Source organism: Parambassis ranga, chromosome 12, assembly GCF_900634625.1.
Source record: "Parambassis ranga chromosome 12, fParRan2.1, whole genome shotgun sequence".
In the NCBI taxonomy this organism is placed as follows: Eukaryota; Metazoa; Chordata; class Actinopteri; family Ambassidae; genus Parambassis; species Parambassis ranga.
Window position 1 is genome coordinate 10,171,337 of NC_041032.1, and position 226,929 is coordinate 10,398,265.

General features: G+C 41.1%; 10 protein-coding genes across 24 annotated transcripts; 4 read left to right on the top strand and 6 right to left on the bottom strand.

The window, feature by feature from the left end:
* Positions 1-6,910: 6,910 nt before the first annotated feature.
* Positions 6,911-26,269, bottom strand: ass1 (argininosuccinate synthase 1). The gene is made up of 15 exons (XM_028417927.1): positions 26,139-26,269; positions 25,419-25,553; positions 24,245-24,313; positions 23,920-24,108; positions 22,368-22,424; positions 22,199-22,273; positions 21,474-21,544; positions 21,359-21,389; positions 17,002-17,092; positions 14,566-14,650; positions 13,661-13,725; positions 10,999-11,130; positions 9,747-9,903; positions 7,361-7,426; positions 6,911-7,270 (listed from the first exon to the last, which is right to left on the bottom strand). Exons 2-15 carry the CDS (start codon positions 25,518-25,520, stop codon positions 7,222-7,224), a joined length of 1,239 nt encoding a protein of 412 aa, XP_028273728.1. The 5' UTR covers positions 25,521-25,553; positions 26,139-26,269; the 3' UTR covers positions 6,911-7,221.
* A 1,227-nt stretch (positions 26,270-27,496) lies between these two features.
* Positions 27,497-32,727, bottom strand: surf4 (surfeit 4). Its single transcript, XM_028418379.1, has 6 exons — positions 32,426-32,727; positions 30,368-30,554; positions 29,516-29,592; positions 29,378-29,421; positions 28,720-28,906; positions 27,497-28,221 (listed from the first exon to the last, which is right to left on the bottom strand). Exons 1-6 carry the CDS (start codon positions 32,471-32,473, stop codon positions 27,955-27,957), a joined length of 810 nt encoding a protein of 269 aa, XP_028274180.1. The 5' UTR covers positions 32,474-32,727; the 3' UTR covers positions 27,497-27,954.
* A 1,283-nt stretch (positions 32,728-34,010) lies between these two features.
* On the bottom strand, positions 34,011-35,885 carry surf2 (surfeit 2). The gene is made up of 6 exons (XM_028418202.1): positions 35,723-35,885; positions 35,375-35,526; positions 35,135-35,238; positions 34,704-34,889; positions 34,472-34,614; positions 34,011-34,382 (listed from the first exon to the last, which is right to left on the bottom strand). Exons 1-6 carry the CDS (start codon positions 35,795-35,797, stop codon positions 34,293-34,295), a joined length of 750 nt encoding a protein of 249 aa, XP_028274003.1. The 5' UTR covers positions 35,798-35,885; the 3' UTR covers positions 34,011-34,292.
* A 619-nt stretch (positions 35,886-36,504) lies between these two features.
* On the top strand, positions 36,505-37,914 carry bbln (bublin coiled coil protein). Its single transcript, XM_028418184.1, has 2 exons — positions 36,505-36,859; positions 37,081-37,914. The coding sequence occupies exons 1-2, from the start codon at positions 36,781-36,783 to the stop codon at positions 37,335-37,337; spliced, it is 336 nt and encodes a 111-aa protein (XP_028273985.1). The 5' UTR covers positions 36,505-36,780; the 3' UTR covers positions 37,338-37,914.
* Positions 37,915-38,011: 97 nt separating this feature from the next.
* On the bottom strand, positions 38,012-44,501 carry ciz1a (cdkn1a interacting zinc finger protein 1a). Its single transcript, XM_028418500.1, has 16 exons — positions 44,367-44,501; positions 43,638-43,886; positions 43,221-43,348; positions 42,919-43,133; positions 42,642-42,759; positions 42,367-42,454; positions 42,114-42,220; positions 41,902-41,981; positions 41,564-41,785; positions 41,331-41,461; positions 41,164-41,254; positions 40,982-41,086; positions 40,771-40,902; positions 40,582-40,660; positions 40,382-40,503; positions 38,012-40,293 (listed from the first exon to the last, which is right to left on the bottom strand). Exons 2-16 carry the CDS (start codon positions 43,793-43,795, stop codon positions 39,766-39,768), a joined length of 2,304 nt encoding a protein of 767 aa, XP_028274301.1. The 5' UTR covers positions 43,796-43,886; positions 44,367-44,501; the 3' UTR covers positions 38,012-39,765.
* A 758-nt stretch (positions 44,502-45,259) lies between these two features.
* On the top strand, positions 45,260-80,329 carry dnm1a (dynamin 1a). 8 transcript variants are annotated; one of them, XM_028417721.1, is made up of 24 exons: positions 45,260-45,606; positions 52,078-52,151; positions 52,787-52,936; positions 53,781-53,984; positions 54,155-54,253; positions 55,257-55,417; positions 55,502-55,644; positions 55,713-55,848; positions 56,389-56,456; positions 57,050-57,188; positions 60,930-61,016; positions 61,468-61,538; positions 61,631-61,682; positions 62,307-62,318; positions 63,330-63,359; positions 63,606-63,719; positions 74,473-74,582; positions 74,697-74,808; positions 75,002-75,016; positions 75,171-75,341; positions 75,432-75,673; positions 75,758-75,961; positions 76,774-76,811; positions 77,877-80,329. In XM_028417721.1, exons 1-23 carry the CDS (start codon positions 45,446-45,448, stop codon positions 76,793-76,795), a joined length of 2,577 nt encoding a protein of 858 aa, XP_028273522.1. In that variant the 5' UTR covers positions 45,260-45,445; the 3' UTR covers positions 76,796-76,811; positions 77,877-80,329. The 8 variants fall into 8 exon arrangements, with proteins under 8 accessions (XP_028273522.1, XP_028273521.1, XP_028273523.1 ...); XM_028417720.1 differs by lacking the exon at positions 76,774-76,811; XM_028417722.1 differs by lacking the exon at positions 76,774-76,811 and having other exon boundaries at positions 79,683-80,329.
* Positions 80,330-81,329: 1,000 nt separating this feature from the next.
* On the bottom strand, positions 81,330-95,321 carry golga2 (golgin A2). Of its 4 annotated transcripts, XM_028417752.1 has the most exons (28): positions 95,236-95,321; positions 93,749-93,898; positions 92,788-92,856; positions 92,231-92,383; positions 91,917-91,963; positions 91,640-91,703; positions 91,012-91,071; positions 90,119-90,199; positions 89,559-89,597; positions 89,355-89,417; positions 89,021-89,114; positions 88,813-88,919; positions 88,633-88,691; positions 88,360-88,501; positions 88,183-88,272; positions 87,956-88,063; positions 87,761-87,848; positions 87,340-87,482; positions 86,981-87,199; positions 86,541-86,654; positions 86,235-86,459; positions 85,931-86,030; positions 85,426-85,517; positions 85,053-85,293; positions 84,793-84,951; positions 84,595-84,701; positions 84,312-84,504; positions 81,330-84,194 (listed from the first exon to the last, which is right to left on the bottom strand). In XM_028417752.1, the coding sequence occupies exons 1-28, from the start codon at positions 95,281-95,283 to the stop codon at positions 83,926-83,928; spliced, it is 3,324 nt and encodes a 1,107-aa protein (XP_028273553.1). In that variant the 5' UTR covers positions 95,284-95,321; the 3' UTR covers positions 81,330-83,925. The 4 variants fall into 4 exon arrangements, with proteins under 4 accessions (XP_028273553.1, XP_028273554.1, XP_028273556.1 ...); XM_028417753.1 differs by lacking the exon at positions 92,788-92,856; XM_028417755.1 differs by lacking the exon at positions 92,231-92,383.
* A 2,649-nt stretch (positions 95,322-97,970) lies between these two features.
* hspa5 (heat shock protein 5) lies at positions 97,971-101,671 on the top strand. Its single transcript, XM_028417576.1, has 8 exons — positions 97,971-98,128; positions 98,661-98,811; positions 98,902-99,133; positions 99,235-99,485; positions 99,571-99,961; positions 100,054-100,291; positions 100,379-100,546; positions 100,652-101,671. The coding sequence occupies exons 2-8, from the start codon at positions 98,696-98,698 to the stop codon at positions 101,218-101,220; spliced, it is 1,965 nt and encodes a 654-aa protein (XP_028273377.1). The 5' UTR covers positions 97,971-98,128; positions 98,661-98,695; the 3' UTR covers positions 101,221-101,671.
* A 65-nt stretch (positions 101,672-101,736) lies between these two features.
* rabepk (Rab9 effector protein with kelch motifs) lies at positions 101,737-104,102 on the bottom strand. Its single transcript, XM_028417578.1, has 7 exons — positions 103,758-104,102; positions 103,524-103,678; positions 103,157-103,312; positions 102,843-103,007; positions 102,438-102,587; positions 102,112-102,261; positions 101,737-102,026 (listed from the first exon to the last, which is right to left on the bottom strand). Exons 1-7 carry the CDS (start codon positions 103,808-103,810, stop codon positions 101,809-101,811), a joined length of 1,047 nt encoding a protein of 348 aa, XP_028273379.1. The 5' UTR covers positions 103,811-104,102; the 3' UTR covers positions 101,737-101,808.
* A 366-nt stretch (positions 104,103-104,468) lies between these two features.
* On the top strand, positions 104,469-208,390 carry rgs3a (regulator of G protein signaling 3a). Of its 5 annotated transcripts, XM_028417575.1 has the most exons (26): positions 104,469-104,591; positions 106,750-107,257; positions 108,990-109,117; positions 115,372-115,422; positions 116,246-116,304; positions 116,381-116,475; positions 116,635-116,703; positions 118,978-119,038; positions 121,512-121,602; positions 131,069-131,136; positions 140,149-140,230; positions 140,811-140,916; positions 141,024-141,456; positions 143,065-143,113; positions 143,330-143,434; positions 143,483-143,703; positions 144,816-144,893; positions 147,524-147,635; positions 150,887-150,930; positions 161,785-161,919; positions 181,453-182,445; positions 196,449-196,519; positions 204,061-204,162; positions 205,029-205,090; positions 206,004-206,170; positions 206,259-208,390. In XM_028417575.1, the coding sequence occupies exons 3-26, from the start codon at positions 109,039-109,041 to the stop codon at positions 206,457-206,459; spliced, it is 3,534 nt and encodes a 1,177-aa protein (XP_028273376.1). In that variant the 5' UTR covers positions 104,469-104,591; positions 106,750-107,257; positions 108,990-109,038; the 3' UTR covers positions 206,460-208,390. The 5 variants fall into 5 exon arrangements, with proteins under 5 accessions (XP_028273376.1, XP_028273372.1, XP_028273374.1 ...); XM_028417571.1 differs by lacking the exons at positions 104,469-104,591; positions 106,750-107,257; positions 108,990-109,117; ... (11 more) ...; positions 143,330-143,434; positions 143,483-143,703 and adding an exon at positions 144,607-144,680; XM_028417573.1 differs by lacking the exons at positions 104,469-104,591; positions 106,750-107,257; positions 108,990-109,117; ... (14 more) ...; positions 147,524-147,635; positions 150,887-150,930 and adding an exon at positions 154,749-154,817.
* The last annotated feature ends 18,539 nt before the right edge of the window (positions 208,391-226,929 follow it).

A 226,929-nucleotide genomic window follows, 5' to 3' on the forward strand; every position in this document is an offset into this window, starting at 1 on the left:
TGAATGATTGACCCATTCTAATTTCAATGAAAATGTGATGTTTTTTGTGGCCAGGCAAAGGGGAACGCATGCCCAGTATTTAAAAAAGGAACATCGATATCGACACACATACTCAGAGCGTTTCACCTCCTCCTCCTTTCTCCTTTCTCCTCCTCCACCTCAAAAGAACAGGCAATATGAAACTGTAATTGCTTTATAATTGCCACAGTTCTGCTTTGGGCATGAAGGCTTTATACAAGAAACGGTTAGTGTTTCATTCAGAGACCTCCAAGGTATCCCAGCAAAAGCTTTCTGTCAGCACCACATTGTTCATACAGCAGGAAGCAGTGAATAAAAACCTGGCTCAGAAACATGAATAATTTTTATATTTGAAAAACAGTGAAAAGCCTCATATCAGTATCCTCATGTTTATTTCTGAAAACCTTGATTTTCTGGCACCTGATCCACAAAAGATTAATGAATAACACAACTTGCATATTACCACAGAGCTGAGTGTCTCCCAGGAGCGTGTCCATGCAGTTATCCATAACACAACACAAGTCCACATGACCAAGCTGTCAGCTCACTGTGTACTGAAACTCCTGTTTCTGGATGAGAAGCAGATACAGCACAAGAAATCAAGGAACAATCATCCAGGTTTGAGCAATTTGAGATTTGGATCCACCAACCAGGGATTAGAGATGTTTTGAAACACTTGTCTGACACTAAAGAAAGCATAAAATCAGGGGGCCGGCAAGCTGATCCGCTGATAGTCTCTGTTATATGGGATGCAAATGCAAACTACCTGGGAAAGGATCACACTACAGACGCCTTCTACTCAACACACAGACTCTATGACAACTACAACTGAGAGTTTAAACACAAGATGGAACCAGATAAATGTACCAGGTTTCATCATGTTCATCATTTGTTAATCTTAACCTCTATGGTAACCTGTGTTGTCTGCCCATAATGTGACTGTGGAAACACGAGTAATACATATTAACCCTGTACATAATGGTGTCATTGTTTTCTTTGTAGTTGCCCTTAAACTACACTTTCTATAGTTGTGTTTGCACGTCTAGAAATGTCTGGCTCACATTTCAAAAACTACATAATCACCTCCACTCCTTGGCTGTGGAATGAGGTATATACCACGTATAAAACAAATTATAGGAGCTCTACTTGAGGGAAATCACAAAGAGAAACTAAAATATATCAAATAAAAATCAAAATACACACTTTCTCTTTCTCTCACATACACATTCAGGACAGGAAGTGCAGTATCATGAAAGAGTACAGCATAAAGGACAAACAAAAGAAAATGTCTGACAGGTAACATCCTGCCTTCAAAGAGAAGATTGACACATGAAAAGGATAAACAGGACCGGCTTTGCCCAGTAATAGGAGCGGCACACTTCTACCTCCTTGTTTTTACCTCTGTTCCATTTTACTTTGCAGCCTCCTCCTCCTCCTCCTCCTCCTCCTCCTCCTCCTCCTCCACCACCACGAGCCACTTTGCTTTGATTCAGCTCTGTATCTGTATTTTAAATGACTCAATTACATGGGATCCTGTGGTGAAAATTACGGATGTTTTCCACCATTTCTCTCCGCTGGGACACCATGACCCCTCCCTGGCTCCAATAACCCCCCCACCACCCTTTTTCTCCTCCTACTCCTCCTTCTTCTCTTTTCCTGGCTATTCTCTCTCTCTCTCTCTCTCTCCACCTGTCCTATTTTCCTTCTCTCCCACAGTCGCCCATTTTTCCTGATAAACATTCGCTTTGCTGTGCGTATCGGAGACTGAGAGGAAATAATAGCTAAATGGTCTTGTTTGTGAGCTCTCTGCACAGCAAGCTGACAAAAGAGTGTTTTTCCAGGTAATTCTTCTGCTGTCACCACAAAACAAGCCGTCGAAAAGACTTTCTTAAGGGTGACACAGAGGCTCTATTCAAATCCAAACAGCAGGCATGACAGAAATAAAAGCACATCAGCAGGCAGAGCAGCAGAGATGGACAGAATGTTTTTTTTTTTTTTTATTCATCCAAAGTAAAGCAGAGTTGTGATTCTTTTCAGCACTTTAAAGTCGCAGCTTATGGGGCCCTGAGACATTTTAAATGTGGAACCGTGCCCCGTTGGTGTTTGAATCTACTTTCAAGATAAAACCCTCACCTACTGCTGTGTTGCTCATACTCACCGGGGTGCAAAGTAGCAAGTAATACTCAGCCAAAGTGTGCACTGGCAGCACCGGCTTTAAGGTGGCAGCACGAGTCTCAGGAGGAGGAAAAACAAGCCTTTCTTTTCTTCATGCATACAAAAAGCACAAATCATCAAACATACATACAAAATCAGTGCTGCTGTAAGTTTCGTTTTTTCCCCTAAATTACATACAGACACACTAAAATAAGTCAACAAGCACACAAACAATATAAAAACAGTTAATTCCAATGATGTGGTCACTCTTCTTTCTTAAAATAATGAAAAGAAATCTGCTGCTACGTCAAGATTGACTGAATCTGAAGAAAAGTGAACTCGAGAGACATAATAAAAAGCTGTTGAGTCACTGAACTTACAAGACTACTGAAACAGAAACAGAATTTTCTAGGCTCAGTAATGAAGGCCGGTTAAACACCCAAACAGCCTGCATACCCTGTGGTGTAATTCAGGAAAACATTGCATTAGCATCCATCATAACACACACACACGCCATAACAGCCAAATAACCAGCGCCATTAAACATTTAGATCATCTAAGGGATTTACTGAGGATGCTGGCAGCATACAGCCACCTTGAACCTGATAGGCCCCCTCGTCCATTCATCACCTCGCAGAGCAACAGATCGAAGACCATAAAGAGTGTGTGTGGACAAACAAACCCCAGCAGCAGAAGACCCCAGGGAGAGGAGGGGAAGGGAAATCTATTGATTTGAGATCAGCATGCATGCGTTGATGCTGCCCCAGGAGGCGGCAGAGGGAGGTGGAGTGCTGCTGTTACTACAGGCGTTGATTCAGTTAGAGTATGACAGAAATTAATGCACAGCATATATATGACAATAACATTAATTTTTTTAGGGCCAATGTGGAAAGTTTTGCTGAAAGAAAAAAAGAATTTGATGAGAAGTTTGCAGCTACAGTTGGCGCTTACAGATGCTGTGTGGCTTGATTTAAGCTTTAGAATAGACTTGGTTACATTCAGAAACAGATCAGATGGTTGTGGTCTTGGTTGCCACAGTAACAAGTGATAACACCTGACCGAGACGTTTGTTGGACTTCACTGCATGTTGAAAACGCACCTGTAAATCAACTGTAGATCCACGTGTTTTTTTAAAGTTTTAGACAGAGCTGTCTGACTCTCAGCAAGGAGTACGTAAGCAAACTGTTCTCCTAAACTTTTTTTCATTACTTTAAAGAAAAATAGAGTTCAACACCTTCATGATTTCAGCTACTTAAGCAATCATACCAGAGAAACATTATCCAGTATTGAAAAAGGTTATCGATTCTCATCAGCCCCATTCAGCCTCCAGACTCCAGTCCAGTCAATGTCGGTGGGTGGTTCAGCTACATTTTGTTGTAATAGGAGACAAGGAAGTCTTTACACTCATTAACCCTTTTAGGTGGGCAACACTGAGCAGCAGGCAAAATATTTCTATTTTTCCATCAATATTTCATCACCGGCTCAGGACAAACAAAGCCAGGGGCTTTGACCGTAATGGTCCCATCTGTCTATAGATCTCCAGGACATCACTGTATGGGTGTCCTTTGACACCAGAAAATAGGCTTCTACATGAAGGTAAAACCACCACACACACATGCACACAGGAGGAACTACGGATGTCAGATAGAGCCTGGAAGGCAAAGTGTACCCTGCTTTATTTTGATGGTTCCTCACAGATGGCCTCTTGATGTTGCAGCAGGAGATCAAGTTTCAGGAGTATGAATGAGGAGCACAACTGAGGACACATCGGCTCTGTTAGAACACATCAGTCTCAATTATAGCCTCCAGGTTATATAAGAATTCACTGCTTAACATTGATTCTCTGCTAATTCACAACATTTAGCATCACTTTAAAGTTCTGCCATCCTCACATTAAGGTTCTATCTAAAGCTATTTATATAAAAATATAAATAATGTATAAAGAGTAAGCCAACAGAACTGGCCTGGCATCCTGGCCTGTAAACCGCTCATTGTTTCTTAGCAGTAAATGAGTGACCTCATCATCTTTGCCAGCCCCATTAGCCTTCTACACAAACCTACAGGGAGCCGTCCATTAACCCCTTACCTGCTAAGTAAAGTAGCATAAAGTGAAAACACAAGAAGCAATTGGCTTATTTATTGAGTTAAAAGTGAACGTGCTATAAAATATAGTGTAAATTTAAAGTTACAGAAAAAAAATGTGTTGAATTAAGTGCAAATATTTGTGTAATGGTTCTGCTACCCTGCAGGCAGGTAAAGACAGTGGAGTAGGTAGCCTCCATGCAGCCACCTTGGTTTGGGTTACACAGAAAACCATAGATGGAGGAAAACCACTATGGCCTCTAATCGGTGGTAATTAACCCTCTGTAATGGTCATTGTTCCTGTCTCATTGTGTTTTAAGAGGAGAGGTCAGCGAACATGGGACCCTTTTCCACAGTGACAGGTATGAGATGAGGAGCACAGATTGAATAACCACACAAAAATATTCTGATGGGTAACAGGCAGCAAACATTCACATGTGCGTTGTTCAGTTAAGTATTTCTGTTGTCTCCCACAAATGAAAATCACTGCACACAAATGAGAATAAACTAGGAGTGAAGCATCAGTCATCCTTTTTATGTTTAAATTATTAAAAGTAGATTTTCCTTTTCATGGTTATCTATGTGGAGGAGAAGGACAGCCAGGGCTTCAGGTCAGCTAATAAGTCAAACACAGGAAACAAAGTTAAGGATACTTCAACATCCATCAACCCCAATCATCATCCATTAATGGATTAATGGACATTAACTTTGGAATAATATTTTAGACACCATCCACACAGCTCTGTGCACTTCATCTCAAGAGGTCACGGACCCTGATCACGAACAATAGCTTTCTTTGTACATACGCTGTTGGAGAGTGACAAGGACTTGAAGGTTACTCGACCTGGACTCCTGAGGAGACACAGCTTCACAGAAGTGTCCATTAGGGCTCGGCCCTTGTGACGCCGCCGACTTTCATGTTGTGCTATTGTTGCACAGCTCTCCCCAGAGAGGTAGACCCAGAGTGGGTAATGAGGGGTAATTGGTCCAGGGTCAAGGATGATTAATTCCCTTGGTCAGGTGTCAGCCAGTTTTCATACCTGGCTGGCTGGGCAGGCAGGTAGGAGGGAGAAGGTGGATGCAATATGAGACGTGTAAATGGACATGCACACATATACACAACCATGACTGAAGATTAAGTCTGCGGGGAAAAGAGTGGAGCTCATGCACAAAACCCACCTAAAACAAACACATATCACACATGACAGCTATTACGTCAGTAAAAATTCCACAGGATCATATCTTTCTACATATAAAGTTGAAAGGTCACCACAATCCTCCCCCTCCATCCACTGAAGCCAGATTGAGATTGATAGCTGTCCCCGTCCCTCCTGCTTTGCCTTCAGCTTGACTGACTAATCTGAATACCTCTCCATCCATCCCTTCATTCTAGCCGGGCAATTTTGGACACTGATTATTTCGCAACCTGTGTGTGCACGACAGTAAATGCAGGGGCTGGCTGGTAATTGACCAGGCAAAGACTGAGACGCCTGCCGTGTAATTGAGCGGGGGCTGAGGGGCTTTCGCAGGACTGAAAGGGTCCGAGGATCCCTCATTGCCCATTAGACCCGGCAGGGGGTCTCTTGTGCCTGTGGACTTTAACATGAGGCCCACACTGTGCCCAGCACTTTGACATGGGACTGACACCTTTCATTGGTTGGGTGCAGAGGAGAGGCAGTGAAACAGCTGTGAACAAGCACATTTAGGTATAGGATTATGGAGGTGGAAACTGCCTTCAAAACTTTCCATAAGGGAGGTCTAACTTAACAGAATTTGATGGGAACAAAATAAAAATTATCAAGGTTTTGCTGGAAGTGAATTGTCCAGGGTAATGGGTAATACACATCCAATTTGAGTATGTGCATCCATACTGTATTGTAATTCAAAGCTGCTATATTTTGTAAGCCAACTTCTTTCTAACACCACACTAATACAATTATTCTAAGTATTCTCTGTGCAGACTCTGATATAAACTCAGTTAAGGTTTTTTTTTTATTTATTTTATTTCAAAACAGATATACAATTATTTTTTTGTGTTTTTTTGTGATGGTTAAATGTCCAATTTCTGAATTTCTGAATTTGGTATTTTCTTCTCTTTCCACACTGTTGGTTAATTTAGAAACATTTATTTATTGAGTTACCTTTCTAGAAGCCTTATAAATTGTAAGTTTGTATTTTAATAAAGTCACGTGTTCCATATTGTGTGTCTTACTTTTGCATGGTGCATGGAAAGCCCCCAGTGTTTCAAAAAAGGTAAAAAAAAAAAAAAAAAAAAAAATCATACAATACGACTTTGTCTTTCAAATGCTTCCTCTGTTCTCTAAGCGTGGGGACCCCATGCTGAGCAGTGAAATATACATACGTGGCCAATTGGTTTTCCTTCCATCTGACTTGTGCCATTTGAGCTCAGAAATGGCCTCATTATTTCTGCTTCAGTGGCTATCAGTAAGCCACAACGTTCACATCGGCCTGCGCCAGCGTCTCTGCAATGCTCCTGCTTCATCTGCATATTGTAAATATGATACAGGGCCCCTGGAGTAGCCAGAGTTAAACAGTCAGGCATTAATAAATAGGCTGTTTGCCAAGAAGATGAACTATTAACATTGAATTTTTTTTGCATATTCTAAAAAAAAAACAATAAAAAAGAAGAGGGACAGACTGTTCATCTTTTTTAATTCTATAACAATCAATATATAGTATTGACTTAACTAATTGAGGAGATAAAACACTACAAAACACGTAATTCCAAGTTTATATCAGTACCTGATTCCACCTTTCTGTGATGATGTTTTCATCCTCATCTGTTCACTAAACAGTTAAACATTAAAGGAGTCTTCTGTGCTTACTACTCTAATGCTAACACGTGTAACACTAGACACTAAGGCAAAAGGTTGAGAAAGGAGGCACAAAGTCTAAACTATTACAGTTTAAGACACAGAGGAAAGATGGCTGACTGGATTGCCATGATTACTGCTTAATGCTGGACAAACCCTGCAAGCGGTGATGCTCCCTTAACCTGTGGCGGACAAACAATCAATTAGAATAAGATAGGTGCTGTTTTGTATGCCGGTTGCAAACTGTTGTCAGAAATATAGGCATGCGTTACCTAACAGCGTTAATCCTGATGAATCCAGAGGCATCACATGGGTCGTAGTTGCCCTGCACATCCATGCTGGAGAGGAAAAGAGAAAGAGGCAGGTGAGCCAAAGAGACCAACCAACGAAGGATATTTTTGTTAAAGACCGAGATGTTTGGCATCATTGCAGAACATGAAAGAGACTTGGAGCCTTTGCCACAAGAGGGATAACTGGATCACTGATAATTTACTCTTTTGAAATAATGCTGTGATCGATTTTCCTCTGAATGCTCTTCTTTAGTACTGTTTGTCCTGAATCAAGCAGAATCAATACTGAGGAATCAAAACACGCTCATGTACACAAACACACAAAAGATGCACATAACCCATTTAAAAACAGTCCCATCATATCAGCTGTGGGATAAGTGTCGAGATGATTTTGTAATTCTGATGTTTGCTTTCTTGTTTGCTTTGTATCATAAAAAAGTAATAAATCTATAACTTGAGCCAGTATGAGCCTCGTGTTGCTGAGGCAGATTTTAGTACAGTACATCTTGCCTCAGTGTGCGCACAAAGAGTGTTCGTGTGCTGTGTAATTACAGCTGTTTCTACCTGCCGTGTTTAATACACTCCCTTACTGAGTCCTCTCCTCCCAGTGACACCCCCAACTCCCAATGTACAGCTTGCACTCATTCTTCAAAAGCACTTAGCAAAAGAGGAAATTGCTAACAAATGATAGGATAAACACTATAAAAAGAAAGGCCGCCAACTAAATCATCAACTCTCAATACAAGGCTCCCTACCCAGCACCTGAACACCATTATGAGTGAGTGGCCACAAAGAATATGGCACTTTTGTGTGCGTGTGTATGTGCAAGCATGTGATTGTGTGTTCCTTCAAGAAACCCTGCAGTCTAATTGAGAGCAAAGCCAGGCGAGAGCAAGGAAGGTGACATTTCTGTCTCAGATGGGTGCAGTGACGGGCTGTATTACCACTGTGTTAATGACGCCGTTTACTGTTGCCCATGGAGAGCCAACAGGATGTCGGTGGGGGTTTCACGCCTGATCTGGTCTGTGCGTGTATGTGTGTGCTATTGTGGCAGGTTTTCATGTAGTAGGAAATAAAAGCGTTTGCTGCCTCTGGGTGTATCAGTATCAGGTACACGTATGTCAACAGCATCGCAGAAGTCACAACAATAATATTAAAAAAAGGGACTGACAATGGATTTTGCCACTTATACCGCTGGTATTTAACAGGTATCTATTGAAGTATTTTGTTAAGTAGCCTTCTTTATATAATATATCTGTATTTTTTAAAGAATGACTGATACAATATATATATATATATATATAATACAAATATTGCTGTTTCACAGATATATTAATGGTGATGTGCATTTTTTTTGTGTTGCAATTTCTGCATTTTATTCAAAGCAAAAAAGTCATTATTACTAAACAATCACCACTGCAATCTGAGCTGAGGACTCTCTGTGGGCACGGGATACAGTTGTGTGTCACTGTGTGTGATTAAGACTGAGGCATGAAGGCTTCTCTTTCTAGTGATGTTTCAAATGAGCCCCTTTATGTGAGGAGACTGAGCCCATCTGTCAGTGGCCCCGAGGACTTTGTGATGCTGCAACACAACTCTCTGTCACACAGACGTGTCTATAAAATGTGACATGTTGAAATCAGAGCCTAAGGCCTTGATAAGTTTTTTTAAGTAATTGAAATTTTGTTGAGATTTGATTTGTCCTGAAAGAGGGACTCAGCAGTTAAAAGACAGCACAGTCTGAATACAGTACAGTCTCCCCATTTTCCTTGCGGGACAAAATATACACTCACTGTATCGATTTCAAACTGAGGAGGTAAATGGCCGACTGTGTGAAGCACGTTTTTGTCCCCCTCTTTCTGACCTGCTTAACTAGCATGACACCCTGGTACTTTCCTCTTAAAAGCCCAGTGAATCACCTCTCTCCTCTGGCTGAAAACACCATTAGCTCCCTGACTCTAGGGTACAACTGGAGTGTGTGTGACTGAAGTGGAGATGGAGAGCCATATGGAGGGGTTTTACTTTGGTCAGTGCTGAGCCTGCCCAGAGGGCATCAGGGGTCAGCCTCCTGAACAAACCCACTGTTACCACAGCTAAGAGGCCAAGGAGGGGGTTGCGTGGTGATGGGGTCGGGGTCTGGAGCTGCCCTGCAGGAACTGAGTTTGACACTTCTCTGATGTCTTTGTGATGCAGGGTCGTTTTAGTGTGCCAAAGTGGAGGTCATCACACAACTTGGGCAAGCTGACCTAACAACATGTGGAATGGCTGCACTGTGCCCAGAGCAGCCACACATACAGCTGTCGAGTCAGAACAAGCGCACACTTTGATGTACTGACAGTGACACTTTTATACTATATCCTCTTCATACCTGACCAACTCTTCATTGTACAGGGATTTGGATGACTCTCGGCCCAGGATGTAGACATGGCCTTTGAAGACAGACAGCTGTACTTTGCCCTCGACGTTCTCTTGAGACTTGGCAATGCAGTGCTGCACAAATTCACACTCTGGACTGTACCAGAAACCTGTGGCAAAAAAAATAAAGTTAATATAAACAAAGAGAGGAAACCAAATCTAAACTGCAACGCAAATGATGGCAAGAGCATTACATACAGAAAAAAAGGGAGAAATTGGGAAGGATGTTCCTCCTAAACAACAATGCATTCATCTGTCTGATAACCACAGTTCCCTCGTTGTGCTTTGGTGTTGTTTGGGTTGCAGGTGAAGTTCATGCACCCCTTTCTTTTCTCGCATTTTCATCGTCAGTCTTTGAGACAGATGGGCGAGAGATGTGTCTATATATGTTCAGAGGTCAGGCACGCCCCACTCAGCAGGGGTCCTACTCTCATCAGCAGCTGACCTCCACCTCATCGTCTGGCCATGTTCAAAGACACAATCCTTCCCCCGGCTTTCATTCCCTCTCAATTGGCACAATTGCATACAGGCCACAGTTCACCTCAGAGAATCTGCTATTATGTCATGTCATTTTAAGAGTAAAGTTATATTTTTGAATCAATTATTAAATACGTTTTTATTTAAGATGCTGAAATATACAATACTTTTCCAAATCAGATCAACAAAGCAATTATTTGACCACTAATCTGTTAACTGTTTGGATAAATAGCACTGTAAACAAATGCAGGATTGTTAACATAAGCCCTGCTGGCAGCTGTCTGCTATCTGCAGAGTTATTAATGATTTAAACCCACAATGGGTTTAATCTCTACCCCTGCTTCTGAAGTTATCACCTTTATGTGTGTGGGTGTGTGCTTGTTTCCTGTCTCTGGAGGGTATAACAGAAGCGGCCTGGTAGTCAGTCTGTAATGGCACTGATCCTATTATGTGGATGAAGGTACAGGGGACTAGAGACCGAGCAGCAGGGAGGATTAAGACACCTGAGCCAAGAAAAGCTCACGCGCACGCACGCACGCACGCACGCGCGCGCGCACGCACGCGCGCACGCACACACACACACACACACACACACACACACACACACACACACACACACACACACACACACACACACACACACACACACACACACACACACCTGTCTTTGTCTTACATTATAAGGGTAATAAAAGAATAAGTGAAGATCAAGTGTTTCAGGCTTTTACCATTGTAGATAAGTTCGGAGAACTTGATCCCAAGTCCTTGTTTGATCCTCCGCACCTCTTTGTCCATGGTAAAAGTCTCGATGTCTAAATGGGCCTTCAACAGAACTGTGCCTCCGGGTGTTTCATATATCCCTGATGAACATACAAAAAAACAACAACATACATTAATATCTGCAGCAAACACAGCATGACTTTATATTTTATACACTCTACTGCCGATTGTCTTTTTTATTTTTGTCAAACATCAAAAATATCAAATATATCGGAAGTAACTACAAGCCGACAGCTCTATTAGCCATGAGCCGTCTGACAGACAGGCCTTCATGGTGCTCACAAAACATAGATGAGCCTGTCCTGGGTAAATGACAGGGTAGGCGGCCCCTGCCAGCCTGGAGTCTGGACCAAGGCTCTGACTACCCTGCAATTTACCCCCTCTGGACAAGGAGGGAGGGGTGAGGGGAGAAAAGATGAGGTACATGACAGGAGAAATGAAGCTGTCACTTAAACGTCAGCTAAAACAAAAGAGGGGCAGGCGAAATTCTACAAGACAGGTCTGACAATAGGAAAAGGGGAGCTTTATCATTGACATCCATTTTTGAGAGGGAAACAGTGTGTGCTCTTTCCCTTCCAATACGTGGTTTCTCACATCACCTGTCAATCTGAATGACAGTCCCACTTTTTCAAGCCATGCTACCAAACTACAGCCAGCACTACCAAATTTCCCAATTTATCTGGTTTTGCTCCTGACTCCAGAACTCTTTTCCTGAGATTTAACATATAAATGCTGTTTAATCCCTTCCAATCTAGTGCGCAGCTAAATCTGTACAACCCAAAGTACTTCTAGTCCTGATCTGAAAATGGAGAAGCATTTACTTGTGCCAGCAGCAATAAAAAAAAGAGCTTAGTGATGCTGCTAATTGTCTAAAGCCTCAAAAAGGTTGCTACCTGAGCTGGAAGGGCTTGTGGCTTTTTGGTGACCCAGGGCCACAGAGGCACAGAGGGCACGTAGAGACATTTCCGTTGCCTCTATCAGATAAATGAGTTAAAACTGCCCTCCAACACAACTTGGCTTAGGAGGACTGGCTCAGCAGAGAGGAGCAAACAATGAAACGCTATCTGGTTAAGCTCCAACAGTGGCAGTTTAGTTGGGCTTAAAGTGACAAAACACTTAGTGGGTTTAATCTTTTATTCACTTGCTGCAGGTATGCTAACCGCAGGCCTGCAGGCGTTCAGGACAGGAATTGAGCTGATCCCCTCTGATACTTTGGGGTAATTGTTAGTTTAGCATAAACAGGTAATACATGTAAATAAATACAGTTAAATGAGTTAAAAACAACACTTTATACCTATAGGACTCACTCAAATTAGGAGCCACTCTGTGGTCATTAGAGGAACTGTAGATTCTGACACTCATGAGTGCTTTTATTTTTTAGCCCCACATATTTGCTGATAAATAATGGATCATCAAAATGGACCAATCATTTTAACTATGTAAATAATCCAAGATATTAGACAAAAAAATGCCTTTGTCAACTGTTTTTAGTGTCCTGTTGTGGACATGAGACAGCCTGTTCATCCAAAGGACACTTCCACCTGCTTTTGATCGACGCCCCTTCTGATTGAGGCCATCACCAGTGCACAGGTCAGAGGTCTGACTGCTGGAAATGTTTGGTGAACAGACCTGGAAATGTTTTGTAGCACAGTGACAACATTTTTGACAAACCTTTTCAATCCCCTCCACCTCCCTGACCCCACACAAATAAATATGACCCACCACAAATAAGTATGACATGTCACCATTCGGTCCCTCCCATCTTCTATTGTGCTAACATAACTGCCATACCAGAGGAGACCAACATGTACACTCGATGGTAGTTATTCAACCACTTGGGCACCTTGTGCTCCACCTCTTCCTATTGCTTCAGAGGAGGAAACACTTGGAAGCTTTGATCTTTTGTTCAGCCGAGGGGAGAGAAAAGTGGGATTCCCATTTTCCAATTTCTACCTGCCAAGTTGCGCCACAGCCACAGTCTGCTGGCCAGTCAATTTGCCAATCACAGCACATAGTGTTGTGGGGGAAGAAGAGTAAGTAGAGTGTGTGCATGTGTCATGCAAAGCCAGGACTGCTTGCTGGCCTTGTATATTTGCTTTGGTAACACATGTAGAGACCCAACAAAGAAGCTTTTCAATTCGCCTGTTGATGCTAAAAGATGTAGAGACAAAAACACCCCTGTATGTGACTGCATGTGCAGATATGTGATCGACTGTGTATTTGTGTGTATCCAGTGGAGCATGTGCACCTTCATTTTGTTCACAGTGTGTGTGTTTTCTGTATGTGTGGAGTGGAAGTAACTTCAGTGTGAATGATTCCAGGTAAACCAGAGGAAAACATTTCTGCTGAGGAGAGTGTGTTTGCCATCCAGCAGTCTTTTATGGAAGCAGAATAGCAAGTGTGACACTTAAAGCACTCATGTAAAATAACTGAAAATTGCATGAAAGCACTGGATAGAAAGGCCGGCTTTTGAAATTAAATTATTGAGAGGTATTTCAGCGTAAGTGTATCTATCTCACTGCATTTACAGGGAACATAATAAGTGAAGGTGCTTGTCAGAGTATAACAGACAAAATGTCATAACGAAGTACACAGTTTTTAATTTCTTACCTCGAGATTTCATGCCGATGAAACGGTTCTCTACGATGTCAATCCTACCCACTCCATGCTTTCCCCTGTAAGACAAAGAGAGGTAAAGTGGACACACTCAGACCGTGCAGAAATTCCACCCTGAATTTGTTTATTTGCTCACAGGAGGAGTCTTCAAGATTAAAGGACCTATTTAGGTGGCAGCTAGAAACCTGTGCAAGCAGTGCTTCACACAGTTTGGCCATTTCTTGACCTTGAAATTCACTTTGCATATCTGTGTGATGTTTCGGTGCCCAGCACAGAGCGCAGAGGGCACAGGTGGGAGAGGTGGAAGGAACAGGTGGGAGTTCACACGAATTGAGGCAACGCAAAGTGACTTGTTGGTGGAAAATGTGTCAGACTTTGTGTGAATAGATGTCTGAGAACCACGTCAATCTGCTGCTACTTTGGTGATTTTATCAACAACAACTTGCTTTATGCTTAGGGAAAATGTGCAGCAATTATGGAAAAAAACATCTAAACAAAAAACTTAACCACAGATATGTCCAGCATACATAAAATTACCTCTGTATATGTTTTTTTCCACATCACAGTGCAGCGCCATTATACCCGACAGTCCATCGTGTTTATCTTATTCAATTACAAATGACAAAAGGCTGCACCAGAGATACCCCATTTAATACTAAACGTACGACCAGGTTCATCCTCATCATCATTTATGAGGAAGATGGCACATCCATTCTGTGTATCAGGGCTTCGTCTCCAAACATGAAGTGAGTTGAGGATAAAAAGGTGGTGGTATTCGACAGAGGTGGTGAACCTAATCTCTGCTATACCTCTGGGGACACTAATACACAGTCTGAGAAGCTAACTTTCACTAAAACAAGTCACACATGGATCATACAGGCACAGAAAAATATACTTACCCAATCTCATTGAGGTATGAGAAGATGTCCAGTGGTGTGTCTTTTGACATGCCATCCTTCACATTGATCACCTTGACAGGAACACCTTAAGGAATAAAATACAGATTAGAAAACTGATACAAATAGAATTTGTACACAGTACAATATGATATGGAAAGATATCAAACAAACAAAAACACATTCATTCATCAACTGACTAATTTGACAAATAAAACAGCAGAGTTGATAAAAATCTGCTGACAAGTGCCAATCATCTCTGTTGGTGAAATCAATAGTCGTCAGCTAAAAGTGAAAACCATTACAAAGGAAGATGGTGAGAAGGGCTAATAAATTCAAAGGCCCAGCTCATTTGAAAGCTGTGAAATTGTGGGCAGGCCTTTACCTAATTCAATTACACACGCAGCTTTGTTACCCCTATGCTGAGGTTTTTTTTTTGTGCCACTGGGTGTTTGTGTGTCTATGGGCATGTGCAGGAGACAAAACCACCTGCACATCCATCTTCCTATTACCACATCCCTGTGAGAATTTCTCCTTAAGTGACACCCATGTTCGCTCCACACACTTCCTCTTCAAAGCCACTTAAACCAAGTGCACATCAATCATTGTCACAGACCTGCTTATTCATGGCCTTCTATGAGCAACACAGGGCCAAAGGTGGAGGCAAGGAAACAAACAGAGACATGGCTGAAAAGGAGCGTGTGTGTGTGTGTGTGTGAGGGCATGAGAGGGAGATATAACCTTTTAAAATGGGACAAAATGAGGAATCTTCTGCATTCTCTGTCCTTCCATCCAGAGCTCTACACATACTTGAGCACACTTGCAGTTGTCAGTCATTACAGCCTTGAAGGGAAGACCAGCACTTCTGGATGCCTTTCAGCCAGCGTTTACAAAGCCCTACTAGGAAGGACATGTGAGGGACCTGACTAATTTTTTTAGACAAGGGCTTTGTTGATGGCCCATTCTCATATCGCGGGAATCACGGTGGCTCCCATGGAGGAAGAAAAAAGTACCTCCCGTTGCACTCCCAGTGTGGACGGTGTATTCTTAGAACTGCGCCGCCTCCCTGATATCTAATAATTAGATTAAAAGTTCAAATAAATTAACTGAAGTGTCTGGACGTGGGAGTGCAGGGGATGGCCTTTCGTCCCTGCACTCTTTTTCTTCCTCCATGTTTCGGGTTCGATCATTCACAGAAGGCTCTTTTTCTGCTCGTGATCCCTTTCTTCAGGTTTTTTGCAGCCTAACAGTGCAAACAATGGGAGCGCAGACACAGTTGTAGGAAAAATTACTGCTTTACATTTTTCCTCTCTGTCTCTTTTTCCTCCTCTCTTCTTTGGCATGAAAGGAGGGAGGGATGATTTTTTTTTCTTAAAAAAAAAAGAAGGGAGAGGAATGGCGAATAGACCGTTTGACGGGGGAAAAGGTTCCTGTCGTTAAATATTCTTTTTTAATCAGTGAGAAAACTTTGGTGAGAAAGGCAGGGATGAAAAGGTGGGAGGGGGAAAGAAATGAAACATTCTTGTGCTGATCTTGTGCTCAGAGGGAGGAGTAGGCTTGGGCCTTTGTGTGGACAACTAAAACAGCTTTTGTCATAGGGTGCTCAATAAAAGGCAAAGAGAATATGTGTGAAAATGCAGCGGAGGGCCGCAAAGAACCCGCGAAAGCACACTAGGCTTTACTAGTGCATCACTGTTTTACAAAAGCACCTCTCATCTCCATCTGAACTGACAGCAACCAGCTTGTTTCACAGTTAAACATTTTCTTTATGAAACTGGTAAAGTCAGATCTGAACAGCAGTTAGTATTCATTTAAAACTGATAGCTAAAGGCATTTTATATTTTCCTTTAAGTTTTACTGACTGCAACTATTCCCACACATCTTCTGACAAATTTCTGAACTTAACTAAAATTACAACTCTACTGCTCATAAAGCTGCCTATAAGACCCATGTGATCAGAGGAGCTAGTGCCTTTCACCCCATTGATGTTCTTGCACTTCAGCACAGGCTTAAAGGGACATCTGTGCCATTTGCCTCGGGCCTGGATGTGTCTTGTCATTTTGTCTTTGCACAAACATGTGACACTTTCTACTATTCGCCCTTGTGAATATATCTAATGAGCGTTTTCTCTGGGCCCTCAGGGCTCGGTGTATTAGCTGGAGTTAATGCTTCCGGCCTGTGTGTATGTGTGTGTTTGTGTGTGCCCTCAGGCCAGACATGGCAGCTTTGGACCAAGCACTGCTGTGACGGGTTAAGGATAAGTCTGGGTGGTCAGAAAATGGTGATAAAGTGCAGCCGGGTCAGCCTGAAAGCTGTAGCCCTACGGCTATGTTAAGTAATAAGAAGAGGGGCTGACAGTGAGTGACGATGGACACCCACCCTGACTGACGTCATTCAGTAAATTTTTCCAACAGTGACACATGTTGCAAACACACCAACCATTTCTGAACTCTATCTCCAGCTCATCTGGGACATTGGGAGAATCCTCCGGGTTCTTGGTCATCAGGTACAGGTCAGCCGGAGCATGGCTCTGAAAAACACACACATACACAAAATCACACACACTCCAATTCACACACTTTATTCCCTTTAAAGAATAACCTGGACCTTTGGAGACCTCATCAGTCTACAGTAGCATGAATGTGGAGCCTATTGTGTGAGGAGATAACAGGTGACTCAATGAGTCGAAGAATGAAGAGAGCGATTCATGAAAAGAAAACATCTGAAAACAATATCAGGTGGTGAAGACAAAAAAAAAAAAATCAATGTTCCTATTTTCTCCTCTATTTGGTCTCATTTTCCCCATGTGGCCTTTCACCACAGGGACAGGTGGAGAAACGCAGCAAAAAAAGTGAGAAAGGGCCGAAGAAAGAAAAGACTTACATCCCTGAGAATAATGAACAAGTCAAAAAAACACACCTGATACAATGACAGAATCTGAGCAGTAAGTCTTCAGTATTACCCTGCCTCTGTGTCGACTTGTGTGTCTGCACTTCTTCTAATCTTCCAGTTTTCCAGTTCTGATTTTCTGAGTGACGTTTCTCTTCTGATTTATTTTCAAATAAAGAATTTTCCTACACACAACAAAGCCTTTTAAGCCCACACCTTAAAATCCACTAAAGTTGTCCTGGGTGACAGACGTTTGTCGTTTCGTTTCCAGTTGGCGGGAGCCGGGAGCGATTTCAGTAAGTCACAGTTGGGACCTAAAAGAGCGTGGCAGTCCGACGTATCCGCCCAGTGATGTGCCCCCTCCAACAATTACACAGCATTAGGCCAAGACGATGGCCAATGTCTCCTGAGCTGAGGCAAATTGCAGGGGGACTATGCAAAATAACTACTGGGTGCATTTAAATGGAAAGCTTTACCAGACTCTAAATCATCATACAATAACTAATCGGCATCCGCTCGCCGCCTGTCAGTGAGGAGAAAACGAGCAGCGCAATCACTTTCCTTCCTTTTAACTAAACACCAAAATTGACTGGGAAGGCGGCCGTCTCCCTCTCCTTTATTTTCTGCCTCGGCGCTCTGAAAGATGCCAAATGAGAGCGAACAGGAGAGGGACAAAATGACTGCCCTAAAAAGCCTTTTGATGTTTACTCTTTGAGGGGGGGAGAAAGATGGAATGAATCTTTTTGGTTGTCTTTTTCAACCTTCAAATAAAACGGAGTACAGGTCATAAGGGCCTTTAGCTGAACTAATATTTGTGATGGTGGTATTAAGATATTACCTACAGGTTGTATACAATTAATCAAGGCATTGTATTTTATTATATCTTAGCAGGAATTAATAATTAAATTACACGATTAAACTCTGAGATTAAAATGTGTTTCAAATTTGTTCTTGTCAAATTCCTGCCATAATGTGTACAAATCTTAACTACTCAAGCTTGCTCCAACGATAGGAGTGCAAACTTATAAGCTGGATACACACAAAAAAAAGAAACGTGAGGGAATAGGGTTGTTTCCAGTGAGCGAGAGATCAATGCATTTCAATTCAAACCCCCTGCAGGTGGACCTGTCCCAAAGCCGTGGCCCTGAAAGAGAGGAAAAGGTAGAGATGGAGAAGGCGGGGGGGCGTGGGGTATTGGTGGGAAATGGGCCGTGAAGCACACCATCATGTAGCACAGAGCAGCTCCTTTGGCAGTCTTTGCTTCTGTGATATTGTTGTGCTAAACGTGGCCCATACTGCAAAAGAGAAGGCTGACGCATGAACCTAAAGCAAGTAAATTTCTATCTTTCCACTTATTAGTTGCCTCATTGGTTTTCAATCAAAGCCAGAAGGGCCAAAAGAGGCAGAGGTGGCAGGAGGGGAGGAAGGGGGGTATAGAATGGAGAGTAGAACAGAAGAGGATAGTAAAAACATCTTTGGCGCAACAGATTGGAAATGATGCTTAAATCACCACGTTTCAAGTCTGTCCTTCTCTTTAAAATGCAAACATTGCAAATTGAGCCAAGAATAAAACAATACACACGATGTGCTGGAGACAAATTTCTATTTTAACACACAAAATGTTCTTGTTAATGTTGGACCCTCCGCTGAATTTAATGAGGACAACAGGCCCTGCTCTGGTGACGGACTCAGAGAGGCGAGCACTTGCTAAGTATCACAGGTCAGGCCAATCAGACCCGAGGGGGGCCACAACACATGACCTCTTTGCTTCAAAGCACACATTCACATGTATACATACACCTACAAGCCCACTTCCTACCCCTACAGGCAGTCCTCCGACCATCCATCTTTGCAGCAAGCCATGCGACCAGCAGCAAACAAGTTTTCATTTCCTCCAGGTGAGCACAAGCTTGGTGTTTTGCTCCTTTACTCCTGGTCAACATGGGCAGTGGCCCCCGTCAGCTCCCTGATCAAAGAACAAAGCGGGCCCAAGGAAACTCACTGACAGGGACTATAATTAAGACAGAGGTGATGTTTTAATGACTCAGGACGAGTGTCAGGCTGCCTCAGGGTGGGCTCTGACTGCTCATGTGTGGAGGGACGAAGAGAGGGGAAACCGAAGGATGTAAAGACATCCAACAATCGGCATATTGATAATCCCATCTGATGAATGCTACAACATAAGAACTATACCATCAATGCCAACTAGAGGTGGCTGATATCTTTTTATTAAGATCTTTTTAAATCTACAATTTGTGCTGTCTTTATCTTAGCTGCACCTTGCTGCAGTTCCCTTTACTGCATGCCTTTACACAGGTTAATGCTACCAGATGGAGATGAGTAAATTAAAAAAAAAAAAAGTCTCCAGGCCATTGAGGTAGAAGAGGCAACAAGAGGTTTCGGGGGTTATCAGGAAGGATACAATGTTAATCACAGAGTAACCTGACCTCTGCCGAATCTTATCTGCAGGAGAACATATGAGCGACCATTTGGACATTTCCTAATCTGACAGCGCTGAGCTGAGAGGGACCATTGTAATGCAGGTGGGGGGAGTTGGGCCATTTGAATAGTTGAGGTCCGGCTTCAGCCTTAAGGGCTGTAACTGGAGGAGAGACAGCGGCTGATATAGAGAGGATACTTAGAAGAAGGTGACCTCTTTAAGATGACCTTCTAGGGGGATCACAATCTGACATGTTGGTCTGAGATTTACTGATTTGCTTTGGCATTTGATTTGTATTCATTTACACACACACAGTAATTTATACAGGTCTTAAACCTATGTTTGCTATGACCTTAATTAGCCAACATCCTTGGGAAAAGTCCAAATCCCAGAGGGGTGAGAAGTTGTGGGTATTGCCAATTACTAAATTATTACAGCTTTTACAAAAGTTCAAAATATAATTTCATGCCTGGGCTAATGTATTCAAATCCCTTCACCATAAATATTTCATTGTATTTAATGCCATTAATCGATTCAATATTGGAGCAAATGGTCCTGCACAAAACCACCAAATGAAATCAGTTATACAATACCATCATCATCATACATCGCTATGCCATTGAACTGGTTCGTCTCATTCTTTTCAAAACATTTCTCCACAGGACGACCACTGAAGAGGCAGCGGAGGGGTGGGAAAGGGACAGAGAAAGAGAGTGAGAGATAGAGGTCTGTGAGTTACAGTGGCCCTGCCCCTGCACCTCCACTCCACCAGAGCGGGACCCCTCGCCTCCCTGTGACACCCCATCCATTGGGGACTCATCTGTCTGGCGCACTGTCTTTGTACTTTACTGTTACTGGTGACATTTTGGTGTCACGGTGTCATGATGAAATGGCTCCCCTCCCACGTTGCAGCCTGCGGCGGCGCAACTAGTGGAACAATGAGGTCCCGAGGAGTTGGGGTTGAAACTCAGGAGGCCCCAGCTGGGCGCAACGCCCTAACCCTTCCCCCTCCTTGGCTCCCATGAAATCGGGAATTAGTCGAAGCGTTGCTGACGACAAGTCAGTGTCTGTGTGTCCCAGGCTCTTCCCAGGGCCTGGCGAGGACCCAGGGTGAGGAGAGACACAGACACAGACACAGCCACCAAGGGATGAGAGCTTTGGGGGTCACAGGGGCCAACCTGTACGTACCGCAGTGGCCTCCGGCTTCAGCAAAGATCAAACTCATGTCTCACCCTTGGCACTGTGGGAGAGTCGTGTTTGTGACGGGTAGGGCTGGCATGGGTTAGCATAAAAGGAGAGTGGCGTCTCACTACAACATTAACTGCGTGTTTGAGCGGAGGGCAAAGGAGATGATTCAGAGAAATAACAGCGCATGCTGTCAAAACTTTGTGTAAATGTCTTTTTGATGATGGATGAGGATAAAAACATGTATTGCCATTTTGCCAGACAGCAAGCTTAGAAACTTACCTTTGGATTCTCCAGGATGCCAGACTCATAGCTGCAAAATAAATACAAATAGAGAATTACAAACTGTTTAAACGGACTGATTCTGAAGGAGTTCCATCACACCTGTTTTACCCACCTTATGTGCATGAGGTTGGCGTCCATGCTCCAGGGTGCCCGAGGAGTGACAGGCACTGGGATGCCATGTTTCTAGTGTTTGACAGAGAAGGCAGATGCTATGTTACACACTATCTGTCCGAAACATAACTCCAACTTAAGGTTAAAAGATAAGACTTTAACACACAAACAGAGAGATCTGAACACAAGGAGGCAAAAAAGAATTTCAAGCAGCTGTTTTTGACCTGCTGTGCGAGGAAAGTACATTCATTTCACCACAATGCTTTTGCTCTTCAAAGAAAGAGGCAAAAACAACCAAGAAAGAAATACATTTGAGTATGTTTAAAGGAAAAGTCAACATATCAGTGTTTTAAGACTGCATCATTTCAATACACAAGCCATCAAACATCATGACCACCCTCTAGTGGAGAAAACTTGACAAGATCACTATCAGATGGGAACCTGTGGGTAAACAGTCTGCAATCCAAATAATTTATTCTGAGAATCTGAATCTGAGGTTAAATATGTTAATGAGTATATATTCAATTCCAGATAAAGTGTACTTATGTTTTTAGTCATTTTATTGTCCAAATGGTGAATCAAATGGTGAATCTGATGAAGCTGCTTGGATGAGCAGCGAAATGTCTTCAAGACAACTCTACAAGTCCAGACGCCTTGCTTCAATCTTCTCTACGTATGATGACCTGGATGACTGAGAATCTTCATCAACAAATGGTGAATATTTACCTTTGCATATTCCATCAAGTCAGTCCTCCCCCGGAAGCGGTTGTAAAATTCTGGAACCCTCCATGGTGCAATGATCTGAAAACAAAAACAGAGAGAGTCACTTCTGTTGCAGCAGCACTATGTCACAGTACAGACTGCTACACAGCATACAGACAAACGGAACACTCACCTTGACCTCAGGGTAGAGAGCGTAGCATGTGAGCTCAAAGCGTATCTGGTCATTTCCCTAGAACACACAAATCAATAACAAAAAGTGAAAAGTGCTTTTTTTTGGTTTATATTTAGTCAACAGGAAACCAATGGACAATTTCTTAAAGTAAATTCTCTGCATTCCCATTACAACCAAAGAAGTTCATACTTTATAAATTCAATACTTAGCTTAAACAAATCATTATTATTGATCAGAAATTTATAATTTAATTTATGCCCAGTTGGGAATCAATAATGATGTTAGTAATTAAATTACATATATAAATTCAATAATATATATATATAACAGATGGAAGGAGGTTTTCTCATAAACCCAACCATTTAAAAAAGTGTGTACTTCAACTTTATGATGTGATGTTTGTCTCCATCTACAGGTGATATTTGGTCACTGCATTTCCAAGAATAATCAATTAGGATTAATAAAAGAAACATTTGCAAAGATATAGAATGATGAAATATGTATACATGAACTCTTTTTTAAACTTTTTTAAACTTTTCCTCTAAATTTAATTTAAAAAAGAAAAAATTATGCATTCAGTCTAATGGTTTTCACTTATGTTCATCAGGCAGTCAGCTGGAGTGCCTCTGAAAATATATTAATTTGATGTGTTATTGATTATTATTGATTAATTTAATATGTTAATTTGAAGTACAGGACTCACAGGAAACCTCTTTTAGGCTTTTTAACTTTGCCGACAAGATGCAAGAAGCGTTTTCTCTCTTCTCTTCTTTTGTGTTTTATTTCATTAAAGGTAGGGTAGGAGATTTCATTCTGATGCACTTTTTGTTAAATTAGTGTAACTTCTCTTTACAATCCGATAGCAACCGATTAGTTCGGCAGTTTCGCTTTAAAACGAAGAATATTAATCATCTGTGGAAGCTATAAAACGCTAAAAACATCAGCCAATCCTGTGAGACGCCCCTGCGCGGATTATTGGCTGGTTGTCACTCTCTTCCTGCTCTGTGCGCACCAGAGAGGTACGTGCATGATGGCCGAAGTCACAGACTGGTTGGGAGGCGTGGCTTCGGGGTGAGCTCCGAGAGAAAGGGGCGTGTGTTTACTTTCAAAATCTGGCTGACTCTCAATGAGTTTTCAAAATCTCCTACCCTAAAGATGGCTAAAGACCAGCCTTATTCACGAGCAGGTAAGCAAGTGGTACGTTTATGTCTGTTATTTTATTCTATCTGTATGTAGACTAATATTTGTATGTTTTGCATCTTTTATTAGTTCTACAGTGTTTGTTTGTTGATCCTCGATCGCAGTAAACATCAGTTCAAGGAGCAATTGCCTTTGTGTGACTTTGCTGGCATACTAACTGTTATAGTTTAATGTTGAATGTTTTTATAAGTTTAATATTTAACCCTGTTCTTAAGTTTAGTTAATTCTTAAGTAGGACCTAGCTTATGTTTAAAAAGGCTGGATGGGATCAGATGTGTTTAAAGCTCATTTTTAAAGCAGAAACCTGTCTTTGATGAATGATATTTGTCTGCTTTTCTTCTGTCTGAAGTACCTTTCCAGTAGCACCATGAGAGACAAACTGGGCTCCCTCCTTGCGTGCGATCTCGACCTGCCGGCGGGCAATGCAGGGCCGTGCTACTGCAGTGCCCAGCAGGTATCTGTCCTCATACACGGCATTGGCCTGAACTGCGGGCCAGATGAAGTCCTCCACAAACTCTGTGCGCAGGTCTTCAATGTAAACCTATAGAGAGAGAGAGAGTGGCAGTGACACAGACGAGCTTTTCTATATGTAAAGTGTGTGAAATACAAAAGAAATGATCAAAAGAATTATAAAAGTAAACATTTACTTAGATCAAATTATTTCAACAGTCTCTCACCTTCTTGGCACCAAGGCTTACTGCCTTTTCCCGAGCAGCTTCAAAATCTTCATCTTGCCCAATGTTGGCCTGAAATTAGAGCGTTGCAATTGTATAAACGTGAGAAGACATGAGCAGCTATTTGTTTTTTGTTTGGTGGAATCCAAACACACATGACTGTGCATGTGTTAATTCTGATATTCCACCAAGTTGTAATTCAGATCACGTCTCTTGAGGACATGTAACAACCTTGTTGCAGCTGAAATCGAGCATGAGCCCCACTTAAAGGCATGAGGGGACTGTCAGATCCACTGAGCTGAGGAAAGGAGAATTTTGCATTTATAACATAAATCAAAACAGAACTAACAGATCTGCTGCACAAATATTCAAGAATGCCTTTGGTTATTTTTTTAAATAATGTGCAGGTGCAACAGAACTGTTTTTTCTGACACGAAATTAGTTTTAGTTTTAGATCTCCTGGCATTCTTCGGCAAAATCAGGGTGTGGCTGCTAAACAATCATAATAATTGTGTTTGGAGTCTCATGATCAAGCAATAAGACTGTAGAACACCTCATCTCTGTGCCATACATAAGACTGACAGTTTTTTGCACACAAAACTGCACACTTCTGTATTGTGTTATTATTTTATATTCTATTTTCTGTAAACAATGTCTAGTGTTTACTTTTACCATTAGAGGTATACGTTTAGTATACTGTGTGTCTGTATATTGCTGCTGTAATAGTGAAACTCCCCAGCTTGGGATGAATAAAGTGTTTGTATCCTATGATTAAACTGGCACACCTTGTATGAACTTGGTGTCATTTTGTAATTCGTGGACTGGATCATGGTCAGCCAAAGCCAAAAAGATCTGCACCTCAGCCCCTTGTACAGACTGACAAAACCACTGAATGAGGTTGGATGACAAAAAAATCTGCCCACTGTGCAGTTCTTGGCCGCCTCGGGGGCAAAAAGTAAATCCAGCTGGATTTGTGCGTGCATTCAGCTGCCAAATTCGGTGACTGCTGTGAGATAACCGGTACTGTTGCTCCGACAGGTTTCTTTAGAACAGCCCATAAAGAACAGGGAACAGTTCAAATTCAGTGTGCTGTTGACGTGCAAAAGCAGCTGTGTGTGAAACCACCCGTTGTGCACACACACACACACACACAAGCATGCACACACTTGAAACATACCAAAAATGTGATGACATCGTAACCCTGCTCCTTGAGCCACACTAGAATACAGGACGTGTCCAATCCACCACTGTAGGCCAGAACCACTGTTCCTTTAGACATGGTGTCACCCTTCAGTGTCAGCAGACAGAGAAGCTGTGGAGTGAGAGTCAGTTACTACATTAATATATAACCAGAGTGATATATATTGTCAGTATGTGACAACAGCCTGACTAAGAAACAGCTGGTCTAAGGGGTTTTTGTGACAATTAATTAACTTTGTGGATTCACCCTCTCTAATATGATGTCATCAAAAATAAATCAAAAAACAGGATGTTTCGAGCTGGATGATGACAGCTCCACAGGTCGTTTCTTCACACAGGAGTGTTGTAGAAAAAAGTGTACTCTGCAATTTTTCCAACAAAAATCATTTAACTCGCCAATAAGCGTCGTTAAACAGTGACTTTTTACGACACTTTAATGAAAATGTGATTATTTAAAACCATTCGCGGTTCATTTTGAACCTGCTGTGTATCAATAACAAGCTGTCAAGTTGTCAAAAACATTATTGGCTAACACAAGTTAGCACCAGTTTGCTTATTTTGCCACGGCATCGCCTTCGCGTGTCACCTAAAATAGAAACAGCTGGCAACAACTGGTTGTACTCCATTAAAAATCACATCCTTATATGCTTTCAAACCTTACACTGACATATAACACATGGACGTAGGCGTTACTTACATAAAATGAGCGGAATGTCGCCGTGTGTCGGTGCGCAGGCAGCGGGGTGAAAGCAGCAGCGTGCTGTGTTCACTGCCTGGATCTAAATCTGGTCAACCTCACTCACGTTGCGTCATCCACAACAACCCCAGCGTGCAGCGGTTCGTCCATACGAATGGATCGATATAACGTTCCTGCCCAATACCGCTATTACAACCGAATTATCGACCTATAATGATTAGATGAAAACTTACATTGAAATCATCACTTTTTTTAAAGTCTATTTATGATTTTCAATACAGCAGACGTATTACAAACTTTTTCCTTTTCTCTTGATGGTATATAAATAAACAAATAAATAAAATATCACATTATTTTGGGCTGTAGATAGGCCTAATATCGATGCTAAATATACACACAACTGTCTAATCTGTCTCTTATAAGTCAATGTACAGAAGCAATACAGTCTGCAGAGCAGCCATAAAGCAGGGAAACAAGTACTGAACTCCACAACAGACAAATGGTGCATGTCACGTCATCTGTAGTTCGCCTTGCTGTACTGGTCACATTTCATAAACTTTAAGAGGTTTAAAGTATTATTGTGCCAAACACATGCAGTAAACTTTTGCATTCATCCATTAGAGGTCAGCGCTTACTCAAAGTCTGCGGCAGCTGTCTTCTTGATTATACATATTTAATAAACATTTAATATGCAAAAAAATGTCTTGTGCCTCATTGAAAATCCACATCATCCTAGTTCACCACTCTCTTTAAGTTTTTGAAACCAGTTACAAATGTTGACGGAGCCAGTGACTTTTATTTTTGAATATTTATTTCTTCGCCATGAACTCAAAAAAAAGATCAAAAATACAATATAAACTTCTGAAAATCAATACACTGATTTTTTTTTCAGATTTTGTTACACAGGGCAAAACACTGAGCAAAGACATTGTCCAGATGGCTAGTGACTCTGCTTAGTCCTCTTTGCTTTTCTAGATCGAAGAATATGGTGTTTCACAAACGCTGAACCTCCCTCCCTCCCCTTAGTATCCCCCGATCATATACAGTTCACTAGTTAGGCATTTGCCAAAGACGTACAGTACAAAGTGCCCAATAACAAGTCCTGGAGCTAACGACTGTGTCGAAACTTTCAATCAACCATGACGGCAACCCACCACTATACAATGTACACGTCCCATGAACAAGAGGTGTCAGTCAACTGAGACAGAAGGTGTACACATAGTAAGACAGACTACCGCGCTGGAGTAAATAAACAAAGGAGATGAAATCTGGAAGATGAGTTGTCAAGATTGAGTCTCAGACACTCCCAAGATCCAATGGTCGAAAACGATCAACATCCACGGGTAAACACAAACGGCTTAACTCCATCCTGTTTGCCAGTTTTATTAAGAAAATATGAAAGATTATGTATGATAACTTATGGCATAACATTCGTAAAATACAATGAATTATTTTCATTTTTCTTCTGAACACAAAACAAGTAGATTTTTCACATCTGTAAATTGTTTTCCTTGCACTTACAAATACATGGACATTATTCTTGTCGTCATGAAAAAGATGACACAAGAAAGATTTTGGAAAAAAAGAAAAAGTGTCATTATCATGAACAACTAAAAAGAGAAAATGGACAACGTTTGTCCATTGATGGCTAAGGTTGTGTCTCTGGATCTGACCAAATAAAAAATAATCTAGAAAAAAACACAACTGTGTACCCTGGAGGGGGTGGGCTAGAGGAGAGGGAGGGTCTTTGTGTCCCAGGTGGTGGGGGATAGTTAGTGGTGCTGTGCGATCCTCTCACCTTAACCCCTCTTTTAGCCTACCACTCTTTCTTTTTCTCATCCATGGACACTCCACCAGGCCCAAGTGCCACAACCAACAGCAGGCCGCCGATAACCGAGGTGGTCTGGAAGAAGTCATACTTGAGGAAGTCGTGCATGGGCTTGTAGGCGGGGATGGTCCAGAAAGCATTGAAGTAGACATTGATAGCCAGAAGCCACACGACCAGGGTCAAAGCTGCTAGCTTTGTTTTGAAGCCAATTGCCACCAGGATGATAAGAGCTGTTCCCACCATGTTCTGCAGGATCTGTGTGAAAAGTTAAAGGAATGAAGTGTGTGCTTTAAATTTAATCAACAGCACATTTGTATTTGGACGTATATCTGTGATATTAATGCAAACACCACAAAAAAATTGTACAGCAGTATGAAGCAGCTACACTAAATTCCCCGGGCAATTACCTGCTCTATGTACACATCGGCTCAACTGGACATTACATGGACTTTGTACCAAAGAGCTCGCAGGATCTGTTTAATGTCCCGTAAGAGTGAATCAGACAGATGGGTACTCCTCTGGATAATATCCATAAACATCAGGGCTGTGGTGCATGTCAGAGGGGCTTACATGTGCATTTAAAACATTATTAAATGTCTCTACAGTGTCTTATGAACATTGTACTAAATAAATACTGCCAGGTGAAACATTTTAGAAAATAAGAGGCAGTAGTGGCATCTGATTTTCTAGTTCAGTGGATAATAGATCAAATTTCTAGGATCTTAAAAAGTGTTTGGTGGTGTCAGAACTCACAGAGAAGAAGCTGGAGTCAAAGTGTAACAGGGTCATGAACATGAGCACGAGCAGTACTCGACCACCCAGCTGCATGTACTGCTTTGGTGAACTCTCTCCCATGGAGGGGACTCCAGCAAACATGCTCTTTCCTTCTGAACGGGACTCAGCCAGCAGCAAGAGCAGACCACCTCCAAGGGCCAGGTTTCTACAGTGAGAAGAGAGGGGGAGGTTATTTTTGCACAGTGCAATGAGAGGAGCAGAAATCTTTACCTGTGTTAGCTGAACAGTAAGGTTGAAACTTCTGTGTTAGCAATTAATCAGTTGACTTCTTCAGCCACATACTCAAACCAGTAAATTCACATATGCTAATCATGTCATCTAATTGTTTATTATAAAACAGCTACACCCAGATGCAGCACTACATTTAAGACTTCTAAAGGAGGTGATGATTCACACAGCCTGCTGAGGTTTAAACAAATCACTGGTTTCGTCCACAGTAATTAGAGTAAGAGCATATTTTGGATTTCTGATACACTGCCATTACAAGCAAGTAAAAGACTCACTGAGACTGAAATTATAATAGGATGATGACAACTGGCCCTTTATGTTTGGGTGTTGATCAGTTTATGCAGTAATAAGCATAATCTTCCTATAAATACAGAATAGAGACACCTACCTCATCAAAAATTTAAGGTCCCATAAAATGCTGTATGCAACAGTCTGATTGGAGGAAAAAAAAAACATTCCAGATTAGACACAATGATGTATTGTTTCAGTACATAAGAACTGTGAGTAAGATACAGTTGATTCTTACCTGTAATGCTATGATGCCAAATAATCCAAAGCAGGCATACTGTACAAAATTTCTACTGAGGATGAGGACGCAGCCACCTGTTAAGACAAAGATAGTATAGTTTCAGCTATTTTGACAGCTTTAACAAGCTATGATGTGCCACAGAAAACAGTAAATTATGATCTGCTTTATCTCCTGTCAGAGCTGACCATTTCATGTTGGCAGGCAAAATATGTGGCACGATAGGTCCATGGATTTCTGCCAAGTCTGACTGTTATTTCAAGCATGCCTCCACATAATTCCAGGAAAAGTTTCAAACATCACAAGTCTGGCTTCAGTGATTAAAGTGTGTGGTCACTGAAGCTTCATATTCTGGTCTTTACATGATAACAATGGAACCTGACATCTTGTGCTCTGGAAGCCAAGGCTCAGTGTAGATGACACCAATAAATATGTTAAGGCACAAATAAGCAAAATCTGCAGATGCCTTCTGTAACTTTATTTATTGGTCACATTTACTGATCACAATTGTACTGCAGAATTGATCAGGAGGTGACTTAACACCTCTATGAATCATTATATAACTTTTACTAGCAAAGAATTACCTCAGGTCTAATGAGTTAATAAATCTAAATGTTCACAGCAACAGCTGCAGAAGAAAAATGGGAAGCGACTGCATTTGGACTCTAAACTTCAAACATAAAGTGCCTTTAAAACATTTATCATCTCATAAAACTGTTAGTTCTGCTAGAACTTCCTTCTCTAATTGTTATGTTTGTCACACATGACAGAATAATGTGAAACCAACCTATAGATTTGTAAAGTGGTAACACATAATATCCTGATTATAAATCTGACAACTCATTTGCTTACCCAGCTGTCCAATAAGATTAAGCAGCACAAAGCATGTAGCCAGGAAGTAGCCACAGCTCCAGGTAGCCTCAATGTAATCTCTCTGCTCATTCCACTGGAACCACATGCGAATCCCATCTTCAAGGAAGGTGCTGATGAGACACAGGCGTGCCAGGTGGGGCAGGTACTGTTTGGTTACCCGCAAGAACTGGGAAACACAGGAGAGAATTGACTGTTAGTGTTTATAGAAGCTGTATATATGGTATATAATGATTAGTAGTAGAATTGCACAATTGCACACATCACAGATCACGTCGCACAGATCTCAGGGTCCAAGCTTTATAGAAAATAATATAATATTTCCAGTATTCCTGTTGCCACTGCCACATATGGTTCCCCTCATAAAGTAGAACACAAGTTCCAGAAGCTATATTAGTTATTCTGGCAACCTGTGGAGCAAGTTTTTTTTCAGTGCTTCAACACATAACTGCAGTAAAGTCAGGGCAAAATGTACATTTGGTCTTGTTTTTTTTCTCTATAATATGTTTATAAACCAGAAAAGTCTGTCATGACATCAAAAGAGTAAAAAGGCAAAACATGGAGGAAGTACAGTTATAATCTACATATTTCAAGACAATAAAACAGCTGTTGTTCTTGTGAAAAGCCCTTAAAGGTATTTTCTTAAAACAAACTAATATGTTTATTTAAAAAAAACTGCTGCAGGCTTTTCTTTTTGAAATGCATGAACAGACCTTCAGATACTACAGTGACACAGTAGAGGAGCAATGACCTGCCCCCTGCCCCGCCTACTCAGCGGTCCACATCAGCACAGTCAGACTAAGGCAGCCTATCAGCGAACACCAACTCCCACTATGTCTGCTGTGTGGGACATGAATGGACCAAGTTGGAGCCAATCCGGACAAGCCCAAGGTTGCTGCAACAGCCTAGAAATAGACCATTCTGAAGTGTTACCTCCAAGTAAAATGCTGGCTCAGTAATCATTAGTAAGGGATGTTCCTTTATATTCAGAGAATCTTGAAAAGCAAAACATCTTGAGTAATTTATAAACAGGTCTTGTGATGTGAGTGTATAATGAATCAGGTGTAATTAGATTAGGAAAGTGGTTGATTTGCTGGGGCTACATAACAGCTGTATACTTGGAGCTAAATGCATGACTTCATGTTCAAACTTAATCTAGCACACAACACTGCAGTCAACTATGAAGCAGTAACTTTCAGAAAACAGATGGCACTAGATAAAAAACTCAAATCTCTGGAGAGTGTGTCCCAGTCTGTGCTCCAACATAGGTCACACAGGCAGCCCTGAAATCTGATCTTAATGTCTCAACTCACTTGGTGGACACTGGCGAAATGGCTACAGTCAAAAACTAGTTAAAAAACATAGACAAAAACAATACACAGGCAACTACAGACAGACAAGCTGCTGTGTAAGGTTCACAACTAGTTTTTTTTTTTTGGCTGAGCTGGTTGGTAGGGCAGCTCTGACAAGGCCACATGCAGATGCTCATTTGTTAAGAAAACAACATGTTGCTCAAATATAAAGAACCATATGCGGTGCTAAGCTAATTAGCGTGCTAATATACACAATTTACTCCTGACTATTGTGTGTCAGCCACTTACTTGGTTGCTAATCTCAGTGATTTCACAACTACAGACTGGCACTGTCTGGCTTGGCTGACAGTTGATCACCCGAGTGGCTAAGAACAGAATCACTAGCTGGCAAGATAACCAGGAAAATGTGTTTATTTCAACCAAGGAAAATGAGCCACTGCCACTTTCACTTTATCGGTGAGAGTCAATAATGCCATTAAATTCATCTGTAGACACATGACAGGCATCTCAAACCTGTATCATTCGCATTACAACACGAGTTATTCAAACATTGTCAAGTTAATGTCGTTACGAAGCTACAGTGGACCCACAGCATACAAAGCTAGATAGGTCTACATGTTAGCAGGAATCGTTAAAAAGCTTTACTTCATTCTCTACAAACTAGTTAGCGGCTAACATGCTAGCAGCGGCTAGCGTTACCAACTGCCGTGCTAAAAAATGAAGTTACCTGGTCTGCCACGTCTTCGGCTGTGTTCATAAGATCCTCCTGCCCCATAGCTTTCGTTATTTGTGATATTAAAATGTTAGCGCAACACAATAAGGATGTGTTGTGTGTTTTTTTTAAGCACGGCTGCTCTCACGACTGTTCCTCCCCCCGTTAACGTTATTTACTTGAAGATTTCCCGACGATCGCCTGTGTGGACGCAGAGAGAAAAGGCCGCCTCCGCCCCACAATGCCCCGCGATTTGACGAGTGAGACAGTGCCCCCCTACACGGTACTGCAACCGCTGTATGCCACGTATACTGATCCGTCCAGAGACCTGACACAACTATCCAGCATTGTTGACGGGCGCCACACATGTAAACAAGCAGTGATTCACCCCCTGCACCTAATCAGCCACACTTTGCGAGACGGTTCCACTGGTTGTGACAGATGTGGGTTAATTTTCTCTAGTAAAACCAATTAGTGACAAAATTTATAATAATTATGTATTAAAGAACAAAAGAATGTCAGCCAGGATTTTTTTAATACTTCGATTTTTTTAACATGGCACTGGAATGATTAAAATGTTAAAAAAAACTTAGTGATTTTTTTAACCCTTTGCTATCATCTAACTATTAATAGTACTCTTTTGATACTCTTGAATGCATGAGTACACTTGACCATATAAGCCACCTGCTGTCTCTTGAGTCACAAAGGCACACACACCCTCTTGTCCATTATACTTGATGCAAAGACACGACAAAGGCTTATAGACACCTTGCCTCAAGGAAGGGCCGTCTGCTGGTGGCCCTGGACTTTTGAGGTGGCAGGAAACTGCAATATACTCTGGACAAGTTCTCAAACTTTAGCGGTATAGTAAAGACGTTACAGTTTGAATGGGAGTGAAGTCTGCTTCCTAGCAGATGAAGCTGATGGGCCATCAACTAGTCCTGCACATGACCCAGAAAGTTTCTGGTCGTTAACTGACCATTAACCAACTATAGGGATCATAGTCATGTGAGTTCCTGCAAGATCCACCCACAGAGGTCCCGAACACATAAAACTCAGACCAACCAGAATAGTTGCAGAACTGAATAAGCCACTTGGGGGAGTGGCGAAACACCTTTTCCAAACAATCCTTGAGTCCAGTTGCCTCGATTTAAACACTTGGAAATGACTATGACCTGGATGAATAAGAGCATCCACAGATACATGAGGTACAGGTCAAAGCTTGTGAGGATCGACACATTTGTTAAACTGGATGATGCTGTAAAGCAGACAAGAAAAAGGAATCCTCTATAACATTAGGCTGCTGTCACTCTAAATAATTCACGAGTAAACAGCACAATCAATTATAACAGCTATAACCGTTGCTTTGCAGATTGTTGGAACACTCTCACAACAGAGTCACCAGAGAAATGGTTCTTTACAGATTTAAGCATGATTTTTTATGTATTTCATATTTAGACCTGGTCCATTTCATTTTTTTAGATGATATATTATATTTAAACAATATTCTGGTAAATCATGGTAGCATCATGATGTGTAGTGGTGTAGTATGCTGTGCAATCAAGTGATAATTGCAATAAGTTTTAATGAAAAAAGACAGTTACGCAAACTGAGCTGTATTTCATACTAGTGAACTTGGTTGCAAACTAGAAAACTCAGCATTCCAAATGATTTGTGAACTTCCAACACAAACATTTTGTGTTGTGTAAACCAGCCTTGTTGGAACTGTGCAACATCACAACTCGGCAACATTCAGAGACACCCTCATTAATGGATGTTCAAAGATCAGGCTGTGTTAGACACAAAAGAAAGACTTGATGTCAGTGATGCATCCTGACGAATAACCAGGTATAAAAATACTGTACAGATATGGTTTTGGATTTTATTTTCCATTTTGCACTTTCCCAGGTTTCTTGCGTCCTGATTTCCAGTGGTTATTTCTGAATTTCTTCTGAAAACCTCCACCCTGTGCCTGGAACGCAAACATGAAATCTGTAAAACTGGCAGCTATAGACACAGATATCAAACATACATGTTACTTAAGATGAATATTCTACAGACCTTTTTGCGCTTCTGCACTGCCTGCTTATCAACCTCCATTTCCTCTTCCTCTTCCTCATCTGTTTGGAAGTCATCTTCCTCCCCCTCCTCCTTCTCTCCCTCCATAGTTTCTTCTACATTGTTTTTCAGGGTGAACATAGTGGCTGTGGCAACATATGATAATTAACTAATGCAGTTGGGAAGGACTAAAAAATGTGGAAAAATCTACAGTGTGTGCATGAGGCATACTGACAAGGATAGAGGTCACTCATGCTGTCTTCTGAGTCACTGTGACCGTCGTCACTGGATGAGGGTTCCCACATGCTGTTTCCACGTTTTGAAGGCATCCCTTGGCCGCCCTCCTCTCGGATGTGTTTGGGCCTTTTCTGTTTCAGTCTGGCGGGAACAAACTCGATTCCCTGGTGCACACATTCTTCATCTAGAGCAAACATTAGTCAGTCAGGACACTCTCTTTTGTTATAAAAGTAAAAAGCTCCTGAAAAAAGCAAAGGTTTTGTTATTTAAAGCATTTCTGGGAATATGTCTAAGTACATTGCAGCTGAAGAATGACAGCTCAGCAGAAAATAGACACCACAAAAACTATTTTTTATCAACATATATATCAGAGTGCTTGACTTCCTTCCTGGATGATATGCAATCAGAACAAAAGATTGTTGCACTGACATTTAGAGAGAGCCTTCTTGAAGCGTTTCCCATTGACATGGCGTAAGACATGGTGTGGCTGCCGGTTGAGGTGTCTGAGTGTCAGCTTACAGAAGAGCTGATTGCTAGAAAACAAGACATGAGAAAACTGAGATTTCACTGACATCCATTTTTGTAGGAACAATTATGACAGCGTGGCCTTTCTTTTGCAAAATAAAGAGAATACGGTAGCAGAGGTGGGTGAGCTGAAGGTCTCCTTACGGTTGCTTTGTGCTTGGCACAATGTGTGGTTCATATTGGCTGTAACTGAACTCTGCTGTTGACCTCAGTTTCTCATATTTCTTCCCTTGTGTGAACTTCTGAAGCTCCGTCAGGTTGCAAGGCAACTCGTGGCCGTTCAGTGTGCATTTAATCTGAAAAACAAAAAACGGATGGTGCACTTTAACTTAGTGAGGCAATGAAAGAGGACACATTTTATTGCTTTTTAAACTGGGTCAACACATCTAATCCCAGCATCACAGTACCTTACTTGTAAATTAGCATACAGCTAGCATCACAGTGTACGACTACATGCGTATTTACAGTGACGTGATGCAATGGCTCGCTAACCTTGTTTCCATCTGTAAGCTGAAGACAGGGGTGCTTAAGAAGAAACTCTTTGAGGTCCGCTGGTAATTCGTCCATACTTTAGGACCAGTTCAGAGAGCAGAGAGCTAATAGTGTGCTGTTCGGGTCAACCCCTCTAACAGGAAGTTGACTACACGTGGGCTGACTGCGCAGACTCAGTTGCATGCATTAGCCGCCATGTAGTGTTTAAAGCGAGGGCCAGTTTAAAGGTTAAGATTCGCTTTTCAGCTGTCATTGTGACATTCATCACGTATTGATTAAATCACTAGGTAAAAACCAATTAATTATTAAAGTTCTAGTTTAAAACTTGATTAGATTGAAGTAAAACGGTCATTTGCACTGATAATTTATAGATTTGCCATGATAATATAACACAGACCTGTTAGTGTTTAGTAATAAATGCAGAAATTATGTCGATAAATCGAATCACTTCAATTTACAGTAGATTCTGTAACATGTAAAAACAAGTTAATTGGCTCATGTCACGTGCAGTACGTCCAGTCAGCTGACTGGCATCTTAGATGCATAATAATGAAGAGAGCTCACTCTGTTCGAATTTTGTAAAACCAGAAATTTAATCGAGAACCAAGTGAAACATTAGTAAAAAATCGACATTAGCACCATTGTCATAAAACCATTAGATAAATGTTTTCTTGTGTTAAATTGAACATTTTTTTCATGTGTAGTTTTAGGAGAACATCACAGAGTGAACCATCCTGCTTTTCACTTCACTTAAACCCCTCTCACTATTTTCCCAGAATTCATTGGTGCAGTAAACAAAGTTGACGTTCGCAAAGACGCTAAATGTCAAGCAAGTTAATTATCCCTGTGTCTTTTGTAGTTTTGTCTATAGTGTGTGAAGATAACGAAATAGAAGCCTTTAGAAAGCTTATCTTTTACTTTTGCCAAATTTAAAACGGTGTTAGTTGGCATACCTTTACTTATGCTAGTTAGCTAGCTGGCTAGCTGCAGGATATAGCGGATACGCTAGCTGACAGAGCTGTGTTTTGTAACAAAACGTATAGACGAAAATTTAAATTATGTCTGGACCAAACGGAGATCCTAACATCTCTATCGACGAGGGTATTATCAACGACGAAGATGAATTTGGCGACGAAGGTAATGAGGCGCTGTTCATTCATTCATTCTAATCAATGCTAAACAAAACCGAGGTAGTTAATACATCCAACTCTCAAATGTTCATACAAACATGCTTGTTTCAATGTATGTGACAATTATACATTTGGCAGAGTAAAATCATCAGCTCACATAGTCTAACACAGATTAAGACTTGTTAAATCGCGTAACAGAAGAGACTAATCCCTGCTACCTTTCCACAGAGTATGCCTCCATCAACAACATGCTAGATCAGATCAACTCTTATCTTGATGATCTGGAGGAGCGGAATGATGCACTTAATGGCAAACTGCATGAACTGATGGAGTCAAATCGGCAGGCTCGGATGGAGTTCAGGGCCCAGTTGTTAGGCTCTCAAGCTCAAGAAGAGCAGTGTCCTGCAGAAGGGGACTCGTCCTCGTCTAGAAAGGAAGACCCGAACGAGGATGAAGGCTCACAAATGAATGACAAGAGTGCATAAATCTAGAGCTTCTCTGTTGGACTAGTGACCGTCATGCATGCAATCCTCTGTGAAGTTACCTCCTGACGTGTGTATGGAAGTGATATTCTGCAGCTTCTCACACACCTTGGACATAAGTTTCTTTGCAATATATTGCAAACTTGTGAAATAATAAAAGTCAAGTGTATTGCAATGTAGAAGCTGTAGCCCCACTCAACAGCGATTTGTTCAGGATTATGTAGAAATATACTGCAGAATATTTTAGGGGAAAAAAGAAAATGCAGCATTATTTATTAAGCAATACCTGGACTACTGATTTGTCCAGATCCTGGTATTAGCTGCGAGGTGTAACTTGTTGGCAAAAAAGACTAAATGCAAAAACTGAACTCCTGCTTTACGTATTTACCAACATTTTAATGTGGTCATATTACTGTTCTGCACCACTGTTGTCTCCATACGTGTTATTAAATCAGTCTATGTTTTGTGTCTGTGGGTGGAGATCCAGGATCTCTTTAAATGTTGACATCCGCTTTGTAATGATTGTTGTGTCTATAATTATTATAATATCCCAAAAAGTAAACATTCCAAATGTCTACAAGTGTGTTGTAATGTTTAATCTTCAGCATGACTTTAAATCTACCTGTACACTCACTATGCTATTCATTTTAGGACAAGCAAAGTCAACCAAGTGTGGGAATTGTTGGACATTTTAATATAAATTAAGATGACTCCCTAACGGAAAACAAACATCCAAAAATACATTAAATTTCCAGCAGTTAGAAAACAGCTGTTTGTTCATCTTGTCAGTAGCTGAATAAAAATACAATTTAGAAACATACAGCTGTTTTGAAATAACAAAGGAAGAGAAACATTCTGATTGCCACAGTCAATTAAAAAACTACTGTATGTTACCGGGGGTTTCAAAGATGAAAGTATTCTTTGCTACATTAAGACACTTGAACACATACATTTTCATGTTTCCTTCTGTCCAGTGTATAGCAGCGACAAAAAACTGAAATGAGAAGGAAAAAACAAAGCAATAGTAAACAGGAGTCAAAACATCAACTGCCACTAACGATATTGCTGTGAATGCGTGAATTAAATAAAAGAATTTCCTATCATCCCTAAGAATGAGACACCACATGTGATTTTGCATAAATCCCTCTGTGGTGCTGATCCATTCTCAGAAAATACTTACATCTTTACAGATTCTGAGCTTGAGGCAGCCTAGCCTGCTTCGACTGGCAAGAATTTCAAAATAGTCAAAATGTGGCTGCAGTGCAAACAGACGAGAAGAGTACTAGCAAGTAAGGAAACAGTGCTACATTCAATCTCTAGATTGCATTAGGATTTTTTTCCTTATTGCAAATAGTCAGCCAATACAAATGTATGTACAGCTGCTTCAGTAAGAAGTCTACAGCTGCTGACTTCTGCAAATTTTTCCTCTCCAAACCACAACATCAACCTAAAATGTTCAACAAATAAGAGGGGATAAAATGCTCTAAATCAAGCAACTCTCAGATTCAACATTCAGCGTTTCTCAATACTCAAGGCGCAGTACCGTTTAACACTTGTTTTCACAAAGTTGCCACCTGGTCAAACACTAATTCAGTTACATTCTATGCTTCAGTTTGCTAAAAGCGTGCACTACGTGGTTAGCGATGTGCAACATGTCTCCACGTTACCATCAGTACAGTCTTCTACACTTGTGGCTTATATTGAACAGTCAATTATCTTAGCTGAAAAAGATTAGCAAAAGCTGACAAGCACTTCATTGAACTCCTGATTCTTGAGGACAACAAGGTGGAAAATTAACTTTGGCGAAACAGCTCTGTGGCTGGTTCTTAAACACCTAGATTGTGTTAATGTAGAGACAGAGACACCAATTGAAAATATATTCAAACTGTGGCTGAAACTTTATCAAAAGCTTTTAGTTGAGAGAATTGATGCCACACCTCATCTGTAAGTTTACTATATCTTTAAACTGCTGCTTTTATTAGGTCCTAATTTCACACTACTTATATACAGCATTACTGTATACAAGGGTAGTCCAGGCTGGCCTACACAGAACAAAGTACATATTTTTGAGGTGGGAGCCAAATCACACACATTAACCTGTATTTGATACCTGTTGATTTCCCACCCTGGGAGAATAATTCACATCAAATCCTGTTCCAGCCTGTGGCTGCAGTTGAATAGTCTTAGGAAGGGTCTTAATTGAGTGAAATGACACAGCAGCAGTCATACCAGCTAAACAGGAACAGACTTATTAGGTCATATTTTTGTCTATTTTCTAAATCCCGACTTTCCAGTTTTCCATCCTTGTAGAGACTGGCTGGACTGTTAACATCTTGGTCTCTGTTTCATGACAGCACTTTTACATACTCTCGCATCCTGTCCTATGGCTGTGGTTGTACCAGACCTCTTCTCTTAAAATTGACGATCTTTATCAGCGTCTGTTTGAAACCCTGCCTGACCTGCGTTTGGTTTTTGCCTTCCCTGTGCTATTCTTTTTCTCTGGACCAGCAGGAGCTTCCTTCTCCTCCTCGTCTTCATTAGTTTCCTCAGCAACAGCTGAAGGCTCTGAGTCTGCCTCCTCTCCTCCAGCAGGCAGCTCAGCAGGACTCTCCTGAGCCAAGGACGTCTGGAATGGGTCCTCTTCCTCCTGCTGGTGGAGGCTGAAGTCTTTGTTTGTGTTGCCTGTGCTGGTTGCTGAGACAGTGGTGAAGTCCTGTGAGGTTGGATCAGGTTCTGCTTTATCCTCCTGTTGCTGGTTTGTCATTTTTAGCCGAGTGAGTGTGATAATAGGCTGCCTGGAGTTCAAGTTTGTCGATAAACCAGGGTCATTGGAAAGCCAGCTTTCATCGGAACAGTCTGTGGAGGTTTCTGTTTGGGGTCTGAGGCTGTCTGGAACTCCAAGGGATTCTCTGAAGGATTCAGCATCTTCACCTTTTTGGCTCGCCAACGCTTGGTACGTCTAAGCAACAAAAGCATAAAAATACTGCAATGAGTCTAAATGGGATCCCTCAAGAATCCCCTGTATTGACAAGTGAAGTGAAACTTACCTTGAGGTTGTTAAAGTGCTTCAGTGATTTGCAGTGGGTGTGCAGGGCAGAAGACTCAAGGTGGTAAAACGTGTTGCAGAGTCTGCAGATAAAACCTGCAACTGGAACTAAAAAACTGGACCCTATGACGAAAGAAATCTGAGATCTATTATCAATAGATACAAACTGCAAAAGAAGGTAAGTTATCAGGTGTCACTGACCATAGACTGTGTCAGGGTTATACTGCTCATCACTGGTTATGTTGTTTAGGGTCGCTTCATTAGGAGAGGACCGGCCATCCTGTTTCAGTAAAAGCATTACTTCAAAATTATGTCAAAGTGACACTGAGCTTGGGGTGCAAATATAAATGCAAATATTGTAAAGTTAAAAACAAACTAGATGCAAATTACCTGTTTGTCTCCTGTATCACTCAGATTTTCCTCCCTTTCTTCCACCTCACCTCCCTCCTCCTCTTCTAGTGAAAAGCCATCTGTGTCCAGGTCAGCCAGCTTGGCCAAGGCTTCACAGCCCTTTTCTTGGAGCTAGTAAAATCACAACAACCAAATTGATGAGGTGGGTTATTTTACTTAAAGTACTTTAGATTCAGATAATTTGAGTCACCTTCTGTCGATGCTCCTGTGACTGCAAGTGCTCTAAAAAACTCTGGGAGCTCTTGAAGTGTTTCTTGCAGACTGCACAAGAGGACAGGTCTGTTCTACTGGCAAGCTGAGAAGAGACAGAGAATTAAAAAAAAAACATTTTCAACAGTTTTATAAAGATCTATAACCAGAGGAAATGATTACTTTGTGCTCTTCTGTGCGATGGTGCTCCGTGATGCTACTGGTGAAGTAGACCTGACAGGTTGAACACCAACGTTTCATATCTTTTTTCTCTCTGCAGGGACCAACATCATCATCAGAATCTCTGTAAAACTTTTTTATGAAAGGCACATGTGTGTTTTTGAACAGACCCATCTTTGCTTGCTCCCTGTAGGGACTCCTGCACTCGTGGCAACAGGGAGACCAGACAAGCGTTGCTCATATGTTGGATCTCCATCATCCTTTGCTGGTGAGAAATGCTGTTCATATGACTCCTGAAGTTCTGCAACAAACACGCAAAGTAGAGAAAAACAATTTTACATGTGTTTTTTAAAAAAACCTTTTCCCCCACAAGGCTGCATGCTGGTGTGTACATTCAACCTACTTGCTGGTTGTGGCAAGTAATGCTGCAGAGGTAGCAGTAAAACTTGTTGGAACTCTCTGCTACACTTTCTTCTTCTTCTTCTTCTTCTTCTTCTTCCTCCTCCTGTGTTTCTGTTGAAGCCAACGCAGCACCCTGTAAAGTCTCCTCAGCTGGTAAATTAACCTGCTGGTCATCTTCACTCAACCTGCCCGAGGGTGACAGGGCTGACAAACAGCTGTCCACCTACAGAGAATATAATACAGAGAGATCTATGCTGTGCTTTTATTTTTACCAAACTTTAAAGATTTTACAAATATTTCTAATGGATTACATCAAAATCAGGTAGGGGTTCATTTTACCTCATTAGTTTTGGCCCCTTTCAGATCCTCAACACCACCTGGTGCCTCTGTAGATCCTCCGCCCTGTCCAGTGTGCGGATCTAAGAAAAAGGGCAGAAGAATAGAGAAGTTCACTTCTCATGTGACCTAAAGAACATTACTTATAAATGAAGAGAGTGTTTACAGTTTTAGGTATCTAATTTCAATAAGCAGTTGCTAGGTATGCATTATACCTTCAGACTGAGTGTCCTCTGCCTTCCAGTTATGCACCGAAGAAAGACCTTCGTCATGTGCAGCAGTGACAGTCTCAACACCACATGGTCCACAGGGTCTCTCTGACCTGAGAGGAGGAATAAAGGCATGGAACGTGTTATCATGCACCAGGTAAGAATACTTCACTAACTTTCATTTTTGTCTTTTCTAAACAGACAGAAAAAAAATCCACTGTATGTATAAGATGTCTACCAATAAAAACAGTTTCCCCACCCTTCTGTCCTCAGCTTCTTTGCTACAGGTTCTTCAAGTTGCTCCTCTGTGACATGTGCGGGCCCATCGGCTCCTCCTAAAGCACCATCTGTAGGTGGAAAATAAAAACAAACCAAAACCAAAGGTGGAAGCAAAATGCAATTAAAAACTAATCTTTTAAGACAACATAATAAGTTAAGACTGTATCACTGCAAGTTAAAAAAATCTCACTACATTCCTATAAGCTCCCATTCTGAAAACATTTAAAAAGTATTCCAGCTGAAATCCAGCGTTACCTGTTTGAGTTCTGTCTTCTTCATTGGTGCTGCTAGCGGCTGCTGTTTGGTCATCTGTGCCTCCTCCTGCCATTTGCTCAATGTCTCTCTTCCTGTCAGGCTGGCGAGCTGCAGTGTCCTGCAAACAAATAATATGACAATATTAAAGCATTTCCTTGATTAGGACATACTGTGCCTGAAAAACTCAAAAGAAGACAAAACAAACATGCTGCTATGTATTCACTGTGTAGTTTATCTGAAATAAACCCACACAAAGAAAAATGCCATGTTTAATTACTGTGGTGCAGATGGTAGAGGACGAAGAGGCAGAAGTTGTGGTAGTATTGTTGTAGAAGCGAGCATGTGGATGGAAGGGTCTAGCAGCTGGGAAACCCATGATGGGGGACTTGATGGCCATGCCCATGGGAACTGGCCCAAGCAGGGATGATCTGGTCCCTCCAGCGAAGAACTGTCGGAACTGCTGCCCACCCATCCCAAAACCCCGCATGTTACCTGTATTGACAGCAATGCATTAATCACAATAATTATGCATTTATTTTTCCAGATGCTTCTAAATTTTTACTACAATCCAAACTGCACCCTGCATCTGCTGCATCAGAATAGCACCCTGTAGCATGGGGTTGGGGGCGATGATGGTTGTCTGGGTTGCCTGACACAGGTTGACCATCCTGGGAGGAGGAGCTGTCTGAGGTGGGACAGGAATGGGTCTGGACCACAAATACAAAAAAATAAAATCAAAACGCATTCTTACATATACTTTTCTAGGAGGATCATTATTTTTGATCATAGCACACACAATACTGTATTTCACCTATGTCCTATTATAAAGTATGTCTAAGAACAGGGTTAGATGACATGGCGTGACAACAGTCCAACTTATAATAAACATTTAAGCCCTTTTGCGTGAAATATCTAAATCCAAAAAAACTCAGCCACCTCTATCTAACACATCTGGAGGGCCTTGCGCAATCCCCGGTGTCGCGTTCGCACTCTTACCGCGGCGTCTGGTGGTGATGGGCGACATGGTGTCCCGGTGGAGGCTGCGGTGGAGGAGGCGGGGGCTGCTGCTGGAAAAGTTGCCGTATCTGACGCAGGTGCTGGTGAAACTGCTGCTGTTGCTGCTGCTGCTGCTGATGGATGTGCGGATTGAACATCACGGGCTATAATTTACTCTGACACGTTACACTGAGTTTAGTCGCAGGTGTGCAGTGCCACTGCCTGGCACCTCTATAAGGATGAGGACCCCTGAATCGGAGAAAGAAAACGTTTAGGTGATTATGGGCCTTGTTGTCAGAATAACTTAGTTGTTGTAGTAGTAGTAGTTGTAGTTGTAAAGACACACTACTTAATTGGAGTGCGCAGCTGCTGAGACAACAGGTAGCTCTCCTATTTCATGATGACAACAAGCTACTGTTAGCAAGTAAGCTAGCAATAATTTGCTTTCTGGTTAGCTGAGTTTATATTATTTTTGTCTCTCAGACAACTTTATGAAGGCAGGAGCATGTTAAACATTTGCTTTAGGAGCAGAGCAGAACTGTTACTCCTAACAAGCACAACTAAGTCAGCAAAATGAACTATAGCTACACCTGTGATGAAATGAACGGAGCTAATGTTACATTAGCCAACGCTCAGTTACTGAGCTACAGTTAGCTTAGCCTAGCCGTCAACTGACTAGCTAACTCAGACAAAACAAACGCGCCTTCTCAGAAACTTTCTACATTTTACCTTAAGCTTCCTTCAGATGTGAAAACCAAATTCTCAAAGATGCAGTGGTGACGAAAGTTGATTATCTAAATAAATTCGTAGAGTGAAACAGTAGCTGTCAGACCTGCGATGCAACTTGCATAAAGCAGCAACACAAGCAGACAGTAAAATTAGTGGACCCTGACGCCCCCTAGTGGCTGTCTGGACAACCATTAAAGCTTGAAGCTGCGTTTGTTAAACTCCTGCAAGAAAATTCTTGAATATATTTTTCTTTTTTTCTTTACGTTTTTAACGTTCCCAGCACCATTTCGACTTTTTTATTTCCAGTCACAAAGTTGCTGGGAATAAAGTAAAACAGAAAAACACAAATAAAACGTTCTCCCTGTGCTTTTCCCCCCTTCTACACACCCCATACATACAAAACTTGTGTTATTTTGATTTAATTGTATGATTTAATTGCTGGTTATGTGTAATATAAATGTTTTTTGGTTAGAAAAATGTACGTTGGATTAGATATATTCATGGTAGCAATGTTCTTTTATTCTTAAACATGCAGACCAACTGTGCAGTTTCCACGGACTGAGTGAATATTCTTCATGTCATCACTTAATCTGACTCTTATCTCAGACACAAATGGCATGGCAGAACCAAACAAATGTTTTTTTTTTACTGAAAAGAAAATACATAAAACACTTTTTAAAACACAGTTTTCTTGATGAAATATTTTTTTGTTTGCAGTAAAATTTCCTTTCTAACTAGATCTAAGGGGACAATTTGTATTTTGCCTTTATCTTGACAGGTAACACAAGGAAACCACGTCAGTCACCACCTAGCGGTGCGTTTGGAGTACTGCAGGAATCTCCTTGGAAAATACAAGAGATCATCCTCCTCCTCCTCCCTGCGGAGCTTGGAGAGGAGTGTGGTGGAGCGAGTCAGTGGCTGATCTGACACACTGAGGAGGCGCCGTGAATGAGGGAGCAAACCGAGAAGTGAACCGGTGTGTGCGCGCAGAGTTAAAAAAAAAGCACCCTCTGAACGCGAGGGTGCAGAAAGAGGTACGAGGACACAAGTGAGGCAGTCCCTGCGTTTGCACCGCAAAGATGGGGAACCGGGGAATGGAGGATTTGATCCCTCTGGTGAATCGCATGCAGGATGCTTTCTCTTCCATCGGACAAAACGCGAACCTGGACCTGCCGCAGATCGCCGTGGTGGGCGGTCAGAGCGCAGGGAAGAGCTCGGTGCTGGAGAACTTCGTCGGGAAGTAAGTAGCTTTTCCCCAGGCTGCGGTGTGATGTCGGTGCACCTCGGCGCATCACGCAGGCGGCGTTCATTTACCATCCCATCCCCCTTTCAGGCAGGTTTAAATCAACCACACAGGCTTCACCGAGGCTGGAAGCCATCAAATGGACATACCTTTAACCGGTTTTACCGTATTATATTCCTGCTATCATCCCCCTAACACAACACCACGACAGGCAGATTATTTTGTTAGGCCTCTATAAATCCCTAGTGAAGTTTATCTACTGCATGATGCGCACAGGAACCAAGAATTCCTGTTCAGCAACTTAATATTTAAGGTGACAACCCAGCACAGCTTGTGAGGGATACATAGAAGTTTCAAAACATCCAGAAATGAGTATGAAAAATACATCATTATAAATCCCATGACATCTCTGAGAGAGAGGCAGAGGCTGACTTCCTGTACAGCAGATACAATTACAGGCTGCTCCATGGTGGATGTGTTGTTTCTGTGGCAAGGGCCATTTTGTTTCCTACAGGCTGTTTAAACCCAAGGTGCAAAAAAAATGATGCTTGTTGTGTTTGTATAAGTTTTTGTCAGGCAAGTACTTTCTGCCAGAGCTGCTGACGACAACAACGATGATGCAAAAGGGAACAAATCTGATCTGTTATGCTGCAGCATGACCTTGCAGAGAGGGAGAGAGAGAGAGAGAACAGGAGTCCACCTGAGCTTTGAGCCCTTCCAGCTCAGCTCATCCATCTGTCTGCCAGTGCTTATAATGCTGAAGCTTACTCCATGCAGGCTGCCACAGACTATGTTGTGTTTGTCAGCCCTGCTTTCTTGTATTTCACCTCATTTGAAGATGTGTGTGTGTGTGTGTGTGGTTTCACAGATGTGGATACAGTGTGTGAATCAGCAGTATTTCCTGCTAAAGCAAGGTCAGCATGTGGGGCTCTGAGCCAGCTCACCCCCCACAGTAAAACAAGGCCTGGGTACAGTCAGTCATCTCACCGGACAGTTAAAGGACCCGTCAGTCCAGATACTGTTTTCACACAGTGTAGCTGACCCATCACTCTCAGGTAGATCTGCTGGTGGACTGCAGCTCGCCACATGGCCACTAATCCCCATCTTAACTGGTAGTACATGAGGCTATTGTTTACATGTCAGAGTAATCTATCCATCCATCCAATCGGGTTAGTTACATTGCTAGCATAGCAAGCATCATCACTAAACTACCCTGAGCAGAAATGACAGGCTTTATAGCACATGCTATGCTAAACAGTTCCTATCCAATCACTTTGCAATTATACTTTATTGCCACTCCGAGCGGGAAAATTGCATCTTCGAGCATCCTGTTATTACTTTAGTCACTTGTTGCATGCCTCTGTGTTAAACGCCTTCGACCAATTAGTGCTATTAAAACAGTCTCTTTGCACTCATTATTGTACCATGCTGTGCTGCACTCACTCAGCTGTTGTCATAGAAACAGCTCGCCTCATTATGTGCTCATACTCGTGAGGCCGCTAGTTTATATGAAGGGAAATCATCATTAGAAGTTAGATTGACGTGTCCAGCAGATGATTGGTTGTGTGTGTGTGTCATTGTATGCGCTGTCTCCGTCCCGCAGCTGTGACGTCGCTCACCCCCCCCCCATCCCTCTAACTCGCTGTGTTTGTGTTATCAGGCTGAACCAACACACCAACAATACACTGTGTGTTTACATGTGACAGCCTTTCTTTTTAGCTCTCCTCTTAGCCTCCATTGCCACTTATTCCTCTCTGACATCTGCTGCTCCTGTTTTGTCATTATGACTATTACTATTATTGCAACTTATGGTTCACATAGAGAATCAATAGCAAAGTATAATAGCAGTTAGATTGCGGATGTTTTAGGAATATTAGGTGGGTATAGCTTGTTTAGATTGACTCAGCTACAGTCATGGACCATGTAATGGAGACAAATAAGTGTGTGTTTTATATAAGTAAGGTGGAGATTAGTAAAATTTAGTTTAACGGACACCTTTCCACTCAGGTGGATTAGATTTTAATTGCGTACGCTCAAATGTCTGACAGGTGTGACTCAGGGATGAGAACAACCCAAAGCTGTCGAGATGGCAAGAGAGAGAACATTTGACGACACTAATCAAATCTGTCTGTTCCTCCTTCGTCATCTGTCCTTTTCATAATGTGTCCTTCATGCCCGGGGGTGTTGGGTTTTTTTTTTCGCTGCTTGGTTTAATGTTTGTCATCTCAGTTTGACCTTTGTTTCTCAGCCTTTTGTGTCTCCGTATTTAGATTCAGCTCAGGTTTGGTGGTATTGTCGTAAAATGTAAAAAAGCGCTCAGCTCCAAGGTTCTAACTAAAGTCTCAGTGTCATAGAGAAGTAAGTTGTTTCTTATACTTGTTGCAAATCTTTACAGATTAACGGCTAAATCCATGAAATGTCTAATGTTTCAGATTCATTTTTAGGTCAAAAATCACTTTGTCTGTTCATCTTCGTCTCTTGGCTTCTCTGATTGTGGCAGGAAAAAAGAATGAATGTGAAATTGATCACCATCGTTTGTATTTTAGACTCCCACGGGTCTAATTATCACAGAGAAAGCAGTGACATTTACTGGTCTCCAGTGCTGAATTTGTGCAAAGCCAGCTGGGTTAAAACTGTTAATTGTGGAGGTGGGGCTAAATGTGATATATTACAGTGCAGTGATGGAAAAGGAATTTATTTAATAAATAATGGAATGAAGATCTTTCTTTTGGAGGCACTAAGAGGCTATTGACTAGCATGCAGATGTGATAGAAAAGTAATGAATTCATCGTGCAGCCACAATAATTTGGAAAAGCTCAGAAACTAGTTTCAGCACCACGGACAGCTCCTTTAAAAACTGCTGACATCTTGAATAGGGAACAGACTGATTTTCCATAAATGCAACGACACATTGACTTTTAGAGGATTGCTTTATATTTATAATATTCATAGCATTACAGAAGATTAAAGAGCAACCCAAACTGATGGAGAGTGATGGATTATTGATTCAGTGCCAGGAATTAGATTCCAGTATTTGCAGTTCTCCTTTTTTGGCACAAAAAGTGTGCTGTGGTTTTATTAAGTACGATTTAGTGAGAGCGTTTAATGCACAAAAGCTCTTTCAGCGAATGCTTTAATGAGCTAAATTGTCACAATAATAGCTGCTTGTGTGACAAAGCAAATGAAAAAATGAGAAAAACCTTATTATGTTCTCCCGGTGTGCAATTAAACCCAGTGGAAGGGTGCTGCCATGTCGTCTGTCAGTGAAGGCAGCTGGCTCTATAGCACTATTCCAGGAACATACAACTACAGCATATTCCTCTTACTGCTGCCAACCCCCACCCAGAGATTAAGCTTATGATATATAGCTGGTTTGTATCATGTTATATAAGACAGAGAGGGCTGGAGGTGCTCTGACAAGCAGCAGCAGGAGTGAATACTGGAGCTCCATTATTATATTTCAGATGCTCTCTCAAGAAAAATCCACAGGAACTGTTTCTAAACTGCACAATTCTCTGAATCTTTCTTCGAACAAATACAACTAATGATTGTTTTATTGGTCTGTGAATGCCAGAAAATCCACATAAAGCCAATGAAAGTGTCAAAATCATCACAATTGAAACTTAATGTATTATTCTGCGGAAAGTGACTTACACCTCCAAACAGGAAATCATTAGGAATTTATAGGCCCTGTAAAATACAGTGTTAGTGGTTACAGTTAATAAAATCCAGACTGAAGTGAAACAGGAGAAAGTGTGGACGCAGTAAGAGTGAGAGACCACGAACGGGAGGACATCATTTGTTCTGCTACAGAGACAGGATTAACACTAATCTCTGTATGGGCTGCGGCTCGCCTACAACACATTCTACTATTGGCTCTGGTCTAATCTCAAAAACACCACCATCCACCAATCAGCTGTTTCATTGGCTCTGTCCTTCACTGTGGTTTACAGGAATACGTCTGTATGTGTGTGGGTGTCATTCACTTAAACCTCAATCTTAGACCCAAACGCTGCCGGTTTAGTGTATTGTCTGGTCGTGCTGGTTGTTAAAGGCTTGTAATGCTTGACGCATTAGCGTGGGATTAGATCAGGCTCTGTGTCTGACAGTGTCTGGGAATCGGAAGTGAGGTGAAGCACACGTTGAGACCATGTTTAATACAATTATTAACAACATTAACATTGTCAAACGGCTGCAAACATGACAAAAAAGAGAGGCAAACACACTGAAGTCACATAAAGAAAAACAACAAAAGTAGTTAGAAGTCTGATCCCCTCCACTCTTATCTACACAATGCATTTATAGTTGAGCTGTGAGCACTGTTTGTACACCGCTGAATGTGTAGAGTTTATGACAAAGCAGTAATGAGCCACTACTCCACAGCAGCTGGCACTTACTAGATGTGTGTGTGTAGGTGTGTGTGTGTGTGTGCAATATAAGCAAATGACAGAGAATGAATCAATCAATGACCAAATAAAGACCTTTTGTTCAAAGCTGATCTCTCTGGGCCTAAAAAGAGACATCAATCACATTAATCAGCTGAAGCTCAGCTGGGACTCCGCACTATCATTGATTAATGTTTGCGTATGTGAGACCTCCCCCGACCCTGCGACCTGTGTGAGGGCACCCCCCCCCCACACACACACACACAATTTGTTCTTTGATTATTGATTATTTTCTGATGGATGTTTACTAAGGTGAAAATCTAAGCGAGAATAAGGGTCATTTTCTCACTGGCTTTTATACAATCGGACGTCTTTTTGTTTGGTGGTTACACTATAAAATCCACCAATTTGTTGAGGTGAAGATGTTTTTTATATGTTACTGCATACACTGACAGGACTGAAAATGCTTTCAGTTGTGTTTTAGTGTCCTCATTCCCCCAGTCCTTACTGGCAGATATACTGAGGAAGGTGGGGGTCGGAGAGGCTGTCATCTAGTGAAATGATCAGAGAGTCAGTCACACTGTCACAGCTTCCTCACTGCAGTCAAATATAAAGATGGAGTCCTCATTAATGTGGCAATACGATACAGAAAATGTTTGTGAAAAGTGGCTCTGTCTGTGGCATTTGGAGTATCCTTGTGGTGGCAGTTTGAAGGGAGGATGAGGAGGAGGAGGATGAGTGTAGTGAGAGGAAGACCTGCAGTTAAGACCATCTGTTCTCACTAAAAGTCGTCCAAGTGGGAGACGAGGACAGCCACACACACACAAACACAGTGAAACGTGGACGCTGGCAGGCGGTCCAGCAGGTAGACTTGCAGATAGCCACAGATGAAGAGAGAACAGATTTGCTTTTGTTGTACAGTTGAAGCTCCCTGTTGCTGCTGTATCCAGAGGAGCAGCTGTTGCTAAGACACAGTCATTTACAGGCTCTTGTTGATTATGTTCCTCTTCTCACAAAGAAAGGATTAAGGAAGACTGCAGAGGTCAGGGTGCAGCAGTTTCACGAGATTATCACACAACTATCAATCTTTTCAAAGATTTGCTCTAATGGACGTTATTAATTCTTCACCAGCTCAATTAATTATGTCATCTTTGGCTGATGAGATGATGTATAGAACCCATTTCTGCTGTAAAAGCGGACTGCTAGAACTTTTACTGTGATATGGCAATAACAATTCAGCAAATAAATAATGTTTCCCTCTCAGATAGCGCAAAGTGGGACAATAAAAAAGCAGAATTTTGTATAAATGATTATTACAATATTCAGCATCTTAAGTTTTAGGTTAAGATCTAATGCTGCTTATCTCACCAGAGACATTATATTTGACTTTAACTGTAAAGAGCAGTAACAGGAGGTGTTTGTGTTTCCATCATCAACATCATGCCATGAACACATATCTCCTTGGATTCAGGCTGTTGGATAGAGAACTACAGCACACGTGCTGTTAACAGCCCTTTGTGTTCATGCCTCGCTGAATGACTGAACTATCCCATCAGCTGCTCGAGGAGCACACAGTGCCAGTGGCCAGTTGACGCTGATGTTGTTGCATAAGCAGCTGAACGCCTCCACAGAAAACAGCGTGGTAATAAAACTGTGGCAGGCGGTCATCTGCATGAACACATGCTCATCTTCACAGACCCACACCTCGCACACCACAGCAGCGTTTTAGTCAATGACACAAAACATATTTTTTTCCATTGCTAACAAGAAGAATGTTGTTTTTTCCTCAGTTTCACCATTATCCTTCTGTATTTAATGTACTTTTTATGATTTGTTATTGTTCAGCTCTGCAATACACAGCATGTCCCTTCCCCTTTGCACAGATTTCTTGATGGAACCATAATGAAATCTACACAAAGCTGCAAGATGTTGATTGGTACTTCTGTCCCATCCTTTTTTTCTGACACACATTATTAATGAGTCTTTACATTAGTTTAAAGGTGTTTATTTGGATTATATGCATGAAGGTGCGATAAAGCTATAGAGGAGGAGTCCTGACTGTCGTCCTGTCTCTGTGTTACAGGGATTTCCTTCCCCGTGGTTCTGGCATCGTGACTCGTCGTCCTTTGGTTCTTCAACTGATGAACTGCCCCACAGGTAAAAGCATCTTCTCAAGGTTTTGTCTTCCACATAATTTAATATGTTAAAATTAAACTCTTAAAAGAGGCTTTAATTCTGGTTCTTTATTGATCTGGTTCATATTATTTACAAATTTTAACACCCTGTCTGGTGTTGTATCATGTTCTAAAAAGGTCTTCATTCTTACATTAAACAAACTTTGACCAACTTCCATTGTTCAACCTGCATTCAGATACACAGCCTTCCATCCGTCTTCCCCTCTTGTATCGTTTTATTTATTCATGTAGCTGATATAACTACACCATGCATTTCATGCCTCTTGGGGGGAAACAGCATGACACGGCTTTTAGCTCACCAGCCCCCTCCATCCTCTCTGGAGTCTTCTTCCCTTTCTCCCAGGAGAAAATAATCCCCTCACATCTTTTCCACTCTGTTCATCTCTATACTTGGTGACTTGGTGATGACAACATGTTACCATAGCGACCCTTTATAATGTCTTTTCAGCATCATCTCACAGCTAAGTCATGGTGTAAAACAGAAATGAACGTGCCTCACATACATATTAGTGATTGTTTAATACAGTAACTTTTAATTTAATCTAATTTTTATCAGTTTTTTCCTCTTTCCACTGATTTTTTCATTTTCTCTGCCAGAGTATGCTGAGTTCCTCCACTGTAAGGGCAAAAAGTTCATAGATTTTGATGAGGTCCGGCAGGAGATTGAGGCTGAGACTGACCGCGTCACCGGGGCCAATAAAGGCATCTCCCCAGTGCCCATCAACCTGCGTGTCTACTCTCCTCATGGTGAGGCTGATAAAGTTTTTTTTTCCACATGATTTGAGGTCCTATATTTGTTTCTTTTTATATGCAGTGCTTTGACCACAAACTTAAAAGTATTTTATTAATATTTTATGTGATATGATGAACACAATGTAGCATGTAATTGTAAGGTGGAATGAATGGTTTTTAATTAATTTTAAGCAAATAAATATCTGAAAAATGTAGCGTGCACTTGTGTTCAGCCCCCTGTACTCTTGATACCCTGAAATAAAATCCAGTGCAATCAATGACCTTCAGAAGTCACCTAATTAGTTAATAGAGTCCACCTGTGTGTAGAGTACAGCTGTTCTGTGAAGGCCTCAGTGGTGTGTTAGAGGACACTAGTCACCTTCCAGCATGACAACAACCTAAAACATACAGCCAGAGCTACAATGGAGTGGTTTCCATCAAAGAATATTCATGTGTTAGAATGGCCCAGTTAAAGTCCAGACCTGAATCCCATTGAGCATCTGTGGCAAGAGTTGAAAAATTGCTCTTCACAAATGCTGCCCATCCAGTCTGGCTGAGCATGAGCTATTTTGCAAAGAACAATGGGCAAAAATTATAGTCTGTAAATGTGCAAAGCTGGTACAGAGATACCCCAAAATGCCCCAAAAGCAGCTGTAATTGCAGCGAAAGGTGGCTCTACAAAGTATTGATGCATTGATCCATGGTCTATTACATAAAATATCAATAACATAGGATTCATTTTGTGGTAGTAAGGTGACAAAATGTGAAAAAGTTGAAAGGTTATGATGCTTTTTCAAGGCACTGTATGGTACATTTGAACCAGCTCTTAGTGTATTTCTGTTCCCTCCCCTCCTCACAGTGCTGAACCTGACACTGGTGGACCTGCCGGGGATGACCAAGGTGCCGGTGGGTGACCAGCCAGCAGATATCGAGTCTCAGATCAAAGACATGCTGTTGCAGTTCGTCACCAAAGACAACTGTCTGATGCTGGCTGTCTCCCCGGCTAACTCTGATCTGGCCAACTCTGACGCTTTAAAGATTGCCAAAGAGGTCGACCCTCAGGGTGAGTGTAGATACACAAGCACACATACACACAGTCGCTCCTGAGTTAACTTTGCAAACGATTCCCAGCAGAGGCAACAAGGATACCTTTATTTTGGCAAATTTTGATTCATGGATGGTTTTTCAGTTGAGTTTATGTGATGAGTTTATGCACAAATATGTGTACTGTAGGTTTGAGGACCATTGGTGTGATCACCAAACTGGACCTGATGGATGAGGGGACTGATGCTAAAGACATCCTGGAGAACAAGCTGCTTCCACTCAGGAGGGGTGAGTGCACACACACACACACACACACACACACACACACACTTCTCCTTACTTTTTGAAGACGCACTGTTTCCCTCTTGTGGTAATAAGGCAGGCAAACTCAAAAATACTCCAACCACTGAAAAAAAAGGGGGGGGTGTAATAAAGCAGCTCTGAGTAAGAAATCAAACTCAGACAAAAAGGTGGAGGAGAAGAAGAGTTGGAAAGGAGAAGTAGAGGGGAAGGGGGCAAAGAGAAAAAACACAGACTTGGAAAAGAGCTTGCATGCATCTTGTGGGCTGCCCTTTGCTGCAATGTGCTGATGTGGTGATTTTCTTTTCCATTTGCACTTGGTTAAAACCCAGGCATGTGCTTTTGAATATTTTCCATGTACTTTGGCTTTTTTTCAGTGCTTTTCCCTCTCATTTCTGTTTCTCTCTGTCTAACGCCATAGACGCTCACATTTACAAGACTGCTGGCTCACGGTTGCCTTAGTTATAGGGCATGAAACAGCTTTTAACTGAGTGATGCATGAGGAAACTTAACTAGTGGTGAAACGAGATCTTTGTGACCTGACCTCTCCTACTTTATTTCTGACTGTAGAATTACATCCAGTTTTTTCTTTCTTTTTTTTTTGTTTCACGTAATCCTCTCCTCTTTTTTCTGGCGCTCTTAAAATGTGGTTTTACACAGCAAAATGTTATTAAACACATCTGAAGCGGTCTGGTCCTGGAGGAATTGTTCATTCTCGGTTTGGCTGTTCAAACTAAGTTCAGATGTAAAAAACAAAAAGAAAAATGAGCCCAGAGCAATCCAGGGTTGTTCTTAATTCTTTATTTTTATTTTTTTTTTTATTTTAGATACTGTATTAATCCCAGAGGGAAATTCGTTAATTCAAGACTACATTCTCTCCCAGACAGTTTTCCAGCCTGCTCTCAAACTTTTCAGGATGTGATTAAAAAAGCAGTTGGATCTAGTTTTCTGTAAATCTTGCAGTGACTGCATTGTAAATTGCTGTCTTCAGGTTACATCGGTGTGGTGAACAGGAGCCAAAAGGATATCGATGGAAAGAAAGACATTAATGCTGCTATGGCTGCTGAGAGGAAGTTCTTTCTCTCCCACCCTGCATATAGACACCTAGCTGACCGTATGGGCACTCCTTACCTCCAGAAAACCCTTAACCAGGTGTGTAAAAGAGCTCAGATGTTTGTTGTGCATTCTTGTACAATTACCCATATTTTAACCATGCTGGCCTTCGCCTCTTTCCAGCAACTGACGAACCACATCCGGGACACCCTGCCGGGTCTGCGGGCCAAGCTGCAGAGTCAGCTTCTCTCTATAGAAAAGGAGGTGGAGGAGTACAAGAACTTCAGACCTGATGACCCGTCTCGCAAAACCAAGGCTCTCCTGCAGTGAGTAAACAGACAGACAGACAGACAGACAGACAGACAGACAGATGTTGATATCTGTGTCTCTGCAGGATGGTGCAGCAGTTCTCTGTGGACTTTGAGAAGTGTATAGAGGGCTCCGGGGACCAGATCGACACAGCTGAGCTGTCCGGTGGTGCTAGGATCAATCGAATTTTCCATGAACGCTTCCCATTTGAACTGGTCAAGGTGTGTATGTGACTCACACCGTATGCTGTTATACACACATGTAAACAGTTTTTGTGTAATTACACTCACTGCCAAAAGGGGGAGACAGAGGTTCTGCCCTGTGTCTTTAAGACAAACAGCCTACCTCCCACCTCACTTCGCTCACTGTTTTATTCTGTCACCATGTCCGTCTACATTTCATCCCTCCCCCACATACTTACAATCCTCCTTTTATATCATCTTTATCCCGAGCTTGTCCTCCTCTCATCCACCTTCCTCTGACCTCCATCTCTCTAAGCCATTTAACCTCTCTCCCTCACTCTCTGTTTTACACGTCTCGTCCTTCCCTGTCCTTGGTCCTCTCCTCTCCCTCACCGTCTGTGACTGAGGTGGCAGAAAATTGCTTTGTTGTTTCCCACTTAGCAGGTTGCTTCCTAACCAGCACAGCGCCTGCCAAACACATTAGAAGTCAATTCACCATCATGTTACACAAGCTCCATAGAGGATATATGCAGATGGTGAAGTGTGTGTTTATGTTTAATTATTGTCTTTATTTTCCAGATGGAGTTTGATGAGAAGGAACTCCGCAAGGAAATCAGCTACGCTATCAAGAATATTCACGGCATCAGGCACGTCCAACTCACCACTTCATCCTTCCTCTTCTCCTCCTCTGCTTCACCTCCCTCCATCTTTCTGTCTGTGTCACCATTACTGCATCTCTAATCCCAGTCATAGACTGAGTTCTCTGCATGCTGAAATCAGAAATCAGATAGTTGGATAAGGAATATTCTGGCCTGTCCATGTGCTTTGTGTTTGTTTGTGCATCCATGCTGGTGTGAGGCCTGTTTGTCTGTCACCTGTCAGGGTCCTGCACCTTTTATTTGGACTGTGTAGTGTAGCTCACTTTCTGTCCTTGTCCTCTCTTTCTGTTTGTATATGGATGATGTCTACATAAGGCCAAAAAATCTATAGTAGTTTATAGTTTTGAAGATATTTTTTCTGTGCTGGATAACATCTTAGAAGTGTTTCTATCACTCCATTCCCTTTCCTTCTCTGTTTACATTTGTGTTTGTTTAGGGAGAAAGCTCAGAAATGGAGCATAATTCTTTACAATTAACACTTTTCTCTCTACCCAACCCTCCTCTCTCCTCCTATCTGTCTCTCCACCACCCCTCTCTCATCTTTTTTTGGCCCTGTGGCTGATTCTCTCTGTGTCGGGCAGAACTGGCCTCTTCACCCCGGACATGGCCTTTGAGACCATTGTGAAAAGGCAGATTGGGAAGATTAAAGAGCCTTGCACCAAATGTGTGGACATGGTCATTTCTGAGCTAGTCAATACGGTTAGGCAGTGTACCAAGAAGGTAAAAAAAAAACATAACCAGAGGATAGAACTCTAGTTGTTGCTTTCAACCCTCATCCACAAAGTCCCTCTGCTGTTCACTCCTTTCCTACTGTGGCCACCTGGCTCTCTCCAGCCCTCGTTGTTGTTGTTGTCCCACAGCGAGGGGACACCTGGAGTGGCAGGGTGGGCTGTAGTACACTTGCCTGCCTGCTTGCCTGCCTGCTGTACCGCTTCAGACGGGTTTGGCTGGACAGGCTGGCTGTGTTAGATATCTGTGCAGAAGAAATTGAGAATGGACGCTGAGCAGTCGTCAAAATATGGTTGCCTGAGATGCTCACTTATTTTTCAGACCTTCAAATTTATGTCCTTTGGACTGTGTACAACTCAAGAATGTTCTCTTTCCATCTTTGCTTCTAGCCTAAGACAGACACATGTTTCTAAAATCTATGTGTCTGTCATTCAAAATACCTGGCAGCCATATTGGGTGACCTCAGTGTCCAGACTTTTCACGTGTGTGAGATCGCAGCCTTGCACCTGCAGCTGACAGGAGCCATGATGGTTACGGCTTCACAACACGCCTCAGGGGCCATAATTTTAAGAGCAAGTGTGGCCAAAAGAAGGAGCAGGAGTCTTTATCCAAATAGATCCTCTGTGACCAAACAATTTTAACAGCAGCTGGGCCGCAAAAACATGGAGGCCTTGGGATAATAAAGGTTATGACTGAGCTCCCACAGTGGAAAAGAAGGAATGGGGAGAGAAGGGGTCGACACCTGGATAGATGAGAGTGTCTTTGGCGGGGGTGCATGGCTGCTGTCTCGTGGTTCGTCTCTTGGAGGTTTTTGGCTGGCGGAGCTGTGCAGACTGGGAGCTCTCTCTGTTTCTTTCTGTCTCTCTGCTCTGACTCTTTCTGTTTGCTCTTCATTCATAGAGAGAGAGAGTCCAGCTCTGTCCTGTTTTAGAATGGCTTCAGGGGAAACCAAATGTCTCACTTGCACTTTCTTCCTTCTGTGCTGTTTATCCTTCCAACCCCATCCACACCTCTTCTTGTCTTCTTTATCCTCAATCTGTTGTTTCTTCCGTTCCATCTCCATTTTTTTTACCTGCCTCGTCTCTTCACTGTCTCTCTCCCTCACCATCTGTCATTCTTTTACTTTGTTTGTCCTCACTTTTTTCCCTTTATATTCTTTTCTTTTCTCTCCTTCCTTCCTTTCTTTTCTTTTCTTTTTTTTTTTTTTTTACTCCTCTTTCTCGTGCCACCTGCCTATCCCCACAGGACGGGGCTATTCACCCCTGACCTAGCCTTTGAGGCCATAGTGAAAAAGCAGATCCAAAAGCTGAAGGAGCCCACACTGAAGTGTATAGATATGGTAGTGAGTGAACTCACCTTCACCATACAGAAGTGTAGTCAAAAGGTAAAATGCTAAAGAGAACCAAGCCACTTTCACTGTCCCTGTTTACATTGCAGGTAGGGGTGGACTGAGGGCTGGAGATTTCATTTATACCTGAGAACAGTAGATTTGGTGTTGATTTCATTCAGAACAGGCACAGCTGTCTTGCTTATAGCTAGTCACCAGTGAGCTCTTAACCTATGTGGAACTGCAAAGTTTTATTAATTTGGAGTAAATTAGTGTTCTCCATAAATTATTGTTCCAGATTTAACTATCCTCTAATGGGCAATGCTAACTGTTATATCTAAACAACACTTAGTGCTAATGCTAATATTTAAAGACTGAACCCCAGGATAATAAATATATGTGAGAATATGCTTTAAAATGATGTATTATGACTTTATTAACCCTCACTGATAAATTACAACATGACTCCAAAGGAAGGACAGGTGAAATAAATTCATCATTACAAGAAAATCTGCACACATTGACTTCAGCCTGCATTTTTCAGTCTATCCTTACCTCTGATGTAACCATGTAGCTTGCTTTTTAATTACACTTTATTTGTCATTTGTCTTTTTGTCAATTATTGGCCTCATATTGACAATGTAACAAACTGCATGTTAGATAATTTTCCTTTCCTAAAAGTAATTTGATTTGATTTAATTAATAAGTCATATTTTTCTGTCTTTGTCAGTATGCTTTAATACACTGGAGTGACTGGTTGTGTAGTTCCACTCACTGACTAACTGACATACTCCGAGCGTCTCTCTTTATTTCTCTTTTCATGTCTCTTTTTTTCCCTCCCTTCATCCTGTCACCTTGTAAACCTGCTGCTTCCTCGCTATAAAAAAAGTGTGACCTCCTTTGGATTTCTCTTCTCTGTCACACTTTTATCTCGATTTCACTTTCAGAGACATTCTGTATTTAAAGATACTGTATTCTAATATACAGTGGTTGGGAAAATCCACAAAGGGGTCAGTTTGAAGTCTTCCTGCACCTCCCTGTCTACCCCCCACCCCCAACCTTCTGCCATCCCTGCCTCTTTGCATTGCATGTCTGAATCAAGTGCCTCTGCCTGATGCCTTTCTATATATGTATTTGTGTTTTTTTTTAATCAAATTAAATAATGTTTCTACGCCGTCAGTCAGTGTTTCTGATGCTTATTAATAAGACACGGCTGATTTTTTTTATTTTTTCGGTTGTTTTGTCTTCAAGTTGCAATGCACCTTTCTGAATGAAAAACACATTTTTTTCAATGAGGATAACAATATGGTAAATGACCATTCTAGCTGGAAAAGGCTGATTTTTAATGGAATATCTACATAGGTGTACAGAAGCCAACCATCACTCCTGTGTTCTAATGGTACATTATGTTAGCAAATCATGTTAAAAGGCTAATTGATGATTAGAAAACCCCTGTGAAAATATGTTAGCACAGCTGAAAACTGTGACCCCAAACCTTTAGACAGTAGTGTAGCTGCTATGTTTAATTTTTGACTAGCTTTAGAGCAGTGTGCACTCTCTGTCCTGGCTTGATTTGGGGGAAAAAAATGTTGTATAACCCTTAAATTATTGTCAGAAATAAGACTCAAACTCTGCAACATGTGCAGAGCTGCAAGCGTTGCAGGCCTGCCGTGCAGATTGCTCACTTATTATCTGACAATACGCTTAGACATCCATCTGACCCTTCATTTTTTGAGCATCTATTCTTTATGGGTTGTCATCTGCTCTGTAATTGGCTCATACCCAGGAAGCAGTAAATCAAAACCAGAAAGAAGCCTATTGATACCCACACGCCCCCCCCTCCCCATTCCCAAACCATCCGGCAGACAGCAGTGAAAGATGCATTGTAACTTGCACGCTCATATTTTTTTTTCTTTCTTTTGCTGTAATTTTTGTTTTTTCTTCTTTCCTCACACTTCTCCAAATGTGTTTGTGTCACATTGGAGGCCCACCAATGTCTGCATTCGTGGGTTTGCAATGAGCTCATGGAAAAAAAGACCCACACAGTGTGCTGGGAAAAGAACGATTTTCTGCCAGGAACATTGTTTATTCTGTGTTTGTGTGGTAATATCACAGACTTTGCTCTATTCTTTTTGTATTTTGTTCCATATTGGCAGCAAATGGACACTTTGCACTTAACATGCACACGCCCACCCGCTGAGACTAGAGCTGAGTCTGTGATGAATCCAGACCCCTCAAGACATCATCTTTAATTGTGTTTCTGTATTTTGTTGTGTTGGTGGAACTGTGTGTTGTGGTTCAGTGAGATGAGTAGCTCTGGTGTGATGTGTGTGTGTGTGTACATGTGAGACAGTGTGTGTCTGTGTTTTCTTTTGCCACCTACCTACTATTTTCTGTGCTCACAGCTGGCTCAGTATCCCATGCTGAGAGAGGAGATGGAGAGAATCGTTACTCAGCACATCAGAGACAGAGAAAGTCGCACTAAGAATCAGGTAATGCACAAAAACTAGACAAAAACCACGCAGAGCGGTTGGGCTGGTGGACTACACACATGCTAGTTTGTGTATAATAATGTGGAGAATGTTGTTTTAATTTTTATTTTTATAAAAAAAAATCTTCTTCTTGTGCACCAACATAACGTCTGTTCAATTACTGTTACTGCCAGGAGGGGGAGACAAAAGTCCTGCACTGTATCTTTAAATAGGTGTCCTTACCACCATTTTTAGGACAGAGTTTTAAGATAAAAACAGTATTTAAGGTATTTAAGTACCATTTCAGAATAATTTCAGTTTGTTTTCCTGTTGTTGCATTTCCTCTGTAGAATGTATACTGCATAATGGCTGCCGTCATCAGCAAGTCAATCAAAACTCCACAAAGATGACCCAAAGAGACACAAAATAACTTTAGAGACGTCTCTTTAATGACATTTCTGTCTCTTTCCAGGTGTTGCTGTTGATAGACATTGAGTTATCCTACATGAACACCAACCATGAGGACTTCATTGGATTTGCCAAGTGAGTTGTTTTTTAATTTATTTAAATATAATCTGGAGACTGTAGTGTTAAGGTCGAAGGAAAGCGTCTCCTGATGTGTTTTGTTTGTGCAGTGCTCAGCAGAGGATCAACCAAATGAGCAAGAAGAAGGCTGCTGGCAATCAGGTACACTGATCAGAAACACACACATATGTTCACGGTTGTTTTACAGGTTATAAAGAGCCGTGCCATCTCCTCAGGCTACGCTGAGCTGCGGGAACATCATGATTCCAGATTTGTATGTTGGCCAGCAGCTTGACATCTGAACTTCATGCAGCCCTCCCCCCTCAGGCTTGATTCTGTTAGCACTCAGCTCTCTTTGTTTTCCTTATGTTAAACCTTGCGCTGCTATAGAGTGTTTTGTTACCGCGGGCAACAGTCCATATCCCACACAATGCAGCTCTTGTACATGGACAACAGATGCATGATCACAAAACAGCTCGACCTTTTGATGAAGGCCATAGTGATGTTTGTATAAACTCTTGGAAAATATCAGGGAAACATACGTGTTCATCGGGTATAAAAATAACACTTTTACATCTTAACATGAAAAAAAATCACATAAACATCTATCAGGATACAGTGCATGCTACATAATCTTACAATAACATCTTTTGCATGATTTCCACTTTGCTTCTTCTACTTTTTACACATTTTAATCCTATCTTTTATTTATCTATGTTTTCTGAGTGTTTCCTCTTTTCTTCTTTTCTTCTCTTCCTCCTTCGCTCTGTGGCTTCTCCTGTTCAGGATGAAATCATGGTGAGTAGTGTGTGTGTGTGTGTGTGAGTCTGTGCATGTCTGCAGGTAGGCTTCCATACGTATCAGCTCTGTATATATCTTTTATGTGTGCATATGTGATTGGGTGTGTGTGAGAGAGAGATAAGTTCCATAGCAAGTGCTAGTACTGTCAATGGGCAGGTGGCTGTAGCAGGAGATGCTTGGCTGCTTCCCTTTCCTGTCTTTTTCAGCTCCGTCCTCCCTGCAGGCGCACACACACACACACACACACACACACACACACACATAGATATTCTACACCATTCAGCCTGCACAGAACATACAAAGAGTTCAACCAGGATGCACTTCCATGTTACATAATTTTCTTGTGTCACATTTCAGCCGTGTAGAAAGCTCAGTTTGTGTCTCAGGCACCTTGGCAGTGATGAGATGCCCCGCAGCAGGAGTTTGAACTACATAAAGAGAAAACAAAAGAAAGAGAGAGAGGAGGAGAGCTTATCCCTGCAGAGGGCCAGGGAAGATCAAGACCTGCAGTGTGGCAGACATATGGCACCTCCATATTTGTTAGTTGTCATAACAACCACCCAGATGGGTGTCAAAGGTTAGGGGCACATAGTAAACACAGCGGTGAACTTTACTTCCTGTTTAAAGATGGACGTCGCTGGCCCTTTAAGACACCACAGCTTCTGTTCTCCTCATTCAGCGCTTCCATAGCTGTTACATTGGCTTAACATTCAATATGCCGATGAGGAAGATGAATTCCAATCCTGCTGAAGATTTGTTCAAGTTGCACATGCAGTATAAACCAGTCAAGCCCCTGCATCGCACTGCATGAAGGTTTGACATGGGCCACATCCTTCTTGTAGCTTCCTATCGTCCCTCTTCCCCCTCCCCGCTTGCTGACCCCCTCCGCTGCCACCCCAGCAGCCAGCTGTAATGTGCTGGTAACTGACCAACCCTGTGTATTTGGCCTTTAATGAAATGCCATGCGCTGGTGTAGCTTTATAATATTCTCTCCACGTTCTCATTCAGCCGGAGAGAGGAGTTAACGATCGGTTCAAGGTAAATAACTTGCACAGCACATACTGATTGTGTTTGTAGTGTCTGAGAGAGTGAAATACAACAAGAGGAGAGAAGAGTTGTGTGTTTAGTCCTGTAGGTGAGTGTGTTTGTGTCAGTTGTATCTCCACTAGCAAGAACGTAGGTATACACAGTATGAATTATGTGAGGGGGAAACGGGCGACTGTGACTGTATTATTATTTATGGTGCTTTTCCTTTCTGTCTGCATGTGTATGTCTGGTTCTCAGGTGATCAGGAAGGGCTGGCTGACCATCAACAACATCGGCATCATGAAGGGAGGAGCCAAGGAGTACTGGTTTGTCCTCACCGCCGAGTCTCTGTCCTGGTACAAGGATGATGAGGTGGGTACAGAGAAAATACTCATAAACACTAGAGTGAGGATGCTGTTTGAGGCATTCTGATCTTTAAAGCTACTCTGTAGTGTCGTCCAAAGAACAATAGTGCACAAAATGATTTAAGTATGCACACAAAAGCTTGTCTTTGGTTTCCACACCAACACACTACGGTTGTACAATAAGAACATTTTACAAATGCTCAAGCAGAAATCTACCTCACATGTCTTGATGTACTCATGCTATTTGCATATCTCACGCAATATAAATGAAAAATGTATATGAAGATGTGTTCAGTGTGACAGTTTAGTGCCCCCTGATGGATAAACTACATACTACTATTAAGTATATAACTATATATTTACTGTGACAAAGTGTTTACTGTGTCTGTTTAGTGTAAATTTGACAAATCTGAATTATTGTGATTTTAAAGTTTTGTAGGAAGCAGCAGAAACACGTATATTAAGAAAACATACTTTGGCACATTTGGGCTTAAACAAACTGATTTAGCATGTTCCCTGTGGCATCCTGCTGCGGTTACAGTCTGAAACATCATCGCTGTGCCATCTCATTTTTAACAACAGCGCTATTATAATATTTTCCAACAAATTACAAAACCAGGGGAGTCATTTCATCTGGATCCTTTCCACTGTATGATCCAAACTTCATTCCATCTCATCCTACTGGAAGATATGACTGTCGGTCGGGTCCAGTGGTCCTTGTAATCGGCTCACTGAGACAATTTAACCCCATGTGCTTTGTTACTGGACCTGACTGGTCAAAGCGGTGTCCCATGATGCTTTGCAGAACTATTAGGAGCTTGCCACAGTCTCGCTGTCTCCAGGCCTCAGCCGCAGCCGCTGTGCACACTGACATAAGGGTGTGTGTGTGTGTGTGTAGGACTGAGAAGACCCTTTCTAAAAAGTCAAGACCCCCCAGCATGTCAGACATTGAAGCTGGCACACACATGTGCATACCAGAGCCCCCTGCCCTGCCCTATTCCCAATTACACACACACACACACAGATATATACACACACAAGCTGCTTCTAATAAAGTTACTTCATTTCAAAGGGGGGCACAGAGCAGGAGTGGGACTGGATTTTAGGGGAGGAGGCAGGAGTGTCTCTTGTTGGTTAGCAGCAGGAGTAACAAGGACCATGTGAAGTGAAAGGAGAAAGTGGGAAGAAGAGGTAGCATCGGGGGGTGAGAGGGAAAGAGCAGCTTTTACTGTATATCCACCCGTTCTACATTTTTCGTCCCTTCTTTTCCCATCACTGCCTCGCCTCAAAAGTAGAAGAAACGCTTCGTCATTCTCTCCTCCTCTCATCCATCTCTCCATTCTTTCTCGGTCTCAAACTTTCCTCGTCACCCTCTCCTTCTCGTCTGCCCCCTCCCTCCATCTTTTCCTTCCCTTCTTGTACTGTATATTTATTTGAACATGGAACTGGCGAAGGCGCATGGAGACCTAAAACCAACAGCACGCTGAAGGGCACTGCGGCACCAGTACAAAAAAAGAAAAGGAAGAAAACTTTCCATTATGTTTTCTATCCAACCTGAACATTTAATATAGGCCACACACACACACACTCCAAGAGGGCCTACACTCTGCACCATGGCGGACATGTTCCAAAATACACACTATTTATGTTTAGATTTTTATCAGTGTATGTAGAGAAATTCAACTTTTTGCTGTTGTGTTCCACACACATTCATTTTTTTTACACCTACTCACAAAACAGCCCACTGCTGGTTTATTGGCAGCCTCTTGTCATGGGGAAAACCCTCACACATGGACACACACACCAACACCACCCTCAAATACTAATAATAACTCTCAGCCCAACTAGTGGTGCCAGGATGTTTTGGTTAGTGTGCGTGTGTGTGCGTGTGTGTGTACTCTTAGAAACCTGGTCTGGTCTGTATTACCACAGGACATGCCAGTTCTTTGAATCAGGCTGCTCTGTATAGCTTAAAGCTTTCCAGCATGAGGGAGGGAGAGAAGTGTTTGAATGCAGAAGAAAAAAAGCACAAATGTGCATTAAAACATGTACAAATGGAAAATTTATAGAACTGTATATGAGTGTGGTATCTGTGTTTTCTCATAATTCAAATCAGGGTTTATCTTTTTATAGATACACAGACACATTTTGATCTTGGCACTGGCACACAGACACATTATTATTTACTGTCCCCTATAATAGGGTATTTTCTTTGGGTGCCCTTTTGTATGTGTGCGTGTGTGTCTGCCAGGGTTTCCCTGCTCACTGCTGTAAAGCTGCCAGAAAGCCAGACTTGCCTGGTGATCCCAGCTGTAAACATCCTGGGGGGGAGGAGGGGGCAGCAGTTACTCACTAGTAACATGCTTGCTATACGTGTGTATGGGCGTGTGCTGGTGTGCATATATAGATGTATATATTTAAAAGACGAGCTGTGCGCGTGGTGGCAGGGCTCTAAATGGAAACAGGTTGGTTTGTGGTTTTCATTCCTGCAGACGATGCTCTGTGATGGGACACCGTGTGAATGTTTTCCGCCTTTGTGTGTTTGACTCAGAGACGGGGGTTCAAAAACGCTGCTGCGCCACGGTTTTTGCCTTATCAAAGACAGACGCAGAAGAGAAGGCACAGAAAAGAAAACAACGAAGCAGGGGGTCTCGCTAAAGTTGTAACGTTTCACATGACGTCACCTACAAAAGCCACAACTGTCTTTTTTTAGTGGGGAAGCGAGAGCTATACAAAGACTGTTTTTTTTAAAAAAAAAAACTGTGTATAGACAATGACAGAGTGGCTGCTCTTTCAACATTTTTGTATGGTGGCTTCCTGCCTCCCTACACATTACATGGTCATTTGAGGTAAAGTAGCCACAGGCTGATGCAGGAAAAGCAGAGACATAATTGTAGATGTTCATCAAGAGTGCGAGACTGTGACGCTCAGGACTTTCTGTGTGCTTTAGTTATCTTTTATTTTTTTTGTGGTGTGGTTTTTGGTTCCAGCTTGATCTTTTTGGTTTTGTCGAAAAATAAACAACACATTGAGAGTGTCATGCAACCGTCACTTATACCTATATGAGTGTGGCGCTTGTTCTATAAAGGAAAAAAAAAAACACACACGTGTAATGTGACTGAGAAATCCAAGCATCTTTATTTTTCACAAGTTCACAACTAGAAACAAATTTATCACAGCAATTATAATGACTCCCTATATTTTTCTTCTGTCAGTTGTAAATCCATCCTGGGCAAGGGCTAGGCCACTGTGGTGGAGCCTTTGGGTGCTTTATTTAGGCTCATGCCCAGGCTGGTCCAGATGGACCAGGGGGTGGTGCAGCGGGTTCCCACAGCCTGATGTGTTCGGCTGCTCTTAATCTCATCCCTTTTTTCTGTGTCTCTTTGAGTTATCCCGTGCTTCCCCGAACCAGCCTAACCAATGTGCAGACTACTGTACAACCACTACTTCCTGAACAGGTAGTCTGAACACTGGGCAGGCGGGCCGGGCGGCTGGGGGAGCCTGCAGAGAAGAGTTTTCGCTCACACACACACACACACACACACACACACACACACACACACACACACACACACACACACACTGAACGGTACTCACTGCGATTCCAGTGTTATTGTATACTCTGGAGTCCAGCTCCTCCTGCTCTGACAGTCTGGACAAAGTGCTGATCAAGCTGATTGAGCTGGAGGAGAAACAACATGGAGAGGGATGGATGAAGTGGGGCCGGCGGGGAGGTAAAAGAGGAGGAGGAGGAGGAGGAGGAGGAGAGGTTAGACAGAGGTGATAGCCACTGATTGGCAGTCTCAATGACATTCCCTCCTGTTTCCCGCTGTGAGAGGCAACATTCCACTCCTTAAGATGGAGAAAGACTGTTTAAAATATCCAAAAGCCAAAAACAAACAAATAGCTAAAGAATCTAAATTTAGTTCAGGGTATTATTTTTACACCCAAAAGTTATTTTTTAAGGGAAAATGAACTAATGCCTGGTTAAGGATGGACCCTTAGGCTCAGAAAAAGAAAACTTTTACAGCACATAAACAAGCATGCTCTTTCTGTTCCAGGGTCTAGAATATTTGCGGTCGGCTGAGTCCGATTTAACACCTCCCACTAACACCTTTCAATTCCTCGGTACATGCCAAAGAGAAGTGAGTAAATACCTGCAGCTCAGTGGTCTTGCAGTCTTGAGTGATGTTGCTTCTCCCTCATCTCTCCCTCATTCTTTATTCCTGAGCCGCCACTTCATCTCCCGATTTCAACTCAACCTGATGGATAATGGCGTTCAAATGCTACTTCCCAGAGCAAAAAAAAGAAAAGTAAAGTAAGGTGGACCAGTTGGAGGTTCGACGTGGCAAAGGACTGGCCACCAAGTTCCCCCTTGAAGAGACAGAAGGAGAAAAGGAGCAAGAGAGAGAGAGAGGAGATATGGAGAGAGAAAGAGGAGGAGCTCGCCGGCCCCCCATTTTTCCTTTCTCCTCTTTTCTTTCTCCCCTCCCTCTGTCTGGCTTCCTCCCCCCTCTCTCTCTCTCTCTCTCTCTCTCTCTGTCCCGCTCACTGTTTTTTTTCTGTCTCTGGCTTATGAGGAGAAAGTGTAAGGTCAAAGGTGAACAGGAAGTGAGACGCATTCATTTTGCGTGTGTTGTAAAGTTTGTGTGAAGGATTGGCTACAGCGGGACGTTTTTCTTTTTTTTAAGTCGCACACTTAGGCAGATGGGAGGGTGTCTGTGTTGATCTCACATGGAGCCATGTATGTGTTGCAGAAAGCATCTGCGTGTTCCCCCATTTTTTTTTCTGCGATCCAGTACATGCGTGCATCCCGAGATTTGGTACATGTGAGCGCTATACGTGGTTTTTGAGTGATGGATGTGTGTGTGTGTGTCTCTGTGTGTGTAGGAGTGGGGCTGGATACGAGCAGAGGCTCCGTGGTCTTTGTAGCAAGGGCAGGAATGTCGGCGTTTTCTTGGCAAGCTGGAGGAAGCCTTGTAATAACTCCAGATGTGCAGCCCTGTGGTCTCCATCTCTCTCTTGCTCCCTCTGTTTTTACTTCTAAAGCTGATTTCCTCTCCCTGTCCAACTCGAATAAAGAGCCCTTTATGCAGCTCTGCAGCCCTCCCAACACACACATGGGGTGGTGACAAGGGGGGCAGGAGGTGTGTTGGGTACTGGTTGGAAGGGTGACATACTACTGGTAAATCAGAACCAGAGTGAAAGTGTGTGTGTGTGTGTGTGTGTGTGTGTGTGTGTGTGTGTGTGAAGAAGGAGAGGTTTCGCCTCCTCACACACTCATTTTAGGTTTCATTCTTACCTCTGGCAGACAGCAGTAATCAATGCTAGTGTTTCCAGGTGTATATATGTGTGTGTGTGTGCAGTGGCAGCCAGCGTGTTTGTTTTAGCTATGGTTTCTGAGCCCCGACCTGAGCTCGAAATCAAAGCAAGCAGAATCCCAGGAGAGGCGAGTCAGCAGTCCTGGTAGAGACAGAGGGAGAGCGAGCGGAATGGAAATGGAAGGAGGAGGAAGAGAGTGAAGAGGAGGCGAAATGATGCCCATATGAGCAGAGAGCTTCCACAAAAAAAATAAAAAAATGTGTGTGTGTTTGCTCTTAGAAACCTTCTGGTCTGTATTACCACAGGACACGCCAGTTCTTTGGATCGGGCTGCACCGTAGCTCCTCTGTAGCTGAGAAAACAAGCCAGAAAGCAGAAATGACAGAAATCAATCCTCATGGGAGATAAAATGGATCATTGTTGCAGTCGAGTTTTGGGTTTGGAAAGAGTCAATGTTAATGGATGGGTGGGGGGGTTGGGGGGGGGGGTGCTGCGGTCGCACCAACATTGTTTCCACTGTTTGGAGGCAGCTTCCTTTTTTTACTCAGTAAAGCCAGAAATACTGAGAAAGTATGCACACACACACACACACACACACACACACACACACACACACACATCCAGTATAATCTATGATTCCTAATTTATGAAATACAAGCGCACAAAAAAGAATCCTTTCTGCCCTAAACTTTTGGGATATTATATTAAAGTGAACAGTTTGTGTGGCTGTATCCTGAGTGGCTGAGTTTGCATCAGTGCGTTGAAGGTATTGATTGTGTATACAGACAGTGTACCCATTCGTACATTAAACAGATGTGTTCTGAAGTTCTGCAGCTAGTTTTACAACACTAACATCCATTAGCATTGAGGAATAGCATGCACATGAACCACACTACAGCTTTCTAATATCATATCATGCCCTTATTATTTGTTTCTTCACAGTAGAAACTGAAGAACAGCACATTTTCAAAAGTCTGCTGTCTGCATCTTAGCTTAGCTAGACTAGGAACAGAGAACCAATTAGCTGACCAGAACCCACTGGGGTTCACTGGTTAATAGCCAATGCTAACCATCTTGTGCAGTAATACTATTAACCTCTAGATGGACTACTAGAGGAAGGGGATGTTGCACTAGAAGCGTATTCTGATGCATATTAGATATAGATATCAGAGCATTAAGCATTGAAACCATCCAACAACCAACCTGTGTGACCATCTGCTTTAAAAGCTGGTGTTTTAAAGCTGTATGAAGAAGACGTATTTAATTATAGAAGGAAGTGTTGTTGGACAATATACGGTGGAAAAATGAAAACCAAAACCAGTAATGAATAAATTACTGAGTGCTGTAAAAGAAAACATTGAAGAAGGAGGCTGGAGTTTGTGAAAGGGAAACGAGATGAGATGAGACCGCAGCTTGTTAAAGGGAGCTGAGGAGGTACACAGGCTAGTTTGTCCTTTATATCCCGCGTGACTGATGAGATGATGAATAACGTATGATCACTTTTCCACTGCATATCCATAATAACATCATGTCAAGTACAAAAAAATCATTACAGAAACAAAGTCTGGGAGTCGACCCAAAGAGATAGAGGACAGATAAAAAGAAACCACAGGCGAGTGTGTGTGTGTGTGTAATTGTAACTCATGTTTTAGGAGCATCAATCTGTTTACACATTGTGGTAACTGGCTTTCCTGTTGGAGAGCACATGGTCATAATGTATATCATACATAATAAATATGAATTTTTGGAATGAAGATGAGGAACTTTGGACTCAATACAATGAATTAACAGTAAAAACAAGCTTTATGTTTTACAAGTGAACTTTTAGCTTAATGTATTTCTCAGTTTTAGGTGTATTACATAAAACAACTGCCATTACAAAACCTTTAAAAAAATATTTTATATGAAATCCACATTTTGGTTTTGCCTCTCTGACACTGAACACACCAGTTACCTCTCATCTAACTGACAAGCGGCTAGACGTCTGTGGATTTTTACATGTTTATATGGTTAGTTGGCTGGTCCTTCCCCCCCTCCAATCCTTCCTTTACTCTTTGGTGGTCACCGGTGATTGATCACTTGCCCTGGCTAGCCCCAAGGTTGTAACACTGACCTGCAGAAGCAAATGCAGAGCAGACAATTAAGTTCTTAGCAATTAGCTGCTAAACAGGAAGGCATCTCTGAACTGCCAGCCTTACGTTCAAATCCTCTTTCAACATCTTCCCACAGAAAGAGCCAAGCAAATAAAAACACAAGCCAAAAATCTGCTGTCATAGTAAGAAAATGCGAGAATTCATGAGAACCTAGACGCTTCTGATCCTGCAACATTTGTGTGTAGCTGACAGCTAGACGACCCTTCCTGTCTGTGAGGTTATCTAGCACCACTTTGCTTTATAAATGAGGAGCGCGGACACACTGGCTTACCCAAGGTGATTTGTTATGAACATTATTTCACAACCATAGGAGCTCGATGAGTCACGGACAGCTGTGTGTTTTTACACATTGTCTCAGAATAGCTCCGATCGAGGCCGTTCCCATTGGTTTTTTTAAATCTTGGCAACATGTAGCCTTACTTTAAATAAAGGCCAAACAGCATTAAGTCACATTAAGTTTCCTCACATGCTCAAACACATGGTACCTACAAACCAAACATAGGCTCTGGATGCCTCCGAATTTTATTATATTATGTATTTGTTTATTTTTTTTATTAGTTTTTGTGATTAACTTTAGAAGTATGTATTCTCAAAGTGCGCCACTCCATGCAGCTTTCACCCATCTCCATCCACTACACTCCAGTAACTCTTCTATGTGTTCAATATTTTTTCTTTTTATATAAAAAAAAAGACAGAACTCAATAGGGAAATGGCAAAAGAATGGAGGGAAAGAAAATCGGAGGGAGGTGAGGAGGAGGGTTGTGAAAATTGCCGTTGGCTGCCACCCAGGGCCCAGTCTTTGTGGTAATGAAGGGTTAGAGGCAGCGTTATTGCTCCCAGATGCCGTGCGGCTTCTCCGCAGCCCTTTGATGCATGGCCCAAGTCACCAGGACTTTTCTATCAGACTCCCATCAATGTACACACACTACTACTACTACTACACACACACACACACACACACAGATGTGTGCACCCTCTTAAACCTACATGGACGCTGTAAACCAGTGTCTTCTTGGTTTTACCAACCAAATTACTCATATTTGTTTCAAAGTGTTAATTGGGTAAGGCTTTTGGTAAGGACCCAAGTATGTGTGTTTTGGTGTTTAGCTTCTCCATATGTGTGTGAGGTCATATTTCGTCCACATTTTCATACTGAGTCTGTGATGTTTTTTTGGATGGTGAAGAACCTTTTTATGAATGCAGAAGTGAACTTCCTCTGGCTGCTCATAATGAGCCTGCTATTACTCACTAGCAAAACAAAAACCATGAAAAGTACATTGTTCACACACTAACTACCAAGTGCACTGCCTCAGCCGCTGTGTGTGTGTAGGTTCAGAAAAAAGGAGGATCACACCTGTATAAATGGAAAAAAAAAACTAATAAAACTAAACTTAACTGGTCTGATTGCTGGATTATGAGGTTGCTGCATCCAAAGTGGACTTAAAATGTCAACTTTTCAGAACTCATACACACTCGTGCATACACACAGACATTAACACAAGTGCATTAACAAATGGCCATGGACCCACACATAGTTTTATGTTACCCTGCTTCCTGGGTCATTATTTGTAAGTCTCATGACAGCCACTGCTCTGCTCATTCCTTGCTGCTCGTGTGTTTGTGTTGCAGAGTAAAAGGTGAACTAAGTGTGTGTAGTGTGTGAATGTTGTATTTATTTTACACAGGTCGTGTGTGCATCTGCGTGTGTACACGTTTGTTGTCTCATGTGTCCCTGTGAGTGTGTTCTGAAATCTGCACAGTTGCCCGCTCATGCTGACTAGATTTTGTTGGAACATATGGGAAAGCACTCAGCTCCCAAGTTCCCCAAACACACACACACACACACACACACGTAAAAACACACACTTTATACAAAGAGATGGGAAGAAATCAGATGATTTGTATAATAATGTAAAACATAGACACTCATCCTGCACATAGTTGGTGTTGTTGATGTGGTTTTTGTCTCTGCTTAAGTTCATTTTCACTTCACTTTCTCCACATCATGTACACACACACACACACTAGCCCCCCTCCTCTTCCTCCTTTTCCAACTCTCCTGACTGGATTTACTGGCCAGAGGAGAGGAAAATATATGAATCAGTCCAAGGTTGCTCACTCCCAGAGAGAGAGAAAGCCAGAGAGCGAGGGGGAACAAGGAAAAGGAGGGAAAAAAGATGGAGAGGAGGAAGATGTAGAAATAAGGAACAAATAAAAGAAAGAGAGAGAGAGAGAGAGAGAGAGAGAGAGGGAGCGAGCGATGGAGGACAGGGACTCAGCAGTGTTATAAATGATGATGTCAGCAGTCTGAGGCGACTGCTTGTTTTTTTGTATCGGGGACACCCAGGTCTGCCGGCGCTGCCAAATGTGTCTGTGTTTATATGTGTGTGTGTGTGTGGATTTTTACATGCATTTAGGGGATATGACCATTTGGCTGCACAGGCTATAAATCCTTTGATGAAGGAGTTTGGTCACACACTCTTTCTCTCTCACTTACACACACACACACACACACACGGTGGGTTGGGCAGGGCAGGCCTGTGTGGTTAGCCATCCAGATGGTTTTAAGGTTAGTTAGAGACTATGCTCAAAGGTGCTGTTTGCAACCGAAGAATTTCTGTGTGTGTGTGTGTTTGTGAGTTTAGTGTATGTTTATAGAAACTCATTCACCCTTTGCTATTTTTAGAATTTGGTTTTGTTTGTTCTTATTTAACAAAAGGTGACACACACACACACACATGAATAATGCACCTCCATGTTGATAATTGTGTATCTTTACAGAGTGTAACCACAACAGTGTGTGTCTGAGAGAGAGTGAGAGATAAAGGAGGAGAGTTCTGGTATATGTCAGACTGATTTCACTCACTTTGAGGTTCCCTGATTCATAAATAGTTGCACGTCTGTATGTCATATGTTGAGGGCAGATTTACAGCTACAAGAGATTTCTACTCTCTCTCTCTTGCTCTGTGTCTGTGTGTGTGTTTCTCATTTGTTGCTAGCCCCCTTTTTTCAACTCTGCACAACTCTAATCAAAACCACAGACTCACAGACTGTGCACGACTTTCCCTGCTGTAAAAGTGATGTGTGAGCGTTCCTTTGTCCTTTGTGTTTGTTCCAGATTTTTCTCCATAATTGCTGCTCAAACTGATGTTCAATTTATAATTCTGTTTAACTCTACATTTCTTATCCCACAATTATCATAAACTAGCTACTTTTGCTGTAACACACACACTTAACTCTCTGATCATTTATTCCTTGCTTTGTGTTTCTCTTCCGCCCCCTGCAGGAGAAAGAGAAGAAGTACATGCTGCAGGTGGACAACCTGAAGCTGCGTGATGTGGAGAAAGGCTTCATGTCCAGCAAGCATATTTTTGCTCTCTTCAACACTGAACAGAGGTGACAACACACACAGCAGATACAGATGTTAGAATGAAAGAAGAAGAAGAAGAAAACTCATTCTATGTATTATTCCATCCTTGACATTTTTATTGTTTTGCTGTGTGTTCATAGAAATGTGTACAAAGACTACCGTCAGCTGGAGCTGGCCTGTGAGAGTCAGGAAGATGTTGATGCGTGGAAGGCCTCCTTCCTCAGAGCCGGAGTCTATCCTGAACGGGTCACGGTGAGATTCAGTCAAAATCCAATGCTTTTTTTCCAAATTCTGTAAACATTATACACTGTCATTAGCATACTGTTCTTGTCTGTTAGCTGTTAATGTTGTTGTGATGTTTATTTATAGTCCATTTTAATGTTGTGAGGTCTCTCATGTGGTATCTGTCCTTTTCTATGTCTTCTGTATTTCATTATCCTTGTAGGAGAAGGAAGGAAAGGTACGTTACATCATGATTTTTCATCACATGTTGTATTAAAGTGTTTGATTACAAAACAAATTTTACTGTAAATGGTGTTTTCATTGATTTAGCTTACAGTGGTTAGTGATTGTCAGTGTTACCAGCAGAAGCTGATGATGTTTTGTCTCCACAGAGTGAGGGCAGTGATGAAAATGGCTCTGACAACCTAATGCACAGCATGGATCCCCAGCTGGAGCGGCAGGTGGAGACCATCCGCAACCTGGTAGACTCCTACATGGCCATTGTTAACAAGACAGTCCGTGACTTGATGCCAAAGACCATCATGCATCTCATGATTAACAATGTGAGTCATCACCCAGGGACAGTAAGACCACTGAGCTTTGACCTCTTTGCGTCTATAATTTCGATGCATTTCTTTTCTCTCTGTGTTCAGACTAAAGAGTTCATTAATGCCGAGCTGCTGGCCCAGCTGTACTCATGTGGTGACCAGAACACTCTGATGGAGGAGTCTCAGGAGCAGGCTCATCACCGCGACGAGATGCTGCGTATGTACTATGCCCTGCGGGAGGCCCTCAGCATCATCGGTGACATCAGCACGACGACTGTGACCACTGCCATGCCGCCGCCTGTGGACGACTCCTGGCTGCAGGTGCAGCGTGGCGGTTCCGGTGGAAGGTGAGGCACACACTGAGCGTGGACTTGGTTCGGATGCAGCACCGGATTTATGCATCGCCTAACCACGTATGTGTTCTCCTCCAGGTCTCCAGCCACCAGTCCAACCCCGAACCGCAGGGCTCCACCGGGACCCCCAGCCCGCCCGGGCTCTCGTGGACCTCCACCTGGGCCTCCTCCTGCAGGTGGACCCCCTGTCCCGTCTCGACCAGGAGCTTCTCCTGACCCTTACAGTGGGCCACCACCCACTGTGCCCTCCCGGCCTAACCGCGCACCCCCAAGTGTGCCCAGGTGAGTGAAAACATGAGGGGTCTTTCCATCTCAACAGCCCTTCTCCAGCTCCATCCAGGACACCCAACCTGTAGTTTATATTATAATATTACCCAAGCTGAAGTGTGGATACTTACTCTCTGTTACCAAGGGGGATGTGAAGACACCTGGATGAGGGGATAAAGGAGGTAAATGGCAAATTGAGGATAGACGGATAGATTACTAGTGATCCCTGACTAGATAGGTAGACTGTGACATGATCATAATACATGGATTTTTCCCCTCTCTTGGGTAAACGTCTTCCCTTCACCCAGACCTTTTGGTATCATTCTACTGCCAGTGAACTGTCAACACGCTGTCACTACAAACAGCTCATAATCACTGCTTACACCCACCTCACCACAGTCTTTGTCTGAAATATGTCTGTGCTTTAAAGCGCCTCCACTACGAGGGTTAAAACGTGATTTAAAAAAAAGTGTTGGTTTTTCTTTTTGGTCTCCGTTAGCTTTGCACCTGCTAATTTGCCCTGAGCTTGCTTGTGTTTGTGAACTAGCGAACTAACTTATTTTAAACCTGGACTGAGCTATTGTCCTTATAGCAGCTTGTTACCGCACTGACGTCACTGAGTAAAGCTCTCACTGGACAATGCAGCAATAATAATAAAAAAAATCCGATAAAGGAACGCCTCTGTGTGTTTGAGCAGTCTGGTCTGAGAGCTGAGCACATGCGACGTTGGTCCTTTCCTGCACTGTAACTGTCTGCGCTCCTTTTCTCTCTTCTTCATCCCTCTCTTCCTCACCACACCTCCGTCCCACACATTGTTCCTCCTACAGAATAACTATCACTGACCAATGAGGACTAACGTTTTCTGGTATGTTGGGTAATGTCCTCTCCAGCCTCCCTCCCTCCCTCTCACACTGCATGACATTTCCTTTTTTTTTTTAATTTCCTCACTTTTCTGTTCTCTTATCTCAGAGCGCTGCATGGGCAAACACACACTTCACAGGGTGTTTGTGTGTTTGCATAAATGTCTGGGCTGATGATCATTTATACTTTAACAGGAATGACACCAGAACTGGAAAGGATTCAAATGAAATATCCAAACACTGTGTTGGTTTTATGTTGTATATGGTGTGTCATGACATTCCACTCATGATTATCTCTGTGTCTGATCTTGTATCACCTTTCAGTGCAGTGTGTCTAAATCGGTCTAATTTTATAGTGTTTCATATGAAACAATCTGAAAGGGGATCATCACTGTAATGCTTGCAAGTTATGGTTAGCTTAGCTTAGCATAAAGACAAAGAGATGCCTGCTGCATGTTTCTGGACATTGTCTGAAAACAGTGAGCTACAGTAAAGTCCAGTCAGGGTAGCAGTGTCTTGTCCATGTAGGGTTATGTAGCTGAGATTGCTGGTGATAAATGGGAGCGGTAGCAATCTTGTCATCTACCTCTCAGTAAGATAGCAAATAACCACAAGTTCAGTTTTTGCTTATTTATCTAATATCGGCTATTGGCCTTTTTTTAAATGAATACCTGTTTATCTTCTTGCCAACAGCCTGTTCACACAGTTTTAACCCCTCTAACTTTAACACTATATCTTGCTTATTTATAGAAATTACATGACAGACCATCAGCTGTGTAACTGCATGTCAGATATGCAGTCGAACAGCCGACATTTGCCTTCAATTGCAAGCATATTTTACATGCTTTGTGGCCTTGTAACCGAGCCTGACATCATTGTGGTGTTGGTTGCGTTTGTGGGTTTCCTCCATGTTTTTCTGTGAACGTTCAGTATTTCTGTGCATGAATTTGCACATGGAGGAACCACATCCTTAACTTGGGAGTGCTAATGACGACAAAACACACACACACACACAAACAAAAACTAACCCTTCCTCTCTTCTCCTGTTTATATCTTTTCCTGTGTGGCAGTCGGAGACCCCCACCTTCTCCAACCCACTAGACCTCCTCCTTCCCTTCTTCCTCCTCCTCCTTCCTCGGGATGAGAGGCCACAGACAACAGCGCCGCCTACCTGTCGTTTTTCTGCCTCCTCTGACCGGCATCGGCTCCCTTTCTCCTGCTTCTCCCTTACGACAAGCCACGTCTCTTTCTCCCTCACCCCTCTGTTTAACACAGAGATGCAGAATACTTGAACAATACCTGCATGACTCACATCTCCCTCAGCTGAATAAACTACAGATGAAATCAATCATAAGAAACATACACATGCTTACGTAAATACACATACAATATATATATATATAGCATAGACAAGCAAACACATGCAGAATATTTTCCTGTTTTTAACTTAAGGGGTAGACATTTAGCATGAATTATGCCTGAGGACTTTTTTCTCATGTTTTATTCCGGGTTTGTTTTCCATTTCCGTAAAGAAATACTTCACCAACAATAGGTTTTGTATCACAGAATCACCCTGTATTGCATGTCATGCTGGAAGAAAAAAATAATTTTTTTTTTGACAAATGTTTCAGGTCTGGTTTTTGGTTTGTTCTTGCAACATACTGATTCTGCATACTGAGTGGTTTGATGCATGTTTTGGAAGTTCATCAGTGCATCTCTGCTCACTTTGATGAAATGCGTCGCTTACCTGTGCAGCATTTCAGCTTCCGCGTTAGTGCCCGATACAAACCACAGGTGAAGTGTTTCTTAAAGGGATGTGATTTAAGCTGAACCACGTGCTTCAGAATCACAGGCGGCGGACGCACGTGAATCACATCTTACAGTTGGACTTGAAATATCCAAAGAGATGAACTATACCACACACTCCACACTACATCTAGCTTGGTTTCCCTGTTGTCACCTTCACCTTTTGATGATTTCAGGGATTTTCTGTGTTTTCTGAATCTTTAAAATCTTTTATTTTCTCTCCATTTTTGCTCTAATAACAGCCGACCAAGCAAGGGCGGGTCCTCTCGGCCTGAGAGCCCCCTGCCTCCATTTGACTCATAGAAGAAAACACCCCCACCCATTCTCCTGTTTACCTCCACTCATCTAAAACTCTCGGTCCACCCCTTATTTAAAACAGACTGCAACATCCATCTATCACTCACTCACTCACTCACTCACTCACTCACTCACTCACTCACATGAGGGAGGAGGGCTTGAATGAAATGAGGAATAGATCACCCTCCGATAGCTCCGACTGCTGCTGCTGCTTCATCCTTCCTATCCACCTCCTCTTCCTCCCTTAGCATAGGACAGGAAGAGGGATCATCCATGGGACCCTCTGCTTGTTGCAGTCTCCAGAAGGCCTCTCTATGTTATTAAACCCATTTCTCTTTCTCACACGAGCACCGCTGTTGTCTGTGCTTCAACAAAACCTATGCAACACAGTAAATGGTTTCTCAGACGTACAAACGGGTGCCTCCCAGGCCACTTTTCCTTCCTCCCCTTTTGACAGAAATGCTGTTACTGCATTACTTTATTGAGGCGGGATTTAAATAGAAATGTGCAATAAATACAGTAGGATGCCCTTCTGCAGTCTCAGGAGGAGGAGGAAATCTTTGGCCAGGATTGCACCATGAGACTGTTACGTAGCTCCTTACACATCCTGTTCATTCAGGGAGACTGAGGTCCGTTAAGTATTTTTACCATGTGAAGTCAATCACGTTCAAATTTTACATGTACTGACAGCAAAATAATTTCATCCAGGTTGATGATCTGCCATTTCCTTTTCTGTTTCTTTTTCTCTTTTGTTCTCTTCTTCCTCCTCTCAGTGGTCACGGGGGTGAGTGAGAACATGAAAACAGCCACAGTCTATGCATATTACAAAACTAGCTCCCTCTGTTTCATCGTCACATCGCTGTCCCACACCCCGTTGTTTCACCCCAGTTTTCTGTCACAGCTGTGATGTGTTGTATTTGACCTAAATAAAAATAATTGATATCATTCTAGCCATTTTAAAACCTCACTGTCACTTTACTGACACCCCCCCCCCCCTTGGTGCATCTCAGTACTGCAAAGCAAACACAGCTACTTATTATTTAACAATACATAGTTTATTATGGGCATATTTTAACGTGTTATTATATATATATGTATGGTGCATCTTATTGGACTTGTACTTCCACTGTTTAGATGAATTTAGTCTGCAATGTATGAATATTTAAATTATTATAGGGAAATGAGTATGAGGAAATAATGTCAGAAAATAAAAACGTAAAAAAATCTGTATATGTAATACAGTGGCGTACTGTATATGGACAGGTTGTTTGATACTTTTGCTTGTAGCGGAGAGGGTGTGTTTGTTGTTCTTGTCCGCTCTCTGTGTGTAGACGAGCAGAGAGGGACGGTGTGAATGTGTGCAGGTCCTGCTGAGGGGAACCTGCTGAGCTCTGTCAACACATTAAAAACGTCAGTGTGATCTTGTCTTTGTCCTTTTTTTCCCATAGGTAAACATTAACCCATTAAAGTACATGGTTCAATGTTATAAAGTCCTGCAGTGAGGTGAATAGTCTTTTGTTCAGTGGTGGAAAGTAACTAAGTATTTGTACTTTGTTACTGTACTTAAGTAATTTTTTATTTATTTATACTTTACTTAAGTACAAATAATAGTGCATGCTTTATAATTTTAAGCAGCTGTTATCCACTACATTTCTACAGTGTTTGTAGTTACTTGTTACATGTTATGAACACAGTGATGGACTGATGTGAGGTCAGACTCTGCATGGAGCTGGTGTCACGCTGCCAGCTGTGTTTCTATAATGAGTCTCAATCATGATGCCGGTGCTCTGGCTCAGTTAGCTACTGTCTGCTAACACAAGTCCATCCATTAATGTCTGATTAACATCAATCATAACATTAATCTACAGCAGAAATACTTGCACAGTAAAAATGGTGAATGCCTGTTTTTTTATTAGCAGCCTCTCTGTTCACTTGATGCCCACAGCCTGCCTCATGACACACAGACCTGAAAATGTAAATTAACTACACATGGTCCATTTTAATTTTAAGATGATTTCTTTGATTATTTTAACCTGTTCAGATCCTTTGCAATAGAAATCAATAATATACATTCGGAGCGTGAGTACTTTTACTTTTAATATTTTAAGTACATTTAAAAGTAAGACTTTAGACTTTTACTTAAGTAGGATTGTTGATGTAGCACCTCTACTTTTACTTACTCTAAGTATATATATTTTGCTGGGTAATTGTACTTTTCCTCAAGTACCACGCTTCAGTACTTCCTCCACCACTGCTTTTGTTTGGATCCTCGTAGTATTTAAAGTAATGTAATGCCCGTTTACTCCAATAAATATTCAGACTTTTGCAGTTTGTTATTAATGTAAATGGCAATAACAATAAGAAAAGTTTGCCGTCTTTACAGCAGAATAATATATATATAAAAAAATAAAGATGCACTGTTTAAGTTGCTCAATCAGTTTTATTCAGGAGAAAGGGAGAAAATATTACTCAAGAAAAAAAAAAGCTTCTGTCAGAAGCAGCACTCAAACCAATCAGTCCTCTCAATGATCCTTCATTACCATCCTACGCTCACTTCTAGTTCACATTAAAACTGATTAGGTTGAGATTCTAACTTTTTCAAATAATAAATAGAATATTTTCTCTTTTCTTATGTCAATCTTTGTATTAAATCACAGCCAGTCAGTAACCGCCATGTGCCCAATTCTCTTCCAACAGACACACAATCCACACTGCCAATACACATGGCAGAGCAGCTTCCCCTGCACACACACACACACACACACCAGGCATAATGAATATACAATATGTTACACAGTTACAGTATATACACCAACCTCTTTTTACCGGTAAAGACAATAGATGCTTTCTTCCATTAAACAGTGAATTAGAAAGTATGGAAAATCATTATATCCACATTGTTTTGTTATCTTACAAGCCCCCAAAACAGCACTAAAAAAGGTTTTAATGTTTATTTACGTCTTGTTAAGACCACTCACCAAAGAAAGTTAAAAAAAAAGAAAGAATGATGAAGCGGTTGGCAACTGCTTTGTATAAGATTTGAATAGCAAACTCTGCACAAACGCTTGCTGTCCTATGTTTGGATTAGTGATAAATATATGTGTGCAATGTAATGATTTAATACACGTCCTCAACTAAGCACAGGGGATTCCAAATAAGTGGGCAAATATGAGTGTGTGTGTGTGTTTTTAAATATAAATGACCTTACAGTGAGGCTCAGGTTCTTGCATATTAAAACCATGGATAAACACAGAATCAATTAGGAATGGGGAAAAAGATTAACCATTCTCCAATCTACATTTGTGAACACGAGCATCACTCTTAAAGCTCGACACCTGCCATTCAAAGAACAGGTCTTGTTTTTAATGCCCCAAAGCAGTTTGCAGAACATAAGAATGACAAATGTGACTTTTTTTTCTCTACTTTTGTAAAAGAGAGTTGTTCATTTTCTCAAAATCGGACTGGTCCCTCAACTTTTAGAAACAACTTCCTGAAACAATCACTCTCACTCGTATCAATTTCTATTCATATGCCCAAACTATGTCCATCCTCTAAGTGCAACACCACACAAACACACACACCGACCACAAAATGGATGGAATCCTCAGCGTGACACTTCATAGGACTCCCTTTCCTCAGAGAAGCTAAGAGGCTTTGTGGTAGAAACATCACTGTCCGCCCAGCCAGAGAGGACAGCGCTGAATGAGAAGCTTTCAACAGTTTTAGTGCAATCATACTTATATAATCTGATAGAACTCTACAAACAAAACAAAAACAACAAAAACAACAAATGCAATTTTGGCTGAGGAGGAAACAGCTTGGATTCCACACACACAAACTTTCACACATTCCAGTTAAAGATGTGCGTCAACTCACCTTTGATATTGGATATGTAAAACTAAAAGTAAACGTAACAGAACTTATTAATAGTGTCAGTTTGTTTATAGACCCCATGAAACTGCAGGTACCTTAACCTGTACCTTAACACCTAACAACCTAAGAGCAAAGACATGAATACAGTTTGAGGAAAGATATCATGGAAAGCTACCCAAGCGATTCATCTGAACAACAGATATTTCTCTAAGCCTTCATAGCTTTGACTAAATGTGTTTTTTTCTTCATGGGGTCTTTAAATTGCAGCTATACCTTCAATGAATGTGACTAACCACCTGTTTGTAAGGGTGGTGACTTCTCTCAGTCTGACAGGATCAAAAAACAAAAAACATTTCACTATTTTGTACAAACGTATGACTGATTTTCAGTGTTTGGAGGACAAAGACATAGAAGAAAAGGTTGTTTTTTAGGAACAGTACTAATCAGCGACTCCCGCCTCCTCCTTCCTGATCTTGATTATGTTACTTAGCAAGCTCTCCACTTCAAACCAGAACAGCGCCTACAGTTGATGTGCACTAAGTCCTTTGTACTTGACTTAACCTTTCTCTCTCACTCGGCTTTCATTAATTAGACTATCGTTCCGTTATCCTCTTGCTGCGCCCTTTCCTCACATCACACCAACACACTGGGAAATAACAGGGTTACTACATTCAAACGCAATGCTCTTTTTTGGCATGTGTACAGTGAACTAAAACAAAGACTTGCACTTGAATAAAGTTGCACACAAACAAGCTGCTAACCTCTGACAGCTCTTTAAGTACTGTATCAGCTCGAGGACAGAATACACGCCCCCTTTATTGCACATTATGTGAGATGGGAATTCAAAACTGCGAAAAGGAGAATAATCGAATTGCATTCAGGAAAACCGATTATCTCCTCTCTGGGAAGAGCATCATAGACATAAAAACAACATCTGGAAAATGCTCTTTCACTTTAACCACGCACACATTAGTGCCAAGACACACAACAAAGATGGGGCATTAAGGAAACTGGGTCCTTCTTACATCTGTGACCAGTTTTATAAGGTGTCCAATGTCTGTGATCAATTACCTACAAACATGTCAAATACCTCTTTTACGCACGCACACGCAAACACACACGGGTCTCTGCCAGACCCACACCTCACACCACCAGGATCTTGACTTCATCCTGTTCATCTGGTCGGTAAAAGAAGGGGATACAGGGGTTGTCCCCGAGGAAGTGGGGTGATCTCAGAGCTCCCTGAGGGTTCTGGATCTCCTGGAGCAGCTGCATGATTTGCTGGGCTGTACCATCCTCACTGGGCACCAAGGGTTTGGTGTCAGTCTGAACAGACCCAGATTGTAGTGTCTGGGATGAGGTGGCTTCAAGACCTGTGGTGGGCTCAGACAGAGGGATGACCTCCATGGCTTCTGGAGAAGTGAAAGAACAAAGGTGAAAAAGGTCAAACAGTTACACTTCTGAACATCTTCTGGACCCAAGACCATTGTGAAATTGTTATTGAACAGCTTGGTGTTGGTTGTGCGTACCTGCTCCACTGACACCATTGGGCTCTGTGTGTGCATATGCTTGGTGTTCTGAGTGAGAATGATCCTCCCCAACAGGAAGCAGGTCGGGATTCCTGTTGCCTGTGCTGGCTACAGCTCCAGTGTAGCGATTGTACCAGTCATTCCTCTCAGCCACCAGCCTCATAACGAGATCCTGCAGCTCAGCCAGCTTTGCCTGAAGCAGAGGTGCAACAGGAGAGACACAGGTTGACAGGTGAGCTGTAGCTGCTGTGAAACAGGTTTGGAGGTTTTGTTCAGAAAGTACCTTCATCTCCTCCTTGTCCTGAGCCAGCATGCTGATATATTGCTCTTTCTCTTGGTGTTTCTGTTTCATGATGGCCCGCTGACTCTGGTAAAGGGCTATGTATTCCCCTGGAAAGACATAACAACATAACAGCAATGAGTCATGAAGTACCAACCCTCCTAAACAGTTAACTCTCACTGTGTTATTGTTCAGTCTCACCTATGGTGTCAGTCTCTCCTGACAGCTGGATGCAGCGGTGCTCCAGTTCCTCCACCCTCTCCTTTAGGTCAGCTTTCTCCTGCATAAGGGAGGTGAATCGTTGTTGGAGCTTCTCCATTGCAGCTTGCAAAGCCTGATGAACTTCCACTGGTACTCCACCTTATGGTCAACAGCAAACACAGGGTAGAATGAAGGTTAATATATCAGTCCACAGTATAGTTACTGCAGTATAGTAACATAAACAGTCTCCTTTTTCTAACCTGAATGTTCATGACTGTGTTCACAGTGACCAAGCTGGTCATGACTGTGATCATGTTCATGATCATGTTCGTGATCATGGCTGTGAACTGAATTGTGGCTGTGGTGTTGCTGCTCTAGACTGAGGGCCAAAGCGGTCTGGTGCCGGGCTGCCATGTGGAGCCTGTGCTCCTCCTCCAGTTGCCTTCTAGCCTCGTCTCTTTCTGCTTCCAACTGGGCCAAAGCTCCATGGATGAAATCCTCCTGTGGGAAGACAGGAAGTGGAAATGAGATAAGTGAGAGAGAGAGAAAGCAATGAAACTGTTGAACACGCGTATTTCTTGTGAAGACATTTGCATTAAAATTGGCCATGGCGATATCATTCATCACCCTTACCATCTCTTTCTTGCTCTCAAAGTCTTCTGGGATGACTATAGAGGAGGACTTCTTTGGGCTCTCCTGAAGGGACTGGCTTTCCACTCCATCTCCTATGTCGCATAATTTTAATAATAATTCAATTTTTTTTCACACTTTCTCAAGTGGGTATCACATTTATGCTAATCTGCCACATCTGTATTTTGACTCAGGCACTGTTACTATCCTGGCCTTGTGGCTGCTGCTACCATCATGTCTAAATTTAAAGGTGAAACAACTGCTTTGACTTTCCTCGCCTGTAGGTGGCACACACTGCTGTTGTCACTGCTGCTCTGCCAGTTGCTTTGCATCAATGACACTGTCTAACTGTAAAGACTACAGTTTCTTTTTCTTTTAATTGCAACAAAGACATTGTGCTGCAAACAGCATTGTTATATAATGTCATGTAAGTGCATGCATAAAAAATATATCAGAAAGAGAAGGTCATATAAATAAATGGGCAAAAATAGTAATGGAGGAGACTTACCTTGGTCTCTGGATGATGTCACAAAAGCTGAACTGCTCAGCAGCTCCTTCACCTCGGCCTTCAGCTGCTCATTGTCTCTGACTAACAGTTCCAAACGCTCCTGTGAGAGGAAACATAGTTATTCAGAACAAAATCAGAAATAATTCATGTGTATTTTAGGGGAAGCGACAGCACATTTTTTATTACATGTTACAACTTTAACTACTCAGAATGTAGCACACAGACTACAGAACTACTAAAGCAGTCTATACAATGCTGGTTGTTGTTTACAGACTTGCCATTAACAGCCATGTGAAACACACACCTGGGCCTCTTTTAGTTGACTGTGACTCATCTCTAGCTGCACACGACCGTGACTTTCATCATGCTGCAGCCGGTCCATGAGCTGGCTCTGCTGCAGATATTGCTGGTGAAGCTGTTCCCTCTCTGATGCCAGAGCCTGGTAGCCAGCGCAGTACTGCTGCAGGTGGGCCACCACCTGGTCCCGCTGCTCCATCAGACCCAGAATCTCTTTAGATTTTAGCTCCAGCTGGAGGAGAAGAATAAAGAGGGAGATTAATTGCCCTTAGCTGTGACATAAGCACCATAGAACCACACTGAAAATACATACATGCTCTTTGACATTGTGCAGCTCCTCTTGTAATTCACCCATTCTGCGAGCCAGCTCTTTTTTCACATGTTGCTCTGACTGGATGGCCGTGGTCAGCTCCATGTTCTCATTAGTCTGTCAGAAGGAAGGAGGAATAAGAATTTTGGCCTTAAGACAAGAGCCTTACACCCGCAGAGGTAACAGTGAGGTTAGGAACACACTTGAAAGCTTTTTTTAGAACTATAAAACTATAAAACAAAGACATGAGAAAGATAAATTCAGACAAAACTATTTTAAAAAATGTAGGTAGCAGGATGCAGGAAGATGAGATACAATCACTGCAATATTCCCACAAGCTGGGAGAGAAAGATTGGACTATATATAGATAATAGAAGATGTTTAAATAACAGTAAATGTGTCGTCTAAAAAAGACAGATGGACAGTTAAGATTTCAGCCTCACCAGTTTGACAAAACCGTTCTGTAGTTCTGCCAGCTGGTCCTTCAGTGTACGGTTCTGGGTGAGAGCACGGCTAATAGTGGCCTTGTCTGACTGAACATCCTCCAACATGCGCCGGCGGTCCTCTGCCTCCTGATCCTGACTCTCTACCTGCCGCTCCAGCTCCCCCAGACGTGTCTCCTGTTCTGCACACAGGCGGCTCAGCTGCTCATTATCTCGCAGCTGGGGGAGATAATACAGAGGATTTACAAAAGTGGTTCAGTTCAGATTTACTAATGATCTTTCAAACATTCAGTGAAAAAGCAGACAAATATGTGTCACGTTAAATTATTTTATACTAAAGAAAAGAATCCAATGCATACCTGTGCCTGGTACTGTGCAGTAACAGTGTCTTTCTCCTGTTTTAGACTGGTGAGGGCCTCTTTCAGAGCCACCTCCTGCTCTGATGGTCCTGAGGGTTGAGGCTCTGCATTCTCCTGAGCTTCTCGCTCTTGGGACAATAGTGCTGGACAGGAAAAATGAAAAATCATTTTTTAGAGAAATACAGCAGACATAGTCATTAACTATTAAGTACTAGTAAACAAAAATGTCAGTAAGCATGCATTAGGGTTGCATATAAATAAGCGTGCTCCAGTTTCCTTCTGAAGTTTACTGCCTTGATCTTAGCAGCAGTGTAATCAGGTGTACTTTGCAGCAATAGAATCTGCTCTGGTAATGGTATCACTTATTTGCCAAAAGTACTGAGTATGAGAAGCACTGAAGGAGCGATGAATGTCCTCTCACCTGCTGCGTTTTGCAGCTCTGCGATGCTGGCTTCCAGTTCTTGGACTCTGTTGATATTTCTGTCCCTCTCCTCTGCCACCAAGGACACCTTGAGAATGAACACAAACATTGACAAACATCAATAAGCCACATTAGAAATGATACCTCTGCTTTCAACGCTGCACTCAAACATAATCCATGCTCCTGTTCCAATACCTGTGTGAGCAGCTGTTCTGTTTTGTCCTTCCATACACGTCCTTCTTCTTGGATCTGCTCTGCGTAACAATCCCTCTCTGTCTTAAGCTGGGCAATGGACTCCATCAGCTGCAATGTTACAGAGGGGGACCACAATGTCAGTTTACAAGATTTTATAGTCTTAATCAGTCAGGGTTTTAGACATCACTTTCAAATGCAAACAATTGTAACAAAAGGGCCTTGCACACTTGGTGACTGTGTGCTTCCAGCTGCTGCTTCTCTTCCAGCAGTAACTGGACCTGCTGGTTGGCGCTGTTGGGATCTGACTGACTGGAGCACTGGAGAGAAATTAGAAGGAAATGTTAAATGTTTCACCTCACATAACTACTGTTCAGCTGTGGGTCTTTGCCTGTATTTTAATATACCTGTTGTAACATGAGGTCAGCTATCTCCAGCCTCTTGCGCAGATCTTCTACCTCCAGCCTCATTGCACCATTTTCCTGTGTGCCGAGTTTTAACTGCTCTGACAGCTCTGAGCTCTGCTGCTTCGACTCCTCACTCAAATTGCTGTAAACACACATATGCAGAGATTATTTGTGACCCAAAAGATGGGACCCGGGAATTCTGCTCATGCCTTAAATATCGAAGCAATTCTTAGCAAATCCTGTGCTTATTTATATAAGAATAATGTGACTTACTTTAGTCGAAACACCTCTAGTCTCAGACTGTCTCTTTCCTTTTCAAGCTCTTTGTTGTACTGGAGACAAAAATGAAAACACTCAAATCAAAACATAAAGACACTGAAGAAGAAACATACAGCTGACTGTATTGTAATTTAATTTGTAAACGTAGATACAACATCTGCACTTGGAAGTTACCTTCTCAAACTGTTTCTGCTGTATCGACACAGATGAGAGAGTTCTCTCCAGCTCTGATACTCTCTGCTTTGTAGCTTGCAGACGGTTATTTATCTCCTCTGCCTCAGCTACACACACAGATACAAACAGTGAGAGACATGCACGCGCTGTCAAGTGACTGCGGTATGAGTAAGAGCTTGCCAAGTTCATTATGTACACACACACGCACCTGTTTTCTGCCGTGCAGCCTGTTGTGTGTATTGCAGTGCTGTTTGTAACTCAGACTTCTCCGACACCAGTATGCCGATGGTCTGGATATGAACCTTAGGACAGGACAAAATGGACACAGCTCTTCATGAGACTAGTTGTCAGGTGATGTTACTACAACCCCTTAATTAAATCAAAACAGAACACAACTCAGTGCTTCAGCCTGTTTACTTTTGCCTGGGTGAACAGTCACAGCAGGGTGGTTCGAAATTCATTCGATCTTGGGTTACATTTTTCAGAGTGATTTTTTTTTAATCATTTGTACGGATACGCTTGATAAAATCACTATGATGTACCTGTAACTGCTCGCGCATGGCTCCCTGCTCTTTTGAAAATCTCTGATCAAATTCTTTCCGCTCCTGAAGGAAGAGAAAAACAGAGAAAAACAGAGTTCATGTGTGACCATAAAGGAAATGAACCAAGCAGAGCAGAGAAAAATGTTGAGACAGGAATAAACAGAGTCAAGCTGAGGGGAGACACTGAGGGAAGACACTGCCTACCTTTTGTAGTTGATCTGTGAGCTCCTGAGACTGCTTTGCCTGCCAGACCAACAGGATACAAATATATGTTTAGGAAAGAGTATTTATTTATTTTTGAAATAACTTTTTAAAGCAGTGTTGCATGATTTTAGCCAACAAACATAACCAACATTCTGGCAAAGAACTCATGCCAGACAGGACACCAACAGTATAAACTGTTATGAAGATAAGTTTTATGCTTGTCAGATGATTGAAGCTTATTGAAGTTAGTGTTCTAAACAGGGTTGAAAAGGCCTCATTATGCACTGCTGCTAACAGCTGTGGCCACAATGTGCACCAACAAGGCTCCTAATGCTGAGGTTATACTTAGTAGACATATATTCAATTTAGCCTAAGTAAAAGATCCATAAACATGAACACCATGCATGACCTCATTCCTGGTAATAGTTACTAAAGATGACAGGCAGGATGCATTACAATACATGCACTGATGTAATCAAACATGGAGGTGCAGCAAAAAGGGCTACTCCAATCACACGAAAGTAAACACACCACCAGCATGCATACACACAGCTTCTTACCAGCTGGTCTAGCTTGGTATTGAGCTGAGAGTTTGTTAGCTTGCTGGATTCCAGGGCGGCTGCCAGCTCCTGGTTCCGACTCTATCACGTGCACACATGCATCCGGAGGAAAAAAAAATAAAATAAATAAGAGCGGGATAAAGTGCAGTGGTAAAAGTCAAATAAAGAACATATGGGAGGAGGAGAAAAAATATAAATGTGAATTATTAACATGGAGGCAAACAATAGCACCATTACAAGTGGTGTAAAATGTGCTTTCAATGAGAAGTGAAGCAAAAACATTTTGATACATGATGACTGTTAAACTGATAAATGGAGCCGGTTGTGAAGAAGGGACTTATCACCACCTGTCTGAGTTAATGCTAGATGTGCACTGGATTCCTATAACACACACGTCATATAAAATGCCCTTACATGGGCCAAATAGATATGGTATGGTATTTGATTTTTGGGCAATAATGTGCATCCTAAAACCCTCACCCCTACAAAGATCACTATGTAAAATGTATACTGCTATTAAACTGGGAAACTCCACTTGTTCCACTCCATCTATTTACAAGAAGCCTTACATACAGGCTCACTTGAGGAAGTATGTGATGCACTGTTGTTGGTTAATTAAATTACACAGACTGGGAGAGGTCACCCTCACACACAGAGGCTCAGTAAGGGCTGTATAGATCACACTGGCATTATGAAACCATGAGGCTAGCACAGCTAGCTAGCAGGTGAAGAAAACATACTGGCATAGTTTGATAAAATGATACCGCCCACAAGGACCTGATTATACTGTGAATAAAATATGCCACATACTAGGTGGTATTGAATGACTTGATGGAGTTCCAACTCAGTACTGAGAGCATCAGTATACAAAACATATTAGATTTCCATCATACCTCAAGTTCTCGGTCACTGACAGGAGGTGCACTGTCACCATTCACATAAGCAGCAGACGACTGTAATGACAAATCAACATCTAAATTCATCTATTTCATACACAGAAGATTTACATGTATTCACATGTAGATTTTACATGCAGCCAAATGAAGAAAGGATTGTGAAGTGCATAAAGAAAAAACATGTTGCTACAAGCACACACTGTGGATGCACTGCAGATGGACAATTTTTTAGTCAGCAGTAGCTACACTTATATTCTGCCACAATGTGGGGCGGTAACACTTAAGTAATGATGTTAAGATAATAAGAACTCAGAAATAACCACATATGAGAACGTTGAAAACAAAAGCGCACTTTGTGATTTGCTTTTTGTAAAAGATATATTAAACGGGTTCAGTGGATCAGTTGATGTGAACAGCGTGTTTGAGGCCATTAGGGATTAGAGATGGCTGATGGTGAAAATGCTTCTAGTCAATTCCTTCTAAGAATAGATCCAACACACCCTGTTTGAAAGTGCCCAACACTGGTGGTGCGTTATTGTTAAAAGCTTAACACTGTGTGACAAAGAAGAGCATGTGTGGTTGTGTGAGACAGATGTGATGAAATTGGTGGCTTCTGACACTGTACCTCAGAGACCAGGCCGTTCAGTTGTTGCGAGAGCTGCCGCAAGCTCTCAGTGGAAGACAGGGGTCTGTGGGACAACATAGAAGCACATATTAACACTGGTTTCTCTATTTCCTCCTGTAAGCAATCTTAATTTTCACACTAAACGCAAAAATATGAAAATAGTTACAAAAACTGACTGAACTTTCAATGAATTCTTACATCCAAACTAATGCAAAAATAACAACTCCGTGCAGTTTTGTTCAGGATTTCAGTAAAAAGCCTAAGTCAGACAGCCCACCTGTTTTCCTCCATTGAACTCTCATTGCCATTGGTATCAGGGTAGTCCTGCAAAAAAAGAGAGAAGGTTAAAAACCAGAGGAAATGGAAAGCTAGACAGACATACATAAAAAGAAAACAGTGAGCACATTTGATCAAAAGGGAATTTATGTGATGCCAGGGCATCTTAAATATTGAAGTTTTTTATTTTCATCAAAATGCATATTTTAGAAAAAAATGCAGCACAGCAAAAAGGCACTTCAGGAATGTCTGGCCAGACACGGTAAGAAGGGACAAAACAGAGACAGACAAGCAAAGAGAAAATGAGAGACACACCTGCAGGTCAGCGGTGTGACCGACAGACTCAGAGTTAGTAGCAGTGTTAGCACTAGCAGGGTTAGACACAGGTGAGCCACGACCAGGCTCGCTGTTTGGCTCTTCCCGTAGCGGGGGACCTGAGGACCCCACAGCCTCCATATCAGCAAAGGTCTGAGGTGACACACATACACACAAGGGTACACACAAGTTTAATGTCCACACAAACGGTATTTACAAGCATGAATGAAAATAATGTTCTGCACTGGATAAATTCTCTTGAAGATCACTTAGATGAACTAAAAAATAATGCATATTCCACATTTCTTAACCACAAATGCACTCTCTGGGCATCATGAGTTTAAAAAGAACAGCATGAAGCAAGAATTTCCACTCAGATTGTTCCTATGCTTTCTGCTCTGTGTGACAAAAAGTATAAACACTTCATGGAAGAGGGAGGTATGCATGAGAAAGCAGGGTACAACATAAAATCCTGCAGGAGGAAAGAGACAAGTGTAGAGTAAGAAGCATCAAGCGGGGAAACAACAAAGGGAAGAAAGACTGAGACAGCGGCTCACCTGGAAACTGCCATAAGGAGGGAGGACTACTCCATTGCTTTGACTAAGTGCTTTCAGAATACTGTCAAACTACAGAAACAAGAAACAAAGATGGAGAAAGAGGTTCGAAATGGAAGAGGTTAGAAATTTAGAAAAGGACAGGTAAACAAACAAGAGTGCAGAGACACAGCTACAATGAGAATGAGGTCTAGAAGTGAGAAAATAAGGAGACTATGCCAAGTCCAGGAGGTCAGTAAACACCGGCTAAGCCAGAAGAAGTCCACCAATTCCTAAACATGACCGCAACTCTAATTTACGCAACTAATCAACAGATCCACATGTGAGCATCAAGAGGAAGGGAGCATGAGATTAAGCAAAAATGTAACTTCTGTTGGTAATAATATGATGTAAATTATTGCAATTGTCAGGATTAGCAGTGAAATTATTCTGCAGCCTGGAGTCTGTTTAAACAGAGAGAGAAGCAGGATGACAGCTGTCTCATGAACCGGTCCAAATCCAGGTCAAATGCCATTGAGTAGGCGCGTGTCATATGTGCATCTGCTGTCAGAATATGTCTACATGTGCTCTCTAGCTCTTTTAATTTGATTAAAGAGCTTTAATACAGGCTAAACCGATGGGGACAATGCTCCTATTAATATTTAACAATATGTATGACAGAAAAAAACAAATTAAGGGCCTATCAGTACCCTTTTCTAAGTTTAATAGCACAAAAAATAAACAACATCACTGCATGATCTGGGAAAAAAGCAATAACTTATGGAGACACTACATTAGTTTTTGCTATGCATAACATGTAACGCTTCTGTGAGAAGCCAGCATGACTTGACAAAAAAACTGCCATGACAGAGTTTCTCGAGTGTAGAGAACAGTTACATGTTCACGATTAGATCAAGTGATGAGACATAACCAGGCCATCAAACATTCAAAGGGCAAATGACCTGAAAGCATCTGAATGGCTTACATTATCTGGAGAGTTTCTGTCTGATGAAGGTGCATCGTGCTGGCTCGGTCCCTTCACCTTTCTCTTCTTCTTTGCCCCTGCTCCACCAGCTCCTCCTCCTCCTCCTCCTCCTCCAGTAGCAGGGGAGCTCTTCTGCTGGAACTCTTTCAGCTAAGAAGCACAGAAGGGAAGGAAACAACAGATAAGTGAGCAAGGATGTACACTAGTGAGTAGTTCTAGGCTGTCACAATGAAAGCTACTTCTTAATTTTTAGAACTTTCTGATATGCACAGACAGAGCAAAGGATCTCCAATGAATCACTTTTATCATTCTCTCTGAATTGGGGATGTGGATTTGGTCTGAGATGAGGCTCGGATTCTATGATAATACACCGGAGGGGCCACACAACGATCCAGCTCCAAATGCAGACAGGAATAAACAGCTACAGCTAACAACTTATTGACAGCCACATTGACTGGCTTGTTTAACTGCTTACTATTCTAAACCGAAAGAGAGAAAAAAGCTGATGACTTTGGGCGAATTATGAGCATCGCTTAAATAAATAAAATATACATGAATAAAACATGCATTGTAATGCATTCATGTGTTTAAACATGGGCCCTTTCCACAACTGTACAGGGGACCAGAGGTGGGAAATCACCGTAGCAAGTGTAAAATACTAGAGGTGGATAGCAGCAGATGTTAAGATAAATTTGATCACCACGACCACTTCTGCACTTAGACTGTGGGACAGAGAAAAAATGCTGACGAGTCGTTTCCTGAAGCTAACATTTCACAACTGATAAGGCCATCTTTCTGGCTAGCCACACAACATACCTAGCTAAAGCGCACAGCAGAACAGAGAAGAGGGGTGTCAGCTGTCAAAACAGCCCCCGTCTATGTAGCTAACTGTGCTACAGTGCTAGCTTGTTAGCTGGGTGTTTGTTTTGTTTTAACTGTTTCTTAATGATCATTTTCTTCGATCGTTGATTTTTTTGCAGAAAAGACTAAATGCTTTCCGGCTGCTGCTGCTGCTAGCATTCTATAAAGTCACACGTAACTATTCATTTGCTAGTGCAACTAGCTCGCTAACGTTAACTTGTCTGTTAGCTTTGTCAATTACTACAAATAACATTAGCTAGAAGGACAAGTGGAAGCGATGTACACCGAGAGTACGTGAAGTTAATCACTGACTAACTAAACGACATGGGATGCTACAAATACTTCTACGAACTAAAAATAGTCTACATAATCTGGGAAAGTTAATGCTATCTGTTTGCGGGCCAGGAGAAGCATCGGTCTTTCCTACGCGCTAAAGCCCCGACGGGTGCGAGAGAAGCGGAACAAGCGAAAGCGCATAGGTCGGACAACGTGTAATGACAACACCCCTGCTCCGTAAAGAAATGTGTAACAAGCGATCAAAAAAGCCGGAAACACAGACACGCACGCTAGAAACGAAATCAGCATTTATTGACACATGTACCCTAGTCAGTTGTTAAATACTTTACCTTTTTCTTAGCTGCAGCGAGTTTTATTTGCCTACTCTGGTCGGCCATCCTGCTGCTCTGGTCAACCGACCGAACCACGTCATCAGTTTGGTACCAGTGGGTGTCTTTGCCGGTAGGGGGCGCACAGCTCAGACTGCCATGATCACAGAGACATACATCCAGAAGTTATTGCCACAAATGTCATCCTTTACATTTACATACAATGCAATTAAATCCAGTTGTAAAATCAATTAATCTTCACCCTTCACCCTTTCTACTTCTTCTTCTTCCGTACTTTTTTGGGCGCAGCGTATCTTCAGCATAGATTGGCCGATTTCAGCCATTCAACTATCAAAATGTTCATCTCACAGAGGACATTCAGGGTCAACTTCAAGTTTTTTTTAAAAAAATATAATTTTTCAAATGTTAAGCAGTTTCGGTGTCATTTATTTTAACATGGGAGTCTATGAGAGAGCCCTTTAACGAGGGTCATCTGCCAAATGTATCTCCTCCTACAAATTTCAAGCTACAGACTCCATTTTAGTCTTAAAACGCTCATTAGATGCTGCTCTATCAAATTTGTATTCAGAATGTTCTAATTCCGAATCATTTCTGCACGCCAGGCTCTCAAATTTGGAGTGGTTTTTGAGGTCTCCTCTGCTGTTACCATGGTGACAGGCTGACACACAGAGGCATGCAAAGCTCTGAATTGCTCTGATTCTCCAGCTATTCAGAGCAATCCTTCACATCAGCATTCAAAGCAATGCTTCAGCTGCAGCAATCAAACTTGCCCTTTTCTAGTTATAAATAAGTTAATATTTTAAATGATAAAAAAGTAATTTTTAAATGATTTTATTGTATTTTGTTTAATACAACTATACCAAGCTGTTAGTTATCATAAGTATACCAGGACAGTTTTGCTGATTATGGGTAATACAATTGGCAAACACAAGAAAGAATATATTTATGTGTGGAAACATGTCTAGTTATATTGGACATGTGCTGTGTATCTCCTCATCTGTTCAACTTCCTCAATCTTTCAGCTGACAGTATAGCTCCCCCTAGCGTTTAAGTCAGGTTTTAGTCAGTACAATATGTTAAAATGTAGAAAAGGGCACAAATTGGAGGAAAAGCAACTGCTACATTTCTAGAGCAACCTTAAGTGTTGTGCTCCTCTTTTTCTTTTGTGTCGTTCAAACATTTTCTACATCACAATCAGAAAATCGACAGACAACAAAAACACGCATAAGGAAGTGTACAAGGAAGAGGCATCCAGGAAGGAAGATGTAAAAATAAAGCGCATGATTGTTCTGAAATGATACCTCTGTTGATTTTATGCAAAACAATTTGTCTTTTTTGTCATTTAGAAAGTGTGTTTTTATTAAATAAAAATGTGCTGATGTGAATTATTTTTTAGTTTGTCTGTGCAACAGAATCCTAATATGGCTATTGTATGTAAACAGTGTCAAATCTAATCTCTAATCCACAGTTTAACCGTTTAAATAATGGTCCCATTCATAGAACTAGGCATATGTCAAACATTGAAATCTGTGGTTGTTGAAACTCTTTAATCAAACAATCATTCATTTGCAGAGCTGTCAACATTGCCTAGGTTAAAAAAAAAAAAAAAAAATCTTACGGGCTAACAGATTCATAGAGACTCAACTAAGACTCTTTGATATTGTGTATTTTTTCCAGAAAGAAAACAGGAATGTTATGAATATGAGTGTGTATCTTTTGGATTCTAGAAAATTCCAGAAACAAAAAATCTATAACAAATTGAAATTTGAAAGAAGCCATGGATGGAAAGTATGGATATGATAACCAGTTACCTACGCTTCACCTATTTCAGAATCAGAATCAGAAATTTACTTTATTTATCCCCAAGGGGAAATTCTCGTTTGTTACAGACAAATAGAAGAAAAGATAAAATGTAAATATGAAATAGAAATATATAATAAATATCTAAATACCTAGACAGCATTTAAATCCCTGAGTTGTATCTAAAGAACATATTTACTATTGTATAAAAACCTTTACATAGTAAAGAGCATGAAATTAATGTACCAGTATGAATGTACAGTGTCTGAGTGATTGTTACAGTTCAGGGTTCAGTTTAGGCTTTTGACATTGTTTTATTACGATGCAAGTGTTGTTTTGTGACTGTAACCTATTCATTGATAGGTATGCAGTGTGCAAATCATTCAGAAGTTCAATAAACATTGAATTAGCAACCAGGTGAATGCTAATAACATTATTTACAGGCCCCATTTGAAGATTGACCTGTGTATTCACTGATGTAAGACCCAGACAAGCCTGTTCATGTGATGAAACATACTGACAGATTACTAGGTCACATTATTCATAGTTTAGGCATTTGTTTCTTATAACACTGTAGTGAGTCATTAGCACTGAGCATGATATAAACACAATCAAACAACAATAACATAACAGTGTCTGTCCAGTCCATAGAGGACCAATTATAAAAAGAAATGCAGGACAAACTTCAAAATGTATGAAATGTGAAAACGCTCCTATCTGCGGACATTAGAGTGGCGTGTCGTTGCACCAACTGTATGCATGATTTCCTTTGACTCACACCCAATCAGCGTCCGCATTGTGGACCCAGGCGGTGACGTTGCCTCAGTTCGATGTGTGCAAATCAGCGGCGGCCAGCGTGCTAGATGTAACCAATCCGCGTGTTCCAACGAGCAGCTGCTCAGCCAATGGCGGACCTCCACGACGGGAAAGAAGTGACGGCTTATATATGGACAGAGCTCACTTCATTCAACATCACTTCACTAAAGCAAGAATTCTGAATAGACAAAAGACGAGAAACAGCGTGCTGCAGGAGTCTAGTACCGGTTGAGGCACTCTCAAGGCCTTTAATTCACAAATAAATACTTCACTTAAGGTATGTATAAACATTGGTTTGAATATGAGAATGCTGTTATGATATATTTTGTATTTTCTTTGTCGCTAAAGCTATTTAAATCGGTTTTATTCCAAGCTAGCATTTGACATTTAGCTCCCCGCAGTTAAAAGGTAATACGACTCTTTAGACCAAAGGTAAGGTCACTGTAATGTAAACCCAAGTAGGGTGTACTTTTGACAGTTCATTATAGTGTTTCCCTCGCTACGTCTGCTACGTATGCTAACGTTGTTGGCTAGTTAGCAGCCAGCAAATGGAAAAATACTATTAATTGGCGTCAATAGTATTAAAAAGTTGTTCAATCTACACAGTTTACCGATATGCTTCCAACGATTCACAATTTATTTTGCCAAGGAGTTATTGGCCGACGCCACGTTTTCCGTCTACCGGCCCTCAAGCTCATTGAATGACATCCTGTCTTACCGTTAGCTGCTAGGTACATAACTTGGGGAGGGAGAAGCCACGTTATGAAACAAGTGCCACACCGGTTTAACATCGTATTTCTTCTTTTCAGATTTTCTTATAGATTTGAGTACAAACACGCTAAACATGAAGCTGATGTGGGTTGTGATGCTCGTGGCCGGCACCGTGTTGGCTGACGATGAAGACAAGAAGGAGAATGTGGGGACTGTGGTTGGAATAGACCTGGGGACCACCTACTCCTGGTAAGTGATGGGTTGTTTTAGAAAAATGAATAATTTTTTTTGTAAGTGGAATTAAATGTAAAACTAATAATCTTTCATGTTTTCATGCAGTGTTGGAGTCTTCAAGAATGGCCGTGTGGAAATCATTGCCAATGACCAGGGTAACCGCATCACCCCTTCATATGTGGCCTTCACCAGTGAAGGTGAGCGTCTGATTGGTGATGCTGCCAAGAATCAGCTGACCTCTAACCCCGAGAACACCATCTTTGATGCCAAGAGACTGATTGGCCGCACTTGGGGTGACTCCTCTGTGCAGCAGGACATCAAGTACTTTCCCTTCAAGGTGAGTTACTTCTTCCGCTAGGTAAAAGTTTCCTTGTTGGCTCTTTGGATAATATTAGAGTGAATTGGTGTATTAATATTGCTTTTTACCATTCTTTTAAGGTCACTGAAAAGAAAAGCAAGCCCCATATTCAGGTTGACATTGGTGGTGGCCAGATGAAGACTTTTGCTCCTGAGGAGGTCTCTGCCATGGTGCTGACTAAGATGAAGGAGACTGCTGAGGCTTACCTGGGCAAGAAGGTCACACATGCTGTTGTCACCGTGCCTGCCTACTTCAATGATGCCCAGCGCCAGGCCACCAAGGATGCTGGAACCATCGCTGGTTTGAATGTGATGAGAATCATCAATGAGCCGTAAGTGTCAGACAAAATAATAATTTTTTTATTTAAAATTGTGAAAATAGTTAACTGGCTTATGTTCTCTCAATTTGTCCTTTAGAACTGCAGCTGCCATTGCTTACGGTCTGGATAAGAGGGATGGTGAGAAGAACATCCTTGTGTTCGACCTGGGCGGTGGCACCTTCGACGTCTCCCTCCTAACCATTGACAACGGTGTGTTTGAAGTTGTGGCCACCAATGGTGACACTCACCTGGGAGGTGAGGACTTTGACCAGCGTGTCATGGAGCACTTCATCAAGCTGTACAAGAAGAAGACTGGCAAAGATGTGCGCAAAGACAACCGTGCTGTGCAGAAGCTGCGTCGTGAGGTTGAGAAGGCAAAGAGAGCACTGTCTGCCCAGCACCAGGCCCGCATTGAGATCGAGTCCTTCTTTGAGGGAGAAGACTTCTCTGAGACCCTGACCCGTGCCAAGTTTGAGGAGCTGAACATGGTAAATTATCAGTACAGTACTATAATAGCATCTTGACCTAACCTACTGTAAAAACTTGTTGTTTAATCTTTGTTTTTTTGTGGCTTTTCCAGGACCTGTTCCGTTCCACGATGAAGCCTGTACAGAAGGTTCTAGAAGATTCTGACCTGAAGAAGTCTGAAATTAATGAAATTGTCCTGGTTGGTGGCTCAACTCGCATCCCCAAAATCCAGCAGCTGGTGAAGGAGTTTTTCAATGGTAAAGAGCCCTCCAGAGGCATCAACCCTGACGAGGCTGTGGCCTATGGAGCTGCTGTGCAGGCTGGAGTCCTTTCTGGAGAGGAAGACACCGGTAAGTTACCAGTTTATAAAATTTATTATACTGGATTTAATTTGTAGTTTTTTTTCCACGTTTTGTTGAACATCTTTTCTCTTTTAGGAGATGTGGTTCTGCTGGATGTGTGCCCCCTGACTCTTGGCATTGAGACTGTTGGAGGAGTAATGACAAAACTGATCCCCAGGAACACTGTGGTACCTACAAAGAAATCCCAGATCTTCTCTACAGCTTCTGACAACCAGCCTACTGTCACCATTAAAGTGTATGAAGGTAAGAGATTGAGCTTAAAGTACAGGCTTGCCAAAATAAAACTTTCCTCTTTGAATAGATGGTGAAATCAAATGTTGTCTAAACCTAATTATTGTCTATCTTAAGGTGAGCGTCCTCTGACAAAAGACAACCATCTGCTGGGTACCTTTGACCTGACTGGCATCCCCCCTGCACCTCGTGGTGTACCACAAATTGAAGTCACCTTTGAGATCGATGTCAACGGTATCCTGCGTGTCACTGCTGAAGACAAGGGAACAGGCAACAAGAACAAGATCACAATCACGAATGACCAGAACCGGCTGACACCTGAGGATATTGAAAGAATGGTGAATGACGCCGAGCGCTTTGCTGATGAAGACAAGAAGCTGAAAGAGAGGATCGACGCCCGCAATGAGCTGGAGAGCTATGCCTATTCTCTGAAGAACCAGATCGGTGACAAGGAGAAGCTCGGTGGCAAGCTGTCAGATGATGATAAGGAGGCCATCGAGAAGGCAGTGGAGGAGAAGATTGAGTGGATGGAGTCACACCAAGATGCTGAGCTGGAAGATTTCCAGGCCAAGAAGAAGGAGCTTGAGGAGGTGGTTCAGCCCATCATCAGCAAGCTTTATGGTAGTGCAGGTGGACCGCCACCTGAGGGCGCTGAGGGTGACCAAGAGGAAAAGGATGAGTTGTAAGCAGTTCAGAAGTCTTCTGTCACCCCTTGCCTCTATTGTAGTGGCATCCATATGTACATATTGAACTGATGGGACTCAAACGGTGAGAGGAGTGGCAGGGGAGGGGGTGGCCATAACAAACAACCAACCGTACTAAATCTTCTGAAAGACTATAATTTTCAGTGTGTGAGAGGTGTTCTCTTCGTTGCAAGGCGGAGATATTCGTCAGCCCAGATATGAGGCTTGTTGCTGCTGTTCTCAGGCAGACCTAGTGGGGTTCTGTGATGGGGAGGGATTAGTGGGGTGGGGTGGGAGGGGTTGGGGCTGGTCAGATATTTGTGGGTACATTAAGTAGGGTGTCTGTGGGACTAAGGGCTCTTCATGTTCACAGGCAATGCTAAAAATTATTTATTGAATCTGGTCACTGTATTTCTGAAAAGGCATTGAAATAAATGTTTGATACAAACTGTTACTTGATTTGTGTTATATTGATTTCTATTAGGGCACATGATGCTTTCCAAGACAGTCACTACAACATTTTAAACATTGTCTTTTAGTGTATCAAAATAGTCCACTGTAGTAATTTTAATTGTATTACAATATTAAGGGTTAAGACAGTACAGTCACAACACAGTCATTATGTATGACACCCTGTGTGTCCATCCCTCCAAATACAAAAGCCAGATTTATTGTCTCTAAACTGTTTGCCTCCTCCTGATCTCCATACCCCTCACTACACACCTTCCACGGCAGTACACACATGGAATGGTCAAGGCGGTTAGGTGGCATATCTCCTTCAAATTTCATCATGATCCATCTGCTTTTATCTGCAAACAGAAAAATATATTCATTAAAATACAGTTCAGCACTAAACAAGGAACAAACAGCAAAACAAAATAGCAGCATACATACCAGTGTTGAATTTGTACATGGAGTTGGTGGCTCCATCTGCAGTCATCCCTCCAAATATGTAGATGTTCTTGCCCAGCACTACAGCAGAGTGGGCTGCTATTCCTGGTGGGATATCTCCTTTAGCCTGCACTTTCTCCCATATCATGCTCCCTAAAACACATTTTAGATGAGCCAAAATTACAATATAATAATTAGAGTACAAGAATAAGATGTGTTTAGCATCTAAATGCTTATCTTAGTGTCAGCGGAATGTAAGGCAGTAAGCTAACAGCAGGTCCACACAAGGTTTCTTCCAACAATAATTCAAGATATTTAGAGAGGCTTACTTGTGTCCAGAGAGAACATATCATTGTTGAATTTGTCTCCAGCCATGCCGCCATGAATGTAGATCTTTAAATCCACTGCCACAATAATGTGGCCATGTCTGGCTGGAGGGTGCCTGCCTTGTGTTTCTGGTTGGGACCACGTGGAAGACACTGGAATGTGTTTTCATACATGTTATATAACACAGGTTATCAATGTTACTTAAGCATTTGTCCAGTTACAGCATTTGTCAACACTAAAAAAAAGTGTTATTGTTTTCAAATTATTAGTTCCCGGCAAGTTGGCCTTAGCAGGTAAAACACAGAGATATATAAGATATGAACCAAATTCAGCCACACACATGTTCAAACACTATTGCCTGTCAGCTAGTCAAAGCTATATAAGCAATATCTTAATCTGACACAAACCTGCATTAAAGACATGAAGCTTGGGGTCAGAGACAGGTGAAGCACCTTCCTCCCCACCAGAAAAGACATAGAGGTGGTCTCCAAGACAGGCTGAATTGGTGTGGTAGGTCCGGGGACTGGGGGGTTTCCCATTTACCGCAACATTCTTCCACCGAGGCACACTGTCTGGACATGTAAACATATGTTAGATGTAAAGGAGGGATTTTATGTTAATTACTTACGACTGAAAACACAACTTGCACGCTCTGTATTTTAGTATTTGAGGGCAAAAAAGTGAACTAGAACACAACTGGAGGAATTAAAGTGGAATGTACCTTTTAGCTGCATACTCTGGATGCTGTTGTGATTGCCACTTTGCTGTGCCCCACCGAACACCCACAGGCTCTGAGGATAACTCTCTGGCACAAAGCTACAGTGTTCATACCGTGCCTCCAAACCTTCAAACTCTGGAATGTTCCATTCATGGTTATCTGGTTAAACACACAATCTGGAGTTAACAAGCTGCAGACCGGCCTATAAAACAAATGCCAAATGCATTGTATAATATAGGATACAGTACAAAACGCTTCATCCTGATATTATGTAGATCATGTTTAATTTATTCACGTATGCAAATATCCTTGAATCTTTATTCTGCCTTAAAAAAAGCGTTGTGAAAATAATTATCTTTGTGGTTCCTACCTAGATTTATAATGTGGCAATGTGAGAAACTGCCACAGGGATCAGCTCCTCCAACAATAAGTATTTTCCCTTTGCCTCCATCTTCAGAATGGGTAAATGTGCAGGTGTGACCCACACTGGAGCCTGGAGCATCTCCGTTTGGTATCAAAGAATACCTATTGAGAGCAAACGTTTTTTTAAAGAAAAACAAATAACACTTACAAAGTTATTAGTGCAATAAATTCATATACTTACCATACTCCTCCTTTAGGTTTATTTAGAGGGTCAAGTACTGGGAGAAACTCCATAGTTGTCAGTATAAATACGCTGTGGTTATTATTTCTTCATAGCTTCTTTGAGTTGATATTACACTTCGAGTGATAATGAAACAGTCCTATTCACTGTCAAAATGTGGCTACGCTCTTGATGACATGATTTTAGTATGATTGTACTACGTCGCTAAAAAAATCTGTTGGTTTCGACAAATGCTCGCTTAAACTGTAAAATATAACGGAATTTAGCTAAAGTAACCTATCGCTGAGTTTGGAAGACGAACTGATCACATTTGGAGCATTGAATCGGAAGAATAAATAGCTTCCTCCCCAGAAACCTTTACTTCCGGGTGGCACGACAAAAGGCGTCAAGGATCCGTGCGCGCTCCCGCGACAGAAATCAGTTTTTGGCAGAAGATCACTTTTTGGCACCTGAACACCTGAATGGACTACTTAATCAAATCCCAGTATTTTCTTCTCCACTTTTCAACGTTTATACACGGCAGCGCTAATTATCGTTGAATATATCGATAAGCACATATGTCCAAACAGCGGGTAGTATTGAGCTCAGGTCGTACATAACGCACGCGTCTGTTGGTATGGCACGTTCTGAACGTAGTTACCATGGTTGCCTGGCGCGCATGCCCACTTTACCATCCCATCCCGAATGAATGTAAAAATAAAGTTCCGCCACAAAGTTATTTCATTAAGCCAGAAACATGACATGACAGCAGTCGCATTGCCTGGTGAGCAAAGATTCTTCTGAAGTTCGCTTCAGTTTCGGTGTCGTGTCTTTAAGTCTCCCAAGCAAAAAAAGGTAGGCTCTGAGGAATGTAAGCACCACACACACACACACACACACACACACACACACACACACACACAATTTCTAAAGTCACAAAGTTAATTCTCCTTTTCCCACAAAAACATCCAGTCGTGTACTTGACGCTCACTTATAGTCTTATTAAAGATGTTTGTGTTCTGGGCTCTAGCTGCTCGTACAATAGTATTGTAGAAGTACAATACAATGGTCTGAGCACCTGGTGGCTCCTCGTGGCTGTAGGCTAGCTTAACCAAACAAAGGTGATAGCAGAAGCAAACATACCTTTACTGACAAAACCTTATTGTTGTTATTTGTTTGTATTGTCATTGGGTATATATTTTGCAACTTCCATTAGTAATGTTTGAACAGATACCATTTATGTAGAGGAGGGGGAAATTAATCTCTGAAGCATCTATAGATAATATGAATACTATTACAAAGAACAGTATTGCAAAGACTGATAGCAGGCATTTATGAAATTAGGTGTCTTGTCACAAAATGGCCACTAGGTTGTGCCGTTGTATTACTAAACAGACCAGCTAGACCTGCTTGATATGAACATGCATTTTTGTTGTCTTCTTTAGTTTGTGTGGCTTTTTATGTGATCCAAAGAAAATGTGTAGATGTTTAGAATGAACAGCATGTAACACAACTACATGTTTTCTCCAACTGCTACAGTGAATATGTGAATGTATTCAGAAGCAGACACATTAAGTGGGACATGGAGTGAGAGTTCTTTCATTTCAAAAAGGATTATGCATTATGACAAAATAACATAATGAAGATATGTCTCTCTGAAACCTGAAAAAAATTTATCTTATTTTAAAAAAGGTAAATATTGCCATTCTGTGTGCCATGTTGTTTATTCCCAAATGATGAACATTCAGTAAAGCAGAGCGTCTCTTAAGCTTGCATTTAAAATGGCAATGATATGCTCCCTTGAGAGTAATAAAATTCAAAACTTTCTGAAGCCTATTTTTTGAATTCCAGTCAAACAACCTAAATTTTAAAGATGGAAAATTAGGTTTTAAGTGTAGTGTTGCTTGTTTTGGTTAATGTTTTCCCATTAGTGTTTTGGTATAACACATAATACGACATAAAAATGGGTAAGCAGCACTTTCCAAATGTTTAATATGCTACTTTGCGCAACAACATCCCTATTAGAGGTGCTTAAAAACAACTAATTAGCAAACAGAAACGTTTTCTGAATTCACTGAGGAGTGTGCTGCGCTACTACAATGAATAATTAGGGGTGCGAACTGACAGGCTAGGCAGAGGTTTTGTCAAGACTATGGAGATTTACAGCATCATTGTATAGCTGTCTGCATGTCTGGGCCTTTCAAATCAATCCACAGCCTCATAAAAGCAATATGTCATCCTGAAATGGATAACAGATTCATGAAGGTACTTGGAGAAAGAATAGGCACATCTAAAAACAAGACCAGGTGGAGGCGAAACTTGATTAGCTCCTGGCACTATAACTCATTGCAGCATCAGGCATCTTTTTTTATTTTTCTGTCATTAAGCTTTTTGTTTTTGCCTCTTTTGTGTTCAGTATACCTGTTGAGTCATGTCACTGACTGAATTCCGTGTATATTCATGCTCTCAAGCCTGTTCCCAGCAGGTGATTGGCTGGGAACAGGTCGTGGCATCACGATTTGGCAGTCTGGACATCTCTGCACGCCGTCTTCTCAATGACAGGATTCACCACCAGTAAAAGCTGCCGTCATCTGCAATCTCCCAGCTGAAATTGAAAATTCAGCTCTTCAGGGAACATGTTCCACTATCACCTCTTCCATCTTAATTAAGTCTTCCTCGCCTTTACCTTCCTCTTCCGGTTGCACCTGATATTGCACTTTCTTCAAATTTCTCAGCCTTGCTCTGCGTATAGTACTTAACTTCATCATGACTAAACCTATCAGAAGCCAAGGGATATTTTGATAGCATGCCCTTTATCTCACTTCATCAGAGCACTGTGTTTTGACCCTCAACCTATAGCTTGTGAAACTGGCCATCCAGGGATGATGAAGTGGTCTTGGTACATGCATATGCAGTTCTTCTTTGATTAATTATTCAGGACATTTGAAGTTATATCTTTTGTAGTCTTTCAGGTAATTATTGTCTAAAGAAATTGACATTATTCTTTTTGCAGTACTCTGCTACAAGGTTTATCACCAAAGAAGACCCAGGAGGACATGGAGACAACAATAGAGGAGCTGTCACTACACAGCAGAAGAAGTGGAAGTAATCTTGGCCCCTTGCCTATGTGGATCGTTTTGTGGAGGTCCAAGAGAGTGACTTCTACGAAGAGAATAGGTATGCTCCACCACACACTGCAAGAAAGACATGAAAACACAAGAGTAGTAAGTTCTCGGGGCCATGCAGCTGACCGCATAAGGTGGAGAAGTACCCTGATCCAATGCCTCTAGACATCTGGAGAAACTGATGAATGCAGCAGCAGGCAAGTGAGCACGCAGAAGAGAAGAAGAGCACAGCAGTTTGAAACTTACGAGGAAAGTACACAAATGTGACCTTTGCAACAAAGACCATCTTTTCCTCATTGGCCACTGCAGACACAGGATGTGATCCTCCAGTCGAGCCGTCAGGACAGCTGGGATGCATTAACTTCAACTGTGTCCAACCCTAAAGGCCCTGAAGAGGTACACACAGTTTGAATGTACATGCTAAAAAGGGAATATGTGAATGAAATGAGCAAAACTTTTGGTGTTTGTCTGTGAGATTATTCATGTCTCAAAATGCTTTTGTATTTATTTCGAGCAAAATGACGTGCGGAAGTCCTGTTCTGTCCCTCAGCTCAGACCATGCCTTTCCACTATTCCATTATCTGCCCAGCTTCCCCTTCAGGGAAGCAAAGCATGAGTTTCAGAGAACTCCTTTGTGTTCGCTTCACTGTAACTGATAAGGACTAAATGAATCAGGGGTTTTTTCTGAAGGGACAGAATGAGAGGAAAACGGAAAATGATTATGACTTTTCAAAGTCCTGCAGAAGGAACAAGAGACAGCAGAAAGAGATAATTGGAGATATGAGTTTTGTCAGCCTAAAATAGCTTCTCAGAGCACATGTCATTGTTACAACAATGCTGTGTGTAAACTTGCTGGGTTTAGTTTACAGGAGGCAGTAGGAAATCTGCCAAGCCAGTTTTTTTTAAAGGTTAATTTAGGTGTCTTCTTGGTGGGCGGGAACTTCGTAATCAGGATTAATATGGAAAGTTCACGTGTGGGTTACTGGTACACTGCCACTGGGTAAGATGTCAAAACAATGAGCTATAGCTGTTGGTGTTGTGTCACATTTCACCCAAAGGTGTGTTAAGTCATGCTGTAAAATAATCTGGATTATCTAATCGACAGTGCACACTCACTGATTATTTAAAATGGGTGTTCAAAACATGTTTTTGTCTTTAGCTCCCAGGCAGAGGCAGCTGTTGGTTGCTTTTGTTTGTGTCATCTGTTCCTTGTTGGCTGTAATTATTATGGAATCTGTAATGTCCGACATGACAAGTTCTGACAGAATACATATATATATATATATATATATATATATATATATATATATATGTATATATATATATATATATATATGTATATGTATATATATATATATATATATATATATATGTATATGTATATATATATATATATGTATATATATATATATGTATATGTATATATATATATATATATGTATATGTATATATATATATATATATATATATATATATATATGTATATATATATATATATATATATATATATGTATATATATGTATATATATATATATATGTATATATATATATATATATGTATATATACATATATATATATATATATATATATTCTGTCAGAACTTGTCATGTCGGACATTACAGATTCCATAATAATTTATATTATTTATATATTATATTTTGGCCTGTGGCACTGCATGGAAGGCAGAATTTAGTGGTGCTTTTGACAGTGTTACTACATGTAAACATTAATGCCATCTTCCTCAGACAGCAATCTGAGAAACCATCGGAGCAGATTATTGGAATTAAGGAAATTAATTTGTCTTGTCATATTTTATATTGTCTTTTTGGTCCAGTGACAATTTTCTTAAACTTAAAAAATGGAAATTGTACATGTGTAGCTTCTGGATTATGTAAGAGTCTCCAAATCAGTTGGTTTCCTTCTTAATTCAAATATTCAGATTAATCATGCAAAATAGATTTTATCATGCATGACAGAAGTATCATATACATATGATAGACAATAGTGACATTTGAGGGTGTTTGGCTCCCCTTTCCTTTCTTTATCTTGTCTTTAACTGCATGCATGTTGCACACGCACAGACACACACCATCAGGCATCATGTTTCTTTCTTCTCTTCTTTATAGCTGCTGGAGCTGTTCTGTTAGCCTCAACAGCCAGCATGCTCTCTCCAAGATGACGTGTCTCAGAGTTCACCTGCGCAAACCCCCTGCCAACCTTCCCGAGACTTCATCCTTCCTCCTCAGTACCCATGGTAAGGGACGTCTGTTTTCTTATATTTATTTATTTTTTTGGAATATATCAGTTTTATCATGGAGTGTAAAAAGCATTATTTTCTATCACCAGTGACAGTAAAAGAATGTGTCTATGTTATATGAAGGATTGTGACATGTATGTCTGACACAACAGAAATCCAATCCTGCAGTGTGTCTGAGATGAGAAGCATTAGGCACAGCAACAAGTGGTCTCAGATGTAGCAACATGTCCTTTGGTCTGCTAATGAGGCTTCCCCTCCTCATCTGGTGACACCCTGAATCATTTATAGAGGGTATTATCCAAACTGGAGGAGGGTGCATCTGCACTGTTTGCTGAGACTAAAACCTCATCCATTATCCAGTATTTTCAGCCAGCACTGATGAATATGGATAAGGTATTACTGGGGTGTGGTTACAATGTACTTATGTATTTTATTCCTGAAATGTTTTTGTGGATGTGTCAGGAGGAGACCAGGGGATAAAGATTGCAGCTCTAAAAATGAACTTGTTAGTATGTAACCTGCTGATTATTGAAGGATAATGATCAACCACTGAAACAAAATATAATATTTAAGTTGTCACATTGTGAGCAAAAACTAAGAGCTAATTAGAGAAGAATCTGTGCCCCTTGTAAATAAATACTAAACTGCCTATATTTAAAATATCTTTCACTGCACTGGCTTCATCTTCATTTCATGGCACGCATAAGTCATTTGAGTTCTACTCCAAAGTTTGAGCCCTCCTTGCTTCTCATACAGTGACCATAGTAATATGCGTGACCTTTGCAGATTTCACAGGTGATATTTAGATCTTGGAGTCTAGTCCAAACAAGATATCGCAAGCTAATCTACAATGGAAAGGTTTATATGATTTCTGATATGTGTACGCATGATCTTTCTACTTTTCTGACAGCTTGCCCTTTCAGAACTGGGTCAAATTTGGCTATGAGCATGACTTTTCTTTTTTGTTTTTTTTTTTAGAAAGCTCTCATTGTTTGGTAGAGTGTGTTTGTGAACCCCTCAGGGGCAGATTTTTCACTGCCAAAGAGTGGATTACAGCCATGAACCAGGTGAGGACCTAATGCTTTCTTTTGCCCTGGGGAACTGTAGCTTTTGTACAGTTTAGTTTTACCGTCTGTTTTGACCATATATTTATTTCTAAAAAATGTAGAAAAAGCCCAACAAAAACACCTAGTTTTGCTGCTATTAAACCCCTTAATGAACAGAGACATAAAACTCAGGTTATGTCTCTTGTCACTTGCGCTGTAGAGTAGACAACTGCAGCTCGAGGTGATTCCTGATAGAGAGAGACAGAGACAGGAGGTGTCATTGTAGGGAAAATTTATAGATTAATGATGAGAGAGGCTGGTGTTCACAGTGATATTAATTTGAAACCCTGGTCATGCTTTTATATACCATGACTTGAGCTGATACATGGTATGTCGTGCAATTAGGGGTGGCAAATATTGAATGTTAAGATAACCTTTGACCCCCCCGGCCTCACATCTTTTATGCCGTTTTTAACAACTCCTGTTGTGACAAGCAGAAACCCATTTGTTAGAGCAATACAGACAGTGTAAATGATTGTAAAACTTGCAGATGTGAATTCATCATTTCTGGATCCTGGACTCAGATGGTGCTCACTTACTTGAATGAATATTGCTGGTCTGGCATATGATCAAAAAAAAAATCATGGTTGCTTCCCCTTTGTGTGACCCACTTCACATACTCTGGCATGGCTCAAGGGAACATTTATCTTTTGTCCCTCTCGGATTGGATTGTCTGCCAATTATTGTGTGTAATTGATGGACGTTCTTGTCGTCATGATTAAAGTGCACAATGTATTTCAGAATGTAAAATATTAAACACATGCCAAGGTCTTTTAGAAATATGAAATGTGCAGCCTTCCGATACTGGATTCCCCCAGACCTGAATCTTTGAAGCCATCAAGGGATGCTCTGCTCTCCTGCCTGTCAAACCTTATTGGCATTTGACATACAGGTGTCTTCCTTATGGATTTAATGGAAATTTGATCTGCTCCACTGATTACAAAGTGCTCTGTTTCACTGGTTTTGGCAGCTAAAGCGGAAGATGATGAGTTTTGGGAAGTTATATACCAAGTCTGTTAAAAGAAATTCACTGGAGAAAGGAGAGGACACCTTGTGTGTGTCTCATCAAATCTGTTCTTTGTTCCCCCAAAGGATCAGATGGGATGAATTGGCGCTCTCCCCAGATGAAAACTTTAAATCCTTATACACAGCAGTTTCCCAACTTTTGAAAATGGCTCTCGTTCTCACAGCAAATGTTACAGAACAGGGATTAACTCTTCTCTTTTCTTGTTTCTTTTTCCCCGATAATGGGAACATAAAGGCTGACAGTGTCCCGTGGCCTGGCCTTACTGAATGCTACTGGGGTGCAGGTTTTTCAAATGTAAATGTAACAAATAAGCAGCAAACCCTATTAAGGGAGAGAAAAAGAAGCAGTGGGATATAGAGGATAACAAACTGCCTCACACACACATACCGATATATGCACATATGCACACTATAACTTCTCAGCAGCTGGAGTAAGGCCTTTTCTCCCATTTTTGGTGTTTTGATTTAAAGAGTTTTTGAGGTTCTGTTTTTCTTCATTCATTAATCATGTCTGAGAATGTTCTCTTATTCCTGCATTGATTGGAGTGATAAAATTCAAGGGCACTTAAAGAAAGACATGACCTTTACTGGTATAAAAGTTTAGGCATATTGTTGCTTTTTTCGGCTGTTGAAGTGTAAGGAGCACCAGTAGAAATCAGCACGGAGGCCAGCGGATGTAAGGTTTACTTCAGTCAAATTAGCTTGGGTGTCATGTTCACATCACTGCCAATCAGAGCTCGGGACAACTAACACCCGTCATTCTTGCAGACACATTTGGTCTGAGAGTGAATGCTGATTATACCCCTTTCCAAGAGCCAGACATCGGTAGATTTAAGTGGGATTTTTTTTGTTCTTTAAAGGCTCTTAAAACTTGCATATTCCTGAAATGCCACCAAGATATAGCAGATAAAACTGCTTGTCTACATGTGAATCAGCATGTCCATAACACTGTGCTGGAGCAAGCTTTGTTTCTTATAGGAGTGGTGGTGAACCATTCCACTGTTTGCATTGATGCCAAGCGAACCTGTAACCTTATCAAAGCAACACGTCCAAACCATTTTGGGAACAAGTGCTGTACAGAGATAAAGTTTAAACTGAGCTAAGGTGAAAGGAACACCTTGCCAGCTATTCAGCTTTGTGGTTGTGTGCAAGCTAGCGAGAGAAAGGAATGGATTCCACCAGGTATCAGCAAATTCTCAGTGCACATGTAATTCCTTTATGGCCATCGTCATCCCTGCACCTGAGAATCAGTGATGTCTCAAATGTGCTGCATGTGCAGGCCAGCCATGGAGCAGGAAGACACAATTTATTTAAGAAGCACTGCATCTTTTTGCATGTGATATTGTTGTATGCACCAATATTATATGTAGTTGTTAACGTGTGCTGCAAATCTGGTAGTAAAACAAAAATCATCCATCCATATAATCCATAGCCACTTAATAAAACCCATATGTCATGAAACACATTGTTGAAAGTAGACTCAAAAACAGAAACAAACAAAATATGATTCACCTGCTCAGAACAGGAAGAAGAAAAACAGTGTGTGACAGCAGCTCACGGTGACATTTGACATTTTATCCACATCAAAAAACATGGGTGAGACCAGCCACACTGACAGTGAGACAGGCCAGTGACTGTTCCTACTTTTCTTTTCTTTTTAATTGAATAACAGAAATGTAGTAATAAATTTGATTGTTACAGCACAGAGTCTAAGTTTAATGCAAACACAAGGGAACTGAAACTCTACTTTGTAGTCAAAGTGATAAATATTTTAGAAAACACAATGGTTGAGTTTAGCATTTTTATTCCTTTCTGTTTAATTTGTCTCTTTTACTATAACATCCTCTGCTGCCCTAATGTGCAGAATAAGTTTATTGTTAGGGGGACTCATTATTTTTTACTGCTGCTATAAAAAGTCTTGCTCTGGATCTTTTATGATGCTGACTTATTTTAATTGAATACCCTCTCCCCTTTCTTTCTGTAGAAGTTGTAAGGTTGGCATCTCTCTAACACTGAAGGCTTGTTTTCCCTTGACCTTCCTTCACCTGAACCAGTCTGGCATTTTAAATTCTCTCCTGCTCCAAATCCTTCCACACACATCAGCTGCACAGCTGAGGATGGCATCTTTGCTACCTGAGGGGGCATTCAGTGCATTTCTTTCATAACTATGGAACAACAAGAAGAAGAACATACACATATATAAAATCTGTATATGAGTCATTTTGGATATGTACAAGTTTAAACTCATCAGACATTAAGATACAGTGAGCACGAGGAACATTTAATAGTTTCTGAAGTTCTTGTGTGAGCTGAACTTTACTCCTTGATCGAAATGTCTCTGATTATAGTAGATTGGGTAGTCATGCATAAATCCCAGTAATTTATTCAAAAGTGGAGCATTTCAGTCTTTCTGAAAATTGAACTTCAGATAATAGTCCCCCATTTTCCACCTATTTCAGGCCCATCCTGACTTATTTTGAGCTGAATGTCTGTTAAATTGGTTGACTTCTGGATTGGGGAGGGTAAAAACAGCAGATAAACTGCATTAAATGGCCAATGATTTGGCTTGTAGATGATTTCTGGCTGAGTATCTGGCATGTCAAAATGTTGGTGGGTTGTTTTACAGTTTCTGCAGTTCAATTTACCACATGGCTGCTGAGAAATGATCTGAGGTCTAATGAGCTGTAGTATTAAAAGTCGTGACTGCAACACCAAACTGAACTTTAGCAGAACAGTGTGTACAAACCTACCTACATACCTTGTATGTACAAACATTATTGGAGCTGCCAATGGACAAAACTGAATTGATTTAACTCGTTTTCACACAGAAATACCTGGCAATGCATGCATGTGTGTTTATTTCACCTGGGTATCTTTGTTGTGCATGTACTGACTCACAGTGCTGTCTCGCCTGTCATGCTCTGTTAAAGTCACTTACAAGCTACAATCTCTGCTTCCAAAATGTTGATGATCGGTCGCTACAGGCCAGCTGTTTTCTAAAAAGAGACAGCTCTCGCTTTTCTCTTCCTTTCTCTTGGGTCATTGAAAATCTATATTTGTCACACAGTAATTAGCTTTTTCTTTTGTGTGAGATGATGTTACAGTTGATCTATTGAAGCAAAGTATTGATTTTACATACATTGTTCCGTGGTAGCACCTGCAGTGTTTAGAGAACGGAAGAAAATCCCATTATAGGATCAATACTCCCCAGCTCCCCACATGAATTCCCTTAAACTACATTGTAAGCATGACTAGATTTCCCAGCAGTGCAGGACAAGGAAGAGGAACTGATTCTTGACTTTGATAACACATACTGGGCCTATTCTTTTTACTGATGCAAATTATACCAAACTTTGTGACGGAATTTCAAAAATACTGTATTTACAGATATCATTTGTTTGTTTCCTGAATCCATTTGGTTTGGCTTATATCAGACATAGCTTGAGTCATGACTGCCTTTGTATGAGGTATGTTTAATCCAGGAAGATATTTCAAACAGTGTTTTTACTTTGTCCTTAAAACCACGGCCAGGAGCACAAAAGCATGCCAAGTGCAGTGTGGGAACGACAAACATCCCTTGTACCCAAGCTCAGAAGTGCCAGCAGCATTATCACACAACGAGGCTCCCTCATTTTAGCTTTAGACTGTTCTTATGGGCAGGATTAATTTAGAATAGCACAAAGCCAATGTTAGCCGTGGCCATGTCAACATGGGTAACAGGTCTTCTGGAATTGCTAGGAGTGCTTTAAGGAGAGAGGAAAAAAGAAATGGGCAGAGAGAAAGAGGCAGAAAAAGTGACAGATGATAGACAGGCACGCACAGTCTTTGTATGGACGCTTGTTGACACTTCATGCCCCCTTAGACCTGATCGGCATCATTTCTGGTTTCTGCAGTAAAAATTTCATTCTTTTCTCAAATAGACCATTTTAAACTATTTTTTTGGATCATCATTCCAGTTAAAAAATGCATTACAAAATATCAGAACATTTATAGTTGATGGTACAATTCACATGAAGGTACAACTGACATGACTTTTGACAAAAAAAAGATCCACAGAGATAAAAAAAAATCTGTCATGTGAGATGACCTTTATAATTCTATTCCTTGTGTTTTCAATAGGTCAGCTGAAGCTGTCCATCATCCATGAGCATGAGGTACTTGTTGTCAGTGGTGAGTCCTGTTAAAGAAATGATTATACAATCTGTTGTTTCAGTTCAACTTCATATTGCACACATTTATTGAATATTAAATGGCACGATGCTGCAGACCACTTCAAGTCATGACAGGTAACCATTAATGAGAAGAGCGTGGGCTGGCGGGTGCTCTACTCCAGCAAAAAGTGGCTGTGTATACTCGGTTTCCCAGCAACCAAAACCGCACACTCTATTACTTTTGTTTCTCCGTCTCTCCCATCAGCATCTTTTGTGCCCATGTCATTTCTCAGATTGAGTGGCCATTAAGTCTCCAGATTTCAAACAAATGTTTTTCGCAGTGTTTGTTACTGTACAATTACAACATTACCTGTCTAACTACAGAAAAATGGATCAACAGACCAAATATTCTGCAGAAAATGTTTGTGATTATGTGTGTTATTATGTATTGATCTATTAAAATACAAGTAAGAGTTCAAGCCTTACAGAAACACCAGCAAAGAGAAACCTGTCTCAGTACTAAGAAGATAACCACAAGATGTATTTGCTGGAAATGATAAAGATTGAGCATAGTGCATCAAATGTTGATTACTCACTCACCTTTGCAGCTGTTTTTATATATATGCATGCATATTTCCTTTGTGAGTTCCCAGCTCTTCGACATTTATGATGGATTCTTGCAGATCATTCTCTCTGCATGTTATTATTCCTTCACTTCAATGAGAAGCAAAAATATGGCAGAATGAATCAGACTGCAGTAACAGTGCTTTTTAGTGCAGGAACAACAGTGTGGTCATTACAAAATTAAAAATAAAATGCATTGTATTTCTTTCTATTCACAGTTTTGGAGGCGAGGGGCATGCTGACTGAGAGCCAGGGGCCATGTGACTCTTATGTCAAGGTACGTGCTCCGCATTGTTGAGTCAGTAAGACAGTTGTCAGTAAATGTACTTTTCGTTTTTTGCTCTGTTCTCCAGGTTGGCATGTTTCCAGACTCTGATCCTACAGGAAGTCACAAGACTCAGATGGTCCCTCACTGTAGGAACCCCATCTTTCTACAAACCTTCGACTTGTAGGCAGTCAGGATATGGTTTAACAATTTTTTTTAACATATTTTTGTGCAATTTCATTTGAAGACCACTTTATATGTAATTGTTCAATGGTTTAATCCACGTGTCTAACCACAAAATTTTAAGCTTAATGTTTGTTTGTTTTTTGTTGTTTTTTTTAGTGTTGTCAGTGAGGAGGACCATCATAAGAGACTGCTCTTCACAATGTGGAACTCCAACTCGACAACAAGGTATACCCTGTGGTGATTGAGGCCTCATGAAAACTTTGTTATATTCTGTAATCTAATATAGTCACATTAGCAGAGTTACCACGTATGCAGAGACACAAAGCTTCTTACTAGGGCAGCAAAATACCATTTCATAATTTATGCTGTTTTATGCACCATGTGGATGTCTGTATGTGAATGTTTTTTTGTTGTTGTTTGTGAATCTGGCAGAGTGAATGTGTTACTCTCGCCTCCCTGCCTCAGCCGACTTACCGTAAGCTAAAACAGGGTCATTGCTGAAGATGGGGGACATATGGTTGAATGAGTAAAAATTTATGTGCGCTATGTTGTATTGAGATGGCAGATGAAAAGCCTTACCATGTACTACAAACACTGAAAACTCTATTTTGATCATTTTGTTTACAGTTTGTTCCTTAAATTATTCTTGTCTTTAGTTGAACGATCAGCATCTAGTCAAAGGATGCATACAGTGGTACTGTACATGGACAGGCTTAAACAAGCGGTTGAGTTAGATCATGGAATGATTATGAAGATAAAGACGTTTTTGGGACAGTTTCTGGGGCACAGATTAAGAGCGATTTTCTCATCTTTGGTAAGCAATTAAGCCTCATTCACACCAAATGTCTGCATGGCATTAATTGGGAAAAGCCTGTGGGAACAAATGTTTCCAAGAGAATTAAACATTTGGTATATTGTTCTGTGTTGACTGGATACCGTCTGATTCTTTTGACTATTTGTTTGGACTTGGTGCAAGTGTTAATTTCTGCATATACACATAAAGCCCAAGTTGAAGCATGTAGACTTGTATCTGATTATTTTCTTTGTGCAGGACTGATGATAATCAGGGACCCTGTACTTATATATTGCAGTGTTTAGCAGGATTTTTCCCCACACATCACTGTTGACTCTCCATATGCTCTGTCAAGCAAAGACAACATTGTAGTCCTGCATAATAAACCAGGACAACATCTGTTCAGCGTGGGCAATCTGTCAGTTCACATAAACAGAAATTATCTGACCAACTTCAACAACAGCTGTATTCTAGGTTTAGAATATTGACCTTGAGATGAACTTGCTGTGTCCACTCTCATTGCACAAGGACATGGGCACAGCACACATTCATAGAATTCAGTAATTGCACAAGAGAGCATTTGTTTGGATGTTCAACAGAGAATTATGTGTTCCTTGTCAGCTTTGTCATCCTCAAACATTGCCAATTACAGTGTTGTGGTTATTGGAACACAGTACAACAAACAGCTTCTGCAGGGATAATCTTCACCCCTATGCCACCAATTTTTAAATGAGGTCCAGCTGAAATGTCATGAAATGTGCTTATTGGACTCCCCCTTCCTGTTCCTGTTGAGCTGTGCAGGAAAAACGTAGCGGGGAAGCAGTGCCTCTTCAGCAAATCCTCTTAAACACCACAGAATGTTAGCCAAAGTGCTGCTGTAGCTAAACTCATGAGCAAAAGCAGCCTATGACTATCACTGTCGTCTGTTGACGGTGTGATGGACTGGTGACCTGTCCTGGTTGTACGCCACCTCTGATTGGTAATAGGCTGCTGGCCAAAGATGCCCTAAAGAAACTGCTAGAGAGCTGTTATGGCACCCAGCTGTCAATCAACACCAGGAAATAAGCTACAAGACCCTTCATTTGGAAGCAGACTCTATTTGAGTAACCTTTATTTTTTGGGATTTGTGCATTGTGCAACTTTATTTATTGTGATGGCTGACTGCTCTGGTGAAAAAGTTTCAAGAACCTGAGCTGGGATTCACTGGAAGTTGCAGTGGTTTTGGGTCACTGGTTCATTGTACTGAGCATAGGCACACATTTCATGTGGCTATTTGTGCTGACGGCCAGTTTACCACCATGAACAGCATTAGCAGCTGCATTACTTTTGCACAGCTGTGAGGTTGTCGAGAACTATTTTTCTCATGGATGCATAATTAAACATTCCCCACCCCCTTCACCACCAACACTATAAATAACATATCTGTCCAATGTCAGTTTGTTGTTACTAGGAAAATGTTGCCCTAGCGTCACATTTTACCCTTTTTTGCTTTTAATTACTTTTTGTTTGTTGGCAGTTTTGCAAGAGATCAATGCAACATTACTGTCTCTGTCTGTGTGGGTGTTTATGGCACCACGGGACAAGATAAAGAACACTAAAATTTGTTCTTACGTCCATTTTGCTTGTGTGCACATGAGTTAAATAACTTTAATCAGTAGCTGTATGTGATTTTTATTCTCCTCATTCTTCTCTCTGTGTATCGACAGGATGAGCGTGCTGCTTGGTTGCATGAGCTTTGGTGTGTGCTCCCTTTTGGATCCAGACAAGGTAAGTTTGAACACAAAGATTACGGGCATAAAGACATTCTGTAAACAGTGTCCTTTTCAACTTTCGCTTCGGGTTTGTGTCTCTGTGTGTGTCTACCTATTAGACCATGAATGTAAGAGTTTAATTCAGTGTGAATGAATTCCAGTGACCTCAATAGTTGGGATGAAACACTTTGGGGTTACCAGTGTTACAGCACAGCAGCGTTGCCTCCAAATACCGAAGTGAAACACAGTTTGAGTCACTCTCGCCACCGAAATGCTATGGGTCACACACAGGCCAACACACAGAGACATATTCTTTATTTAGAGCTCATGTGATTTAATGCATGTGCTTCAGTGAATGCAAAAAAAAAAGTATGTGCAGAGTTCATGGTCACATACAACATTCCCAACCGGGTCCAAAAGCAACATTTCTCATGGCTCCTCAATGAGATGAGCCTCTCCTAGATTTCACTTACCTCTCTCAGAGCCGTGTGGATTCATAATCCTCATTTGTCTAGATTTGAATTCTCCTGGAATAATCCCACAAAGCATACAGAGGACCTATGCAAGTCCAAGGGGTTTACCCGAAATTGAGGAATAGCCACATCACTATTCCTAAAAGCACATACAAGACCACTCACACGGAAACAAACTAAGAGTAAACATTCTTCAAGAATCAAGAATCTTTATTGTCACTATGCAAGGCACAATGAAACAGTTGGACACATAATGACACATAATAAAAGAGAGACATGCTTAAAATATACCTAGATAAATATAAAATAGAATTTAGAATAAAAAGAGTAAAACTAACAATGCAAAATACATTGACCAGTATGATATATTGTACAAATTGCAGTGTATTAATGGTTTAAAGACAAATTGCAGTGTATTAATGGTTTGGATGAGCCATTCCAGACCATTACTGACTGCTTGCCAGCATGTAATACTTAAAATTACACAACAGACACACAAATGGTGCCATCATCATAACACAGTGTCCCTTAGTCTTTCTACCCAAAAAGTCCCAGGTGATAGCAGATAAATGTGAGGGCCAAAAGTTCAGTGGTGCTCTTTGGCTGAGTTAGAAGTAAGAGGTTGTCCTCCACAATACTGTATATTTCCATAACTGCTTTTCTTAGCTCTCTTTCCCTTCACTGTTTTAATTATTCAACTCTGATTTATCCGTCTGTCTGTCCTCTGCCTTTGCAGATGTGCATATTTTCTTCCTGAGGCTCACCACATATTCCCATTTTAAAAAGGAAATCCATGTTTTAGTGGTTAATGCAGTAGCAAACATTTGGAATGTAACTGTTCTCTCTCTCTCAAACTACTTTTAATTAGCGTCCACATTAATGAGGGAAGCCAACACACAAATAAATTACATTTTACTCAGGCTCATAGCTTCCTTCCTGTAACATTTACCTCAATGAATATTTCATTGGCTTAATATGCTAATGATGGAGATTTAGCTTTGTGTCATAGGGAGTTATGACTCTTCATCCGCCCGACACATCCGTTATTTTCTTCTGTTGTTGTTTTTCATTCATCCCTCCCTACAAGCCCGTCCCTGTCTGTTTCCTGCTCTGTGTTTATGGGCTGTTATTTTTGTTAACCTGCTTTACTTGTCTGTCAGATCTTGTCATTTGTTTGCATCCTTTTTTACCATGTTGTGCTTTTTTTGCTCATCTTTTATTCCCTGCTTTCTCTTTTCATCTCTCTCGTATGTCTCCCTACTGACCAGCAGCTCTTTTTTCCTTACTCTTTTCCCCCCTTTGTCACATGTGCAGAGTAATATTGAACGACAGCATAAATCCCTCCCTGACTTTCAGGACATACACCCTCCCCTCCCCCTTCTTCTGTACAAGTTCACTGCCCGTCCTCCCCCCCTTGTCCCATAGCCTGCAGAAATCTGTCCACTCAGATGAGATGCTTTCATAATGGAGATTATTGTAACTGACCATAGCGTCACATTATTTAGTACAAAAGAGGAGGATTGTGTGTGTGTGTCTGTGTGTGCTGTAATAAATGTGACAGCAAAAAGATGGCATACGGTAACAGTGCCCTTGTTTGCAAGACTGTCCACATCATAAGGATTATGAGACAGACCTTCTGCTGCAGCCGGCGTGGTTTTATTTAACACACACAAAATAGATACATAACACACATGTACACACACACACCATCTGGTTCACAATGCGGAAGTGCAGAAGTAGGGGCATCAGCTGCTGGAATAAGCTAAAGCATTGTGAGTGATGAGTGTGTGTTCAGTGTTTGCAGCCCTCAAGGAGCAACTAAATTGAGTCTGTGTGTGTGTGTGTCCTCCTCTGTGTATGTTTGAGTGTGTGTGCAGGTTTATGCTGTCACTTAGATGATTCATGTTTATGGTAGTTGTCTTTAGGTTAAATCCCCAAGCTCAAAGTCACCACTTATGCAAATGTGTGACACACACACAAAATGACAATGTGTATTTGTGTGTGTGTGTGCTCCAGGAGGTTCAAGGATGGTACTACCTTCTTGAGGAAGAGCTGGGGAGAAAGAAGCATCTGAAAGTGCCCACACAACACAGCTGCCTAACTACTGGTAAGTTGATCATTAATCAAGCCGAGTACAAACCTAACAGCTTCTTGAATGTTTGTTCAGTTTCTTATAGCTGTTTGCATTTTTTCAACCAATTATGCTTATTCAAATTAGAAGGTGAAGCCCCTCCACATCCAGCGGACCACATGAGATTGTATTTCAGGAAAGAAAATTATAGTTTACTTATTGGTGAGACAAATAATAAAATGATTATAAATCATGCCACAGACATGTGTAAAGTAAGGGAAAATGAAGTGAAACTGCCAAGGGAATTATCTGTCAGCAATTTCTTGTCTCATATAATATGTGTCACCAACACTAACATTCACTTTACTTTAACTTCAACAACTTTAAGACTAATGATTGATCACACAATCCTGACTTTATCAGATTGTTTCATGTCAGATTATTTCTTAAACAGAAACATCTGAGTGGTCATTCTTAGAAGCTATTTGAAAGCACAGACATATAGGTTTATACCAGGCTGAGGTCACTAAACCTATGATGTGCCTGTGGCTGCTGGTACGGTGATTGATCTGAATGACTGTTAGGCTACAAGCACATAGCATGAAGATGACAAGATTAATAATCATGTGAGGCTGTGGTCTTATTACAAATATTGCAAAATGATTTCCAAAACAATGTCACATGGTGGCCCACTATGTATTCTGGGACTTTACTTCTCTCTATCTATTTTAAAGTTATAGTGTTGATAATATGAGCCATATGCAATTATATTGTAGAGTCTAGCAGCTCTAAATCTTTAGTCTTCAGATTGGAGGCAGGGCAAATGGGGAAACAAGGGATTAAGAGAGGGAAAGAGAGAGGGATTGGGAGAGTGTATCAGGGAAAGACAGAGAGAGCTGGATAGAGGGAGGGGTCTGAACGAAACCCTGACGCGTCACAGTTGCCAGTGAGAGAGGGAGAGAGTAAGAGTGAGAGAGAGAGAGAGAGAGACTGAGCTCCCATACCATTCGCTCCTGGAGTGGATCTTCCCCCTACACACAGACACACACACACTCACAGACATACACATTTGTTTGGACATTTCCTTTTTTCTCTTCTAACCACCTTTGAGTGCTCCTACTCTTCTTACTTATGTTTGCACTCACTCGTAGTTGGTGGTGGTGGTGTGTGTGTGTGTTGGAGTTATGCTTCTCTGTGCCACCCATAAGGGCAGCCTAGACTAGGTGAGTACTGTGTTTATGTTTCGTACCTGACTGAACGCAGCGCACATGTTTGGGAAGTTGCATGTTGTGTTGCAAAGCAACAAATTGCCACGTGGTTTGTTTTCAGAGTGCTAAAATGTGTTCTTCCCATCTCCCTCTGCTTATTTACTGTTGTTTCCTTACCTCTCTCTTGCTCTGCGCTCTCTCTGTTTCTCATCAGTGTGCGTTTATTGATGCTGATATTACTTTAAATCCTTCTTTGTAACCCTGTGCTTGCATGGCTAATCTGTCAATTCTGATCTAATTTTCTCTTGCTGGGATAAATTGGTTACAATTGCTTTTGAATGAAGGACCCCATAAGAGGCTTAGTGCACCCATTCAATGGATTATTATGTACCTAGGATGAGTATGATGCTATATATTGGTACACACATACTCTTTCACCAGCAACCCCTCTGTCTGTTCTCAGTGACACCGACATTCCTTTGCATATTCACGTTGATCCATTCTGGGTTAAGAGCATGACTGTGATATTATAGGACGTCAGCTAACCCATCCTAATTTCAACTGCTTGGCTGAACTGGGCTAATCTGCCTCATGCAACTTTAAAATTAGTTTTATGCTTGTGTGGATGGAACTGGGACGGAGGTATCAAATTGGACAAGACTCAGCCACCATGAAACAAAGCTTGCATGAGGGAATCCCAACTCATTCTCAGGGGTTATAGTACAAGTCTGTTTGTTATTTGTGCTGTAAGTCTAACTATGCAGAGAACTATGCACAGAATACCACAAACAGTCTTTGAGAATAAGTTTAATGATTATACATTTTGCAGGACATCGCAGCAGACAAAATACTGCTTAATGAACGTGTCTTTCCCAGTGGCAGTACTGCCCCACTACTGTCTCATCTGATCCGTGTTGGTGTGGGTGTGTTTGTGAGAGTGGAGGCAGCACACTCATGCATGCAGTTGTGCGTTGCCAGCTGGCAGAATGTGCAGAATGTAGGCCATGGAGGCACTGCTGCAGCATGACATGCACTAACATGGTAATGACCAAACCTCTTTCACTACAGCATCACTCAATGTGTGTTCAAGCGCTCTCTCTCTCTCTCTCTCTTTCTGTCTCTCTCCCCTCCTGTCTGTGTCCATTTATATTTGCCGTCTTTCAAACTGAATATCCTTGAGCCTTGTCTCCTGTCATTTTCATTTCACACTTCTCCATCTTACCTGTACTTTTGTTCTTACCCCTCTGTTATTTCAGATATCTCGGTTTCTGATGACAAAATGTGTTCTATCTATCTATTTAATGTATCACTAACAGTGATGTGCTATTCATACAGTAAAGTTTACCATTAATAAAACCACAGGAATGAGTAGGAGCCCTTAGAGAGGTTGAATCATCTTGTAATGCTTTCGGAAGGCCAATAAATCATTGAAAAAAATAAACCATGTATTCTAAAACTTTGGGGGATGGAGGAAAATTTGTGTCAGCACAAGTGGTACTATTAAAAAGACCCCAAGACCGACAAGTAGTATATTAAAACTATTTACATGTCTGCAGTGCCTGCAGATGCCCCTATGTGGGACTGTAAAGGAGTATAAAATTGAACTATGCAAAGGCAGTGTAGGAAGAGTTACAGAAAGTTGACACAAAGCAAGAATTTTTGACCAAAACCAGGTTAAAATTAAAATGTAGCAGAGCAGAAGTTGAGAAAAAATACTAACAGCAGCAGTGCTGTAGTGCTACAATACTGCTCCCACTTTAAAAGAGTGTCTGTCGTTATTAGCAAACATCATCTGTTGAAACAGGTCTTTTACTGGTCTGCCATTTAATCCATGTTAATTTGCACAGACTCACACCAGAGGTGCACTGTTTGGAGCTGTGTGTCTGACTAATCCCTCACTCAGAGACCTGTGCCATGTCAGAGTTTTGGGTTGTGCCAGGCCAAATCCCTGAGGACAGAATTACGTTGGACTGTGAAGCTGGCATGATGCAGCATCAACCTGACCTAATGAGAAGGAAGCACTGCTGGCTTTATGTGTGGAAATATGTTGGATATTGAAGGTCAACAAATAAATAAAAATAATAAAAAAGGGCAAATTGTATGATACATTTTTTTACCTATGCTGCCGCAGTGTATAGAATGCTTCTTATAAACATTTGACATCAGAATGTCTTAAGCCTCTTTTTACTTCTGTGGCTCAGGCAGAATTTTCTCTTCCATAGTATTAGGCTGTCTGTTTTTACAAAAACCTTACCCACCTAGCGCTGACAGCTAATTACACTGTAGGTCTACAGTAAAAAGGCTGCCATCTTAACTTTGCTTAACATGAGTTGAGAGGCTGTAGAAAGGCTCGATGTGAGTGGCAGATAAACAACATTTTCTGTGATAAGGCATGACAAGGCAATTAGTGTTAATTTTCAGGACACATTTTGTCTTGTCGCAGAAGGAGCCACAGAGATATTGTATGCAGCACTTCCAATGCTCTCTGAGCAGAGAAGAGTGTTTGAGGAACTCCCTTGTCTCTGCTTTTTTTTTGGTTTAGTGTGTCAGTAGTGACAACTGACCCACAGTGACATGTACGTGTGTGTTTTTTCGACCATGGCTAATGCACTTCCCTCAAACGAGCTTACGATGTGGGTCAGGTGGTCTGTATGTGTGTGAAAGCAAAAATAGCAGAACACCCACTGGGTCTGTGCTTAAAAAGTGTGTCATCTGCATCATGAACACATTTGTTTCACTTTTCATAATGGACCAATAGCAACCCAGACACACTGTACAAGCTCACATAAACACAAGCCAGCTTTTCCAGATGGCAAGCTGTGCCTTTAAATCAGCAGATTAAAATGTACACGATGTGATTAACTTATATTGGACACGACGTGGGGGAGGGGGGAGTGTTTTTATAGTATAAATATTCTCTGACACTGGCTGTGATTGGTGTGTGTATGTGAGAAAAAGAGGAAGAGAGTATGCGATGGTGTGAGATAATGTTTTGGCCAGTGTATGTATATCTGGCATGTCATGCATCTAATGTTTTCTCTGAAGGGTAACATTGACCCAAGGCTTACGTCCTCTTGTGTGATGTGAAGAGTTTGACCCTCTGGGTTACGCTCTTTGCTGCTATGTTACACATTGTTCTCTTGACAGCTTTTGTTATGTAATATGACAAAATATAATATTTGAAATAATAGTTTACCGGTAATTTGAAGGTGGTTTAAACCACAACAACATCATTAATATTATTAGTGTAACATCTAGATTTTTGCTTTTATGACAAGTCCAAATGCCTGAGAGAAAAAACCTTGTAGTCTCACACTCGCTATGCCCCCTCGCAGGTCAGCGAAGCTGATAAGAGGGTCAGACAGCTGTTAACCAGGCAGAGTCTGACTGTGGGTGTGTTTAGCCATGAATGTGTACAGACTTTAAATCTCCAAACAGCATGGTCTTTAATCTAAAGGTGGCGGACCCTTGCATGTGTTGGGGTCTGAGGCAGGAAATTGAGACGGCTCAAGGTGTCCTGAACGCGGGGCAAAACTACATTATGTAAATGGAATATAATATGAAATGGAATATTCCGGCTTGTCACATATCACTTGCTACTTTTGGTCAAAATCAGTATAACCATAGTTAATCAAATCCCCTTAAAATACAGTGCATATAATTTAGAAGTAGTGTAGAAATAATAGAGGCTGCTCATGGGTTGATGTGCTGGCTGTTGAAAACCAAAATGTCATTTAATGGAGAAATAGACTTGTGTACCTCAGCAACAGTTTTTATATATCACATTCAGCACAGCTGTTACTGCATGGAACAAAGGCAGAATTAATGTGCTTTCCAGTAATATTGATGATCTTATTATTAATTTCTTCCTCTGCTGCACCAGAGGAAATGCAGAATATTTCTGTTGAACACAATGAACCGATGCCGGTTGAACTTTATGATTTAGTGAATTTGAGGGGCATTATTCAGGCTGGATTTGAAATTTTCATCTCAATCTCTGAACATTTCTATGCTTATTCTCTTCAAATCCTTTTTACCAATCTGTATCAGGGACAATCATGCAACACTTTGAGTCAATGGACAGCTGACATAATCCTTCCTGACTGCTCTCCCTCGCTCGGAACAGAAACAGGAAATGAAATGCGTCAGTTACCACTGTCCGGCTAACCAAAATGCCCAAAAGTCATCACACCGTCTTGTTCCGTGTGGTATCATGCAAAAAAAATGACTCAGTTTAGTTGTTGCTCAGGAGTTTGTGGAGGCAGGCAGAATCAGGGCACAGACATCTCTCATACTCACTCTGTTTTAAATTTAAATGATATTCTTGTGTCATGTTTGATATGTATTCAGCCCTTGGCTGGTAGTGTGCAGATAACTCAGGCATAAATAGAATTCATTCCCCTTAAGTATCAAAGTATGTGGTGAACACATGCAGTGCATTACCTGTGCATCCACTTACAGGCTGGATGCTGGTTTTACAATATGCATGTATGTCCTACTTTGTGCTGTTGTTTGCATGACTTAAAACAGGATTGCAAAATATCTTAAGAACTATGATATATGAAGAGACTGTGTAGTAAACCCTATCAAATTAAAGACACTTTTCTGTGATGCTTTAAAATAAGTTTCTGTGTTGTTTTGGAGAACCGTTGTTTGTAAAATATTTTACTTGTGCCTTATTGTAGCCTACTTATTGCCCAAGCATTGTTCTTACAGCATAAAAAGCAGGTCAGTTGCACATCTGTCAGATTTAAATTGCACACGTAAAGTCGTCCTGCATCCTCTGGATTGACCTAACAGAGTTATGTAAATAGCAGCAGCAGCAGCAGCATTGTTATCTAAGTCTGTGAACTGGTGTCTGTTTTGGTGCCTACATCCAACCAGCCAGTAACCACCTTTTCAGAGTGTGTACAGTAAAAGCTATTTCCTAATCCACCTAGTTTTGCAGAAGAATGTAACTTCTAATGTGGTAAAGCCAATGTGGAGATGAGCCTTATAGGCTTGCATATAAGGACACAACCCCCCCCCCCCCCCCACGCCGCCGTCTACTTAAATCTGTAGTCAACCACCTGAGAGAACTGCACTGCATCTAGCATTTGCTGTACTACCCTTCCCATATCTTTTTTTCCCCTTGAACATCAATTTGTACATTGATGATCAAAAACAGCCTCGGGCACATCACTGTATTCAGTCTCTCAGCCGAGGGGTGAGTCACATTTATTCACCAAAAACACTTATCACTCAAAGGCTGCAGAGACCCTGAAATACAAAATGTGAGACTCCATATGTGAAAATGTAAATATTAACCCAAAGCAGTATTTCTTAGTCAGATACTTTCACAAACATCAACAAAGAAAAGTTTGCAGAGGTCATCTATGTTGATGTTACCGGGTTTGAAGTTTGAATTTCATTGTGTTTGTCATGTTCCTTCTTGTAGCTCTGTGTACTGGAAGCTGTCCTGCACAAAATGTCAGTCATGCTGCACTATAAAGTATATATGTGTGTCATAGCTTTGCCTCTGTGATCTATCTATCAGCTCTTCTGCTGTGTAATAGATGTCTGTGTGTAGAGACTGACTTGTTCACTGAGTCCCACCTTTAAACATTCACTCTAGTTGTTCAATAAATTGAAGCGTCTGTGCAGCCATCGCTGTAAATCACTTTCTAAACAACCATGTCTGTGTAATAGAGGTTTACAGCAACGATAGCAGCCGCGGTTGTAGAGTGCACTCACATATTGTGCTTCTCCAAGTACTGATATCATCAGACTAAAATGTGCTGATTGAAATGTGAGTTTAAAGATTAGCAAGCAAAAGCTTACTTTTGCTAGTCCTTGTTGTGTAATGTCTTTATGAACGGTGCTGTTTAAATGATCCCATCCATAAAGCTGTAGTTGATTCTAAGAAACCCACGAAGTGGAGCCAGTCTCCTCCTTTCTTGGCTTTTCCTCTCTCCATCAAGTGTTTACTTGTTTGTGGGGGTGACAGCAGTCAAAAAGAGGGACCGAGTGTCAAGTGAGTGAGTGGCGCAATGAGGGACTTGAGCAAAGTCAAGAGCTTTTCATGTTCTGGCAGTTTTGAGACTGGCAGACTCAACAGCAATAGACTTCCAACACCTTTTGATTTCTTTATGCTTGCCTTTTTTTCACTGTTTTCCTCGTTAGTGTCATCATCTGTCCCTAAATCTTCTTCTGCTCTCCTCTTCTCCCTTTGTTCATATTTTTTTAATTTATCTAAAGTATACTTTTCCCACTGTCCACTGATCCATCTGTTATTGTTCCTCCATCTTTTTTGTGTCAGTCATGCTGGATGCTTCCCGTTGCCAGCTCCTCCATCTCTGCATGTGTGCCCTCTCTGCTACTTATGTCTTACCCAGACAAAGGGCTCCTCTTCTGGGCTTGATTCCAGCCAGGTTTGCTGTTCTTTCCTTCTGAAACCCTGGATGATTCAAATTCACAAGTGACAGAATCCCTTCTTAAAAAAAAGTCCCTGGGTAACCATGGCAACTAAGACTACTTGAGTTAAACGATAGGGTTGCAGAAGAAAGTATAAACTGTGTCTAGAATTTTGAGAGACACTTACCTTTAGTAGTTAGACTGCAGATAAAATTTAAAGTTTCCTTCCACCCAATAGTGCTTTTCTTCTTACAGTTAGTAAATGTGCAATGATGTTTTGTTTATAGTTAAAAAAGTTAAAAAAAACATTGTTTTAGATGCGGTGTGTTTTTGAGTGGTATACTTTATGTACACGTTTGAGTAAAATTGGCATTCTTGAGCTGGTAGATCTCAGTTGACCTCTTATATCCTGCACCACACACTGAGACTCATCATTATAAATTATCCTCAGATTCCCCAAACTGACTGACTCACAGGTTAGAAAAAGATAACATGTCCTCACACGTACCGTAATAGATGGATTGCTAGTGACTTCCAAATTGTTTTCTTTGAAACGCTCCCTGCACTTTGTTGTTTGTTTTGTTTGTGGTTAGGGTTTAGGTAAGAAAACAATGTGGTTAGGTTTAGCAAAAGATCATTGTTTGGGCTTGTGATGGATTCTCTGTCAACATTACTAGCCAAACTTCATCTGCAACAAGCTTCTCTGCCATTTTCTTGAGTCCCATTAGCTGATTTTACATGTGCTCCATACACACAATCAAAGGAAGGTGCTAGCTACACAAATACCACATCACATACCTTAGAAACTGATTGTTTTGTTAGTGTGATTATGTGTTTAAAAAGGTATTCTTTCGGATGTTATTAATTGTTAATATTATTGAGTGATCATTGTTAGAAGTATGTTAAAAGTTGACTGCTGATGGTGTGATGGTACTAAGATAATTGTGTATACTTTTTAGCATTTGATTGTTACTTATTCAAACTAACGTCTAAATGTTTTACTCCCATGAAGTATTTAAAGGCAGAATTTAACTGATGTGGGTGCATAATATAATTACTGCAACTCTTCCCAAGGTGAACAGAACACTACACTATTTACACGGTTGGGCTCGTGCTGTTTGGGCAGAGCTGGCATAGTTTCACAGAGCGGGGATAATGTCTCCTATGGTGATGGAGGTCGGAGTGTGACAGAAGAGTATAGAAAAAGGGGGATAAGGGGGAGGATAGACACATCAAACAGAGGGGTGGTGGTAGTGGGAGATGGCCGGGTAGCTCTGTGCGAAGTTTTAGAGAAAGGGAGAAAACTGAAATAAAAGGTGAGCAAAGGATATAGATGCATGTAAACAGAGGGAAAGGCAGAAGGAAAGAGAAAAACAGAGAGAGGCCGATTTGCATTGTGGCCAAAAGCTGAATGCTGCCTTTATGAGCAATAGTTAAAAGGACACTGAGGCGTGAGTCCCAGTAACCATAGCAACTTCCCAGGAGCCCTGTGACGGACGGATAATAGAGTGAGAGAGGAGTTCCTTTTCTCTTCCTCACCCCTCCCTCCCTCCTTTCTTTCCTCCCTCTCACTTGTTCTCACTTCCATTCCTCTCTTGGGCAGTTTGTTGGATCCTTGCATCTTACGGGATTTTCCTAGACGTGGCTGGCCAGTTTAGATTTTTTTCTCATTCGGTCTTTTATGCTCGTTCTGAAGTTTGAATCTCAGCCCAGCGAAGGCTGCTCCAGACAACTGTTGCCGTAATTACTTGTTGTTATCTGTCCGAGTCACTTTTATGGACTCTCAGAACTATTTGAGGACTTTATTTTTGTGCATCCAAAAGGCTATTTTGCATTGGCTTAGGGAAAAATGTGCTCCAAAGGCACTGTCTCAGCCCGTGATTCTTTTGTCTACATTTCAGAAGCTGTGCTGTCAAACCATGGTGCTGCCCCCGAGACCAATCGGCCGGAGAATATGCAATGCTTAACAGTAAGTGTCTTAAACCTTTCTTACTTTAAGTGTATGAGTGTATGTAAACTGTAAAGAGTGTGCATGTATGTGAACTTAAGCAGCAGATTTTTTTGGGAAGTTTAATAAGTGTGAGGCCATGTGTGTGTATGTGTGTAATAATGCTGTTGCTTGTCAGTGTTTATTGGGAATATTTCTTCATACAGGACAGGTACACAACTTTTGTCTTTAATGATTGGAAGCTGCATGTGTCCTGTGTCTTTTGATTGTCAGCATGTGCGTGCACAGTGAATGCATAGCCCCATTTAATGTATAAAGTAGATGACCCGTGACATTGCACCATGTCCAACAAACTCATCATGCATAAACATGCCTTAAGTGAGATATTTACTGCATGGATTCCATGCTACACATCCTCAGCAGCCATAGCAACTAATTGAATTATGCGTTTGAGCTTCGAGCAGTCAATGGAGCAACATGTCATTTCTTGAAAAGGCAATATTTATCAAAAGGCTCACTTGCATGTGAGTCACATGTGGAGCAAAATGATGGTTTGTCATGAGGAAAAAAAAGGGGGGAAAGAAAATTGTGCAGTCAATGTGAAGCCTGTCTCTTTCTTATGTGCTCATGAGATCACAGATCTCTCTGCATCTTTTCAGTTTTGTCAAAATATTTCATGTTAAACAATTAAATAAATATATATTTTTTTCAATTTCCACATTGATAGCAGGTGCAGTATTAAATAGGATTGAGGATCACTTAAAGTATTTGCACAGACAAAGGGGCATGACCGGTCATACTATTTTACTGAGCCAAATAGGAAGCACTGGAACAGATTTACATGTGAGGACCTCAGTGGTTTACTGCATTACACCATTGTGTGGGTCTCATTAGGGACATCGTTCGAGGATTTCCTGTTTTCTCCCTATTTGGAGTGCTTGCTGCTTGCTCTGGTCTTGGAGTTGTGCTCCATGATATGTGCCCTGGTCTGGTTTGCATATGGCTGGCATATGGTTTTGCCCGTAGCTTCCTTGCTTTAGCTAGTGAAGAGGTTCATTCAATAAGCTTGAAAAGAATGAAATGTGATCATAGCTGTCAGTCTATATACTTTTTTTTGTTTGCATTTGTAGTGTCATTAGTCCATCATAAAAACATCTTAAGACTAATGACTGCCAGTTTTGCATTCATGTTTTCGATCAGCCTATGTCTGAAGCAGTTACTGTGCACTCAAGGTTTCTCTTTGTGCTAGGAAAGCACATACCCCCAAAGCAGAAAACCTCAAATCCTTATCCTGCCTCCTAGTTTTGTGGATCCAAAGGCATCTTAATAGAAAACAAATCCCTCCCAGCTGTACACTGGTCATGGCAATATTTTTGTGGAAGTTTTTTCTTTTTAAAGACAAAGAATCAATAATCACCATATTCATTAACAGAACAGGGCCTCTCACATTTCACCCTTCCACTATCACACCACAGATAGGATTTCCTTATTGCCTGTGAATGCTGTATCTTTTGTCCACACTTAAGTGGTGGGGAAAGATTTACTCCCCCTTCTTGTTGATCTTACTAACACCTAGTGTGACAAACTTCCTGAGTGATATTCATGCAAAATTGTGTCAGCATGTTATTAAATTTAATTCTGCCTGAAAGGATGCAAGGAGGACAGTGGCTTTATTAAGATATGGCATGGTACAAATTGTCTGAGAAGTTTAGGTCTGTTAATGATTGTTGGTTAGGTTTACACATAAAAATGACTTAGCTTACTGGAAACATTATGGTTTAATGTTAAAATCACTTCTTTGTTGAGACTAGGGGGGAGCTATGTTGACATAGTTAAAATATTATACACAGTTCAGAGAGAATTGTGGTCATGGTCAAGAAACACCATTGTTGACTTGTGGTTGCAAATGAGAAAACAAACTGCAGTCTCCCATGTTAAAATGTGATGCCTACGTGGAAGCACACCATCTAAGTAATTACAATGGTGCCTTTGAAATAGCATGTGCAATGGTTGACATTACTCTTCTTCTATGGTGTCCTTACTTTTTAGATGGATTTTGCTTGAAGTGGTGTTTGAACACACAGCTTAAGAGATACATAGAGGACTACGTTTTTAAAATAACTAATGAATCTGAGCTTTACTGTTAGTGGAGATTCTACTAAACTACTTAAGGGTTTTTGTATTACTGAATGTGATTATTTACTTGAGAAAGAGAATATTATTCCTTTGGATGCCTGGAGCGACTGAAAGTTAAGCTTATTCAGCAGATCAGTGTGATACTAAAACATATCCGTGTTGCTTTAGAAACACTCTAGGATGTCATCTCTGTGGAGAGCAGAGCTCATATGGAGCTTATGTACCTAATAAGCTAACTGTACAGGATTGGACAGAGGAGATCACTTTCACTTTTCACACACTCTTGCTTTCTCTGGATAACACAGCTTAGACACACATAAAACACACACAGCTGGGGACGACTGGCCATCGCTAAGTACTAGTGCTGCATAGGACCCTGTGTTTTCACAAAAACGTTAAATTTCAGAATAATGTGCCACAGTCAGTTTTTTAAGAGCATTGTGTAGCTTTTAAAGTCATGGAAGGAGGGCAGCAATCATGTGGAAAAGTTTTACATCCGTATTTGTGAATGGTCTCTTCCTCTCTCCTTCCCAGCGCCTCCCTCCCTCCTTCTCGTTCTCCCTCTCTTCTTCTTTATCTCTGGGTGAATCAGAGTAACCTATGATTGTGCGGTTTGTGTGGGACCGTCTCAGGGGAGAGTCTAGGGAGGGGGTAAAGCACATTCAGAGACTAAATTAGGGGAGAATGGAAAACCTTTTAGACTTTCTCTTTTTTTCTGTATCTGTGCTCGGTAGCCTTGTCCTCGCTCCCTTCCAGACCGCTGCGTATTTCCTCTCTCACTGTTGTGTCCTCCACCACCTCCCTCTCTCTCTCTTTTCCCTCTCTTTCTTTTTCTGTCACCCCATGGCCATCACCCTTCCTAGACAAAACGCTCTGTGGTATCATTAACTGCCCACTCATTTACCGACTCAAACATGTTTCAGTGTTTGATGATGGCCTTACACATGAATACTCTCGGTAATTTACACAGGGCTCATTAAAGGCTTTAAGATGTTGGTGGAGATAATACTTGATATCCACAAAGGAATGTCCCACAGAAAACCACAAGGCTATTTCCAGAACATTTTCGTGTCCACTAACTACAGTTTTACAACTTTCCTCCACATTTTGCTTAAATTATTGTTCTTGTACTAGTTACTTAATACATTTAAAGAGCAGCTTTATGCTGTGCAAATCCTTTTTTTGCAGTGATATTCTTATTGAAAAATTGTTGACCATTTAAAAACACTTGATTTTTTTAGCTTTCGCAGTAATCAGGAAATGTACCTAATAATAAGAATCTGAATATACTTTATGTCAGTGATCCTCCAAAGCAGGGATTAAAGGGCTGACATGAAACATAAGAGGAGTTGCCAGTGTCAGTGTTTACAAATTATATTTACAGGCATTAAAAAAAAGATCTGCTCATATCATTGGCGAGCAGCAGAAAGTAAAATATTAACAATAGTTACGCCCTGGACAACGTGTCCCCCCCCGCATCCCTTTGCTTGTCAGCTAGCATTAGCTCTTAGACCGTTTCTGTGTAACTGGGTCTGACACCTGTGTCTGACGGGACAAGATGGGAAGGAGGGGCGAGGTGAGCTGAATACAGGACAGAGACGTTGAATTTTCTCATAATAAACTTAGCATGGTTGGTTTTATTGCTGAAATGTATGAGAGTGTTTTGGGATCTGGCGTCTGTTAAATCCTTCTCTTTTCTCTGCGAGATGTAGAATGAAGAAGCAGTTGTTATTGGTCTTTTGTGTTGAAACCTGTTGCATCATGTTTTATTTTTAACAATACATAGAAGTCAACATGAGAGGATTTGGTCTTTGGTCTTCACCTTGTGAAGAAGTTCAGCCTTGTCTAGGCCATGGCTAAGATATAAGAATGGGCTGCATGAAACACTTTGTAACTTGTGTCCCACTCAGGCTGTAAATACAGTTTTGTTTAATTTAACATACATTAGGCAAATTTCTTAAATGAAATTTAAGTTTAGACTTATCTGTCTTGATGTTGAAGCCATGCGCTTGTAGTATTCACTCTGCCTCAGGAGGTTTGTTGTCATCTCATATTATGCACAATGTCACCTCTAAAATCTTGTACCTGCTATGTAGTTATGAATCTATATGCTGAGCTTCCACTGTTTGAATTTTAAGCACAACTTGAGCTGTGACCCTGAACTTGGCCTTAGACCCATCTTGTGTGTTCACTGGCCTGGAAGACGCCTCCTCCTTTGATAGCTGTTTATTCAGGTCAGAAAGAGAGGGAGAGATCCCACACTACTAAAAAACCAGATTGGCCTCGTCTGGCTCCTAGACAAGCTTTTCAAACCCTTCTTTCACTCCTCACACTAAGACATGCTTTCTTCTCTCCTTTTCTTCTCTCCATCTAATCCGTCCTTCTGCCTATTTAGAGGTGAACAGCGCTGCGTGAAAGAGAGAGAAAGTGTTTTTGTGTGCTTGACGGGTAACCCTCGTCCTCTTGAAAAGGCAAACAGGGAAAAGCTGCCATTACTACTAGAATGAAGGGATCTTAAAACAACGGCCTTTTCTGCCACTTTATTAACATTGTAGAGACTAGTGCAGCAGTGCTCCTCTTTCACCCCGCTCTTTCTCTGTCACTTCTCTGTTCATGTTGCAGTCCGTGAGCCAGACATCCAAGCGATTAAAAGAATAAGAGGCAAGCTGGGAATTAATGGGGCTGCTAGGGGTTAGACTGGCCACTGTTATAGTCGTCATTTAACAAGCTTTTTCCTGAGCCTCCGCTGAAGTGTTTGTTGTTATTATTTTTGCAGTATTACCACCTTTTTTCCCAGACATACGGATATTGAAAACAAAAACAAATGTAATGTTTGGATAACTGGAAGAGGAGGGGGGGATTGTTCAGAGTGCGCAGACCTGTGAATTTCCGTGCTGTGCTGTTGGAGGTGAGGGGGAGCAGCTGAAAGGAAAAGCAGAGGAAATATGGAAGTTGAAAACATAACAAACAAGCTTAATGTCTGGATGGAGAGTGGGGAGTGTGGGAGCTGCGGTGGAAAGAGTCTGATGAGGTGCGAGGTTTGATTGAGGTGTACATGTGTGTGTGCCCCACTGAACAATGCCTCTGTCTTTGGTTGGGAAATGTGGTCATTAGAATTTGTTCGAAGTCGTAAGCAATCAGAAACATTTCCGTTTCGAGTGCGCATGGCGGAGGGTACAATCCTCATTCAGACCCTCCCTACAACTTCTTTCAAAAGACCTGCCTTTCACACTCCTATTCATACATGTCTCATCCAGTACTACAGTACAGAGTATATTTGCAAAAGACTGCAGGCCGTAGCACCTCTCACAACCTCATAGTGTGGAGTCAGGAAGTAAACTGGTCTTATCGGGGGCAGACACACAAAGCCATCCTGACTGTAGAGTGGTGAGGTATGTGTAAGTGCGTGTGTATGTGTGCATGTGGAGGGGGTGGCGGTGGTGGGAGCCACTTCCTCCTATTCTTCTGCTGTTGAAGAGTTCCCATGAGCGCCCCTGCCAGGAGCTACAGTGTGGCCTGAGCAGGCCGAGCCAGCGCCAGTCTCGCCTACATGACGCCGCCACACACTCACACAGCTGATCTCTGGCACAACTGCAGCTTCTGTTGATCAGGACACAGAACACGGAGGTGGACGCTGGAATACAGGAGACAACAAATGAAAGAAGAAAAGAAGATTGAACTGAAGTTTTAAGACATGGTGATGCTGATGAAACAATTGGTACAGACTGAACACAGTATTCTGCATTGATGTGTGGAGTCATTACTAACAAACCTTGAATGGCAAAAAGTGCAGCTGGAGTTCAGTGGCAAGAGAAGTGTATCTTTTGGAGGACAATTGATGCAGAGTAAAGGCCAGTTTGGCTAAAAAGAAAACGTCAAGGACTGTTTTTGTTATATTTTGGTTTTCCAAAATAGTTGAGTCACCTCAACTGGACTGTCTCCAGGATACAGCAGGTCTAAGCCACCTCAGCCACTCTTTGGGCAGCTGTCACTGCTGTGATGATCCACAACACGCTAAAGTCCAACCAGCTGCCGGAGTATAACCCCAGGAGAACACACTCAGCCGCGCAGAGAAAGCTGTGGCGATACTCAGGATGCAGAGGGGCCAGCCAGGTGGAAAGTCAGCGTCGCAGTGTATGTGTGTTGTCTGCAGACTTGAACACTGGAGAAGGAGGAGGAAGAGGAGGAGGTGGTAGTGTGATACATACGATCCACGGCCTGTGCCACCTTTGCATCGGATGTAGGCTGCCTCAGGTGTGTGTTAAATACAGCGAAAGGGAGTGCACCAAGAGTGACACTGCGAACGAAAGCTCTCTAAATTGTTCTTCTATAATTTATTTGCAAAAGATAATAATGATGTTATGTTCAATTACAACATCCTGCTCTTACTGTACAGAACAAAATGCACAGGACACTGGGATGTGTGTTTCTGAAGAGGTGGATCCAGCTCTCTGTCCTTTACATTATTTATTCCTCACATAGTGAAGATCTGATGGAGGAGAGAGTAGGATGAGAGGGGGCACACTTGCAATGATATGAGCTGACACCACTTTATGCACATCGCACATTTGACACACACAAAAACAAGAACCCATTTGTGAATTGACTGAGAGGGAACCAAATATACCAAAGACAAAAAAATGACTTTGTAAAACTGAGTGTTCGTGACAATAATACAGCGCGACGCGTGTGTGTTTTGTTGTCTTAGTCAGTGAACATACTGACCCAGATAACGCAGACTGCAGATATGTTAGTGTGTGGTTGTACGGTTTTATTTAGTGCATGTGTACCTGTCAGCTGTTAGCTTTTCCTTGCACTGTTTGAGTAGACATAATGATCGGATAGGGATTGGCAGGATTTCTCCTTCTGCCTTCATGCAGTTGCGCTTGAAGTGATGTTGGAGCACTGAGGCACAAGAAGGGAAAGGCTGTGTCACACATGCATGAACACATACTGTACACACACGAGCTTCATTTTGATGATACAATTTAAATATTTAATGCATGCTGGTAGTTTTTCCCAAGTCAGTTTGTATCTTCCTTTTTATGCACTGATAAAAAGGAAAATCCCACTGATATCAATTGTTCTGACTCTAGTCTCCTCATCTCTTATCCTCTCTTTGTTAGAAAATAATCCCTCTGCTGTCAGAACTTTAGAAGTTGAAAAGTGGTATCAGACTGCTTTCTCCAGACAGGCCAGAGGTCATCCAAGTGCTTGGACTCAACTATGCTTAGAAATTGAATTACTGCTCCAAAAAGACGCACAGCCTGAGGACAGATGGATAGATGAGGCTTGGTACTGTATAGGTTTCCCCCTTACATTTCATTTTCATTCATTTTTTTTTCTCATTCTCATTTTTCAAAGTGTTTGTTTGTCCTACTTAATACCAGTGAAATGTTTTGTTTCATACCATCTGTTCATTTGTTTGTCTTTGTCATCTGCTCCATCTCCGCCACTTTTGAAGTCCCACTGCCCTCCGTTTCTAATGTTTAATCTGTCTTTTATCTCTTTGATCCCTGCTTATCATCTTTTCATCTGTCTTTAGTTTCTATGTTCTTCATTCTTTTCGTTCTGTATTTCTGGTTTTCTCCATGTTTTGTCACATAGCCAGACTTCTGGACGATTATCTATTTGTTCTTATGCAAAAATACACACAAAGAGCACTGAAACAGTTTCAGCTATGTATAACAAAGGCTGCACTTTTCCTCCCATCGTCACAAATGAAGATGAGGAGCCACACAATCTGTTCACTCGTGTGTGTGTGTTTCTTCAGCCTCAGAGGAAGAAGATCTTTCCATAGAGGTTGTCCTGACATGCTGCATCTCATTTCTCTCCTATGGCCAGCTGTCATCTTAACCACACATTTTAGACACATTGAGCTGTGTCGCCTATCTGTAGCTCAGATATTTTGGTAGTGGGTAAAGGTTGGAGGCAGATGGAAACAGAGACTCATTCATAGACCTGAATGTTCAAGAAATATAGCAGAAGAACTGTTACACAGGGCACATGGAATCAGTGGACTATAAGAAACCGCGATTGTATCCGACATTTTAGGGTCATCACAAGCTTCAGGCCCCTGAATAATCACCGTATTCTCCAAGTTGCCGCATGTTGCTCATGGGCAGACTTTGTATTTCAGCAGCATTATACATGCAGTTTTGCTGTACTATGGAAATGTAGAGAGAGAGAGAGAGAGAGAGAGAGAGAGAGAGAGTAGGCGAGGGGATGTCTGTGTGTTTTAGGCCCCTGGTTGTCAGCAGATGAGATGGAAAGTGAGATGTTTTGGATGAAACTTTGTTGACTTTGGCTCGGACGTTCGGGTTCAGGTACTGAATGTTTGACGACAGAAGAGAAAAAGAGACAATAGCAAGGGCCATCGCAAATGTCTGTGTGTGTCTGTGTCTGTGTCTATGTCTGTTTAGATTTGATAAGTTTGATCAGATGGATTCCGTGTCTTTATGTTGTTCTTTTTAATTATAATGCTGAGATTTCTTTTGCTAGGAAACTACACAAGGTTTCCTAAAAAGTGATTATTTCTTTTTTTGTGATATCATGGACATACCAACTGTACACAATTTATGTCTAGTCAATAATGTGAATTTATAGACTGTGTGCTTCTGGTAGATTGAAGTGGTTTTATTTTTCCCACCACTGAACAAAGAGACTCTGTCTTATCTGTTGTGTTTCCCACAAACTCAGCTAATTGGGTTCACCGGGAAACTGCTGTCAGGACAGTTTTAATAGGAAGTAGAAACAGAATACAAATCTACTCAATCTGTAGGAAGGAAGTTGATTATTTTGCCAGCACGCTACTTTTGATTCCTCAGGCAGCGGTGGAGAGAATGAGTTCCTATCTTTGTATCACTAAATGACTCTGTGTGTGTGTGTTTTCTGCAGGTGACCATCCTTCGAGGAAAGGATGGATATGGATTCACCATCTGCTCAGACTCCCCTGTGAGGGTGCAGGCTGTTGATCCAGGCAAGTTTTGCATGCACATGTCAGTGTACATGAAGCTCAGCTGTCCAGTGTCCGGTGGGGTCGTTATTTAATTAAATTAAATAACTTCTTGGTCATAATATTTTTTTATTTTAGGTTTTTTACATTAGTATTTTCTAACTGTTCCATCCACTGAACAAAAGCAGAGATTTACTAATTGAACTTGCGTGCATACTGTGCAGTGTTCTCTGACATACTGTAGGGTAAGTTGCTGTTATAGTTGGTCTTGTTTCATATTGATTGACCCGAGTTTGACATTTCTTGTTCATCAAAACTTTCATGATTTATTTTGTTAGTACAATGTTTGTAGCTAGGCGATTACCATGAGCACTTTCTCAGACAGCAGGGTGTTGGCAGCCCTTGTGTTGGCAGGTCCCAGTTGTCATGTCTTTGACTCGGGCTGCTAATATACTGTTATCACTGTTCTTGCAGAGTGATCAAAAGAAAAAACACAAAAATATTTGGAAACATTTTTTCTGAAGAGTACAGGGACATTCTTATTACATAAAAAAGCCTTGAATAGCATGAAAGATGTTCACATTTTCTGTCTTCACTCTGGCAGGGGGCCCAGCAGATCAGGCTGGTCTTCAGCAGCTGGACACTCTCCTGCAGCTAAATGGTCAGCCAGTGGAGCAGTGGAAATGTGTGGACCTGGCCCATGCTATAAGGTAATAGTTCCACCACACCACAGGATTTATTTATTAAGAACGACTGATAGGTTTGCAGTGGTTGTTTTGCTGCTGATTTTGTCAACTATTTCTTTGTGTTGTTATAGAAACAGCGCCAATGAAATCACAGTGGTAGTGTGGCGTACTGGCCCCTCAGCTAAACCTAATTTTGAAGGCCTCATCCACCGGCCCACCTACAAGCCCTCCACTTCAAACTACGATGCCCCCTCCCCACCTATTCGCAGACGTGCACCAGATGTTGGCACAAGTAAAACCCCCCCAGCCGTGCCACCTCTTCCAGCCCACCACCGTGCCACTGCCGCCCGGCGGCTGCTCGTCAATGGCTCTGAAACTGGAAACAGCAGCGGCATGGGCATGGGGACCCTGGCATGGGGGGCCCAAGGAGGATCAGCCGAGGAACTAGACGGGAAACCACGACTCCTCCACCACCCTCATACTGCCACACTGAAAGGAACGAGGGTGAAGGCATCTAATGGCGACAACTACATCATCCTGGCGCCCATCAACCCTGGAAGCCAGGTACCACAGACTGGTGGTGGGCTGCACCTTCATCATCTTCTCCGTCCTCCTCATCCTCACCATGGTCATATGGTGGCTCATCCTAGATATGTCTCCTTACCTTTCATCCCCGGTGCTGATAGATAGAAGGACTGTGTGTACAGTATGTCCACAGACAGTTTGAGTCACTGCTGTCTCAGTGATTTGTGCTTTACAAGATGTTTTCTACACATTACATACTGTGCATATAGTTCAGAGTCATGTTAATGAAAGGATAGACTGAAAAGTAAGAGGGGATTGTAGCTTCTAAAATATAGCTGTACGTTATTATGTAAAGCTTTGGCAATATTTGTTTTATTAAAATTTACTGAAAGACTCTTATAATAGGAAAAAAGCACATTTAGAGTATCCTACACAAGTCATATAATTATTGTGAGCCATCAGTACTTAAAAAAAACAATTATTTCTGGCATTTAACAAAAAAAACAACATATTTCAAGACTAGACCTTTGCATATGTATAACATGCATGTACATGACATGTATATGGCATTTTATACAGCATTTATCGATGTTTGCATTCATTGATCTTGTGTATGAGGTAAACACTTTCATCATAAAACAAAATAAAGCAAAGTCCTTAAATCAAAAAAGACTGAATGATGATCTGAATTCCTCAGCTAACCCCCCCTCTCAATACTAACCTATTAACCACGTCAGTTTAACAAATCAAAAGATTCACGATGTGTGTGTTACTTGAACTAAATCCTTCTAAAGTCCTTTGGACACCTAAATGTCTGTCTCTCTGTGTGTCTTCTGTGTGTGTGTGTGTATGTTTGTGTGCCTCATGCACTGTCCATCATCTGTGCAAGTCTCAGGTTTGGGGTCAGCTAGAGGACATGGCCGTGTTTGACAAAGGAGCCGAGTCTGAAACATGACATCAGATTGATTTTAGAAGAAGCAGAAGTGTATTTAAAGAGTGCATAGCTTCAAAAAGATACATCCCTTTACAACCTCCCACTTCAAATAGCTACAACCTCTATCTCAAACAAAAAGGAGAGACAGGCAGGAGTTTGTTGAGGGTTTGTTGTTGGCCAGGCTAAACTCAGCCCTGTGGAAATAGGTCATGTTGGTGGCTTGTCACACAGACACAATACCCATACACAAAGGCCTTTGAAAGCACACACAACAGATACAGATAATATTTGTCCCAATAAACTGGCAGAAGCATCCACCTAGTAATAGCAAAAACTAGTAATATATATGTTAACTTCACTACTACTACTCCACCTGCTGTATTATCCTGAACGTCATGTGGCAGGGTGCCAGCTTTGCATCTTCACTCCCTCAGTAGATTGTAATATGTTATGACAAGTAGAAACCATCACCGCCTCGCTCGAAACCAGTGCAGTTCAAAAAATATGAGTCCTAGAAACTAAATTGAATGTCATGCACAGAACTGCAGATTGAATGCTTCATGGCCAAACCATTCATGTCCATATTTCTTCCACATTACATCATCAGTCTCATCACTGAAAGCTCCATATCATTGTTTGTATGTTTAGGGGGACCTTTATTTCAATCTGCCTGTATTTTTGCATTTTTCTGAAACAATGCTTTCTGCTTTCAGATCTTGAGGCCTGTTTATCAAGATAACCAGGGGACTTTGGGTAAGACATGCATTTTAACAGTGGTTGCAAAATATTTTAATAATGTATCTGTCCTGCTTTGGGCTGGTAACTGGGTTTTATTGACTTTTATGTAAGCTATACTAACTATTTTATTCTGTACTATTTTTGTTAATCTGGATATTTTTATATGTTTGAGACTGGTATGTGACTCCAGAGCTTAGAAACTGCGTCTCTACCCTCACCTTGTGTCTCCTTGTTTTTCAGCTGCCAGATTATACCCACGACAGTCTTCTGGTCCACAGCCACAGAGTGGTGGTGGGAGTGCTTTTTCTGGAGGTTCAAGTGGAGGAGGAGGAGGAGGAGGTGGAGGTGGGGGTGTTGGTGGCGGCGGCGGCGGAGGTGGAGGTGGGGGTGGAGGGCTCTCCAGCCGCAGTGGCTTCCTGCGTCGCTCCAACAACTCCAAGATATCAAAGGGGTCGTCCACATCCACTAACACAGGCGTGCCCAATTACCAGCAGCACAATGCTAATTTTGCCAACTATCAAAACTGCACTATCGTCCGATCCCACACTCCCCACGGCAATTACGGATATGTCAAAGTGGCACCCAAGATTCTCATCTTCCCCATCTTTGTGCAGGTCAGACAGTTTTTATGTATTGTACAGTTGTTTAATCATGCTACAAGTGTTCTTTTTTGTGATTTATAGTAGTAAATTATATGTGTATAAAAAGCCAGAGGATGTCAAATACCAAAAAGAATGTGGATTTGCAAACATGTGTGAATGGCTCATCAGCATTTGTTTGTCACAAATTAATATCGATTATTTTTGTTTGCAAAAACCCAGAAATCACTTGATAAACCCCAGCGATCTCTGTAAATCCTACACACCAGCCTTTTAATCAGTTAGCTGAGGATGAGCGAGGATTTGTTGGAGGTTTTCTGTAACCTTTGCCTATCAGGCTGCTGTTTTCTGTTCCATATTTAACAGACAAATATAAGCTGGTACTGAGCTGATCCAAACCCTCAACAGAACCTAAACCAGCATACTTCATATCGCAGGAAGTACTGCAGATGTAACGTGGCCTGTGACACAGTTTTCACAGGGTTTGCAGTTAGGAAGTATTTTGACATATTTGAGGTTTTTGTTATGTTGCAAGCCACGATCATGCATTTTCACACACAGTATGTGTTACACTGTTACATGGAGGTTTGGTATTTACTGAAAACAAATTAGGAAGTTATGTTATCTGTCTGGCAAATCGCTCAGTTCTGCATTGTGCATTAAACATTATTAAATAACCAACACAAACATGATCTGTGGCACCGACACTAGTGTTATTTTGGCCTCATCTTTAAGACTGATGCTCTTATAGAAACGTTATCTCACATAGAAAGCATTGTTATTTATACACTTACCGGTATATAGAATTGGCCCTGTGTGATACCCTGGGCTTAACAGGAAGTCCCCTCCTCCCACAGAGGCGTCCTAGTTCACTTTAAATGCGAGTGTCTTGTCACTCACAGTCTCTTTCTTAGTAGAAACAGTTTCAGTTGTGTCTCTCACCGACATATACACGTGCTAATCTGCTGGTTTAGGGAGACTCAATGGATTTGGTACCACAGCTTTTTACAAATAATGCAATTTTATGTTTGTATTTTATAATTAAAAAAAATACTTAAATGCTTATGGTAATACTGAAGCTACATCACCTGATTAAAATAGTAAAAACCTCTGTGTTCTTTGTGCAGCCTCTTGACCTGTGCAGCCGAACTCTCATCATATCTGAGGAGATGATACTACATGAGAGCAAGCACCACTCTCTAAAGGTAAGTCTATGATTTGTGTGTGTACTTAAATAAACAAAATTATTAAATTAATTAATTAATTAAATTATTATTAATATTCATAATATCTATGTATACAGTTTGAAAACGTAGTCTCATGTTGAACTTCATATCTAAATCTTGATATAAGAAGAAGTAATTGTCTGCTCAGATTACAGGACTAGTGGCAGTTTGTTGCTTTGTCACAACCATTTCTGTGGCTTGTTTATTTGGCTTAACTAAAAGTGACAGCCCATTACCCCGACACACATCTTCAGTCAAAATATGTACATTTTTTAGAGGAAAACTGAACCGAATATGAAAAGGGAGAACAAGTGTAAAACATCAATATGAGAAGAAGAACGTCTCCAATGAATTTGTAACTATTAAGTCCAAATGAGTCAAGGAAAATGAATAATGGAGGACGGAGGAGAGAGAGCAGAAGATCTTAGAGAGAAATTCTGTTCTATGCATCAAAAGAAAGTGCTTCGATATATATTAATGATCTTTTATCATACAACATTAGTCAGCATAATATGGTGTCTTATAAAGTAAGTGAAAAATACAGTGTCTAATACGTTCTACATTTTAAAAAAAATGACTTTTATTCTGTCAGAAAAAGAACAGTGGTTGTTCGGTGCTTTTGTGAAATGGTTTCTGCACAGAAACATTTAAAGATATACATTTTTGTATATTGTGTGCTGTCTAAAAAAATCTTGATGGATGAATTGTACTGCAAGCCAACAGAAACATAGTATGAATGGTTACATCTTAGTTTAAATGTCTCTTTTAGCACTGTACAACACATGTAATGTTGCAGTGTAATGTATAATAGCGGCTACAATGCCACTTCCCATAGAGATGTTACACTGATAACTTCACAGGAGGATGCAGGGTAACAGTCTGAGTGTGAGTTTCAATCCAATGCTCTGCATCACCACATTTGAGGAGAAGTGTCTTAATCCTAATTTAGCATGGACTGAATGTTGCAAGTGAATACAGAGTTCTTTAAACTCTCTTGTTAGTGCTATGCAGTGCACTGGATTGCAGCGCCTGCTGCCATGGAGGTGTCATTCTGGACTCTCTGGGGCTGGTCACAAAATAAATATTTCTCAGCTACTGTTTATCAGGAGGGACTTTCTCTCCACTGTGCCAGGCTGTTTTTAATGATCTGTGTGTTGTTCCAGCTTTTACTTAGCAAAAGTGTGTGTGTAACATGTAACAGCTCACACAAACACATGCCACAATCATTATTATGGCCCAACATGGATTTGAAAATGACATATTTGGATTTTATCAATTATATAACAGAGCTAAAGTCACATTTGACTTAAAATCACGTGTTTTATTGTGCGTAATTACAAAACAAGTTTTTTGTGGATTAATAGAAAACAATCAAAAGATTCTGACTTTAGGTAATCCACATATTGGCCTTATATGCATTATATATTACAGGTCTGCATGTTTCTCTGTGTGAAAACTGTTTGCCACTTGCCTTTTCATGTGCTTTGTCCTTTACGTCTCTTGCATTTTCTTCCACCCACTCACTCAGACAAACACACACAAACACTCTAACCACATGCTGGCTACATCTGAAATACCCCCTCTGCTTTTGCACCCCTTAGAGGAAGCCACTAAAGCAAAAAAGCAGGGTCTTGAATACATGATTTATTCAGTGTGTGTGTTATGTTGCATGAAGGCATGACTCACATAAGCAGCCATTATGCATACATTCTGTCCTTTTTTTTATCCTTCTCTGTCACGATTTGTTACTGTCGTTCATTTCAGTACTTCACTGGCATGATTCTTCTGACCTCACCACAGCACAGCACAGAGCTGCAAGTCAAATTTTCAGGGTAGCAATGACGTGTGTGAAGAGTTCTGTGTCAAGTGCGTTAAAGATGCTTAAAGATGCTTTTTTTATGCATGCATTCATAACATTTAGTATTATAGTATTTATAGTTTACTTTTCTCAGACTGACGAAGATGTTTGGAGTACAGTAAGATAAATGTTATCAGTTTGAACGGGTTGCGGAAAGTACAGAATGTACAGTCAACTTGATACGGTCAGAATGCATAGTTGGACCTTCCTGTAAACAAACTGTCTGTGTGCTTAAGATAAATAAGTCCATGCATTAGTTCCATGGGGAAGGCTTTACCATTGTAAGAGTATTTTTGTATCACATGTGGAGGTTTGAAGGTTAGTGGGAGGTGATGGCCAATCATTCACAGAACAGAACATTTGACAACAAGACATATTTTTTAAGCTTCATTCTAATGATAAACTGGTTCAGTTGTACTAAAAAGGTCTTGGTTTGGGTTGAAATAAGTTCCATTTTCGTGGCTGCCTTGCTCCTGAGCTCTGCCACAACAATAGTCCCAAAAAATGTTGGCATGTCACATGTTTTTATGCCTTTATTGTGAAAGTATTACATTTGACATTGTGTACTGATTGTTCTCAGAGTGAACGCAGCTTTGTCTTTGATATCATGTCCTGTGCTAGGACATGAGTTTGTGGGGAACTTGTCAAAGTAACAGGTCATGTATTGTGCACCACTGTGTTGCAAATATCTCTGCAAGGTGTAAAGCCACATCTAGACACACATATGAACCTCCTGTGCTTCTCTTTATAGGTTACGATCTTTATCTACAATGACCTGCTGCTGGTGACAAGAGAAAATGAGCCAGGCAGGTGTAATGTCCTGCAGAGTCCCCTGTACCTCCGACAGCTGCGGCTCCAGGATGGTAAGTATCATAAAGCATCTAAAAGTATCAGTCATCTGTTTACATGTAATGTTTTTAAGAGTAAATTGATATAACTCCAACAGTAGTCTTAAGTACAGCTAATGTTCCATTATGTAATCACATCTCCACATAATCTCCCCTGAACGTTCTCATTAAACCATGCTTGACCTTCTAAGACACACAAAGCAGAAATAAACATTACATTTCTATGGTTGCAGTGGTATTTTCAGTTGAGCTTAACTAAAGGATATTTAGGGAAAGACTGCCCAAATTCCTGTTGCTTTGTCTTTTTATTTCACCTTAGTGTAAACAGTGTAAGTGTAGTGTAGTTAGTGTAAACAGCCACCTCCTCTCCCCGATGCAGAGAGAATAGTTTGGCCAACAGAGCCACGCTGACCCAAGGCAAATTAAATAAATAAGGCTCACTGTAAATATCTGTGTTTAGAGTGGTGGGCAGAGATATGGGGGGGTCTGGAGGCATTAGAGGGTATGCTGATTGTTTTGTATGATTGTGATAGAGGTAGGGTGATGAAGACAGACATGGAGACTGATTCAGGTGCAAATCAGGGATGTTTTGAGGGACGATTTTCATTCACTGCCTGTGAAGGCTGTCAACACAACTTTGTGCTGCTAAAATGAAGTAACACAATCCAATAAGTTTGGATTGTGCTTTTCTTAAACTTTAAAGTGGTTTTGGTTCTTAAACCTAATCCTAAAGAGACTGAAAAGAAAAGTAATGGTCCAACATGGGACAAAAGGGGGGGCTATGATCCGGGACCACCTTTTTAGACTTTGTTGTGACAATGGCCAAAAAACTATATTTGAAATCAACCAACCTGTTCTCCGGTTTGTGTGTCAGGATGTGTTGACAAAGCTAATAATAGCTGCACCCTTCACCTCACCTGTGTGTAACAGTGTCCTATATGTTCCTTTGCTGAACTTTGACTGTGTTATGCCTCAGTGGCTTTTATTCGACTGGTTAAGGTGCAGACTGAGGCACATTGTTAGGATCTCTGGGAAGCGTGGTTAAAAAAAACACACTCACAGTTATCCGAGATGCCTGAGGTGGCCACTTCAAGTAGCTGCTGTTGTTTCTATTGACTGACAGCTTATTTCTGTTATTATTAAATATAATGATGATGATTACAGAACCGACAGAGTTGGGTTGATTAGAATAAGTGCTGACATGACTATTTTTGTTGCTGTGTTGGAGTCTTGCGTTTACTTTTTGACTCTGGATGTATATGCACAGATCTGTTATTTTCTCCCTCCAAGACAAATACAGCGAACTGCTTATTAGCACAATAGGTCATGCAGTAAAAATCAACTTCTTAAAAAAAAAAAACATGCTGCTGTATGCACACCTATAAATAAGGCTGCATTAAAACATTGATTAATTCACACTGTAGTCCATCTTTTATCTTTTTTTTAAAGTTCAGCAAAATTTGTTATGTAGCCTGTAAACATAACTGCTGAGTCACAGTGTAGCATTGTCAGTTTGGCCAGTTCCATGCTTTTGTACTAATTAGGCTAATCTTGCCACAGTGAAGGACTGTGCTAAGACAAACATCCCACCAGGGTAATATTTCTGAATTTAAAGCACACAGATGCAGCCTGACCTCCATAGAGACACTGCTGGTCTCCTCTGGGCTACTTCTGACCTCCATCCTGCACCCAAACAATCAGCGATCTCCAGGGTGGAGAATCAGTTAGGGTTTGCGTGTCTGTGAGACTCACACACACTCACAGACACAAATCTCCACCCTTGCTGCCTGTCATTGTTATTTTGCTTCGGCAGCGTCACTCAGGAAAGAGGCGCCGGGGGATTGTGTTTGTTTCAGCGAGGGTGTGTTTGACGTGTGTGTGTGTGTGTAAATGTAATGACACAGTGCAAGTTCAATAAAGGGGCTTTCCTGTATTCCTGCTAACATGATACTAGGGAGAGGAGCGTGGGAAACAATGAGTGGTGTAAAACTAAAATGATCACGTGTCAGGACAAACACAATCAGTTTTCTAAGCAAACTTACCAGACTTGTTTTAACTTTTGACCTACATGATGTAAACCTCATGGCAGCTTCTACACCAATTAACAGATTAAAGATATGTTATGGCTATCTGGAAAATCTGAGGGAAAGGGCAGAAGAAGCGTGTGTGTGTTTTAAATGGTCATAGGGTTTATCCACCTGTAAAACATTTTACAACATTGATTAATTTCAATAATAAAATGGCATAATAAAGTATTTCAGTGTTGTTTTCACTACAGCCCTTTTCTTGTCTGAAAATTAGAAAAGATAATCCAACAGTGACCTCTGCTGTTGGTTGTAAAAAATAATTACATGCCGCCATGCTGCACAGTCTATAATGTATACACTGTGCTACTTTACTGCCCTGTGTTTTATATATATATTTAAGTGTACACATGTATAATCTGCACTCAACAGTTTGTTTTTTCAAAATTTGCTATATTCAGATCAGGGTAAAAAAGCTGATCGATTGTCTTTGTTTTTACTGTAAAAACTATTTAAAATTTAAAATTTTAAGCCCAGGCTACTTGACCTATACCTCAACCATCACTGTGTGAAGCAGATGTGTCATATGGTCAGTTTCATTTGCACACATTGTGTGGGTTAACCTGCCCTATTTTTAAAAGTGTTTAAGCTAACTAACCACCTGATGAAGCAAATGATGTGACACAATGATTGGACTAAGTTAGTATCTGTTTTTTGTAATTTTTATGACAAAGCAGTCACAAAGTCCTGACAAAACAGATAACTAAACGACTCAGTGTTTACATGCCTTTATTGTTGCTTGTTTAGTCATAAATACTTAATGCGATAGAAAATAGAACATCAGACACAGTTGCCAGTCATAGTAGAATATTTGCTCTTGTGTGTGTGTGTGTGTGTGTGTGTGCTTATGTGACGTAAAGTACAGTGGTAAGCATCACCACAGCGTATAGATTATGTGGGTCTATGTTTGTGTGTGTGTGTGTGTGTGTTCACTCGATTAAAACCATTTATCTTGACTCCAGACCCACAGGCCTGTCTCGCAGAGCACTTCTCCAGTGAATTATGAGGAGATGTCTGTAAGGCTGACCAACAGTAAAAGCTTTCCATCAAAAAAACGTATTTTGGCAAAGTGGAGATTAACAATGCTGCTTTATGTAGCAGATGGAATGAAATGAGTGAAAAAGACACGAGGAAGAAGGATGAATAATTTAAAGTTACACTCTTCCTCTCTTTGTTTTGCAGATTATGCTGAAGAACTGCGATTCTACCTTATTCACATGACAGAGGTAAGAGGAAAAAAAACATGTGCATGTTTGTGTGTGTGTTTTAAAGACGAAGACTTGGAAAGAAAGAATGAAAAGGAGGGTCTAATGTGAACAGCCTATTTGGTCTGTGAGCCGGAGGGGCAATTGACTCTGGTGGAAATCACATTATATGGAAGACGCACAGATTAGCAGAAAGCTCTAATGAAAATGTCTTTTCCTTGTGTGTCTTTCTGCAATCTGACTCCACCTCAGACCCTTCATGCATGAAGCAAAAGTCGTCCAACATATGATATAAATGTGTCAAATATGATGCATCTGTTTGTTTTGCTTCTTAGATCAGTCAAGGTAAAATGATCACACCCCTCTCCATCTGGCTCTCTAGAGGCTAAGATTGTCCATCACTGTAGTGCTCTAAAAATAACTGGCCACAACACAATCTGTATATAAATGCACTCAGAGTGTTATCCACACCCAGGTGCATAGCATGGCTCGAGAAAGTAGCCAACAGTGCTATGTACACCAGTCAGAAAGACATCAAAACAAAAAGTCAACATGGCGGTGCTGATCCTTGGCAAGCTTCCAGGATTCATTGGCCTTGATGCTGTTTTAAATACCTCACCTAAAGATTCCTAAAGATTTTCTGCTGCAGTGGGTGGAAGGTGAGGTGACACTATCCCAGCCTTGGTTTAAAATAGCCTGATAGCTGTCAAGTAACTATTCTCACCCCGATGCAAATAGGCTTAGGACATGACATAATGGATAAATCACAACTCTTTTTTTCTGCACTGTAAATTGCAACTATGTGGATTTCTTTCTTCAGTGGTGCGCTGCATAATTTAAATGATTGGAAGCTTCTTTACACAGGCAGCTGCTGAGAAGAGAAAGGCAGTATGATCTGACAGTATTCTGACCAATACTTTGATGGTTTTGTTGTTTGTTTGTCCTGCCAGCTGTGCTCTAGTTAAAGCATGTGTTCGCAGCTAACGAATGGTAGCTGCCAGTCGTTCTCTCTCCTCCCTTTCTACATTCTTTGTGTCTATTTGCATGTTTTTCAGGTAATAAGGTCCACAGAAAGGAAATGAAATTTTCCTGTACATTATATTTTCACCATTTCATATCCTCTCCTTCTATATCTTCCACGTGGTGTTTATATCAAGCTATAACAACCCCACAAGCTTGCATCATATTATGTAAATGTGTAGAAAGCTGGCTGCACATCCTGCAGATTAAAACATGATGCATCTCCTTTATAGTGTAAGGATGTGTAGCTGGTTGGCAAAGGGTCAGATCAGGATGTGAAGTTGTTTTATCATATAAATATCCATTTTTCACAAATGATTTTAAAATTCAAACCTGCCCCCCCCCCAGAAGTGGCTTAAATTCCAAACTGAAGAGACAGCTGAACTATTTCCTTTTTTTTTTTTTAAATCCACCCAGCCACTGTGACTTGCTGCAATTTGTTTCGGCTGCAAATGTCTGCTCATATGGTTAATCTTTTCACTGAGGAAATGAGTAAACCTCAACCCCTTCTGCTCCACACACACTCACACACACACATATTGTCACACCATGCTTTGAAATGTGCTGCGTAACCTCATTAGCAGCTTATGAATCTTTAAAAAGGCCTTTTTTTTCTGAAATTCCAGACAGAATGAGAGGGGCCTGATATCGAGTCCCACAGGCTGCAAAAGAAGAAGGAAAAGGCTCCAATATTATTCAGACTATCCAATTAGGCAACATATATAAATAGAAACTCTTACATAAGACAGCATGGGAGAGGTAGCGAGAGAGTTGGAGAAAGTTAAAGACAGATTTTGGATTTTATGCAACGCAGTGAAAAAAGGGTCTATAGCTGTGTCAGATCTGTGATTGTGCAGTGCTTTGTTATCGGATTTCAGTGGAGGCTATCAGTTCTGAAAATACCTTTAATTTATGTGTCAACAAATTAATTTCACAGTAGAAGTCAGCTGAGACCTCACAACAATCCTCCCAAACTAATGCAGAATACATGACAGATGTCAAACAGCCCAGAGATTCAGTGTCTGCTTCTTTTCACTCAAACTTTACTCGGCCCACCTTCTCTCTCTATCCCTGTGTCAGACACCTCGACACAATCACACAGACACACACACACACACACACACTCATGCACAAAATCTGTAGCCATCTGTTTTAGTTGATACACCTGTCAGCAGTTAATTTCATACCTCAGGGAGTAAACAGTAGCCACAATGAAATGGCATACAGCTCTGGTAATGTAGCTCTTATAAGTCACAGGTGCTGGTAGAGATAGGGTAAGGAAGGTTCTTTAAGATTTATTATGTAATTTATCTGAAGCTACTTTCCATTCATGTTTATTGCTTAAAGCTACGACAGCTGTCTTAGTCTCCTCTCCTCTCTCCTCTCTCCCATCTCTCCTCTCCTCTCCTCTCCTCTCCTCTCCTCTCCTCTCCTCTCATCTCCTCTCCTCTCCTCTCCTCTCCTCTCCGCTCTCCTTTGGAATTCAAGTACACTCCAAGACAAACATGAGCAGCTGCTAACTATACAAGTACTGCTCATTCATCTTAAAGTGATGACAGCCTTTAGTGAGAATGGTTGACCTTCTGGTCCCTTTGGTAGAGCTCACCAGTGTGTGAAGTGAAGGAAGAACATGTGAGGTGGATGGAGACGGTGTGGATGAAAGAGAAGTAGGATAAAAGATATCAAAGGGGAGGCTAGAAGAAAACGTCTGTGGATGACTTTGACTGTTGAGCTCTGCTGATCAAAGGAGGAGACATGTTTAAGTGACCCTGGTCCTCATTGCCGTTGTGTGTGTGTGTGTCTGTGTGTGTTTACTCAAATGAATGTGTGTAATGTGACGGTCTCTAATCTAATTGCTCTCTCTGGCCTGTCTGTGCAAAGGTCACATATGCACACACGCACTAATGAGAGCAGAGAAATGAAGAGGGAGACTTTGTGGACACCTTTTAGTTAAACATTGTGTTCGCCTCGAGTACCTCTTCTTTAATATACACCATTTCTGGCCTTGTTACAACTACGAAAGAATCTACAGATTAATTTGAAAGTAACATGATGAGGAATTTCACAACCAGGCTTAAAACCTTTCTCTTTGACCAGGTGTATAACTAGTCTAAACTATAGTGTTGAGAAGTCACTTGTCGATGTCGATGGCTTCAGCCACAGGTAGCATAGGGCTGATAAATTCTTTACTTTATTATAGCTATGCTGTTATAGGCCTACACTGTCAGGGACACAAACATGACCCACTGAGCAGTTCCCCCTCAACCCCTCTTACCTCTTATATTCTCATCAGCTAAGTTCATACTAGAGATTCATGTCATTAACTGTAGTTTTGTATGTCTCTCTTTCACTCTCTGCCTCCAGACCTGGCTCTGGGTTTCTGTAAAGCGCCTTGAGACAATTCTGCAAACTTCCTTGCTTTTTTGGCTCCAGTTCTAGAAGTATGTTGCAAACAATAACACAATTTCCGTCTTCCTCCTCTTTAGCTCTGTGTCTCTGACACCGTCATAGTCCGCTCTCCTCCTTTTGTCTGCTCCTTCATAGCTGGAGGTCATCCTATTTTAGCACTTGCTCAAAACGGGACTGATGTAACCTAGATTTAAACGTGTGTGTGCGAGTGTGTGTGTGTGTGTTGTGAGGGACAGTTGTGTCTCTGGAAAGTGAAGTGTCTGTTGGGTGTGTGTAAGTGTGTCAGTGACGCAGAAGGAGAGGAGGCAAGACAGCGGTGTGTAGGTAAATGGAAAAAAGACATAAAGGAGAGACGGTGTGTAAGATTATTGAACAGGAGCGTGAACATGGGCAACCTGGCTGACAGAGTCGGGCCTAAGAAGAGGTTTGTGAGGGAGGCGAGCTCTCTTCAGCAGCACCTGCTATCTGACAATGGTGAAGTAAGTCTAAGAGCAAAGTCCCGATGTAGACTTTTTCACTTTGTACCTCATCTGCATGAAACAGGAAGAACAGAAATCCAAGTGGGATTTAATTTATCATAAAGACGATTTTATGGTCGTTAGTGCTGCTCATTCTTATCCAAATGTAACTTTTCACAGCCTTAAGTGAGCTAAGTATAAGAACAGTTATCTTATTAAATGTAATTTATAATACAAAACCTTGTATATGATTGTAGTTGTAATTCATCAGTGGGCTATGCAAGAATGATTGTGTCTCATAGTTACAGTAGTGGTGTTATTTTGTACCAATACAGGCCTTCTATATATGGCTGTAAGATGCTAATGTGTGTAAAAAAAAATTACAGTTATGCTGACCCATTCCACTATTTCTCAGAAATGTCCATTAGTGTCTAATTGGCACAATGTAGTCTTCACTGATCACAGTAAAATAATGAATAATCTCCACGTACCAAATCCCAATGTAGCTACTTATAGTCGGCATACTTTAAAATTTCACTTGACAGCTGTTTAAAAAATCATTTCACTCTTGAACCATGCATGCAAATCATATTTCATAGTTAGTCAGAAATATCTTTTATAGGAGTATAGAGATAGGGGTGATTGGGAGGAGATAGGATAAGCAGGTACTCTGTTAAACTGGGTGAAATCACAGTGTGATGTTGTGCATACAGGCTGTAGAACAGCAAGCCAGCTCAACAGCGTGGTGCATACAAATAGTGTTTTTTATGAGAGATATTTGTACAGTAAAATGTCAGAGTGTTCCTGGGTTGTTATCCACATGGTGACGTCCATGTGACGTTTGTTGACATTGTCAACAACGGTGCAATTTGGATAGAATTCCCTTGAGTGACGATTCACAATTTGATGCTTTGTAAGATGAATATTTCAAATATACATGCTCGTTTGCAGCTGTGTATATATACACAGTGTTTTTTGCTTTCAGGTGCATCTTTTGACAAATGTGACGTACAGGCTGTCACTTGCAGTCCGAAGGCAGGGAGTGAATGATATGCACCCAGGGGCTCTTGTCAGCAAAACACCTACTTAATGGTAGCTATCCATAACAGGGCCAGGGCAGCACCAGTCTCACAGGGGTCTAATTGAGCAGAGATATACCCTCTTTCCCTCAAGCTGGGCCACAACTTAAAGCGCACTTTGCTTTTAATATCCCAGGCCAGATTAGATCAGCAGGACTGTGCAGCTATACATCTAAATATAATCACTTAAAGACCTCCATCTTAGTAAAATGATTGCATTGAGATCTATGACAAGGACAAAGTGTTCTCCTGAGCGACACTAAGCGGTGGTTTATCGTCCTATTCCATCAGGTGCAGGCCAAATGGTAATCAGTCTCCTGAAATATTCATAGTCTTTTATGGGAGCGAGTGCAGAAGTAATCTCCAAATAAATAATTTACTTGTCATTGTTACAGGTATGTATGTACTTAGTGTTTAACAATAAAAGGTTTTCACAACAGCTGTCAAAACACAATGATATTCATGCAGATGTCTAAGTTTAAATGGAGAACTGCTGTTCATGCTGACGAAATAAAAACACTGCTGTTGCAGTCATGTGAGAAAAATAAAAATATCAATGAAGCCACCGACTGTGTAATAATGACGGAAGGAAATATGCAACCATACTGACTGGAAAAGTAAACTTTTGGAAACAGAGATTAACTTGAGAAGATGTCCTGCAGGCTCTGTCATGTGCTGATCATCCTCCCCTGGTATGCTATAGGAAGCGCCCCAGGCCAACGTCTCCACTTTATTTGCCCTATTCATGGCAGCTCTGTCAAGACAACCTACAGAGGAGCTCTGTGCTGAAAAGCAGACAAACAAACTAGAAATAGATGAAAGAATGTGGGAAAGCCACTGTGTCAAGAGGAAATAGCATTTGTTTGTGCAGCTTGTTGACTGATAGCTGGGAGCCCATGTTTAATTAACAATACTAGGTTAACTAGGTTTTTGTCTTCTTTTGCACTGTACAGGTGTTTTTAATATACCCAGCCGCTGGATTGTGTGGACACAAAGGTTAGCATATTAGCCATTTTTAGCATTCTAGTCATGAGACAGTCATGCATGAGAACCAGACTTGACCTTTTTCTGACCTCATGAGGCCTTCTGATCCAGTTACAATACAAATCATATAGTTATAGTAGTGATGTAATGTGCATTCCTGCCGAGAAAACACTGGTGATTTAGGACTAGCTGTGCTTTTGAGCTATGGGAACATGTGCATGTGAGCACAATCGTGTTAGCATCCTTATATGTGCTATATGAACATTGAGCCCAGCCAGTTGCAGCAACAAATAGCAAATCTGAAACTCATGATGGAGTGAAAAAGTCACAGGATGACTAAAATTAGCAGTTGGACCATCCTCTGTGAACCATGAACATTGGTCTATATTTGTCTTCCAGTCCATGACTTTATGGCCATGAGTAGAGTTGCTCTAACATGAGGGGAAATCCAAGTAGCCAAAGGAAACAAAATGGTAAAAAGAAAGGATAAAGAGAGGATAAACACAGTTTCCAAATCCAGAGAGGACAGTCTATATTAACAGTCCTCTATAGTCTCTTAAGCATGATGCTGCATGGAGTAACAGTGTGCATATTATCCTGGAAATAAGAGTGTAACAAGTTTTATTTGTCAAGTTTTTTAAAAGCTCCTTTAGATTCATAACATTATCAAAACAGAATGCTCATTTATGTACTCCCATTAACATTATCATTATCATGGAATAGTAGGCTGTGACATTATGCCTTCATTTTATTGCCTTATAGAGATTTCCCCAGCCATATTCAGGATATGTGCTCTCATTTCAGTGCACTGATCTTCTCTGGCGTGCACATTACATGGGAAACATTCCTTTGTCTCTCTTGCTATCTGTTTTTTTTTTTTTTTTTTCAAAATTAGCCATATCTGCTTTCATTCTGCACATTTTTACTCATAAATGATAGAACAGTGTGTTTATTGACTCCAAAATCAATATATATAACCTGGCTTTCACACAGGGTACTGGGTCAGATTGTTTTTCACATCATTGACTCTTGATTGATTGTTGTTTTTATTTTTGGTAAAGGTTTGGCTTAGGTTTAGGCAACAACTCCCATTTGTGACAAGTTTGTCCACCATTTTATTTGACCTGTCTTGGACAGTAGATTTTACATACAGCTGGTTATAGCATAAAGATTTGATAGAGGTCTTCTGCCCTGAGAGGGATGTCAACTTGTCATTTAACCCACACAGCAAGGTAAATAAGTGTGTTCTACAAGCTACAGCAATACATTTGCATCATTAGAATTTTTACCAGCTGGTGTGGGAGGGAGGGAAGCTGTCATCAAAACCATGCTAACCTGTTCTGAGAGTTTAGGTGAGCTGTGTTGACAGCAGTCCAGTGACACACTGAAAACTCGTCTGCCAGATGGCTCAGGGGGGAGGGCTTCAACCAGGGAGCACTTTAATCAATCTGATTAAGGGGAAATGTTGCCTGTATTTTTAGCCACTTCATGGCAGGCCAGTGGCCATTCATTGAATTTTGTTTCATTAGCGCTTATGTTTATCTCTTGAAGGGGTGGATTTATAAAAGGGGGTGGGCTAATGTAGGACCTAGAGTAGCCATTTTAGCTAATATGGCTTTTTATGTGATCATTTCATGAATAACATGCTCCATTATTCCATGAATAAGAGTGTTATTTATGACCCGACTCTGCTGCTGACACTGATGGATTACAGTTTGTGTTGGAAAAGGGCAGCTTGTTGTTTGTGGAGCTGCAGCCTGGCCCTCTGACTGGATGCTGTTTAGGGCCAAAGGGCCACATGAACATCCCTAAGGACCTGCTTCCACAGTGTCAGGGAGATTCCAGGGAATGTCCTTCAGCATCAAGTACAGACAGTCCAGATGTCCAGGGTGATTTACACGATTTTAAACTTGCATGTTTTTCAAAACTGGAAAAAAATGTAGACTTATATTATTTACACTCAGACGGCGGTTCTGTGAAGTAAATTGCAGTGACAACATAATGGAAAGCTCCAGCTGGTTCCACAGGACTCCTGCCTAAAAAACATGTGATCTGTGACCAGCTGTCAACACTTTACTGTTGACAGCTGATGTAATGCAATGATGTGTACGGCACTGTCACTGAAAACGACCCCAGATAGATGCTGTGATGCACGGTTAACAGTTCAGCGCACCAGTCTGTAATGATGGCATACAGAATAAACAACAGAAATGGAAATTGATTGCTGAAATTGATAGCTGGAGACAAATAGATCATCGTTAGTGCTGCACAAGCAGAGCATTGTGCATTGTTAAGACGTGATGTCAAAAGGAAGCGGTGCGTTCTGTATTAGTCACAATAACAGTGACACAATGTGCATGATGCCAGTGAGTGGTTTACATTAGAACATGCATCGTGTGCCTCGTATTTACACAGAGAAGACTGTGTAAACACACACACTTCCTCTCTTTGACAGATTAGGGATAAGCCTTCCTGCAGCTCTGAGACTTGTGCCTAACCATGACTCACGGCACCAGCTGCTTGTCTTTTTAATTTTTATATTTGAATCATTATATCCTTCAAATATGTAGCTACAATAGGGATGCACTGTATTTATAGTTCAAACTGGCACTGTGCACACTGTGTAAAGCTGGGTGGTGTGTGTGTGAGTGTGTGTGGATGGATGCAGGTGCGTGTCTGCCTCTGGGACCCTGAACGCAGATGTGCTTTCTCTGATGTGGGACAGAGAGGAGTTGCATGGAAAGACCGGGCCATATGAGGCAATGTTTTGTGTAAACCTGCCGAGGCTTTGCATTGTTTCTTTTGTTTATCCCAAATAACTGTCTGAGACAATGAGAAGACTGGTGCATCACATATTACACAGTTACAGATGCAGTGGGAAATGCTGGCTTTTAATTTCAGGCATGAAAGCTACAGTTTATCCAAAAGAGGTGCAAGCAACAGGGAAGATGCAAAGACAAAGATTTTACTCCTTTTCTTCCTGCCTACCTCTGTTTTGTCAGCTTTACATCCAACAAAGCAACATCCTCTGAATGTTCAAGAATACATGGATACAGGATTATTTCCCTTCACCCCCTGGCTTTTGAATATCTTTTGCTGACCTTTCCTGACATATAGAAAATCCTGCAATGTTACTGGAGAACTCAAAGAATACTCAAAAATAGTAATATGAGTTTCGCACTGAGAGATTTACTATATCAGTTTAGCCAGAGGCTAGTTGCTTATGTGCATTCCAAGTATTTTACCTTTATGTTGCAGCATTATACACTTAGATTCAGTCCAAATGATGGATATCAAAGAACATCGACATTGATTTCTGTCTGCTCTGAAAGAGCCCCTATTTCATCATCTTGTGGTGCAATTAAACACAGTGAGACTCGATATCATAAATGTTTTGCTATCTAACCTGAGTAATTTCTGAGTGATAGCATGACATTCCAAAGCTCCTACAGCCAGGAAACAGGCAAATGAACTAGCATCATGATTCACCACTGACCAGGGTATGTAGCGAACGTCAAGAAAAGCCCTGAGGACTTCACTCTTCTCTAAGGAATTGCACAAAATGGAAAAAATTCTATTTATAGTCTGACTCGTGTCTAAAAATGTAAGGACACAAATTTTTTTTTCCTGACAATGGCAGAGAGAGCACACAAGGTAGATGGAAGTGATCAGACAGGGCAGAAAATGTGTGTGAGCACAATAGGTTCCTTTCACGCACATCAGAAAGATAAGGAGGACTAGTCTTCAACAGTACTGTGTGAGCAAAGGTTGATGAGACAGGTGCTGATGTGCATGGCTCTTAGAGTGCACAAATGTCACAGTGCTTTGGTACCTGGGGGATCCATTCATAATGTTCTTCCATAGGAGAATGTGACTAAGGTAATTATAGATATGAGAAATGTGCTCTGCCATACACACAGCACATTAATAAAGCTTGTGTATGAAGAGGTGAAACAATGAGGCAGGACTGGATGGAGACATCCTGATCATATGAAGGATATAAAATTGATGAGAGAAGAAACATGTTGGTCTGCAGCACCAAACGTTTCACAATAAGGACTATTCCCTCTTTGATTCAACCTAGAAACATCTCCAGACTTGAAGTGCCACTCACTGGCACAAACTGTTCTCACCCTAGATGTATCATACCCCCATTAACCCACCTCTTTTTGTAATAGGATCTGTTTTTTATCAAATGTACATTGCTGGAATCATGGCCAAAAACAAATGGGGCCATTTATTCATTAACGATGGAATCTGGTCATTGCCTAGATCAGACACAGATCAATGATTTTGACCATCTCGGAGAAAGCTGAGGGGTATTTATGTCTTTTGTCAGCTCTTAACCAATTAAGCACTGGCTGTAAAATATTCATTATCACATGTTTTCCCTGGGATACATTGATTTGTACTCTTCTAGGTGTGCCATCTTGACACTGGTTGCCTAATCATCTCATCAGCATATCAAATTCTGCTTGAAGAGGCTGCTGGGCATTATTTAATTTCACTAAAGCCAGCATTTTCCTCGCTGAGGGGGCTGAGTGGCTTCACACTGGGGTTCAGAGGATGCAACGACAACTTTAGATGCTTTAACTGCGTTTGGTTTGAAGTGTGCTGGGCATGGGGACATGCTGTTACATAACAAACTTTGTTTGTCATTATCCCCTCTGAATGGCACCGGCCATACTTTCATCTCAGCTTCACTGCTAGCTCTAAGATCTCAGGTCAAAAAAAAAAGAGTCATCCCTCACAGTATAACCCTCCATTTTGCGATCTTCCCCGTATTGTGCTCTACTACTAAGTATCAAGAGACACTGCTTCTTCTCCGTTTCTCTGACAGTTGATGCCTAATTGCCCGCTCTCTTTTCCTCCACCCCCTTTTGCTCCTCTCTCCTCTCCCCTCTCTCTCTTTTATCTGTCTCTAGAAGTGTGACTGCTTGCTCAGCCTGGAAGCGTATTCAGCAGACCAGAAGCGCCGCGTGTGTCAGTGCCTGAAGGACAACATAGACAAGCAACTCCAGCTTCACAGGAGGGAGCCTCCCATTCCACATTTTGAACAGGTATGACACATGGACACGCATATCTAGGAGCATTTCCAATTTCACATAAGGCCTAAGATGAATCAGTAAACACATGAACACATGGGAATGCATATATTTGTGCATATACCCCCACCACAGATGCCCCGTGAACACCACATGCTTCCATAATTATGATTTACAGTAGCTCCTTGGTTTCTTTGGGGAAGTTGATGGTTGATCTGCTTTAGCTGCTGTCAGCTCAACCTGCCTCTGTTCAGATTGTAAAGGAGGAAGAAACGCAGGTGTTGTTACTGTGCTTTAAAAATAAGGTGTGTATGCATGTGTGTATATTTCTCACCTGTGGTGGAAACAGGAAGTCTGATAAAAACCTTCTCTGCTGTGGTTCTGCTTTGTGTTTTCATTAACCTGTGTGCATGTCCAAGGCTGACCTGTTAGAAAAAGACATTGTGTGGGGCAACAATGGCATTTATTTTGACATATGAGACTAGACATGTATTTTACTGAGTTATTTTAAGAACTTTAATCACATTCTTAGCTTACATAATATTTGTTGCATGTCTTATAAAAACAGTGAAACTTTCTGAAATGAATTTTTAGTGAATGTACCTATTTCTAATTCATCATAAGGAAACACCATAACTGTGCTCAGTGGGCTTCAACTGCCCTGATTACGAGGGCGGCTGATGGAAAGCTTTGACCGAGACTACTGTGGCCCAGTTTGGTCATTGCACGTCCTACCGAGGGAAATCTACTCAGAATTATTTTTTCCTGTTCCTGTCAGGTTCTCTAATTGCTTTTTGGCTGAATTCATGTGAAGATGGAGCATAGAGTATTGGTCTGAAGTAGACCGAATAGAAAGATGTGTGTCCAGAGAAGCATTTGTCGTCCTCTGTGTTTCTGTCAGTAGTATACATTTTTTCTTTATTTAGAGTTGAATCACAAGATTTTTTTAACACCTTTCCTAATTCTTGTTGTTTTGATTCAATATTCTTTTAATTTTTTATGGAGAGCACAGACTGCCCTTTCACTTCATCAGTTTAAAAGGAGTGCAAACCAGTTTAGCTGAAGGGTGATTAAAAGGGGAGAAATAGCCTTTGTGTGTAGATGGCACACCTGTTGTTGTACAGCTTTATTCCACCAGCTCATAAAAGAGAAAAAGAAAGAAGGACAAGCCGACAGTCTTTCATCCCCTCCTCTCTCATGTTTGTGTGTGTGTCTGTGTGTTTGGCCTTTCGGTTGATCTGAAAAGATTTAGGATGAGACCTGATTACCCAAAATATTCTCCCCTGTTTAAACTAGTTTGGAGTGGACTTCATGAACTTTGCCCACACTTTGGCAGATATTACCACTGAGTTTCAAAAAAGAAGTTTTCAAACATATTTTTACCCCTGAAAATGTTTCCTTGCATTCCAAAGAAGCATAGCAACAAAGAAGCATGTTGTGTTATGTCCTTTGATGATTGGTGTCAATTTAGTGCAGCCAGCTGAATTGATAAACACATTACAGTGTTCTATGTGTTCAATAACTAAACATCTTGGCACGCATGCTGAATCATGTCAGTCAATGCCATTTACACAAAGAGTATCGACAAACCAGTATAAACAAACGGGTTGCAGAAACCATCCCATTACTTTCCCAATAAGATGTGCATTTAAATACTTATAAAACAAAGCAATTATATAAATGTGTATATATATATATATATATATGTCAAGGCCCACAAGGAGAAGTGGAGACCTGTTGGTCTCGCTCTCAGTATGGACAGACATTATTTATTTACTATATCATGCTAAAAAGCCATAAGGGATGCATGATATTTTCATATATAAACAGCATTGTCTATCATTCTGATGATGCCGTCTCTGACATCTCCTGCCCAGTGGAATTCTCTCAGTTCTTTGTACAGTTATTTGAACCTTTTTTTTATTGTGTTATTAAATGGAAATCTGAAAGCTGTCCTGAAGGCAGGGGGGATACACACTTAATCATAACATCTTACCATCTAGACAAATTAGTTCACTTTTGATTGCATTTCTCCAGAGCCCCTTAGAGGCAAATAGTTTGTATTCAGTCCCCTCCAAATGTATTTAATTACATGCAGATTAGCTTTGTCAAGTGTGGGAGACAGGAGGGGAAAGTCGTGGTATCCTCACAGTTGCACGTGGCAAAAGAAACGTAACTTAACGATGGCAGAAGAAGCGAGGACACTTTTCTGGGTCATTCACAAAGTTCCGAGCTTCCATTGCTTGTAAACCTTGTTTCCATGAGTGAATCCTCCTTTAGTGGTACATAGATTACTCCATCTCTGCTTTATTGGTGAGTATGAAATGAATAGACTATATAGATGATGCACAGTGTATATTCCTGCCACTAAGCGGCTCTAGAAAATTGCTCAGTGATTTACTCATTTCCCCTGTGTCAGAAACTGTATTTCTCTTCTCTCGCACAAAGTGGAGTAAATCCACTCTTAGCTGAAGCATGCACCTTTCTTTAGAACTGTACGTTCAGGTGTGCAGAGACAGCGGAATCCATTCCAAAGGGAAAATAAAACACACACACAGAAGCCACATCCTTTCTAACCAACACCATGCAGTGCTTTTCATTCATGTTTCTCCAGTAAAAGGGTTTATTTCGTCACAGTGTTGATGTCAGCAGCTGCCCTACTTCCAGCAGTCTCTAAACACTTAGAAATGTGCTTTGGACTTGATGAGGCCCTTTTTTCCCCGGACTTTCGCTAATCTTCTACAGTATTAGCGTCGGACATGCTGAGCACTTGCTTCTGTTTTGTTCTGAGCTGTTATTATAGCTGCCTATATTATTATTTATTGTCTGTATTTGTGATGCCTGCCTGTTTTTTGATTGCTTCTCTCTGTCATCCTGGTGTCACACAGTCCAACATGAAGCTGTGGTCCATACTGAAGGTGTTCAAAAGATGTTAGATTGTCTTGGAGATGGGTGACAGGATTTTATAGAGCAGATGATTAACCTTTAGGTGTTACAATAGAGAATGAAGACTGAGACCGACCATCAAAACTCAAAGCACAGCAGTCAGTCAGATTTTCTCTTAATTGTTCAATCTGCTGAATTTTAACATATTTTTATTAATCTTTTTTTGCAAAGCATGTCTGTGAGGGGGTGGAATAAATAGCCACTGATTAAGGGTGGGTTCTTTATCAGTGATCCATAAGACAAGGACACATTTCTGGGCACAGTGCAGAAAAATGTGCAAGAGGTCTATATTGCAAAAGTCAGCAGGTAACTCACCCCGTAAGGATCCTGACAGTAAGCAGTACATAAACATATTTGTCTTTGTTTTCATGCATGTAAATACACATTTACCCGCATGCTGTGCCATTAAAAGCCTCTGAGCTGCTTCACTGGAAAGCGTCCGGTACTTTCTTGTCTGGGCAGCATTAACCACCAAGCTGCTCGGGAAAAATAAATTTACACAGCTGCGCACACACAAACTCGAATGGGAATTTAAACAGGACTGGCCATTTTCAAAATGACAACTGCAGTCACATTACATGAGCAATGTTGGCACTCCGTTGAGTCAGAAAGGAAAGCAAACTCTCTGCAGAATAAATTTTCTACACGGGCTGACATGAAAAGTGAAAAAGATGGCTGCTGCTAATGAACTGTGTGTCTGTGTGGTTTGGAGGCAGCTTGTTCTCCTCATTCACTGTCTCATTTCACATTTATGAGAATCTGTTTTAGCTTCTATAATCCAGCGCCTCCTTCCATGTCGGTCAAACATGTATGCACTCAGTCAGAGCAACATGAAGTTCAGGGGACAGGGTGTAATTTAGCAGCTATTGAGCAGTGTATCTCACCACTGGGGCACACACACAAATAACAAACCAAAAATAAGCTGATTGCTCCACTTCAGTTTTATATTTGTTACAGATATATTTGTTTCCTGTTGCTGTACCAGTTTTTTTTTTTTTCATAAAAGAGAACCGCACTGACAGCACCTACTCGTCAGGCACTACCCTGACATATTTCTCAATAAAGCAGTTATATCATGTGAAACATTCCATACAGTGCCAAATTATAGCCATGCTACAAGGGTTATAAAAGTCTCTCTGCATATTTAAAATGAGACATATCAGTTTTCAGACGCTGTTCACAGGTATTATAAAAATCTACAATTATGTTGTGGTACTTAACCATTGAATTAGTACTTTTACTGCGTGGCTTTAAACAAAAGTGAGTCCTACTTCAGCAGTGCTGCAGCCTTGGGTCATGCTGGCATCCTCATCAATGGTGACCACTGAGCTCCTTCATAATGATAAGGAGTTAGAAGGATCTTGTGAATAGACGACTTCAAATCTTCACGCTTAGATGCTGTTTTGCACAAGTTTTATTTATTCATGACATGAAAGTAAAGAGATGAAAGTCCTGATTTTCTCTGGTAGAACTCAGGTGATGGACAGTAGTCTGAGCACCCAGGATGGGTTTTCTAGCTTGGAGAGTTGGTTTGAGCAGAAGAAGACATTGTCGCCGACAGTGACTGATGCAGGACAAAGCTAACAAGCAGCTGTGTGTTTTTTTGACAGGTTATTTTCACTGGCTGTCCAGTGAGGATAGGAGTAAACCCTGAGAAGTGGCTGTGCACCTGTCAGCTCGGTGGGGAATTAAAAACACATTAAAGACCCCCTCCAAAGAAAATCAAACCTTGTTAGCATGTCCATGTGGTGGGTTTATGTACTAGAAGCTGACACATCATGAGTGGAAGAAGACGGCGGAACATTACCACTTTGGAGTTACAAAAACCACACGTACATACATAATATATGTCAGTGATCGTATCCTGTCAGCTTGTGGGATGTGCTGGAGTGTCCCCAGAGCCCTGTGTGACATTTAAACACTTGTTCTTAGCAGCACATCTTGGTATTCATCTTTACAAGGTAGCTAATGTGTCAGGGGTGACAGGCATTATTAGCGGTTTCATTACATTTTTACGTCATGCACATAAATTTAAGGAAGTTCAGCCAGATCAGAATGGTTAAACCTCTAATTATAGAGTAAGATAGGATAAACATCTGTAACGGCACATGTTCATGTGATTAACATTTCTCTTGCTCTTGTTGTTTCTCTGCGGCAGGAGCAGTCTTTTCCCCTTCATTGTGTCTAATTAGACATGGATGAATTCCATTTGTCTTCTCTTCGCTTGTCGCTTTTCTTCACACACGCACGTGCTCAGATGCAGACAAAAGCACATTGCATGCTGTCTCTGGCATGTGTTGTCTTTAGCCATCATTCCAATGGTGCAGATGTGAGAAACATTTCTGAATCATAGTAAGTCTAAAGGACTATAGGCTGATTCTGCGACGGAGCACTTTACAGGGTGGTGATGGAGGCTGACATTCATACCTCGTTGGGAGTCACAGTAAGTCTGTGGTGGAATTTGAGATGTATTTTTTGCATACACCTTTATTTACTTTTATATAAAATGTAGCAGAATTCCTCCCTCTTAACTTCGATCTTGCCTTTGAAAAGAGCTGACACTGTGAAAAAACATCTTCCTCTCAGTGTTACTGCAACTGAGGTTTTGCTGTCCTAGAACATCCAAAACAACAGTCTGATGGCTATCCCAGACTTCCCTTTACATTCTTTAGTAAACTTTGAAATGCACTGAGAAAAGTATGTCTTTATATGGTGTATGTTCCTCTGCCTGCTGGAAATTCACATGGAGCCTGTATTAGGCAATGATTAACTTTAAAAGTTCAAAGGGTCTAAATGTAAGGTGATTATAATTAATTATTATTACCAGCAGAACAAGCATTAGTTTCATTTTCCTTTAGAATCTGCCATATAGACAATTTCTTTCATTTCTTTAGAGTCTTTCAGGTGAAATCAGGCTGTTTTTGTGGAGGCAACAATACAGATAGTAAATTCATTCAGATTCTCCTCTTACACTTTTTTTTCTCTCTTAATTTTTTCCTCCCTCATCTTTGCTTTGAGTTCTTATCTTTTCACATTTTATTGCAGCCATCGATTGCATATCTGCCCTCTCTCACCTTCACTCCATATCTGTCTATCTGTTTCACTATCTTAGTTCCCAGTCTATCAGTCTCACACACACACACATATGGCTCAGTAATGTTAATCATTGTAGATTAATTCCCTCTGCCTTGTTTAAAAATGAATGATTTTCCTTTGATGGAGTGGTGTTTGGCTTTATTTTAGCTCACCTTTAACTATTCATAACTGTGTTATATAATGGAAATGCATCAGCACAGAGGGAAGTATAGATAAGAGCCCTGTGGGTTCTGTCCTAAGAAGGTAGTGCTGAGCATGAAATCCATTCGCTGTTTTAATTATGCACATTCTTTACCCTGAAAAATGACGTTTGCTCCACTGAGTGTGTAATGGGCCTCAGATAATAGTTTAATTTGCAAATTACGATGCTCTTTCTGACATAAGGACATATTTGACAACAGCAGTGATATTGAGAACTTTAAACATCCTGCCTCTAAATAAGAGGAGGGAGCCAAGAAATGAGCAAAGTGCCAGGTAAACATCCAAACAGTGAGGTCGATCTACTATTAAAAATGTCCCTCATTACTTTATGCATCATCTGGATCTGTTTTCCTGAAGAAGACCTTCAGCCTGAGACGCTGAGTGAGACAGCCGTCTGTGCAGTGTAACTGCCAGTGTTTAAAATAGCTGTTTGTGAAGACCATTATATATTAGCACATGATGTGATTAGATAAGGCCTGATGAATTGTTTACATGCCTCCCTTCATGTCTGATGCAGACACATGGTCTCACTGTAACACACCAGGTTGCTGTGTGTGTGTGTCTTATTAGGTGTGAAAGACATGGCCCTTAACATCCTGCTGTTTGATATATTTTGATTCAGTGCTTTGATTTGCAGCGGAGCAACTTCTAAAAATAGCATATAGAGGAAGAGAGAGAGAGAGAGGGAGAGAGAGAGGATAGAGGACCTAGGCTGCCGTGGTCTCCAGCCAGTTAGTTGTATTTTATCTTTTCATAGCCATCACCTCCTCTATGTTTTCAATGCATCCCATTTTACTATTTCTGCTTCCACTCTCACACCTCTGCTTCTCCCTGAAATCCATCTGTCTTCCTTTTTTCACCCCCTCCTTCACCAAATCCCTTTTTAACTCCCCCCTCCTATCCTCTCTCCCCACCTTCCCTACTCACTGTCTTTCGCATACACGTTGACATGCACGTTATTACTGAGCTGGGACTGCAGCAACAACACAGGAGAAAGCAAGAAAGAGAACAAGCAGGAGGGGAAAAGAAGCACTGACACATCCAAAAAACGGACAGGGGGGAATTAAAATCTCATATGGTCACACCGGATTAGGAGTCTGTATCTGTTTGTGCTGCACTGTGTGTGCATGAACTGTGCCGTACACTGGGACACATACAAGTAAGACCCTCCTACAAAAAAAGAGACTGCACACTACCCGTCCAGATGCCGGTGTCTAAGGTAATGCATGTTATCTTGTTTTTCAATGAGGTCTTAGTGTCTGAGCGTATATGGGCTTTTGACTGGACTGACCACATGTGTGTGTAAATAAATCTGCTGCAGATAGAACTGTCCTGCAAATGCTGTCTGAGGTGAAACCAGGGATTTTGTTGTGCAGTAAATCTTTCATCTGAGATTACTTTGGGGAGATTTGTGGTATTTTCTGATTAGTTAAAAGAAGAAGCACAGATTGTTGTCTTATAGATGTTAAAGTTTGTTTTTTTTTGAAGTGTGAAAAGCAGAGGTGGCTGAGAGAAACTGAGAATGACAACAGACACATGATTTGTTGATCCCTGTTAGTACAAGTACAGTTTGTATGTCACCAACATGGCTGCCACCTTGGCATGTGTTATTGTTTAAGAGTCTATGGTGTCTACAGAGGATTATAATCCTCACATTTGTCAGTTGAGTGTAAATCTGGAAAAGGACAGTCTCTACAAAGCTTCACACACACAAGTTTTAGGTGTGTGTAGTGTTTTGATACCTTCTTGGTTTTATTCTTAAACCATTTTATGACAAACTGTAACTTTCTTTGTGTGACAGTCATCATGGTACAAATGAAACAGTGTGTGTCCAAACAACCTCCCATGGGGAGGATGGGACTTCTTACTGTCTCTTCTGAATATTTGCCTCTTAAAAAAAAAAGCTTTTGACAGTGATTGATAGTTGTTGACCGGAGCGGTCGTGTGTCAGACAGCAGGTGTCAAATGTTCCTTGTCGCTGAGCAGATTAAAAAAAAAACCTTTCTCCTGAGAGGCTTTGAAAGGCTCTTGAGATAACGGTGACGGAAAGATGAGGGAATAGAGAAAGAGAGTGAGGTACGACGGAGAGAGTGTGAATGAGTGGGAAAGGCAGAAAGAGTATCATGTGGTTTAATATGCTACAACCTCCCTGTCCAAAAGACACAGTCAGAGCATCTTGTACCTGGCTGTGCTACAAGGAATCAAGTATTAAAATCTGTGGAGTAGCCAAAGTTGTCCTTAAACGTTCAGTTACTGTCAGTCAACCAAGCATTTTCTTTTATAATCTATGACTTTCGAAACACGTAATCTAAGTTCTAGTACAGTCCATCAGCCCTTAATTTTGCAGATTTATTACATTTTATTGGTTAAATATGTGTAGTTGTCATAACTTTTATAAATATACTTTTACAAATACATAAACAAACAACATCTCATTCTTTAAACTGGAGTTAGACATGGCCTAGTTAAAAGGTCCGTGGCTGACATGAAATCCCTTCTTATATTCCTTGACCTCAGTGAGGCTTTATTGAATAGAAGAAGAGCGTTCATGTCATCCAGGTCGAGGATATTCTGCCAGGCTATCTCTGCATGGCAATTACAGAGCACACACATATCTTAAAATAGCCATTCAGCACATGTTCGCAGTAACCCCAGACAACAACATTAAAAAAATCTATTATGTCTGATTGAGGATTCAATTCCTTGAAAATGAAATACACACAAAGGAGTGTGTTGGATGTGTGGCATTGTGTATGTTGATGTTAGGTAGGATTTACTCAGAGGGGGGTGCTGTGGTGTCTCCTCGGATCTTGTTGACTTCATAGTATCTACCATCAGAAACCTGCAGTGCTTAAAACGAACACTAGAGGGCCACCTCCCATCCTGTCTCTCTTACTGTCCCATCTTGTGGTGCAGAGTGGTATTACATGGTGGTATATTTTTAAAAATATATTTAATACAAAGACATCTCTTTCATTTTGCCAGAAAATAAATGAAATTATTACAACTGATAGCTCATTTGTGTTATCAGCTAACCTCGTTAAGCTGCTTAATTGGGTCAGCTCAATAGCTATTGTCTGACTAGTGATTGTTTGAACTTTAATGTTTCCTTTAAAAAGTTTTTAAAATATAATCTTGTTTCCTGTTTCATATGTGGCGACTCAGTAGCTGCATTGTGTGCTGTCAGATATATGTATGTGTTTTTTTCAGTACATTATAGTATTTATGTTTGCAGTGATCATGTGTCCATTGTGTTCTTTGAGCATCGTGTGGGACCTGCTGGTATAGAGCCTTAATGTTTTCACAATGAAATGGAGGGCGGGGGGTGTCACAGAGGCACAAATGGACACAATATATGTACACATATGTCAGACAATATTTGTGGACACACACACATCTGCAATCATGGGGGTCATTATGGCAGTATGTTTGGTGGACATGCACACAGCACATGCTTCTCTCTGAGCTCTCACTGCTCATTTGTCTCTTCTCATTATCTCCTCCCTCTCTCTCTTTCATTCGCTCTCCCTCTTTCCTTCTCACTTGTTTGTGCAGCTTGGGAGCCTACCTTCTCAGCCTCTTGGGCATTTTCTCTCTCTTTCTCTCTCTCTCTCTCTCTCTCTCTCTCCCTCCCTTTCTCTCTCTCTCTCTCGCTCTCTCTCGTTCCGTATCTGCACAGTTCAGCTGGCCTAGCCCACACTGACAGAATCACACACACCAGCCCAGCTATCTAGCCACAAACACTCACACACCAGTTTGACAGAGGAAGTAGGCCACTTTAATGGGGATGTGTGGAGTGCCTGTATCAGCCTTTAGTGGATTATAACCTGGAACTGCTTCCTCTTGCCAGGTAGGATTTATGTACCATCACTTTTTTTGTGAGTAATCAACAAAGAGGTTTTATGCAAATGGCTTTAATGGTGCTTTTCTTTGGCTCAGGAGGAAAGATTGCTGTGTTTATGCAGTTATGTTGATATTTTTGTGCTGCTGAGGGATGAGGAGTGGTGTCTTCGTATGGGGAGAGGATGGAAAGAACCCTGAGAGATGAGAGGAAAGATAGGAGAAAGCAATAAAGGCATATTATCACTGGGCATCTTTATGACAGGCTCATATAAAGAGTTGTGTGTCAGTGCTGTGTGTGATTCAATTCATTTAACTTTTTTGTTTGCTTCTCATTTTCTTTTTTACTCTGTGTTTATTCTTCTTCTTCTCATGGCTTTAATCACTGTCTTTAATATGATTGTACCTTTAATATTACCCCCCTCTTACTAAACCAGTTGTTTATGAATCAGACTACATCCTCCCTCATTTGCTGGTGTTATTTTAGTAGTTTCTGCTCTGGCTGTGTGCCACTGATGTGATTTAGCCATCCACATGGCTGGGGATGTGTTGGGTTGAGAAAGAGGGTGGAACGGTAGTAAGATAGCCATTAAGAAGATACACTCTAAACAATGTTAAAGCCAAGCTGAAAGTGATAGAGATACAAGAAGAGAGAGAGCAAACCGAGGGACCAGAGGGGAAAAAAAACAACAGGAAGCACACTGGGGAAAATTGCAGAAGTGAAAAGAACACCAGAGAGAAATTAGATGCAGGGCGTGGAGTTTGTGTTGGTGCCTGTTGATACACCGGGGGATGATTGATGTGGCGTGGTGAGGTCTGAGTATGCATTTGAAGGAAATTTGCAGCGCTGTAAATCTAGAAATTTTCAAGATCTCTCCTCTCCTCTCCTCATTTTTCTTCTTGTCCTTGATCAATAGCAGACAGTGTCAATGGCCCATCCCTGTGTTCTGTACACTTGTAAATACATGTACATGCACAGACACACACACACACACACAAGGTGAACGTGATTTATCAGCTGGCATTACAGCCCCAGCACAACAAATGAGCTGTTTGTTATAACCTGAAAAACAGTGTCACACACATTACAACCCCCTGTTTGTCACACACAAAATGAACAACACAAAAAATGATGCACTTACACACACACAAACACACACAGCCTTGTTTGCATCACTTCAGAGGATTTCACATTGACTAACATTTCCTCGAAACCTACCCTTATGCTGACCTTATCCAAAACACAATCTCCATATTATCAATTAATCTGTTGATAATTTATCAATTATCTGAACCCTCAATGTGACTGTACAGATTTAGATTCTCACACCATGATTAATACAAGTACACACACACACAGAGACACACGTACATCTCTCTCCCTTGTTCTGTGAAGGCCCTTTCCAGTCTTTCTCAGTGGTCACATTGTCTTCAGCTGCCTGGCGTCATGGGGCAAGTTACGTCAATGACATTTTCTCTATGAACCCTTCTATCAATAATGCCTTTACAAATAAAAGGGGAAAAAAAGAAAGAAAGAAACGTCTCTCTCTCTCTCTCTCTCTCTGCCCTCCCTGGCTGTCATGGACTGAACCTAGTGTCTGTGATTCTTCCTTTTGGCTCATGGCAGTGAGCCCTGCTTTTCTAAAATGAATGTGACTGCAATAAAATGACAAGGGTTGTGTTTGCCAGGTTTGTTTTTCATTGGTAAAATATACAGTCATTAAGTTTGGCAGCCAAAAAAAAAAGAAGAAAATTTAATAATTTGCCTCTCTGTTAGACACAACAGATGAGAACAACTGCAAAATAGAACAACAAGCCTTCTGTTTAAATACTTTGAGCGTCCAACTTTTTAATGTAAGAACTTGTGGCAATTTTGATAATATTAGACCGTTGCTCGGTCATGGCCTAGAGAGAACATTACACTATATTCTGTGAGTGGAGTGGTGAAATCCCTTATACTGGATCACCTTTGCGTCTTATGTGCCTTCAGCACTGCACTGTTTTGGTATAATATTTCCTTCAAATATTACAAAAGATCTTTAAATATTGCATCTTGTGCCACACACATAATGAAATGGATACCTTCCTTCCTTCCTCACCACATAAGAGGAGAGCCTTCTTACCAAAGCCTAAATATACTAAAACCTGCATGGTCACATAAAGCCATTTTACTGGCTCTCTCTGAAATATTAATCAGAATGGATTTTATGATAATAAATAGCACAAAAATTTAACTCGCAGTCAAGCATTCATGTGAGTTATTGAGCCACTGTTTTTATTATGCTTTCCTGCTTCATTAAGTGTTGCTGATGTGCACAGTATTTCTGCAGTCCTACAATACAGTCACCTGTGTAAACATTAGAATGATTCCATATTTTTTTATTACTCACCTACAGAGGCATTTTTTTCATGATTCAGTTAAAAAAGATCTATGTTTATGTTCCCAGTGTTCACCTTCCATCTACTCCTGCTCCCCCCATGCCCTCTTATCTCTCTTTCCCTTTTGGTCTGATCACAATAGAGGGATCTGACAGATAAACGACTATTACAGTCTCATCGGTCTCCTCTCAGTAAAAATCAAGGGCAAAAGAGGCCGGAGCATTGCGGTGCATATAATGAGGCCATTCAGAGATTGATCACCTATATGGTTGGGTCCTTAAACAAGGTATTCCTATTACACAAAGCAATAATGACTCTTATATCTCCAGACCACAGATCGTTCTGGACAGTCTATATGAAAACCTGCTAAATTTATATTACAGCATGCGCAGACATGCACACCCAGATACACACCAAGACAATATCTAAGCAGCATATGATATGTGTTTGCATGAAGTGAACAGATCTATACCTACTTGTTTATTTAGCAACCTGTGACGTGATTTCCTGCAAATAAACAAATGGAGATGCATGTGTATGACTAAATCTGCTGGAAACTAATGTGGTTCGTGAGTACTATTTAGTTGTCTATCACTCCTGAGGGGGATAACAGCAGCAGCAGCTTCACGTCCCTAAGGAGGCTTAGTATAGTCTCCAAATGACAATTATACACGGAGCCATGCTTCTGTGCACTGATTTCTGTTGGAATGTTTTCTTTTGAGCCCCAAGCTGTTCAGACACAGGAAGAGTTTCTTCAGACAAAGTATTTAGTGTTTTTCTTTGCATCTTTTTCATCTTTTTTTTTTTTTATTACACTCTCTCTTTGGATCTTCCCTTGCAGCTTATAACTTCACCAGCACTGATGCTGGGACTTTATGTATTAGAAAGATCAAAGAAAACTTTCTCGACCAACAATGGACTAAAAAGCACCATGGAGTGCAAAAGTGCAATAAGATATATTTTGTTAAACAACACAGAGGACATTAGGCATATTTCAATTTGATTACAGGTCATCAGAATCATCAGGTGGAGTTTATGTTTCATAAAAAGAGCATTTCTCTCATGTAAGAGCTGGAAGCAGATTATACTGTTTGCCAGTGAGGAATAAGTCTAACTTTGTTCCTATTCTTTGCTATCACCATGCTTATTTCATGTTTTCCCTCTGGGCTGCGTATAAACAGGATGTTTTCTCTCAGATTCTCTGACCTTACTCATACTTTGAAGAAATCAATGAGATAACTCGGTGAGTAAAGACTATTCAATGGAGTGAAAAATAAGTCATACAGGCGGATGGGAGGAGTGTTGCATAACAGAGACATCCACCCAAATTGCTGTTAAAGAGACCCATCACTGAGGTGGTGTAAAGAGGAGAGAAAGAGAGAGAGAGGAGAAGACAAGGCTTTTGTTTGGTGGTGCACAATATTAACAGCAGTGCTAATTGAAAAGAACTGAATTTATTGTGGTTGGAAATGGATTTGGCAAGTGTAATGCTGGACACATTAAACCATTACCCACCAGTGTTAAACTAAGTGAAGCAAGAGAGGACTTTAATGCTCTTTAATGCAATGTCCTTATTTACCGGATGCAGGAAATTAAAGGAAAGATGGAAAGAGATGAAGATGGAAGATGGCACATTGTTATTGAGACGCAGGGGGGACGGGTTGTTTGGATGGTTGGAGGGACCATGATGGCAGAGCTGGGTTCATAGGTACATCTTTAGCTTTTTGGAGAATGCATTGCACAGCTGCTCCCCCTGGGATGTGTCTCCTGTTTCCGTGGTTACTGTGGGACAGAGGTCACATGATTATCCCCGAGTGACTGTCCACAAGTGAGCTTGTGGTTTCCTGTGCTACTATCTTTATGAGAAGACTTTGACCTTCAGATATTCAGAGCAGGAATATTTAGTTTTTTGTTTTTTGTAAATGCAGGTTGTGTTTGTCAGATTGTATTTCTTCAGGTTGTGCTTTAAACAAAACAAAATCAGTGGTCCAGCAGGTTTGTGACCTGTAATTTGTGATGTGCACAATTAAAGCTGGTCACATTTTCTGAAATGTTTTTGTATATGTGTGCATGATATGCAAGAAATAATGTGAACCTTTACAGCTCATTTGGCTTACACAATGTCACAGTTGTAACTCCCTTGGGGCAACAGGGGAAGGGACAGACTGCAAATAAACATATAAGGTTTCAGTGATATTTTCTTTCTTTTTTTTCTATTTTCTTTTCTTTAATCCATAAAATATTTGGACATAAGCCCATATGGGAACATAGTGAACAGAGTGAACAGAGCCAAATGCTGTAAACATGGTAAACCCTTACAATCTGCTGACATGTGACCACAAGTTTGTTTGTAGCCCACAGTGTGTTTGTGCCTGTCGTATTCAGGCCTTCACTAGTGCAGCTCTGATACACTAAACTGGTTGTGTGTTTATCTATTCAGATCCCTATAGCTTATGCCACGCCTGATTCTATGTAGTCCTAATTATAAGAGGCGGGTTTTTCTATTTGAAGTTTATTTCAGAAAATGTTGATTGTGTGAGGAAACCCCACCCTATTGTGCGTAATAGCAATACTTGTATGGTATAGACATTTTAGCTTAATTTGAAATTACTGAGCTATGCTGAGAGCAGACCTCATAACTGAGTGATACTCTACTACTTTGGATGACCAAATATGTGAAGAATGTGAGAAAATGGAGAGATATGCTGTTTTTATATTTTCTGAACATTAGGGCATGAACCGTGACAGCATTTTGTGTTATTTCTGTCCACTATAAACATCGTCTAAGTTTCCATTAATGCAAAGAAGCACTAAAATGATGGAATATAGTACAAAGTCCATTCATGAGCTGCTGGGAGAGTTTACTTGAAACAACAAATGGTAAAGTCTTGGTGGTGCTAGTGAAAAACATGAGCATCACCTATTGAGATGATGCCTGTACAGAATCATTATTTCTGTGTGGTTTAAAGTCAAGGACCAACTGATCATGAAACAATACTCTTTAGCCTTTTTGTCTCTGTTGGACAGTTTTGAGTGTATATATTACATATAATGGTGCTAGTGAAATTTACTGGGGCTTGCTAACTTGCTAGGAACAAACATCAGTGCCCGGTATAGCTGCTTCCTGAGCTTGAAAACAAGTAACCGACACAGAGATGAAGTGACTTCACAGCTCATGCTGACCAGCAAAGCATTAAATCACATCTTCTCAGTGAGCTGAATCCAGTCTTCTGCTTTATGATCTTTGACCACAAAGATGAACCAACCATAAAAAACAAAAGATCTGTTTGGAAATTCATAATCAATACAACGCTTTGTTGTCGTTGGTAGCTCATTTGAATGTGCTGTCTCTCCTCTGCTCTCTCCTGCCCTTTTCCACTAACTCATCTTTTTTGCTGTGTTGTTGCTGACTTCCCTCCTCCCTTCTGCTTGTCTTATCCACTTGGTCTCTCCCATCTATTCACTCTCTTTCCCTGCATTTCACTCTCTCTCTCAGCCTTTTAGTGCCGGTTTTGTATCCTCGCTTAATTGAAGCAATGGCAGAGATTATATTCTGTTGAATCATTGATGACTTTGAGATGCATTTGTGAGCAGTGGTATTGTACATGCGCATATGTACGCACTCGAATCCAAACACAGGGACAAAGGCTTTGTGCATCGTGCGTGTCTCATTGCCCATTAGCTTTTGAAGCAAGCTCACTGAAGGGACAATGCTAAAGAGTGTAATCATATTAAGAAAATGTCTTGAAATTCATAAATACGGCCATTCATATCTTTAGATGACACAAGGACAAGATGCTTAAAAGGGCTTAATATGAAGCTGCTTGGTTTAGTGTGTGTGAGCGCCTGTGTGTGTGCTGTTGAGAGTGCGAAAAAGAAACAAGTGTATCTGACAGGACAGGTGGCTCCATTGTGTCTCAAGCCATATCTTCAACAGTCAAGGGTTTGTATGTGCGAGACGGGGGTCAGTGATGCACACAAACAGAAACCGTGTCTACATATATGAGAGGTAGACAGAACAGTTTCTGTTGTCAGATCAGCATGTACATAGCATGGCAAGCTTCATGACACAACAGAAAGTCATCATTTACAGACAGTAAGTGCTGATTTTGACTGCCACGAACAAAGGAAGAACAGATGGAAAGGAAGGGGGGATAAGGCAGAGGCTTTACTTCCACTTTCCTCTTATGAAAGTACATTTCATTCTAAAAATACCCCTCATACCCTGTGCATCACCATGAAGCCTTGATGTCTTGGCTGTAACACTACTGTGAACCATTTAGATGGGATCACAGGGAGGTTAAGGACGAGTTAGAAGGAAAAAAAGAGAGGTCTGGATCACCTTCAGGCAGTTGTATATATCCATGAACATCAAAATTGTATTTATAGCCCAGAATAACTCGTTTTAGTCTGAAAGGGCTTTTGAGTGGCCAGGTTTGGGAAATAGTAAATGAAACACCCAAAGAGATGTGCCTTATTTATTTTTTTTTTATTTTTTAGATACTGTATTAATCCCAGAGGGAAATTCGTTACGGCTGCTAGTCATACAATGACTAGCAAGGCGTACCACAGGCTAGGGTGAAGTGTCTTGCCCAAGAACACACAACAGTGACTAGGGAGGAGTTGGGATCGAACCACTAACCTTCCAGTTATTGGACAACCCTGCTATCCCACTGCGCCACTGTTGCCCCCTTGGCTTGTCTTCCCAGCCCACTACTGGAATGATAAAGCAAGTTTCTCTGGTTTTGGGGCCTCTTTATTTAGCTGCAGACTGTCTCAAAGTCTGATCAAACCAACAGCACCACATCATCTGCAAATAGGAGATATCACCAAACCAGATACTGTAATCCCCATCTATGGTCATTTGGAATGTCAACCCTGGAGGATCCCAGTTATGCAGACCTCTATTATGATCATTAATATGCTCAGCCTTTAAGCCAGTGGGCTGAAACTTCATTAAGTCACAACTAAAGCAGAAGGATCAGATATTCGTCTTTATTCGGGGGCTGGATCCTTCGAAGGCAGTCTACAAAGGCTGTGCCTTTGCCAACCCATGAAGGTCAAACAGAGTTTCTTGGTTGCATCACTTTGACAACTTCAGGTGATACTTACATTTATAGTTCCTGAATTAAGTCCTTAAATCATTATTTCTCAGCCGCCAAAGTCAGTTTGCCATATTGCCTTTTAGAGAAAATAAACATGCAGTGAATTTTGGAACAAGTTTGGGAAAGAAGGATTTACTTTATGCAAATCTGGATGGCCTTGTCCTGAGAGATACAGCCACTGAAGAAACCTAAAAGACAAAAAGAAGCTTAGTCAGTAAAGCATTTTTAACCTGATCTTTAAGATGCAACACCACAAAGAAGAAAATATATATCCATACATAAATGCATCAGGCTCTGCACCATAAAACAAAAGTCTCACTCTAATACAGTACTCATACTGTCTGAGCTGCAATCATAGAAATATAAATATTAATTTCAAGTTTTTTTATACTGAATCGTAGACCAAAATGTGCAAAGTTCATGAATATGGGTTAAAAGTTTAGAGTCAAGCACAACCGGGGCAATCTAATGTTAGCTGCAAAAGTACACAAACAGCTTGTGAAATATCATGAGAGCTGCCTGAGAGCAGGCAACGTTATCTCCAATTAGATCAGAGCATCTTGTGACTGGAGCTTATCATCATGGTTAACTGGCAAAGCACAATGAGGCCCTTCACTAGACTTGCTGCAGAGTTTAAAAAAAGAGGCAGAATTGATTTTGTAGGCTTAGCTGAGGGCTTGTGATTTCACAGATTTTATAGAGAGTACTTTGAATCAGAGGGTACGTTTCTTTTCAGTTTGCTCTTGACCCACAACTGATTTCCCGTGGTGAAAGTAGGGCTTTGGGAAACATCTACTGCAACACTTATATATTTGATATCACAGTGGAATCCAGTGCATCATCTCTATTTAAAGTATTCATGCATTCCTTCTTGTTTGGAGCTGATCTACATGTAACCATATGTAGGACTCTCAAAGGAACTTGTATTCTCTGGATGAGGTTTTAGATCCAATAAGCCAAACCTTTGCCTGTTTTTCTAGTATTTTTGTGGTCAGTTAGTTTACAAAAACACAATAATGGCAAGCTTTGGGTTAAATCAGACCCCGTAATCTGGAAAAAAAAAGGAATAACTGCAGCATCATTGCATCGAATGAACATAAATATTTAAAATAATAAAAATAAATAAATCAAACTTTGTGACCTTTAGTTAAATTTAAAATAAAAACGTGTGAGTGTGAATAATGTTATCCCACTCAAAATGCATTTATAATGATCCACCCACTGTGGGCTCCGCAGGCTGGAAGAGGTTTTAAAGCGGTGTTTAAAAACAGCTGATTTTAGGAAGAAGGTAATGCAGATGGATCGCCAAAAGAGGGGGGCAAGCTTTGTTTGTGTGTGTGAGGGACAGGAATATTTAGTTTGGCCCTTTAGGAAGCGTTGAGGACAGTGTGTGGTCATATGAAAGATTTGAATCATGGGAGATAGATGGGTGAACAGATGGGCGACAGCTTTTAACACATTGTAGCAACAATATCATCAATTCCTGTAAGAGGTTGATATTGTCTTTTTACTGCAGTCCCTGAAGGCAGCTTAGTTTGACTGAATCACTGTGTTGATGCGTGGACAGTACAATCACACATAACAATATGAACTCAGCACTGATGAAGCTGACCGCACTGTGACCACACAGTTTGCATTTATGTGATAACTTGTGGGTGTGCTTTCAGTTTTAGCAGGTCAACTATGAGCTGTCCTCTGATTTTTGTTATTCTTAATCAAAGATGTCCGTCTCTGTGCCTTCCAGGCAGCGCACACATGATAGACTGCATGCTGTGATCGGTCTTTTGGGCAAATCGTGACGGAACTATCATCACTTAAACTGACACTGTGACCTTCTCAAAAGATATTAATTGCATCTGGGCTGATACTGACATTGCAGTTTAATCACATCCATCCATATTTTTGGCTTGTGTATCCAGCCTGTGCAATAATTGTCCAAACAGATTTGACTGATTGTCCTCTCTCCTTGTTTTCCTTCCAGATGTTGGAGCCTAAGGTGGATGCCCCCTCTTGTGAGCTGGGCGGAATCGGAGGAGATCGAGGAGGTGTGTGTCTCCACCTGCCGCCGCGCAGCTCAGAAGGTGAGGAAAGCAGCCTGTATCCCTCCAGTCCCTCAGAGCCCCCAACACTGGGCAGCCCTCACCCCTCAGAGCCGCTGACCCCTGTGGATGAGATCTACATGCCGCTTGGAGGCCTAATGGACTCCGATGAGCGACATAAGGTGCCTCCCACGCCGCCTCCTTCCACAGAGGGTGAGGACTGCAAGAGTATCGAGGGACACGAGATGGAGATCTGGAGAGAGAGGAAGGATGAGAAGGACAAGAGAGAAGTAGAAGAGGAAGAGTATGAAGAGGATGAGATGAGCAGAAAGAGTGCAGGGAGTGAAATGTGTTATAAAGAAGGTGAAGAAGACGAAGGAGACAGGAATGAAGAGGAGGTGAACTTAAATCTAGTGGTGTCAAACACAGATGAGGACAATGTCTCAGAGCCTCCTGACACCAACGCTCCTCCTTCCTCCTCCTCATCCTCATTTGTAATCCCCGAGCTGCGCCTCGATCGCTCCTTCAGCGCCGATGCACTCTCCTCCCCCAACACTGATGAAGAAGAGTACGATGAAGATGAAGATGAGGAGTCTGAGGAGGAGGACGATGAAGATGACAGCGACGATGCCTACCTGCAGCGCACAGATAGCAAGCGCCGTAGCATGGTAGAGGGCGCCACGTGCGAGAAGCATGGAGGAGGTGGGCTCAGCGTGCAGAATTCCCTCCGCAGGCGCACGCACAGTGAGGGTAGCCTCCTGCAGGACCCCCGTACACCATGTTTCACCTCCGACAATGCCATAAACTGCCTGGAGGCCGGGGGTTCACACCACAAGGGTGGCTGGACACTCCCATCCCCCAAAACTTTGAAGAAAGAGCTGACCAAGAATGGAGGCTCCATGCACCAGCTGTGTATGCTGTTCTCCGGGAGGAAGGTAAGAGACTCTAAAATAAAAACATACTGAGGCACACAGGTAAAGAAATACAAGCAAAAATTTATATATTTTTTTTATCTTTGACCCTTATCAAGAAGCTCTGTTTCTAAATATTGCATCAGTCCAGTCCAACCTTTCACTGCACTGGTTTCTTTTAAAAGAGTGACATCAAGTGGTGAAGTAGAGGAAACACACAACATCTATCAAGAAACAATGTTATGTCTGAGAGGTTTGACGTCAACTTTATCTAATATAAACAACCATAGTGACTTTTTTATACATCTTCAACTTTACCTTTAAGTCTTTGAACATTGTTTTACTGCATCATAGCCTGACATTTACAATACTGCATCATTCTATTTACATTCTAATGCCATTAGGTACAACACATTTGTAACTATAAAAGTGAAAATTCCAGTGAATTCCAGTGAATTCAGTGCAAATAAACTGTGCTATACAGAGAGCTGCAATATATAAATCACTACTTTGTGACTCTCATTTGAGTCAATGTGAATGTTTTTATGCAGGATTTTGAGTTTAGTGCAGGTAGCTGTGGCTCCTGTTGTCCAGCAGAGGGCGGCATGCATCACATTGCCTTAACCCATTAGTCTCACAGGATATCATATCTTTTGCTTTGGCAAGTGTTGAAGAATCTGACGTTCTTGTCATAAAATACTGTGTTTTGCGAGTCGTTACACTCTTCTTGGAATGCACACAGATTATTCTCAATTCCAGCATCACTATTTATGGTGCTGCACACCTGAGCGTCTCTCAGTGCAGACAAATGAAAATAAAAGATCAGGGTAGTGATATCAGAGCTCTGTAGATGTCCCACAGACTCAGTGACAAGTTCTCCCTTTATCGCTGTGGAACAGCAGAAGTACTGCTTCTCTTTATCAACCTTCCCTTCCACACGGCTGTCAGCACTCTCGGCAGCCTTAAATGGCAGTATGTGTGCAGTGTGCTGTGGAGGAATGCAGCAGACAGAGCTGGAGCCTATTGGTCTTGGCAGATTCAAGGGTAATTTTACTACCTATTGGCGTCATGGACACAGTTCCTTTAAGGGTTGTGTTTCCATTATTTAAAAAATGATCTGTCAAACTCTCTCATTCATAAATCTTGTGACATATCTAGGTGCAGTGCATGTGTGTGCATTTATAAGGTGCGTAACAGAGAGCATTTTATTGGATGTTAAATTGGTTATGAATTTATTTCATAACACCTTTATAGTTCTCATACAAAATCTGGCTCTAATCAGCTCTTACATGTCCGTGCGTGTTGTGTAGGGAAAGATATGAAAGGACATTTTAAAGCAATCACACTCTGTGATGTACTTAGAGTTGCTATTTTGAGTGCATAAATATGTTCTCAATGATCAGAAGGGCAGCATGCAGTGAAACTATGAGCACCCAGATGGTGTTCTCATAACTGTGGTGAGTGATGGACACCTTGCAGTGGTCATTAATCGCTGTCCTGTCTGATCGCAGCTACATGTAGAGAAAACTACGGTAATCATTTTTTTCTCAGGTTAACCTCAGTAAAGGCCAGATTTTATGAAAAAAAAGTCTTTTTAAATGACTAAATGCTAGATTTCACTTTGGATCCATGCATCGTTGTGATTATATTCTGAAAACAATAATGTTTGGAATGAGTTACAGGGTTGTTTGTGCAGTACATAAGTGTACATGCATCACAGAGTGAGGAGTATGACAGAAGTTTCTCTCACCATTTCATTATGTGAAGCCCCTCCCGTCTGTCACCTCTCTTTTCTCTTTCCAGGCAGTGTTTACTTGTCCTTTAACAAGCATTAACTCTGGCCCTCTCTTTCTTTCCGCTCTGCACCTTTTCCTCTCTCTTGAAGTTTTTAGTGGCCGATCATCAGAGCCAGAGAAGCAGACAGAGAGCAGGTCAAGAAAAATCATGTCAGGAAACTTTGCTCCTGCTGCCTCAGGCTGATGAGGGATTGTGTCAACAAATGAGAAGGAAACTAATATTTATGAAAAAATGAATATAAATTGCCTTGTTTTAATAGTAATATACAATTCATGTTCTGACTTGAGTTAGTTGCTTCACCACAATAAGACTGTTAGATATGATGTCACTGGTGCAACATCCTCACACATATCATACATGGTCATATATGGTATCATATATGATCATTTGGCTTTTCAGACAGGGCAGAAAGTCTGACGGCTAAAGGTGGACCTAACATTCTCCAGACTTTGTCTCTGGATCCGGTGCTTGTGTCCCTTTGATTGTTGTTTTCATCCTTCATGCAGTCACTTCATGGTTAAACGCAGGAAGAGACAGTGCTGTGAGTTAAAGCACATAACCAAACTGACACGAGTTGTCTTGGAAGCAAAGAGTCTTTCTCTGGATGGTAGATTTTAGATGCACTGCATGGTATGGGGGATAAACAATGTTATGCTAAACAACAGTGACTGGCCAGTTTGATTTTTTATTAGCACAGACCTAAAATGAGGAAAACAATATTGGTCTAAGTATTGATCCCTGTGGTACTCCACCATGAATACTGAGCTTTATGACAGAGACTAAGGCATATCAGACCATATCAGACCTGCTGCTAATGATCAAAAAGAAGAGAACCGTACAGCCTGAGGAACATATGCCGCTGCATATATAGCCAAAGCAGACTGGTCAAAGCTGCTTCTGTAGGCATTTTCATAGCTCATTAAACAACTAAAATGGAAATTTTAATAAATGAGTCTAAAAGTTATAAAATATTCCGCTGAGCTCTTTTACATAATACTTTTATATAAGACGTAACCACTGCATGTTCTTTCCAATCAGACCATTAAATTACATTGCACTCTCATCTTCCTCTCCAAACCCTCAAATCCTCCCTCTGTTTTTTCCACAAATCTCACAATCAGTCATCTTGCCTGTCTGTGTGAATCTGTTGCATCCACACAGACGTTGGTGCAGCTGACATATGTGGATCCACTCCACGGCTTTCGGCCAAACCGCGGCCAAACATTTTGTTTATGGGGTCTGAATGTTTGTTTGAAATCAGGATAAATATCAGCTCTTACAGACGTTTTAATGTGTTTACTGACGGTTGCAGGATGCTTACATTCCTGTGTGGTGTCAAGGATACTGAGGCGGATGATGCAAAATGGAAATAGTTTAGACTTGAAAACATGCGCAGTCAGACAAATACCTGAAATAAAATTAGTCAAATTACATTTGCAGCAACATTTACTTTCATTCTTTATTATCATCTCCTCTCCCCCCCTTTGTATGATGAACTTGCTCAAAAAACACTTCACAATCAACATTCAAGTACACAATGATGTCGCTGCGCTGCATAAATAATCAGCCCATCTATTATGTCCTCCTGAAACAAACATTTTGGCAGCTGCACATCTGAATTCACATTGTCTGTTTAGCTGGATGCAGCTGCATTAGAGTGCTCATTCAAAGTGATCCAATTGAGAGAATTCGTTACACTATTGTCAGATATTACAGCATATTATCTATTTGTTCGACAGGCTGAATGGCACAGGGCCATCTAATACAGGACAAACAGTGCACACGGCTTTATCTGACAGGAATGAGTCCCCTTTGTCTAAATCAAACCTGTCCAGCTGATCTACAATCAAAAAATAAAACACGAGCAGTACGTGGAGGTCGTTTTTGGCATGATTTGTGTGGACAGCATAGGGTTAAACACACAGAAATGAGCTTGGAACAACATGTTTTGAGTTTAACGTGCCTTTAGAGTACTCTTCCATTTCTAGATGTCCACAGCACAGCGATAAGCAGGATAAACATTTACAAGAACCTAAACATGCTATTTTAGGTACCGTACAAATATATTAGTAAACACTGTGTACTGTCTGTTAAGTAATTTCTAAGAACCTTAGCTACATGTCTACATGTCCAGGAACACAGACACATATATTAGAGGTGACCTCTCCTCATTCTGCAGACCCTAATGTGCATATTTACCTAATTTAGCTCAAAGGTTTGAGTATGACATAGGACAGCACTTGCTGATGTCAAGATTGCAATGCATGATGCCTCACATGGGCAAGCATGCGTGACCAGACCTAATAATAGTTTGTTTTTTAGCGAATGTAAGAGGTTCGTGGAAACCGCTTACCGAGAACAAATTAGCGTCGTATCAAACTTGAAACCATGTCAGTGATCATTATCCAGGGGGCCAAGGTGTACAACCACAGTTAGCACGTATGATTTGGCAGCATTGTTTTCACACTGCATGACTGGGACTGTAGGTAAACGTGTGTGTGTGTGTGTGTCTTCTGTTTGACTGTACAGTAGATTGCCTGGATAGGACAAAAGGTCTCCGGAGTTCAAATCCATGCAGGATGCAGCCAGACATGGACATATCCAGAGATAAGCTAAATGAGTAACATGTAAATATTTACTGAGCAGAACCGAACAAACAGTCAACACAGAATCCAGTCAGCAACATGTGAATGAACTGAATGTGGTGTTTTTCTTCAGTGTGTAGTCTTCCACATTATGGATGGTGGTGAGGAAGAGGAGACAGACCTTTTTCATTTAGGAAGGAACTCTTGTTAAGTTGTTGTGAAAGTAGAGACATCTCTCTTATTCTGTAGCTGAAGTGCTTAGACTAGAGGGTTCCCAGACAGATTGTATGTTATTCCACCCAATCTCTATTTTCTTTTTATTATGTCTTTGTGTCTGTAATAGCCAGTTGTCAGTACATCCAGGTTTGCAACTGACATAAACATAAGGATGAAGTGATTTAAAGGGCACACGTTTCCTTGATTACAGGGATTTTTTTTTGAGAGGGGGGGGTTGGCAGTGGTTGAGTGAGTCCAGTTTGTATCTCGTTTAATAAATATACACATTTTTTTCCTGGGATGGTGTCCTCAGAGGCACAGACAAGAGGAGACAGCATAAAGTAACATTATAGTGCAACTTAAACTGTTAAATATTCCAGTTTGCCATTCCTTCTCTGACACTGATGTTATTGCGTTTGAATGTACAGTATGTATAAATGAGTCTGGATGATGGATTGTTTTAATGCCGGGGTTTCATATAACTCGCCGTTTCCAAAGGAATCCCATCCTGGCTGGTTTGAATCTGTTTTATAAGCTTCTGCAGGATGGATGTAGGAAGGAGCATCAGTTAAAAACAAATGAAACTTTGAATTGATAACGTATGTAGTCACACTTACACCTGCAGAATCAGTCATGATCATTTCCGAGAACATAGTAACACACTTTTATTATTTTTCCCTTGAAATGAACCCTTATCTTGGTGAACTTGGTAACTCCTTGTGACCTCATGAGAGTTCAGAGCATCCCACGCTAATCCCTCTCACCAGGGAGGCTCCCACGTGGCCGAGGAGACTCTGCTTCTCTACTTGCATCCTTTTCTTCTGTTTTTCCTCTACAACTAAAACACTCAGCGGCCTCCACGTGGACTTACACCCCTTTCACAAATCCCTCACCACAAATGCTAGCTAATCCCTAGCTAATGAAGCTACCATTCCTCTTGTTTGTTTGTGATCAATCGCTTGGCTGTTTGTGATTACTCTGCAGGTTTTAATGAGCTCCTGCTGTGAGTGAAGCTGTGTGGGAACAAACTGTTTCTTCTGTTTTTGCTCCAATACAAAGAACATCTGTGCTATTTTTGAAATTGACTCTTCAAAAAATTAATTTGATCCTGTGACTAATACAATAACACAACATTAGAACTATCAGCAGTCTACATTTCCTCAGTGACCTTTGAATTTTAACACTCTGCAGAGTTTCTGTTGTAATCCTCTGATGTCACTGCACTTAATAGCTGGACTCGTTTCAGCAGACGCATGGTCTCTGCTCACCTTACCTGCAGTATGTGCACTCTGCTCATCAAGTGGTGGGACTTTAGATGCTATTGCTGGCACAACAAAGCACACTCCTGACGTTCAAGCTAATCCAAGAGAGGATCCAGACGGCCTCTTGTTTCATAGTTGTATCCTCTGTGTATGTGTGGAGATGTTTACAGCACCTGTTGCCATAGCAGCATTTTGACTGAGGCGGGAAGTGATTACATAAATACTCATAGATGGTTTCTCACAAGTGTATATATACACACATACAGATGCTCATAAACTCAGACATGGATCACTAATCATCTGACATGTGACCAGTGTTGAGCATAATAACTCCTAGACATAACTAGAAAGCAGTGACCCCACGAATGTTCACTGGAGCAACATTATTTCTTGTCTTCTCATCCCCTGACATATTAATGCTAATTTATAACCATTTTAGGAGGCACGCCGTTCAGCAGTGTAAATAGAGACACTTTGGTGAACTGAGTCTTTTTGTCCGAGTCTCCTTGTGTTCTGTCTTGGGTAAAAGTCAGTACATACAGTGAGATAACAAGAACGTGATGTACTTCATCTGCATGCCAGCTATGTGGGCCACATCAGCACATAACCCTGACTGCATTTGAATTATCGACACATTGAAGCATACACAGAAACATGACACACACTCTCACTTACACTCCCCCAGGAGGCAAGAGTCAGGGTGGACAATGCCGATGGGACGATGGGAGCACACGTGCTATCCTCAAAGAATGGGAACAGGGTCAAGGGAACAATCGGGCCTGGAGGAAGAAAAAAGGGAAATCAAAGTTCACTCTTTGATATTTCATTGGACCGAACAATCTTTTTTCTGCATGCGTTTTGCTGCAGGCTGCTTCCTTTTATTATTACAAGAAACTGTAGTCACACATGTAATCACGCAGCCCTGAGTGCTGAAAGATTAGTTTGTATTTCACATTAATGTTGAATAAATGACACTATTAAACAAATACATTGAGTATTGTCGATATAATAGTTAATGATGGGTCGTGCTGAACCCTACACTGTATGTTTTTTAATTTTAGAAGTCACTTTATTAAAAAACAGCAGCAGTCAAAAAACATGAAACTTTACCACAAGCATTCCTTTTGTTTTTTTGTCTTTGTGTTTTTTTACACCTAAAGAATGCTTTGAGCCGGACACGTGAATGACACAAAAAAAACAAAGTGTACTTTTTTAAGTTGTTGACATTGTGTTTTTTATTATGTAACAACATCCAAGATGAGTGGAAGTACAGGCTTAAAACATTACAGAGAACACATTGTTTATTCTTATCTGTCACTCTGCAAATTGAGGACGGCAGTAAAGACAGATATTCTATGAGTTATGTGTCGTTTGCTTCCCATTGGAGGTGAAGTACGACCTTTACAGCGGTGGGTGTGTGACCCACATCACTCCGTCGCTGCCATCCCTGGAATCTCAGTCGCAGCATTCCAACCCCTCCTTCCTGAATGCCATACATCTCTTACCAATCTGCTACTTTACTCAATATGGTTTTACTTTTATGGTAAGTGAACAAAATACACACTGCTAAAAACTGACCAACAAAAGTCAATGTGTCCCTTAAAGTGTGAACATGTGGAGCTCAGCACTGCAATGACCCTGTGCTGATGCCTGAATACACAGTAGGATGGAGGTCTCACTTACATTCATGTTTGTTTAAAACTGAATGTGACAAATGCATTTGCACTAATGAACGACATTCTGTGCCTGTACATGACTTCAACCCAGTGGCATATTATGGTAGTAAAATGACATCACGGTAACCTCTTTCTTTAACCATTTGTGCAGCTAACCATATCAATTCAGCTTGTCATTTTATTCCTATATCTTGAAAATTTCTTCAGCTTTGGTGCAAACATTCACCTGAACTCAAAGACAGGTGCTAATGATGTGACTCACCCCTGCATAAATTACATGAAGCTAGCTGGAGAACTACAAGGCGGTGATTCTAGTTTCTTACTATTTTTAACTCTTCAATCCTGAATGTTATGAGACACACGTCTGTGGATGTTTTCATGCACCTGGAGTTAATGAAGGGCATTTGACATCCAGAAAAAACGACATTCAGAGTGTGTGAGTCATTAATATCAAGTGACAAAGCCATCATCTGTGCTAATTGCCCTTTGAGAGTGTCTGCCAACACAGAAGGCTCACAGAGTACCACCATGCTAAGCTGGTTAAATTCAAAAATGCATCTTTTGCTGTCTACCTTTCACAACGGTCCGTCTTCAGAAAGCTGGAATTTTTCTCGCACCTAAACTCGTGTGTGAGATATTATTGTGTGAACAGTGATTTAGGCTCTGTAGGGGCGCTGTCAAAATGTCCCTTACGCTATTGAGTGTGAACACCCTGAAGTGTAGCTATGTAATCAATGAAGCATGAGAAAATACATGGATTACCCAGTGTGGCTACAGCCGGTTGGGAATGATTGGCCTCTGGTTTTCCTGATGGTCCTGCTTTTGCATATCTGCCGGTTTTGGGAAGAATTATGAGGCTGCAGACATTTCAAAATCCTGAGCAGAAAGGTCATGTGCTGGTCAGAAAATGTCAATAACATTTTTAATGGCTCTCAGCAGTGCTAGGCCTGACTGACATGATGGCTTTTCTGAGGGGCTCAGAGAAGTGACATTGTACCTGCATTGTTCATTAGCATCCTGCGACATGGGAAGTACTTAAGCAGGAAGCAGCCATCTCCTGAGAGGTGCTGAATAACAGGAGGCAGAGGAGAGGCAGGTCAAGCACCAAATACAAACACTAGGCTCCATTATTATTTTTTTCTGTGTTAAAATGAACACTCACACACAAACCTGTGCAGACAATGTGCCTATTGTAACCCATTTCATTATGTAGTGAGTAGGAATGAGTCAGTATCCTGTCTGTAGGTTACTGAGTTTATTTTCAGATATTACTGAGTATTGTGGTTGTCCCATTGTGCTGTATGGGTGTGTTTGTGTGCCACATCTGCCACTCAGTGATATAAGTGTACTTTCTCACAGAGACATGCCTTACAACTGCAAGGTTATTTCACCCCCAAATTTCCTTTTATTTGTGAGTGAAGATGGAAAAATATTTCCTGTGACATAAATTGAAACAATGAGGATTAAAAAAATTACAGGCAAAAATGATCAGGAATGTTTTCTCGAGGTTATAAAAAGAAATGTGGGAAAATCTAAGACTTAAAGAAACAACAAGGATCTTCTTTATGATAATACATTTGGTGAAGTCTTGTGAAAACTTCATTTGTGGATTGATAATCATTAATGCTCCCCCACTGAGTTCAGCTTTCGTGGTCTATTTCTACCACGTTTCTTTGATAAGCATCAGCTTGTGTCTTTATTTAATCTTTATACCGATGTATTTTCTGGCTCGTATAAAAGCACCCATTGTTCCTCCAGTGCCCCCCTTGGAGAGAAAGCAGATTCTTCTGTTTTTCCTTTTCTACCCTCTGGCATGGATCTACGAGAAAGTGCAGACACTTTCAAGCACAGGAAACGGCCAAGATTATCATCAGAAGAAGCAAGCCGTGTCCACTTATTTGCTCAGAATACAAATACACATTATGCAAATACTGGCTGGTGTTATATCAATGCATGATAAGTATATTAAAAATAGATGTGCCAGACTGAAGATATATTTCCACAGTGAGACGGCTCATGTTTTGGAACCATGTGTTTTCTAAATTTCACAGTTACGTTCCCACAGTGTTCAAAATGCATCACATGTGTTTGTGGTATAACTGTGCTCATCATTACACCACAGAACTTTTCTTTCATCTTAAATGGTTATTTCGCTGATTAGCAATGAGTTTTTTTTTTTTTTAAACAATTAAAAATGATCAGCTAACCCACATGGGCCCTGTTTACTTAGACCCCGTTTACACATAGCCGGGTATTTTGAAAAACAAATATTTCCCTCCCTCCGTTTTTCAAACTAACATTGTGCACACATCATCGTTTTCAAAAAAGTTTCCATTTACATTAGCCCACATAAGCTCCCAAGAGCCGTCATAACTACGCCAGGCCTGTGGGTGGCAGTGTAGGAAGAAGGAGAAAGCCGTGAAAGCCAATCAGAAGCCTCATCAACTCAGTCTGGCTCTTTGTGTCAGAGGTTATTTCAAAATTGCTGAACCTGGAGACCTAACATGTCTCTGCTCCTCTACATAGTAAGAGGAGCTGTATTTGCAAATGCAAACACTACGCAGAATGCTTCCATTACTAGACTACAGCCTGCTCTGGCAGCCGTACTACACAAAAAAAGGTTGCATGAACTGACGTGCAAATTCTGTTTTTGTCAGTTCTCATTGAAATGCAAATACTGCATTTTCCAAAATCTCCAGTTTTTTTTAGATAGATTAGTTTTAACAGACGAAAACTCCATTTATGTGTAAATGAAAGGCACAAACGAAGGGAAAAGTCTTCGTTTATACAGATACCTATGTATGTATTGACAGGGTCTTAAGCCTGCCTTGAACCCAGAGCAGTTTTGGCCCTCGAGGCACTGTGAAGGCTCAGTGTGGGCATCCTATGTGGGCTTGAAGCTTAAGTTTAACTGGGAGAAGATACTACTGCAGTAGCCGTAAGCTAGAAGACATTAGTCAAAACACAGCTGAGAAGGGACATGGAGACATGTTGCAGGACGTCATTGTGTCAGTATGAACAAGTTATAACGCAGAAGTGCATCACAATGTCAGGAAACGGTGTTCCAACATGTAGCCCCAATTTAAGGCTTTGCTAAAAGGAATGGGAGATTGTCTGGAGTCTCCGTAACATTGTTCAGACGACAAGCGTGTCCTTTATTTTCCATATAAACAAAGAAATAGGGAAATGAAAAGGAAGGAAGTGTTCCAAGCGAGGGCTGATGAAGAAAAGCAGCAGTGGTGAACTGGTGAAAAAAAGGTGTAAATACACAAAGAGTGAGATTCATTCATTCACACGTAGGGTTTTATGCTGCTGGAGGATTTGCAGTCTGGGCTGGCTGGGTCAAGAATGTTTCTTAGCTGTGTTTAGGATACTGTTCCTGCAATGTGTTTGTTAGTGCAGCACAGCTGAAGAATGTACAGTTTGTTGTGGTAGAGATGGATAGTTTTACCCTGTCTAGGTGATGAGAACACACACACACACACACACACACACACACACACACACACACACCAATCTCCCGTAAATCTGCCTCAATAAACACGTACATGTGTGTCCACATGTTTATGAACTTACTTTAGCACCATTAGAGACGTGTTTGCCCATAATTGTTTTTCTCACCCACGCATGTTGAGGCAAACACACATGTGACACACACATGTTGCCGGTTAAACCTGTATCTGTATATCTGTACGAACCTTAACAGCATATGAACATCTGTATCCAGTGCCTCTGGGGGGTTTGATGGTTGTGTGGTCTTTGGCAGATTCGGTGTTCTCTTGCTGGCTTCACTGAAGCATGTCAATAGTCTATACACATAAGCATGCGCACACACAAACACACACACACACACACACACTACAAGGTTATATTTAGAAAAGGCCTTTTTTACGCTTCACTGACTATTAGCAGGCAGTCTGGGTGGGTACATGTGTGTGGTGTGTCTACGTTTCTTTTGTGCATGCAAGGGGCCTTGTTGGGGTCTGGAATGAGCAAAAAGGAAAACTTTAGATTTAAGTTGTAATGCTGTGATTGCAGGCCAACAAAGAACAACTAATTCTGCAGTATTACATTTCACTATTGGTCTAAATCGGCACCACCATGGCCATGTTATATAATAGTTCATTTAGGCAATAAATCTCCCACATAGTGCCTTGAAACTGCTGACATTCAATGGGCAGGTGGTGATTTGTTGATGACCCCTATTAGGTAGAATTCAATCAATGTGCCGCCGTAGATTGTGCACTCACAAACGAGAAAGAGAAAGACGATGGGAAGCTTGATCAAATTATGGTGGAACTTTAAAGGCACACCTTTTTAACTCACTTTACACTGACAAGAGACAGTTATGTAGATTTATGGTTCTGCTATCAGGTGAAGACAGGAGGGTTGGCGGTGTGTGTGTGTGTGTGTGTGTATGACAAGGCAGCAGAAGGTGAAAAGTAAATACCTTTCATCTTCATGCCTTCCACGTCTCTGTAAATATTACATTTTATGATCTATCTTAGGCTTTCATGCTGTTCCAGTTTGGATTTCTCTCTGATGTGGTCAGTAGTGGTTTGCTTGTATGCGTATGATGGATTCCCCTCCTCCCTCCCCCACACACACATTTCCCTGCATGTGTGTGTCCATGTGGATCTCATTCAGCCTGTATGTGTGGGCAGTTATACGGCTGACATCAGGAGTGATGCCTCTGCAGAGGGCAAAGTCTTTTTCCGATTCTTTCCTGCAGCTTTAGGGGAAAGTCAAGGTGACAGCTCCAGAGGGAATGGGACTTCCCTGTTGTGCTGTCCCCTCTCTAAGATTAATAATTAGATTTTGATGTCTCATGAACCTCAGTGACTTAATCTCTATTCATGCATAAAATATGGGTTGTGCTCCTAGAAGATGACTCCAGCAAATCCCACAGTTCCTGATTTGAAAATACAATATAATATATTAATAATATCATTATTGTGTATGTAAATGTTTTGATCTACTTGCTTTTATGTAATATCTTCATCACTATTAGTGATTTGGATGAGGTTTGTGCGCATAGTGCATAGCTTGACAGGTCTTTGGACCCATCAAACAGCAGCTCTAAGTATACTTATTTTTAGACATCTCCTACATTACATAGACTCAGTTATGACAACCCTTATCTCAGTTGGAAGGAGGAGTCAATATGGAGAATGATGCAGCAGAGAGATTGTTTCTGTTATCAGGGCTCTGAGGAGACAAATCATTCACAGACACTAGACACAACCAGATATTTGAGCTAATATCAATCAAAAGCTGCACTGGGGTTAAAGGGACATTAACACATTGTAGTTAGCCACATCAGCATGCCAGTGTTACAGCTGACATGGGGACACATGTCACATTTGACAAAAATCCACTAAAATGTTTATATTTTTTATTTGTCAAACATGTTTTCCTTCTTGTAAACTGTTCTTCGCACACACACACACTAAGTTGATATGTGTAATTATAGACCAACCAGGAGTGTGGCACATGTAGGGTAGAGCCATGTTTGCCTATCAGACTCAGCATTGTTGTTTAGAATAGAATTATTTCTTCGCACACACACACAATGTGGCAGATGCACAAAAAACATACATGTCTACCAAAACGACATATATATTAAGAAAACCTTTATTTGTCCCACAATGATCATCTGATAGAGCAATTTTAGTATAAATACAAAAACCAAACACTTGTTTTTGTTGCTGTTTTGTCAGTTTTAATGACCTCAGAATCTTGACCATGCTGCAGTTTTTCTATGCCCTTGGACATAGTAATCACACATTCACAACTTAACAACAACACCTTGAGGAAGTGAATGCCAGCCAAAATGTCCTTGCTTTGCAATACAGTTCCTCACACCCAATACACATGCGTTACCAGCTGTGGTCAGTATTCAGCTCAGATTGAACTGTGTGTGTTGCAGTAATACAATGGCTCATTATTTAGAGCCACACACACATACAATGGGGCAGCTTCAGGCCATCAGATTAGTGGAGACTGACCCTTTCTCCACCCTGAAGCAACTTCCCTTTTTGCTCCTAACCAATCAAAATGGTGGGTTGGCAGAAAGTGTAATGTGAAACCGGTGGTCTCGGCTCAACACTTCAAACCTTGGGCACAGTTGGAGGCCAAGAGAAACAACAGCTGTAGTCTTTCACACTCTCTCACAGTTTCTCCTTACTGTGTTACGTCCAGACATATACTGCTCACCATCAACTGCTGCCTACACACACTTAGCTAAAGATACAGAAGACCTCAGACCTCCAAAAGCTTTGTGGGATTTACAGTGTGGACTGCTGCTATGGATTAATCACTTTGGTGGCTTGGCCTAGCTTAACTGGACACAACAAGGACTTGCTATCTTGCTTGCCATTGCCTGTTGGAGTTATTCAAAGTTTGCCACAGCATCTGCATGAGGTTACAGGGTCCTCTATCTTTGTGGAGGGTGGATGATGCAGTGTGTCTTCTCCTTCCTCTCCCCTCAGCTGAGCTCCGGATCCCCCTGTAGCTGCGAGGTCGGCCCTGAAGGGACAAAGAAGAAGAAATCCAAGAACCTGTAAGTACTCAGATCTCACATGAGTTTCCCTTTTCCTTTTCTGTTGGTCATTTTCACGCTTGCTGTCAGCTCATTGTGAACATTGTGAAGTGGCACGGTTATAATTTATGTGGGAGGAAAACAGGAATGACAGTGAGCCAGTGGCAATTCAGTGATAAGTACTGACAACTGTATTCAGACAGCAGCCCCTTTTTTCATGCTAATTTAATCATCATTGTGTAATCCAGTAAAATGGCAACAATTTCACACTCTGTTTTAACAGCCATTGTTTGACAAGGGTTTCTTGTGTCCAAACAAATGGTGAATGATAATATGTTTTATACTGCAGCCCATGGGGGGTTAACTGAGACTGAATCTGACACCATGTTAGCATGTGTGTGTGATTGGAGACTGAGAGGACATATCCACTTACGATCTCCTTTTTAATTTTTAAGTTACATTAATTTTATGTGTGATTAACTCAGCCATTATGATGCTATCATAGGCTTCAGGTGAAAAGTGAAAGTTAAGCGAATCATGTAATGCTGGTCATCATCTTCTTAATTAAGTGGTCAATGAAGTGTGTGTCGCTCTGTGGTACCATATGTGTGTGTGTGTGTGTCTCACATTCTGACTGAGGTGTGAAGTAAGGTGTGAGAGTGTTTGTTTGATCGTATTTGTGTGTGTCGACACCTTGGTGATTCATCAGCTGTTCATTCTCCTCTTCATCAAGATGAAAGCACATTTCTAGCACCGAGCACAGTAAAATGCTGGCCGTCCTTGGGGCTTGATAGCTCCACCATTCTCCAGCTCCAACTCAGACTGTGTCTTTGCGGTGTTTAGTTAAACCGCAGATTAAGTGATTAAAATTCCACTGCTTTTTTTTCTCCCCTCAAAGTGTGAGACTATATCAGCTGTATTTGCTTTACTAAAAACAGGCAATACAAAACCTCAGTGACAAGAAGTGGGTTCTCTTATTAGAAACAGATATTTACTAAGGTGAATCTTTCTCATAGCTCTTTCAACAGGGGTAAAATTCTGTTAATGAAGACTTGCAAAGACAATGTACAGATGACTGTGTGTGTAGTATCAGTAGTAGCCGCTCTAGCTGCTCTTGTGGATTGTATCTGTTGTCACAGGTCGTGGCCAGCACACACTGATTTTCTTTGAAAGCAGTGGCTAAACACAGCATTCATCATCAGGTTAGCTTATCTAATATTACGCATAGCTCTGTTCCTGTTCTGAGCTCTTTTTTTGGCAAACAAGCAAAATTGTGAATGAGGAGTTGTAGATGCCTAACCTGGACTGCTTAGTTATATACAATATTTTTGAATGCACTGATGCGGGTCTCTTCTGTCATCATAGTTTAAAATGAGCTTGGATGTTTGCACTCAGCTCATATTGTCCCTGTTCAATTCTCAATGTCATGAGCTTGTTGTCACTCGGCAGCTGCTTTTATTGTTTTCATTCATTTTCCATTTCAAGCTATTTTTCATCATGCTATAGAATGAAATATCACAGGGGAAATGATTATTATACACTCCACATATATTGGGTAACACATAAAAGCCAATAAGGCAAATAGACATAGAAGTCTGATATGGCCAGTTATAGCTTTAAGAATGTACTCTCTGACCTCTGGTCGTCTGATTTTTCCAGTCTTGACCAGAAGAGGCACTAGATGTGAAAGCTTTCAGACAAGTTTTTATAAAGAATTTCTGGTCAGACTGCTGGGTTGCAGCATCTCTGAAATAATGTGGTGTGCTCCCATTCAGTGGTGGTCTGAGAGGAGAGGGTGTAGTGGAGTGTGCCGGGAAGAAGTCTGACCTACAGCACTTCTAATTTGCAACTTACTGGACTTAAAGTGTCTGCTGCTGCTAACATCCTGGTGCCAGATACCACAGGGCTGCTTCACACGGCCCATGCTTTTGGCCTGTCAGTGCTGTTTTTGCTGCATGTGAAGGATCGACAGCATATTATGAAAGTTGTCTGTCCTTGCACATGTATAAGCACTTTATCTAGACTTCCTCTTGTCACTGCTACAAAGCAGTCACTGATTGTTTCCTCTTCATTCATTCAAAACATAAAAAGTCCAGTCTCTTTCCTCCCAGTCTCAGTTTCATCCCCTGTATGTTTGCTTATTCTCCACACCTTCTTCCATCTCCTCACACCTCTTTCCCCTCCTCTCGCTAATGCACACTTTACTTCCTGTGTTTAGTTTTCTGGATCCAGCACAGCTGTTTTCCTGGGATTGTCTGCATTATCTCTGCTTTTATCACCATTTGTTTATAGTCTCTCCAGGTGTTCTGCTTCCTCAAGCAATGGATCCCTGCATGGCTACTCTCCCATTTTCTTCCCCCACATCTGGTGGTTTCAAACTGGTAGCAACAAAGCCATAAACTTCAATTAGTGCTGCATGGCATTTTTTTTTTTTTTTTTTTGGGGGGGGGGGTTACTTATTGACAAATGATTCTACATATGAAGAACCAAATGATCCACGTGAGGTGTTTATTAGAAGCGTAAATGACCCTCTGTGTGTGCTTCTGTCTGTGGCATGATTTTAAATACTGTGTATGTATGTAAAGTGAAGATGGTGTTTTTCACAGCGTGGCCTTCATCCTGTCTCTCTCAGCAGCCGTTTCAGCCAGAATCACCTGTTTATGCTGACAGGGCTCTTTTTAGAGGTGTTAGAGTTAGCCAGGGTGGATGGTTCATTATGTAGTTGACATAGTGAGCACTGACCTTGTTGCATGAATGTTGAGTTTAGGCGAACGATTGAAAGCTGCCGCTGTGAAGAACAGTCTGCACCACACAGGTGACAATGCTGAATTGATGTTGAACTCCCAGAAATTGATTTTTTTTCACATTCTAATTGCAAAGACCAAGAAAAGATGGGATAGATCTTAAACTGAGGCATGAATCTGACCCTTTTCACTTTGATTTTAAGGTCTATATGCAGGTCTGTTTTTTGCTTGGTGTATATAGCATTGTAATTACCAGATAAGCTGGACCTGGACCTTTTGTGTCAAATTCTATGTCTTACATCACCCTGTTGGGGGTTATGTTTCAGACTGTATAACTCCTCCCCTTTCTGTAGGGAGAAGAGCTAGATAATCATGTCAGGCATCACTGTCATTCCTATATTATGTTTACTTAGCACCTTACATCTCCATATTGTATCCATGTATCATATATTGTGCTCATACCGCGTACTGTACTCTTTTTGGATTATAGTGACACTTATACTCTGTACTTAACTGCATTTAATGTAACTTAATACCTCTGGCACAAGAATTTCCTTCGGGATTAATAAAGTTTTATCTTATCTTATCTTATGTTATCTTATCTTATATTTATCCCAGTCAATACTGAGCCACCAGTCACTTTAGCCCTATATGCTAAGAAGCACTCTGTGCAGTGAAACCTAAACTGTCTACAATATCTGAATCTCTCCAGACCTCAGTGGATAGAATCTGGCCTCTGAATACTGCATGTGGATTGGGTAAGCCCTGAGTCCGCCTTCTCCAAACCCCTAGGACTATATAAAGCTCTACCAGAGCCTCTCAGGGGTTAGAGGAATGTGATTGCCAAACAAACCCCTGGGACCTGACCACAGGCACTCTTAACACACACTTACATGCAGTAAATGCTGCGTTCATGCTGGCACCAATGTTTCACACCATGGTGGATTTCTCAGAGAAATACCTGGAAAGGTAAGAGCGAGGCAGTGCATGGATTAACCTGCTGTTTCATTCTCTTATCAGTCTTTTTTTTTTTTAAAAAAAAGGGAGAAAAGCCTGGTTGGGTAGGTTGGGGGGGCTATTTTGCATAGTCCCACAAGAATGGCTGCTTTCAGGCTGGTAGGAAGCTATCTGACCTCTACGTGGATCTCATTTGGCAGTCACAGTGAGGGAGAAGAATCCCCTGTGAGGCTGAAACTATTTTAGAGGAAGCAGCTTTAACTTCTAACTGGAGGCTGTCCCTTTTTCTTATTATACGCAGCCTGGATTTCAGGAATAGGATTGCTCATGTGGTCTTTGTGGCTAGGAAGGTGAGTTTGCTCAGAAATAGAGCTCATCTTTTTTTTTTTTTCGCTCTTGATTGACGGAGACTGTGAATGTGACGGTTATATTTATGGACAGAATTTAGGACAAATCCCTTTTTCATTGTTCTTCGAGGAATATTGCAGAGTGACTTTCTCCTGTCTGTGAGGCACTTTGGAGATTGGATTTGCTTATTATGTTTTAGGATAAGCCACAGCTCTAGATTGGTTTGTCTGTGAGGACAGAACAGTACAAATTCTTCCTGTTGTTTTTTCACCTTATCTCTTAGAAAGTCCAACTGCTATTTAAAGAGTAACAGTCATACTGACATAACCTCTGACCTGTTAAACTCACACGGACACAAATACACAAACAGGCACACATGCCAGCACCGTGTTATTTGTGTCCTGGATTCACTTCTGAAAACATGCTGCTCACCTTGCTGTGCAGCGGATCTCACAGGTCAGGCTTCAGAAGGGGTGAACTCAAAACCTTATGTACTGGGCAGAACAGTGGGAATGAAGTGGGGTAGTGGACTTGGCTTGTGCTTGCATGGTACATTGTGATCTGCAGTAGGTCTGTCTGCAGCTCTCCCCATGTGCTTCCAGAGCCTTTCCCTGGGAGTGCGGCCTACTTTTTAGAACACCAGGAATAGCCAGCGGGGTCCTATTAGTGCGACTAATGTGAGCCAAGCAAAGAGGGAATAAAGAGCATGGAAACCTGCAGATAATTGCCAAGTGATAGACCTCTTGCTCCTTCACTCAAACACTTTACTGTAAAGATTTTGTATAAACACTCAGTTGTACGCATCTACCTAGATTAGCCGGTTGAGCAATGGAGCACAAAAGTCTGCCAGCAAAGACGGTCCTAATTTGATAATCTTTGACAGAACATGTGTCTGCTGGCAGATCAAGTTAGGTGTAGGCGGTCACTGTGAGTAATGGAGGGTGGTACATATCTAATGGTATCAGGTCTGAGGGGAGGGAGGTATATATTAGCAGCTGAGTGATACAGTGAAGAAGAAAAAAAGCAGGTGCTCAAAGTGAGAGACTGCTGAGAGCCATTAGCACATAAGAGCAGAGCTACAAAGAGCACAGAGTAAATAAAATGTTAAGCACAGGATCACGCTTTAGTGATTTTTACTCCTTGATACTGGACTAAATAATGTGTTTAAATAAAAAAACCTGCAAATTCTTCTGCTTTTAAATGCCTTATTTCTTGCTGCTTGATGTCCCATTCTAAGTCAGAGTTAACAGGATAGGGAAAGTTTTAAGTGGCCTGTAGCTACCACCAATTGGAGACCAACATGCATCATGTATATGATTATCATTATATGATGACATAAGTTGTTAAAGTATTCACAGATTATGTATTTACTCGTGTACTGTTTGTGCTTTTTTCATATGAAAATACAATTTATAGGCAGATCTAAGCTGCTTCATTGTGTCTGCAGTATCTGCTTACACCCACAGGGTGGCAGGAGAGGTGCACGCATTTCTCTTTTAAGTGGCTGTTATGACATCATTGTCACATCATTCCCACATGCGCTGAGCTTGTATAAAACCAGACATAAATAATAATGCGTCTTTTGTCAGGCCAAGGCACAGCTCTTTTTCCAGCTCTTATAAAATAGTTTATTCTCTTTCTGACATGCGCTGGCTCTCTTTTAGTTAAATCTTAATTGCCTTGAGTCCAACCTAAAAATAGAACAATCTAGTAAACCCCAGCTCTGATGTTATGAGTTTATTTAACAGCACTAAGCTCTTTTTCAATGCTTCAGGCTTGCAAGTGTGCAAGTCACAGGGATGCTGTGTTTCTATGAGGCGTACATCTACACTCTGTTCTGCAGATAAGCATCTGGATTTCAGCCTGTTTCATGCAGGGCACTTATGTTTTTTCAATAAGCGGATGAGTCATCTCTCCACCGCTGATGGTGTGTGGAGGTTAGGAATATTATTTGAAGATTTCCATATGTTACCTGACAAAATCTCCCTCATGGCTCTTTGTAGACACAGTTTTTCATGAAAAGGGTGATTTTTCCCCCTGTGTTGATTTAAGTATTTTGCACCAACCTCTCCAAACCCAAACACACCCGAATCAATCCACCAACAAAGTCACACTCATCCCACATTTTAAAGGAGCCATTTAGCTGCAGCTTGAAACAGCCTCTGCTCTCATGTTGTGCTGTGTGTATGGCACGTTTCTGCCTTTCCTCTCCTGTAGTCATTGGAAAAACTCATACTGACAGCTGACTGTGTTCTCTGTTCACTTTGGCCCCGCGTTGTGTGTGACCACCTCACTTTAACTTGTACATAAATTAGCCTTACTCTTGCCTTTCGCACACACTATGTTGGGTGGACCAACACCTGTGACTGGCATGAAAGCCCCAGTGAAGTGGGCATGAGTTGGCACAGGTGCAGAGGGATTCTTTGAAATACTTGTTCTTTCATCACTCTCCATGTGTAGTCATGTACAGTATTTGCGCCAATGTGCTGTCGTGTGTGTTCTGCCACCCTCCTGTGAGTGCATGTTTGAATGATAAGTGTCTATAACTGGAAGCCCTGTTTCTTAATTTGGGGTGTATGTGCTCTCCTGGGGGCCGTGGGTTGGCAGCAGGACAGCTTGCAGTGATTAGGGCCAGCCTGCGCACAACTGTGCTGCATTATTAGCGGGCCAGTCAATCCACAGTGGAAATCAAAAGCAGGGACTCAGGAAATGGGTGTTGAGTGAGGTCACATCCCAATGAGGCAGCACGTGCTCCAGGTTGGGAAAAGCCAGGACGCGTACCATGGGATTATGGGAATTGCGCACCATCCTGTTGGAACCCGTGGGTACTGAGGGTTGGTGTATTTCCTTATCTGAGAGTTTAAGGTAGCGCATGTGCAGCAGGGTGTGACCGCGTGTGTGCAAGAGAGGGGAAACAGGTGAGGCAGGTGGGTGGTCAGGATGTTTTTGGATGCTGTTTGGCGGGAGCAGCGGAGGATGTCACTGTGCCCTGTTGCCTCTGCCCTGGGTCAGCTCCCTCTCAGCAACCCCTCTAGGCACACAGAGAATGGCGTGATGAAAGAGAGGAGTGAGGACTGAGTCTCTCTCCTGCTTCTCTGCCAGTTTCGCTTAGTCCCTGCCGAAGAACCTGCTAGGGACACATCTACAGGAAAAGACTGTTAGAGATACAAGATTGACAGGAGAGGCGCTGACAAGAAGCGAGGAGAAGGGAGAGTGGCATCTGCCTTTTGGAAAATTTCTGTCCCATCATCACTGACCAGCTGAAGACTAGAATGTATACAATGGCTTTTATGCTGTGTCATTTGTTGGTTTTATTTTATGTGGATTGGATTTATAACAATGCTGATTCGTTGCCTTGGATTGTTTTTTATTGTGGACTTTGGACTTGGATACTCAACAAACCCTTTCTCCTCTTTCCTCTTTTTGTCTTCCTACTTTTCATCCATCCCTTCCCTTATCTTTCCATCACTCATTTCATCCCCTTCACGTTTCTTTCCTATCTTTCCCACTCAGGGCCAAAGACATGAAGAATCGGCTGGCTTTCCTGCGGAGGAGGAATGAATCCCCAGGAAGCAACCCAGCCAGCAAGTTAGACAAATCTATGAAGTCAGTCAAGTAAGTGGCCACTTCCTGATGGCATGTGCATGTGGGCGGGTGCGAGACTGTTTTGTGGATCTTGCCACAACTGGTGGTGACCTGGTCTTGGAAGACAGACGTGTGGGCAGTAGGAGAAACAGGAGTGTGCTGGCATTGTAAAAAGGAATGAGAGAATGTGTGAGAGTCATAGAGTAATATTTAGATACAGTCCTTAGAAGTGGTATGTATGAAATCTATTCATAGATTCATATTCAAACTGTAAAATATATATAAGGAAAATTAGATATAGTTAAGAACAATATGTGCAAAATAAGCAGAATATATTTGGACATTTAATGAAATACTTACTTGCACATAATTTAATTTAATAAATTTAATAATTTAATGCACATTTATTGCAATCTCTAATTTATAAAATTAATCTAAATGATACACCAGATAAATATCCAAAATGTTGCCCTACATGTGGATTAAAATGAGGGTAAGATAGACAATGCACAGACATATGCTTCATTGCAGGCTACAGAAAGGATGTGAGACAGCAGGGGGTGTGGGAGGTCTCTGAACCTGACTGCACATCCTGATTGGCTAGGCGACGCCCCTCCCACTCCCTCTCCCGCCTTCCAAGTTGCATGAGTGGGACTATAAAAGCCTACCCCCACCGCAGTGAAGCAGATAGACACTCATGGCTCACAGCGTTAATGTCCACCAGGCAGAACTGAATGTGAGAGACTAGACACAGAGAGGAAGGAAGGAAGCAGCGCTGAGGAATTATCTCTACTTCCACATTTCCACGCCACTACCAAAGTTCTGCGGATGGGTCACACAATGAGAAACCTGGCTGAAATGGGCTTGTTAAAGAACCGCTCTGCTTTTATCTGCAGGCCCACCCCAGAGGAAGCACTGAAATGGGGGGACTCACTTGACAAGCTGCTGACACACAAATGTAAGTAACATTTTTATTGTGTTTATTATACAAAGAGAAAGATGTTTGGTGCAACATGGTTTTCGGATAGTGGTGAAATAGAAGCATGATAGAGGTGTTGGGGGGAGGGCTCAGAAAATATGCATTGTATATTGATCAAACACACACTGTGCCTATGAGAACAGGCAACAAGTTTCCATAATCCCCATGCCTACAGTCTGTAATATACACAGAAAGAAGAGGCAAGACTAAAACAGGCAACCTGCATGTGCGTTGCTATTTTTAATTTTCCACAATTCATCTTCCATAGTTGGCTCCCGATTCTTTTTTTTTTTTTTCCAAAGCACAAAGCCAGCAGCAACATCTGCTCCTCATTCGGCTGCGTTGGCCCCTTTATTCTCCCCCCTTTTTCTAATTTCCTCTCATCCACCTCTTACCTCACTTCTGCTCACCAGAATGAGGTAAGAGATGAGTGCTTGAGCTGGCTCTGCTTATCAGCGTGGGTGATTCATGGGAACGGAAAGGTGCAGACAGGAGCAGTGGGTGGACATGGCTTCCTGCTATTCTCTCTCCTGGATGCCTTCTTCCTCTAATCATTAACTGAACCGAAACTCCAAAAAAAAAAGTGCCAGAGTTAAGTCTCATTCCTCCTTCGTACACCCACACAGTCGTGCCTTTGTTCATTCACAGCACCCGTCGGATTATTAAGGAGTCAGAGGGGTGATGTCATATGAAGGACATAGTAAAGGACCTGAACATGCACTGCGGTGTTGAATGTTTTTTTCATGTCTCACTTTATTCCAACCAGATGACTCAAAAAGGGCCGTCACAGAGCTATTTTAGGCGCTGAAACTCCAAGGAGCGCTTCAGCTGCGAGGTTGCCATGGCACTTTAGTCAACTCTCCTCTTGTTTATTCTCCCTGCTCTCTCTCAGATGGTCTGGCAGCGTTCAGAGCTTTCCTGCGCACAGAGTTCAGCGAGGAGAATCTGGAATTCTGGCTAGCATGTGAGGAATACAAGAAGATCAAGTCGCAGTCCAAGATGGCCTCAAAAGCCAAGAAAATCTTTTCAGAATACATCGCCATCCAGTCGTGTAAAGAGGTGAGTGAAAGGGAGGGAAAATGCTTCAAAACAGCTTTATTCTTCTTACAGTTTCTCCAGGGTAATCTTTTATTTCCTTCCTCCGCAGGTCAACCTGGATTCATACACTAGAGATCACACTAAGGACAACCTGCAGAATGTGACACGCTCCTGCTTTGACCTTGCGCAGAGGCGGATATACGGGCTCATGGAGAAGGACTCATATCCCCGCTTCCTGCGCTCAGAACTCTACTTGGACTTAATCAACCAAAAAAAGGCCAGCTCCACTTCGACTTCATCTTCATCATAAGATGAAAAAAAAACAAGAGAGGAGAAAGAGGATGAGGTGGCAGACTTGAAACACATGTAGAGTGGTTGGGACGTTTGCTTGCCTTTTTACATTTTTTTGTTGTGTGCGTATATGTCATCCTGTTGTTATTGGTGTGAGAGGACACGGCAAAGCTATGGCACTGCAGAGGAATGTAGTTTACACAGTTGACCAGGTGGATGGATGGATGGATGGATGAATGGATGGATGGATGGGTGGATGTTACCAGCCCCTGGGCAAAGGGCTGGAGCAGGAGCTGGATGCTTGTCTGATCACTGTTTTTTTTACTGTTGTTTTGTGGAGGTTTAAGTCTCTATTAGAATACAATTGTTTGTGTTATTGTCCAGTTGTACTGGAGAAAAGGAGAGGTTGCACCAAAACCCCCTGCAGACATGAAGACAGTCCGGTACTGTTTTGTCACTTTTTTTCCTCCCCCCCTTTATCTCTTCTAAGACTCCCCTCCTTTGCTCCACCGCGTTGTAAGCTGTTGGTACGTCCTTTTTCTTTTCTTTTTTATGTCATCAGACGCCACACTCTGCTGGGGGGGAAGAAAGAAAGAAAAAACAAGATGATGTCTGAATGAATATTACCATTGTGGCTCGATTTCACACCCATCTGTTACACCTCGCATCCACTACTTCTATAAATGGCTTTCAACCTTATTCAGTTCAAGACTGTGGAAAGTTACTGTGAGCCGAGACGAAAACCTTGGAGACGGAGGCAAAGAATATGTAAACGGACGGACTGGAGGAAACACAGACACGTGTCCCTCAAGCATTAAAAGACATTAAAAAGTCACATTCAGAGCCAGAGTTGGCCGAGAAAAAAGACGACGACTTGCTTCCTGTCTCCAAAGACTGTTTACAAGAAGGAAAAAAAAAATCAAGCCGAATCCATGCAGCCAAACATTTCCTTTAACATTGTAGCTCATTCTGGACTAATTGAGGAAGCATTCTCAGGACATTGCTATGACAAGTTACACCTTATCTTCACTGTTTCTTTTTCTACACACTCATTGTTTTTTTTTATGCGTTATAGGGTCCCAACCTGCACTCCCTTTGTCCTACTGAGCAATACAAGAAAAGGTTGCTCTTTTCATAATCAGACGGGAAAAAAAAGTTGCTTCATGTGTATAAAAGTTTGCCTATTTATTTAGATTAACTCGCTGGATGCTTCTACAGACACCCTCACGTCCTCCAAAGCACTCAGCTTAAAAGCTCTCACTTTCCTCTTAACCACCAAACAGGTCCAATGCTGTCCTGAACTTTAAGTGCAATATTTTTTTATTTTATTTTATTATTATGTTCGATATGGTTTCATTTATTTGGGTAATTTTTAACAGGGGAGAGGGGGGTGGGGTGGAACAGCTTGAGCTCTGTATTAACTTTATTCGTTAAGAGAAAAAAAATACTTAGAGCTATAAGGTTGACTTAAACATTTTCAAGAAGCATAAGTAGTTTAATGAATTTTAAGCAAGTGATTCTAACTGTGTGTTTTCCCCCCTAGCAGCAGGCAGCTGGGGGGGGGGGGGGTTGTTATGGTTGTAAATATAATTCTTTAAGAAAACTATGTGATAACACATTTAAAAAAATAAACAAACAAACAAAAAAAACCAATAGGTCTCTGCTGGTGATGAATGTGGGACCCAGCTGTATCTATGTAAATATGAGAGACTCAAAACTATAAGATAACATGTTTAAAAAAAATTTAAAAAAAACATAGGTGAGCAAGAGCAGGTCAGTTCTGCTTGGTCCTCTGGTCATACACTGCTTGTAAGGAGTTTTCTGAAATGCATTTTATCATTTTCACTGTTTACAATTCAAAAATGCATCTCCTATGATAGCAAGTGAAAACAATAGAGTACATTTGGTGTCATTGCTAATGATAAATAAACCAACCAACTGATGAAGTAACATGTGTGGTCTTTGGATTTTTTTTTGCTTTTACATGCTGAGAAGTAGCAATACACACAAACTCAACACCACTTAAGGCTAAAGCCAGCTCCTGATCACTGGTAGCCCAAACCTGGAAACATTTCCTAAGCTGTCCACCAGCACCTTATTACTGACTCATTTAACAGGGCTCATTTGGAGTCGTGTATTTTTGCAGACACCAGAAGCTCACAATAAGGGCAGCAGTGGCTCAGAGCAGGGTTGTCCAATAACCAGAAGGTTGGTGGTTCAATCCCAACTCCTCCCAAGTCATTGTTGTTTGTCTTTGGGCAATGCACTTTACCCACACTGCACTCACTGGTGTGTGGTGCTACTTGCTGGCAGCCTTAAGCAATTTCCCTTCTAGGATTATTAAAGTATAAGAAAAAAAAACAAGGTGTTAGTCGATAAGTTAGTTTGCAGGACACAATCAGCACATCTCCATGTATGTCCAACGTGCAGCACTCCTTGTTTCCATTGACTTATCTGTGCTCATTTAGGCTAAAAACATTTTACAGTCTTTTATTTGACCCCATTTGGATGTAGTAATACTTCCATTACCAAAAAGGAATGATAGCCAAACAACAATTGTTTCCATACTTTGTCACTCAGGAGTTTAAATGGTGACACAGACAGAACACTTGCCCTGAATCCAGTCGCCTTGTATTCTAAAAGGCCAAGCATGTGAATGTGAAAGAGGGTCGAGTGTTGGAAACAGTTGGAGATCTAGAGAGGTTTTTTGTCTGTGTTTGTGTGTGTTTGCTGTGTTTAGGGGGGTGGGGGGTGGGGGGGTGCTGTGCTGTATACAGTAGTAACAGCACCTAATCTTCTTTACTAGCTGCCATCTGTTTTGACAGACACAGTTTCTTTCTCTAAAAGTGTTTCCCCCTCTGTCTCGCTCCCTGTTGACTATCCCTTTGTCTAATTTATTTATTTATTTACCCCCCCCCCCCTTCTCGGCTCTGCAGAGTTTCTCTGCCAAATCTCTTTGTTCAAGTTTCGTTCCTTGCTGTCATTTTTTTTATATAAAGGCCCGTTGCAGAGTCTGTCATTGTTTTCACATTCAGCGGAACCCTCAGACGCTCTGTCTCACATTTCCTGCTCAGATCTCTGGTGTCCTGCTGTTTCAAACATGGCTGCCAGTGTTTTCCTCCACTGTGACAGTCTCTTTATCTTACATTCTTGTCCAGAGAAAATTTGTCACCGGACACATAAAGTGCTGTTATCTTTATTTATAGACTGGCATTTACTGTAATGCTTTCTTCGTTTCCCAGCCCCTCACAGCACACATGTGAAATAATTCAATTTTAAAGGCACGAATGCTTCAACTTGAAGGAATTTCCCCTCAGGAGCAAATCAAGGAACTTTATTACTTAATTTGATGTCTCCACAGTGAAATATTACATAACTCTTAAAATGTTTTAAGCTTTCTCACTGTTTAGTTAATTAAGAATATCAATACTGTTCTTATGTATATATATATATATATATATATATATATATATATGAAGGTAGAGCTGTTAGGCAATTAGATGACTTAAAGACTAGAAGCAGCTAGAAACATTATGTACAGCCAAGAACCTGTTCCAGCACATACTGTAACTTCCTGTGTGTGCTGTCAAGGCCTTGGACAATATTGGAAAATAGTGACGTCCAAGAAAGTTGTTAAATTAGACCTGTTATCAAAGGACATTACGGTAAGGCATGTGTGGACACTGCATGTTTCATTGCAAATAAGTGCCAAACCATTTCAGGCTAACATCGTCACCATGCCTATGCTAGAAGCCGTTACAGTAGAAAGAAAGGATAAACTAAGTTAAGTGCAGGCTCATCCTAGAAATGATGATGATGATCCAATGATGCTCATGCTAATTGTTGCTTGATGTGTTTGATTCAGACTCTCTAGTAGTACATTAGCATGTCTACTTTAGTAGAGATTTTATTCAGAAGGTTAAAGCATGGCATTAGATCGGATCTGTTCTCCAGCCTTCTGAATGATAATGAGCTGGATGACTGAGAATCTTCATCAACATCTTCCTATGAGATTCTTTTGGTAATTATTGATTCACTTTTTTTGTTTTTGAAGCTGCTATGAACCCAGAAGACCCCTAACATGCCATCATGCTGGATTCAATGGAGCGTCCCCTCATGTCTCCCATCTATTTGTGCAGCCGTCAAGGGACTTAAGCCTTGATTAATCCTTAATTCTCAGATCAGCCTATCCTTTCAACTGCTGGCACGTTTACAAAGGAAACATCTTCCCAGCTGAGTCAGTTGGACCCCGTAAGCCTGGCTGCTGTGGAGGGACTTTAATCTGTGTTTACTTATAGTCTGCTTTTCCGCATGTTCTTCTTTAAACGACTGTCTCATTTTCACACTTGCACGAATAAAAAGAGGTCAATTTTACTGGAGAGTCTTTCGTGTCGGTGTTTTTATCTGCTACATTTGTCTGTTGACCTCACCACAGACGTCAAGATACGTTTATCTTTTACACCCTTCAAACTGTACCATCTGTCATGTCACAGGTACACACCTCCAGATTTTTCTTGCAGTAGAAGGCAAAGGGACCCTGACTGCGCTGAGCTCACATTAATTATAGAAATGATGTCATAGGGCACTATATATGTTCCTCATATGCAGTTTTCCATCATTAGCATGATGTTTGGAAGTTGGAGCAGATGTCATCAGACAGGGACTTTAAAAACAGCACAGACAAAGGAAGGGAGTGGAAGGAAACAGGATTTGATGGTCTTTTTTTATCCCAGTGGCCTAATCAGAATAAGCCAATTTTATATTTAGATGGTCTTTGTTTAAATAGATGGGTTATACATTCTGTGTTTGCTGTAGTTTTTGTTACGTTTTAGACAAATGAAGTTAAAAAGAGCCATAATAATTCAGAAATAACAACACCTGTCTGTTTAAACCGATATATTATGTCCTTATGTTATTTTAATCTGCCATTCAGTTTTTCTTCTGAAGGTGAAGGACTTTGTTTTCTCCCCAGGAGAAGCTTCAGAGGTTAAACTACTCCAGGTGGTTCCTCTGTAATGAAACAGCTTTTAATCAGCACCATGCCTCAGTTTATTTTCAGCCTTTCAGGCTGAGCTGTCAAAGTAGCCTCTGCATGATCAACCAACTAGAAACACATGAAGCATCAGGTAGTCTCTCCCGGATACAGTGTGACACATATACACAGTTTAAACCATGTGTGATGTTTTTTTTTTTACCTATACCTGTATATTTAATAATATAATATTATATAATACATTTTCAGATTACATCCAACATGTGTTGTCATACTTTTGCTTATTTTAAAAAATTCAGTTTCTCTTTTTGACACGAGCCTGCCAAAAAAGCCCCAGAAGCCACAAAAACACACACAGAGAGGGGGCATGTGGACCACAACAAAACACTCTAAATGATGAATGCTGTAAGTAATGCTAATCTTAAATAGTACTCTTCCCTAATAGGATTGTAATCAACTGAAAACCCAGTGACTTTATCAGATTACCAACCAATAAAATCCAGGCATGTTTATAACTGACTCCACGACAGTAAATTTAATTTTTTATTTATAATTTTATTTATAATAATTACATTTCATACAGGCCAGCTTCTTGCAGTACCATAAGAAACGTACTTAAAAAAAAAAATGACCCCAAAAAAAATTTTTTCTTTCAGAGGGAGGGTCCGTGTTTGATTGACAGCAGCTGGCAGGCTAAGCCTTGGCTGCATGCTCTCAAAGTTTTCAAACTTTCTCTTAAAACTAGAGCTTATAGAAAAAACAAACAGACAAACTGTCCGCAAGGACCACCCATCACCTGAACCAAATGACATGACGCTCAAACGTAAGTTTTTAAGCTGTTTAGTGTGCTGCAGCCAATTAGCTAATGAGCTAACTAGCCTACAAGCTAAAGTTAGCAGTGCTGTATTTATTGATGGTGTTTGTTTGGTTTGTAGCAGGGCTCCTTTGTTTTGTTCAACATGCGTGTGCAACAGGTTGCTGTCTGCTCAGTGTGAAGGCTGGGGTGTTGTGTGTTTTCATGCAGACACGTTCATCCAGTACTTTATCAGGAGCAACTGTCTGGCAAGCAGATTCATGTCAGGAGTTTCAGTCAATGTTCTTGGCATGCTCTGTGGCACTTAACACCTTAATCCCCATATCTGAATCTAATAGAGCTCCTCTGGGATGCAGAGGAATGAGAGATTTGCAGTGTGTGACTGTGCAGCTGTCAAATGTGCAGACGTTATATTATGTTTCCTGTTAATGTGAATGGAAGTGAATCTCCAGGGAAAGCTCCCAACATTTTGTGGAAGATATCCAAATCAGTTTATATCCAGTGTTAGTGCTGCTCCTGGGATAAAAGTCCTGCCTCTATTCTCCAGTCTGTTAGGGAACCCTGATTGCTGTTTGTGTATGTGCTGTTGGTTGATGGCAGCTCGGCACAGTCTCTAACATCAGTTATTTCCTCCTCCTCTTCCTCCTGTGTTGTATGCCAGTGATTGTGGGCCTCGGTTCACATTAATGAACTGTCTGACTGTGGTGAAGTGACATCGCGCCTCCGCAGGCTGTGTGTCATTCATAGTGGGGAAGTGAAACAGCGGAAATGAATCAAGCGTGTGATGTCATGTTACGACCCGGCTCGGCTCAGCATGGCTGAGCACGGCCTACCTAATTCATTGTTTCTGAATTGTGCTTGATTCATTGGCTGCTTCACCTATTTCCTTGCAGATATGATTATGTTGTGTAGTGCCAAGCATATCAAATGATCACTGCACAGCCCAGGAGAACACAGAGATAGGGTCACTGTTTACATGCATACTCCATTAGCTCACTTCTTGTTGTGAGTTGTTTCATGGGAATTCCAGCGCCTGAAAACGTCTATTTTGAACTGCAGATTGAACTGATTAGATTTTGGTGGATAAAGGCCAAAGGTCTGCTTAAGCTTTTAAAAACATCCAGAGCCCTAAGACAGGCCCAGGAACTTGTCATGGTACGAGGCTGCTTGAACTTCTTTCAAGAAAATTGTTAAAAGAAAGACTTTGAAATAGTCCATGGGAAAAATACTGCAACCAAAATATTTAATATGAGAAAAGTGTTGCTCTGAATTGACCATGAACTCAGATGGAGCTGTGCTATCTTTTTTATGTATATGAAATGCGTCAAGTGATTTCATGCCTGTGGCAACCATTGTACACATTTACAGCACTTGCATTTAAAGCACGTACATTATTGTCACAAACCCTTTGGCAACTCGGACTGATAATAATTTCCTAGAAGTTTTTTCGACAAAAAAAAAGGCAGAAATCTGTAAAAAGACTTCTGTAAAAGGCCGGGTGTGGTATTGAGAGAATACAGCTCATAGAATAAGACAGGGTACAATGTCATCTTTCTCTCTTTTCTCTGTTTCTTTTCTCCTGACACACAGTAGATCTTGGCCTCTTGAAGCTACATATAAATGGAGAGACTCTCATGACCAGACAAAAGGCAGGAGACATATTGCAGCAAACAGCCTACACTCAGAAAATAATATATCGCCTCTTCATCTCTGTTTACTGCTGTAAACTTTTGACCCAGCTTTGTGTACGACTGCCCTCCACAGCCAGATCCTCGACACCTCCTAACTTTGTCAGACGAGGTCAAACTACTCATCTGTCCTCTGCTGCCATGTGGCTTTGGATTATCTTAAGGCCACAGCTTGGAACATACAGAGAGGCTGATTTAAGAGAAGCTTCGTGCAGAAGGATTTGAGCAGTCTACATAGTTGCAGCAAGACACAAAATTACTGTTGTGATTTTAAGTCTTGTTTTTTCTTAGCTCTGTTTTGCCCTTCTGATTTGATTTATAATCAGACATGGGTGGAAACTTGAAGACTTGAAGCTTGATTTGGTGCTGTCATTAAGGCTTAAAAAGGTCCAGGCACTGTGTGTTTTTAAACGTTTGCAAGATGTGTGTTGTTAAAGTTACTGAAAGAAGTCTGAAACTGTCTGAGGTTTACAAGCTTCCTAAATCTCACAGTTATCTGCAGCCACAATTCTTGTTGTTATGCTATTGGCTCTGTTGTCATCAAGAATCGAACTTTATTGTTGTTATTTAAGGCACAACGACATGTTGTTCAGCAGCTCTTGGCTTAAGACACACAGTGTGAAAAAGTCGCACTTGAAATATATCTAAATAAATATAAATATAAAAATAGATTAAAAATAATAAAGAGTAACGACGCAAATCAAATCTTTAAAGTGACCGCCCCAGCATGAATATATTCATTGTTCCAAACATGACCCGCTTCCTCTGAAGAGGAGGAGGAGGTGGAGGATTTGTCTGCTTCCCAGAAGCTGCAAGCTTCATTTTATTTTTTTTTATTATTATTATGACACAGATTGAATCCTGTCTATTTTCTGAGCCACACATGAAATCATAATTACACATACACCACCCCCCCCGACACACACACATGTAAACACTTCCTGCAGGTACTAATCAATACGAGGTTTACATGTGGATTCGGTGTACTGAGCTGCATCTGCAGGTGTTACCACATCCCAATGATTTATCTGAGTTCCGCCTGTCTACCGCAGTCATTTGGTTATGCAACAGTTAAACTAAACACACAGTTTCATCTGTCCTTTACATGTTTACATGATGTTATTCTGCACATAAACAATGTAATGACCTGCACATAATGCTGCTTATTTATAACTAACAGGTTTCCAATTTTAGCTGTTCAGATACTACTGTCTATACGCAGGATGCAAACAGCTATTATGTAAAATGCATCGGAGATACACTTGGAAAAGATCTCACCCACTAATACAAAAACCTCATTTGCAGAGACAGAAATATTTTGGCAGTGTGCGTGAATTGGAGCTCAGCTGTGTAAAGTTTGTTTTCCATCACCCAGAATGATGAGCTAAAGGGGGCTTGCAGCAGTTTCCATCTTGGCTGTGAGTCATACATCTGCAAACTGGATCTCCCATGGGATTTATGTGTCAGCCAAGCCTGTGCAAGTTAATGCAGGAGGTGGACATGGAAAGCAGGACAGAAAGTAAAATGTGCTGCTGCTCCTAATACTCCTAACTATTTATAATAGACATATAGTTGTTAGGGTGTTTTACAATAATAAATGGTTTGGACAATGATAATGGAACATAATTTGATGTTTTAACATATTTTATTTTTGCCTTCAAATATTACTCCAAACTCTTGATCTAGTAAAGTACTGTCCGCTACAGGTTAACATGTGTTCATGCTGTTCCTAGAATAATCTATTGAAAAGCCATTATTGGCTCCACCGTGTGTCTGTGTGTACAGTTTACAGCTGTGTGTAAGTGATTTCTTAACACGGTGCTTCATAACAATCTGACAGCAATACCTTCTCACTCTTTTATTGCCTTAATAACATAATGCCCTTTGTTCTTCTGGTAAAGTCTTAGCCAATATTTCCACCAGACACGTGGGGTTCACGTCTGTAGGTAGACAAGGAGAGGTCCAACCTTTGAGTGGTGACACCCAGTGAAGGCAGCTCTAAATTTGTTGAGACAGGTTACCGTCTGACATATGAATGACTTTCCTCTCCTCCTCATCACTCAGTGTGTGTGTGTGTCTCAGTGTGTGAGTGGTGCTGTCATACAGGATGAGACACTGACACATCAACACCTGTTGACTGCGTTGGCATAAGACCACATCCTGTGATTGCAGACCATACAGTACTTTAATGCTTTATTTATAGGTTGGTAGAAAAGAAATGGATTGCGGTTTCTGTGGATAATAGACACCAGAGAGAATTCTAAAATACAAAAGAATCTCCTCCTTAACATTATGAGAAATTGAAATCTTCATGACCCACGATGCTACATGCTTCTGTAGCTGTAGTGCTGTACAGGCAGTGAATACTACTCACTCCTCGGGAAAAAATGGCAGCAGGGTGCGTTTTAATGACAGCAACGCCTTGGAAAATCCTTATGTCATTGTCTCATGTAAACATTTTAAAAACAATTACACTGTAAACCGAAACAACCTTCCTTTATTAATCATTCCCACAGTGGTTATTCTGTGGTTTTCAAAGGGGAGGCAAAGCTTTTCCTTCACCTTCACTTTGTCTAAATGCAACAAGTAGACAAGGGCCAGCCTGATTGGCAGTATGCTACTCTGCTAACAGAAGGAAATAAATTCTAATGCTGTTGAGCTTTTCAGATTTGCTTATTGCTTATTCCTGGTTGTTTTCTGTCACTTTATGTTGAAGCCTACTCTCGCTATGGTTACGTCATCAGAAACACGTGGAGAATGGGGATGATTTTGGAAAGAGTGGTGCAGTTTTAGTGTCAGCTCTGTTCTTCTGTGGGGCGTCCTGTCTGTAAAAGCATCCCTTTTAAAAGCTTTATTTGGTTTAGTGGTTGGACAATGAAGGAATGACTGGCTTTAAATCTGCAGTAGTGGCCACATGAGCCTAGTAAAAAAGCGTAGTGATGACAAATGAGCTTTTTCCACTGTGTGACTTTGGCTTTCACTTCCTTTGCTTCTATTCTTGGTTCAGACACTGTGTCCCACATACAGTCCTTGAGTGGTAGTTTGAAAAATTACAGGTACACAAGGATACACTGCATTTCCAGGTCTTTTCTGTGAGCATCTTGAAAATAGTTTGAATCATGTTAAAGGTCTGTTATTCATGTCTTTAACCACTTGCAGGGTTATGTTGCAAAGTAGTACAGCTACGTTACAATTAGCAGAGTACTCACAGCTCCACACTGTGAATAAATGTTTCTTTTTGCTAAGCCTTATTTGCAGTGAGAGTAATTCAATATTATTTGTGTTTTTTTTTATTACATTATTATCTATCTGTGTCATTGCACAAAGCTTTTTTTGGCACTGATATACTGACACACCCTCTTAGTTTCTCACTTGTTGAAAATGTCATGGGAAGACCTTGCAAATTAAATTAATCGTACTTACAGGAACATGTTTGCTTGTGTTACCTAATACCTTAAAGGATCGTGTCATCCTGTACTGAAAGGATTCTTAATGTGGGATGTGGGAAGTGTAGAAATAAATACTGGGCAGAGTTCATTGGCCTTGAAACAGGGTGACAAATAAGACTGTGATACAAAATAATTAGTGAGAAATGAGACATACCATACTTTAAACAGGGTTTATCTGTGTGCCAGATTAACTTGGCTTTATTAAGGAGCTTCAGAGATGCAGGTCGGCAGATTTTTTTGACAGAGCCTGACTTTATGCTCATGGTGAAACTTCCGCATACAAATATGTGGTTGAATACTGCACAAATCTGTGAGGTAACAGCAGAAAATTCATAGAAATGGAGTACTGCAATAATAAATACAGTTAACCTGCTCATCATTCTCATCTCTCTGCTTTAGGACACATGGTTCAGATATGGACAGAAATGGGCGACCCCTTTCTGTCACTAAAGGGAGACACAGTATAGTCCCTGTGGGAAATCAAGAGCTATCGATGATGCTTTCCTAGGTTGTAGGTGTGTCTGTTCTCAATACTCCTACTTATAACAAGGTGACATAATAGGACAAAAGTGATCAATAAAACTGTGTCAGTTGAAAACTGGGAAATAGCCTAATAAAAAAAAACTCTGCCACAAAAACAGCCTGATGGAATAAAAGACCAAAAGGACTCATGAATTAGAGTTATCACCTTTTTTCCATTATGATGTAAATTTTATTTTCTCTTTCTCTTCCTCATATGCTCAGTTTTCCCTGGTCAGTGACTCACTCCTGCCATTCCTTAAGCCCCTGACTTTCCATTAGTCTCCTAGCAACCAGGGCTTGATCTCTCAGGACAGTCAGGAAACTCTTTATCTCACTTTATTTTTTCTGATGTAAAATTAGAAAACAGGAACCAGGGACTGGCATTGTAATCATTCTCTTTCTTCCCTGCTGACCTTCTCAACAGACCTGCGTGTAACTTGAGTCAACAGATTTTAGTTTTGATTTGAAAACGCTGTGAAATAAGCACAGGTGTTAAGATGAATGAGCGTTAGACAGAAAATAGTGTGGTGCAGCAAGTCTTTGAATTTTATTGAAGAACCAAAGAAGAAGATGTCCACTAATATGTTTTTAATTTCACTGAAACTACAGAAAACACCAGTCTGTTTAGTTCCAGTTAAAAACCTGTAAAATTATGTCCCTATAAGGAATCTTCCTATTAAAGCTAATATTAGCTAGAAACAAGACTGAGAGACTGAGGCATTGTTAGCTTTAAGGTTTTATATTTAATTTTAGACCTATGATCACAAACAGACCCAAGTGTTGGGAATAAACAGCTTATACATACCGTGGGCCAACTCTGAGCCATCAGCTGTATCTCCTGATTCTCATATGTTTCTAATAACAGTGGAATGTTTTTTTTTCTGGTACAGCAGATGTTGCAGTCAGGACTGTCTGACTGTGCCATTAAAATCAGCTCCCACTTAGGTGACTAGATGGCTAGTGTGGATGAGTAGATGGGTATAGTACAAAAACAGATCATTCAGTGGAGTACTTAATAAATCTGATAATTCATTGAATTGAACAACACAGGAAGAGGATGGGAGGAAAGCATGCATTTTTAACAACTGCACACACATTTCAACAATTATACCAAGCACATGCCCCTAACTCTATCAGTTCAGCAGTGACGCATGCTTTACGTCACACTGTGACTAACGGGCTTTAGCATCTGTTTAAAGAGGGTTTTGAGATGACAGAGATATCTGCTGGGGGGAAGTTAAACTGTTACACTGCATATTAAAATCTAGGTCCCTACTGGAAATGCTTCAACAAAGCGTGACCAAACACTGTGGCTACTAGAGTGACGGCACTCTTTGTGTCTTGCTGGTCAAAGCAGGAGTGAGACAGAGGGAAGGAGAATATAAATAGCAGTTTTTGTTATGGTAGATAGCGGAGCATATGCACCCACAGAGGAGGAGTTGTGATGTAAACTGATGATAATTTTCCTGTAAAAAAAATAAAATCTAGTGCTGTTTTGGGATGATGTGTTGTTTTTATTGCATTGTAGAGGTTTGAATTCATAGTGAGAGGAGGGAAATAAGTTAAGTACTTGTTGTTGGCGTTTGCTTATGTCTGAGCGATGTATATAGTTACTTAAAGTCTTCTTCCTTTCCTTCTTTCCAAATGAAATTAGAGGCCTTGGTGGTGAAACCGATAGCATGTTTAAAATATGTTACACCCACTATTAACTTGCACTATTAACTGCAAACTGCAAAATCTTGTATTAGCATGTGACAGTGCAGCTGCAGCAGGTGCCACCAGGATCACACAGATCTTTACGGTCATGTCTGGATGAAGCCTCTCTGAAATCACTTTTGACAGAGAGTGGCTCTAAAACAGCCTAATGATATGAGAAGGCTACACATACCGGCATATTCTGTAAATCTTTACATCAGTAATCGTAGTGATCTTGCATATTATTTAATGATTCACAGTTATTGAGTTGTATGACATTTCACCATGAAACTGCTATATTGCACATTATATTGCCAGTGGAGGAATCTTTGGACGTCAAAGCTTTAAATTGGTAGATGTGCTTTGGTGGCTCATGACTCACTCTTTAATGACAGTACAGTACAGGCAACAATCCAATATTCAATACTAACAGCCTCAGCGACATTATGTACACAATGAATAGAGATATACTTTTTTATAGTGATGACTTAAACCTTCTAACTTTTGAAACAAAAATACTGGACGTCATTCACACAACTGGAAACCCTTTACAGAGCAACTAGGTCACCACGCTCCCACTCAAGCCTCATAAATGAGATAGAAGCTGTCGGAAACTCATCCAGATTAGAGATCACGTTCGGTTTAACACAATCCTCAACTTTGGCATCATCATCATCATCAGAGCGTTATGATGAGAAATGATGCACAAACAAAAGCACACAATCACACGTGTGTGTGTGTGACCGAATACACAGCTGGATTTGTAGCTATCAGCGTCACAGGAGGAGGAGGAGGGAACAGAGGAGGAGGAGGACTCATCCATTAAGGTTATTTGATGTCTATTTTTAGCGGTGTGCAACAAAACAAAAGGATGAGTGACATCATGTTAATACTCCCTAGTAGAGTGATAAATAGTGCAGCTTGCTGTTATGTTGTGATTTCTATCAAAGGGCAAGTCTTCATTGACAGAATCACCCCTTTGATAAATCTAAATGACAGCCACGAGTACTTGGTTTTTGACATTTTCTCATATTGTCAGTTAATCCTTATTTAGTTCTATAAAGGGGCTTTTCAGGACAAGAAATACGTATGTGAGCACTTTACTATGCACGAAAAGAACAGTCTATTCCCTCTGCTCTCCAAGTCGGTTGTACCTGTATAGGTCAATTATGTAATTCCACCCAATTAGAGCATGTGCTTGAGTGGCTCCATTTCTGATGCATGTAAAGACAGAAAAAGGACTTACACAATCCCCAAAAGGCAGATGGAGGACAACGGAGAGCAGACGTACACAGAAGAAAAGTAGTGGATGGATAATTTCCTCCACGAGGTTTGTACAGTGTGTTCGTATTGAAAGCATGATTTTTGATTAGTTTCTGAAGGGGAATAAGTTTAGACAACTGCACCCACACAAACACACACAGGCTCCAGCCTTATTTGTTCAAGAGATGGCAGAGTTTCATTTCACATCTTTGAATTACAGCCTGAACAAAAACGCTGTATGTAAAGAAAATCATTCACGATATGAATGATACATGCCTGATTGTTTTTTAATTTCTGTCTATGTTGTAAGTACTATTGACCAATCATTTAAACAGGCTTTAGCTGCACATAGGAAACCAGTCAGAACAGTAAATGTCTTTAAAAGCAGGTGTAGCAGGTTAAATTTCAGACTGTTATACTATCTAGTTGCTGAGAGTGTTTCTCGACTGCATTCTTATGTCTGACGTTGCTGGTAGGGCTGTAAAAACTGTCCAGATACATCAGCTGGCTCCACCAGAAGCAATAATTGTTGGACCCCAGAGCCTAAGTCATGAGACGATAGCCGACAAGGTCCTGTATTGTCATCCCAGTGAATCACTTTGAAAACACAAAAATAACTGTTTCCTTAATCTGATTTGATGACTCTAACGCTTGGCGTTATGAAATGTAGCACATGGTCTGGTGATGTGTGAGACACTTTACTTTAATTTACCTTTCTTTTGAATAGCCCATGCTTTCCAAATAGATCACTACTATAGAATTCTACGTGCAGTTTTCATTTGTATATTGTCACCTGTAGCTACAAATCAATATGTATTCATTAGCTTAATGAGCCCTTCATGTCTAGAGGCAGCCTGCACTGTTTTCCATGATTCCAGTACTCTGGAGCATTACAGAGGACCTGTTTTATGTTAAGTGATGGCCACCATAGTTTCTCATGTACCGTACTTTCGCGACCATAAGGCGCATGCTACGCTAAAACATATGTTCTACCAAAAAAAGGTAACAGGACTTTATTACAACAATGTACAATAAACAGTAAACAACTGTGCGAGTTCAAACATGCCAGCTTCCCTCTCAGCACTGTCAGAGTCATTGTCACTGTCGTTGCCGGCTGGCTGTTCAGAAATTATGATACATTAGTCCATGCATCCACAATCCATTCACATATGGTGGCGTAACTCGCCCAGCGCTGCCTCCCAGTCTTAGTAAAGCTGTGCTCGCCATCTGCCATCCATCGCTCCCACGCCGCTCGCAACTTTAATTTGAACGCCCTGTTTATGCCAATGTCCAATGGTTGGAGTGCTTTTGTTAACCCTCCCGGGATTACGGCAAGCTCTGAATTCATCTGCTTCACCTGGTTTTTTACACCGGCGGTGAGACAGGTTGCTTAAACTTCATTTTCTCCTCGTCCTGACTCCTGCTGGAAACTCTTCTTTTCGCAGTGTCTTCCTCTTAAAAATGACCATAGGCAAAACTTTCTGTCCATTACCGTGACAACTGAGAACAACAGTGAAAGCCGACTTCTCATGTCCCTTGGTGCGTATCGATACCGTGCTGATAGGTACATACTGTATGTATTCAGCCCTGTGTCAGGCACTAAACTTATACATAAGGCGCAGCGGATTATTAGGCGCAGGCCGATTTTTGAGAAAATTTTAGGCTTTTAGCTGTGAAAATACGGTTACAAAGGGTGAGGATACAGTAGTTTCAATATGTATATACATTATGTAAGGCCACTGTAACATTTACTGTGTGAAATCCCCCACTGGGTGAGTGGCTGTTCCTTTAAAAACAACAAAGCAGCTTGGATGTATTTATTCCCACAGCCTCCAACCAGTTCACTTACCAAAATGTACATTTGTGACTCATTCATTTTGATGTATTATTCACAAACTATTTATGAATCAATCCATTTAGTGTAGGTATGCATGCATGCATGCAGAAGTAACAAAGAAAGTAGGACAGCCCTATGAATAACAAGCACTGCAGTGTTTTGTAACATCACCGTGTAGGCCGCACAGTCCCGTTCTGAGTCTTAACCTTTGCTTCTTCATTCACAAGAACGACAGAAAGACAGACAGAAAGACAGAGAGACAGACAGACAAGAGGGGGGAGAGATTAAATTAGAGTGTTGGAATAAAGATCTGAGCACAGAGGACAACATAAAGGTCATACTCACAACGGAGAGCCAAATGAAGAACATGTTAAAAATAGCAGCAGTTAGGTCAGATGATGAAAGAATCAAGTCTTTGTCATTATTTTTAAAGGGGAAAGGAAACAAAAGGCGAGTTCAGAAAGAGCTATAACTATAAACTATCCTCCACCTACTTGTATTAATTTCGTAACTCTTTTAAGTCTCTCTCTCTCTCTCTCTCTCTCTCTGGATACATTTATCTGCAGTTGTTTGTCATCCTACATTCAGGAAAGGCGAGACAAAACCAAGCTGCACAGGATCCTGAGTGTATATTACACTGAGGGTGATGAATATGGAAAATGAACCAGGCCCTTGAAATAATACGGCAGCTTCAAAGAGTGGAATATAAAGCTCTCAGCAGACAAGGCACGTCTGCTGTTACAACCTGTAACACAGAGCCACGAAGGTACTACAGAAAAATGAAAAAGATGACATGAGGAGTGTTAAAGTGTGTTACTTATATGGACAGTATGGTGTGTGTATGAAGTGCTTCTATAGGTAAATAAAGCACGCCTTGCCTGCCTACACTGAGCTTCAAAACCGACTACTGGACACAGTAGCAACACTGATGGGTTAAAACAACAAAAAGTCCCCTCAGGCTTAATTCACAGGTGACAACCAATGACTTTATTGTCTTTTAATTGTCAGGCCTGATTAAGGGATCCTTCCACAGATCCCCGATTCACTGTCTGCCCACAAAAGTGGCAGTCTAAGTGGCTCCTGCTGTGTTTACAGTCTGCCAGCTACTTCAGTACAAAAGAGGCATTTGTTTAAAAGTCCTCTGTAGCAGAAGTGGGTGGTGGGTGTTTCGTGGAAAATGAAACCAGCTCTGAGACAGAGACTCCATCAATAGGTGTAACACAAATTCACATGAGAAGCATTCCGAATTTCCCACTTGAAGCCACAGAGACTGCAGTTTTGCAAAATCTGAAGACAGAAATGATGAAAAAATAAATATTTGAAATAATCATGACAGCCTAAATAATAATGCAACTAAATACTGTTTTCTTTCCGACACTGGTTTCACAATGATGAAGTTACGGCAGTAAAACTTCAACATAAAAATCAGATGAGACGTGAGGACACAGACATGAACTCTTATGGCAGATCCAAAAAGTGTTGCATCACAGGCGGAAGGCCCCTGGGTCTTTGAGATACCCTGTCTCTATTATAACAGCCCACTAATGAGGTTCCATTTATAGACTGTTCATTTATATGATGTCAATGCTCAGGTCAAACCAACACACACACACACATTCAGACATGTATCTCCATACCAGTCTCACAGGAGTGCATTCCTAATGGATAAATGTAATTTACGAATACCTTGAAAAGTCTTTCTTTCCTAATTTATTGGTGTGGTTATTTATGAGAGGGCTTCCTCTTGACCCAGATGTATCCTGTTACAGTTACATAACTGCTTTTGTTTTAATAGAATTGGGGCTTCATTCTACATTTTGGGCTTTCAATGGGCGCAATAATGACCAAACAAGGATACCATGGCTGTCACCCTGGGATGTAACTCCACTTTAGGCCCTCACTTTCACAGCCAACCTTCCAAACATGATAAAATAGAAGACACACACAAACCATATTGCTATTTGAATCCCTTAACTTTCACTTGGACACTTGGACACAGGGTCATTTGCATTTGTCCTCATCTTGATAAGAACCCATCTGTGTTTTTTTTTATGAAATGTTGTCACCATCTGTAATTACTGGCAAGTATATTGCATTTCTTTTCTCAGTGCAGATGGAAAAATCTTTTTGTTTTCATTCATGCCGGGGTTGGTCTGTAATCACGTGTTGCTCTAACTTGGCCGGCTTCCTGGATTTGTTCTCTAAGTTAAGACAGATGGTGCATTTGGGTCATTGTCACTGTTTTCAATAACACATAACTGTACATTCTTACCTGAACGGTGTGTGTCTGCGTTAACTGTGAGGATGTGGTGTGTGTTTTTTTCTGGACAGGTTCATTTTCCTTTTCTTTTTTTTTATCTTTCACCCTAGGGGCAAAAATTGGGGTTTTCTGTTAAGATGAATTAGATCTGGAAGACAGCCATGCTGCCACAGAATGAGCCTGACACAGAAAGCAGTGCAGAAAAAGGGGGAATAAAATGTCAAATAAAGGATAGAACAGGACGACCTGCTTTATATGTGTAATGAACTCACCTAGGCTTGCAGATACAGAATGCTGGAATGGTTTTGAATAGTACAAACATTGTGGATGGTAGTAAAAGTTTATTATAACTAAAACTAAATCATTGCTGGTTAAGTGTTTTACTATCTCTTTAATTCTTTTCAAGCTTATGGAATTTTGGAATTATATTATATTATGATCACTGAAATAAATGCAGCTACCTGCTTAGGTGCCCTGCCGAGAGGAAGGAAGGAAGGAAGGGAGGAAGGAAGGGAGGAAGGGAGGGAGGGAGGGAGGAAGGAAAAATTATGGTTCATTGCATACAACTATAAAAATATGAGGTTAAGAATATCCACAAAAACATAGATAATATGTTTAAAGCATTTGGTGTCTAAGGGGCTGTGTTGAGTTCACTGACCTGTTTATATGAAGAGAAGCGCTTGCACATGCTTTATTAAGTTTAATTGCTAATTGGAGAGGACAATTAAACAAGCTGTTAACCTATAAGCCTGAACTGCAACACACTACTGTGCCTTTTTTACTCCAACAATATCATACTAAACAGCACTATCATGCTACAAGTTTATATGTAGAGTAAAACAATGATGCACATTTCTAAAATATGTTATTATTATTATAATAACATTAATTATAATTAATGTTATTACTGCAGCATAACATCTCTGTTTGGGGATTCTGATTGTGTATATTATATCTGCTGAGCATTACATGTCAATAGCATGTTTGCATGCTAACAGCACACCTGCTTTGAAAACCTCACTAAGCAATTGGCATGTTTGTAGGCTCATTTTCATCCAGATAATCACTTTATTGATCAGAAAAAGGTTATGTTTCGCGTCCTTTCAAAATAAAAGTAGCCCCCTTCAACTGTGAAAATCAATTTATGCACATGAGATCACTCTCATGCTACGAGAACACAGTTTATAATAAGCTATTTAACCAAGGGATATTAAATTCAAAATACATATTTCACTAAGGTCACTAAGTGCCTGGTTAAAGTTCAATCTAAAATATAAATACATGCAAACCTTTTATATTTTCAGTCCCTTTATGATGATTTAAGGATGTGGCCTTGACTGTGTAGTGACTGAACATAAAAACATTTATATACAGAAGCGTATAACTATAATTAGCTTTGGAAAGGGCACTACTGTAATCAGATACATTTTGGGCAGCAGAGGTTTACTGCACAATCATTGTGTGTGTTTTATTCTTAGCTCCTTGCTCAAAGCTTCTCATGCATATGAAAGTGTAGGAGGTTTAGTCACCCTTTCATAACTATAATTATAATACTTACTTCTCCATCCCTAATCAGGTGCTCACAGTGTAAGTGTAGAGAAGGCGTTAAAGCAATTATGGGCTTTTTTGCCCTGTGCTCTTGTCATGGTTTGTAATCATGTAAGGAGCAAAACAGTCAGGAGCCTTTGATTACCTGTAGGCTGAGGCTGAAAAGAACACATCTAAAAATAGACAAAGGGCTACTCATGCTATTGTGTAATGTTTTTGTTACACTGACTCTACACATTTATAGATAGAGGAATATCTTTTTTTTGCCTGTGGTGTCATCAAAACACTTTTATTTAGCTTCAGTATAGTAAACACTAAGGATATAATCCAAAAAAAAGATATATTTGCCACTATTAGGTAACAAATCTGAAGTTGAAAGTAGCAAATGGCGGCAATACCTGCATGGTCATTTCTTAAATT

Bases quoted from the DNA above. Each gene is read 5' to 3' on its own strand.
- ass1 (XM_028417927.1), bottom strand. From the start codon at position 25,520: ATGTCTAAAGGAACAGTGGTTCTGGCCTACAGTGGTGGATTGGACACG. The intron at 22,274-22,367 runs GTGAGTGTTCCG...TTTTGTTTTCAG, and splicing joins CTCTCTACCCTGAGGTCAAG to ATCATTGCACCATGGAGGGT. The intron at 13,726-14,565 runs GTAAGTATATTT...TTTGTCTTACAG, and splicing joins TCATACCTCAATGAGATTGG to GGGAAAGCATGGAGTGGGTA.
- surf4 (XM_028418379.1), bottom strand. From the start codon at position 32,473: ATGGGGCAGGAGGATCTTATGAACACAGCCGAAGACGTGGCAGACCAG. The intron at 30,555-32,425 runs GTAACTTCATTT...TGTGTTTCCCAG, and splicing joins CCGAAGACGTGGCAGACCAG to TTCTTGCGGGTAACCAAACA. The intron at 28,907-29,377 runs GTAGGTGTCTCT...TTCTCACTGTAG, and splicing joins GACCTTAAATTTTTGATGAG to AAACCTGGCCCTTGGAGGTG.
- surf2 (XM_028418202.1), bottom strand. From the start codon at position 35,797: ATGGACGAATTACCAGCGGACCTCAAAGAGTTTCTTCTTAAGCACCCC. The intron at 35,239-35,374 runs GTAAGGAGACCT...CTTGTTTTCTAG, and splicing joins GTGCCAAGCACAAAGCAACC to CAATCAGCTCTTCTGTAAGC. The intron at 34,615-34,703 runs GTCAGTATGCCT...ATGTTGCCACAG, and splicing joins CATGAGTGACCTCTATCCTT to CCACTATGTTCACCCTGAAA.
- bbln (XM_028418184.1), top strand. From the start codon at position 36,781: ATGTCTGGACCAAACGGAGATCCTAACATCTCTATCGACGAGGGTATT. The intron at 36,860-37,080 runs GTAATGAGGCGC...ACCTTTCCACAG, and splicing joins AGATGAATTTGGCGACGAAG to AGTATGCCTCCATCAACAAC.
- ciz1a (XM_028418500.1), bottom strand. From the start codon at position 43,795: ATGTTCAATCCGCACATCCATCAGCAGCAGCAGCAGCAACAGCAGCAG. The intron at 42,760-42,918 runs GTAATTAAACAT...ATTTGTTTGCAG, and splicing joins CCTCTACCATCTGCACCACA to GACACTGCAGCTCGCCAGCC. The intron at 40,661-40,770 runs GTAATTTGCATC...TTACTGAAACAG, and splicing joins GTGATACAGGAGACAAACAG to GATGGCCGGTCCTCTCCTAA.
- dnm1a (XM_028417720.1), top strand. From the start codon at position 45,446: ATGGGGAACCGGGGAATGGAGGATTTGATCCCTCTGGTGAATCGCATG. The intron at 55,849-56,388 runs GTGTGTATGTGA...TTTATTTTCCAG, and splicing joins TCCCATTTGAACTGGTCAAG to ATGGAGTTTGATGAGAAGGA. The intron at 75,674-75,757 runs GTGAGGCACACA...GTTCTCCTCCAG, and splicing joins CGTGGCGGTTCCGGTGGAAG to GTCTCCAGCCACCAGTCCAA.
- golga2 (XM_028417752.1), bottom strand. From the start codon at position 95,283: ATGGCCGACCAGAGTAGGCAAATAAAACTCGCTGCAGCTAAGAAAAAG. The intron at 88,273-88,359 runs GTATATTAAAAT...ATTTCTCTCCAG, and splicing joins CTGACCTCATGTTACAACAG to TGCTCCAGTCAGTCAGATCC. The intron at 86,460-86,540 runs GTATGTATTTTC...CTTCTCCTCCAG, and splicing joins TGCACAATGTCAAAGAGCAT to CTGGAGCTAAAATCTAAAGA.
- hspa5 (XM_028417576.1), top strand. From the start codon at position 98,696: ATGAAGCTGATGTGGGTTGTGATGCTCGTGGCCGGCACCGTGTTGGCT. The intron at 99,486-99,570 runs GTAAGTGTCAGA...TTTGTCCTTTAG, and splicing joins ATGAGAATCATCAATGAGCC to AACTGCAGCTGCCATTGCTT. The intron at 99,962-100,053 runs GTAAATTATCAG...TGGCTTTTCCAG, and splicing joins AGTTTGAGGAGCTGAACATG to GACCTGTTCCGTTCCACGAT.
- rabepk (XM_028417578.1), bottom strand. From the start codon at position 103,810: ATGGAGTTTCTCCCAGTACTTGACCCTCTAAATAAACCTAAAGGAGGA. The intron at 102,588-102,842 runs GTTTGTGTCAGA...AACACATTCCAG, and splicing joins GCTTCATGTCTTTAATGCAG to TGTCTTCCACGTGGTCCCAA. The intron at 102,262-102,437 runs GTAAGCCTCTCT...AATGTGTTTTAG, and splicing joins TATGTTCTCTCTGGACACAA to GGAGCATGATATGGGAGAAA.
- rgs3a (XM_028417575.1), top strand. From the start codon at position 109,039: ATGACGTGTCTCAGAGTTCACCTGCGCAAACCCCCTGCCAACCTTCCC. The intron at 141,457-143,064 runs GTACCACAGACT...TTCTGCTTTCAG, and splicing joins CCATCAACCCTGGAAGCCAG to ATCTTGAGGCCTGTTTATCA. The intron at 150,931-161,784 runs GTAAGAGGAAAA...ATCTGTCTCTAG, and splicing joins ACCTTATTCACATGACAGAG to AAGTGTGACTGCTTGCTCAG.